The sequence below is a fragment of the Eulemur rufifrons genome, chromosome 5, assembly GCF_041146395.1.
Source record: "Eulemur rufifrons isolate Redbay chromosome 5, OSU_ERuf_1, whole genome shotgun sequence".
Classification (NCBI taxonomy): Eukaryota; Metazoa; Chordata; class Mammalia; order Primates; family Lemuridae; genus Eulemur; species Eulemur rufifrons.
Window position 1 is genome coordinate 44598268 of NC_090987.1, and position 288358 is coordinate 44886625.

At 41.5% G+C, this 288358-nt stretch overlaps 3 protein-coding genes across 7 annotated transcripts in view; 1 reads left to right on the forward strand and 2 right to left on the reverse strand.

Moving 5' to 3' along the window:
- Positions 1-328: 328 nt before the first annotated feature.
- Positions 329-46793, forward strand: EMILIN2 (elastin microfibril interfacer 2). The gene is made up of 8 exons (XM_069468216.1): positions 329-462; positions 971-1093; positions 22816-22991; positions 27080-28963; positions 40338-40808; positions 42382-42414; positions 42981-43109; positions 45067-46793. The coding sequence occupies exons 1-8, from the start codon at positions 329-331 to the stop codon at positions 45402-45404; spliced, it is 3288 nt and encodes a 1095-aa protein (XP_069324317.1). The 3' UTR covers positions 45405-46793.
- Positions 46794-47723: 930 nt separating this feature from the next.
- On the reverse strand, positions 47724-133688 carry LPIN2 (lipin 2). Of its 4 annotated transcripts, none has more exons than XM_069468540.1 (20): positions 106077-106373; positions 89529-89729; positions 80735-80830; positions 77786-78087; positions 70598-70705; positions 69989-70112; positions 68633-68978; positions 65289-65388; positions 61825-62012; positions 59990-60083; positions 59517-59586; positions 58667-58756; positions 57596-57678; positions 56491-56635; positions 55631-55779; positions 55036-55122; positions 53861-54013; positions 53379-53493; positions 52623-52726; positions 47724-48329 (listed from the first exon to the last, which is right to left on the reverse strand). In XM_069468540.1, the coding sequence occupies exons 1-20, from the start codon at positions 106179-106181 to the stop codon at positions 48311-48313; spliced, it is 2679 nt and encodes an 892-aa protein (XP_069324641.1). In that variant the 5' UTR covers positions 106182-106373; the 3' UTR covers positions 47724-48310. The 4 variants fall into 4 exon arrangements, with proteins under 4 accessions (XP_069324641.1, XP_069324643.1, XP_069324640.1 ...); XM_069468542.1 differs by lacking the exons at positions 47724-48329; positions 106077-106373 and adding exons at positions 48830-52332; positions 133545-133688; XM_069468539.1 differs by lacking the exons at positions 47724-48329; positions 106077-106373 and adding exons at positions 48830-52332; positions 132975-133015.
- A 43324-nt stretch (positions 133689-177012) lies between these two features.
- The window catches only part of MYOM1 (myomesin 1), a 125622-nt gene continuing 14276 nt past the window's right edge, over positions 177013-288358 (reverse strand). Inside the window, exons 2-37 of one of the 2 annotated variants that reach the window (XM_069468217.1) lie at positions 283159-283299; positions 279241-279526; positions 278610-278767; positions 271672-271764; positions 269581-269669; positions 269416-269478; positions 262344-262508; positions 258960-259121; positions 253198-253339; positions 250357-250556; positions 247953-248009; positions 241939-242063; positions 237029-237212; positions 236036-236210; positions 233478-233599; positions 231968-232255; positions 229897-230093; positions 225831-225957; positions 222703-222887; positions 218098-218212; positions 206101-206257; positions 204454-204560; positions 204290-204334; positions 198388-198524; positions 197143-197287; positions 195990-196049; positions 195625-195692; positions 192361-192474; positions 191619-191706; positions 190581-190619; positions 190380-190485; positions 187078-187241; positions 183869-183905; positions 183593-183615; positions 181320-181375; positions 177013-177696 (exon numbers count right to left, since the gene is read on the reverse strand). In XM_069468217.1, coding sequence (XP_069324318.1) covers positions 177403-177696; positions 181320-181375; positions 183593-183615; positions 183869-183905; positions 187078-187241; positions 190380-190485; positions 190581-190619; positions 191619-191706; positions 192361-192474; positions 195625-195692; positions 195990-196049; positions 197143-197287; positions 198388-198524; positions 204290-204334; positions 204454-204560; positions 206101-206257; positions 218098-218212; positions 222703-222887; positions 225831-225957; positions 229897-230093; positions 231968-232255; positions 233478-233599; positions 236036-236210; positions 237029-237212; positions 241939-242063; positions 247953-248009; positions 250357-250556; positions 253198-253339; positions 258960-259121; positions 262344-262508; positions 269416-269478; positions 269581-269669; positions 271672-271764; positions 278610-278767; positions 279241-279526; positions 283159-283299 — 4714 coding nt within the window. In that variant the 3' untranslated portion in view covers positions 177013-177402. The remainder of the gene's footprint in view (positions 177697-181319; positions 181376-183592; positions 183616-183868; positions 183906-187077; positions 187242-190379; positions 190486-190580; positions 190620-191618; positions 191707-192360; positions 192475-195624; positions 195693-195989; positions 196050-197142; positions 197288-198387; positions 198525-204289; positions 204335-204453; positions 204561-206100; positions 206258-218097; positions 218213-222702; positions 222888-225830; positions 225958-229896; positions 230094-231967; positions 232256-233477; positions 233600-236035; positions 236211-237028; positions 237213-241938; positions 242064-247952; positions 248010-250356; positions 250557-253197; positions 253340-258959; positions 259122-262343; positions 262509-269415; positions 269479-269580; positions 269670-271671; positions 271765-278609; positions 278768-279240; positions 279527-283158; positions 283300-288358) is intronic. The other variant, XM_069468218.1, reaches the window with a different exon arrangement.

Below are 288358 nucleotides of genomic sequence, written 5' to 3' on the forward strand. Positions count from 1 at the left end.
GCTCTCTCACTCCCAGACCCCCTGCCGAGAGGCTAGGGGACCGGAGACAGGGCGACGTGGTGGAGGGAGAGTCACGTTTCGCAGAGGGAAGTGAAATAAAGAGGGCGGCACCCGGGGGGACCTGTGCGTCATTGAGAGACCGAGAAGTGCAAGGCGCACGGGGCTGCAAAAGGAGAAGTTGGAGCGACAAGCCGGAGGGGGCGGCCGCGAAACGCCCGAGCCTCCTGCCTTCCCGGGCGGCGCCCCGGCCGCCTGCAGCCTCCTGTTCCTCGCCCGGATCCGCCGCGCTCCGGACTCCGGCAGGCGGGACGTGACCGCCGCGCGCAGAATGTGGCAGCCGAGGCGGCCCCGGCTCCGCGCGCCCTGGCGCTGGGCGCTGGCGCTGCTGGCCCTGGGCGGCGCGGGGCTGTGCCACGCCGGCCCGCAGCCCGGGTACCCCGCGCGGCCCAGCGCCAGGAACAAGTAAGTGCGCGCCCCTTTGCTCGCCCCAAACCCCAGCGCCCTGGGCCCCCGCCTTCCCCTCCCCGACCAGCCGCTGGGCCCCGGAGCCGCCCTGCCAAAGGCGACTAGCGGCAACTGGGGGTCCCGTTTGGACTCCCCCCGGCGACTCCTCCTCCGGGTGGCAGTGCGCTCCACGGCCGGAGCCTGGGGCAAAGTTGACTCCGGGGGCGTGGGGCGCAGGGAGTGTCCCGCAGAGCAGGGCGAAACAACTCCCGGGCATTCCAGGAGTCCCTGGCACCGTGGGTGCTTTTTTTTCTTCCCGTCTTTTGTCGGGTAAAGGTGCACGCTCTCCAAAGGCGCACCGCGCACGCTCCGGGGTCTGCTTTGTCAAGGTCCTGCCTCCGCAGGGGGCGACGGGCGCCCTGACCCTCGCTCGGTCCAGTGCTGCTGTATCAGCTTGTCCCCCCTGTCCCAGCCTCATTGTTCGGGTTTACACTGTGTCCTTCTCCCTCTCTCCCCTTCACCCCAGGAACTGGTGCGCCTACATCGTGAACAAGAACGTGAGCTGCTCTGTGCTGGAGGGAAGGGAGAGCTTTATTCAGGCTCAGTACAACTGTGCCTGGAACCAGATGCCCTGTCCGTCCGCGCTGGTGTAAGTCGTGGGGCCGGGAGCGGGCGGGGCGCGCCCGGGCCTGGGCGGTGGGGGTGGGGAGGGGCTGGAGCGCTGGGCTCCAGCCCTCCTGTAAATCTCTTCCAGATCTGGTGAAAACCCAGCAGCTGAAAAGTTTGAGCGCTGAGCGGGGTTGCAGCCACGCTGGGGTATTTAAGAAGCGTGTGCTGCCCAAGTGAGCAGGGAGGATGCGCACTGGGGAGTTTGGGATCGCCAGGGCATAGGGGAGGATGAACAAAGCCCCCACCCCCACTTCTCTCTCTCTTTTTTTTTCTTTCAATTTTGTTACTAACATAAGGCAGCTGAACCTAATTAGATCCATATTGTGTGTTCTGGGGCACACAGAAGATTCCAAAATGTATACTGTTAAGAACTTTAAAATGTAGGAGTAGCTGAGAGGTTTGGCTAGCTAGTGTTCTAAAACAAGAGAGTTTTGTCCCTCTGTCCCCATAAAACTGACCTCTTCCAGTGTTGTAGATCTCTAAACTAAGAGTCTCAGGAACAATTTGTTTAAAAGTGTGTGTGTTTTCCAAGTTAGCTTTGGGGATTCGCTAAGGGGTTGTCCGGAGATAATGTTCCTTAAAGACATTTAGGAAGGGGAAGACTTAATCATCTTTGGACTTATACAGATTTCACCATCTTAAAAAAAAAGCGGAAGCGATGCAATGGAGTACAAATGCCATTAAATACATCACACTCATTCAATTGTCATCAGGCAAGTCTTTGAGTTTTTGTGTAAGTCAGATACCAGAAGATGGGCGGATGTGAATAAATGGCTGTTGGGAACACATGTGATGGTTGAAATGAATTGTTTTCCACTAAGAATAAGTTGTTTGTCTTAGAGCACAGTTGTCATTACAGCAAAGAATAGTCAACGGGCGGATCTGTCTTTGGCAAAACCAAGGGACACACTGAAATTCATTCTCCAGGAAGCTTTATTCCAGAGGCCAGTAGGTGAGCCTTCAGCCCTGGGGGTAGAAGTGGTCCCGGGATCCATCCCACCTGGGCTGCTGGGGCAGCTGCAAACCCAGATGGCTCATTCCTGCCAGGCAAAACCAAAACAAAACAAACAGAAACTTAGAGAGATCCCCACTCTCTAATACACAGAAGAGAAGGCTGAAATCGAATGCATGGCTGTCACTTTGAGTTGGATAAATTGTCAGAGAGATACAATACTGTCATCCCACCTTAATCTCTGGTGGGTAAGAGCCCACAGTCTACAGAAATTTTACATGGTGGTAGAGACATGAACTATAAGTATTCAGCACAGTTTCAATGGATTTGTTGAAAATTGGAATTGAATTATTAGTCAGGAATATGTCATTTGTTTTATACAAGAGCTACATTTTGTGGTTTGCTAGAACCTTAATACTTACTGTGACAACTCAGAGATAATTGAATTTTTCATTTTGAGAGGTAATGCTTTTCATTTAAAAGATGGTTTGTTTTCATTCTCTCAAATTATGTTAGCTGCTTGGAAAACAAAATAATGATTCAATTGTTGTATTTGACCAAAATTCAGTGAAACTTGGTTGTCAGGAGCGAATCACTTGCAGATCAGCAGGTTCCTGAAAGGCAGCTGGAGTGTATTTTTGCCATCCAGTGAGGAGGACAACAGAATTGCTATAAAAAATGACAGATATTTCTGTTGTTTTATTAAAACCAAAATAAGTGACCTGGGTATTTCTCTTCAATAATAACCATGTAAACAATTCAAGTGTATTTTTTACTTTTCTTTTTCCTGGGACAGGGTCTTATTCTGTTGCTCGGGCTGAAGTGCAGTGGTATCATCATAGCCCACTGCAACCTCAAACACCGGGGCTCAAGCAGTCCTGGCTCAGCCTCCCGAGTAGCTGGACTATAGGCAGGTACCACCACACCTGGCTAAGTTTTCTATTTTTGTAGAGATGGGGTCTCACTGTTGCCCAGGCTGGTCTCTAACCCCTGAGCTCAAACGATCTTCCACCTCGGCCTTCCAGAGCCCTAAGATTACAGGCGTGAGCCACCATGCCCAGCCACATTTTTTAATTTTTACTATCTATCTATCTATTTATTTTGGGGGGCGGTGATGGAGTCTTACTCTGTTGCCCCGGGCTAGAGTGCAGCTGGCATTATCGTAGCTCTCTGCAACCTCAAACTCCTGGGTTCAAGCGATCCTCTTGCCTCAGCCTCCCAAGTAGCTGAGACTACAGGTATGTGCCACCATGTCTGGCTAATTTTTATTTTTTGTAGAGATGCAGTCCGGCTTCATGACCAGGCTGGTCTTGAACTCCTGGGCTCAAGTGATCCTCCCGCCTTGGCCTTTCCAAAGGATTACAAGCGTGCGCCCTAGCCTGTTTTTTACATGTTAAGTGCCGCATTATAAATGTGAAATTTAAAAAATACAGACTTTTGTCTGATCAATCTGAAAATTTTGAAATTAGCTTCAGCAGTGAATTCAGTCTGGACCTTTTTCAGTTTCTTTAGGGATAGGAAAGGAATGGTTTACCCTATTTTTCAACTACAAAAGGTTTCCTAAATTTTGAAGATTAGTGGATGAATGAAGACAAGGGGAGAAACCTTCTTTTTATACGCAAACCGGAGGAGTGGTTGTTTCACCTGGAATTTCTCAGTTGTTTCTGATGAATCCAGGAACCTGAGTCAATTCGCAGGTATTATCAGGTCAGCCTGTTTTGTGATTGATGGTGGGGGAGGAAACCCCATCTTAGAGACCCAGGAGAAGTTCTGGAGGCTGCAGCTCCAGAAGGGCCAGGGGTTCAGCTACAGGAAGCAATGGCTACTGTAGAAAGAGACCATTCAGGACAGTGGAGGACGGACACTGTAATTTGTGTGACATTAAGGGAGAGGGTCGTAAGGAAACCCAGTCATCCAGGAAATACCCAGGTGTTTCAAAGGCTTTGGTAGGAAAAGGGAGTTAGATGGTAGCCAAGCAAGAAAAGAGAGAGAAAACTGTCTATTTCAGGACAGAAGTGAAGAAGCCACAGGGAGAGACTCTGTGTGCCCTGGGACGGAGGGAAATCCGCGGGAAGCGGGGGTTTGATGCAGGTGCTCGTACAAACAAGAGGAGGAAGAGTTTTACACGGGCCACGTCACTGGACCCCGACAGCCCCCTGGGCTGTGGTGAGTCCTCAGGGGTGCGTGGTCAGAAGGATCAGACGATGATGCTCCGTTTGCGTGTGTGAAGAGCCTTAGATGCCAGGGTGTGAATTTGGATATTGGTATGTGAAACCAAGAGCAGAGGGAGTTTTGTGTGATATGTAGGCATTTCAAGTAATCACTTTTCCGACACTACAAAGTACCTTCTATGTGCTAGGTACTGTGCAGGGCTTTTCATTCCATATATTGGTTTCTTTAGTTCCTGCAATAACACTTCAAGTTGAATAGCATTGTCTCCATTTGACCAGTGAGGGAGCAGAGATGAGCCACTGCCTCGCTTGCCTGTGGTCATGTGACAGTAAGCGACTGAGCCGCCTCCCAGTCCAGGGCTATTGGCCTTCGTGGACCCTCTGTCCCTGAGCAGTGAAGAATGCGTTCGTTTGTTTATTTTAGTGATTGCACGGTACTCAGCTGTTAAGAACATTCACATCCTCTTTCATGGAAGGCAGTACCCACACACGAGTGTTGACACAGGTTTGTGTGTGTCTGTGTGTGCATGTGCGTGTGCCCAGCCTCTCTCCATGTGGGTCATTTTGCTGCGATGTGGTGGACTTCATCACTTCCCACCCTGTCCACCATGCTGTACAGTTTGTTTGCTTATTCTCATGAAACACTGGCCGATGTGACTGTTTGGGTTGTTAGGCCAGTTGTTTAAAGGGTGATATTAGAGAGGCGAGAGAGGCTGAATGTAACTGTCTGGGCCAATAAGCTTGACCATTTCGGGACTTCCACACACACCCCTGAGCTCAGCCACCACCGTGAAACTTGTCACAGGGGAATGCTGTTAAGGGCTTCCTGAAAAACAATCTCAAGCCCTTGCCCTAAGGGTTGTGAGTTAGTGATGCCATTCTTGCGTGTAAAGAATTGCACATTAATAATTCTTGTCTCCCATGAAGAATTGCCATCACTTAGGAATTCAGAATTAAGGATCTCTTCTCGTTCTCTCTGTCTCTGTCCCTGTCTCTGTCTCTCTCTGGTGCACAGGCACTAGATGTATGGAGGGTTCTGGATCCTGCAGGTGCATGACTGCTTCAACAGAAAATGATTTGTCTTCCCTTAGCTAATTCCTGAGGGTGGACAGGACCTAAGGAGGAGCAGGAAGGAAGGGGAATTATCCCTGTAAGTGAGTAAGGAGGGGCCCGGAAGGGGCAGCTGTACATGGCCTCTAAATTGCTTATAACTGCATGGTAGGTGTTTTCCATTTAGTCCTAATTCTCAAGGTGAACCTAAGGATTTTCCCCCCTCCTAAGATAATTGTCTTTATACTTCTATATTAAGAAAGTCAAATCTCTTAAAATTTCATTGTATTGAGGAATTTTTCTGATTAATCATAAAAGCCATTGGCAGTTGGCCAGTTTGGTAGACTCCGCCACCTATGTAGCCCTTGGGTGGGTCCCAGCAGGTAGCCTGTCAAGGCAGCGGGACCCGGCCTCTGAATCTGGGGTCTCTGGAGCAGCATGTGCATGTGGAAAGCTTCCTTCTTGGTCATGGGCTGGCTTTAGGGACAGATTTTGGAAGACATGGGAATCACAGTGATCTGGAATTCTTTCTATGGGGTATTGGACCAGTCGACAACCTTGAAATTGAGGCTGACTTGGGTGGGAATATCTCCTTGGAGTGTATCGTAATAATATGATGTGATGTGACCCAATGTGATACAATTACACATATATAATGTGATGTGATGTAATGTGAACCCCTTTCCGTTCATTATCTTCCATCTTTACAGCAACCCACTGGGGTCATTGTCCCCATTTTACAGGAGGGCAAGTAGTGAGGAAGTAGCAGAGCCTTCATCCAAATCCAGGCCTGTTATTTCCAAGCCTGAGGCTCTTTCTGCTCCCACCCCCGTAGCCCCTTGCAGTCCAAACCCACAGCCTAGGATGAGCACCCTGGTGTGCGCGTGTGTGATGGGACCTGACATTTCCTATGGTCTCCTTTACCCCGTGGGTCGTGTTTGGGGGTATGGCTGGTAGGAAACAGCGACCTTTCTTCTCTTTCTTGGACTAGGCATTGTTTTCTTTCATGCATCATCCATGCTTCCAAATAGTCACAAATCATGGCTGTTGGCATCTGAGGTATTTGGAGGCGTCCTGTCCGCAGGGCAGCTGCATGTTGGTGAGGACGTCCAGGGACCCCAGATGTGTGGCAGGATTATTCCCTCCGCATTCGCTTTGCCTCTTGACTTAGGGCTGAGGCTCTAGGGGGCCTGAAGTTTTCTACTTTCTCACACCACAAACTGTCTCGGGCTTATCAGCGTCTACCCATACCCTGCCCCACCCCCTCTTAGCCGGTGTTGTATCTTGGTGGAGTTTTTCCTATTAGCTCTTTAAGAATAAAATCTTATTAGCTGGGGGAGGGTTTGGGGCGGTGCCCACACGCAGAGCCTGCGCTGCTGAGATAAAGCACGGAGTGGCAGCAGGTGTCAGTTCTTGAGTGGAGTTCCAGGGCACGCCGGTCCTCCCAGATTCCGGGGCAGATGGTCATCCGCTGGAAGAGAAGTCTCTTAGGGTGCAATCTCAGCCAGGACAAGTGGCTTAAAAAACCCACACGGAACACTTAAAGTTGGGGGAAAAAATGAGGACCCACGTCTTCTAGAGCAGGGGTCCCCTACCTATGGTGAGTTGTATAACTATTTCATTATATATTACAATGTAACAATAATAGAAATAAAGTGTACAACAAATGTAATACGCTTGACTCATCCCAAAACCATCGTCCCCTCCCTGGCCCATGGACAAATTGTCTTCCATGAAAACAGTCTCTGGTGCCAAAAAGGTTGGGGACAACTGTTCTAGAGTCAATTTTATGTTTTCTGTGATACATCTCCAGGGACAGAATTCCATTTAATTCAGAAGTGCCTTTTGTGTATAGCTCTGGGGGAATTATTTTTACCTTCAATGTTTAAGCAAAACTTTTGCTATCAAGTGGCTGTTGGGAGCCTTGCCCCTTGGTATGGAAGGTGACTTGAGTCAGCTGGGAAGGCCGGGCTGGCGTCGGAGACCCCTGCACGGAGGCTGGAGTCGCAGGCGCCCAGTCCCTGTGCCGCGGCTGTGGCTATGGAGTTTCCTTTGGGTGTCCGTCTTCATCACCCTCTGGGGCTGTATCTTGTGCTGCCTGCCTGGAATCTTCAGACCTTCTCTTCAAGTTTCCTGTTTCTTTTGTTCCTCTCCTCCCCAGGTTCCTAGTAGATGAGATGGTAGAGCCTTTCGATGTTTCCAGAACATGTCCATACTCATTATCTTGTTCTCGTCACAAGCTCAGCCAGGAGATTAGGTAGGGCAGAGACTGGGGTCGGAGAGGAGCCACTTTGTACTTACAGGCTACATTTTCTACCTTTCTTACCTTAGAGAACAGTTAATAGGATTCAAACAGAGGTATGGCCTTAAGCAAAAGAGTTTGCTTCTTGTTAAAACCTGTTTTATTCCCACTGATTGGTCTTCCTCCGTTGATCTAGCCCACCCACACTGGCACGTGGTACTTGAGTTAAACTCCCGAGTAGCCAGAAAAGGGGACGTGGGCAGGGCAGGTTGTAGAGGCGCTAACTGATGGCAGGATAGCAGGCTCGGGCGTCCCTGGGGTGGCTCCATCCCAGCTGGGTGTGGCCCGTGTGCTCTGCAGAGAGGCGATAGAAAACTTGGTTTCCAGCCTGAGCTCTCCCTGCCTGGAGCCATGTGACCTTAGGCAAGTCGCTTAGCCCCTTCGCAGCACATTTCCCTCCTGGGTGCAGTATGGGATTGCGGGGAGGAGGCCCGAGTGAGGGAACCAGCACAGCTGACAAGTTTCAAAACCTGCGCCGTCACACTGTCACACTGACGGAAGGTAACGTAGCACGAATGTGTGGCGAACGCTCACAGCTTTCTGTTGGGGATGTCGTTGCCTCACAGGTGGTCTCGTCTTTGAAGCCCTCGGGTTGCAAGTTAATGCTTACCGACACGCTGGAGAAAGGCCGAAATGCTGAGCAAAACAGCTAAATTCAGTGAACTAAGATAATAGTTAAGATAACATGGTTAAGATTAACTTTAAAAAATTAAGTGAAACTCAGCTGGGAGTGGTAACACACACCTCTAGCCCCATCCACTACTTGGGAGGATCACTTGAGCCCAGGAGTTCAAGTCTAGCCTGGACAACATAATGACACCTTGTTTCTTAAAAAAAAAAAAAAAAACCCTTTTTTTTTAATTAAGTGAAACTCCTAGAGATTGCACTGGAAGCCGAGCCAGCAGTGCAATGTCTTTAGGGACTGCATGTGAGCGACCATGGTTGACTTAAGGTCAATGCTGCGGTTGTCCGTGGGCCTTTCTTGCTGCTTCTGCAGGTGTTTGAGAGCCCGAGCGAGGCAGGGCAGACCGGTTAGCCCGGATGGAGGATGCTGCCGTGAGGAGTGCTGAACTAGTGCTGATCCCCAGGTGATCTTTCTTTACCCAGCTGCTAACGCGTTGCTTTAATTCTTGAGTTTTAGGGAAAAAACCTCTTCCTCATGTGGATAGTATCAAGATGCTACTAATGTTTGCTGAGTGTGACTAATGCAGCGGGTACTGCATCCAGTAGTTCCACAGCGCTTCACGTCCTGGGTTTTATAACCTGACAGTGCCAGGTGCGGCTGCACACACCTGAAGCCCCAGCTACTCAGGAGGCTGAGGCAGGAGAACCTCTTGAGGCCAGGAGTTCAAGACCAGCCTGGGCGATACAGCGAGACCCTTTTTTGTTGTTGTTGGTTTTTTTTTTTTTTTTTAAAAAAAAGTAAAATAGATAAACTATGCCAGTGTTGACATTACATCCAGTCTGTCACACAAATGTTCTGATTTATTGTTGATTACATGACTTTTTTACTACTCAGAATTGACTGTTTCCATCCTTGATGAAGCAGTTTTCTTGGCTTAAAAATAACAGTGAACCCTTGAAAAGGTGACGTAGCTGAAGATGTTCGCCCCACAAAGCACAATGTTCCTGGGAGAGTCCAGGGAGGGCCCTGGTAGTTTTCAACATGGCAGCAGTTCATCGAAGGAAAAATAATGAAATGATTAAAACTGAACTCCCCAGTAAGTTTTCTTTTTTCCTTCCTGTTTTAAAGTGGTGATGGGTGCTGAAAAAAAAGTAGGGAGGGTTCAAAGGAACCAAATTCCTGGTTTGAAAATGCTGTGGAAGCAAACTTTTCTGGGTGTGTCATGTAGGACCCAGAAGGGCCAGGCTAATTTTATTATTTTTTTCCCCCACCTAAGAAAATATTAGAAGATGAGGGAATACGCCTAAAAATTCTTTGCAGTGTCAGCCTTTCAGGACAATGTATTTTATTATGCATTTGGTTAAAAGAAATTTGGTTAAGAAAAAAACAGTGTAGGCGAAGCCTTCTCAAGCAGATCATTTTGATGAAAGAGAATTTGCTGAGACATCTCAGCTCCTTCCTAACTTTTCTCATCTCTGTGCACATTTGTGATTGTACAGGTTCTGTCTGATGTGTGGGCTTAATTGGGTTATCTTTTATGGAGACTTACTCTCAGTCCATTATATCAATACAACAAGGTTCTAGATGTTTCCCTCTTGCTTGGAGTTGTCTCCCTGCATCTGCTCAACAGGGATGTTGTCAGGGGACAATAAGAGAAGAACCTAAAAATGTTTTCTGAACCATAGTGGGGAAAATGCTACTTGTTTTTCTGCTAACTGAAGCTTTTCCACATATCTTGAACACGGATGACAAAAGCTGTGGGGGTGATTGCAACAGAACTCAGGGCGTGGGGTGAGTTTTGCAATCCAGCCCTCAACAGGGAGAGCTTTTCTCCATAAAAGCATTTCTCTGGCTCACGTTAGTGCTCAAGCCAAGAGCTCTCACATGCTGTCTGAATGAAGGACTTGGGCAGGGAGGCATTGACAAAGCCTTTCCTAGCATATGGAACATTCCAGAATCTTGAATTCAGCCTGCTGTGCTGACAGTATTCAGCCTGGTTTATGTGTCAGGTGTCTCCTTCCTAACTTGGAGATCTTTCAGCTGGGGCAGCAAACTTCCAGGACAAGGTCCCGGAACCGTCCCGGCAGGCGAAGAACTCCTTTCCTGTCACAACACGTTGCGTCATCTTCTGGCCACACGCAAGATATTGGAGAGTCATTCTGTCGCATCACAGCAGAAAATAACTGGCAAGAAAAAGCACAGATCATCTCACTGGCAGTGCAGGAGGGAAAGCAGAAATACCCTTGTGGCTTGTTTCCTGAACCAGATGGCAAGGCACCTTCTAAACACTCCTTGTCACAATCATTACTGGAAAACAATCCCAATGCATAGTCACTTTTTGTTGTATTTTCAAAATGCTAATATATACCTTTGATGTTTTGTGTTATTATACACGAAATGGAAATTTGAAGGCAGTTATTTAAAAAAATCCTGTTTAGACTGTCTTCCTTAATTATCCATCCTAAACCCTTAAAAGTACAAAAGTCAGTATTAGGCCTGAGGTCCCAATAAGCAAAAACAACTGGTTGTGTGTCTAAAGAGTAATCTGATACATTAAAGCGCACACACACACACACACACACACACATAAAAAGCTCAACTCTAGTTAAATCCTCATTTTGAAACTCTGAAAAAGGCTTAATGATGCTGATTTTAGTTTTTGCTTAATTGAAATGTATTATTGGGCCGTCAAGACAAGACCCTCTGGCACTTTGCTTTCTTTAGACCTGAAGAGATTTTAAAAGACCCTAATGTAGAAATATATAGTTTAAAAACTATTGAGCTTTATTGAGGCATAGTTTGCATAAACTGTACATCTTTGAAGTTGTATAATTTAATATTTGGACATGTATATACCAGTGAAGCCAACATCACAATCTAGACCTGTCATCCCCAACCCCCAGGCCGTGGACCGGTGCTGGTCGGTGGCCTGTTGGGAACAGGGCTGCACAGCAGAAGGTGAGGTGTGAAAGTGAAACTTCATCTGTATTTACAGCTGCTGCCCATGGCTGGCATCACCGCATAAGCTCCACCTCCTGTCAGATCAGCAGCAGCGTTAGATTCTCATAGGAACACAAACGCTACTGTAAACTTCGCATGCTCGGGATCTAAGTTGTGGCTCCTTATGAGAATCTAATGCCTGATGATCCGAGACGGAGCTGAGGTGGTGATGCTAGCACTGGGGAACGGCTACAAATACAGATTATCATTAGCAGAGAGGTTTGACTGCATAATAAATGTAATGTGCTTGAATCACCCTGAAACCATCCCCCTCACCCATGGAAAAATTGTCTTTCATGAAACTGATCCCTGGTGCCAAGAAGGTTGGGGACTGTTGATCTAGAACAAGTCCATCATGCCCAAAAGTTTCCTCACGCCCCTTGGTACTCAGTCCCTCCCTCCAGGTCCTCCCCACACCCTTTGCCCTAGAAACTGCTGATCTGACTTCCATCACTATAGATGAATTTGCATTTTCTAGAGTTTTATCTAAATAGAGTCATCCAGGAGGTACTCTTTTTTGGTCTGGCTCCTTTCACCGAGCATAGTTGTTTTGAGATTCATCCATGTTGCAGTATGTGGCAGGAGTTGATGACTTTTTATCACTGAGTGTATTCCTGTGTGTGTGTATACCGTCATTTGTACATAGTTGCTGAAGGTTTATGGTGAAATCCAGAGTGAAGAGAATCATTTATACTATGATAACTTTAGTTCTCTGATTTTCTGAAGAACAACTGAGATGATAAATACCTAACACATGCAGAACACCAGATAAAGCCAGGATAGAGTAAGAAACATGTCACATTTATAGCCCTGGAAAATGTTCGATCAAGGATGCATAATCCTAGCACTTTGGGAGGCCAATATGGGGGGATTGCTTGAGCTCAGGAGTTTGGTCCAGCCTGAGCAAGAGCAAGATCCCATCTCTACAAAAAATAGAAAAATCAGCAGGGTGCTGTGGGATGTGCCTGTAGTCCCAGCTCCTTGGGAGGCTAAGGCAGGAGGATAGCTCAAGTCCAGGAGTTTGAGGCTGCAGTGATCTATGATGACACCACTGCACTCCAGCCTGGGCGACCTGTCGCTCCAAAAAAAAAAAAAAAAAAAAAAAGCACAATTAGCATAAATCATTTTGAACAGGCAGAAAGCTCAATTGGGTTGAAAGACTTATTATTTGAAGACTGTTGGTTACTCATTTTCATTAAACAAATATTTTGTGCAAGGCCTACGTCTGGCCCAGATCTAGGCCCCATGGGTATACAGCATGGAACCCTCTCTTGCCCTCCAGAAGTTCACATTCAGTAGGTGAAATGAGACATAAACAGAAATAATTACAATATGAAAGGCAGGAATGAGAATTGCAATAAGGGAAACACACAGGCCTGAGAATGTTCAGAGGTGGAAGAAATTATTTCCAGCCAGGAGGAATCTGAGAACTTGTTTGCAAGAAGTGACATCTCAGCAGGGCTTTGAGGGGAGGTTCTACCTTAATATATGCAGATGTGGAGAAGGCCAAGGTCACCATAAGCCAAGAATCTACACGAGCAAGGACCTAGAGGTGGGACATGAAGGGACGTCTGCAGGGAACAGCAAATTAAGGTGTCGGCAGGGCTGGTTCCTCCGATCTGTTCCAGACCACTCTCCTCGGCTTGTAGATGGCCATCTCCCTGTGTCTCTTCCTGTCACCTTCCCTCTATGCACACCTGTCTGTCCAAGTTGCCCCTTTTTATAAGGACATGAGTCATACTGGAGTAGAACCCACCATAATGACCTCATGTTAACTTGATTACCTTTGTAAAGACCCTATCGTCAAACAAAGTCACATTCTGAGGGGCTAGGGGTTAGTTCAGCCCATTACACCATGGTTGGGAGTTTGGGCTTTATGGTTCAGGCAGAGGGCAGTCGTGGAAGGCTTTGAGCAGAGACACCATCAGAGCTGTGCCTCCAAATGTTAACCCAGCAATGAGTGCGAGTGCATGTGAGCGGGCGAAGCTGAGGGGTGTGGGCGTGCTGTCATGGTCCTTTTTGTCACTGGTGAGTGCTCTGTGTGGTCGTGCTGTGTGGTCCTCTGTTAAGGGTATTGATAGAAAGGACCGTGTGTTGCAAAAGAAGGCAAATTAGTTCATGGCCTGTCATTCGACAGTTATGGCAGGATCACTTTTATCCACAAGACAATCAGGACCTCATCATTCATCACCTGATAGTTGGAAATTAACCGTAATCCTTCCCATGGGCAGTAGAGTCTGCTATTATTGAAGGAACTCAAATTTTTAGTCTTATTGCAAATTTTTGCCTTCTGGTAACTACACAATATCTACATTTCACTTACATAAAGCTTATTATTTCAAGATGCTTTTATAGCTCTTATCTACAATTATTCTTTTAATATCTGGGGGGCAGAAGGGCACATATTATAAATCCTAGTTTATATTCAAGGTAACCGAGAATTAGAGAAACGTTTGGGTCTTGTCTGATATAACTGATCTTTGGCTGGGCTGGGTCTAGTAGAGTGATGGTTGTGATTGATAATAGGGTTATACGTTTACTGTCTATACAGCGTACGTGTAAGTGTGGTTGTTCCGTACTGGATACTGATGGCTCAAGGAAGGCCATCGTGTGGCACCTGTGTACCACCTGGTAGGCACCCCAAGGATGCCTGCTATTGCCGAATGAATGGGTGAGAGAGCCTGTGTTTTTAGCTTGTCTTTCCTTCCTCATTGTTAAGAATCACATGAGCTGAGTTTGGTTTTCAATTTTCAGTCATGGAGACCATAAATTTGAACAACTACCCATGTCTTGTAATTTTAAAATGGAAATTATGACATACATATGCATCGTCTTTGAAAATAGTTGTAATACTCAGTGAGAATGCAACAGCTTCTAGCTAAAATGAGGGTTTGTGATATAGTGGATTCCAGTCAGCCCAAGTGGTGTCATAAATTGTCATTTAGATTACTTAGCTGGCAATCTCAGTGTAACCTTTAAAAGTTTTTCATCAAGATGGCCAGGCACAGGGGCTCAAACCTGAAATCCCAGTGCTTTGGGAGGCTGAGGTGGGAGGACCGCTCGAGCCCAGGAGTTTGAGGTTGCAGTGAGCTGTGATGATGCCACTGCTCTCTAGCCCCGGAAACAGAGCAAGACCCTGTCTCAAAAAAAATAAAAATAAAAAAATAAAAACAAAACAACAACAAAAACTTGCCAACTGTAAGTGACTCTCTCTGTAATATATACAGTACAGCTTTCATTTTGTGAGGATTCATGTTATATAACAATAAAGAATGGTTTGGCATTTTTGGAAGGCTGTGATGACCAAAGACAAAACTGCTCTTTGAGAAAGGTAAATACTAAACATACAGGGAATTATTTTAAAGATGAATAATTATGGCTCCTTTGAGAATACCATGGTTGCTTGTGTATTTTATTTGTAAAAATTACTGGAAGCAAAATAGTAAGTCGTTGTTTGTGGGCCAGATTGTGCCCATGTTTATTAGGAAGACAAGAAATACTACTTAACCCACAGATCCTAATTGTTTTATTTAAATAAAACAACAAAATAGTGCAAACCGTGTAATCTTTCTTTAAAAATGAAGTTAATTTTAAAGAAATGGAAAGCAACCCACCTATACTGAAAACTTAACAGATGTCAGTTGAGCCCCTTCTCACCTCAACAGTCTGTATTTTTCTCTCACTCCCTCTCAGTTGAACAAGAACTGTGGGAGCCCAAAATCTTCCCTATAGATCGGGACAATCCCAAGACTTACTGTGCCGCGGCCTCCTGGGTTCTGCGGTGGCGCTGACAGAACCTCACCGGGCTGGCCTAGGTGTGGGACACCATGCCCTCAAGTTCTCTCGTAAAAGCCCCGTCCACAAGCCTGCATTAGAAGTGAGGACTTTACTGAAGATTGTCACAACCCAAGTGACTTAAAGGACATCCAAGGTATCACCAACCTTAAAAGTCTATTGGCCACGCTGATTCATCGTGGAGGGAAGTGCCTCTTCCCTTCTTCCTCCTCTGTGGCTACTTTCCTTCCCACTTAAAAGCAAATAAACAAGTTCTTTTTTTTCCTCACTCGGGGGCCCCCTCCCCTCCTTGGCACTTGCCGACCTCTTTGGCCGGGGGAGGGCCGGCTGTGGTAGTTCTCTTCCAGAAAAACTGCGCCCTTCTGGGCAGAGCACAGGTGGGTGCAAACACCTCCACCTCCTTGTGAGAAGTGCGAATTAAAAAAACACTTAGTCTGGGCTGCATAAGAAATTTGACACTTGGTTACAATGTTTTGGTCCTTTTTCCCCCCGTGTGGCCATAAATTAGAAAAGAAACACAAATGTTTCCTGTGTTTTCAATTCCAAGATTATTATTATTTTTTTTTAACTGAGAATGAATTAGCCCAAAGGAAGGAAATAGTTTTGTATCTGCAGAGAAACTCCTGTCGTCTTGGGATTTTCGATGCTTCTGCATGACTGGTACCGGGTTAGAGGTGTGGCCTGGTGAGGCGCCTGTCAGCATCCCTGGTCTTCCTCCAGAGGTCTGAAATTGATTCCAGGTGGGATGTCCTGGTCACTTCTCTTGGTACAGAGTCTAAAAGCAAGACTGAGAAGAGGGGTGGGGTAGCTACAGTCCCGAGAGTGTCCAGAAGGTACGGGAAGGAGAGAAAGCCCAGGGTGACCTTGAAGAGGGAGGGGCCCGTGCTACACGCGGGACAAAGGCCATGTCAAGGGAAACACACAAAAAAGGATTTCGAAGTTATTGTGACATTTATAAGGAGAACTTAGGCAATTAGAAAGGAAAGGAAATAATCAAAATAGAATTGTTCAGCAGCTCAATAGAAAGGTCTGGATCACAAAACCGTGGAGGGAGAGTCGTGTTTGTGGTGAGCGGCGTGCTCGTGGCCCAGGCCGGCAGATGTTCCCTGGGCCACCCTGTGGGAACGCCGAGGATGAGTGCATTGGGGAGTGGTCGGGAGACCAGCGCTCTGTGATTCTCGGTCCAGGAATGAGGAAGCATGATGTCAGTTTGAGAAATGGACTCGTATAGAATGTGCTGGGGTGGAACAGCTTGCAGCAGCGGCGGCCCTCCCCATTCTTTAGGAGGATGTGGGCCTCCTCCAACTCTCGTTCAGCCGCCCCGGGTAGCCAAGGCCCATGGGCTGCCCCCTTCACTGTCCTGCCCCCCGCTTAGGGCTGTGCCTCGAGTTTTGTGATGTGTCTCTCGAAGCTGAGAATGTGGGCTCCCTGGACACACGTGTCAGCTGTATTCCATGGGGCTGGATGCAGCCTGTACTTGGAGATGATGTCATTTTTAGCCATATGAGTTTGCTCAGAAAGAAGGTACCGCTCTTCTAGTAAATCTAAGAATAACAACTTCACTATCTGCTGCAGCCAAGTTGGGACTAAGCCTCGAAGCTGAGCCGCTGTGGTTTTCTTTAACCACCTTTCTTTAGGATTGTAGAATTATTATTTCTTCTGGGATAAGGGGGGTGATAAATTGTGGGGAAGATAGCTACTCATGACACTCTGAAGAGGGCAAAATACTGAAAAGTGATTTTAGGTTTTGAAACCTAATTTGCCACTCTAAGTGCATTAAGGAAATTAATTCAAGAAGAAAGGAAAAATAAGCAGCTTATAATTGTGGTTTCTCCAGCAAACATATCCTTTGTACTAGGGAAACAGTCTCCTATAAGTATATTTTCACTTTGAACACTTTGCTTTGGTCTAGGATCTGTTATTTTTTTAAAATGTATAAAGCTATATTGGAATCTGATTTTAATCAGGGTTCATCAGTCTTTAAGATTCATTGGATACATTTTCTATTTCAGAAATGTATTTACCCTAGCATTCAGACTTTTAAAATTTAGATGAATTTTTCCTAAAAAGCCAAGTGAAATATTTCACATTTCTTTGCTTTCATGTTATTGTTATAAACTTCTTTATGTAGAGATCTAATTAAAAATGTGTAATGTTGCAGAAAAAAATCAGATGAAAATTCTGAGTTTTGGGTTTGTGCTTTAGGCTGCAAGAAGGACCGTTAGTTCCTTCCTTTTATCTTGAGCGAGAGACTTTTTCAGGCTGTGGACCGTTAGCATTGGAGGGAACCTCAGGGGTCAGAGTGCACCTCCTAATATTGCAGAGATCATCTTTGTAGATGCACCTGGTTTCAAATGGCCAATTTTTTATTATCAGCAGGACAAACTGGATTCACGTGGAAAGTGTTTCTTCCACTGGGGCAGAACTACTTTAATATACTTCTGAAGTCACTTCTAATTTCAAACTTGCTAGCAGTCTACTGCCTGACTGTTTACTTTTGGCAAAGTAACAATAAACTTAAAAAGCTCATTTTTTATTCATTGACAGAAAAAAAAAAAAAAACCTTAACAAGCAAACAAAAATGTCACAAGTAGTTCCTACAAATTCACAAGTAGTCCACTGTCTTGTAAATTTTTTAAATTAGAACACTGAGACCAGCCTTGTAAAAGTGAGTTACTGTGTAAAAAGGAAGGAAATGCTGACACATGTACAATGTGGATGAACCTTGAGGACCTTATTTGAAGTGAAATAAGTCACAACAGGACAAATACTCTGTGATTCCACCTAAATGTGGCATGGAGTCATCAAATTCACCGAAGGTACAATGGTGGTTGCCAGGCGCGGGGGGGGGGGGGGGGGGGGCGCGGGGAGGGGAAGGGGCATGGGGGATTGGTTGTTTAATGGATACAGAGTTTGGGAAGATGAAAAAGTTCTGGAGATGGAGGTGGTGACGGCTGCACAACAGTGTGAATGTGCTTAAAGTCACAGACCTGTACACCTAAAAATGATTGAGATGCTAAATTTTATATTAGATGGATTTTACCACAATTTTTTTAAAAAGGTACATTACTGGCCGGGCGTGGTGGCTCATGCCTGTAATCCTAGCACTCTGGGAGGCTGAGATGAGAGGATCCCTCGAGCTCAGGAGTTCAAGACCAGCCTAAGCAAGAGTGAGACCCGGTCTCTACTAAAAATAGAAAAATTAGCCGGGCATGGTGGCACATGCCTGTAGTCCCAGCTACTCAGGAGGCTGAGGCAGAAGGATTGTTTGAGCCCAGGAGTTGGAGGTTGCTGTGAGCTGTGACGACGCCACTGCACTCTATCTGGGGTGGCATAGACTCTGTCTCAAAAAATACCGTGGCTGAATGAACTACTGCTCCATGGAAACTTGGGGCGGTGTCTGCCCCATGTGAGAATTCTGAATCTCCTTGAAGTGACTTCTTGCCTTCACGTGCTAATTTTCCTTCTGCCCCGGTGGGTGGTCTTTCTCCATGGAGGTCTAGCTAGGATGCTTTCTGCTGTCCCTGGGGAAGTACGTCTTCTTTCTGGTTTCTTCTTTATCCTCTCAGTTCCGTTCCAGTCAGCACTGTTTCCACACACGCGGAATGAAGCAGGAAGAGTTGGCTCCGGGCTTTCTGGGGCAGGCCAGGGACTGGACAGAGAGGCATTTGCTAGAAAGTCTGCTCCTGGGGGAAATCCCTGCTGAGTGAGTGCTCCCAAGGGAGCACTGGGCTTTCGATTTGTGTAGAGTGTCAGTAGCCTTGTCAAAATAAAATACAGGTAGATGCTAAATGCAGAGCAAAGCGCCTCCCCTTGTGGAGCAGCTGTCTAGATGATCTCTTTGGCTGAAGGGGGGGTTATTTTCTGCGGTAGTTCTAGAAGGGATGTGGGAAGAGGAAGAAGACGGTTAGTGTGGGTTAGAAGTCAACAGGTGAGCAGCTGTGTGCCTGTTGCCAATTTCTCTGACAATCTCGTTGATCTCTAGCTCGGCCTGTCCGACAGGATTTCCTGCGATGATGGAGACATTCATTTGTCCATTATTGCAGCCACTGCCACCTGTGGCTAGTAGGTACTTGAAATGTGGCTCCCATGACTAAAGAACGAGATGTTCTATATTATTAGTTTAAATGTAAGTAGCCGCACGTGGCCAGCGGCTACCTTGTTGGACAGCATAGCTCACATTGTGACCTGAGGATTCTGGACCTTGGTTTCGTTCTTCGAAGACTCAGGAATCCACATCTGTTCGGGTTAGACCGAGGATGACTCTGGGGTTTATAATATGGGCAATCGGATTCCCTAAAACCTTGGCACAAGTAGACCTAGTACTACTAATTAGTTGTTTGATTAACCAGTTACTGATTTAATTAATGATTAAGAATTGAGCTCCTACAAATGGGGCAGACACCATGTTTAAAAATGAGGATGTTCCAGACAATGGAATATTATTCAGCACTAAAGAGAAATGAGTCACCAAACCATGAAAAGACATGGAAGAAACTTAAATGCATGTTAGTAAGTGAAGGAAGCCAATCTGAAAAGGCTTACATACTGCATGATTTCAACTCCATGACATTCTGGAAAAGGCAAAACTATGGAGACAGTAAGAAAGTCAGCGGGTGTGGGGAGGAGGATGAACAGGCTGGGCACAGGGGACTTCTAGGGCAGTGACCATACCTTGTAAGTTACTGTAATGGTGGACACGTCATAGCATTCATTATACATTTTTCCAAACCCACAGAGTGTGCAACACTAAGAGTGACCCTGGTGTAAACTGTGGACTCTGGGTGACTATGACGTGTCAATGTGGGTCCATCAGTTGTGACAGATGGATCTCTGCGTGTGGGAAGTCTCTGTACCTTCCTCTCAGTTTGGCTGTGAACCTAAAACTGCTCTAAAAAATATAATCTATTAATCAAAAAAATGGGATTTTGCAGTGACCAAAACCAACAGGAATGCTGCCCTAATCGGACTTAGGGTCCGGCAGGAAAGACGAGCCCTGAGCAGGAGAACACAGTGTGAACCGAAGCGTGTTAGGACAGAAGTCTCAGCTCCGGTCAGTAGGAAGGAGTCTTTGTGGGGAGCTGTCGTGGAGGGTACAGTCATTTCGTCACGTTCTGTTTTAGCAGGGACACCGCCAGTCCCATGGTCCCAGAACTCTGATGCGGCTTTTCTAGACCTTTTCTCGGCACCTTCCTTCTCGTTGGAATCTCCGGTGCCTCAACATGGTGGCCGAACTCATGAGGACGGTGAACCCTTGTTTCACCTTCAAGAAAGGTGTCTGAGGAAGAGGAGGGGAAAGGAGAGTTGGGAAGAGAGGATGAGAGCTCGCAGGGGAGAGGTGGCAGAGTGGTGGGCTCAGGGCTGTGGGGTCACAGCCCCCAGGGACCCCATGGGTACCCGAGGCAGCTGCGGACGGGCTCCCCCGAGGGACAGGATGCTGTCACGGGCCCAGCCCAGCCTGGGAGCAGGAGCCAAGGCTGCAGCCTGAGTCTGACCCTGTGGTTCCTCCCAGCGCCGCCTCGACTGTGCCTTGGCTTGGTGGCCCCCACACTGGGTGCTGTTAGCTACCTGACTCGGTAGGTATCCAGTGAGCATCTCCCATGTGCTCACAGCCCAGGGGCCACAGGGACACTTGGGCTGCCTGGCTCAGCTCCACAGCCCCTGCGGGACCCCCAGGCAGAGCGGGAGGTGCAGGGCGGGGTTGGGAGCGGGCATGAGCTCCAGCGAACTTCCCTGAGTTAGGCGCTGGCTCCAAGGCAGGTGCTGCCTTTAAAGAAAAGAACCAAGTGTGCTGGCAAAGCAAGGCCTTTCTTACACCGTGCGAAAGCGCTGGGTCTTCCCTCTGCCGGGGCACACGGGCCCAGCGTTTGCTCCCTGGTCCCCCGCTCCTCCTCGCCCGAGAGGGTTCCCGTGGGCTGTCCTCCACTGGCAGATGAACAAAACCCAGCCAAGACCAAACACATTTTTGCATTCAGTCTCAAATGCTCAAAGGAACAGTTTTTCTGAGATTACACATTTTTCTAGCATTATGCTCTACATGAGTATGCAAAACAATGAAGTGGAATTATTCTTTTTTTGACATTTTCGCGGACCACACAGAGGATTCTTCTGGGAGGTGGGGTGGGGGGACCCAGGGCTGGTGTGTGCCTGGACGAGAGAGATGCCTGGGTGTGAGTTTGCTGAGTGGGGGGTCGACTACCTCCTTGCCCAGCCTTTAGAGCTTTCTGGAACATCTCTGGGTAGGGCCACTTCCTCAAATCCAGGGCAGTTGCCAGAGAGGATCGCTGCTTCTGCGTGCTGGGAGGGCCGTGTGGGATACAGGGAGGACACATGGGTTTACATCCCAGCCCTACCACTTCCTGTCGGATTGAACTTGGACAAGTCACTCAACCCCTGTGAGCCTCTGTTTTCTCACTTGTGAAAGGGGAAAGTGTAAACAGTGGGGCCTTGATGGGGGTGGGAATGAGAGAATGAAGGGCCTGAAGGGAGGCCCTGGCCCCCCTCCACCACCCCACAGCTGCCCTTGCTTTTTCGTTTTACTTCTCGGGCTTTCTCTTCAGTTTTCCTTGCAAAAGGCTCCCCAGACCCATTAAATCTGAACCTGAGGGTGAGACCGGGCATGGGTATTTTTTCACAGTTCCTGGGTGACTCTGTCAGCTGCCCTGAAAGACCAAGGCGAACAGGGACCGCAGAAGGCGTTAGGAGGCTGCGGGTCTCTTGGGATTATGCAGGGACACCTCGCCTGCCCACGGAAGAGATCCTTACACCCTGGGTTTAACTGTCACGGATTTGACCGTGCAAAATGTCAGAGGTCCGTGGCGTTCAGTGATTTGTGACTTGCTGGGCTGGAGCTGCTTGGTCGGCTGAGCCCCTGCAGCTGGTGGTCCCGGCTCCCCCGTGCGCAGCACAGGGCAGCCCCGAGGAAGGGACACAAAGCCTGTTTCTTTCTGGGAGTTGGTCCCCAAACAAGGCCAGCTGCTAGCGCTGGTGTAGGAAACCAGGGAGAGTGAAGAAGAGGTTCAAGAGTGCGATGGTTCCAAGCCAGAAGATAGAATTTGGGGTAAATCGAAGAGGGGCCGTCCTGTGTGGCCGTAGCTTTCGTCTGTGCCGTGAGCACCTGCGGAGCTGAACACTGGGCTACTGGGGGTCGCTGTCTGTCGTAGCCCAGGCCCTGTCTCACAGGTCCCTCTGTGCTATCCCAGCACGTCAGGGAACGTGCACTTTCCACAGGGCCTTTGGATGCTTCCAGTTCTGCTTCCCGATGTCTCCCATCGGCAGTAGGGACCAGGGCATCTTTGTAAGAAGGTCTGAACACGGATAGAGTGGGGTGCCGTCTCCACAGTCTCGTCGCCTGATACCTTTGCTGGCATCAGGGAAGGAAGGCGCAGAGGAGGATGCACGGCTATCTTGGGAGGCAAGGGGGGCCAGGGGAATTTCTTTAAAACATGAAACAAAACCACCTTGAGTTACACCTGAAAAGATCCCCACAAAGCTGTGAATTGTAGAACAGAAGTTTGTTGGTGAAACAAAAACTCAGTTTGGGAGCTGAAAAGTGTCTACATCAATCTCTGAATTGTGGGTGGAGATTCTCTAAGTTGTCCGCCGCCCCTGCCTCCCTGAGGCTGGGCTGGGTGCGGCTGAACCCCAGAGCCAGAGCTGGATGGAGGACACCAGTGGACCCCTCCAGGTCACCTGGAGAGAGCGGGCTAGGCCCCGTGTGCCCTGAACCCTCTTTATTTGGGTCCAACCCCGGGAGGTGCTCGGAGCAGCAGCTAATAAACAGAGATGCCTTCCCTTCCATCCACAGGTACCGAGTGAACTTCAGACCCAGATACGTCACTCGGTACAAGACGGTGACGCAGCTGGAATGGAGGTGCTGCCCTGGCTTTAGAGGGGGAGACTGCCAGGAAGGTCCCAGAGACCCCATGAAGACCCCCCACCCTACACCCGCTCGGCCTCGGAACAGCATGAAGAAAGCCACAGGTAACTTATTTGTGCTCTGCTGGTACTCGTGGCCACCTGTAGCATTCCCAGTGCTCCTTCAAACAATAGGATTTATGATGTACAATGGTGAGCTTTCCAGGTTCTTCGAATAACACATGTAATCATGCTCTGGTTTTTACTTAGCCCCATAAATCTGAATTTTAAGGAGTTACAATTGTTTTTTTTTTTTTAAATAGATAAATAGAATCATTCTCACTACGTTCAGGATGAGATATTTGCAAAGCTAACCCCCAAGTTAGAATTTCCCCTGTAGTTCACCTTTGCTTTTAAGTGTAAGAGAATGACTTTTATGGATAAAAACTTTTTGGCATTTTGCTCTATGTCGTCAGGTCCTCTCTTTGAGTTGAGTCACAATTATGCAGCCTGGGTTTTCTTACGAAATTAAGTGTTTAAGTCACCTTTATTTATTTATTTATTTATTTATTTTTAAGTCACCTTTAAATGATCACATTTTCCCATGAGGTGTTTTCAATCTTGAAACTGATAGTGTTTCCCAACATTGTCCCCAAAATAGATTTTTAAATAATTTTTAGTTAGAAAATTAACATATCAATTAAAGAATGTTTATAAAATACAGGAAAAATATTTAAGGATACATAATTTCACCTCCAAATGAGAACTACTGTTAACATTTTGTAATAGAACTAATATTACTCTTTTCCCGCTATCTGCATACACATTTTGTTAAAGAAAAATTCATTCATTCATCCCAAAAATATTTCTTGAGTTTCTATATCTGGCAGGCTCTGCACTAGGGACCTGGGATGAGTGGAAAACAAGGGGGACATAATCCCCAACTCATGGAAGACAAGCATTAGACAGTCATTACAGTAAATCATGACGGGTACTGTGATGGTGGGGGCTGGTGGATCGTAGTAGTTTCAGTTTTAGTTTTAATTTTAATTTTATCAAAGTGTAAACATATATGTAAAGTTGAATAGCTTTATAAGGACTAACAGGAAAAACAATCCACGGCCCCCAACACACACACACTTTTCCTTCCCAGAGGTGCTTTAAACTCTTCATGTGGGTCTTTTGGAACTTACTTCACATCTACTGGCTTCTCATCATGGAAGGTGAGGTTTTAACTCCCTTTCACCCACTTTAAAGACACTTTCCTATAACCCCCATCCTTCGTATACATTCTTACTTATTTAATATTCAGTGTGTACATCATAGTAATTTTGTAGATAATATTTACAGCTGAGCCATGTAGTGTGCCATGAATAGGTTTTCTTTCCTACACAGCTATTTGATTCCTATGAGTTAATAATTGTCTTATGTGTTTCCTTTGTTAGGTTCTCTATTTTGTTATCCCTAGTTCAACCTAAACTCATCTCCTGTTATTTAAATATCCCTTCCTTATGTCCAGACATAGCAGTTTCATCTTCTTGAAGAAATCTCCCTTGAACCTTCTCACTTGCCCCACCCGGCTTGGCCATCCTCTTTCTCTTTCGTCACCTGGGACTTTAACTTCCTTCTCCTACTGGAGTCCCTGTTTCCTGTGTCCGCTGCTCACTCTGGGATTATTCTCTTGTTTTTCTTGAGCACATCTTCCAGTAGCTTCAAGTGAAGATTGCAAGGGAGGGTAAACTCTTTGATACTTTATAATCTGAAAATATTTTTACTCTAGTTTCAGAATTCTAGGTTGGAAATCATTTCCTTCAGATTTTTGAAAACATTGTTCAGTTTTCCTCTAACTTCCAATAGTGCTGCTAAGAAGTCCAAAGCCATTCTGATTTCCAATTTTTTTTGTGTGTGACTTGGGTGTGTTTTGTGGTCTCTCTCCTTTCCCCCACCCCCCATTTTAGTGGGATTGTAGGAGAGAGGGAAAGGAATGCTTATTCTCAATCCACTATCATTATAAAGAACATACTATTTTTGGAACTTTTTACTTAATCTATAATGAACAGCCTTCCATGTCATTAAATAGTCTACAGTATCACTTAATGGCTTCAGAGAATGTGATTGTTTGAACCCAATTGTTGGTCACTTAGGTGGTTTGTAATTTTTTGCTGTTATAGATAATATTTGAAAAAGCATCTTTTCTTATTAAATTTTTGCACTCATCCCTGATTGTTTCCTAGATTAAATTTTAGAAGTGTAGTTGCATCATTAAAAGGATTCTGAGTATTTTGATAACATATTTCCAAATTATCCTTCGAAAAAGTTGTAGCAATTTGCACAGTCACCAGTGGTATTTGAGAGAAGCATTTCCTTATATTCTTGATCTTCCCCCCAACTCTACTGCCTTTTGTTTTCATTTCCTTTGCCCAGAATAGCATTTTAGTTGCGTATGATTCAATAACTTGTTTTCTTCTCTTAGTGTCTTGAGAGAGAGAGTAAAATTTTCCAGTATGGAAAATAAGGTGTTCTTTATAGTTCTCTGCAAGAAAAAAGATGCTTGGGAGTTTGGACATCTGAATTTCAGTATTGGTTTTACCACTAACTTAATTTTAATTAATAATAGCTGCTGTTAGATCTTGTGCAAAAGTTTAGAGGAGGAAAAAACAATGACCATTAAATTCAAATATCTACAACATTCTAAATTTACTTCCAGTGTTTTTCAGTGTAGTACGTTAATACATTTTATTTAATTGTAATTTATACTTTGTTATTTTTACTTTGCATGATATATCTCACTATAGTCACCAGGCTTGTCCACATTAACTCCTTCCAGTATTCCTTGTCCTCCTGCATTCAGGGGCATAGTTTGTTTCTTATCCTCCTATTGCTGCAGGTTTTGATAGTCTCCTTTTGTTTATCTCTGTATCTATCCATTTATTTTCATTTTGTGACTTATCATTATCATTGTTATAATAATTTTTCTTCTTTTGGACTGTTTCCTTGGGAATATTTTCTCAAAATAGGATTATTCAAAATTCAGTAATTCAACATTTGCATTCTTCTTCATTTTTAAGAGCAGGGGTCTCACTGTGTTGAACCCCAGACTGGCCTTGAACTCCTGGGCTCAAGTGATCCTCCCAAGTAGTTGGAACTATAGGCATGCGCCACCACACCGGCCGACTTTCTATGTGCGTATTCTTGGACTTAGTGAATCTTACTATATATGGCCAGATGGCTCTATTATTAGGAAACACTAATAGAATAGTTGCTTTATTTCTCTGTTGCTTTGCAGTTCTCTAATTGCAAAACAGGGCTAAACAATGTCTAAGAGACTCTTTTAGCATAGGGATGCCAAGAAAAGTAAAAGATAAAACATTCAGGCTTGCTTTGAGGACAACTTCAGATGATGTGAGATCATCTGATATCATCATCCAACAGCTAATGGGTGGATCTTGCTAAAGTGGCTTCTTGTGGTTTTACACCATGTAGTCAACCCTTGGGGTGTGGCTGCAGTTCACTAATGTGAGAATGAAGTGTTCATATGATAAAAGTAGATCATGACTATTTATCTTTAAGGTGAAAGGGACCACTGGTTATCTGTTAGGTGCTATGTACTTTTTTTTTTTTTTTTTTTTGGAGACAGTCTTGCTCTATCTAGCTAGAGTGCAGTGGCATCATCATAGCTCACTGCAACCTCAAACTCCTGGGCTCAAGTGATCCTTCTACCTCAGCCTTCCAAGTAGCTGGAACTACAGGTGTGTCACCACACCACTAATTTTTTCTGTTTTTAGTAGAGGTGGGGTCTTGCTCTTGCTCAGGCTGGTCTCGAATTCCTGACCTCAAGCAATCCTCCTGCCTCAGCCTCCCAGAGTGCTAGGATTACAGGCCTGAGCTGTTGTACCTGGTGATGTATATATTCTTTTAACAGCTCTAGAAGAGACTGTACCTCCACTTTATAGATGAGGGGATTATTGCTCACAGACATTAATGAACTTGCTCGAGGGCTAACAGTAAATAGCAGAGCCAGCATGCCAGTAGGGGTCTAGTTAACCCTAAAGCCCATATTGTTTTCCACTACCACAATAATTACCTACAGTTAGATAGATGGCTGGAGGTGAAGGTTCAAGTGTATTCTATAGGTACCCTGTTTGTTGTCTTTGCAGAAACTGGCTAAAGGTAGAGAAAACGTTAAGTCACGTTCAACTTTTTCTTTATTACAGATAATAATGAACCAAGCCAAGTCTCAGAGCCCAGGAAGACTTTGTCCCCAACTGCCGCAGAACCAAGCCAGGTGGTAGATCCAAAACAGGGGCCCCAGGAACTTCAGGAAAAGAAAATCCAGGTGCTCGAGGAGAAGGTTCTCCGACTCACGAGGACAGTTCTTGACCTCCAGTCCTCCCTGGCTGGAGTGAATGAAAACCTCAAACATGCCACTCAGGACGATGCCAGTAAAACTCGGCCACCGTGGCTTGGCAGCCGGCACCCCCAGCCTGATGTTGCCGCCGGTGGAGACACAGAAACGGGCCAGCGTCCTGGCATGAAGGACATCAAGTCCGAACTGGCTGAAGTCAAAGACACTCTGAAGACCAAGAGCGACAAGCTGGAAGAGCTGGACGGGAAAGTGAAGGGTTACGAGGGGCAGCTCAGGCAGCTCCAGGAGGCTGCGCAGGGCCCCACGGTGACCATGACCACCAGCGAACTCTACCAGGCCTACGTGGACAGCAGGATCGACGCCCTGCGGGAGGAGCTCATGGAGGGCATGGACAGGAAGCTGGCCGACCTGAAGAACTCGTGCGAGTACAAGCTGCTCGGCGGCCAGCAGTGTGACGACTATGGCAGCAGCTACCTGGGAGTCATAGAGCTGATCGGGGAGAAGGAGACGAGTCTGCGAAAAGAGATAAACGACCTCCGAGCCCGGATACAGGAGCCTTCAGCACAGCCAAACTGCTGTGACGGCAAGAAGAATGCTGACTTCGGTCAACAGATCAAGACGCTAGACCAGAAAATTGAGAGAGTCGCTGAAGCCACCAGGATGCTGAACGGTCGGCTGGACAACGAGTTTGACCGCCTGGCGGTTCCAGAGCCGGAGGTGGACTTTGACGCCAGATGGAATGAACTAGATGCGAGGATCAACGTGACAGAGAAGAACGCCGAGGAACACTGCTTCTACATTGAGGAAACCCTCCGGGGGACCATTAATGGGGAGGTGGATGACTTGAAGCAACTTGTTGATCAGAAGATACAGTCTCTGGAAGACCGTCTGGGCCCCGTTCTCCTACAGGCGGCCAATGACACGGACGTGGGATTCATCCCCCGCGGGTCGGCCCCGCCAGGCACGTCGGGGTCAGGGAATGAACAGGTCGTGATGGAATTAAACCGCCTGAAGGACAAAGTTCAAGTCGTTGAGGACATCTGCCTGCGGAACTTCCAGGCAGAGCCTCACGGGAGAGAAGGCGCTTGGCCAAACACAGCGCATGACAGCTGGCGCCTCTGGAAATCTCTAAACGACACGATGCATAGGAAGTTTCAAGAAACCGAACGGAGCATCCAGAAACTTCAACGGGACTTTAGTTTTCTTTATTCTCAACTAAAGCACACAGAAAACAATGTGACTCATCTTCGGAATGAAATGAGCAATTGCAAGGCAGGTAAAAATGCTGGAGTGGGGGGGTTCGCGAAGGTGGGTGAGCAAGAAAGGACCGTGGAGACCCCCCCGGCCCTCCAGGACCTGGTGGCTCATTGCTGCGGCCGGCTGGAGGAGAGGTGGCACAGCTTCCAGAGCCAGGTCCTCTCTGAGCTGGACACGTGCAAGGAAAACATGCATGGGGCCCAGAGGGACATCTCCGTGGTGGAGGGCAGGGTGTCCCACATGGAGCAAACCTGCAGCAAACTGGACGCCATCTCAGGAAGTCTTCAGAGGATCAAGGAGGGACTCACCAGGCACGTCAGCAGCCTGTGGACCTGTGTCCGGCAGATGAACGGGACGCTCAGGGCGCACTCCAGAGACATTTCTGGCCTGAAGAATTCAGTCCAGCAGTTCTATAGCCACGTTTTCCAGATTTCTACTGATTTGCAAGATCTGGTCAAATTTCAACCATCAGCAAGTAAGTTGAAACTCACAATTCCATTTCTTGTATTTATTTGCAGCACGTGACAGTATTACACTAGATTTTAGACAGTTTGTGGAATTAACTAAATTCCATCCGTGCTACCCAAAGTGTGGTCCATAGATGGGTGCCGGTTTGTGACTCGTTGGGTGCTGGGTAGCAATGAGATAAATACTAACACCGAGAGTACGTATCTAGGAACTTTTTAAATAATTTGACATCACCGTGGCATTCAAGCATGTGATCTGTGTATTTTAAAAAAGTACTAGTCCACAACAAATTGGAAATAAAAAAGGAATATTAGTTCTCTTTACTGCAGGTGGCAGAATGTGATCTGTACGATCACGTTGGTGAGCTTATTAGCATTGCGGTCAGATTGTTGGCATAACACCGTGGGGCGCTGGTGGGTGTTGCTGTCCCGTCTTCTCCCTGGGGGAGTCTCCTAATCTGTTCACCTCTCTACAAGCATCGCTTTCTGTTTATGTCATTATAATCTTTGTTGTTACCATCTTTGGGCCACCTCCTGTTCCCTCAAATCCAGGGCTCAGGGGATGGTGGACAGGTGGTGTCATATTCATTGGCAGAGACCAAGATTGTGGATGAAAGTAGGAACTTCTGAAGCCCTGCAGTGCCTGGATCCCGGAGGCTCATCAGTGTGCTGAGAGCAAGGCTTTTGCTACGTCTCAGACTCTCGGCAAATGTTTGTTGAGTGAATGAATGGTCCCTTTATAGTCTTGAGTAATATATGCAATAGAGTTAATTTTTTTTGTTCCTTCAGAGCTAACCACATAGTCCCTGAAGGACAGAGCTTCTCTTGCACCTGGGTTCTTTCTTTGAGGTGGCCTCAGTAGCGAGCAGCCTTCTCTGCTGGGAGACGGGGTGAAAGGAAGAGGGAGCTCACGTGTACTGAGTACTTTCTATTCGGCCCTGGGAGAGTCCCTTCAGGGACGCAGCCGATTAGCCCCACCACAGCCTCACACAGAAGGTGTGCTGTTCTCCAGAGGGAAAGTGTGTCCGAAGTCACACAGTGTTACGTGGTGGAGGCAGGATTAGAACCCAGGCTGGGCTGCATCCAAGAACCGTTGTCTTCAGTGCAGCCCACGACTCCTTCCTGTCTCCCAGAGCTGAGCGCAGACTTACCTGGTCCACAGGCGCTTGCGGAGGGCCAGCCTTGTGCCCAGAAGGAGCCTGTTTCCTGACCTCCCCTGTCCTTGCTGTCTTTCCTCCTGTCCTCCCTGTCTGGACTTTCAGCTCCGGGCGACGCACTGAGCTGAGACTTCACAGCCTCCGTGAGCCTGTGGGATGTTATGATTGGGTCCCAGCTGAGACATGAAGCCCAAGGGGGGAAGGTTACAACATGGCAGGCAGATGAGTCCTAGCCTGGCCGAGGAGAGCCTGGGCCTGTCCCGGCACCTCAGGGGCTGTGGGGAGGGTCCCCAGAGCCTGGTGCTTATCTCGCAGATAAGGAGCCACCAGGCTGAACAGGACCAGCTCAGCCTGCTGCGCGCTATTTATAACCTGCCCCTTCCCCCCAGGCCCACTCCGCTCCTGTATCTCTGGAATGTCGAGTAAAGGTCACAAGCCTCTGTGTGTGTTCATAGAAGGATTTGTCCCTTGTGGCGACAGTGCTGTCTGGGCTGTGCTTTGTAATAACAGATTGAACCAGATATTTCCAGTTGATTTGCAACTGTGTGGCAGCGTGGGAAGCCGTGTGCGCGCTCTCCCGTTTGTTGCGGTAGGAGCTGGAGGCGAATGCCTTCAAAGAGAATGTGGCTTCCAGAACATTATCCTTTTGGACTGAACGCATGTTGTGACTGTAGACAGCATAGACTTTCGAGAATTTCACTGACTGAAAAGATCCAGAAATAAACAAGAGGTCCTGACGCATCCTTGTGTGGCACCCAGGTCTGGGAGACGGAACCTGAGTGTCAGAGGTCCCTGGGTGAACCTGGAGCTAAGATCACAATGAAAGTCACACGTCCATCAGTTGAGTCAACAGAACCCTTATTGAGCACCTACTGTGTGCCAGGCTGTGTGAGGGGAATGGAGAAGAGTATGCCTGACCCTAACTCTCAGACCATTTTCAGTCACAGTGGGAAAGAGACACACAGGTCTGCAGGGAGAATGAACGAGATTGTTTGTGAAAGCCCAGTGAGGGGCGGAGGGTTTATACTTCCAGTTCATAAGACCTTATCGAGCCTCTGTTATGTGGTAGGCGATGGCTGTGTGTGGGGTATGCGGATGAAATGACAGTCTGGTGGGGAAACAGCAGACAGAGGTGGCCACGGGAATGGGGCTCACATGAGCCGCACTGGGCACGAGGACAAGCACCCAGGCCACTGAGGAAGTCAGGGGGGGCTTCTCAGGGGGGAGAGCCCTGCCCCGAGCCCTCAAGGTTGAGCAGGTGTTTACTGAGCAGTGTTCAGAGGCTGGCAGGGTGAGGAGTGAGGGGAGATGATGGGAGAAACTTCTGGAAGGAGGTGTTACTGGATCTGAGGGATGCGTAGGATTCAGAAAGCAGGAGGAGAGGGCATTGCTGGTGAGGACTTGGTGTGAAGGGATCAGTTGTTTACTACTGTGTAACAATTTACCCCTAATCTTGGTGGCTTTAAAACAACAAAGATGTATTATTTTCCATTATTCTGTGGGTCAGGAATTCAGGTAGGGCTTGGCTTAGCGATTCTTCTGCTCTGTGTGGTGTCAGAGTCTCCCAAACTGAGTCTCCCACTCAGTTTGCAGTTGGCTGGAAGGTCCAGGAAGACTCAGTCAAATGTCTACGTCTCGGTGCTCCTCCATGTGGCCTCTCTCGCCACGTGGCTACTTGGGCTTCCTCATAGCATGGTGGTCTCCAGTAGTTGGACTTAGGGCGACTGGCTCGTGAAGGGAAGCAGAAGCTGCTGGGCCTCCTACAGGCTAGGCCCAGGGCTGGAGTGGCATCACTTCTGCCGCGTTCTACCGGTCAGAGCAGGTCGGCTCTTGAAGGGTGTTGTGGCTTGTATGTGTGGGCAAGGTGGTCTTCATATCTTCTAGGTTCATAAGTGAGGATGTGTGGCAGGTTTGACCACTAAGCACATTGCTGGGTCAGGGATACACGCTCTGGTGCTTCTGCTCGGTGCATTGCCCATTCACAGATCCTGTTCTGCTCTTTGGAAGCATCACTCAGGGGGCTGGAAGAAGGGGCTTCAGCTGACGCTCAGATAGATCCAAGTCCTTCCATCAGGACAGGTATTCTTCCCTGGGGTTTAAAGGAATGTTTGATTATTATTTTTTTGGACAAAAGGTCCATGGATTTCATCTAGGACTCGGAGGGGTGCCTAACTTCCAAAAGATGCAGAACCACTGTATCATGCTATTACTTTCTCACCTTCAGCTCGGTGAAGTGGGTGTGATGCCCCTCTCCTGACTAACACGAGCCAGCCCATGCATTCGTACATTCCTTCATTCAACAGGTATTTACTAAGACATGGCTTAGTGCTGGGGTTGCAGCCCTCGCAGATCTTACACCCCACGGGGGAAGGCAGACAGTGGCCAGCCATACAGTGAGGACCTGATTTCAGTTAGCTGTCAGTGCCATGAGCAAACATAAAACAGCAAGGCGACAGAGAATGGGGGGCAGGGGTCTATTTTAGGTGAAGGGTCAGGGAAGGCTGCTGTGGAGATGCCATTTGCACAGAGATGTGAATAAGGTGAGGCTCTGCAGAGATCCATGTAATAAAATGGTCCTGGCAGAGGGAACGGCATGTTCAAAGGTCCTGAGGCAGGAGTGAGGTTGCCCTTTTGAAAAACTCAGAATTTCAGTTTGGCCAAGTGTATGAGCAAGGCAGGAGGATATACACAATGAAGTCAAAGACAGGCTAGAACCAGATCAGGCAGGGCTTTAGAGGCTATGATAAGGGATTTGGATTTTAAGTACCATGAGAAAGTATTGAAGGATTTTGGGCCAGGAAGTGATTATTTCCCAGGTTTGAAAAGCCAGCTCGTCTGCGCTAGCTCTGTGACTTTGGGAAAGTTATCTTGGTACCTAATGCCTCCATTTTTTCATCTATAAATTGGAAGTAGTAAGAATGGGCCGGTGCAGTGGCTCAGGCCTCTAATCCTGTCACTTTGGGAGGCTGGGCAGGAGGATCACTTGAGGTCAGAAGTTCGAGACCAGCCTAAGCAAAGAGCGAGGCCCTGTCTCTACTAAAAATAGAAAAATTAGCCGGGCATGGTGGTTGCGAGCCTGTAGTCCCAGCTACTGGGAAGGCTGAGGCAGGAGTGTCATCTGAGCCCAGGAATGTGAGGTTGCTGTGAGCTATGATGATGCCACACTGTACTCTAGCCTGGGCGACAGAGCAAGACTCTGTCTAAAAAAAAAAAAAAAAAAAAAGGAATAATGATACCTACCTCAAGAAGTTGGTTATGAGCCTTAACACTCATAAGTATAGTGCCTGGCAGTTGATAATCACTCAATAAATATTACCTATTATTTTAACTCTGTCCCCTACAATGGGTGTTTAATCTGCTCCTGGCTGAGCTTTTCTCCCTCTCTCTTGCTACAAACCTGTAGCCTCAGAGGAGTGACAGCCTGTAAATCCAGCCCCAGCAGGGAGAGAGGGGTGGGGACGCTGTAGATGGCCACAGGGTGTTTTCCCTCTTTCCTTTTCTTTTTCTTCTTTTCTAAATTAGGGATCAGGTACTGAGTGTAAAAAGCCTAGGAATCTCTCCTCCTGGCATTCACAAATTCATGAACAAATACTTTTGTTGCCCAGAGCTCATCACTTATGAACAAATTAGGTTCCAAGTGAAAAGGAGGTTCCTACGCCCTTTGCTCTCCGTGCAGTGAGGCCACAGGACCCAGCCTGCCCTCGATCCGTCCTTCATCTCAGCGGCACCCTCTTCCGTTCCTTTTCCCCCAGTTGCCCGCATTTACCCACTCACACTTCAGTGTGTGGCTGTAGGTGGACGCTCACTGATATCCCCACAAGCAGGGGTGTGTCCTGGCCTCCAGGGTCCGGCCCCCCAGGCGTGGGCGACCAGTGGAGGGTGTCTTCCTGCCTGGGACCCGGGACCGCCCTGGGCTGCGACCCAAGCGGCGGCGTTGGCATGCAGAGGCTGAGCCTTGGCCGGGCCCGAGTCCTACTGTTCCTCTTCCCGCTGGGCCAGGAGGCGGGTGCTGGTGGCGAGAGGGCAGCGTGGGCAGAGGGAGGTGGCTGTGCCCAGGCGAGTCTCTCTCCCCACATCGTGCGTCCAAGAGGGGACGCCTGCGTGGATGCCGCAGCCGGGTCTCAGCACACTCCAGGGACAGCAGCATCCCCTCCCTTTCCGCTCTCCTGCCCCTTTCTGCTCATGTCTCCGGTCATTTTTCATCACGACATTTTATTTACGGTGTTACAGATCTTAGTAAGAATCCTATTGTTATCAAATTGCTTAAGTTAAGCTGTAAGAATAAAAGAGCGTGGACTATTCAAAGGAACAAACACTTAACCAGAAAGCCTGGCCAAGTGACACCAGCATTCTGACTGCTGTGGCCCTCGTCTTGCAATCAGCTGAGTTTGGGGCCAGGTTAGGCCCAAGATAGCGTGGTGTCCTAGAGTTTTAGAAATATGCAAAGGCTAAATAAACGGCAAATGTTCAGGCCATGCTGAGCTCCTGGCAACCACACCCTCTAACCCCGTGGGCATCTGGTTTCCGCCCGCTCTGTGGTGGGCCTGAGTAGCAGCCGCTGCTTGTCTCCACCATAACCTCGAACTTGGAACTGCAGCGTTCTGAGAAGTGAACTTTCCCGTAGCTACACGCATAAAACCCGCTGGGACCTTTACCAAAAACTGAGAACTCCCGGGCTCACTCGGGAGATTCCCACTCAGCAGGGATGAAGGGAGGCCCAGGAATTTGGAATTAAATTTGGAATTAAAACAAAAAAAAGCCCCAGGTCTGGTCCCAGAAGTGGAAGGAAGGCTACCCCAGAGGTAGCAGGACGCGCCACCCAGGGCAAGCTGTGCCCAGGAAGAAAGGGGACCGGGGGGAGGAGACAGAATAAACCGGTGACTTTGACACTGCACCAACAAAAGGCCGTGTAGAGTGGCCCCACGTGCAGACCCTGTTCTGTGCTGGTTTTCGGTCTCTCTCCTTATGGCTTAGTACCGTCGCTTTATACTAAGAGTAAGTCTCAAAATCGGGTAACGTGGATCCTCCTTGCCATTTCCATATACATTTTAGAATCAGCTTATGAATTTTCTACCAAAAAAAAAATTCCAAGGGATGCTGAAGTTCAGCCAGGTGAGTCCCCCTGTCTGTGGGGTTCAGCGACAGCAAATCCTTTCCAGTTGAAAGGTATTGCCACAGATTTTAACACAGGGACTACAGCTGCCTTTGTATTTCAATGTTCTGTTGTTTGTGCTTTGGAGAAATTTCGACCCATTTTCCCTGTTTAGCCCTATTCCATGGGGTGTCACCCTTGTTATGTCTGGACTGCTGTTATCCCGGCGTCAATGTGGTCCCTTCTGTGACGCGGCCAATATGGTGCTCCCTCTCACAAGCTCTTCCTTCCAACCGAAGGCAAAACCCGCGCTTAGCCGGCCATTTAGACTGTTCAGGGCATGTACATTTCCCTCCCTATGCTGTCAAGAGAACAACCCAGATTTTCTGTCGATCATCTCAGCCCTGACGCTCCTCCTGCGTGCCCACCTGTCAGCCACGCGGACCGGTGGCCTCCTGTCCTGCAGGGAAGGTCAGCGTCTGTGTCCTCACAGACACCCTCTGTCTAAGCTCACCGCGTACCCCGTCCCCAGTAGGCACCGGAGCCACGGTTTCTCCGACTCTCCTGATGAGTCGAGCCTTTCTCCTGCGTCCGTCCGTGCTGGCGCCGGGCTGCTTCCCGGGAAGTGGAGCTCTGCCGCTCAGCAGGGCAGCCCCCCGTGGAAGCACCTCCCCTTCATCCACTGAGTGTGCCACGGGTCAGTATGTTGATGCATTTTTTTTAATCCGAAATCTTGATCAGCATCTTTAAAATACTTCCCTAGTTGCAGTGTTTGGGCAGCAGGTGTACCCTTTGGATGCCAGGGAGACGAGGTTTTGCCTCGCCCAGACTGCGGATGGGCTGCATCGTGTTTTACAGTCCAGGGGACACAGCCACATCCATCGCCTCCTGCCCAGGTGACAGGCGGGCACTGCAGAGGGAGCCCGTTACGCCGACAAGGACGTTGCAGTGGCTTTCTCACGGCCAGGCCTCAAACTCAGCCCCTGACAGCTCGTGCCAGGCTTCCCCCACAGCCTCTGGTCCTGTGACCAGACCCCACCTGGCCGCCAGGTACAGGGCCAGCCCCTCGGGGCTCCCGTGGGAGGACAGCAGGCGTCCCTGGTCACGGGCAGCCCTGACTCCCGTAACTGGACCGACGGTGTTAACTCAGCTGTAAGACACAGGTTTTAGCAGATCAGCCTCATGGATTATTGGGGATTTTCTGAGAAAAGCCTTTGTTTTAGTAAAACTGAAATTGGCTCTTGAAAAGAGCTTTCGAGGAGAGAGAGTGGCCTTTAACACCTGGGCGTCAGGGTCACGCACGGTGAGGCCAGGACCCTGCCTGCCCTGCTCATGATGGCACAAGGCCCCCCGATGGCGGGCGGGCCGGGGGCCTGTGGCTGGTCTGTCCTTACCGTCCCCCGGGAGTTCAGACATACGGGGAGCAGGCCTTGGCTCGCTCGGAGAATTCATTTCAAATGGCCGTTCCCTGAATTGGAAACACATGCTCGGTTCAGAAAGCCGTCAACTGCCGGAGCCTTGTCTGTCCAGACTGAGCAGGGTGGCGTCCAGCCATTGTCAGGACTTGGGAGTAAACGTGAGCATCTGGAACCCCGCGACGCTGAGGGCTGAGCCGGGGGCTGGGGCTGGGGCTGGGGCTGGGGCTGGGGCTGGGGCTGGGGCTGGGGCTGGGGCTGGGGGCAGTGGTCCAAAGCAAACCCAGCTTCTTCTCTGTGGTCCTTGCTGTGATGTGGCGGGCTGTTCCGGAGCGTCCAGCCCTCCACGGCACATGCACGACTGCCCAGGACAGTCGCTGAGGATGTTTGGCCCAAGCAGTACCTTAGTTAGTTCATTCTTTCTTCCCTGCCTTTCACTTGGTGTGTCAAGTCTGGGTGTTGAGGGAGTGATGGATATAAAAAGGAGAACTGTCATTGTTCTGGGTGTACCAGAACTGCCCCAGTAGGATTTTTGGCACCATTAGGGTGCCCAGTTTAATGGCTGGTGGGAATCGGGGCCGTGGCCCGCGGTGCCTGTCATACATGCAGACTTCTTCCCTTCACCCAGCACATTGCTCAGAGCGTCCAGCCAGGCCCTGTGCCAAGGCCTGTGGGATTCCTGGAAGATAATTCAGATGCTGTCCTCGAGCACTCGTCATCTGGCCAGAGAGGAAAGACATGAGCTGTTGAAAGAGCCCCTGGAGGCCCACGCTGGTTCCTGACCCAGGAACCAGGGCAGATCTGAGATGGCTTCATGGGGGAGGTGGTATTTGAACCCCGGCTTCGGGGCTGGGTGCCGTTTCTCCCAGCGAGGGTGCCAGAAGAGGCCGTCTGGAGGGGTCGTGCACAGTGACAGCAAAGCACACAGCCAGGGCAGTCAGATGAGGGCTGGGCACCGGCACAGATGCTGACAGCGGCGGGAGGAGGTGGGGACGCGGAGTGTCAGAGGAGATTCCATCTGATTTTGTGAGCAGTGGAGAACAATGGAAGATTTTTGGGCAGGAAATAATATGATTAGAATGCCTTCTAAAGAGCATTCTGGAAAAGGTGTGGATGAAGGATTCAAGGGCTATTTCAAAATTAGAATCAGCTGGCCTGAGCCACAACTATGCGAGAGAGAGGGAGGGGGAGATACAGGAGAGGGAAGAGTAACTACGCCTGGATGGGGCGACTGGAGGAATGACGGCGGATTTATTTCAGAGCAAGAGGGCTGGTCTGAAGGGTTCGGTGGGGACAGGGAGGAAAATAAGGACCCGTTTGAGGGGCCTGTACTTTGCTATGTTAGAGGTACTTTGCCAATTGTAATTCATTGACGGCTGTTAAGACTGAGGAAAAGTATTTCTTTTTTCCAGGTTTTGCATGGAGACACATGCACTGGGGTAAAAGGCAGGAGCCCGCGTGGAGGAAGGACAGGGGGCTGGGAGGACGGGAGTGACGCTGGGTTGGAGCAGGTCCAAGGAGAGCCGGCGGTCAGGGCGAGGGCCCGGGCAGGAAGAAAGATGGGGACAGACTCACATGTGCTGGGATTGGAGGGGAAGAGTAGAAACGGGCCCTCAGTGAGTGTCTTCTATAATTAAATTTTATAAAAATAAGCAAAACAGCACTGAGAAGCTTATACGGAAGACCGGCTCCACCGCTCCCTCCCCGACCCTTCTCACGCCACAGAGGCAGCCTCGGGCAGCTCTTCCAGCTGCTTCTCTTCCTCGTTGCTCACCTCTGTGTTTCTAAATTGATCCATCAGCCTTAGACATTGTCTGTTAGCTCCCCTCCTCCCAGTCCCCAACACAGGTATCCTACAACACGTCAACATTCAACCCTGATGTAGTCTGAGCTAAAGAGCTTTCTGTGGTTATGTTGCTTTTCTTCTTTTCTCTGAATCAGTAGTAGTGTCACGTTATTATTTGCTTAGATTTTACGTATCTATTTTGGAGTCTTCCTGCCTTCCAACACCCTCTCAATACAATTTTTTACACCATAAAAAATACCGGATCATTTGTCTAGTCCATTTTTTAAAAAAAATGGGCAACCTCCCTCCTGGAATTCTTGTTCTTCCTGATCCAATCTGGGCTGGTTATTCCCTGGACTTGCTTTGAGATTTTCAATCTGAGCCTGCCTTCCCTGCTGTGCTGGAAATGTCTTTATCCTCTGCCCCGTGTGCGGCGCTTTTCTTTATGGCTCCTTTTCAGTTTATTGCCTTGTGTCAGTGGAGCACATTTTCCAATAGCTTCTTAGAAAAGGTGCTTGAGAGATAGTGCTTTTTATATTTTTAAAATATTGCTTGTCTTAGAAAAACTTTATCCTACTCTCATAATTGATAGATATTTTGGCTGGGTATAGAATTCAAGGTTAACAATTATATTCCCTCAAAATTTATAGACATCGTTCCTCTTGTGTTAGTTTCCGATAGTGTTGAGAAGCCTGCTGATGCCTTTTTATATTTTTTCCCTCAAAAGCTTTGTAATATCTTGTCTTTATTCTCAATGTTCCGAGTATACCTTGGTGTATATGTTTTATTCAATAACTGTGCTAGGATCTTTCATTTTTTTCTGTTCTGGGAATTGATTTTTTGATAATTCTCTCCTTACCACCGCATCACCCCTTTACCCTAGTTTTTAAAAATCCGTTTTTCTGGGAAGGCTGTTTGAGAAATAACTTCTGTTGAAGGGGTCCAGAGCCCTGGCTCTGTGGGTGTGGGGGAAGCCTGTGTTTGAGCTGCTGTATTTACCTTAGGTTTAAAACAAAACTGGACGGCTGGTCAAGGTGCAGTCGCTGATTGTGTCGGGTGGCAAGTGTTCCGCTTTGGAACCTCGGGCATTGCGAGCACCAGACTGAGGAGGTGGGTGGCGTCTTGCTTTGGCAGTGGTTTCTCAACCAGTCCTGGCTATTTTTAGATGTCCTGTGGGAAATTAGGAAGGGCTTTCTGGAAGGCTGGTTCCAGGAACTGATTCAAAGGAGGAAAGGGAGGCAGCTCCCAGCTGCATGGAGGTGGCCATCCCAAGCGGCCAGGGAAAGTGAACCAGGAGGTTCCTCCACTGGAAACGCCCTCGGCTGGTGACCCGGAGGCTGCGGCCCAAGGAAAGGGCATGGCTGCTCCTCCGGGCCTGTGTCCGCTGCAGAGGCAGCCTGAGCTCCCCAACACTGCCCGGGCCAGCCGTGGGGTCTCAGCAGCGGCCCCCAGCAGCCAGCTGGAAAGGCTGCCAGTGGTGGCCCTGAGACTAGCATGTTACAGAGACTGTAAGGTGGCATCAGGTCCCTTTCAGTAATTTATGACGCATCTGTGGTGTCCACATGCAGTGAAATCAGGACATTTTGGGTGCTGGAGCCAAGAATGATGCCCTTTTGGAGCACAGCCATCCATGTACAGAGAGAGGCTGAAAGTCCTCCTGCCTGTGAGGGGTCCCAGCTGGCCTTCTCAGCAGCTCCCCAGGGGACCCGAGGGCAGCCTGACCCACACCTGCTTCAGGAGACGCGAGGCCGCTGTCCCCGAGCTGTCGTGCTGTTATTGCATCCCCCGGTGGGCGATGCCCCAGAGACAGCCACAGTGCAGCCCTTCACAGGGACCTCCGGCCTCCTTGGGCCTCACAGAGGGGACGCGGGACTGGGCGGTGCAGTGCCAGGTTTTTAACCCTGTGTTTCTTTCTGCTTTCCCAATGCTCAGCCGAGGAGCCCTCAGAAGCGCCCCAGCCCCCAGGCCGAGGGAAGCCCCCACAGATGCCCAGATCCTCAACCCCGTCGCCACCAGAGGTCCCCACACAGCTGGCTGGGCTGGAGCCCACCCCGCCACCGCCTCTGAGGCCAAGTGGTCCTCCGCCCCCCGAGGACCCTGCACGACGGCTGCACGCAGGCCAGCGGCCTGTCCTGCCCCAGCGGCCTGTCCTGCCCCAGCGGCCTGTCCTACCCCAGCGGCCTCTGCAGCCACGGCCCCCCGAGGAGAAGCTGCCCCCGCCGGCATGGCCTGGCTGGACAGGGCTGCCGCTCTTGCCCGGCTCCACAGGAGTCATCATGGAGACTGGCGAGGCCGGGCCTCCGGGGAGGACGGGCGTGTCGGGGAGAGGCCTGCCCCAGGGAGTGGACGGCCAGACTGGACAAGGGGCCATCCCCAGCGCCGAAGGCTACGCGGGCGCACCAGGTAAGGCCAGTGCAGCTGCGTGGGGACACACAGGGACTTTGTGGACCTTCAGCCTAAGCCTCGGGGTCTGCTGGAAGGTCTTTGCAGGTCCAGCGTCTCACCCTCAGGGGGACAAGTTCCAAGGGTGCCAGGGCCTGAGGGACCAATTTATGCTCATCAGACATACAGAGGCTGGAGCAGCCCAGGGACGGTGCAATAAATCACACTTAGACATAGAATTGCCCCACGGGCAGCTCATCCATCTTCCCGGCAGGAAGGGTCCTGGAAACTGAGTGTGTGGGCAGCTTGTGTAACAGCAAAGGCAGGTCGCACAGCCAAATGGCGAGGCTGGAGGGCTGTGTCATCACAGGCTTTGGGACCTGGGGCGGCAGCTTCCTGGCCTCTCTGAGGCTCAGGTCTTTCAACTACAAAGTGAGGATGGTAATCGGACCTCAGGAGAAAAGCCCCGTTCAGTGCCTGGTTAGTGTGGGGAACGTCAGCACCACTGATGCGGCCACGGTGGGGGTGGTGTCAGAGTAAAGGCAGGAGGAGAAGACGGATCCCACCATGTGCTGGGGACTGAGCGTCTTGAGCTCCTGCAACAGCACTGGGCAGCCAGCATTAGTTCTATTTTGCAGACAAGGAAACTGAGATTTGGGGCTATAATGTGTACACAGATGACCCTGCTTGGTCACGTCATGGGCCGTAGGACAATGCAAACCAGCCCCCTCTGGGTCAGACCAGGCTGGTCATTAAGGGCACCCAGATGTTGGCAGGGCTGGGGCTGGTCCCCATCAGTGATAGCCTGGTGCATCCATGGCCCCTGAACCCTGCAGCTGCCTGGCAGGCTGGGTCACTGTGGAGAAGACACACACATTTGCTCTCACCAGTCTTTTTTCTATTCTTTCTCAGCCAACCCGAGCTGCAGTGATCACAGCTCTTGGGCAGCTAATTCGGCCTTTTCTATGAGAAGTTTGTCTTGCGTTAGTTCCATGTATCATGGACACGTATACTGTCTTGGGCTACTTGTTCATTCGTTCCTTCATTCATGCATGTATCCACCCACCCACCCACCCGTGCGTGAATCCACATATCCCTCCGCACGGCCATTCATCCACCTATCCACCATCCATTTATCCACGGATGCATCCGTCCACCCACCCGTCCACGCATTCACTTAACAAATGCTGCATTCAGTCTCGTTGATGGCAAAGCCCTTGAACAGATAATGCTACTACAGGGCAAACGTGGTGGTTGGCATGTGTGAGTGACACTCTGTGGACTTCCTGGCCTGGGCCCCAAGGCTCCAGTATCCCATCTTTCTCTTCCCATTCCCGCAGCCAGCCTGCCTCAGTGCCCTCTTCCCTGCAGGGATGAGTGGGCCAGTGAGGATGCAGGGACAGGTGGCTTCAAATATGCCTGTTTCTAGGAAGGCAGCTCCGAGTGGGTGTCCTTGTTCTATGTCTGTTCTTTAGCAATGAAGACTCAATTTGAGGTTCTGAGGTGGATGGACAAAAAAAAAAAAAAAAAGCTCAGAAAAATGAGCTACTGTGTAGGATCTTGTTTGACATTCCATTCCCATTTGGTTTTCCAGGATACCCCGGGTCACCTCCTGTAGCCTCCCCAGGTACGTCTCCCTGGTGGTCTCCGCCCCTCCCCTGCACTTCCTGCCTCCCTCCTCGGTGCTGGTTGCACAGGTCGAGCTGGGGCCCAGCCTTCCCCCCCACAGTGGTGAGACAGGCCTCTGTCCACTGCAGAGGACCAAGCCCCCAAGGTCTGCTCCCCCGAGAGGGCCAGGGTCAGGCCCAAGACAAAGACTTTTCCCTCCTACATGGTCCCAGCCCATTGAGTCTCCCAAGGGGACTGCCGGGTGGGCCTCTGCCCTGTGTGGTCCTGATGGGCTTCCGGGGCGGCAGGCTTTATTGGTCTGGCAATGAGCAAGCAGCTCCCTCCACCATTCCCCTCGCGTACCCAGGGCCTGCCCCCCGCCCCGGCCCCGGCCCCGCCGTGCACGCACAGTCCCACGCCCACAGTCCCACACCCGTCCAGGTCCCCGGGTTCCTCGGGCGGGGCCCTCTGGCACGCAGGTGTGGAGTGCGCTTCCCACGTTCAGGTGACACAAACGGGCCTGTTCTCCAGAGGACAGAACCGCCCAAGAAGCCTCAACCCGCTCACTTGCTTTCTCTGCTGCAGGGGTTCCGGTGCCTTCTCTGGTGTCTTTCTCTGCGGGGCTTACCCAGAAGCCTTTCCCCAGCGACGGGGGCGTCGTCCTCTTTAACAAAGTGCTGGTGAACGACGGGGACGTTTACGACCCTAAGACAGGTTAGTGAAAGGCACATGGTGCCGTCTCTTCCTTCCACCCACATGTGGTGGGGCCCTCCCGTCACTGTCTGGTCCCCTAGGATCTGGGAGGAGGGACACCTGCTCTGGAGATGCTCTGAGTGGGCCCGTGCCGCTGTGCCCAGCTCCACGGGTTTTCTCGCAGAATGTTCCCAGATCACAGGCTGCAGGCCACATGGGTGTGTGACATTCCCCAGTCGTGAGGTCAACACACCAGTCAGCACTCACGTTAGAATCGCTGTTCGTTTTTCAGAGCTGTTTTGTCAGGAAGGCGCTGCCGGCCCCAGCCCACCACGCCCTCTCTCGGGTCTGACTGTCAGGAGGCTCCTCCTTTCAGGACCGTGTGCGTTTATAACGAACAAAGCCAGAGAGGGACTGTCTTCTCCCCGGACAGGGCCTCATGCTCTGCAACAGAATCGTTTCAGAGTCTGTCCACGGCCCTGGCCCCCAGGCCTGGGTTGTCTATGGGGGCCTGAGAGGACAGTGAGCATGGAACTTACCCCCAGGTTCCCAGGGTCCCCTGGGTGGGCTTCCCTGCCAGGACCAGGGCCGGCTGGGCAGAAGTGGGCAGAGCCCCAAGGCAGGTGTGGTGAGGCCCTCTTGGCCTGGGCCCTTCCCAGGCTGAGCCCTCGGCAGCCTCTGTTCTCCATCACCCCCCATGAACAGGTCCTCCCCAAGGGGCCAGTGGATTTTAGGGAGGCTTTGCTGCCCATACGCCATTGGGAAGAGGGGCACTTGACTGCCCTCTCAGTAGGTGCTGGCCCCGATCCTCACCTGGCCACTGCCTGGCTAAATCTCCCCTCTTAGGGCAGTGGCTCTTAAGGGTTAGCATAAAGTCACCTGCAGCACTTGGAAAAATCTGGTCCCCCAGGCCTACTGGGCGAAGCTCGGCATCTGAGACAGGTCGGGGGGGAGGGGTGCCGCGGCATCCACCTGTGCCCCCGCAAGCCCCTGGGCCTCTGCTGAGTTGCCACGGCCTTTGGGGTCAGGCTGCCCTCCTCAGCCACTCCTTGCTGCCTTGCTGATCTTTGCGAGCAGGGTCAGTGACTGATGTTTCCTGCATTCCCAGAACTAGTTTCATGTAAAACAGATGCTCAGTAAACGCTGGGGAGCGCGTGAGGCTTCACTGCAGGTGGACTCCAGCAAAGACAGAGCCAAGCCCAGAGTGCCAGAGCCAGCCGCCTTGGGCAAGATTCCAGCAGCTCTAAATTACTCGTTGCCCACAGCTGGGCAAGGGGCCACGCAGCCCAGCCTTTGCTGTTTTTCAGGGCAGACTGAAGGCCCAGGCCCAAGGGGCCACGCAGCCCAGCCTTTGCTGTTTTTCAGGGCAGACTGTAAGGCCCAGGCCCCTGAGGTCCACCCCTTTTTAGCTCCAGGCCTGCGGTCAGTGCGCTTTGCACAGACCCTGGGAGGTAGCTGCTCCTGCCAGCCTTTGCGGAGGGCTGACTCTGCAAATAGTACATTTACAAACCTTATTTATTCCTCATCTCTAGCCTCCAGGCCCAGAACATGTGGGCTGAGTGGCAGTGCCATGCGTGTATGCCACCTGTGTACTTGTCCAGCAGGGACACTGGCCCTTCTGCATGAGGAGGGCTGGCCTGGGCTCCTGGGGTATTTGGTCTTGCCTCATGGCTGTTGTGCCCAGCAGCCCAGCCTTGAGCCTGATTGTAAGTTGGCTGGAGATGCTCTTAGTAGGGAAGAAATGCTCCAAGAGGCACCCTTGGGTCAGTGGCAAAAAGCAGCTGAGGTGGCCTCAGTCACGGGCACCTGCAGGTGGGTGCAGCATAAAAGCGACTAGCTTCCCCCATCCAGCTGTCTCGGTTTGCCCAGGACTGTCAAGTGCTAGAAAGATGGCCAGTCCCCCACGTCCAGATTAACTTACTGCCCACGGCATGGGCTGTGATGGCATCAGATGAACTCGTGTCTGCCTTCCTCCCAGGGGTCTTCACGGCACCATACGACGGGCGCTACCTTATCACGGCCACCCTCACGCCTGAGAGAGATGCCTACGTGGAGGCGGTGCTGTCCGTGTCCAACGCCAGTGTGGCCCAGCTGCACACAGCCGGGTACAGGAGGGAGTTCCTGGAATACCACCAGCCCCCAGGGGCTCTGCACACCTGCGGGGGCCCCGGGGCCTTCCACCTCATCGTCCACTTGAAGGCAGGAGATGGAGTCAACATCGTGGTGACTGGGGGCAGGCTGGCGCACACAGACTTTGACGAAATGTACTCCACGTTCAGTGGGGTGTTTTTATATCCTTTCCTTTCCCACCTCTAGGGTGCTGGGGAGAGGTACGGGGAAAGAGCTGTAAAAACTCTGAAGCTTTAATATATTTGGTTTCGGTACGTACTGGAGCACTGGTCTAGAGTTTTCTGCCCCCACCACCTCCCCCAGCATGAAGGCCATCCAGGCCACCACACCTCACGGCGTCCAGGCAGGCAGTGAGGAGTGAGGCGCAAGGTCAGTGTGGCCACTGGTTTTTCTGTCACTCTAACTGGACAACTGGAAGACTTAAAGGCCCTCTTGCTCGTGAGCCAGATCCTCCCTGGCATCTTGCCAGCCTCCAGCTCCACTCTGAGGGTTCCTGGGTTCCACCTGCTCCCCCAGGGGACAGGCTGGGGGCTGGTGTCCTGCTGATGGAGGGGGAGGAGCTGCTGGGCTAAGACTGCCCTGGCTGATCTTTACTGGAGAGCAACGCCGTGGCCAACTATCTGTCTGTATTTACACTGCCATGCAGGAGAAAAGTTTAAACACTGAAGTGCTGAGGTGGCCCATGCCACCACACAGGGACTCTGAGTTTACAGTTTGGGCTGTTCCACGCTTGGTCCACCACTGCCACCAGGACTCTCCCCTGCTCACCTGGACTGCTGATGGGGATGCATTAGAGACTGTTCACGAAGCTTGTTGGCTCCTCAAATGGCATGTACAATTCAAGTGCAAAGACAGGGAATGCCAATAAAGATGTAAAACCACTTCAAGGTTTTTTAAGCCTGGTGCCTTATGGACTGGAAGTTGTTGTAAAAAGCCAACTGTAGAAAGGTAATTGGCTTTTTCTGTTTATGGACTGTGTAGAAAATAATCTTGAATAAACTAATCTCAAATATAAAACTGTTACTCCTCAGCATCCAAGATGTACACTTGGGTTTTGCTTTTGGCTTATACAGACAGACCAGATGTACGTGGAGGTCAAGGCCCCCATGTGATCCCACAGCTGGAGAGGCTCCTCCAGGGGATACTGGAAACTCCCATCTCATCAGCAGCAGCTGCCCAGGCTGATGAGACCGAGTCCCTGTTGCTTCACTGCACAGCTCTCTAGCAGACACAGCTTGGCGAGCTCTCAGGTTCCTAAGCAACAAGAGGCCCAACATAAGACTGATCACACACTGAAAGCTGAGATCATCTGAGAAAGCAGGGGTCTTCTCACAGCGAGCGTCTTCTGTTCCAAGGGGAAGCCCAGACATGTTAATCCTTCACCAGCAGCCACAGAAAGCTCTAGGCACCCTTAGCTCAAGGTGGTCTTTGCTAATCAGATTGGCAAAGCCTGTTTGGTCAATCAGGTACCACCAGGGAAAGGCACATATCCCAGGGCAAGGTTTGGACAGTAGATACAAGAGCTCTGGTTTCCTTGGCCTGCACTGAGCCATTAGACGATGCTCTTATGCTATAAAATGCTCTGAGTTCCAAGGACTGTTAGCAGATAAGACTACAGGCGGGCCACTGGACACTAAGGCGTTCTCGAGTGAGCAAGAACTAAAGGTTTCCTGTTTTACTATTTTAAAATTTGGACCTTTGTCCAGGAGCAGGAGGGAGAATGGCGTTCTCGCCTTTTGTTTCTCCAGCTGGGGAACTGGCCAAAGGTAGCTGTCAGAGTACCCTTGGCTATCCTAGAAATGACTCATGGAAAGAAAAGAAAAAAAAAAAAAAAAAACACCAACGCAGCAGAGCATTTTCAGGAAAACCCAGTTGGCACATGCACGTGCTTTTGCCCTTTTCCCTCATACTTCCTTTTAGAAGACCTTACTCAGTGCCAAAGGGGACAAATGCTCAACAGCTGGAAAATCAGGGACCAGAGAGAAAGTAGACAATGATTTTTCTTTCCTACTCGGTAAATGGTTCTCTAGAGCATCAAGTAAAAACTCGGTCCTCCTCTCTCCATGCATCTTGGCTCATTTACTGACAAAGGTGAATTCAGCTCTGTGTATCCAAGACAGGCAAAACAGAATAAGCCCAATTAAGTTGATCTTGCCTCTACTGTAAGATAAGTAAGATGAAAGGTGGATTCGGCCCATTTAGGAGATAGTATCTTTATAAAGGGAAAGGCTGTCTTTTTGTATAGAGGGAAAATAGGCCAGCCGAGTTCAGGGTTGTGGGGTTCGCAGCAGCTCCCCGAAGTGGCGAGCCTGCGGGTCAGACGTACGACCAAACCCTGAGGCGTAATCAGGCACAAGGTCACGACTTCCAAAATCAAGGCATTATTGCTGAAAAAGGCCAGGGAACTTAATGTAAACAAAGACTGGGATAGTCCACTCCCTATAACACCCCATGTAACAATAGCAAATGGCCTTATTTAAATGATTAAAAACAAAATGATACCTGCAATACAGAACGCAAATCAATATAAAGTGCATTAGAAATTATTTTCAGGTTGGCACATTGATCTAACTTTCCCAAATGACTCACCTCTCAGACGGCCTCTCACAATTTACGTCCTTGCTGCTTGAAAGGAGAGGAGTGTTTGTGTGGAGTATTTGTGATTAGAGATATACTCCATGCTTGTAGCTCTGAAACATGGCTTTGTACATACCCACACCCACTTTCTTAACATACATGCATGTTTTCCTCATACTGTTCTATAAATGGGAAGGAAAAAGGGAGGACACGTGCAAACTCCAAGGGGTGAAGGGTGCAACAGAAGGAAGCTGGGCTCGGGTCCCTGAGCCCAGGGATGCAACGCCCACTGCTCTGAAGCATTAGGAGCCGCTCTGGGTAAAAATCATTTCCTTTGTTATCGAACTCCATTGTGAGCCCTTCCATTCTATTCCCAAAGTGCACTCCAGACGCATGGTTCTCGGCACCCAGCCATCATGCCCCTGCAAAGCAGCATCAAATGCAAGAGTTTTCCATACTTGAAGGCATATGCTCATTGAGGGACTGTGATACACGATGTTCAACATATGCTGCATTTAGTAGGGGCCCCGTGATCTGAGAGGATAAAAAAAATGCTCATTTAAATAATGTGTCAGATGTGGTTTTTGATGACTTTGACTCTGCCTATCTGATGAAAACATCAGGCTTGCTAAGTTGTATTCACTCTGAGGAAGGGTTTAATGAAAGGTGGGGTGAGTCCTGTCCATGGGCTCTGGACAGGACTCCCAGGGGAACTCTGGAGGGCCGAGGGGTAGGAGGTAAACACAGCCTTGTGGATACCAGCAAGACCACAGAAGAAATTACATATGTATGAATGAGTCATCTCCTGGCAGAACACACAAAGCAAGAGGTTAGTTCCTGTGGGTGTAGCCTCACTTCTGGAGTCAGGTTTTAAAAATAAGCACCTAAAAGTCGTCCCTCCCACTGATACACTTAAGTGCCAGCAAAGATCAAAATGCTAATTTATGGAAATTATCAATTTCTGGCAAGACTATAGAGAAAATGGTTTAAATGCCCCCTAAAGGAAACAGGCAAATGCATTCAGTTTATGTTTATTTTTGTAACATTTTGTTTTGAACATCAAACACTGCACCAAAATATGAGCCATTCGTTTTAAGACAATTGTCTTTACCATAACTAAGAGACTGTACTGATGTTTACAATTAATTTCTGACAACTTAAAACTTATTAGTGACATTGCTGTCTAATCAAATACTTGTCATCATAGGCTGAACATAATTATTAAATTAAAAGAGCAAAGGTTCCCCTCCATTCCTTACCTTCAAACCAAACCCCAAAGTAGTTTTCACCTGGAAAGAGCACTTTTTAAGGAAAATCAATTTTTAACCGGTTTTGTTAAACCCAGCAAGCTCCAAAAATTGGGAAAACAAGGCTTCCCAGAGTACATACGATGATACTAAAAATGATAAAACTCCCTGGAAGAATCTGTTTTCACCAACTTGCAAAAAGTGAAAGAGCTGACTTCTGTTTATCCTGTACGAGTTCACGCCTGAACGCCCACGAACAAACCTCGCAGGGCTGCGTGCGGCCGACAGCCGGGTAGGCCGTGCTGGGGCAGAGCCTTCTCAGTCATCCCGTCCGCTCTGTTCCTCAGCTGTTCTCCCTATGATTTTTAGCAGCTTTCATTTTAGAACATCACATACGTAAGCTTTTTCTTTTTCCAGTTGAAAACTATGCAGATGTTTTTAAACACAGCAAAACACAGTACTTAAGCGTGGAGGCTGCCTGCATGCTCCAGGCCCACATGTGCGCCTCGCACAGCCTGACAAGAGGCAGACGTCGGAAGGACAAGCTTCAACACTTGGACACCAAAGCAAATACGAGAGTTAGACTGCACTGCAAAGAAGGAAAGGGACCTTTTCGCCAATGGAGCAACCGAAAGAATGATGTAGAGCCCAATCTGCCTACAATCTCCCTGCGACATCACCCGGCACTGAAGACAGAGCGAGGGTGATGCTTCAATTCACCATGCTAAGGGTTTGTGTACAAACACACTCGAGGGCATCTCTCTTTCACAGAAAGAACAAATGTCATTTGTACCAAATGGCAATGGATTTTCAGCACAAACTTAAAACTTTCGTTAACACTACAGCAAAAGTAATCATCTACTTTCAGCAAGAAGGACTCCTTTAAACAAGGAAAAAGACTCACATTAATTAGCCTATGTACCCAATGGATCAATCTGCAGCAACGAAGTCTAGTGCTAATGGACACCTGGGCAGAGGGACCAGCCACTCTCAACACAGGGCCGGGAGATCCAGGTCCTAGACTGGACCCTCTAACGAGGCCATGTGTCCAAAGAGAAAAGCTTATCAAGAAAAAGAAACAAACTACCTACTCAAAAACTCTTTAAAGGACAACCTAAAAAGAACTAAAGATGATGTATATTAAGATTTTCAGTACCACACATATGCAAAGAAGTCCTACTAGGCTCAGGTTAAGCACATAAAGCTCTCGTTCCTCTTCTAAATAGAAGGCAGTCGAGAGGACGTGGTGACGGCATCTACGAAATAAAGTGGCTACATGGCTGCTCTACTAGAATTTTAACTCACTAACTGGGCAGAACTTCATACAAACATAACCTAGGATCCCTAACCTACTTACTATATATAAATAAACTGATTAAACAATTAGTTCCGTGAACTACTTAAGGGGGGCAAGGTTTGCACCACAGAAAGCTTGTGTTGTCCCTTCTCTGGGAACATGCACCTCCCAGGTTTTCCCACTGGGAATTGTGCTCAAGGGATTTCAACATTGTCTCCGCATCCAACAGCACTAGGAAAAAATGGCTGCAATCAGTCATGGACTTTCAACTCTCCAATCTGGAAAAATAACCACCCCTATTCCCTATCTCTAGAGCAGTATTATTTTGGGTAAAGCAAACTAAAACAGGAGGCCCTCTAAATATGACTGCAGGGACACACAGAGTTGGAAATTAAACTTTCCCAAGAGCACAGAGTCTGTATCTGCAGCTCCTCTCTGCTCAGGAACCTCCACCTCCTGTGTTCTCAACAATGGAGGACTATGACTGGGGGTCGTTTCTGGTCCCCTAAAATTCTCCTCTCTCATAATTTTCTTGGTGTCAATATTGCAGTGGCTACCAACACCCAGCAAATCGCAAGCTCTGGAGGGGCGGACCGCACACAACCCTTCCCTGGTACTGTCTAGTTTGGACATTTGACATGAGCTCATTACAAGCAGGTCAATAAATGGAGCTGCACCCTCATGGATCTAACAGGGCAGCTTCTGCACTGCTGACCACAGGAATCCCCAGTTAGAGGGGTCAGAACGTGGGCTGGGGACACTGTGGAGGGGTGGTCTCCTCAACAGGAGCTCTAAGACCCCTCTCTTGCATGGTGTCCATGGGCTTTATTACAGGGTGTTGATTCCAAATGCCAAAGCCAAACACTGCTGGCCAGTGGCCTTCAAGCAAGCTTCACTGCATTTCCCTGGCAAATCTGGACCACAGAATTCTAGAAATCCTGTCCCAACGCAAGACACCAAAAAGCCCACCTAAGCCAGGCAACTGACAGAGGGAAATGGTCCTCTCCCCAGGACCCAGTGCAAGTGTGCACCTGCATTTCTGGGGCCTCCCTGAAAACACAGTTGTTGGCATGTTTTTATTTGTTTTCAAACCCAACTTTCTCACCATTAGTATTTTTATTACAGACATCAAATACCTGCAAGATCTCTTCTTCTGGTTAGGTCTAAGAAATAAAGGTCTCTCATCGTGGATTAGTCACAGACGAGAAGATGATCTAAGGCGATTTTCTCCTCCAGAAGCCCAAGTCTGCAGGGCTGGGCTCAGTGCCTCTGGTGCATGGATCCTGGGGGCGTCCTGCCCAACTGGGCCCATTGGAGCAGCTGTCCCATTCAGTGTAGCAGGAAATGAGGTGCCCAAAGGCGAAACGTGCACAGGTAGTTTCAGCCAATATCACTAACGGGACCTGCCGCAGTTCAGAGGACCCTGACCCGCTGAAGAAAGCCCTAGTTACAGAGAGAAATCATCTCAACTGCCCAGTGGAAATTATAACACTTTACTTTGCGTAACGTTTGGTCCACTCCTTTTAAGCTTTTTTTCTTCCTTTTAAATTATGCAATGGAAGGAGCACCCAGCACACAACTTGATAGGAAGCACGTGTGCAGCCCACAGGGGAGGGAGCACAGGCCTCCGGCCCCCGGCCAAGCCCTTCCCTTCTCCCTTCGGGCGCTGAGGTGCAGACCCGCAGAGCCCGAGCAGCCAGCCTAGGAAGGCAAAGGAGGATGGCGGTGCCAGCTCCAGGAGCCCCTGGCCCTGCTCGGGAAAGCTAGTGTCCAAGGTTGGCAGAAGGGCCAGTCACCTTCCCCTGCTGTGAGAAGACTGAGCCCTGCCTGCCCGACAGAGATGCCACCTCAGGCCAAGTCGTCCAGGTCCACTTCAGGGATCGGGTCTCGCCAGTAGCAGAAGGAGCTGAACTCTGGGCAGGGAAAGGCAGAATTCTGTTCCTTACTGAGAAGTGGGAACACGTGCTCCACAAGCTCGCTCAGCCTGTGGTACCTAGGAGAAGGTTGGGGAAGAGACAGACGATGGGTTGTGAAGCTGGCTACTCAGCTTCCCAGATAGGCAGGTTCAGAGACAGCCTAAGTCCTGTCCCAGGGCTGAGACATCCACCTCCAAGTCTAGGATAACCAGGGACCCCTTAAATCATTATTCTGGAAGAGAAAACACCCACAGAGGAGGTGGAGTTCTGATCCTTTGACCTAAGCCTGACCTCAGCTAGTATCTCTCTGTCCTGAACTGTGCCCTTGGCTGCAGGGCGCTGGGCCAAGAACTGGGAATGCACTTACGATGACTTGTTTCCTTTGGTCCTTTCTTGTATTAATTCACCTTTGGGGTTCACAGTGAATATTCTACAGTCTGGAACTCCAACTTGTGTGTAGGCATAGACATCCTGCAGAAGAAAACAAGCAGGGTGAGTTCAGTGGGAAGAAATCAGGAGACGCTTCTCAGGCTCCTTGTGAGCCAGAGTACTGCATACAGAGAGTCTCCATGGGAAACACGTGGAGTTGGGCACAGCGCAGTTCTGCCACCAAAACCGAGCTCACACAAACATAAAGTAGAGAGTGGCGCCAAACCCAGAGGGCACTCAGAGTGTCAGAAAATGGGCAGCTATGAAGGAGAAGCCAGGGGCCCTGAAGCAGAAGGACCAGGAGGCAATGCCTCCCACAGCTGAGGCCTGATGGCCCCATGAAGGAAAGAGGTGGAAAGTGCTAGTGAAGGGTCAATCCTCAGGCCCTGCTCGGGGCAGATCCAGGGACATGGCTTAGAGCCACTCAGATGATGAGTTAGAGCTGCCTGAGGAAATGAAATTGAAGCCACAGAAACAAAAAGAAAGCTAAAAGTTCTGGGGCAGAACTGCACCTATGGGACCACCCCAATTACTATAGAAATTTGGAACAGATCAACTGAAAACCCCCTAAGCAAAACAGACATCTCATTTTGCTTACAAAATTGGCTTGATCATCATGACATGGCTGCACCCTAAAAAGCACATGCCTCTCAATTTCAACCACACCAGAATCCAGAGCCCGGGAGACACTTACATTTGGACGGTTTCCAAAGGCAGCATAGAAGGGCTGCTTGGACGGAGCAAACAGATTCTTGATATCATTTAGACACTCAATCTTGAACTTCTCTGGTTTCTTTTCTATCACTTCCCTAAGAAAAAAAATTAAAATACAATCACAAAACTCAGAGTGGTAGTTTTCCCTAGGGTGTGGTTCTGAAAAAATTTCAGTGCTCATAGCTACCCAACTTTAACTCTTTGTAACTGGTATCTTTCTATTTCCTTGCCAGTTTGATGACTAAGAAAACCTGAGTGACAGGGTTTAGGGAAGGAGAAAACTTGACTCTCCTAGCACTTGGCTTTTCTTCACCATGTCTGACGGAGACCAGGTGAAGGGAGTGCATTAGGACGCTCCACGGGGCCAGAGACCCGAGAGGCACGGCAGCCTGCCGCCCATTCTCACACACACTCCGTGCGCCCGGCCCTGCCCACCACAGAGCTGGCCTGCCAGAGAGGTACCTGTGGAAGGCGGAGAACAAGCTGCTGGGGGACAGCATCAGAGGGCCCCGGGGCAAGATCGTGCCCTTGTCATTGACCCAGTGCAGGTAGCCCCGGGTCATGTCAGCCATGCCAATGGCACGGGCCGAACAGTACAGAAACTTGTAGCCATTCCTGAAAGAAAACACATCCTGTTAGCCCACGTGTTTTGGCTAAAGGAAAAAATAAAACAAAACATTTTTCTTTTAAAGGATACAAATAAAGTTCCTTTCATTTGCTATGAAAATCAAATCCTTGAAGTTAGCAGGAAACCAGTTAGGATTACAAAGATTTCACTGCTCCATGAGACACCATGGAGCACACATGCAACTAGGGAGTATGCTCCGTTTGTAAGTATGGATATGACCTGCTCAGCGACTAGTCCATGAAAGCCTGGTTACAGAACAGACAAAAACCTTGGACTATCTTTAAACTCTCTACTGCAAAGGAAAGACACAAGGCAGACTGGGTCTTGCTATGTTGCCTAGGCTGGTCTCCAACTCCTGGGCTCACATAATCCTCACTGCCCCCCTGACCCCGTCTCAGCCTTCCCAGTAGCTGGGACTACAGGTTGTACCTGGCTCAAAGAAATACAATTTAAAAACGCTCAGAAAATAAACCAAAAAATGAAAATCAGCTCTCTTGTTAAATTCTAGCTAAAAAAAAAAAAATAATAATAATTATGGGGCTGGGCGTGCGTAGTGGCTCACACCTGTCATCCTAACACTTTGGGAGGATCACCTGAGCCTGGAAGTTTCAGGTTGCAGTGAGCTATGATTGCGCTACTGCACTCCAGCCTGGGTGACAGTGAGATCTTGTCTCAAAAAAAAAAAAAAAAAAAGAAAAGAAAAGAAAAAAACCACAGCTATAATTATAGACGTAGGCAGTGCTTCAAACTCTTAGCATCATGAGGATGAACTGAGATAATACAGGCAAGACACTGTCACGCGATGCCAGGCACACGTAGCTCCCGCTCTGTCAGCGGGGTGCACTCACCTCTGTGAGGCCACAGGGACAGGAGTGAGAAAGAGGAGCAGGAAAGCTGGACCACAAGGACATGACTTACGGGGACTGAGGACTTATGCTATTTTTCTATAGTTCTTAAAGCAACACTGTAGCTCACTAGAGCAAGGTGACATGGCAGAAGGGATACCTACTCGTTGATGGAATGGTAGAGCTTTGCTATACCCTGATGAGTCCAGTCTTTACCCAGCTGTGGGAGAATCTGTCCCAAAGCATCAGACCTAACAGGGCAGAAATAGGAAAAGGCATCAGGAATCAAACATGTAAGTTTTCCTATTTGGCTGCGTATCAGCTGCCAATAAGCAGCGGCACACTCTGCAAGCCAGTCTCACCACAGCACCATGCGACTGCGAGGCCCTCCCTACAAACACACCCCCTGAGGTACTTCTCACAGTGCAGTCCCACAAGAGCCAGACGTTAGTTTTCAGAGATAATTTACAACATACCTCCTCATTTTCTTTTCCCTAATGTCAACAGCTTCTGTTTTGACCTCAGAATTGAGACCAAATAACTAAATCTTATCAAGAGTTGCTTTTGACATTAAATCTGTATGGCTCCACCCACCTCCTCCATAAAATGACCCCGTGTGGACTCCGTTCAGGCCACCTCAAGGCAGACAGGTCACGCGAGGCTGGGGCTGAGTACCCCGGCTGAGGGATCCCCGCCACGCACTGACTGTGCCTCCCTGGGTGTGGAGTTGCTCCCCAACCACAGTGGGCTAGAACTTACTTGGTTATTGTTCCATCGATATCGGAAATGATGATCTTGTCATTCCAGTTCCACAGGTAAATGGTCCCTGCACAGCGACAGGTACCTTGATACTGGGTTGTAATACTAAACACAATATCATTTGGGCCATCGTGGAGCTTCAGTTTTGCCTTTTTAAAAAAGCGTAAGAAGAAAATCAGCTGATAACATACAGTTTGCAATAGAGTTAAAAAATTTACAAGACGATAACTGGTGTCCAGGGATCCTGGCAACGAGAGGCAGGACGGCCTCCTTGGCAGGAGCACAGCCTGCCTGTGCTGAACGCAGTCACAACGCCAGGGGCCAGGGGACCCACTGCTTGAACAGTGTTTTTAGGATTCCAAGGATTTCTCTGAACCTCACAAAACAAAACCTCTCTGCTCTTCTTCCGAACCTGAGAATCACTGTCTCGGCCACAACTTTCTGCTGGTCCCAGCAAGATCATTTCACACTGAAAATGGGTCAAAGTCAGGAGGTAGGAAATAAATAAGAAATGGGAAATTGTGTCTAAAATGTCCTTTCTCTATTGCTGTGATTCCCAAGATGTATGTGGCCCAGTGCTGAGTTAGCCATGTAAGGTTCATTGGGCAATCATGTTAAAAATACTGCTTCCTCGGGTCACTCCCAGAAACTAAGGAAGGAGGAGATCTGGGGTGGGTGGAGGAACCACCGTCGCAGGCTCCCCAGGTGGGGGTCGCTGTTCCACTGTGGCTGAGCATTTGCATGACATCGTGTAGTGCGTGTATGGCTGGGGACAGGGGTGGACAGAAGCATCAGTGCATCAAACTAGACAGGTACTAAAGTAAGTCCCACTGGACCCACACAGATCACACAGGACTCACAATCTGGTCTGAGGAGAGCCGGAGGGACTTCTTATACGAAGTTGTGCTGCCGTGGCTCAGGGGTTCCACAGGGACGGGGTCCACTTTGATGGATTCTTCAAGCTCCTGTGACCCCTCATCACTCGAGGAGTCATCCTCGGCCGGCCTATTCAACATCAACCCAGTTACTGAAGAGGCAACAGGGCATTCGTTGATGACAGCTTCCCATTCAGGATCAAGACAAAAAATATATCCTAAATCCTTTCTAGGGAAGGGAAGAATTATTTCCTCTGCCATTCTCCCATCTCCACAGCTCCTTATACCTGAGATATTCATACCATTAACTGACAAGGCCACCTGCTCCTCCCTCTCACAACTGGCAAGCGGTTACTTTCTGGGTATCATCTGTTATTTTCTGCTATGCCCTGTGAATGCTCTGAGGTCTACTGACTGTTGTTGCAAAGGCTGTATATCTTTCAAAATTACAAATTGAAAAAAATACAATTGCTTATACTGATTTCAAAAAACTAGTAAAGAGTTTATACAGCCCTTAAAAGAAGAGAGTAAAGAGGAAGAAAGTAAACCTGCTGGCTTAGACAGACACGAAATGAAAGAGGCAGGGGAGGGGAGAAGGAAGCACGGACTAGGGAAGTGAGCAGAGGCAGAGGCGAGAACGGCATACCACGGCCACTCCTCAGGGCCGGCCGGCCCATGCGTCCAAGGCTGCCATTTCTCTCAGGAAATGAAATTCACCCAAGCCCACCCTTCAGATTCTTTTTCACTCTGGCACCTGACAGGAAGCAAGGGAAGCCCAGGCACAAGGGACAACTCCCCTAAACATCCCTCCCCACAGTCCTGCCTTCCCTGGGCACCTCATTCCAAGGCTCCATAGTGGGGCAGGTGTTTCGGAAGGAGTCACAGGCATATTTACTTCTCTAAGCTGCTAATATTTTTTAGAAAAGCAGTTGTCATCTGCTCAGGGGCACAGACATGCCACTTACTGTCACATCTACAGGAGAAAGATGTTTCTAAGAATTAAACTAAGTGGCCAAGAGCAACTTAGAAGCAATGGCCAAGCAGGAGCAGCCTGAGTGCCGTGAGCTGGGAGGACGGACGGGGCGCCCACCTGGCACTTGCTGGCTCCTTTGCACTTGACGGCAGGTCACGGGTTGGCGGCACCTCAGATTTTCCCTCCTTGGATTCTGGCAGCTAAAACAGCAAGATGGTAATGGCAATGTGCAATGTTTTCCCTGCAGGTAAGCCGAGATTCAACGGTAGCTCTCTCTAGGAAAGAACACAACTGCTTTCTGAACCCACAACTTAAAAATGCTCAAAAAACAGACTTTTTCTACTTTGAGTCAAAGAACAGAAACCTAAGATAGAAGTCACACGCTGCTACGCAGAAAGCTGCGCCTACAGAGCTAGAAGTAAAGAATTTTAAGAGCACCATTTCAAGTCACAAAATAAGATACAACTGGCCCAAATTTGTTAAGTCCCTGGCAGAGACACCTCCTGGTGTCTGCTGAATAGAAGAAGTGACTGATGCTTCCTTCTCCTGAGAGTGGCTCAGCACATGCAGAAGAGACTGGAAGGCAACCCCCACAGTGATGTGGACACGGATTTGTTTCAGGTATGACCACCTTTCTAATATCTAAAAAACAGGTGAAACTCCCTGAACCCTCTTTTTCAGAAAGTGTTGGGAAATGAAGACCTGATCTACTGTTCATTTAGTATGGTCCCCTGGGTGAGCTCGTTCTGGAGGCACCCTGCTAGAGCAGTTTCTGGTTGTTGCACCTAGAGTTGTTCAGGAGGATAATAACCTTTTGCCATATCTGAAAGATACAGCAGAGAAGTGGAAAGAGCACTGGCTATGGAGTCAGACTCAAGGTCCAGCCTCAGTTCCATCCCTCACCGCTTACATGACCCTCATCGAACTATATGACTTCTTTGTGCCCAAGTTCCCTCACCTGTGAAAGGGCAATTCAAACATCTCTAGTACTAACCTACAGTAAAGGCTAGAGATAACACTGACCTAGCAAAGCACCTGCATGCAATACTTGCTCAAAAATGGTAACTGTTATTATTGTAAAATAGCACTGTATAACCCGCTTTCTTGTGCTTGGCAAAAAGGTTTTTTGAATAAATGAAAGATTCACTTCTTTCAGCCCACAGAAATGATTACCTGTAGGTCTGTTACCTGTTTGGTCATGCTTTCTCTCTTACGCCAAAACCACCAGCGACCAGATTTCTTTGGCATCTTATCTTTAACCCAGGATTCAACTGTGGCCTGCAAACAGTCAGCGTGGGTTAGTCTGGGCAATCTACTGGTCATACGGCACCTGCTGACTTTCCACTGTTGCCCTTCAGGACAGTGCCTTACTGCAGATGTCAGTAACTCTCTCCAAACTCCTCTGGTGTTTGTAACATCTCTGAAAGATGGACACTGTCCTGCTTTCATGGTGGCAGGGCTTCGGGGCAGTTCTGTGGCATGAGACCAGGTGGTCCAGCTATGTAGGACTTTAAGTGCTGGCAGCTCTCATTTTTCTATCTTTGAAAAATGTGGTTCTTACAGGTTACAAAGACCAACGAGGCTGATGAGGTCTTCTTGGCAGACAGATTAAAAACAAATCTTGAGGTTCTACGTAACAGGTGTCTCAGCCACAATCTGACCTAACCACACCGATATCAAGCTTCTGTTGGTTACATCAACCTCTTTCTTATGCTTCTCCCCACATTAATGAGAGGAAAAAGTTTCTTTTCATTCATGCCATACGTAAAATTAGTAAAATCTCTCAGCTTTTATACACAATCAAAAACTGGTATAAATAGCTAATATAAATGACAGGAAAAAGTGGCAGCCCAACAAATTTCCTAGAGTTTGGGCATGAGATATTTTTAGTAAGCACATATGGATCTTTGATCTTTTCTATTAAATTCAAATAAGACTTTGAATAGTACCAAGTTCAGAAATATACACATACGGATTTTTCTAAGTACTATATGCTGTTGACACTTTGGAGAAAGCAACAAAGGGTGAGTCATCTCACCTTAGGCAAACTCTTCTGGAACACCTGTAAGCTGAGGACCATGGGAGCAGCCAAAGCCCAGTTATAGTAACTGCAATAAACAGAAATTGTACAAAACCATCACACAGTGAAAGTGAGCAAGACAGAGGGAAGGGAGGAGAGACAGAGAAAGGAAGAGAGAAGTAGAAATAACATAAAATTGCTTATTCTTTTCTATAAAAAGATGATCAGCTAAATTTTTTGTCACATGAATAATCTTTGCTTCAAGTCTAACTTCTCTAAACAGACGAGTAAAATCTATCAAACAGAATATTTCAATGCCTCATTTAAAAATAAAGTTGAAGCTTCATTTTCACTTCAAAGTCACTGCTCACTAGCTCATTTACATGAAATGACAAATTTTATAGCAAGAAAAACTGTAGTAATTAAAAATAGCACTTGTAAAAAAAACCTGCAAGAACGTGTAAGAATTATAAAAGCCAAGAAGAATTTACCGATTATATATCCGTATTACAAGGTTGGGATTGTCTATGAGTCCAGGGTTTTCTGCAAATTCGTGGTAAGTAATGATATGCTCCATGAATTTTTCTGCAATATAAAATAGTAATAATCAATTTGGTTAGAGATTACACAGATCCCCATATGAGATTATTACTATACTCTCTGAACTGCAGAAACGATAGGCTAAAAGAAATCCTTTAAAAAAAAAAAACAAAACTTTTTTATAGCCATCAAAAGCAAAATGTCAGACATTTTTTTCCCACAACAAGAAAAAATACTTTTCTATTCTCCCCCTCTTTCACCACCCCACCCCTAATTAAACAAACACACAAACAGACAGGAGAAAGGGATATCCAGAGAATTTTAGAAAAATAGATTACAGATGTGGCCAGAGAGAGGAAAGGGAAGACAGAGACAGACACAGACACAGACACACACACACTCCCCTAATGAAAACTCTAAGTTCCATTCTCACATGGCAGAGGAACTTTACTGGCAGGTAACTGCATAACTGGGGAATATTCATGGGGGTCCTACAGCTTTAAGGGCATGCTTCATTAGAAAAGAAACAAAACGTCTTACGATTGCTTGGAGAATAAAAAAATAAACTCAGAATGTAGCTCAGGATCTGTCAGGAAATGAATCCCAAGTTCTTGCTGAGTGAATGAGAATTTACATAAATGTTATACCCCGTTTCTAAACCTGTACTCTAGGAGATCCAGGCCACCAGAGAAATTTCTCACTTGGATTGTTCTTCCAGGTAATGTGTCATTATGGACTTTTACTTGCCACTTCTGCCTCTTTCAATAACTAACTCTACCAGACTAAGATACCAATATTTAAAACAAAAGTATAAATTTTATATTTTCCATGCCTTCCCATATAGTTTTAATGGAGGGTTTATGAGGATTATAAAAAGAATGTGATCTATTTAATTTTGTCCTTATGAGGAACCATAACATACTCTTAATTTCTTGTAAAATATAAAGCAAATAAACAATGAAGAAATGGAGAAGACAGAGGGATAATAAGCATCCTGTGACCCTAGAACGGAAAAACTTCAGGAAAACACAGTTTTACGTGTCTAGCTACCAGGATGCCGCATCACACCTTCAAGCTCCTCTAGGAGGAAAGAAGACAAATGATAATGCTAGTCATGGAAGGAAAATCTCTCCTTAGAAGAAAATCAATCAGGGGCCACCAGCCAAACTGAGACAATACTAACGAGTTTAGTTGAAAGAGGAAACTAAAACCAAAAAGGCTGAAGAATTAAGGACAGATGCACACACAGCTGCTCAGCCCCACCCGGGCACATCCCGACTATCTCTGCTAAGCTCCTTCCTTATTCTTGAGCAAGTTTTACTCTTGTGGCCAACCCACGAGACTGATACAGAAAGTAATCCTTTTAGTTTTTGCCAGAAAGACCATTTCTGTGAACGATCAATTTTCTCTAACTTCAGGGCCCTACACTCTTATCTAAGGCCCAGTGCTTTCCAGGAGGGCAGCTGGACCCCAGTCCCACAACTATTTCAATAACTTTACAGGTGAGAAAACCGACGCAGTGTGACCGGAGCCCGGCCACTCAGCAAACAGGGCAGCCTGAGAACGCTCAACCTCTTAGCTTGAAGGCACACTCCCTCACCAAAGCCACACCAGAAGAGGTCCTTCAAATGAAGGTCTAAGGGACTGACATTATAGAAAAATACCTGTTACTTGAACAAGATCACTAAACAATTTAAACACCCCAAAGAGCTAAATGGCAGGTTTCAATCCAGTGATGACCAGGCTGCTCTCTGAAGTGAAGGAAGAGCATGACCACCCAGCGCACCTTTAGAAATTTCTCCGTTCTCACTGAGGCCCCCGCACAAGGAGAGGGTGACGTCGGGCAAGTCCATAGCAGAATCTGAGAGGCACTCGGTGCCGCTATCAGCCGCCGCACTTCCCACGGATTGTGGAGACTGGGAGCCAGAGAGTGTGTCGGACTCGGGCCACTGCCTGGAGCTGGGATCCGATTCACTGTGGACAGCAGATGGGGGAGAAAACGATTTATTACAACTTCTTATACTCCTAGCTTACTGCACAGCTCTATGGGAGCTCAAACCAAATAACATACCCCTACAAAAAGGGGCAGATAGACACAATTCAGACAAAGCTTTTCTTAGGTAGGGTTTAGAATCATATCATAAATGACTTACAAGATAACCTAACATAGTGCTACTGAGGAATTAACTGGGAATATAGTAAATATGTTACAGAATCACTACAGTCATTCACCATAATGCAAACATTTCAACTATGGCTTGTCTGATTTTAATTAAAGGAGTAAAAGAGTTGTAACTATTTATTTACATTTCCATGATGAAAATGACAGGGTAATTAAGAAAATCTGATGTTTGCAAACCTTTTGATCCTAACTTCCTAGAAAAAGCTGTGGTACTAACATACATCCTGTAGAAAATTACTATAGTCCCTGGCTATGTTCTTTAAAAAAAAAAAAAAACCAAGGCTTTTCTAAGTTCATCTATTGTCTCACAAAAAACGAAGCAGAAATTAAGGCAGGAGAAGGTTGGGAGACAAAAACAAAAGAGAAATTAAGCATGAGAAAATTCTCGGGAGGCTAGACCCATCTAGACAAAGAAAAGTATTAAGAAATAAACTGGAAGAAAACTGTTCTTTACAGGAGTTCTTACAGGTGAGGGCCAGAACCAAAGATGAGGTTATTCAACATTTTCATTTTTCTAGATGGTAAGGCACAGGAAACAGGTTTCAGGTGATCAAGGGAAACCTTTTGTAATGGAGAATAAATTTGAGAGAAAATGAACAAGGAAATGGCACCTTAAGTCTCTTAGCCACAAATGTTTACTACTATACACCTTTGAATAGGTATTTAATGTCACATTTGAGACATTGTTCTAGAATTTTCAAACTCATTTATTTTATTAAAAAAGCTAGTATTTTTAATGTTTGATTTAAAAAAACAATATGAGATCCAGTGAAGTTACTGGATCTTTTGGAAAAAAGTCTCAACTTTGAGCAGCAGGTGGCAGCAGGGTAGAGATACACTGTAAACAGAAGGAAGTTTCAAAAGTTATTAAAATATTATGTTTTGCATTTGAACCAACCAAAGATTTCGGTTTCTGGAAATTTTTTCTCTTAATAGCAATGCACACACTCACTCCACAAAATTGAGAATAATTAGACAGACGGAATGTTCTCCTCACTGGAAATGTTAAAGCAGCAAAACCTATTGTGAGGCTGGGAGGGGAGGGGCTGGGCCAACCTTTGGGTAAAACACAGTCGGAAGACTGCTATGTGTTCACAACACCTGAGTCTTTTCACAGGGTACATGGCAAAGGCCCCCCTTGCAGTTAGGTGTGACCGCATGACTGAGCTGTCGACGTGGACAGAAGGGGTGTGTGGCCCCTTCTCCGGGGGCCCTCTCCTGTGCGATGCTCCCTCCTTTCCCTGCCTGTTGCCTGCAAACCTTGGACTCTAGGCCCTTAAGGGCATGGTGGAGCCTCCAGATGGAAGGAGCCTGTGTTCCTGCATCGCTGTGTGCAAGGCCTTCACCCAAACACCAACACTGAATGTTATCACATGAACAAAAAATAGACTTCTACTGTGGTAAGCCAATGAGATCTTCATCAGTTACAGGAGCTAGTTAGTGTTACTCCAACCAAATAACAACATCTATGCACATATGATGTCATCTAACTCAACATGTCGCCAAATCCACAAGAGTGATGTAATTTATATTAAGGTTTAGCTATAATTACAAATACTGGATATTTAGTATTAAAGATGATAATGACCCTGACAAAACAAATGCTTATAAGCATAAAACAGTCTCACTACTTTTAAGTACTTATGAAATGTCTCAAGAAATAATTCATGAGGTAGGAAGCTTAGTGGGTGGACAGTGACCCTACACTTCTAAATCATAGTAGAGTGTATAAAGATCCCATTGCATTAGTTACTCTATTTTTAAAAAGGGAAACTAAGACATCTTAGTTTCCTAAGGAATACCAATGTAAATAAACAATTAAGGGCTAGGAGCAGTGGCTCACACCTGTAATCCTAGCACTCTGGGAGGCAGAGGTGGGAGGATCACTTGAGGTCAGGAGTTCAACACCAGCCTGGGTAAGAGCAAGACCCTGTTTCTGCTAAAAGTAGAAAAATTAGCCAGGTGTTGTGGCACATGCCTATAGTCCCAGCTACTTGGGAGGCTGAGGCAAGATGATCGCTTGAGCCCAGGAGTTGGAGGCTGCAGTGAGCTACGATGACACCACTGCACTCTATCCAGGGCGACAGAGCAAGACTCTGTCTCAAAAAAAAAAAAAAAAAAAAAAATTAAGGTTGGAAAATATAAAAAAAGTGACAATTCTATGACAGTTTATACTTTAACTTTCTTATTGTTAAAAACAGTTTCAGTTTTCCTACCTTAAAAAAATTCAACTTATCACTTCAAATGAAGTAGCTATTTTGAGCCTAGTTTAGGGTACAAAGCTAGGTAAGAGTTTAAGAACCTCCCCCAAATATCTATATTTTAAATATCTTTATGTCAATCCAATCTTTCTATTCCAAATAAAAAATGAAATATGTTTTCAAAAACTCATTAAGAAGTGTTTAATGATGTGTGCCTATGATTCAGTATATTCGAGTCTACTTTCCATAAAGTTCAGTTGATTTTGGTAACCAGAGTATTACAATGGAATTCCCCTAAGAGTGGAAATGAACTTGGGAAGACAGTCCAAGTGCATCATATTAAGTTAGTCAAATGGGAAAACCGCGAGGGACCGAGAGGAAGGCTATGTGAAACTGGGTGGCTGCAGGGAGCGTGGGGCACGTGGGCCTGCTGGAAGGGTGTCTCACTAGACTAGACCCAGGTCTGAGTTCAGAAAAGGCCTGGGATCTCAAACTCTCCAAAGGAGTGAAGGTATTCTTTGTAAAACATTAAAAAAATGCTAAAAAACTTTCCCAAGCACGTTGAATTTGCATTAATGACTATAAGAAGTGATTATCTGAATTCATATGCCCTTATGTAGGTTTACTAGTGTTTTTCTCCTCATTGTATTGAAAATGTATTCATCAATAGGTCATTATTAATTTCAAATCCCAACAGTCAAAACAACACATGCACTATTTCTGAATTTTCCAAAACCTGAAGCCACAAAGATGATGGCTAAGGGACACCATCACCTTGGTCATTTCCCTCAGATGTAACGTTCTGCTCTAGAAGTAACCAGAACATTTCAGAGCTGTCCACCCTTTAATATACAAGGAACACACTACCTTTTAGGGAAATAGAGAGCTGCAACTTCAGGTTCTAGAGCCTTTAGGTCGTCAAGGTAAATATCATCAGGTCCCTGGTGCTGGCTTCTCTTGTGAATACCTGTTTTTACATGTAAAAAAAAAAAAAAAAAAAAAAATCAGAGGTAAGAATTTAGTTATTCTTCATTTCTGACCACTCTGCAAAAAACACAAAGGTCTGCAAACAATGAAAGACTAACCATGATTTGAATAGGATTTTATTTTTAAGTGTCAATTAACCTTTTTAGTTGTGCTGGTTCTCAACCGTCCATGCCAGTAGAAGAGAAGTTCAGTACTCAATGAACATGTCGATTTACTCATTCTTTCATTTGCTATTACATAAATAATCTTAGCCCCTAAATAGATTTAATGAAGTTGTTTTGTTTTATAGGTAAGAACAAGCATGACCAAACTTGATGCGAACACCTGTGTAAATGAAGGCCATGAAGGGAAGGTTGTTGGGGAACAGAATATTCATATGGTGCCCAAGTACCAACCCACATATTTACAAAAGCAAAGAAATCCTTTCCTTGCCTGCCAGGTCAATAAATCTGGCACCTTAAACAATAACCAAAGTCAGCATCACTAAGGGGGTCATCATAAGATACAATATGAAGTACCTAATACAACCCATAAAGCAATCTCCTATTAAAAAAATAAAATCTAATGAAGCCTCTAGATCTGTATTACCCACTGTAGTGGCCACCAGCCACATGTAGCTACTGAGCAACTTAAACTGCTGCTAGTCAAAAGGTTATGAAAAATGTGTTAAAAAAAATGTATAAAACCACTTTTAAAATGCAAAATATCTCCTTAGTAATTTTTATATTGATTACATATTAAAGTTACAGTATCTATCATTTCTGTGGCTGTTGGTCAGTCATGGTGGCTCATGCCTGTAATCCCAGAACTTTGAGGGTCAGAGGCAGGAAGACCATTTGAGGCCAGTTTAGGCAACATAGCAAGACCCTGCTGCTACTTTAAAAATAAATAAATAAAATAAAGTGGCTGTAAGACTCAAAATTACATACTCCATTTCTATTGGACAGTACTGTTCTAGAGCTAATTTTCCGGTTAAGAAAATACAAAGATGTCACCTTGAAAAGACAACCAGACCACATCCAGAACATGAGGAAGTCTATGACGAGACAAGTGTCTGGGTTCTTTAAAAGGTCACTATCATGGGTATAGAGGGGTTACCGGGTAAGTGGGGCTGTATGAGAGGGAGAGATGGTAGGGTGCTATTTAAAAAAAAGATTAAAGAAACATAAAAATCAAATGCAACACGTGAACCTTGATGGGATTTTGGTTTGGGGAAAAAAATGACCTAAAAATATTCTTGTATATTTGAGGAAATGTAAATGTGGATTCTTTAAGATGAACATGGTACTGGGGCTATGCAGAGATGTTCTTGTTCTTAGAAGGGGTATCCTGGTGTACTTAAGGGGGCAAATGTCAAGCCTATAACTTGTTTTCAAATGTTTTACAATAGCAAAAAACTGTAGGTCAGGCACAGCGACTCACATCTGTAATGCAGCACTCTGGGAGGCCGAGGCAGGAGGATCACTTGAAGTCAGGAGCTCAAGACCAGCCTGAGCAAGAGCGAGACCCTTGTCTCTACTAAACATAGAAAAAAATTATCCAGGCATGGTGGCATGTGCCTGTAGTCACAGCTACCTGGGAGGCTGACGCAGGTGGATGGCTTGAGCCCATGAGCGTGAGGTTGCAGTGAGCTATGATGATGCCATTGCACTCTAGCTAGAGCTAGACTATCTCAAACAAACAAAATAAACAAATAGATTGAATGTGTATGAGTGGAGAGAACATATATAAACTTTTTCATAATAAAAAGTTGGGGGTAAAAAGAATGAGGCCAAAATACTCGTGGAAACAGAGTTCCTGTCTCTAGTCAGCTTCTGCACTACAAACAGGGGTCATTATTGCCTACACTAAAACAAAGCACTCATCCTAGAAGAACTAGATTTTCTGCATTAACATTTCTTTTTTTTTAATTTTTATTTTTTTATTTTTTTTATTTTTTGAGACAGAGTCTTGCTCTGTTGCCAGGGCTAGAGTGAGTGCCATGGCATCAGCCTAGCTCACAGCAACCTCAAACTCCTGGGCTTAAGTGATCTTACTGCCTCAGCCTCCCGAGTAGCTGGGACGACAGGCATGCGCCACCATGCCCTGCTAATTATTTTTTCTATATATATTTTAGTTGGCCAGCTAATTTCTTTCTATTTTTAGTAGAGATGGGGGTCTCGCTCTTGCTCAGGCTGGTCTCGAACTCCTGACCTGAAGCGATCCACCTGCCTCGGCCTCCCAGAGTGCTAGGATTACAGGCGTGAGCCACCGTGCTGCATTAACATTTCTTAGAACAGAACAAATGGTTACAGGCCTTTGGTGAAAGAGCAGGTGCTGAGTTAAGCCACCGTCAGCTAAATGGTCAGATTTGGCCACAAATCCCTTGACAGTGACACTCTTTTATTTTAGATAAATTATTTGAGTGACCTTGAAGGTCCACACCTGCAGTGGATATTTACTGTCAGTTCATAATTATCTAACCTCTGGTGTTAGAATTATAAAAAAAAAAATAAAAGTAGGTGATTGGCTAAGTATGAAGAAGTTTAACTTTAGGTAAGGTTTCACACTTCCCTATAGGTAGGATCCAAGGCCCGTGTTCAGAGAGTGTATGGGTTCTAGCTCTCACTGCACTAAGTATCAACGGCTAACTTTATATTTTTAAATAGTAAGAATATTCTGATTAAACTTGTGTTCTTAAAGTGAGACAGAGACAGCACTGCAGAGCCAAGAGTTGGATCCTGTTTTCTCTCTACCTAATTTAGAAAGAAATAATCAGTGAAAGAAGAGAGCACATACTAATAATTAACATACATTTATTTTTATCGCATATCATTGCAAAATATTTAATTTGGCCTCAACTAAACTAAGTAAGTTTCAAGTGAAAATATTTTTTCTATTCTAATTTTTTCTGTTTAGGATTCCACTTCACTTTATTGACATGCCTCAAATAAAGTGGTTACTTTTACTCATTAATTGATTAAAACTCATTTATTTTCTCAATAAATGCTTCTTAAGAACACACTGAGTAGCAACAGTTGAGAGGCAGTAGTGAGGAGGCTAGAGCCTTGCCTCAACTGGACTTCCCAATGGGGAAGCCGCAGCAACAAACGAGTGTAAGAAAGTATGGTAGGTTCTGACCAGGAATACAAACATAAAGGTAGCCATCACACATCATGTGAAACACTGACATAATTTACCATCTAAATTTAGAGTACCTGATGCCAAATTAAACAAACGATTACCTTTCTTCTTCGACGGGGAGTCTACTTTGGCTGCTGGTTTGGATTCTGAAGCAGCCTCCATGGAGGATGGGCTGGGAAGGTGGTCCGCATCTAACATAGATGAAATCTGAGGATTCTCAAGAGGAGGCTGGAGGAGTTCTGCAGCAGAAGTGGCATCGCTTGTCTGCTTACACAGGGCTCTGGGTTTGGGTTTCACAATAGTACAGACAGTGTCTTCAATGGAAGCATCCTTCTCAACTTCACTTATGAGGTTGTCCTCACTGGGAATTACCCGAAAATGGGTATTTTCTGATGGTGTAATTGTAGCTGTCCTGGGATGATGGTCAGATCTCTCTCTTTTGCTGACCTAAAAAGTTAAATTGTTTAAAAATTAAACTACTTTCAAGGTGTTTGTTATAATTTATTTCTTAAGCTGGTAAATGTTTTCATTGTATTTGTAACTTATCTCATTCATTAAATATATTATTTTGGGCCGGGCGCGGTGGCTCACGCCTGTAATCCTAGCACTCTGGGAGGCCGAGGCGGGTGGATTGCTCAAGGTCAGGAGTTCGAGACCAGCCTGAGCGAGACCCCGTCTCTACTAAAAATAGAAACACATTATATGGACACCTAAAAATCTATATAGAAAAAATTAGCCGGGCATAGTGGCGCATGCCTGTAGTCCCAGCTACTCGGGAGGCTGAGGCAGTAGGATCGCTTGAGCCCAGGAGTTTGAGGTTGCTGTGAGCTAAGCTGACGCCACGGCACTCACTCTAGCCTGGGCAACAAAGTGAGACTCTGTCTCAACAAAAAAAAAAAAAAAAAAAAAAAAAAAAAATATATATTATTTTGTATATGTGAAATATTTCATAATAAAGTGGGAAAAAACTCACTGTGTTTTGTTCAATATCATGGTATTTATAGAAGTTATAACTGTTCTACTATGAAGAGTTAAAACACTGGAGAAGACTGTGAGGAAATATGACAATTTTCAGATACTAAGAGGTAGAGAATATTCATTTTAAGGGAGAAAACTGAATGAAAATTTAGCCCTGCTTGGACTACTCAAGGCTCTGTTAACACAGTGTAGAAGTGGGTATCCTTCAGAAGCGAATTTAAAAAAAAAACTTTAAAAATTTCCTTATATTATTTATCAATATTATTCAGTACATAGAAACACAAAATACTACTTGATTCCTTCTGTTGCAAACATATAGCACAAACATGAAAAATGTTGATTTTGGATTTACTTTTATAGCCACATGAGGGCACTACCATCATTTATATTAAAAAGAGCTCAGTGAGAAATTGCTCCTTTACTTCTGGGCGGAGGGACTCTTCAGCAGACACAGTCCACAGGCAAGTGCACCCTCGTACCTTGGTGGACTCTGGGAACCCGCCCCACGTCCACTCCATGTGAGACTCGGACCTGAGCAGGCTCTCGGTGGGTTTAACCTCCAGCTCTGAATCACTCTCAGGACATGCTGCCTGGGAATAGGTGCTGCAAACACAACAACAAAGACATGCGATGACCTGAAAGTCAGGAAACCTTCAGTCTTGCTGAGCTTGACAAATTAAAAGAAATATAAGAAAAAGAAACATATCAAGGCAGGTAAATTAACATAACTAACACCTGAGGGTTTGACTGCAGAATAAACATTATTGACTACACATTTTTTTCACTGCATTATTCAGTTACAGTCAATAGTTGACACTAAAAGATTAGAATTTAAGAATTGTAGATGGCCAAACTCTATACTGATTATGCAGATCTACAACTAGCCAACACTGTTACAGTAAGTTGGATCACGTTTAGGAACAAATAATTATTGAGAGAAAAGATTCATATTTATGTTAAAAGAAACATTCAGTGACTCTGCTATGAGAAAGAAACGGGAAATAGGCATTACTGTCAAATAACATAAAAATGAGTTAATATATCCTCCCTTCCTCTTTAAGAAACCGAGAAATTTCAAAGACACTTACTTTTCTAAAGGGGACCAATCTCCATCAGATAAGGGGTAGTGATCCCCGGAATGAAAGAGTAAAGGCTCCTTACATTCTTCTTCCTTTAAGGAAGCATTTGAAGACCCTCTGTGAAAGGAAAAACCAAAGAAAGGCAGGAACAATGACATTTCTGTCAGCTTTAAAATATCTCCCAAATCTATGGACATATTGCATAAACAATAAAAATGAAGAGGGCCAAATGATTGATAACCCTTTTAAAAGGCAAATATGAAGAACGGGAGATTTGCCAGTGCCACCCGCCATATACTACTGCAATTACTATTTAAATATGGAATAGAGGAAAGACAGAAGAGAACTGTGATTAAAAATTTCTTTTTACATCCCTTAGGGGCAAATTGGTTCAAAGACTAAAAGAATAAAACTAAGGCATTTTGTATTATTTCATTCAATCTTTATAAATCTGAGATAGCAATATTCCATTTTAGGTATTAGGTAATCAAGAATCCAGAGAAGCTTAATAACTTGCCCAAAGTCAAAAAAGTAGTAAGTAATTGGAGTCAAAACAAGCAAACCCTAACTCTTCCCACTATACTCCCCTGTATATTACAGAAAATATAAGAATATTAGTTGAAGATAAGAGATAATGGCTCAAAAAAATACCCTAAACTCTTAAAAACCCAGGACTAATTTTCTGGTTTGGCTCAGGAATTATCTGAGAACTTTCTCTTTACTTAGAATCCGTAAGATGTAGAGATGTGGGGATACAAAAATATGATAAATGTGTTTACGATTCATACACAGACCTTGGAATTGTAGAAGGTTAGACTAATGCTAATAAGGTTTTAATTAATTTACCCTTTGGTTTTCTTCAATTTGCAGAGTTAATATAACTAACTTGCCATATAACCTTGCAAACATCCCTCAGAAGCACTGCGGGCCCCAGTTTTCATGTTTAGTTGGAAACTTATCACTTGTCCTGTCTACTTCACAGAGTCGATGTGAGATATATGTGGTATAGCACGTGGAAATCTCTGAAAAGTACAAAGAAACTCTGAAAAGCATAAAGCACCACATCATATAAGTTTAAGTGCTTCTTACAGAAAATTCAATGTTCTAACAGGATAGATACTAAATGTAAATGGGAATATTCATATCACTTAATTTGCTGGACTACAAACAATAGAAAACCAGTTCACTATTTTTTTAGTATTACTTTTCTTCCTTTGTATTTTAACATACTCTGCTTTACCACCAACTCTGACATGTAACAATTTTTCCACATAGCTACATCTTTTTTTTTTTTTTTTTTTTGAGACAGAGTCTCACTCTGTTGCCCAGGCTAGAGTGAGTGCCGTGGCGTCAGCTTAGCTCACAGCAACCTCAGACTCCTGAGCTCAAGCGATCCTCCTGTCTCAGCCTCCCGAGTAGCTGGGACTACAGGCATGCGCCACCATGCCCGGCTAATTTTTTCTATATATATTTTTAGCTGTCCATATAGTTTCTTTCTATTTTTAGTAGAGGTGGGGTCTCGCTCTTGCTCAGGCTGGTCTCGAACTCCTGAGCTCAAACGATCCGCCCACCTCGGCCTCCCAGAGTGCTAGGATTACAGGCGTGAGCCACCGCGCCCGGCCAGCTACATCTTTTAATTTAAGGTTTTCCTTACTCCAATCATCTCTCTTCCAGAGGATTACTCGGGCATACAACCTCATTCAAGGGAAGAAAAACATACCTGAGAAAGGCAGGTACCTAGGAAAAAATATTCCATTTCTTAATAAAGGAAAATCAAAAGGCAAACTTTCCCTTAGGAAAGGGAAAATCAGATGCTTGGGAATGGTTCTTATTTGTCCAATTTGAAAGGATACATCGTCTTGACCCATCGCTATTTATTTATGTAAAAGTGGTCTGAAAAGAACAATGTAAAAGCCACACAAATTTCTTTTAAAAGAAATTTTTATATTAAAAATATTTTACTTTTGGGCCGGGCGCGGTGGCTCACGCCTGTAATCCTAGCACTCTGGGAGGCCGAGGTGGGCGGATCGTTTGAGCTCAGGAGTTCGAGACCAGCCTGAGCAAGAGCGAGACCCCCACCTCTACTAAAAAATAGAAAGAAATTATATGGACAGCTAAAAATATATATAGAAAAAAAATTAGCCGGGCATGGTGGCGCATGCCTGTAGTCCCAGCTACTCGGGAGGCTGAGACAGGAGGATCGCTTGAGCTCAGGAGTTTGAGGTTGCTGTGAGCTAGGCTGACGCCACGGCACTCACTCTAGCCTGGGCAACAGAGTGAGACTCTGTCTCAAAAAAAAAAAAAAAAAAAAAAAATTTTACTTTTGGAACACATTCCAGTAAGCCAAGAAGAATTAGGCAAAGCAAATAGCATTTAATAAAATTGAAAGAGACATCAGGTACCATAAAGAGTTTACAACCCCAGAAATATACATGAGATAGCCTTTTCTGGGCATATCCTAACAAAAATAGAGCTTATTAGTCTAGGCCCGTTAGAGTGACAGAAAAGGTTTCTTATGTTGAGGTTCCTTTAGGTCTTCTGATTCTTTTATTAAAATAGGACTTCTAAAGACCTGTAAGCACTTTCAAAATGACACATATGCCTGAGAACACCGACCAGTGAGGCAGACCATCACAGAGTAACTTAAACCAAGCACATGACATGAGGCTATAAGGGAGCATACATAGTAGAATGTGAAGAAAATAGCATAAATGCTGATTCTATCTGTGCTAAAACACAGGAGTGCTAATATAAACATCAGCACTGAGCAGAAGAGAGAAACAGTTTAACTCTAAGCCAGGCCTGGGGCTTCCAGTTCCTGAGGTTCACAGTCAGTGTGTACAGGGCACCTCAGCTTTCAGAGACGTGCCTCAATATCCTGTCTTCAAACTTGGCATCATTTTGTAAGCCAACATTTTTCTAATTCAAAAGCTAACAGGTTATGAGGACACATACAACTGCCAAAATTCACTGAACTGCACACTTAAGATCTGTGAATAGTGTTGGATGTAAGTTGCATATCAATTTTTTTCAAGTGAGGGTAAAGTCAATAAAGCTAAAATAAATAACCTAAATTAATTATGTGGGATAAATTATAGGTACAAAATGAGTTTTAAACTATTTAATTGGTAGTAGGGGATATACGGGGTTGCTAACTACCATGACCAAAGATTACTAACTTTCTTAACAATATGTTTATCAGCAACCTTAGCACAGTATTAATTCATGAATTTCAGTATGGCTAATGACCTAAATTAGCATTTGGATATAGAAGATTTCCCAGAAAAGATATCCCTCTTAACAGGATGAATGGACCCATGGTTCTCTCTGTGTGCTGTGTCAGAAACGAAGAGGAAGAAAGGCAGGGTGCGCCTGGGAGAACCTTGCCACCCTGAATATCTGCACTCACCCCAGAACAACATGGAGGGTGGGTTTCTAGAAGCCAGTTACTGATCAGGAAACAAAATAGGTAGCCTCAGGGCAATAGATGCTGTCTGTGAGAAGTCTTAGCCTCCCTGGACTCAGCTTCCAGATACAATTTTTTAAGCAAGTCTCCTTTAGTGGATTAAAAGTTGAGATTCCTTTTTGATGGTCTGGTCTTGATCCTCCATTATTGCTATTGCAGGGTATTGCAATATTTCCATCAGTGTTATGTTTCGTATATTTGCACTGAAGATTGTGCTAAAACACGATCTCATTTGACAAGTCTCTTCCCTCCAAAAGGCTAGTTAATGCCTAGGTACAACATTTTTAGTATACACACACATCCATCCACCCTCCAGAAGGACAAACAAGGCTTCCACACTATCTCCAAGCCAAAAGTCCATCTTTAGGAACAGAGAGAGACTCAACTAGGTACAGTTTAAACCAAGCCCTGTGTAGTTTAAAGCTCTCCAATGTCCAGAAATGAGTTTCTTCTAGCTGTGCAACAGCAACCTGCTTTAAAGAATGAGTCCCTCTTTCATTTGCCTCCTCAAGGACCCTCAAAATCAACCTTAATTCTATTATCAATAAAAGTCTTGAGAAGAGTTTAAATAGAATATCATTTTATCAAAATAAAATAAAACCTATTTTATGTATGTTCTCTGGAAACAGAATTTCTTTCCTAAGTGGTAGGGGATGAGGAGAGTAAGGTATATAAAAGCTGCAAATTCCCCAATCCCACATAATTCCTAGACCTCACAACTGCAAAAGCAACAGACTTCCTGTTCTTTTTCTCTCAGATTCTTGAATGTGCTGTTTCATATGCTGTTAATGACCCTAAATAGCTTCCCTTGGATTATTTTAGAACGTAGGTGCTGCACTGAAAGGGGCCTGGCAAACCATGTAGTTCAATCCCCTTATTTCATAGACTAAGAAACCAAGGCCCTGAGTGATAAAGAGGGCTACTGTTCCACAATCTATAATGGGCCAGTCTACCTTTTAGCTAACACTTAATTCAGAATATGACCTGAACTCACAACTGTTTACATTTTGTCCTCTTTTTTTTTTTTAAAAGTCCTAATTTCTGCTGGCTTCATAATTAAGCAGATTCTATTTTAAGGAAATTTTAGAAAAGAGTTCCTCCAAGTGGGTAGCATCTATAATTCATCTAAAGAAAAAGCAAACTACCAAGCTCCTGCAATGCCCTAGTTTATGTGTGTTATGACAGGCTTGCTCACTAGGCAAGCAAGGTGCTGGCTGAGAGATGGGCTGGCCACCATTCATAACTGTCACCCAAATTGGTATACCAACAGCCTTTCTCACACAATCTCTGGCAATGCATTGACTTACAATACTCATTTACAAAATACCTTTAGAATATGATTCTTGTGCATTCAGTAGGGTACTTTGCATGTGTTTTAGACATATTTTATAATAACTTTCCAAGTTGAAGCTGCAGATTGTTCTTATTCAGGAGTTCTAAATTTTGTTCTATTATTATGTTAACAAAGGACACATGTCAATAAAACTTTGCAGGCAAAAGTATTACTTCACCTTTTTTTGGGTACATCTTGCAAGAATTTTAGTGGGAAAATATTTTTAGGAATAAAGCACTTAAGGGAACGTTACAATGCTAATCCATATAAAATTTAGTTGTGTAAATATTTCAAGTTTTTCTCAAAAGAATACACATTTCTTGTGCATCTACACATTTTAGTATACATACAAAACTTTTTTATTTTATTATTTTTTTTTGTGGCAGAGTCCCACTATGTCACCCTGGCTAGAGTGCTGTGGCATCAGCATAGCTCACAGCAACCTCAAACTCCTGGGCTCAAGCAATCCTTCTGCCTCAGCTTCCTAAGTAGCTGGGACTACAGGAATGCGCCACCATGCACGGTTAATTTTTTCTATATATTTTTAGTTGTCCAGGTAATTTCTTTCTATTTTTTAGTAGAGATGGGGTCTCACTCTTGCTCAGGCTGGTTTCGAACACCTGAGCTCAAATGATCTGCCTGTCTCGGCCCCAGAGTGCTAGGATTACAGGCGTGAGCACCAGGCCCATACAAAACTTTCAAAGGAATTGTTTATGTTTTTAACAGTCCTGAAATCAAGCAGGAGATTGAAGATGCTCATAGTTTATTCTTAGGCAAGGGAAGAATAAATAAGCTTTAAGAGACTGAAAGCAGGGGGAAAAAAAGACAGGAAAAACAGTCTCCTTTTAAGAAATTATGGTACTTTTTAATTAGCTTAAAATTCTTTGGCAATCAATGATATATATAAAAGTAGAACTTAGAACATTTATAATGAAACTCTTCCCAGCTAGTATTTTGATGCTGACAAAATAAATTACCCAAATTTGTGGATTTATTTAGGATTTTAAAATTTTACTGGTATAATTTAGAGCCTAATGTACTTTTTCAATGATTGCTTTCCATCTTCTGTTGTTTAGTTCTAACAGAGGAATTTCTGCATTCTAGCAGAACTAAAATCAAAGTCTAATATGTTCAGTGTTGGAGGAGTGAAAAAGAATACCACAGACATGTCAGTTGGTAATAAAACAAGGTGGGCAGAAAAAAATTTTATGTATTAAAAATTACTACCAAATAAGGAATTTTATTCCAGGACCCACAATCCAGATTTTGAAATTTTAGAAAATGATTTAATAGTGTTGCCAAAGAGGGATTCATTAATATACTGTCTTATTCACTAATGTAGTATAATTACAATAATATATTGATGACAATTTATTCCTTACTTGAGCATTTAAAGCAAAACTTTGGTAAATAAGACACATACTAGAGTTTACTCTTGGTATACGTTTAGTTTATGTAACTAGAGAAAGAAATTATCTCCCCTTTTTTCCATAATGAAAAACACTTTAACAGCACTACTTTTCTCAGGAAGCAGGGCATGATCTCTCTTCTCAGCAGCTGAGGTGGAAACATTCAAGTGGACCAGCATCTCCCCCATAAAGCCACCCCCACTTCCAATAAATAAAGTTTGGAAATGCAGAGCCACTCGTGGGCAGCAGCTTCCTGTCCAATGGTCACCAACAAAGAGAACCACCCACGGACACACAGTGGTCCTTCTATAGCCAAGAGGACCACTGAGTGGAACAGGTGGAGGAAAACTGAATCCTGAATGAGAAAACATATGTTCTCCTCCCAACTGTTACCTTTAAACCCCGGGCAGTGCAAACTTGATAACTGGTATGTATTTTGAGCTCTTCCACTGAGCTGGCAAATTAGTGGTGATCAAGATTTCTCACTTTAAAAAAACGAAACTTCTTCCTCTTCAACTTACTAAGATATTTTCATGATTAATTCAAATAAAACAGAACTCTGAACTTCTCAGGAAAAGATGAGCTCTCAAGCACAAGACCACGGGGTAGGGAAATCCTGACATTGTGCCCACCTGTATCTGTTCACCCAGGGTAAATCACTAACTCAAGATCTTCTTTTGACTTACCATTTATTTGGCTTTTGGAAACTTACTAGATGAAAAAAGAGATACCACCAGTCTGCTACAAATGACATTTTAGTACCATAGCAGGATGTCTGATAAGAAATTTTGTAGAATTGTAGAAAGGAACAAGGAAAATGCCTCTCCTGTCTGATTCCACAACAAACCATCAGAGGGAAAAACAAGTCCAAATCTTACACTACACATCTGTAAAGGAAAGGGTAGCCTCTGGCTTTACCTGAGCTCTACCTACAGCATGAGTGGATGGCCAGGTACTCGCATAAGACCCTTCTCAGGCTGAGAGCCTACCTTGCCGAGTGGGCGCCCTTATCATCATCAGAGCTCACGCCCACATCACAGGTGTCTTCTGCAGCAGGAGAAGCAGCCTGCTCTTCCTTCTTACTGTCCTGTTTGCATTTCTTTCTCCTTCGTTTTTTCTTTTTCACAGAACTTGGAGTGAAAACTGTCTCTGTTTCCAAAGTGTGTGAGATGTCTGAACTCTGAGATGGTCTTTCACCTCCACCCAATTTCATCAAAGGGGTGTCAATATCTTTAAAGAACTGATCTTCAGTTGGAATTGGTGAGGTGGCAAGGTAAGCAGGAAGCTTTTCCTAAAGGAGAACATGGAGAAAGAAAAGTTATCCGTGACAAACTGGACAGTGAATCAAAACAATAATTAACATTTTGAGTATATAAAGTTTCACAGTAGTAGGAAAAAATACTTATTTCCTAAAGGTAAGAAAGTTACACATCCCGCTCTACTCTCGGTAGGTCTTTACGCTACAGCTAAATGGTAGCCCATTTCGGGCCATGTAACTGAGCACACTTGGAGGAACTGATGTGCCACATCCGTGTGGAACACCCCAGAGCTGTGATTAAAGCAGAGCCAATTGAATTCTTTGCAAAGAGAAGGTCAAAGCAGCAACCGCATTCCAAGGAGGTGTCACAAAGGACTCTGTTAAGAACTTACGCAGAACAGTAAGAACAGGATAAAGCACAAGGCAGAGATTAAGGACACTGCATCAGACAAAGGGCAGCAGGACACGTAAGTGAGCAGAGGAACTGTGGTGAATGTAGAGTGGTCAATGCTTATGTTTTGCCAAATTAATTGAGGATGGAGACAATACCCTATAACAAATGATATCTGAATTTTTAAGCCGTAAAGTATTTAACATATCCTTTTAGGAATTCAAAAGAAAAAAATAAGGCTTAATATTTAAAAGTAATTAAACTCTTAATCTAATACTGAATGAATGATCAAGTCTGGTGTTCAGTAAATTAACATTTTAACCATTTCTTTCATTTCTTTTTATCACTGGGGAAAATGGAAGATACGTAACAGAGATATAAATTAACCCCAGAAAATTTAGAACACTCAAGTTTTTACATAACAGTCTTAAAAATGTGTGGGTTTCCATAATTGTTTTCTACTAAGCTTTTGAACTTGGCTTTCACAAATACATCATCCCAACACTGCATTAAGTTTTATTTACCTAGGAGAAATTTGTGTTCACCAGCAATACACATGTCCCCAAGGCACCAAGATGAGAGGCTGTGGTCTTTTAATTCAATAATCTGTTTACTTTACTTCTTGAAAGCTGTTTTTGTTTCTGGTGGTATTTCCTATTTCTATTACAGCAATGTTTATGTGTTGGAAATAACCTGAATGTCTACCAGTAAGAGAATGGTTGAATAAATTATGGTATATCCATACTATGGAATATTGTACAGTTATTAAAAGGACAGAGTTGGATCCAGAACTACTGACTTGAAAGGGATGTTGATGACATACAGTTAAATGAGAAAAGTTTGAGAAAAACAAAAAGCAAATAAATGGCAGCCAGAAACGTTTTTCATAATTTTCCTTGTCCTCTAAATTATGAACTCTTGAAGGGGTAGAGAGCGTGTTTTGTAGTATGTGGCACAGAGTAGTAATGCCAGTGTTTCTTGGATGAATTAACCAATTTTTTATTTTAAAGAGAAGCACACTATACTAGAGGAAATTTGGTCAATTTGGTCATACATGGAATAGGAAAAAAAGGCTGAAAATCTGACATTCTCCAACTTGACCTTGCTAAGCATAGTTTTTAATGGAATTGTCAGAATAAACCATGAAAACTAGGTAACAATATCAACAATCCAGTCCTCTCACTGTATCTGTTGATTTACACAAAACTCAATCAACGTTATGGACCATATGTGATTTTAAGAAACACATCAAAAATGTTTTATTCTTGTGACAAATGTCATTTATTATGTTTCATTCTGTTTTTTGCCTCTGTCTCTGATGAGGAAAAATTTTGCTTAGGCGATGTATATGCAAATAACATGAAAATAAGTAATTACGATACTAGAAAAAGCACCAGTCTGGTAAGGGTCTACTTCATACATCATACTGTTTCAATGCCGCTTTGCATACCGGTACCAACATTGTTAGCTTCTCTCTAAACTCAAAAATGATAATCTCATTTTGCTATTGTTTGATTTTTAAAATGAATTTATAACACCAAACTGGCAGTTCATCTTCAAAACCAAAAAAAATAGTCCTGTACCCTTAGTTAACTTTATGTTTATCAGTTTTGCTATTTGTGATTTTATTCTTCATGAAGAAAAATGTAATGATACCTTTGAAAGAATTTTTTAAAAGATCCACATTAAACCCATCAATAATTGTTCACTACTATTCAAATAGGTAGAAACACAGTATGTATTGAGGACAGGGAGGACATGACAAATTGTGCTCTCTTGCTGAAAGAAGCCAAACATGTAATCATTTATAAAAGCATACAGGCCAATTAATTTAAATCTCTTGAGACCATAAATTAATTTACGTGACTATTCAAGGTTAGAGATGTACTATCCCTACCAAAATGGTTAACATTATTTCCAAGTTTAAAGGTCATAATACACAGCCAGAAGAGAGAGGTCTTAATTACTCAGATGGAAAAGAATGTATTCAAGTCAAGGTGTGAACTGTAATAGACACTAAGTAAGCTCATTAAAGTTCGAGATGTACCTTCCCTTACAAAAGAAGCATGTACAAAGGCTCTCTGTACCCTGAAACTTGTATGGAGAAAAGTTCCTCATCCCTCCAGCTCCTTTTTGACAACTTAGTTCTTCAACCTGAATCTAAAGCTTGTCTAGCCAGCAACAGTGATATGTATACTGACCAGGAAAACTGCAGAACATTCCCATTTGGGACACGCACAGGAGGCCTGAGCACAACACGTAAGGAGGGTGTGACCCACAAGAACTTACATATTCCTCTTCGGTCTCCTCCACAAAGAAAGCTTCTCCGTTGTCACCTAATTTCATGTGAAGATCCACTGCATTGCCATTGATTTCTATGTCAATCTAAGCAGAGAAACAAAGTGTAATTGGGCATTCAGTCTTTCCTTCAAGCTAAAATAAGGGTAAATACCAGGTTCTTAAGCCAAACTTGGTATCGAGGTTCCCAGAGCAACACTGCTACCTGAACTCATTCTACCCCTAAAAACCAAATGTACCTGGGGCAAGGGGAGGAGGGATGGATAACCAGGCATTGAAAGAAAATGTTTCACCACCTATTTTACAACGTATGAAAAGTTTTAATTGTTTAATTTCTCAAATGTCGTAAAATGGGGGAAGTATCACTGTCAAACATTTGTACACTTTCCAAGTTACGGCACAGGCAGCCTAACTTCACACAGACACCCCCAAGTTTTAGTAACCTCAGTATGTGATCTGTGAGCAACTGTATCAAGTACAACTTCACTGCCACCTCTGCCCTCCACAGATCACTATGTAAATAACAGATGTTGTCATGATCAGTGATCAGTCACGGCACTTCTTCAAAGTTTATTGGTGATTAGTCATTGCGCATCTGTTATTCAGTTCAGACACAGACAGCAAAGACTGTAGTTGTGTGGCTTCCTCATCTCCCGGTGATAAACCCACATAAAATATTTTATAAAAATGGACAACTGGAAGAGGAAATTGGCCAAGATGTAAGTACAGCAAAGAAACAAGAAGTGAAATTTGAATCTACCATAAGTGGAGTTACGGACGACGTAGCTGACTGTGGGAAAGGTGATCCTGCCACCATTCAAGAGATTCTGGATGTCAAGAGACTCCACATGTGCAGCTGGAGGAACCCATGACAATGAGCTTATTACCTTTTTAAAGAAGAAAGTGGCTGTGACCAAAAGGATGAAGGTGGCCCCAAGGAAGTGACACAAGCAAAAAATCTGACATAAAGGAAACCTCAGAGCTATTCATGACATTGGAAGCTCAAAGAATGAAAAGTTAAAAGCTGATCCAAACTTAGAAAAGGAGTATAACAACTTGCCAAGACATAGAAAAGGCGCTCACTTTGTATCATATGTCAAGGCAAAGCCCTGTTCAAACTACACTTGGTAAGATTTTTTACAAAGGAATAAGACACTTCAGTTCTGCATGCTGCCAATATTTTAAAATTGCAGTATATTAAATAAATACTATTTTGCTATTTCTAACTTTCCTATACATTTATAACTGACAGTAGAATTTTTAAAGTTTTGACAAAAATGTGTAAAGGTTTTGAAAAAAACTATAATTTTCTCTATTGTTTATTAAGCTCATTCACTTTGCATGGTTTCCACCTGCCCAGTCCTTTTTATGGGCTGCACTACCATGCAAAGTAAGCACTGTTTATAATACTAAATGCTACCCAATCACTTAACACTTAACTGCCATGAGAGTTGTACTTAGCTCACTCTAGTTTTGACCCCAGGGCCGTGTGAAGAGTATTTAAAATCTTGTTGATGCTCTTATTGTTACAATTAACATTGACAATGTAATTCTAAAAACGTGGATTAAATGAATAAAAGTCAATAAATTTCATTTTTTCTATTTATGTTTACTTTAAATTACACTCAAAGCTTTTATTCTACTTTCGTAATAAAACACTGTGGCCCCATGGAAAAGTTTCTATTTTTTGTGTGTGTGGCAGTCAGTTGTGTTAAAAATAATGAATCCACATCCCTTAAAAATCATTTTTCTGTAGGCTGGAATACATACTTCTAAATACATTATAATAATGAATGAACACCAACTTTCAAAAGTCTTACAGATAAACTTTGAACTCCAACATTAGACTGTTCAGGGGTTATACAGACAGAAAATAGAACAGTCTGTAGTCTATATGTGCTTAATTCTGCACAGCCCTCCTGGTGGGAACAAACTGCATTGTCAGCTAGGTTTTTCCCAAAAAATATCAATTATTCCCTCTGACCAGGGATGGAGTGCTGGTTCACATTTGGTCACTGACGGTAGCTCTGCTTTCCCAGGTAACAATGGGATTAGTAGTATCACATTTTTAAAAAAATTTAGGTAGACATTTTATCAAAATGTTCATTATAAAAATCCTATTTATGAATAACATAACCACACTGAAGAAGGTGAGGAAGAAAGGAACTAACCTAAGTAACTTAGGAAAATAGTCTTCTGACTACGTATTTTAAGTCTAAAGACATTTTAATATATAGAACTACAAACAAATATTGCATAGTAGTTTGTAAATTTTTCTTAATCACAGAGATGTGAGCTAGCAATTCTGAAACAAATGTGTTTTCTTGGATTGAGCAACTAAGTAGATACGCCGTGGATAATCACAGCCATGTTTTCTACTATAACAGAAAAAAAGCTACAAACAAGAAGGGAAGGAAGCCTGTGAGGATAGACTAGAATCAGAGAAATCCATGTGAGCTCATGATTTGTATCTAATATATCGGTGTAGATGTACATGTGTATGCGTATGTGTACACACACACACATTTACTAGCTCTGCCAGCTGAGAGAGCCTAGAAGCAATAATACCTCATTAGTAACGAGCACACCTCAAGTGACCAGATCTTTGTTTCTAAATACCATTCTCCAAGAGAAGGAACCAGAGTTCCCTGGAAAAGTAAAATAAATTAATTTTATAAAGGAAAATTGAATGAGGAAATTGGCCAAGATGAAAATGCAGCAAAAGTGAAATATGAATCTAACACACATGGAGTTATGGTAGAAGTAAAATAATTAATTCCAGGGCTGAGGCAGGGAAAGTAGGTTCTTCTGGAACACCTTTTAGTTCCAGAAAGGAAGGAAGGGCTCAAAAAATGATGGGAGCATTTCAAAGGGACTCAACTTGAAGGAGCTATACTAATAGCCAAACTGAGACAATACGAGCAACTAAATAATGATAATAATGGATAACTCATACTGTAAAACTGATATCCATGAGTTCATACTGATATACACAAATAATTGAATAATTAAGTAAATAGGAGAGAAGGAATAGCTCTTTGATAAGGCAGAATTTCAATTAATAAATGAAGTAGGAATAATAGAAATAGAAAAATCACCATTTGGTAAACATCACAGCAATAATTATTGTAGGCAAAATTCATCAACGTATGCTAAAATTCATGGGTAGAAATACAATGAAAAACAGGATTGTTGTAGAGTCTCAGTATTTCTCCCCAAGGAGAAACCTAGCAGACACCATTAACCAAGTGATCAAAGTTAGTATCCTCAGTAATGAGACACAGCAACATGATGGGCCTCCTGATGTGATGCACTGACAAGGGCACAGCATCACTGTGTTATTCCTGCCCCAAATGAGAAAATGTAAACTTATATTGAGTGACAGTCTACATTATAACTGCTCTGTACTCTTTAACAGTCAAAATCACAAAGACTGAGGGGGCAGGCATAACGGTGCACCTGTAGTCCCAGCTGCTTGGGAGGCTAAGGTGGGAGGATCCCTTGGCCCAGGAATTTGAGTTCAGCCTGGGCAACACAGTGAGACCTGGACTCCACTAAGAGGAGGAAAAGGAAAAGAGAAGAGAGGAGAGGGAAGGGGAAGGGGGAGGGGGAGGGGGAGGGGAGGAGGGGGGGGAGAGAGGGAGAGGGAGAGAAGGGAAGAGAAGGGGGAAGGGGGAGGGGAGAGGGAAGGAAAGGGAAGAAGGAAAGAGGAAGAGGAAGGAGGAGGAGGGAAGAGGGAGGAAGAGGAGGAACAACTTATGAAAAAGCTTTGTGTAGTTCAGTAGCCAAAAGAAAGACGGAGGAACTCTAAGAGAATGCAGGATGAAAGCAATGTGGAGCTCTGGAAAGGATCCTGAAACAGAAGACAGAAGTGGAAAAACTGATGAAATTTAGGTAAGGTCTAAATTTCACCACCTTAACTTTTAAAGATCAAATATGATATTGCTCAATATGACTGTTGACTTTATTCTCTTGATTTGACTTTGAATGGAGTTTGGTCTTTCCCAAAATTAAACCTAACATCAAACTGTGCCAAAATTCCAGAGATGCTCAACACCACAGTTTTGCAATGGAAAGTTTCTAAGTCACCAAGCAAACTAAGAGTTAACAGTATTACACCAATGTTAATTTCCTGGTTCTGATCATTGTAGGATGGCCATGTAATATGTTAACATTAGGGGAAAAAGGTGGATGAAAAATATATGCAAAACTTTTAAAACTACATATGCAACTTGTCTGTTAGTAAAATTAACTCAAAAAATAAAAAGTTACAAAGTCAGTCAACATCATGAAAAACAAAGAGTGAGTGAGGAACTGTCACAGAGTGGCAGAGACTAAGATGACAGGACAAAAAAACACTCCTTTTAATTGTGGAAATGATTTCATGGCTACAAATGTGTTAAATTGTATCCTTTACATATGTGAAGTTTATTGTATATTATAAAACAATAAAGCTGTAAAAAAGGATGAACAAAGAAAATGGGAAAATGAGCAATTAATACAGAGTAATGAGTAAAAAAATTCTATCCAATTTAAGAAATGTTGATAAAATGATTACTCAAAAATTCATTTTACTTTTACTTTTTAAATGAAATGGCTGCATAAATCAGTTTCAATAGGACAAATACTAACCACTTTTCACTCAGCCTTCCTTAACATTTTATATTAGTCTGAATATTTACTGCAGAGAAACTCAGGCTGGCAGAAGTTACTTAAGCATCTCTAGAGTCAAAATAAAATTTCTGAAGCAGCTGCAACAATAGTAGCTTCTTCTACAATCATAGAAATCATGTTTACTAACTTAAAAAATTTATGTGAAAACTTAAATAGTAAAAAGGCTTATTTTTTCCACATTTTAAGTTTCTCAGGATAACTTCAGTAAAATATTTAAATTTATTTGACTAGAAGTTGAACATAGAAAATAATTAAAATAATCATTTGTTGATTTGTTGTATAAACTCTTTGTTTAGATTAAATAATACAAATTAGTTATTTTATATTTAATAAAAAATAGATTCAAACCAGTATTCTTCAAAATTTTCATTTTAGGAGGTTAGCCATTCATCCAGTATAGCTGGGAAAATAGAATAATGCTTCTTTAGGATGCAAACTCAGAGTCTAAGCTATTTATATACCATCTTAGAACACTTAACACTTCACCACCTTTACTTTTAAAGAGCAAAAGACATTGCTCAATGTGACTGTTGACTTTATTCTCTTGATTTGACTTTGAATGAAGTTTGGTCTTTCCCAAAATTAAACCTAACATCAAACTGTGCCGATACTGAGTATATTTAAAAGAATATGCCATGAGCTCTTTTGGCAACAAAGGAATAAGATTTTAAAAATATTTTGAAAGATAGTACCAAGTTGGAATAAATGCTTCCCAAGATGATTATATGAAAGAGGACACTCATTATGATGCATTAATTTCTAGTCAACTGGCTTTTAAAATAACCATTCATTTTCATACAGTCATGCTTCCTACATTGTGGCTCAATCTTGCTCAACATGTATGACTAAGCTGTTGAAATGGAACTGGTATCTCTGAGAAATACTACTTGATTTGGCTTGCCATTCACTAGGTAAGACATCTCTGTCTTTTGGGAACCGAGTCATCCTCTATATTTCAGACCATATACAGATTGAGCATCCCAAATCCAAAAATCCCAAATCCAAAAATCCCAAATCCAAAAATCCCAAATCCAAAAATTCTTGAGCACTAACATGACACTCAAAAGGAAATGCTCACTGGAGCACTTCAGATTTTAGATTTTCGTATTTGGGATGCCTAACCAGTAAGTATAGTGCTAATATTCCAAAAAAGAAAACTGAAATCCAAAACACTTATGGTCCCAAGCATTTTGGATAAGGGATACTCAACCTGTATTTCAGGTATGGCTTCAGGGAATGAAGGTGGGGCTGTTGTCCAAGCCAAGCTAATCAATATATTCCATCTCTAGCTACAGCAACAGATGGTGAGACTAAATACTGAGACTCCTGTAGGAAGCTCTCCTTTCACTGGGGTTGAATAATGGGAACTGAGCCTGGAGGTATTGGTCATCCAACTTTAGAAAGAACCCACACAAATGGAAGCAGAAATGAGGTGGGTAAAGAGAAAGAGAATTCTGATAGTACCTTTAGAGCCTCTTAATACAGCCCTGACTAAATCAAATGCCTCTGGACTTTACTTATGCAAGCTTTTTTGCTTAAGCTAGTAGGAGGCAGATTTCTGTCACCAGCTAAGAAAACAGTTCTAACACACTGGGGGTTATTTAACTTTGATAAAGAATCAAATCAGTAGTGTTGTGATAAGTCAAAAAATTAATATTTAAAAATATAAAGTACAGGTTTACCTTCTAAATTTAAACTCCTGAGTTATGAAATATACTAAGAATATTGGTATTCCATCAAGTAAGAACTTATCAATGGCAGTGGGAAAATTATTATACCGCATCTCTCTAAACAGCGGTTTTAAGGTGGTAATGGATTTCAAGTCCACTCTATAGGTGTTGCTATATTTGAAAATTTGTTTCAAGTAAGTTTTGACAGTTTAAAATCAATGACCAGCTTTCCCTAACCCAGGCTGATTTAAAGTAAAACAAATAGTTAATGCAAATTGCCAGCATATCTCAAGGTACATGGTTTCAGTTTTACCATCACAGGAAAGCTGTGTTTTGGTAAATTAAATGGCCATATTGCCTCCCAGACATATTTTCTGGGTTTCTGGGATACCAAGGGAGAGAGGGGGGGAAAAATATTTTTCTCTTTTTCTACATGTCATGGACACACTCCCATTAAAAACTCAAGGGTTTGACAAGATGTGGAACAAAATGAACTGTGTAGCTTTGCACAGAAATTGTATTACTTCTTAAGTTAGAAGCACACAACATGCAGAAAAAGGTGTTTTATCTGCTGTCACCATTTACAGATCCACAAGCGCTTACGTATATCTGCCTGCAGGTTCCATTCTGAAAGGCCAGTGGACTGATCCAATCTGCTGATCAAAAACCCACAGGCCAGCCAAAAAAAAAAAAAGCCTCAGAAACAGTTTTACAAATAGATCCTTACGCAACTAATGGGAAATTTCAGTGCATAAACAGTTTGCTGCTGATTCCCCCAAAACAGACCCAGTCTGAAAGTACTATTAGTATTATTGGAAAGAAAGAAAAAATTCCAGAGATGCTCAACTGTGGCTAAATACCACAGTTTTGCAATGGAAAGTTTCTAAGTCACTAAGCAAACTGCAGCCACTTTTGCTTTCTAAAGGGTGACTCTGAACAGAGGCCAGACCACACAAACCCTGCCACCCTGAAATGTGGCTCTGCAGTGGAAAATGATTTTGTAACACATAGAAATGAGACATTTTTTCCTGGAGGGGGGGAAAAAAATAATATCTAGTTTCGAGGAATCCATCTTCTTTCCCCTCAACATAAGTTTAATTAAATAGAAAGAAACTGCTATTTAAAGAACAATATCAGCTCTGAAAAAGCTGAAAATAAATGTTTTCAACTTATGCCAGTGGTCTTCTAACACAGCGGTCCCCAACCTTGTTGGCACCAGGGACTGGTTTCATGGAAGACAATTTTTCCACAGACTGGAGGTGGGGGAGAGGGATGGTTTCATTCAAGTGCATTACATTTATTGTGCACTTTATTTCTATTATTATTACATTGTAATATATAATGAAATAATTATACAACTCACCATAATGCAGAATCTAATGCCACTGCTGATCTGACAGGAGGCCGAGCTCACGCGGTGATAGCAAGAAGCTATTAATACAGATGATGCTTTGCTCTCTCACCTGCTGCTCATCTCCTGCTATGCAGCATGGTTCCTAACAGGCCATGGACCAGTACCAATCCACGTCCCAGGGGCTGGGAACTGTAGCTCTAAAACATACTTTTAGGCCTGTGCTGGAAAATGGTGAGGATCTTTTGTTGTGCTTAAAAAGCTTGACAAAACCTCTGTACATTATTTAAGTAGATATTATGGGGCAAGAGTAGAAAGAAAAATACTACTATGTATCTGCAAAATTTTATTACTAGCTCAATTTTCTAACTTGATAGACATCAGATATAACCTTCTAACTACTCTGACTACTAAACCTTCTAACTACTCCATAACCTGAAGGGAAGAGGCTATAAAAAAAGACAGACAGACAGAAAGAAACAAAAACCAACATAAATACCTTCTTCCTTAATGAATCTTCCCTAAAACAAATGAAAGTCAACCAGCCTATGGTCTGTGGGTTAGCATTTCAGGCAGATTTGGGGAGAAGTCCTGGTATCAATAACAGAAGTTAGATTACAAATAAGATTTTACAGCTTTGTCAAAACAAAATGTGCTGTTAATTTCCTTTAAACAAATTGAATGTATTATTGATTATATCAGCCTATTCCAGTTACAATTAGTCTGATGGTATTAGCCTAAATACTTTTAAATGCTGTATAAGGAAATTTTTTCTTTTTCTAAATATGCCTAACTTCCACATTTTTAACTCTAGCTTCTGTTTTGCTCTTCTGAGTTGCAACAAGTAGGATTATCATAATCATTTTCAGTTTCTTTTTCCCTTGGAGAGACTTCCTGTGGTAGGGTAGCAGGGTTTTTTGAATTCAGAAGCAACTTCAAAAGCAACATTGTTTTCAGTTTCATTCAGAAAACAAAAACAACCCCCCTCCCCCAAAAAAAACGCCCCAGGAGCTCACAATAACTAACGATTTACTCATTGGCACTGTCCAATTTTTCCCCTCCTTGAGGAAAGGCTATGCACCGCACTCACCACTTTCTCTTTGGATCTCAGGACTCCCAGCTTCCCGAACCGAACGTGGAAAGGCGAACACTGATAGGTGCCATCCTGCTGCTGCACCACAATGACATCAATGCACCCAGAGAGGGTGGCCTGGTTAATGCCCTTGTAGAGTTCCTTCACGGTGACAATCACCTGCCCAGCCAGCTGTCCCACATAATTCATGGTTTGAGACTACAAGAAAAATAATTAAATGAGATGTTAACACTGAATGTGTGGATCTACTGACAATGACAAAGAAATAACTGTAGTAACAAAAACTACATTGTTCATTTGCACACCAGATTTCACACTGTTATTAACTTTGCTAATTTTGAACCCAACAGTCTTATGCTACCACTGTTTCTACACATTTCCACACACAGACAATCCCAGACTGTGTCCTCTTATCCCAGAGGCTGTTCCAGCCAGGGCCTGAGGCATGCAGAAGTTCCTTTTCCTTTCCCACATCACAGACAGTGCCAGCAACTGCCATTAGGGATTTTCCCCTAAAGTTCAGGACCAGCAAGGAATCACCAAAGAACCTTGACCACTACCGCTACCCTCCTGCCCAAAACCGTTTGGAGCCTGGGGCTACTGCGTCCACTCAGACCATAACAGTGAAGCAGAAAAAAACAAACAAAGGTCATCCAGAAGACCACCTCTAGGAGAAACCAGAAATTCATCTTCCAACAGGAACAATGTAGTAAGAGAGGCATTCTGCACTGAACCATTATCTGAACTATTATTATTGTTCAGACACATGCTAGATTAAATAAATTCTGGTGAGCTGGCCTGAGTCTAGCCCATTTATAACATTACTTCTAAGGAAAATTCCTTCAATGCCTCTACACACCTAACTGGAATATCTATTTGTATTCCACAAGGTTCAAAGCACAGAAAAAGTTTTAATCTTGTTCCTTAACCTTAATTCACAATTAAAATCAGGATCACCAGGGGTCTGTAAGGAGTCTGCAAGGAGTCTGCCAGAGAGGAGGGACGCTGCAGCTGAAGCCAAAGTTCTCCTTGGCCCCACCCCCAACTCTTCCACTAATTTAAAAAAAAAAAGGGGAAAAAAATCCTTTAGTCCTAGGGTTGTCAGATTTCATTTCCAGCTACTGAATATACCATTTCACTTGTTAGACACTGACATCCCACAATTTGGGGAAAGCCATTCTCCTGGGACCAGAGTGATGTTGACCAAGACAGGAGACCCTCCTCTCCTGCTCTGGCTAATTCAGAGGCCGACTTTCACCCAACCACAGGCAAGACCCACAGACTGTTCTCCACACTGTTCACCATAAGCACAATTGTTTCTCTAAATCCAGCTTTGGAGCTGCCTCGAGCTTAAATTTCCATGCTTTGAAAAGTTCCAGAGAGCACATTCTGTGTTGCCAGGCAAGTCCAAAGCAGAACTGGGAGAAAGAACGCCATCCCCTTGGGAAAACTCAGGGGCCTGCCAGGACATGTGCCCACACAAAGCCTCACTCAACTCTTCACAGCCGAGTGAGTACCCACAGCAGAGCCCTGATTTGACTCAAAAATCTTTTCTATTCCTACACACAGATGTAATGCATAATCAAGGCTCCTCAGTTCTACACCATGAAGCACAGCCACAGTAATTCTGCCCTGGAAAAATTTTTAAATATTTTAATGCTAATATTACCAAGGCCCCAAAATGCACCTACCAAAGAGCTGTGAGTTTTGTAAACTAGCCACAAAACTTACTACTAAATAACAAAATAAAGTGGAATCCTTTAAAACAATTATGATCTGGTGATGATTTTGGTTTTAGAATAAGTGATTTGATCTGGATAGCGAGGCCAAATTAAGTACATATCAAGTGCACAGTAATTCTTTCTTGAACGAATAGAGGAATAATTGCATGAACCAATAATAAACTAGACTAAAAAAATAAGAAACACATGTGGGGAGGAAATAGTATTTCATCAGCACAGTCACATAACATCATTACATTTTTAAAAATTAACTTTTCTATTTTGAGACCATTGTAGATTCACATGTAGTTGTAAGAAATAATACAGCTAGATTCCATGTATGCTTGACCCAGGTTCCCTAATTGGGAAAACTAGTGCAACATCACAATTGGTATCAGCACTGATTTAGTTAAGATTCGGAACATTTCCATTATCACAAGGATCCCTCTCCTGCTGCCTTCTACAGCCACACCTACTTCCCTCCCACCTCACTCCGTCCTGAATCCCTGGTAACCGCTAATCTGTTCTCTACTTCAATACTTGTCATTTAAAAAAAGCTTAATGGCCACCCTATAATCCTAGCACTCTGGCAGGCCGAGGCGGGCAGATCATTTGAGCTCAGGAGTTCAAGACCAGCCTGAGCAAGAGCGAGACTGCGTCTCTACTAAAAAAATAGAAAGAAATTAGCTGGACAACTAAAACTATATAGAAAAAAATTAGCTGGGCATGGTGGCGCATGCCTGTGGTCCTAGTTACTCGGAAGGCTGAGGCAGGAGGATCGTTTGAATTTGAGGTTGCTGTGAGCTAGGCTGACACCACGGTGCTCTAGCCAGGGCAATGGAGTGAGACTCTGTTTAAAAAAAGAAAAAGCCTAATAAGGTATTTTATTTAACCTACTATATGTAAAATATATTTGAAATGTAATCAGTATAAAATTATTTTTTGCTTTTAACTTTTTGTCATTTTAGGAGAAAATTACATGAGTGGAAACATACTGTATGTAACCTTTTGGGATTGCCTTTTATCACTCAGCATATTTCTCCGGAGATTCATCCAGGTTTTGTATCAACGATTTGTTCCTTTTTACTGCTGAGCAGCATTCCATGGTATGGACATACTATAGTTTGTCTAATCAGTCACCTGTTGAGGGACAGCTGAGCTGTTACCAATGTTTGGCCGTTACAAATAAAGTTATTATTATAAGCATTCACATACAGGTTTTTGTGTGAAAATAAGTTTTAACTTCACTGAGATAAATGCCCATGAGTGGAACTGCTGGGTTGCATAAAAATTGCATGCTTAGATTTTTTAGAAAATTGCCAAACCATGTTCCAGAGTTGCTGTGCCATCGTTTTACATTCCCACCAGCAATGTATGAGAGATCCAGTTATTTGGCATCCACACCACAATGTGGCATTGTCACTATTTTTTATTTAGCCATGACAACAGGTGTGTAAATTTTAATTTGCATTTCCCTAATAGCTAATGATGTTGAACATCTTTCCATATCCTGATTCACTGTGTGTATCTCATTGAATTTTGTTTTATAACAGAGCACTGCAACTAATTTAGAGGAAAAGAGAATACACATCTTTTTTGTTCCTTATTTCTGACGTCACGGTGTATTGTTTTTATATGTTAAGAAACTCTCCAAAGACAGAAGTAAAATAAAATTTAGCGTTAGGTATTTCATCTTTTCACCCTCTTTTACCAGGTAGTTAATTCTTGGCAACACAGAACAGTTCTTCGGAATTTTCATATTGTGTAAGTAATATACATTCATGACGTGCTTTTTGCCTATCATGGTACACACATTAAACGGTATCCAAGTACTTCTTTACATTGCTGCTTGACTGATAGTGGCAATGTTAAAACATTTTGTTACAAGAAATAAAAAAAATACATAACTAATTATATATGCCTTTTCTTAAGTGAAACTGAAAAATAATAACTTTTAAGCATCTACATTCAGATACAAACAAGTCTTAAAAACATAACTGTGTAACAAGCTTATATCAACTAGAGCATAAAATCCATAATTAAGTGTAACTCCATCTATTCAAGGATGATTTTAATTACCATGGTTAAAGGATGTGCTGTTATACACGAAAATCTATTGTGTAAATGCCAGTTGCTAAATGTAGAAAAATACAGGCTGTCAAATGACTGGTTTTCTCTTGGCAGATATAAAACAATTCTATTTATATTATAGGGGCTGGGAAAAAAAAAGTGAAGGGAGGCCTGGTGCCTTAACATGTCCTACACCCTGGGACCAATGAGCAACAACCTGCTATAAGGGTCACCCCAATACAGCTGGAGGAAAAGCAGTTGATCATCATATGCACAAGTGGTAAGTTAAACAGCTTCCTCTTTAAGCAGAATCTAGCACCGTAAAACTTTATTCCTACATACCAGCCCAGCACCAGCCACAATAAAGCAAAAAAAGAACAAAGGCAGGCCTGTCTTGGTAAATGCTTAGGAAAGCCAAATTCTGAACCAGGAGTGGAAAATGCACATGATCATGTAAATCTAGTCATGTACTGGGGGAACACCCCACATTAACTTTTGAAGTAAAGCAAGGATTTAAAAATATAGCAAAATAATGTACATTGTAAACTATTCATCATACTTTACAGTGAATGATGAGAAAAAATGTGGGGAAGGAGGAGAAAATGAAATAAAAACTGCAGAGTGACAGAAACCACGGAAGAGGGATGCAGAAACAAATGAAAAGTCACAGAGAAAAAGCAAAGACAGAAAACATAATCAGAAAGGCAGGCTGACCTGGAGGTGCTTACAGAAAACACAAAGTGGAATGAGGGATGTTCACAGAGCAGCATCCCTATCTTGAGGCTTGCAAGCATAAATAAAAATTTAAAAATGTACTTACTGCTTATTGAAACAGGAAAAGTTCATCCAACCCAGTCTTTTAACAAATACCAAAAATGCTTCTAGCCCATCTCTGAAATATGGTAACAACAATCACACCAGCAGCAACTCTTTTTTTTGAGAGCTTACCATGTTCCAAATTCTAAAGCTTATACGTTATCATCTCAGAACCGTTAAGGTAGTATTATTTCTACTTTTTAAAGATAATGAAATTGAGGCTTGGAAAGGTTAAATTGTTATAAACTGAATGTTTGTGCCCCCCCCCCCCCCCCCCCCCCCCCCGCAACAAATTCACATGTTGAAGCCCTAACCCCCAATGTGACGGCATTTGGAGGTTGGGCCTTTGGGAAGTAATTAAGTTTAATAATTAGCTCATAAGGGTGGAGTCCCCATTTGATGGATTAGTGTCCTTATAAGGAGAGAAAGTGACCAGGGCCATGCTCAAGGCGCACGCGCTCTCTCTCTTTCTCTCTCTCTCTCTTTTCCACATGAGGATACAGCAAGAAGTCTGCAAGCCAGGAAAGGGGCCCTCACCAGATACTGAATCTGCTGGCACTTTGATCTTGGACTTCCTGGTCTCTAGAACTATGAGAAATGAATGTCTTTTATTAAGCCACATTTGTTTAAATCAGCTACCATCTGCGGTATTTTGTTATAGCAGCCCGTGCTAAGAGAGGCATCTTCTTAAACATCGTAAGTTATATTGCTTTTCAACGTTGGGATACTCCCAGTTGACAGAGACTCACTACTTCATGAGAAGTTCATAACAATATAAGACAACTCTAGTTAGTATGTCCAGTAGAAGTTACAATGAATATCACTACCCTCTTCTAAAAGACACTACTACACACCAAAGCGTTTATTACTGTACAACCACAACTGGGTCTCATCTAGTCTGGGCGAAACACTCTTACTCCTTAAAATATCTGAAACGACTGGCTTTACTTTCACTTTTATGACCAAATAGAGAATTGTCTGTGTCTTTCTTTAAATGAGATATCCAAAACTAGACACAATGGCTCAGATACACCCTGACTGATATACACTATATACAATATACACTGTGCTGTTTAGGTTTAGGTACCTGCCCTATGGGCTAGATTAAATGTTGGGAGCGTCCAAAAAAAGAGGTACTTATTGATCACTAACTAAAACATAGAAAAACAAAATCAATAGACAATAGCAACTAGCTTATTAGAGGCCAAATGGCCCTTCACACATAAAATTCAACAGGCCAAATAGTCCTTCATGCATGAAATTCAATAGTGCCTACCATCAGATTTTTCTTATCAAATATTTTAGGGTAGAAAAGGACATACACTGGAATAAATGGGTAGTTTTCAAGATTCCATTATTCACCAGAGGTTTGAAGATTTGCTTAGCATCTTTCCTGAACATCAAAGAAACTAAATTTTCATGATATGTGGTAGGGATTTATATATATAAGTATCACATGCTAACCAACTGGACAACTGGAGCACCCTATAGTAGAGATTTAAAAATGAAATGCACCAGTAAATAGGTTCAATCAAAAATAACTCTTGTTAAGGAAAAGAGTAACAGAGATACAAGGTAGTTAGTAAAATATAACTACAATAATTTATAAATTATCAATACAAAAATGGATACAGTCTGTATCACTTTTATAAGCACCATCAAAACCTGTTTCCTAATTTTTAAGTTTGCGTTCACATTCAATACTAGTATTACTAGTTAGCAGTACCACTATCAACAAGCACCACAACTACGGTTCTTACATGTCCCTCATATATGTGATAAGTGTGGTGTTAACCAATATATATATCATCTCATATAGTCTTCACAAATCCCCATCTGTGTGTGGTATTACTATTCCCATTTACGTGAGGAAATGGAGGTTCAGAAATATCCAAGGTCACCACAGATGAGCCAATATGCAAACTCAAGTCTGAGTCTAGAACCTATGCCCTTAATTGTATCTCTAAGTGACAGAAATACTCTAAGCAACCATGATAAAAGCCTTCTTCACAAAGCTCCCAGATTTCTTACTGTAAGTGGGCTGCTTTCAGTAATCTGAGTATCATTTTTACTTAATGCTACTTTGCCACATAAATATAAAATGATTACAGGGAGTCCAAAGAAGCAACAACCACCCTCCAAGTCTCCTCACACCACTATGAGAGGTAGCATCTACAATTCTAACCCTCCCACCACTGGACCATGGTTCAATGCTATAAAGAGAAGTTTCTGGGAGCATCACAAGTGGCCAGACTTGTGGACAGAGGTAAAAATAGCTTTTATCAAAGAACAGGCCGTTCTGTCTAGCCTGCTGCTCACAGATGTGAGGAATATGCTAGGAGGGAACAGAGACCCCTAGACGCTTCAGGAAATAGACATCAGGACCCTGCTACCTATTCCAGTTTGTGCCTATGCTCCTGGACCAAACACCTCCAGGATGTCCATGATTACACTGTGCATGTGATTAGCACTTAATATTTTTCAAGAACTTTCTCAAACATACCTCATTTGATCAAAAAGAATGTAGGTTATGCAAGGCAGGCACGATTCATTCCATGTTTGAGACTTGAGACAAGAGGTGTTTACTTTCCATTTCTATTCATTAGAACCCAGTTCCTCCTTGACTCAGGGTCCCAACTTTCTCCACTAACTCCCATCTGTGACTTAAATCATTGGGTCTCAAGGTCAACTGGTGTCCTTGAGGGCAAAAAATCTGAGAGCTGAACTCAAGTTATACTCAGTCCCTATAGTTTTTCCTCCAGAAATCCCAGACTAACCGAGAAGTGGCCAAATATGAATCTGGAGGATTCTGGAGGCTAAGAAGTGGGTGACAAAAGGGAGCAATGGGACTCACAGCAGCATCTGCCACAAGCTTCTCCCTGGCCAGGGAGGGCAGGGAGTAAAATTCACCCAGGGGCCTGCCCACATCTTGTGGGACCTTAACCAAGACATTTTATAAAACATTTACACTGTGCCCAGCAGATGCTACAGGGATCACAAACAATGAAAGATCACAACTCAGCCAGACTGAAGGGATGGAAAATTATACAGAAGAGTGGAGTCTATGAGTAAGTAGCAAGCAGTGCCACAGACAGCGATGCTAAGCCTTGACAAAGAGCCCAGCCTTCCTGAGAACCTGCTCTCAGACGTTTAAATTCAAGCAAATGCCTTATTTTGTATCTTAGTTTTTTTTCCCTTTCCCCCATTGTAGCATAATGCCAATGTTTCCTTAATTTTTATTACTTTATATTCTCACTTTATAAAATAAGAATAGGAAACAGAAGCAACACAAGGAAGAACCTGACCCACTACCCCAGGAACACCACAGAATAGATAGCTCATTAATGCCCATCTCATCTCCTTGAAGCTGAGGTGGTCCCATGAGGAAATGCTGATAGTTGCACATCTGAAATTCACAGCTCCTAGACCACAGGTGGGGAACCTGCAGCCTTCAGGCCACATGTGGCCTGCTAGGTAGGTCCTTAAGTGCAGTCTTTTGACTGAATCCAAATTCTACAGAACAAATCCTTTTATTTTTATTAAGACATTTTTGTTTATTTTATATTTTTAAAATGAATGTATTTAAAAGACCAAAGAATAAAATAAGTTTTAACAAAATAATCCTCCTGGATTGACTTGCACAATTAGAACACTGGTAAGCTGTAAGGGCTAAACTGATAGCTGCTACACTCATGATTTAGTTCTAACTTCCCCGTCTGACTGGCGCTACTACCGCACGAGGCTGGGTTACAAGAGAGTTTATGTGGGTCGAGCTGTTATCAGCTTTGGCAATGGTGCACTGTGTTTCTGTTTGAAGTGGAATTTTATAATAGTTGCACAGCTCAACAGTATTTTTTAATTCTGTCTGCTTAACAGCCCATGATGTCAAAGACAACCAAGAGAATGCTGAAGGAAAAAAACAGATTTTTTAATGAGGACTGAGAATTGCAATATTATCTTGTTTCTGCTAAAGATGATTTGCTTGCTTTGTGATACTACAATATCAACATTAAAGAAATTCAATGCTCATCAGCATTGTAACACTCATAAGAACCATATGTATTTTCAATTAGAGGGAGAGGCACGGAAGGTTGTATTGCAGAAATTAAAAGATGAAAAGCAAAAGCAAAAACATTTGTTTCAAGCAGCAATAAGACCTGGAAATAATGCCACTGAAGCAACTTATAAAGTACATTATATACTTGGGAAAAAAGGGAAGCCATTCAGTGATGTGGAAATTGTGAAAGAATGCATTGTTGAAGCTCTAGGATGCTCAGACCCTGATTACATTTCAAACTACAAACAACTGCCTCTTCCAAGGAGAACTATAACTGATCGCCAGCATGAATTAGCCTTCAACTTAACAGAACAACTTCATGCAATACTTCAAAAGGAAAATACATATTATTCAATTGCTTTGGATGAATCAACTGATACTACTGACTCAGCACAGGTTTTAAACTTCATTTGGATCAAAACAAGATTTTCTTTGCTGCGAAGAGTTACTCGCTTTGGGCACTCTCACGAACAGAACATGGGGAACAGGTATCTTTAACAACTTTCAATATAAATGTCATGAAGTTGGACTGAATTTGGTAAATTCAGTTAGTGTACGTATGGACAGTACACCTTCCATGACAGGAAAATATAAAGGGTTTATTGCACAGATAAAAAAGAAGTATTAACAGATCCAGATGCTCTCATTTCTTTTCATTGTATCTTACATCAGCAAAATCTGTACTAAAGCTACTATTTTAGGTAACACTTTGCAACAAGTTATAAATATCCTTAACTATATTTGTGCAAATGCAACATGGCATCCTCAGTTTTGTAAAATTCTAAACATTTTATCTCTGCAAGGACAGTTAAATTTTATGAAGAACAGAATCAGCAATGTGAATTATTGAGAGAAGATTTCTATAGGAATGCAGCATTTCTGTGTGATATGTCAAATCAAAACCTGAATATTTCTTTGCAAGGTAAAACACTCTACATATATGTGGCAAAATATCCAAGCATTTCGAAAAAGCTATCTTTTTTCCAAACATTTCTTCAAAAGGAAATTTCGGATGAACGTTTTCCCCAGTTAGCAAAGGTCATTGATGAGCAAGATGATATATGCCAATTATCTGAAGAATACCCAGCGCTGTTACAAACCTATTAATTGGAGAATACAGTGAAAGGTTCACTGACTTCTCACCTAGTTGGTACCACCCAAGGCGCCTAAAGAACAACAGATGGAATTGATTGAGCTCTCAGTAGGTGACATTTTAAAGTCATTGTCTGATGCTAAGAAAGATCAAATTGAAATACGGGAAAATGCTTCCTTGCTTTTCAACCACTTATTGTTGTGGATATGCATTCTCCTACCTAACCCAAATCAAGACACCCTTAAATTCACAAATGACTGATACCCATACCCATCTAGAGGATCAACTGAAACTGGGGCCCCTCCAGGCTGCAACCAAATATTCAAATGCTTTCCAACAAAAAGCAGACACAACAAAGTCACTAAAAGGTTAGTTAAGTTTAAAATTAACAAATAGTTTTCATTTTTTGAAATTACACAGTAGTTAGATTTTTACAAAATAATGTACATTTTTAAGTGTACCTAATTGAAGTTTCTTGAATGCAGCCTTCTAAGATGAAAAGGTATTCCCCATCCCTGTGCTGGACCCTCAGTGGAGCAAGAGCCCAAAAGGTCTCAAGGCAGGTGTCTTTCTGCCTGGGCTGGTCAAACAAGGCTCTCCCTCCATTTCTAGGACATACAGAATCTGCAAACTAAAACCCAATGCCTCCTGGCAAACTTCCTGAATACACCAACTTCTCCAGACAGCTTTTTTGACACAATGAAAGAGGAAGTCTGTAAGAAGCTACATCCCAGAAAGGCCTCTCAATGCATTAATGATATCCCTAACAGGTTTAATTTAGAAACAATCACATAAGACAACTGTGTAATTCCTTCAAAGAAAACACAACAGAGGATCTGTAATCAAGCTATCAAAAGGTCCATTACACTGGCCTGTTTCTGGTAAAATTTAGCTGTGTACAGTCAAAATTGAGCACCAGCTTCATGCCAGGTACTATAGTAAGTCCATTTAATAGAAACAAAATTCTGTCCTCCTCTCACAAAGGACTCTGGTTCTTGAAAGAAACATATAACAAATACTGTCTTAACTTACATAATGCCTTGTGATAATGCTATTTTGGTGAATTTTAGGAAGACCAGAGAAGGAAAAGAAAAAAATCTGCTCAGGAGAGTCAGGAAGGCTTCAGAGAGCAGAAAATATTGTTCTAAGGGTGGAAATATGTGTGAGGGGTTCATCAGGCTAAGAAAAGGAAGTTCCCAGCAGGCAGTCCCAGACAGACAGAAAGCATGTAGCAAAAGCTTTTGCTTTAAATGCTAAATTTGAAAGGCAAAAGTGAGATGATGCAAGGCCTTGGACCCCATGCAAATATATCTGGTTGGCAATGGTGCTCAATGGTTCTGGTCAGGGAAGTGACATGATCAGATCGTGTGGGGAGGACAAACTGGAGAAGAGGAGGCTCAAGGCAGAGAGCACTTCAGAAGTCACTATAACAAATTCAATCAGGAGTCGGCACAGCTCTAAGGCAGCAGAGGTACGCAGGAGACTGACGTCAGGAAGACCTGATGACAACAAAATAAATATTATAATCCACAGAATAAAATATTCATGAGTTCACACAGATAGACATAAATAAAATTTAAACTAATACATAAGTGGATGAGAAGGGACAGCTTTCTCTTACAGATGAATTTCAATTAATGAAGAACGAACGAAGGAACTAGAAACTCACTATTAGAATATACTACAGATCCATTAATGAATGTTGAAAATAGAAGACAAAAGTTTGAGAAACAGGATGTCTGCATATTCTCAAAATATTTTCCTCAAGATATATATTCATTACAAAAGGAAAAATAGTAACTTTACAGTGGAGAAACATGGCAGACACCATCATAATCAAGTGATCCAAGGGAAACTTAGATACACTGACAATAGAGAAAAAAGACATCAATTCTGTGGTATTTTTATCCCAAAAAACATAGCCTCAATCTAATTATGAGACAACATTAGACAAACCCAAATTGAGGGAAATTCTACAAAATATCTGACCAGTACTCATCGAAACAGCAAGGTCATGAAAGACAAAAAAAGACTAAGCAACTGTCACAGACAGTTGAGGAGACTGGAAGAGACTACGGAGACAATGACAACTGATCCTGAAACAGAAAAACGATGTTAGTGAAAAAAATATGAATAAAATCTATAGCTTAGTTTTAAACACAAAACAAGTATTCCTAGGCTCCACTACTGCCTTCACTTCTGCTTCAGCCTGTCTGGGAAGTCTGTATTTTCTACTGAAAGCTCAGCAGGGATTCATTTCAGTGATCAGAAAGACCTGGGAATCACTGTCCTCGGGAGTAGCTTCTCACCTGGATGAACATCGCAGGCAGTCTGAGGAATCCTGACGAGTAGGCCACCCCCAGATTACAGGAGCAAGTACTCTTCAAAGCCCCCAGCTGACCCCAAAATGTCAGCGTATCTCAAGCTGTCTGATGACCACAGGTGAGTGGATGATTCCCAGTCCCCTCCTGTTTTCACGAGTGAACAGAGTTGAAGGGTGTCTTCCTGTTCATTTCCTGCCTCTCTTTCCCCTGAAGGAATTACTTTTTCCACTATGATTTCAATTGTAGGACTATCAGTTCTATAATGGTTATGGTTTCATGCTTTGTTAGAATCTATAAGAAATCAAAATGGCAAATGACTTCTACAATCTCACCTATTGCCCCTTGACCTAGCTGGAGATAGCTTCTCTATTTGCAGTTCAAGTACAGTTCAGATAAACCTGAGAATGTTAAAACATTTTAGAGATTACACAGCTCTCTCTTCAGGTTTCCTGGGATTCATCTTAGGCAGATTTCTGAAGAAAGTCTCTTCCATACAGATATGCACTAAGATTAGGATGGTACAGCAAAGGCACACAAAGTTCTAAACACAATTTCATCACAGAACTAAAATGATATTCTAATAAAATAAGATCAGCATGTTGTTTTTTTTCTACCTTTTAAAAAATATCTTCCCTATAATGTCTAAAGCAAATCATTCTAGATTACGTAATAGGCTTCAAACAAGGGATAATTACTTTTCTAGAACAAGGCACAAAAACAAATATTGGTTTCTACTTTTGATTAGATAAAAAAAGCAACATAAAACACACACAAATTACCTACTCTAGAATATGTCTATAATTTTCTCTCTAGTGGATCTGGGTTAGTTTTGAATATTTAATACCTAAGATATGAATGTAACATATAAGTTGTCTAAAATCAGTGTTTTCTCTAGAGGGTGAAACTTTTATTTAGACAGTTTCAGAGAGTTGTGTCCAACTCATCTAAAGGCACAGTGATGGAATTAAGACATGTTTTCCCAATGCACAAAGCTGAATGACCCCACACCTGGATCACGTCTACACTCAACCAGGTACTCTAACCAACTGAGTGGAAGAGCTCAGCTAACCGAGAGTGTGTAATCAGGACCATCTGGGCAAACTAGAAGTGGTACTATTTATGGAGCCATTTGCTGGAAATCTGTCCGGCTGTGTATGTAATTCATAAACCCAGAGCAGCAAATAATTCAGACATACCAGTTAATGCAAACAAAAATAATTTATTTGTAACCCATCTACTGGACTCAGTTGTGGCACAATAAATATTTGCTGGATGAAGTGAATTTTGTTTCCTTTGAACTAATAGTTTTAGACATGGACTATACAGTTCTGTGTGGAGGCAGTTGTATACAACCTGCAGCCTCAAGGCCACATGTGGCCCTACAGGTCCCCAAGTGCAGTCCCTCAACCGAATCCAAACTTCATAGAACAAATCCCTTTATTAAAAGGATTTGTTCTGTAAAATGTGGATTCAGTCGAAAGGCCAGACTCAAGGATCCAGAAGGCCACATGTGGCCAAGGCCACAGGTTCCCCACCCCCTAAACATATTCATGGCCACAGTCTCAAAGCCACTCTCTCCCAAATTCCTGAGCTCATCTGTAAGTAAGAATTAAAAGAGGCAAGCATGCTGTGAAAATGAAGATTTTAAGAGAATTTACTCCTCTAAACTGCCTATTAATAGTAACATCCCAACCCTGTGCTGCCTAGCCACAATGTATCCTCTTACCAGGTCTTAATGTTTTCAGTCCATATTCTCACTTGGCTAATGAGCCTACTAAAACAGACCTGCAAATGTACTAGAATCCTGTCTCTCAAACACAGCTACCTTTGCAGGGGTTAAGGAGCTATCACCTACTCACACCCAGTGACAAGAGCACAAAGACCCAGCACTCCTAAAACTTAGAGGAGTTAGGAAGGAAAAGGAAAGGCATAATTTTAAAGCGCATCAAGGTTGTGAGTTGTAGAGAGTGGGAGCAAAAAGATGACTTTGAAAATGGAACTCAGAAAATGTTTAACTCAAAAATTTTGGTGAAACATGGCTCTTATCCAGGAAAGGAGGAGGAAATTCTTGCTTTAGCCCCTTCCTTCCTCCTTGTTCCAGGACTCAGAACTTCTGGTTAGTTGAGATCTATGGTTAATTACAAGACAGTAAAGTTTAATAACATCATTTCTTTGAGGAAATGAAATTCCACTCAATTAATCACTTTTGTAATTAATTTAGTTAATCCACTGCCCATGCTAAATAGGAGGAACCTGATTAGTTTTGGACCCATTTACCTCATGTTATTTTAGGATTTCAGGAAGCAATGAGTAATGACAATGTGCTATGGCTGGGGTTCCATACACCCAGCCTCATTCCCGCCCCACCCCCCCAGCCTGAAGCTCAGGGTTTCCAAACTTAGTATGAAGCACTCAGCCTCATATCACATCCCCCACTTACATGGTGACTTGCTACCTCCTACCACTGTTTACATTATTAAATCTCACTGAGCTTTTTGGAGTCAACCAAAGGTGCCCAGGTCCTTTAATAAAGAGCTCAGAGAGAAAAGGATTGAGAAGCACTCACTGCTGCTCTCAAGGCTTCCTGGAATCCCCTGCAGCTGGTGAAGATGTGAAGGCCCAAGGTCAAGTCTCACTTCCGGTGAGAACAGGTCTGCGCAACAGACCTGGGCAACCTCTGTGCCTGGGGTTCTCGCTAATCAAAATGGCCAGGTGACCCCCTTGAGTCCCTTCCAGCTCTAAAGTGCAGAAAGACTCCCAATTCTATAAGCACTTCTTAGGACTACAAGTTTGGCTAAGAACACCTTACCAAATAAACTATCTTCACTTGTTTAAAAAACATGGAAACATGATTTTTTTTTTAAATTCCCAATTACTAACAAAGCAATATCCTTATGGTTTTTAAAATCATAAGATGTATACATTTACATTCCAAACACATAAACCATGAGAAATCTCTTTCAAAACTCAAACTGTCCCCTTTTAATAAGAGCAGTGCCCAAAAGCGTGTGCCTTGTAAGGCCTGAAAACCAGGATTCTGCCTCTTTCCACACACACCCAGGTTATAAAGTCAAACTCCTATATAATCATTACAGCTTATTAAGCAGGTATCAAATCCCATAGACCAAACATCAGCCATTCAGAAAATTCACATTTCTCATGGGGCAGGGAGGTGACTCATGGGACTTCAAATGTTCTAACAGCAACATAAAAGGGAATTGTTAATAAAATGCAGACTAAGCAAACACCCCTTGACCTCTCTGGAAAATACCAGCAGCAAGAAGTCCCTGAACTTCTTCCTGTGACGGACACTTCATGTGAGTGTCAGTGCTACTTACTAAGTGCATTTTTAAAACATTTCATAAAGAGTCAGCTATGTTCACTATTCTCCCTTTTGACCTTTACATTAAATGTGTATGAGCCTGTATGTATATACATTCTGTAATATTAAAATGTAGATTTTGAAAGCAGATTGCCTCCCTGGGTAGCACCTGACTTCCAGTAATATTCAAACATCTTTCCTTTAGTTTCTGAGAACTCTGAACAAGTACACTTTTACCAAACAAGCAAAAGCAAAAAGCACACAGAATGTAATAAAATTTTTAAAGGTAACAATAAAAATTGTTTATAACTTTAAAACTAAAATCAGATTATGAACCACAAATTTTAGAAATCAATTTTTGTCTTGATTTTATGCCTGTTTTCATAGAAAATTCATCCTTTATTTTAAAAAAAGACATTTAAAATACACTTTTACCTCACATTATTTTTAAAGGAAAACGTTCAACAGGTAGAGTTAAATTATATTGTCCTTAAAACACCTGATTTTGTTTCCTTAATGCAGATTTCTGGAACTTACACTAAACTTATATAATTTGCTCTATTTTATATCTTGTAACAAGAGAGAAAACTCTAGATTAAAAAAATTCAGAAATTTATATTTTTCCCCACATATTTCAAGCTTATAAAGATTTTTTTGGTACATAATCACAAAGAAAGTAACTGCAATCACTCACCATAATATATCAGAATAAAATGCCAGTTTCAAAATATTACCTTAGCTTTCAAAAAATTTTGGCTGGGACCAAAATAAAAACCATAAAAATTTTAAATGACTTTTATACCTCAACTACTATACTTACATGCAAAGACAATGTGAAACCAAATGTGAACCCTAGTTTTAAAAAATTCTCATTTTAAAGCAGCAATGTCATTTTTTTTCTAGGCAGAAAGCTATTTATTAAATAACAAAAAATTGAAAAACATAGAAAGATGGTGTAGGGCAAGTAGCCAAAGATTTCTGTTCTACATAACACTTAAAAGTTAATAAAATTCACTACAACATTACATTTTCCAGGTTAAAGGCATTAGTCTCTTTCTTTTGGTGGGTGCCCTCCCCTCTTCTCTCAGCAGCATCCAGATTGAGCAGCTCAGGGGATGGGGACAATGACAGATGTAACTCACCAGGATACCAGGAGGGGCCTTGTCATGGTAAACATCTTGAGTTTTACTTAATGAGTCTTCAGGAACCTTCTCTTCATCTTCACTATCTTCTTCTAGGTAAAACATCTTAACATTGAACTACCTTATCAAGCATGTCTTTTTTCGAAGATGAAGGTATCATCAAAACAGAAAGCTGCTCTCCTGACAAACTGAATGCAAACTGTTTGCAGACACAGTGATATGGTTAAAACTGAAAGGAAATGGCTCTTTAAAAAAAAAGAGCAATGCATACACAACTTTACCAATGAGATTTGCTCAAAATGCCTCAACCCCCTCTCTCCAAAGGAGATAAGCAGGGGCATGGGACAGGCTGTGCCATGTGTTTACACTGATAGGTACCAAGACCTGCCCAATCACATGACAGCCACTGCGGCTTCCATCACACAGGACAGGGATTGAGTTAATAATTCTCTAAACCAATCACATCCTACTTTTACAAATAGGAACAGCTATACACATGGAGAAGTAACTTTATATAAACTAATCACATGAGGGAAATAATTTACATACATTTTCTGAGCATCTGTGAGCTTCCCAAAGTCAGCCAATTCATGTAAGCTTTATAGAGCCCAACTACTAAACATTTTTACTTTGCCATATTGGCATGACCCAGAATGTTTTCAGAATTCTGGAAGATACTCTGCTCAGCACTGCAAATATAAGCAAAATTTATTTGATTTCAAGAGTATGATAATGCCAACATTGTAAAACTCAAACATTCCTGGTATTTCCTTGACAGCTCTCAGTAAGTCAACATAAAGTAACTTTAGCTGAATTTTGCTAAACACGTAAAACATACTTAACACACACGGACAAAATACATTAGATTTTTGAATTAAAACGTACTATTTTATTCAAACCATCATCTAGGATTGTGCTGTTCATTACAAATAACCATTAGCAATAGGTGGCTATTGAGCATTTGCAATCAAGCTAGTACCAATCTCAATGTGTTCTAAGCATAAAACACTGGATTTTGAAGACTAAGAATGAAAAAGAATAATCACATAACTTTTTATACATACTATATGTTGAAATGATAATATTTTGGATATACTGAGTTAAATAAGATATTACAACTATTTTTACCTGGTCTTTTCTTTTTTAAAAAATTGTTAACAATTGTGATTACTACAAAATTTAGAACTACACATGTGGCTCACATTATGTTTCTACTGGGCGTACTTCTCTAGGACCCTGAGACAACCCTGAGACCAAGTGGGAGGGGAGGACAGTCAGGCAGAGTTATACCTAAGGAAGAACTGAAGACGACAGAACTGTTCATCATTCCTTAAAAGTATTCAGTTAACTCATCAACGACACACTACCTGATCCACATACATTTAATGATCTTCACATCATTAAACTTTTTCTCTACATCTAAACTTCACAAAAAGACAAAATTTCAAATGCTTGACCAAGTAATGGGAGTTTGGTAACATTTAATACAGCAATGCACCACACCAAGGTTCATATAGAATAAAATGTTAAGTGGCAGAATTAAGAAAAAGTTACACCAAAATTAGAAATGGGAATATCTATCTTGCCTTCACCATGTTTCCCTGCCTGCTGTCCAGCCTACCAAATAGTAATGTGAGCCTGGAGTACACTGAAGTACCCACAGTTGCTTGTAATCTAATTCAATACACATCACGTACACAAGTTCTCCTTTCAAAAGAGAAGTGATTATGTTTATATGGTCTAAGTATTACGCAACATATAAAAATTTAAATCTCTTCTCCATGACTTGCTGCAGTTCCAGATCCCTGGCATGAGATGGTAGGAATAAAAACCAGACATTGGGGCGTGCCAGTGGGGAAAAAAATGAAGGAGAAGCCAGAGGTCAGGGGAGAAGAGGAGGCGAGTAGGGGAGAATGAGAAAGGGAGATCAAGGAGAAACCTAAGAAGATTAAGAAGGGGAAAAAAGGAAAAGTTGGAAGGGCAGTGGAAATAAAATGTGAAAGAGATGAGAAAACATGCAGGTGGATAGCAGAAGGGGAAAACTGTAAGTAGGAGAATGGATGGAAGGAAAAGAACAAGAAAAACCTTATGCATTTTAAATGCGAGGAAACTGAGGCCCAGAAAAAGGTCAGGCAAGTAAGCCCAAAGTTACCCACTTGGTCGGCAAAGGTGCCAGAACAAGCTGCCTCCCAATTTCTGGTTCAGTGCTTTTTTCATTATTCTAAGCAGACACCAAGACAGAATGTACTAGGGCAAGAAGGGAAGAGGCTGACAAGAAACAGGTGGAAAAGCCTAACAAGTGAAGCGTGGTGGAGATTCTAGCAGGGCAAAGGACAGTGGGCAGAACTCTGTGCAGCAACATTTGCCTCAACTGTCTCTTACAAAACAAGCAGTCCCCAGGCCAGCCACTTGGTTTCCTGCAAGCCTTGGTTTCATTTCAGTGTTTTGATCGATGACTCACAGAATGTCCTGACTGCAAGGGAGCACGCACCATGGACCCATTAAGAGGTGAGCTCATCTAAACACCTATGTCGACATCAGACACACACCTACAGCTTCCCCCTATGGCAGCTTGTGAATTACCCTGACACCCAAAGCTGGCACCCAACTTTCTGATTCCAGCTCAACACCTGCAGGGTGGCACTTTTCAGTCTTGGTCAATAAATGTTAAAATCACAACAGTGCTTAATAATCCCTACGCTTTTCAAAAGAAAATGCTGCTATAATGTCATACTTTTTCTTTACAGGCTAAAATAAAAATAAATGGCAGAATACTGAGAAAAACTACTTTTGCATAGCATCTGTAACGATCTTTAAAAAAAAAAAAAAAAAGGCAGTTAGAAGTTGGAAGCCTTTTATCCAAGACCTAAATCCTTCAAGAAATAGTCTAGCTTAGGGAAACAAAGCTAAAATGCTAGTAAGGAGAACAGAATCTTGTTCAGATTCCACAACTGATGCTTGATGCTAAGTAAAATATATATTTGTATCTGTTTTTCTAATACTAATGCCTTAAATATATCAGATTAGGTATAAAGAGCTTTTAAAGAAAGTATAAGTATTTATTTAAAACTTCCTAACCTGAAATGTGCTTACTGAAGTTGTGCTAAATTGGTTCAACAGAAATACCTTTACACCACAAGCTATGTCCTCATTTTGCCACCAAACATGAAACCAATTGTACTCCCCCATAGTGGCCATACTGTGGAAATGCAACCCCTTTCTCCTGGATTACCAATGAAGATGTGAGAAAACTCAACTTTGATTAGTAAACAATCATGATCAAAATATTTTTAGTGCCTCAATTACAAAGAATTTCATAACATCCACCATTATTATTCTATAGTAAAGGACTTAAGTGCATTTTTGCATGTTAAAGGCCACTCATGGCAAAGGGACCTATATGTGAAAGGACTGAAGCCACCCCCTCCACCCCCTGCCCCAAACAAATCTGTTTTAATTTAGAGCCAAATGGTTCTCTTATCATCTACTCTAAAGCATATGAAGTGTTTCCTCCCCTACCTAGAATTACTTCAAATTCACTGTTTAAACTGTGAAAACAACCCAATAGGGACTGGTAGGTTTTATTCAAAACCAAGAGAAAACGCCTCTTGCTACCACTCTCAGGTTTTTCAAAAATCTGTAGTTTAACTGCTTATTGGATAATGGCTAAATATAGTTTGCTCACTTCCAGTGTCTCAGAATATCCTCATAAAAGCCCAAAACTGTAAATAGAATAGCTAGTGGCTATCCCACTCAACTGCGAATGAATAATTGAATGCAAACAGAAATTTCCAGGAACAGAGGAGAAAAAACAGGAAGGGTCTCTTGAGGTCAGTGGCCCAGCTTAAAGTGACTCTCCCAAAGACAAACTTCTTTGAAGACCTATTTATCTTTAAAATTCATGCATTTTGCATTATACTCTGATGTCTATTTTGTAATATGAAGAAAAAAATAACTGGCCAAAGTTTTCCTCTATCAAGGTCAAGGGCTAATATGCCACATTCAATGTAAGGCTTAGAATATCCCTCAGTGTACACAGCACAGTTTAAGGAGCTTAGAACTAAAAAAAACCTCTGAGGTCGAACCCTTCCGACACCAATGTTCTAGGCCAAACTTTTACCCAGTATTTTGAGACTAGAGAGACAATACTGAGAGTTGCCTGGCTGCAGCATTCAAGTGTAACTGACCATTAAGAGTGTAGAGCCAAACAGCCCAATTAAGGATCAGAATCATGCCCTGCCTTCTGTGTCACAACTTCTGGACAGAGCTGTGAACAAAACAAAGCGACAGGAAGTGAAAACCCTCTGGCTCCTGGGGCTGCATCACAAGGGTTGGGGCAGTAGGGAAAGGGGGAACCTGTTAATTGCATAATCGTTTCTGTTTAAATGTTTGTCTTTTTCTTCTCTCATTTTCCCCCTGAATAGCAGTATGCACAGTAATGCAAAGCAGTGACATCATAGGTATAAGGAAATTTTCTATACTAGGGCTATGTCACCCCATTTCACTCTAACTCAAATCCTCCTATTGAAATGCAAGTCTTATTAATGTCAAATTTTAAAATAGCAAATAATTTTATAAGTGTGGTGCTTTAATCTTTTCAGAAACAAATTATTTGCTATGAACTCACAATTAACAGGGGCACCCCACTGCATCACAACGTGAGTGAGGCCAAATGAAGGTACCTGAGTAAGCACAGTACTGGGTTTCTACACTCCAGGATCAAAAAGTGAGATGGCTTAAAACTTGCCAAAGAAAACTGCAACAAATAACAAATGAACGGAGCAAGAGTTCGTTATATCATTAACACAATCCAAAGAAAATATAAGTGAAAATATTACAAATTGGAGCCAGGCATGGTAACATGCCTGTAGTCCCAGGTACTTGGAAGGTGGAGGGGCAAGAGGATCCCAGGAGTTGGAGATCAGCCTGAGTGACATAACAAGACCCTCTCTTACTTAAAAAAAAAAAAAAAAAAGAAAGAAATTATCACAAATTATGAGATCAGTCAATGTCAATCATACTCACATTCCTTGACTCTTGAGAGGAATTTTCCCTTTTACAGCTCGCTCTCCACATTTCTAATTCAAGGTTTTCTGGACTTGAAAAACTGAGTGATGGTTGTTTTAATTATTTTGTTGCTGTGATTTCTTTAACTTCTTGCAAACAATTACATAAAAGTCTTTATTATAAAAATATTTGTGATTAGTTGGCACTCTCCTTCCCGCCACCTCCTTCCATCTACAGAAATGACGGCTGTTGTAATGTTGATTAAGTATTGTGCTTATAAACCAGAAACTGAGCAACAATCTCCTGGATGTGTAGTTTCTTGGGGAGAATGTAATAATTCTATCGTATATAAAGCTCACACAAATAATACACACACTAGGATCTCAAAAGATAAAAGCACAGAGGACATAAACAAACAACTGACATAACCATCATCAACAGTGAGAACTTGCTCAGTCTCACAGCTGGCAAGTGGAAAAGCCGGGATTATAAACCAAGGTTTGTCTGAGTCTGGAGCCTCTGCTTTTAACCATATTGTTGATGTTTAATTAACAGTTTGCTCTGTATCATATTAGTAGGCTTCAAGAAAATACCACCCATGCAGTTGGGGTTTTCATTTTAATAAAAAATCATCAGGACTGCTGCTGGGAGGAGATGGGCGACAGTACGAATTATCGACCTGTGGGCCTTCAGTGGGCCCCCAAAAGAACCAGGCAACACTGCTTTGTTTCTGTGGTCAACTCTCTTCCCCAACTTCTGCTTCTTTTTCAAACATCCATGCTTCTCAACCTCTGACTGCATCTTGCCACTCTATTTCCCCATCAGAATGTGCAACATTTCATATTCTTATATGTGGGTTCATTTGTGGTCTTCAGGAAATAATGAACAGCAAAAAATGGCTAATATAATTTGCTATGAGAATGATAAGGAATTTACTTCTACAATGTTCAGAAAATTCCAATGCTACATCTAAGTCTATTACAAAGCAAGGATTTTATTTAACTGGCGAAATTTAAGTTAAAATGAAAGTAAACAGAATTCTTAGATTATTGCCTTCAGAAATTGAATCTGCCTACTTCAATCTAAAGTTCGACAAAGATGTGTAAGAGAAAAATTGCAGCACTGATACCCAGTTTTATACATGACAATAGTTACATCATAGACATACAGATGAAGGAGTAACTGCATTCTCTGGTGAGGGTAAAGCCTCAAATAATGCACTCAGTAGTAAAATAAAAAGGGGAAAGTAAAGTCATCTTTGCTACTCTTGGAAGTTAAATGCCTGTGATAGCTAAAATTTAACCTTACAATGTCAGGACACAGATAGGATCCAAAAAGCCAAGAGACATACAATCTAAAACCAACACTAGAAGAAACGCTCCCCTCTCCTGAGGATAGAGCACCATTGAAATACAAGTACAGCATTTTGTTACAATTTATTTTTCTTCCAGACTCAACATACTTTATAAAAAGGCTCTCTGAGGAACAGACATTCAGTTTGTGTAAAAATCATTAGCTTTCACAACAAATTAATTTTATTCAAGTTTTTAATGTATACTTTAATCACAAAACTTCTGAATGTGAAAAGGAGTAAACAAAAAACCTAGGCTAAACGTTCATGAAAAGTTATATAATAAACCATATATACATAAGTATTTACACTGAAACCATATAAGAAAATACAATCCTGGCAGCTTAGCACTATTTATCTAGTACTTACTCTGAGACACACCCTGGAGTAAGTCCTTTGCATATATTATCTCTGATCTATACAACTTCCATGAAAGACAGATTTGCTTTATCCCTTTATTTTACAGATGAAGAAAAAGAGGCTCAGAGAGGTTATGTGATATAGATTCCAGGACAATCAGCTAGAGCTCAAGACGTCTTTCATAGTACCCTAGGACTTATTACTTAAATTGAAACTCAGATTTAACGTGCTAGGTATTTTAAAAATCTCAAATATTATGCAACGAATCTAAAAGAATACCTAGAAATAAATTTAACCAAGAAGGTAAAAACTTACACAATTAAAATTATAAAACACTACTGAAACAAAGATGATCTAAGTAAATAAAACAGAAAGACATCCGTGTTCACGGATGGGAAAACTTAATATTGTTAAGATGGCAATGTTACCTAAAATGATCTACAGATGCAACACGATTCCCTATCAAAATCCCCAAAACCTCAAATCCATATGGAGTTACAAGGAACCCTGAATAGCTAAAACAATACTGAAAAAGAACAAAGTTGGAAAACTTAAATTTATTTCAAAACTTATTATAAAGCTATAGTCATCAAAACAGTGTGGTACTGGCATACAGACAGACATACACAGCAACAGAATAAAATTTAGACACTAGAAATAAACACAAACATTTATGGCCAATTGATTTTTGACAAAGGTGCCAAATCCATTCCATGGGGAGAAAGAATAGCCTCTTCAACAGATGGTGCAGAGACAACTAGACTCTATATACAAAAGAATGAAGTTGGAGCCCTATTTCACACCATATACAAAAAAATTAACTCAAAATGGACCAATGACTTAAAACCATAAAACTCTTAGAAGAAAACATGGGGGTAAACCTTCATGATCTTGGATTTGGCAAATGATTCTTAGATATGACACCAAAAGCACAAGTAACAAAACATAAAGTAGATAAGTTGGATTTCATCAAAATTAAAAAAATTTTTTGCATCAAAGGACATCATGAAGAAATAGAAAAGATGTACAAAAATGGAAGAAAATATCTGCAAACCATGTATCTGGTAAAAGTTTACTATACAGAACATATAAAGAATTCCCACAAATCAACAACAGAAAGACAATCAACTTAATTAAAATACAAAGGATGTGAATAAGCATCTCTTCTTTGAAGAGATACAAATGGCCAGTAAGGACAAGATGCTCAATACCATTAATCATTAAGGAAATGCAAATCAAAACCACAATGAAATACCACTTCATATTCACTAGGATGGCTACAATTAAAAAAAAAAAAAAGGAAAATAAGTGAAAATAATGTAGAGAAATCGAAATCCTTGGTGAGAATATAAAATAGTATTAGCCACTGTGGAAAATAGTTTGGCAGTTCCTCAAAAAGCTAAACATAGAATTACCATATAATCCAGCAATTCCACTCCTTGGTATATAACCAAAAAGAACTGAAAATAAGGATTCAAACAAATACTTGTACACCAGTGTTCATGGCAGCATTGTTCACAATAGCCAACATGTGGAAACATAATTGTCCACCAACAGATGAATGGGTAAACAAAATTTATATATCCATATAATGGGATATTATTCAGTCACAAAAATAAATGAAGTTCTGATACATGCTATAACATGGATGAACCCTGAAGACATGCAAAATGAAATAAGTCAGACACAAAAGGACAAATATTGTATGATTCCACTTATGAAACAGGCAAAATTCATAAACAAAGTAGATCAGACGTTACCAAGGGTGGAGAGCAGGGTAATGGAAACAATGTTTTGGAAATAGTGGTAATAGATGTACAACACTGTAAATGTAATTAATACCACTAAATCTTAAAAATAGTTAAAATGGTAACTTTTATATGTCTTTTACCACAATAAGAAAATTATACAATGAAATCCTAACTGAAACCTGAAGCAATGTCAATATGACCCAGAGTTAAAATGAGAATATATTCATTCTTGGCAATGAATATCATCACTTTCCATTCCTACACTGTCACTAACTTGCTAGGTCATTTGAGCAAGTCATTGAGTATCACAAGCCCTCAATTTCCTCAACTAAAAAATGAGTTTTTGGATAATTTCTCTGTACCCTTCTAGGTGAAACAATCTGACACTGCAAAAACTAAAGTTTTCTGAGCATTCATCTCTACTAAATAGAAAGCAATTAAGTATTTCCTACAACCTAATTTTTACCATGGGCATAGTGATTCCATAGCAATGACTTCAACAAAAAATTACACACAGTTTTCAGTTTACGCATACCTATGCGTAACAGAGAGCTTCTTCGTTTGGTCAAAATAATCACATTGGACCAAAACAAATCCACTTCTGATCTCAATTCAAATTCCTAAATTAAGCTTATAAACATCTAAAAGTAACCTTAAAGAATATATAGTCCAAGGGTAGTTTGTGCCATTCTCACTTCTAAGAACCCAACTGAGCTCTGGAATGCACCTTCTTTACAGAAAGGTACAAACCAGCAGCATACATGTAGACCCACACAACCATGTACAGTTTTGTGGTTTGAGTATCTGCTGGAACCTTCTATGTGGGCCAGTACGTGGACTCCAAGTAAAAAACCTCTGATTCTAAACCAAACTGCTATTTAAAAGATGAGAACACGCAGGTACTGAAAAATTCAATTACTTCCAAGCCAAAACAGTTAAAATATGCTCAATCTAGCCTTTTACCATGTAACAACAGTCATTAAAATGTAGTACAGAATGTACCTAAATGCATGGCTATCACTGAAGGATGCGGCTATGGAAATAAAATACTCATTTAACAAACACTTTCCTAGTACCTACTTATATGCCAGGTACCAGTACTGCCTTTAACCTTGGGCCCTGCATATTACAAACCCGAAACACAGAGACAGTGTCTGTTTTTCTCTTTTTTTTTTTTTTTTCAGACCTCTAAGAAATTTTTTTGATGATAATTTAGCTAAGGGAACAGGTGATAATCACAAGCCAAACTGCTCCTAAAATCTGTGCAGCAGACCTGTGTTCAGGCTCCAGGACGCCTGGGAAAAGGAAGAGGCTTTTGCAGGACCTTTGGTGGCAATGGAGGCCAAGCCATGGGTGGTGGTGACTGGCTTTTTGCTTTTGTATTTTTTTAACTGATATATCAGAGTTGTACTTATCCTACAGGTGCATGTGATATTTTGATACATGTATACAATGTGTAATGATCAACTCAGGGTAATTAGGATATCCATCACCTCAAATATTTATCTTTTCTTTGGATTTATAGCTTTTAACAGTTTAGACCCAGGTTTCTCAGTCTCCTAATATTGACATTTGAGGTCAGATAATTAATTCTTTGGGAGGTGAGGAGGAATGTAGCATCCCTGGCCTCCAACCACCAGATGCCAGCAGGACCCTCCCTAACTGTGACAACCAAAATGTCTCCAGTCATTTCTGAATGTCCCCTGAGGGCAAAAATCACCCCCAGTCAGAACCACTGGTTTAGACAGATGGTAATTGGCCCTGTATTTATAAGCCTGCTCTGGCTGGGTCTCCACAAATACGTTAGAGGTGGGCCAGCAGGTACGTAACTTGGGCTCTGAATTTAGACAGATGAGTTTTACACGGCAACTCTCCCACTTACCACGGAACCCCCAGCGTTTAACCTTTCTCAGCTTCAGCTTGACCTGAGCTTCATAGGACCCCTTCATAGAGCAGGAGTCTACCTATCAGGTAGGATTGCTGTGAGGATTCCATGATGTGGCATCTGGAAACTACTAACTGCTTAGTGTTAGTTTTCTTCCTTTTCATTGGCGGGGGGCGGGGGGGGGGGGAATTAAATAGTTCCAAGACCTATGCCATAGTAGGTGCCTAGCAGATGACAGGATGGGATCCCTGCCATCAAGGAGCTCACTCTGTAGGTGAGGAGCACAGGAAAGTAAACAAATGGCGTTCTAAATCTAAATTTCCATTTCAGTCAAGAGCTGTTTACATCTCTTTGTGTTAGCTTCTCAAACCATTTCCCCATTCCTTAAGGCCCATCCAACAGAACACCACCCCTCAGTCTATTTGTACAAATAGTATGAGTCTAATTCACATCCTAGCCCCAAATAGTCAAAACAAGACTTAAATGAGTCAGAAGAACTACAGGGTTGGAAGGAATGACCTTAGGATAAAAACTAGTGCTCTCGGATGGGCCTCCCCAACGTCGCCTCTTCGGGCAGGTAAGGCACCCTTCCCCAGTGTTTTCCCTTCTTCCAAGTTTTGGTATAAAACTGTTTAGTCACACCTACACTCAGCATCTAACTCTGTTCAACATGAATGCTGTCTTTTAAATTAATCACCTCTGAAGGCTACAATAAATTGATTCCAGTGATCCACCACTGTCCAGCATATCAGTGCTCCTCTTTCTAGAAGAACTATCTTTAAATTCTGGTACTACACAAGATAAAAATCAGCATCATTACTATATAGTCACACAACTCTTAGAGTCCAAAAGTCAGTATGATTCATCTCTGACATGCATGATTTACCAGATGTTACTCTGAATGGCTTCTGGCTATTTCAAAAAATCTAATCTACCTTGAATGTTAAAGATTTTCCACCACTGAGGATAAAAGGACAAGGCACTGAAAGCAGCTCAAAAAGGGGGGGGATGTTTCAAAATGTTTTCCAGAGTGACACTGTGGAAATGCATGTCCTGCCCCTAAAGTGGGCAATGTACATTTGATTGTGTCCTTCACAGCTACGTGTGTTTTAATAGGATTACCAAGAGTTTCCTTATTATACATGTATTGATATAATGGAGGGCACATCTGAAGAACTTGAGGTAATTAGATCTTATGGGCAAACTTTAGACTTACTAAAAGTGTTACATCTGTTATTTATAATGTCAATCAATTATATCATCCACCACCACCATTTCAGCAGGCGTGATGAAGCTACGCAAAAGAAATGACTATTTGCTCACATCCCAGGACAGTATCTCTACTATCTATCAAATGCCTCATATATGTGTATCTTCCAGAACAACAGACCCATGCTCTACCCCTTCCCCCCAGAGCATCACTCAGTTTTACAAAGACCTTGCCAAGGGCACCAAGTTCACCACACTTGCTTCAAACTCCAAAGCCAACCGTAAACTTCTGCCTAAGAGGTGCCAGGGTCAACGCTTCATAAATATGTACGCTTCATTTTTGAAGCCTGCATTTTCCTAAACCTAACTGAAATTCTAAGGAATATTAATGAGAGCAAAAGTACAGCAGTCACCTTGGAGACATCATCAGAATGCCAGGCCACTGTGCCTGTAACTCTGCAGTGTGCCCCAATTAAATCAAGACAGTGCCACAGCTTTTGTTAAAAGGTGACTTCTGCTGCATAAACAATTCACCAACCTCACCTACTGCATCACTCATCATTTAATGACTCCTACAGGTAGAGAAAAGGATCTTCCATGATTACTAGAGGTACAATTCAAAAAAAGAAAAAAAACAAGAACAAGCACCAATTCATCAGCTTACTTAGCTGATGCCATAAAAGTGACCAGAATTGCCCACCTCGATGGCACACACTCAGTTTTTCAAACACCTCCAATTTCTCTTGCCTTCAGCTCTCGGGGATGCAGCCCCCAGCTTCCCCAGAGGGAAGCCTACTAGATTGGGAAGCACAAATTCACCGTTTCTCCACTCCTCTCTCTGGAAGCACCTGGGTCTCCTTATCTCAGTTACACAAAATACGGTGACCATGAGGTGAAGAAGCAGGGACACGTTGCAGCTCCAGGCATCCTTTGCCTTCATCTGCAAAGGGGCCTAGGGAAACAGGGAGAGGCTGTGAAGATGGGGGCGTCTTTCCCAATGACAATCAAGTTTCATGCCCTGCTTTACAGGGGGGACACAAGGAGACCTCCCTTTCCTGGCTCTGAGAGGACAGAGGGAGAGGCTATGGCCACTTCGACTGTACTGCTGCTGTCAGCGCCACCATCACTCGGGTTCGGGCTATTTTTATGCAGCTTTGCAAAACACTCACCAAGTAAGGCTGCACCAGTGTGTTGTCACAAGCTGACCTTCACACTGAGCTACTTCAACAAGAGAGAAAGATGTCCAAGAGCAACGGCAAGTCAGTGAAGCAACATTTGGAACGCTGAAAAATAAGCTCGTTTCACTCATTGATCTGTTCAACAGAAGTTTCTATTCTGAGAGCTGGGGATCAAGCAGTAAACTTCACTGAAAAGGTGCCTGCCCTCATAGTGCTTACATTCTAATGGAGGGAGAGAGATGACCAGGACGACAACATCAGTTAGACTGGGAAAACTATTAAAACGCGATGTTGCTGCCATAAAGTGAGGGAGGAAGGGCAGGATAGGCTCCTTTTAGGTAAAGAAGTTGGAGAGCCCAAAACAGGAAAATGTATGACAGTTTTTTAAAAACAACAAAGCTCCAGAACAGCTTTTTCTAATCTGAAGTAGAGTATAATTAACATAGGGGGACAGAGCAACAGAACCTGCCCAATGTGTTCCCGTAACTATGCCGAGATATAGATAGCATTTACTTTCTCACAAGATACTGCTGCTGTTCTTTCTTTAGTCATTTTGCCAACCTTCAAATTACTTTAGAAACAAAGCAAGAGTAAAAAATGAGACAACTCAGATACTAAGCCATTAGACATTCAAGAACCAGCAGAAATTTTAGCAGTCACAAGTCTGAACAAAAGTCTCCAATTGTAATCTAAAAATTATTTCCTGAGAGTTTCTTTCTGATCTTTACTGAAGACAGATGTGTCTAAAAGCATCTTTAAAAATACTATCGTAACCAGACATCCTGTTAAACCCAGAGGGTGTCACATGCTTTATCTCCACACTCTCTTGAAACTCACTATTATAGGTTGAACGGTGCCCTTCAAAAAAGATAAGTTGAAGCCTTAACCCACGGTATCTCAGGTGCGACCTTATTTGGACACAAGATCTTTACAGAGGTAATCAAGTTAAAATGAGGTCAGCAGGGTTGGTCCTAATCCAGTAGGACTGGTGTTCTTATAAAAAGGGGAAATTTGGACAGAGAGACAGACACACAGCACACAGGAAGAATGACATATGAAGATGAAGAGATGGAGTGATACATCTACAAGCCAAGGAATGCCAAAGACTGCCAGCAAACCACCAAACACTAACTAGGAGAGAGGCGTGAACCAACCCTGCTGACAACCTGGAACTGTGAGACAATAAATTTCTGCTGTTTATGCCACCAAATCTGTGGTGCTTTTGTTAACACAGCCCTAGGAAACTAATATGCTCACTAATTTAACAGTAAAGAAATACAAAAGAGGTAACTCACAAGGACAAAGAAAATGGTTAGAGATGACAGGAAATGAAAGAGGTCAAGTTTTCTGAAGATAACGAATGAATGCGAGACCAGGAAGTAAGGAAGTGGGCAAAACAAAACCCCCCATTGGTGAAGATACACCAAAGGAACACAAGAACCAACTGAAGGAGCTCCCAGTGGCCAAAGCTAGAACAATTCGGGCAGCATAATAAAATAGCACTGGATTATACCCAAAGTATAAAATAAATATCCATGAGTCTGTTCCAATATAAATAAAAGATTGAATAAATTAATAAATGGGGGAGAAGATAATCATTTCCTATGCAGAATTCCAAATAATTTATATAGATATTCCACCCTTAAAGATAGAGAGTGTAACTCCCTACTCCTTAGGTGTGGGCAGAGTGACTTCCAAGAATACAGAATGGAGGAGGGAAAAAAGACTCATTTTACAGTGGAGAAACCCAACAAACACTACTTCAACCAGGTGATCAAGGCCAACATTAACACTCAAATCATGTTGACAGTATGTACCTTTGATACAATGTAATAAGAACGACACTTTTAACTCTGTGGTCTTCCTCCTATTAATCCACATCAATGGATTAACCCATATTAATCCAGTCTTATTATGAGAAAAATATAAGAAAATCTAACAGTGGAACATCCTACAAAATTGTTCTTCAACACTGTCAAGGTCATTGAAGATAAAGAAGGTCTGAGAAACTGCCACACCAAGAAGAGCCTAAGGAGATACGAACAACTAAATGTAACGTGGTAACTTGGAAGGGAAAAAGGACACTAGGTAAAACAAAGGAAATCTAAATTAATCATAGACTTTGGTTAAAAATAATATACTAATATTGGCTCATTAATTGTAACAAATATGTATCAGACTAATGCAAGATGTTAATAATGGGAAGCTCACTGCAGGCTATATGGGAACTCTATACTATTTTCTCAATTTTTCTACAAATCTAAAACTGTTCTAAACAACAAAAGTCCATTAAAAAGTAAAGTAGGCCGGGCACGGTGGCTCACGCCTGTAATCCTAGCACTCTGGGAGGCCGAGGCGGGTGGATCGCTCGAGGTCAGGAGTTCAAGACCAGCCTGAGCAAGAGTGAGACCCCGTCTCTACTAAAAATAGAAAGAAATTATATGGACAACTAAAATATATATATACAAAAAAAAAAATTAGCCGGGCATCGTGGCGCATGCCTGTAGTCCCAGCTACTTGGGAGGCTGAGGCAGCAGGATCGCTTAAGCCCAGGAGTTTGAGGTTGCTGTGAGCTAGGCTGACGCCACGGCACTCACTCTAGCCCGGGCAACAGAGTGAGACTCTGTCTCAAAAAAAAAAAAAAAAAAAGTAAAGTAACGGGTGGAAGAGAGATAACTGACTTAGCAAATCTGCCAGAGTTGACAGAAGAAATACCACCAAGAGGAAGCAAGCTGCATCACTTTACAGAAACTTAGGGAAGGCTCAGGTCAGAGCTACCCTCCCCCTCACTCCTTAGCTCCTAGAACACTAGTTACCTCAAATAGGACACTGAGCAGATTTTTCTGCAAGGAATTTATCAACTGGTATTTGGAACTCCCTACCTGATTCCCCATCCTGAGGGTGACCAGCACTTAAGTCCAGCTCATGCACAAAGCAGTTCCAATCAGTTGTTCAGTCTCACTCTTACACATAAACAAATAACCAACAAATAGCAGACATTTGAGGAGAGTCTAACATAAAAGAAATTAAAACAAATGGGAACTTTTTTGGGAAAGAAATAGAGACAATGTAAAGATGTTCTTTAAACACCATAATAATGTCAGAGGCAAGAGAAAATACTGAATCCATGAAAGACAACAAGATGCTAATGAAAATGAACATCCCAGAAAGCCCTCTTGGAAATCTAAACATTGGCTGGGCACATTGGCTCACACCAGTAATCCTAGCACTCTGGGAGGCTGAGGTGGGAGGATTACTTGAGGCCAGAAGTTTGAGATCAACCTGAGAAACAGCAAGACCTCATCTCTACAAAAAATAGAAAAATTAGCCGGGTGTGGTGGTACGCATCTGTAGTTCTAGCTACTTGGGAGGCTGAGGCAGAAGGATTGCTTGAGTGCAGGACTTTGAAGTTGCAGTGAGCTATGATGATGCCTCTGCACTCTAACCTGGGAGACACAGCAAAACTCTGTCTCAAAAAAATTAGCTAGGCATGGCGGCACGCTTGGGAGGCTGAGATGAGAGAAATATTTAAACCTTGAACCCAGGCACTCGAGGTTGCAGTGAGCTATGAGCGCTGCCACCGCCCCACACTCCAGCATGGGCAACAGAGCAAGACCCTGTCTCAAAACAAAAACAAAAACAAAAACCCCACAACAATAAAATTCAGAAATTCTACAGATAGTAGGGTTGGAAGATAAAGTAGCAAGCAAATCTCCCAGAAAATACAAGGATAATAAAGGAATGGGCAAAAGGAGGAAAAAAATGCATGTCAGAGTATCAATCCAAAAGGGCCCCAGTACCTAATTTGTACGCTTTTTAAAGTACAGTAACAGGAAAAAAAGAGGAGAGGATGATTATCATACAAGAAAATTTCCCAGAGTCAAAGACACGATTTTCCAAACTGAAAGTTCCCACCAGATGCCTAGTTCAAACGATCAAGAGCTACCTGCCTTTCTGACGTAACTGCCGTGGGCACCACCAAAGGCAGTCACATCAGAGAGACACCAACAATGTTAAAGGCATGTGAGGAGTCAGAAATCGCCATGTGGACATGGCTACACAAAGCAGGATATACATCATGTCTTCAACCGAAGGTACAGCACCCAGTGCCAACCACTGCCCCAACTTCAGAAGCACATACAGCTGCAGATGATTCTGCATGTGGGGAGAAGCCTTAGCAGGCCTGAGAAGCACCCACTAGCTTCTCTGGATGTTTTCATGGTCTCTGACCTGCGGAAATTCTGGTGACACACCTGCCAGCTAGCCAGGTGCTAGTAATAAAACAAGGCCAAGAGTGAGGTCACTGTGAAGCCAAGTGAGGAGGGTACTTCCCAGGTATTCTGATCACTCGGTCCAAGGACTGAGATGAGATGGCAAATCACAAACCAGGGCACTTCATCACAAGATGATAAAGTAATAAGAGATACTTTAAAAAGAGATAAAGTAAAGATGCTAAAAAAAATGGGAGTGGGGAAAGGATGGGAAGAGGGAGAATGAGAGGGAAACAGAAATTAAAAAGGCTTGAGACTTCTCACTTCTTAATGGTAACAATTCCAAATTCTAAAGGAAAACTATTTCCATTCTAGCATTCCATTGCTAGCCTATCAGTTAAGTATGAGACTAAAATAAAGTTTTCAGGCATATAAGATCACAAAGAATTTACTTCCCTTTCTCAAAAAGCTGCTGGAGGATGTACTCCACCAAAATGAGGATGCACACCAAGAGAGAGTAAGACCCGAGATCTATGACGTAGGATTCAACACAGGAAATTACAGGGATTCAAAGTGAGGTACTGATTGCACTGAGGAGTTCTACAGTCCTGTCAGAAACCAGGGGCCTGAATTTGTGATTGGCACTGAAAAAAGTAAAGCAATAGAACAAGTGCTGACTCCAGAGAAAATAAAAATTTGAACTGGTGAAGAAATAAAATCATTGCACATGCTTAGTTTTGAACAATATTTAATCATGAAAACAAACACTGAATTTTGAGAAAAAATGATATAATTATATTGGGGGGTTGGCATAAGGGAGACAGAAAGTTATATAAGAGCAATGAATCCTTATTTTGCATAGCAGGAAATCAATAGAAAATGTCTTAAATTGAAAAACCAAGCTATAGCAGTGTAAGCACACAAACGTGGAGTTAAATCCCACAATTCTTTTCCAGGGAAAAGAATTGAAAGAAGCTTTTTCTAGGAAGCAATAACCAGCAGTGAGAAAGAAAACTGGTATTGTTCATTATAAACCTCATAATAATAGGTATTTGAATGTTTAAACTACATATAAAAATGATATACTTTAAAATTTCAAAGATGAATATAACTAGTATGTCATATAGCCTTATGAAAAACAATCATATTTACAGAAATGAAAACTACTAGAGGAAAGAAAATAAACACCAAGCAAATATACGCATTATAGGGTTTTTTTGTTTTGTTTTGCTTTTAATTAGGAAAAGCTCTTTTCCAACTCTCAGCATCAGCATCTGTGATGCAGCTGAGCTTTAGGTATGTCTCAACACTAACAAGAAAAAACAAATGAACGAGGAAATTTAAATATAGCAAAGTTCCTATTATCTAGTTCATTCACTTGGAGCAGGGAGATGTCCTAACACTAAAACCTGTTCCATTTGAGGGCACGGATACCACTGAAAGATTTAGCTACCATTTAAAAGAATGACATTCAGAAGACTCAAAAAAAAAAAAAAAAAATCAGCCACCATAACAATATAGGGATACTAGTAGTAGTTTTCAAATAGTAGAGAATAAAATTTCATATGGTTTTTTAAGGAAATTGGTGTCCATTTCAATGAAAATCAAATATTAGAGTTTATAGAAAAATGTTAATTACTAGAGGCTTTATGAACTAGTCAACAACAATTTTTAAGCATTCACCTGCACTATATACTGGGTATGGAAGACAACTCTGCTTTCTAGGAGTCACATTCTAGATACAAACAGAAGGCTCTATCTAAATCCCATATAAACAAAACTCATAGACGAAGTGGTGGCAAAAGTCAAAAGGTTTTTACTTTTTAAACACATGCTGTGTTCTATATAAGATTTGTACACAAAATCGTTAACTCTGACATTACGAAGGTAAAGGTTTTGGGTCAATAATTTTAAGCAAGCACATGAAACTTTTTTAATGTCTCAAAGAAAAATAATCTTTCATCTAAACATCATATTCTCATGCTAAAAATATAAGCACAGAGCTCTCTCCCAGATATTTCCTTTGACTCTCACGCAGTACTCCCTTTCCAATTCCTCCCTGTCCCTGTTTTATAAAATTCTGCTGTATACAGGAGACACTTAATTCCCCTACAACACTATAAGCTACTTCAGAGCAAGAGCAAGAAGGACGTTCAGTGTGCCTTGTGCCCTTTGCCCTGTGACTCTCTCAACACTGGCATCTCTGGCCTAGTAAGAGGTCCCAGCCCGTGGCCTGCCTCTGGACTTCTAAGTGGCTGATGGTTCTGGTTTAACACATAACCTCATTTAATCTTCAGAACCAGCCTGTCAGGTAGGTATTGTTATCTCCATATTACAAAAGAGACAACTGAGTAAATAATATAACAAAAGTGTACTCATGAATTTGGGAATTCCTACGGTTCTATGAGTGTATACCTGTTTAATGAAAGGATCTTCTATATCAGAGCTGATAAATCAATCATTTATTCAATTACCCTGAGTAAAACACCATGAAACCTCCATCAGAGGGGAGATTATCTGCAGATGTAGTTACCAAGTGAGTTAAATGATATACTGAAGAAAGCACTAGTTTAAAAGAAAAATTTGTTCAAAAAGAACTCAATACTCAGCTGTTATTAGTGGTTTTAGTTAGATACCAACAATGTGATGGCACAAGGACTTCTGAACAGAATGAAAGGCTGGAAGCTCTATTCAACTCTAAAACTTAATGATCCTTCCACACACAGTCCAGTCCCATGTAACCCAGGGTTATGATGTACACTTAGTCAAATCAGGAACAGTCGAAATAAACAGGGAAAATCCTTGAAGAAGGTACGGTGGATACTGACATACCATGTCTCAAATAGTCCAACTGACCCCATTTCCTCCTTCCCAAGACTAAAAGAGAATAACCTTCCTCTCAGGCTGAGCCTGGGGAATCATATTTAGTTTGAGTTTAGGGGGTATGCTGTATGAAAAACAAAGCTTTTAGACACTTGATCCAGTTTCAGCCCAGTGACATGCTCGTACTATGAAAGGCAGGCAGAGGAACTTCAGATTCACACTGAATAGCATGTGAACTCATTCCAGCATGCACCAAGTAGGCATGGTGGACCCAAATCATCTCCACTATCTTTTTGGCTGGTACTTCTCCGTGGCACAATTGGGCTTGCATAGCTAAATGATTGAGAGAAACCCACAGCTCCTGTACAGCAGGTGCCATACCTCTATTACCAGGTGCTAGATGCTGACACTAAGAATAGGTTCTCCAGTTCTAATAAAAGTACAGAGGAAACTCTAAAAAACTGAAGTAGGGGTATCAAATAAATGCACAAGAATTGTTATAGCCCCTGGGCATTGCCCACAGGAGCAAGGGCAATGGAAAGAGGTCACTACCACCACATGGCTGTGAGGCCTCTGGCTAATCTGTTTCAGTTTCAGTGTCCTCACATAGAAAACAGGGCTATTATCTCTACCTGGCAGGGTTGTTGTAAAAAAAATTTTTTTTTTTTTTTTTTTTTGGATAAAGTCTCATTCTGTCACCCCAGTTAGAGTTCAGTGGCTTTATCATAGCTCACTGCAACCTCAAACTCCTGGGCTCAAGCAATCCTCCTGCCTCAGCCTTCCCAATAGCTAGGACTACAGGTGTGTGCCACCACATCTGGCTAATTTTTCTATTTTTTTGTAGAGACAGGCTCTTGCTGTTGCTCCGGTTCGTCTGGAACTCCTGAACTCTTAACCTCAAGCAATCCTCCCCCCGAGGCCTCCCAGAATGCTAGTATTACAGGCATGAGCCACCAGCTTGGCCTGTTATGACTCCTTAAAGAGATAATTTATATGAAGCACTTAGCACAATGCCTAGTCCAAAGAAGGTGTTCAATAAGGAAACTGTAGTAACAATGATAATCTTTCACAAACATTAAACACTTCCTAGAAATACTGAGTGCTCTTAAGCAGTAGATATCAGCACCATTTTACAGATTAAGAATCTCAGTGGATAGAGTAGATATTAAAGACTTCAAAATTGCAAATTTCTACCTTTCAAGTAATATTACCTGGGCAAGTTATCTTGAGCCATTTGAGCTAGTTAGAAAATCCTACAACAAAAGATCAGTCCTTTCTTTTAAAGCATTTGTTTGACACACATTTTAAATCATAAAACAGAGAGCTTTCTCTGTTAATACTTTCCTAAATAATTCTTATTCCTGTATAGTTCATATGTAAATAGATATTATGGCTATAATGTCAAATAGGTACCTATTATTCATCAAAAAATATTTAGTGATTTTAAAGAAATTTATTACGTGGGCAGATGTTTTGGAATGTTTACAAAGAAAAAATAACCCAGCATCTCAAAACAAGCAAAAAGTATATTATATTCCTTGTGATGCCTCACTAAGCTCAAATATTCCTTGACTTATGTTAGCTCATAAGAAAAGCATATCACTTTACAAGGACCACAGGTTTATAAACTGTCAGGAAAAATACCATAACACAATTGAAGGAGCACCAATTCAGAGCTTTTTTTTTTTTTTTGTGGAGACAGAGTCTCACTTTGTTGCCCAGGCTAGAGTGAGTGCCGTGGCGTCAGCTTAGCTCACAGCAACCTCAGACTCCTCGGCTTAAGCGATCCTACTGCCTCAGCCTCCCGAGTAGCTGGGACTACAGGCATGTGCCACCATGCCCGGCTAATTTTTTCTATATAGATTTTTAGTTGTCCATATAATTTCTTTCTATTTTTAGTAGAGACAGGGTCTCGCTCTTGCTCAAGCTGGTCTCGAACTCCTGACCTCGAGCGATCCACCCGCCTCGGCCTCCCAGAGTGCTAGGATTACAGGCATGAGCCACTAGGCCGGCCCAGAGCTTTTAATTCACATCAACTCTCTGATGGTTTTGCTGGCACACAGTGGATAACAATTCAAAATCATATAATCAAATTATCAGATGACTTTATATTGAATAGATTATTTCCAAATACCTTTTAACAGCTATGTGCATTCTGGACACCTCTTTTTAGAATAAATTAACCACCAAGTCTCTAGTAAGGCTGGATATATCTATCTTGCCAAGAGCAACAAATGTCACATCATAATGCAGTGAAAAGATTATCCTGATCATCATATAATTCCACTGTTTATTCAGATGTATTAAAAAAAAAAGTCTTCTAAATAGATTGCAATCCCAGATTAACCAATGAACTTTTTGTTTGTAATTACAATTTTTATAAAAAGAAACTGTAACAGAAGTAAGGGCCTGAAATAGGGCAAAATGTTCTACTAGTTGTCTCTTTTAAACCCCCACCCTTTTTGAGGAAGATGGGCAAAGGAATGCTCTTTGCTCTTTGTTTTAAACCACAGGAGTTATCTCTACGGAATTGTCCAGGCAAAGGTCATGGGATCATCTTCACCAGGTATGAGATCAACCGGGAAGACAAACCACTGTTAAACAGCAACAGCTAAACCCGAAAACCCCATTTAAAAGTTCTGTATCTCTGCCTAAAGGGAGGGCAATGGTTCTTTAAGACAAAAGCCTGCCATCCTCCTCATTTACTGGCAAATTAATAAACTACTCTTACCTTTTCCTCAAACTGCTTGTCCTCATTCTTCGTTTGGCCTCGGGACAAGTACTGAACTTTCGGTAACAAAACCATCCTACTATAGATTTTAAAACCTATTTAAATAAATATCCTTGGGTCAATTATCTGTCCCATTATATTTCAGAAATAAGTAAATGCAGAAGTTCAATCAATCACTAAAGAAGTTACTTGCTACCATATGCATATCTATCTTAACTTTAGGGTTCCTGAAGGATGCTTTCTCCATCTTTAGTTTCTCCTCTTCATCTAATAAAGCTTAGTTACAACCACCAAAACCAAATAATTTCTAAACCTGGATCCTGGTACCCCTTTTCTTTGAAATATTAGCATATTTAATCATGTTTCTTGAACTTTTCAAATCCATGTCCCTTTAGGCCTCCTTTAATCTTACTTAAAATTTCAACTAATAAAGTGACCCAGAAAGTTAAAATCAAAACAACAGGAGAGCACACCAAACCTTCAAAGAATTTCCAATGAACTGCAAATAACAGTGGTCTTTTGCATCTCAGCTCACTATGTGAACTCCATATGCACATCAACCTATGAAGGTCTCATCCTCTCTCTCCTCTTTATACCCACTTTAAAAAATCAACAGATCTCCTCTCCTATGGCCATACTACAAAGGTGCCCATATTTAAATGTTCTTTCCTGTCCTCTTCAAATCTTGTAGAATTTGCAAACCTTCAAGGCTAGCTTACTACCACTCAATACTCTTTCCATCTCCCCTCTACTCCTCCTGCTTAGTTTGACATCTACAGAAAGCAAAGGAGGCAAAGTGGCATTACTCACAGGGAGTGTCAGAAAACTGAGGATACAATAGTTATTTAATATCTACCCTAAGACTGATTAAGGCCTAGAGGAAAGCCACAGATGACTGGAGAGCAAACACAAGGAAACAGTGCAAAAGAACAGTATCAGCACATGTAAAGGGGTTTGACTCCTACAGCTGAAGTTAATCAAGTAAAGTGGTATTGAAAAAAATGATCAAATGTTTGGGAGAAATAGGGATGGTAGGGAGAAAACTGACTTAAGAACTAAAATGAGAAATTTAGATTTGCTAAAATAGGTGAGAATGGATCATTGTAGATTCATGTACAGTAAAGATTAAAAAGATCCTAGAAGGTGAAAATGTCGAATTTATAAATCACCATTTAAATTTCACTTATATTCTGCCTGGTTGAAAATAAACTAGGCAGTTCACACAAATACACATATATTACTAAAAAATAAAATTAAGGGAATTGGTACAAAAAGCAAATAAGGATATGAAATAAAATAAAGGCAATAGGCTCACATTTAATGTCCAGTTACTATTCACAAAATTATGTATAGAAGGAAGACTTCCAAAACTGCTTAATTAGTGTCAAAAAGTTGGATAAAGGCAAGGTTGGGAAGGTAATCCACTGGCTACCCAAACATCACGAAGTGTGCTTTCTGTGAACCAATGTTTCTCCTTCAAAGAAAAGGTAGAAAAGCCTAATTTGGATAGTTCATGTTGAAAATATACGACATTACAGATAAATATAAACACTAAGTAGTAAAGTTCTAAATTCAAAGGTTATAAAAATAGGTTCTACATTCTAAATAGATTTTTAAAAGATGACATTCTGGCAGCTCCTCCACCCCTTTTCTAATACATTTATATAGTCTCTCAAATTATATATCTGACCTAAATAAAAAGAATTTTAAAAGATCCCATTTCTAACAATCATAAAAACCACCTTGGCTTTGTACAGAGATAAAATGAAAGCAGAAAAAGGAGCTGATGATGGAACCATTTTGTTAGGCATTGTAAGTGAGAAGCCTCACTTCTTGGTAACAATTTTAACACCAACCTAAACTGACAAATGAGAGCCTCGAAATTTAGCCCTGAAAGGCTTTAGCGGAAAGAGACTCTAAACTGCAGTCAGCAAATCAAATTAGAAGAAAAATTTACTTTACCATCATTTTAATCCTAAAAGTCACATTAAGGGCTTTGCCTTGCTCCTAACGGATTCTTTTTTCTTCCTCTTACCTCTTGATATACTAGAAGTTGGGCAGAGGCAGACCCTCTGGCCTCAGCTTCCTGCTGCAAATCAGGAGCAGGGTGGCCCTCATGATGATAACGGGGTGACTCCAGCAGGATTCTGGCACCTCCCCACCAAGCAGGTTGCCACTGACTCTCCGAGAGACCTAGCAGCTTCACATGGACCACAGGAGTGAGCAACTTTCCCTCACGTTTGTCTTGAAAAGTACAGAACCTTACACATGTAGTGTTTAATGTTAGTACCAGCATGTTATTAAAATAATCAAGCCAACAACTGGGGATCTGGAGTCCAAAATTCGCAGTTAATTAACTGCTAGAAAAGCCACCAAGACAAGTTCTTATTTAAATGTCTTATTACCAAGATATAGTCATAAAACTTACTGCTCCAGCCAAGAATAAATACCTTCAAACTCTTCAAAGTTTTAATGACACATAATTTATATAGGATTCTGCCAACTGGAGGCTCTGTCTACCAACTTGTGCGCTGTTTCATCATGAAGGCGGCAAATGAGAGGTCAGAAGACTGAGTCTCTGAGTCTCAGCCTGAAGTATAGCTACTTATTTAGCAATGAAGGGAACAAGAAGACATAAAAACAGGATTTCAAAATAAAGGTTCCAAACCACTGCCTGCCAATTGACAGGGCAAGTCAACATGCATACACTACGTACACACAATGTCACTGGGATCAGGGCAAAAAGGAAAGGACTTAAATTAAAGATGCAAAGATTTAAGTTGGGCTTTTTAAAAGGTCCTGACTTAAGTTGCTAAGCACCTAAGGGAGACAGCTGAATCTACCTCTGACCAGGAGTCCACCTCCTAACAAGATGTAGCTTGCCGCTAAGGGTTATCGTGCTTTTATTAGGAAATACGTACACAAAGCAGCATAGAAAATAGCTGTTGACACAGAGAACGAGGCCATATTTTAATTAAATATTAATATTTAAACTAAACATTGCAAAAATGTTCACTGTAATGTTCACGGGCTTAATTGAACCTTTTGCCACCTCTAATGTGTGGCACCACCAGGATTCTTCACTCAAGGCTCAACATTCAAGGAAATTGAGTAAACTCATTCAGGAAGTGCCACAGACCCCCAGGTCACTGGTGAGGACAAAGTGCCTGCTGCTTCTTACCTTCATTAGACAAATCTCTACCAAGTCCCCTCTCAAAGCCAGCTCAGAGCTTAGTATTGGGCAGCTCTGGAAGCCTTGCCTTCAGGGACTCCAGGTCCAGCAGTAAACCAAAAATTACAATGCAGAGGGTGATACATTCTTATAGCAATAAAGGAAACAAAGCCCCAGCTGACCCTATTATTTGCTTCTGAACAGTGCTTACTAAATAGCCTTCAAGGGTTTTCAAATGCTTCCACTTCCAGCTCCTGTTAAGCATAATGCAGCTCTGCTGACTTTCAACTGTGCCATCAAATTATTAAAACAGAACCTGTCGTTTCACTTCCAGCATCTTATGGCTATCTCACCAAAATTTGGGCATGGAGATAACTTGAGTCTGATCAACCACAATCAACTACACAATTAATGGAAAGAGGCCGTTTCTAGGATGGCTTTCACACCTGGCTTTGGATTGTTCTTTTTATACTCGGGCTGGGCACGGCCTGAGGTTGACTATCCTTCAAAGTCAAAGGCAAAGTGAGGATGCTGCACTAGGAAGACCAGCCTAGCAAGGACTAAGTCACCTGTCTCCTTCCCCTGCACCTTTTTGCCATCTTTGCCGCTTCTCCCTTCAGCATCTCCTGCCACGCTTTTCATTCTTAAGCCACAGAAAAAAACAATCAATACTAGACCATTAACATATAAACCATTATGGGCTACTAAATTGGTAAATATTCCAAAATATATTTCAAAACTGACTTTGTATTGTCAAAACATAAACTAGCCACACCAAGTTTTAATAAATAGTAATAACCGGCATCTCTACAGAGCAAAGAACTTCAACTAGGCCTGGCTTGACACCAACACAAGAGACTGGTTTTCAATTTAAATTAAAAATTTGGAACGTAAGTCCCAAATGTGCATTAAAAAATCAGTCAGGCTGCTTGTTAAGTAATCCTTCAGAGCATTTCCAAGTATTCAGAGTTCCAGTACTTTCTAAAAAGAAGGATGATCTTCCTGGTCCTGTTTTGCATAATTATGCCTTCAAAATGTCATCTCGAATTTTCAATGAGAATAGTCTTTTCTAATTTGTTCAGGCGAGTGGAGACAATGGTGATCCGCCGGCGTTAAAAGTTTAGAGAGAGGCTGCCCGCACAAACTGTATCCGAACGTGTTCGTTACAAATTAAGATTTGCGGAGGGGGCAACAGGGTTTGAGAACAGAGAACTACTCACACTTGAATCCCGTCTACAACCTGAAGGTGGAGGCGCCGGGCAAACAAACGCGGGGAAGAAATAACAGCAACTCGCCAGCCCCCAGCTTCGCCGCCATCACGTGCCCGGCGCCCCCTCCCCCATGGCCGGGGGCGGGATGCAGAGGCGGCCTCCCGCCGCGCCGCCCCCCGTGACCCGCTCGGCCGCAGCTCTAGCCCCACGCTAGAGGCCAGGGGTGGGGGGGTCCCAGGTGACCATCCCCACGGGCAGCGGCGGGGGCCGCGAGAGCTGTGAGTCCTTAGAGGCTCCCCCCGTCCCCGTGCATACCCCGCCGCCGCCGGCGCCCCCGCTCACCCCGTGAGTCCGTCCTGCTGCGGAGGGGGCCGCGTCTACGTGGCGCGGTAGCGGCGACGCGGGCACAGGACGGGGCACGGGCAGGGGGCGGCTCGGCCCGCGCCGTCCCCGAGGGTCCCGGCCTCCAGCAGGGCAGCCCAGCGCCGAAGGCGAGCCCTCACCGGCCCCCCCAAGCGCAGACACGCGACGCCCGCCCCGGAGGGAGGACGCGAGGACCCCGGCCCGGCGCCCGCTTACCTGCAGCGGCTCCGCTCCCGGCCCGCGCCGGCGCCCGCGGGCAGCGGAGGAGAGGCGGCGGCCGGAGGGCCGCGGCGAGGACCCTCCGGGGACGGCGGGCGGCTGAGGGGGCGGGGCCGGCCAGAGACGCGCGCTGGGCCCGGGCTGCCGCCGCCGCCGCTACCTCTGGAGCCGCCTGGGCCGCAGCCGAGCCGGGCGGCCCTCATGAATGGGACGCGGCAGCGGCGGCCGAGCCGGCGGCGGGCGGCGCGCAAGCCCCGCCCCGGCCACGTGACGCGCGCTCCACCGCCCCCTCGCGGCCGCGCGCCGCGCCCTCGCCGCCTCGTTCCGGGCCGCGCGCCGCGCCCCTGCGGTTTCCCCGCCGCCCCGCTGCTGGCGCTGCCGCCGGGCCCGGCCTCTGAGGGCGGGATCGCGATTTTCAAGGAAGAAAATTGCTTGGGGTGACAGGAGCGTTACTTTAAAAAAAAAAGTTTCTTCTGGTTCCCGTGGCAACCCTGCGGCGCGTCACGTGGGACTTAGAGCCCAATTGCCAAAAAAACATATATATATATTAAAGTGCAAAAAAGATCTACAGCAGGAATGTTTTATAATCCTTTTTTGATCCCCAGTAGCGCATCTTCTTTGCTTACTTTTCCCTCCAAAAAAAAAAAAAAAAAAATCCCATTACACACCTCGTTTTAAAAAAAATACTTTTGAAGAAATGGATTGCCGGGACTGTATACTGTTGGTGCACGCCGGGTTTTATCTTTTTGCAGCCTATTCTGTTATTGACAGTGATGAATGGGAGCGCGTGTGTTGCTTCTAAATGCCAGCTGATTTCTCAGTGAGCATCCTGTGTGTGATTATTTAGCTCTGGGGTATTGAAACGGGCATGCACACACACAGCTACCCCGCGATGGGCCTGCCCCAGCCCGGCGTCTTCCCACCCCCGCACTGGGGGGGGCCGGGCCGGTGGGACCCGGAGCCACACCGGCAGCCACTTCCCCTCCAAGTTCCTCTGGCCTTTCTCTGGAATTCCACCAAACTTTGCCCCATCTGTAACCAAGGCCCTGCGGAAACAAAGGTGTTCTGAATCTTCCTCATTTCCCTGTCTTTCACCTGGCTTCCCAAGTGAAAATAAAAATTTAAAAAGAGAAGGACTGGAATATCCCCTTCTATATTCAAAGGATTTTGCTCTGCCATGGAGAAGCAAAATTAAAGCTAAAGAAAGAATTTAATCCTCAGTGTCTATATCAACAAAATGGAAATAGTAATGCCTTTCTCACAGGATTGTTTTGAGGATTACACGTGATTACCTATGAAGTGTCTGCTTTAGTTTAGTGTCTAGAACCCGGAACAGGCTGTTACTGTTTATTTTCTTTCCTTTCTTCCGTTTTTCCCACTTAGACTTTTCCTGTCTCGCTCAGGCTATTTTCACTACCCCTGCCTTGGGAGGGAAATATTCTGCCAAGCCTCCTTCCTTTATCATTCAGGAAGCCCTAGACATCCCCTCCCTTCCTCCAAACAACCCCGGGTTTGAGGCCTCACTCAGAATGATTGGTTCACATTCCTTAATATTTTCCTCATTCTCCAGTGTCTACCTAACTCACACCACTGCTTAAGCAAAGTAGGGATTCATAAAATATTTGCTGCATGATATCACCTCACTTCCTGGCCTGGCACCTAGGCAGTGGTGGGGGGACCACCTGATTCCCTAGGCCACTGGCCTGTCAGAGAAAGAAAGCGCTTCCTTTGGCCATCTCTGCCCCACTGCCTTCCAGCTCCAAGGCCAGGAACCTCACTCGGCTAATTGTTGTCTTTCTTAACTCTGGCTTCATCCCTTAGCTTTAGCAGACAGGTTTTTCCCACCATTTAAAAAGCAGCAGCCTTTGTTGTTCCTTCTAAGGCGATTAACTTAATCACACGGTTTGCCTTCCCAGCGATGCTACCTGGAAGAGTTTCTGCTGTTTCACTCCTTCGCAGTTGTGCTCCTCTGCCACTCCTGAAACTGCTCAGGCTGAGGTCACCGATGACCTTCTAGTTGCCAAATACAGTGGACCCCTTTCAGGTCCTGTGTCTCACGATCTCTGTGGGGCAAGACGCTGTTGACCACTATTTCCTTCCTGAAACTCCCTCCGGCTCTCAACAGGTGGAGCTCCTCTGAGATCCACACACCTGTGCTGGGTGGCTTTCGACATCTCCACCAGCTAGGCCCACTTTGACAATCAAATTCAGTCCCATCCTTCGAGCTTCTTCAAACCGGCTGCTGCCGAGTCTCCCATCCTGGCTGGTGACATCATCATCCATTTAGTCATTCTTGCCAGAAACCTAGGCGGGACTTCCCATTTCCCTCTACTGCCACTCCACATCCACCAAGTCCTGTCATTCCTACTCTAAGGCTTTCTGCAGGACTACCGTGTTGTGCTGGCCACCTTCAGGGCCCTCCTCGTTTGCACAACTATGTGGCCTCACCCCTGCTTGCAATCAGGCTCTCTCCATCTCTCCCCCTGTCCAGGGTCCATTGTAGGCATATGCGAGCTGCTGTCCCTGTCCTTCATTCCTGCATGGTCCTAACCATCCTCTACCCAGAATTGGAGATCTGGCCACAGCACAGGTTCAGGGAAAAGTCCCAGTACCCGAGTGTGGCACCCAAGGTGCTCCTTTTCTCTCCAATTTTCTCTCCTGCTTTTTCTAGCCTGTATGCTTCAGCCATTCCTTTTGCAACAGGATAATTTTTCAAATGCTAACTTCTGTGTTTTTCCTTGCATTTCTTCATTTCTTTTTCCCCATATAAGAAGGCACCCAGTCATTCTGCTTGTCTCAAGGGTGTTTGCTGGCAAGGTGGAAAGCAGAAGTCTGAAAGATGTTTCCTTCCTGTCTTTTATTTCCAAAACTCTACACTTGGGTTGAGGAAACTAAGTGAGGAGGGAGAGGGTAAGGAGGAAGATGTGTCTTGGAGGGAATCCTGAAAGGGGAGGGGAGGGAATTTCCCTAGAACAAGAATGGAGTCCCCCAGCCTGGGGTTGGAAGGGGGCAATCCTATGCCCTCCTGTCTGGCAGCTCTTAGGAGAGGGGAGTAAACCTTAGAGAAATAGCTTTGTTGTTCCAAACTTCAGCATCTCTCTGTGAGGACAAAGAATGGCCAGCATTTTCTGTGCCATGGCTGTGTGTGCAGGTCTTCTAGTAATGCTAACTACTGTCGTTAGCACCAGTTTATAGACGGAGAAACTGGGGCACAGAGACACTGAGTAACTTGCCCCAGATCTCACAACTTGTAAGCAGCGAGGCTGGAACTTGTCCCTAGGCCTGCTTGACTCCCAAACTGTATTTTTAACCAATTCCCACCACATTCCCTCAGTTGCCCCCACTGCCCCAGCCCAGACAATGTCACTTTTTCTCATACCTCTACTCTGTCTTGTACGGATCACAACTGCAGCTCTTATTACACACATGGTAGGTGCTCAACAAATATGCGGTAAGAAACTATTATTTCTCATAATATGCTCAGCTAGATGTCTGGATGGATTTCCCACTGAAAACAACAGCACCAAAAATACTGGGTAGAATATTAAAAATATATTCTATAAACTAGCAAGAAATTAAGAAAGAGCATCAGGAGAGGGTAAAGGTCAGAACCCTGAGATGTAAGCAGAGCCCAAAGTCAGCATTTGTCTGGAGAGTATTTGCTGAATCTAGTGAATTTAAATATTGGTTTTTGCAGCCTTGGGAGCTTTGTGGATCAGAAGTAAAGATTAGTGTGTGCTTTAAGTGAGGAGAAGACCTAATAAAGGTGGAATAGAAGGCCCAAGAAAAGTGGAACCTCAAAAGCAAAATAATATAGAAGGAAAAAAAAAATCATTTTTCAAGCCCACCCAGAAACCTCACAAAAGGTGATCACACATGAGTGAGTCATAAAGCAATCTCAACAAATTTTGAAAATTTTGTATCATACAAACTATATTCTCTGATCACAATGCAATTAAGACAAGAATCAATTTTTTAAATTGAAACTCATTGAAACTCATGGGCCAATGAACAAATTTATAGAAATGTGACAATATTTAAATGCTACATATCAAATATTTGATACCACGTATCAAAGCTTGAGTTATAAAACTAAACAAGTAGTTAAAGGGAAATTTATAGACCTAAAAGCTTCTATTGCAAGAGAAAATAATTTGAAATGTAAAGAGCTAAAAAGTTAGAAAAAGAACGAGCGATTAAGGTCAAATAGAAGGAAATAATAAAGATAAAATGAGAAAATAATAAAATTGGCAACAAACATATAATGGAAAGAACCAACTAAGCCAAACACTGGGTTTGTGAAAGCCTAATAAATTTTACAAACCTGTGATGAAAGATAATCAGAAAAAAAGAGAAAGCACAACAAGCAGTGTGAGGAATAAAGGGAAAGCTATAATCACACACGATGCAGAAACTATAAAGATAAAAGAACTTTGTGAACATTTTTATGCCAATTAATTTGAAAACTTAGGTGAAATGAAGAAATTCCAAGAAATGTAAGTTAATAAAACAACTAAAAAACCCAAAGTAGACTCATAACCATTTAAGAACTTGAATCTGTTGTTAAATATTTTCTGTAAAGAAAAATCCAGGCCGAAACAGTTTTGCCAGTGACTTCTATCAAATGTTCAAGTAATAAGTAATTCCAATCTCACACAAGCTATTCCAAAGTACAGAAAAGGGTGGGTTATTCCTCAACTCGTTTTATGAAGCTAGTGTAACCTTATACCAAAATCTGACCAGGAGAGTGTGAGAAATGAAAATTTCAGACCAATCTCCACCTCTCTTCAGTATTGGACTAGAAGTCCTAACAGTAGAGTAAGACAAGGGAAAAAAACCATAATATATGTAAATTGGAAAGGACAAAATCATAATAACATGATTGAGTATGTAGAAAATTTAAAAGATATATATAACCTATTGAGATAAGTATGAGAGTTTAGCAATGTTGCTAGATATTAAAGTCAATATACAAAATTATTAGCATTTATATATACTAGCAATAAACAGGAATGAAATTTTTTAAAGATCCATGTAGGATGATGTCAATAAACTACTGAGGAATGAATCTAACAAAATAATGTGCAAGACCTTTATAAAGAAAATTAAATTACAAAACTTCATTAAAAGACTATGAAGAAGACCTAATTAGAAAAATACCATATTTATGGATAGAAAGAATCAATCTCATAAAATATTAATTCTCTATAAATTGATCTATAGATTCAAGGTAAATCCATTCAAAATAGAGGTCTCCTCTTCGAAAGACTCTTGAAGAATATAGAGGAAAGAATCACCCTCCTAAATATCAAAGCTGTAGTAAGAAGGCAGGGTGATGTTGGTGCAGGGGTAAACAAATAAACCAATCAAACACAATAGAAATTCTCACCACAAAAAAATAAATATATGAGGAATTGAATATGTTAATTAGTTTGATTTAGCCATTCCATAATGTATATGCATATATCAAAATGTAATTTTTTACCATAAGTATATATAATCTTTGTTTTTCAATTTAAAAATTAATTTTTAAAAATGCAATATAAAGCTCAGAAACAGGTTCAGCATATACAGACACTTGATGTATGGCAGAGGTGGCAATTCAGAATATTGGGGAAAAGATGGACTTTTCAATAAATGGTAAGGAGGCAGTTGATTATTGTCTTACTCTGTTTTCTGTTGCTCTAACAGAATACCACAGCCTGGGTAATTTGAAAAGAAAAGCAGTTTATTTAGCTCACAGTTTTGGAGGCTAGAAGTCCAAAGTTGAGGGGCAACATGTGGTGAAGGCCTTCATGCGGCGTAATGACCCGGCTCAAGCATCATGTGGTGAGAGGGCAGGAGTGTGTCAGCTCAGGTCTCTTCCTCTTCTTATAAAGCCACCAGTTCCATCATGGGGGCCCCACCCTGATGACTTTATCTAATCCTAAGTACCTCCCAAAGGCCGCACCTCCAAATACCATCCACATATGAATTTGAGGATTAAGTTTCAAACACATGAAATTTGAGGATACATTCAAACCATAGCAATTATCTGGATGGAAAAAGTGAATTTGGACTCCACTCAACACCATATCCCCAAATCAGCCTTAGTTGGATTAAAGTCCTAAATGAGAAAAACAAAATTGTGTTGCTGTCATCGTTTCAAGGATATATTTTCTTTTTCACATTTTACCATTTCTGAAATTGTGATGTTTCTTGCAATCAGTGCCAACGTAGATTCAATTATTTGTGATATAAAACTTTTAGGAGCCAATATAGGAGAATATGTTAACAAATTCTGTGTAGGGAAGTATTTCTTTTTTTTTTTTTGAGACAAGGTCATCCTCTGTCACCTGGGCTAGAGTGCAGTGGCCTCATCGTAGCTCACAGCAACCTCAAACTCCTTGGTTCAGGCGATCCTCCTGCCTCAGCCTCCGGAGGAGCTGGGACTACAGGCCTGCACCACCATGCCTGGCTAATTTTTATATTTTTTGTAGAGACAGGGTGTTGCTCTTGCCCAGGCTGGTCTTCAACTCCTGGCCTCAAGCAATCCTCATCTTTTGGCCTCCCAAAGTCCTAGGATTACAATCATGAGCCACTGTGCCTGGCCTGGGAAGTATTTCTTAATTTGGAAAAAGCACTAACTATAAAGGAAAAGATTGATGAATTGAACGACATTAAAGTTAAGACTTCTTTTAAAAGAGAGCAAAACAAACAAAACAAAAATAAGCATCATCCTAGAATATATTTGCAACATATATAATCAAAGATTAGAATCCAGAATGTATGATGAACTCATATAGATCAATAAGTAAAAGTCCAGCAATCAATAAAAAAATTAGCAAAAGAAACAAAGAGGAACTTCACAAAAGAACAAGCACAAATGGTGCATAAACTTATGAAAAGCTGTTTAATTTCATTAGTAATCAGGCAAATATAAATTTAAACTACTAGGAGATACCACTACACACCCATCAGAATGACTTAAATTTAAAAAGTCATTCAATGCCAAGTGTTGGGGTTGTTGCCAATGCCAAGGCCGTGGAGTGACCAAGCAGAACTCAGACACACTGCTGGTTCAAACTCAAATTCTAACAACTTCAGAAAACAGCTTGGTATTACCTAGAAAGTTGAACATGCACATACACAAAGACCCAGCAATTCCAACATTAGGTATGTGCTCTCAAGAAATTCTTACACAGCCAGGCCTAGTGGCTCCCCCCGCCTGTAATCCTAGCATCTCAGAGTCGGAGGTGGGAGGGTTGCTTAAACTCAGGAGTTCAAGACTAGCCTGAGCAAGAGCAAAACCCTGTCTCTATCAAAAAGAAAGGGAAAAAAACCCAGGTGGGTGTTGCAGGCTTGTACCTTGGGTAGTCCCAGCTACCCCAGAGGCTGAGGCAGAAGGATCTCTTAGAGCCCAGGAGTTGGTGGTTGCCGGGAGCTACGATGATGCCACTGTACTCTACCCAGGGCAACAGAGTGAGACTCTGTCTCTACAAAAATAAACAAGGCAACTAAGCACCCCTCCTCACAACCAAAAAAAAAAAAAAGAAAGAAAGAAAGAAAGAAATTCTTACACAAGCGTACTCAAAGACACATATGGGAATATAGCAGCATTGCTCAAAATTGCAAAGAGAGAGAAACAATCCAAATGTCCTCCAAAGGTAGAATGGATAATTAAATTATGGTGTAATCATAAAATGGAATACCACCCAATTACATCAACATGGATGAATATCAAAAATAAAATTTTGAGCAAAGAAGCATCAAAAGAGTAATGTATGATTCTACTTACTCTGTTCTATAAACGATATATTGTTTAGGGATAAAAGCATAGTTGATAAAAACTATAAAGAAAAACAAGGAAACGAGTGACAGTATTGACTTTGAGAAAGAGACCAGTGCAATGTGAGGTGGGCGTGCAGTGTCTGGGGTGGGGTAAGGTGCTGTTTCTTGGCCTGTGTGACAGGTGGTGCATAGATGTTTGTGTGTATCTTTATTTCACAATAAAAATTAAAATAAATAAAGGACAAAGGGGGACGAATTAATAAATACATACATCTCTGTATTTTCAAAAATGTTTTTGTGTGCCTATAAGTTTTTGTAAGTTTCCCTTCCTCTCTTGTAAGACAAGTTCAGTGTGTCTTAGAATTTTCCTGATATGATTTAAGGAATGGTTTCTTTTTAACAGGGCATTGCAGTTTGTTTTGTAATAAATTTAGAAGAATGATGACGTAGAATAGGTTATGTAAAATGGGTGAGATGTGCAAAAGGAAATAGCAGAAGCATGAAAGCTCTTCTAATAAATCACTCACAATATACTTATCTCCAAATCATTCCATTTAGTTTTGTTTTCTTTCTTTTAACTCAGTGGTTATCATTCTTAGGCCTGGGAACAAAGACTCTTCTAGTCATTCCATGGACTTTCTTATTTTCACTGGTCATGTGCTGCCAGGTCATAAAACGAGGGAGCTTGGAGGTCAAGGTGTCTGAACCGCCCTGGAGCAGAAATCCCCTCTGGAATCTTGTCCTGTCTGCTTGAATCCCTCGGGTCATGGGCAGTTCATCATGTGGGCTATTCATTCCACGATTAGGCAGTTAGGATGTCGTCCTACTCAGGAGGCAGACCTATCTATAGAAGTGACCTTCCCGAGGTCACTGGATGTCACCTAGGAGATGGAATCTCTCTGCATAGGTTTCAACTGGACAGTTTAGAGAAAATATGTTCTGTAAATTCTGTAGAAGAAGGATTTGATTATTCGCACTTTCAGATTTTTCTGCTCCTTTGTAACACTAAGCCTTCGTCATCATGTATTTTACATTATAACTAAACAAATAATGATAATAATTTTAGAAGCTATGGAGGGGAGGAGAGATTTGAAGAGGCGCTCACCTGAGAAGGAATGTGCTCATGAGTGTGTCTGAAAGCCCTCAGCGATTCAACTGCTGTACATTAATGATTCAGAGACCAGCCTGGAAAACTTCCTCGTGGTTCCAGATTGCCTGTCTCAGCAGCCACTAACTTTTTTTTCTTTTTTTTTTTTTTTTTTCAGAATAGCCACTAATTTGAATGGAACGTCTGGACTATGGCAAACTGTTCTTAAGAATGTGTTTCCAGGCTATGTGTGGTCTCCTTAAACCCTTCAAAAAAAAAACCTTCAAAAACCATCCTTTCTTTCTCCTTGGTTTTTAAGGTGTTCGTTCTGCATAATGATCCTTGGTGAGGGAGGCACCCTGCGTATCAGTGTCCAAAGACAAAATCACAACAAATTTAGTTTAGAGCTCAACTGGCTTTATTGTGATTCTAGAATCGGGCAACACTTCATTCCATAAAATAGACTAAGTGTTCGATGAGCTGAGCAGAGGGGATGGCTGTATAGACGGTAAATTGCTGGAGAAGCCGAGAACAAAGAATGGATTTGTTTCAAAGCCACTTTCCTTGTAAGGGGGGAACCCGGAGACAGAACAATAGAGAAAAAACTGGTAAGTTACCATCAGGTTGTATCAGGCTACTTGTTTTTTGTAAGGATTAAAGCGGAGAGTACTGCATGATCCTGCTGATTGAAGATTTAAACTGGCCTGTTTGGGAAATGGGCTGTTATCTCCCTCTGCCCTGAATTCTCAGGAAGTCAGACAACAATTCTGTGTGAGTTTGGTGAAGTGGAACTTCAGCACGGGCGACTCCGTTTTGACTTTTACCCTGGTCTGTTGGGCCCAGTGCAGGAGCTTAGTCCCAAACAGTGGCCTCCTGTCATTTTTATTTAATAGCGGGAAAGCTAAATCTTATTAGGGAAGTGATTCCATTTCAGCCAAAAATGAGTGGCTGTCTCTCACTCTTCACTCTTCCCCTTCCTTTGCCTCTCCCCATTTTCTTCCTCATGTAAGTAAGCTCTTCGAATCAGATTAATTTTCTTAGCAACACAAAGTGTTTTTCTTTCATTCTCCCTTTATTTTCCTAAACGGCTTATTAAAGTTAGAGAAATGGCTTCCCATGTTAGAAAAATCAGGGGGAATTATACAGCTTTGTAGATTATTATCTGTTCTGTTAAAGCTAGAGTTTTAGTGCTCTTGCTAGGAGATTCTTCTGTCATTAAGTAACGAGCCTCAGAATTTGTGAAGTCACCGCCCAGTAATTTCAGAGCGATGTGTAGTTATTAAAATTAGCCAATGCATGGAGCAGCCCTGGGAGCTAGTTCGTTACTGCGCACCCTCCGCAAACTTTTATGAGGTTTTTGGAACCCAGAGTTGACCCAGTTTGTGGGTGTTCACTTCTGGGAGGAGGAGCAGGCAGCATTTGTCTCAGAGAGTAGAGAAAGAAAGAAAAGGTACACAGATTCTGAAATGTTTCTGTCATTTGTCGCCAACCCTCCCTCATCCTCGGCCAACACACCTGTTCCATCCTCCCCTCCACAACACAGCACACACGATATTGAGACTTTCTGCTCCAGCCCAGAAGGGGAGAGATAAAAGCAAGGTACAAACAGTGGCAAAGAGGATGATGGCAGGGAAGAAGGCCAGGCCTCTGTTGCAGGCAGGCATCAGCCTTAATAACCCGGTGCCCTGTGAGCACGAAACAAGGGCAGTCTGGGGGTGTGTGGGGACTCTCTGTAGACAGTCTCCCCCATAGCCGATACTATCACCATCAGATAACCACCTTCCTTTCCAAATTTCATGTCTCCTCAGTTTTTCGGGAGTTTTCTGGAATTTTCCTGTGATCCTGTGCCAGAAAACACAGCCCTGTGTGTCTGCAGTCTGGAAGCAGCTGCAGCCTGGGATGGGAGCCTTTGAAATGATCGTACAAGAGAGGAAAGGAAATTCAGACGCAGAATGTGGAATTTATAACAGAAACAAACAGTCTGTGACTTGCTTTCGGATTTGAGTCTAAATTTAGCTCACCGTATAGAAGAGCATGCACAGGCCTGGGAAGCTTTCCCTGCCGGGCTGACATCTCCTCACCGCGTCCATTTTTAGCCTCCTGAGGAAATTTTATGTTGGTTTTCTGTTTTGTTTTGGAGAGAGAAGCCTCCTGAAAAGCCAGCCGCCGGCTTCAGAGAGGCTTAGCAACTCACTTCTCAGTTGTACTCGGTGGAACCTCATCATGTCTGCTAAAGCTTTTTCATTTCTCTGTGAGAAAAATAGAACTTGAAGGATGTTTGCTGGGTGTAACTGGCAGAGTCATTTGGAGCCAGCTCTTCCCAATGTATAGTCTCAATAGCCTTTGACTTTTTAGTTTTAAGAAAAACTCCAGCAACCTGGAGATATGGACCACAGCAACACGATCCCTGAGGGACCCGCTTACCTAGACCAGGGACAGCTGAGGGAATTGGTCTGGGGACGTACAACACTCGCTCTGGTCCCTGCCTTTCCTTTCATACATCCTCTGGTCCTCTCTGCTAACGAGACACACCCCCGTCCTCCCACCCAACTTTGCTCCAGTTGCTCCCTTCTTCTGGAATATTCTCCTACCCCTTGATTCTATTTATCCTTTCAGGTTCTAGGCAAGTGCTGCCTCTCCTGAAGGGTCTTGCCTAATCTCATCAACTAGGAGTCATTTTTCCTTTCATTTTATTGAATGGCAGAGCAATTTATTTGGATCTCACATAGGCCCTGCACTGTGTTTATTTATGTGTAACTTTAATCTCTCTTTCCATATTTTAGACACTTGACTGCCTGATACGTGGCTAATTTGTGTTTGTTTCTTCAGGAGGATCCAGCCCTGTGTCTAACACATTGCAGAAGCTCAGTAATCACATGATGCACAAAAGGGTGGACGTGGCCTTAAGTAAGAGCGAAGCTGGATCTCTCAGTGGGTGGACAGTGCCCTGCAGCTATGTCCAGTGGGAAGACAGTAGTGCGGGACAGCAAGCAGGGTCTTGGCCCTGTCCCCAGGCAGCAAGAGCCCAGGGCATTTGCCTCCACCAATCTCCAACCTTGCTTTCCGTTTCTTCCCTCTGCATTCCAGCCAAACCCATCTCTTTCGTCACTGCTGGAAAACATCAGGCACATTCCCTGGTCTGCAGCCTTGATTATGACATTCTTCCTACTAGAAATATCCTATTTCTCTGCTTCTAAGTCTTGCCCTCCCTTCAAGGCTCAGTTTAAAGGCCACTACCTCCGGGAAGCCTTCCTTGACCAGTCTAGTCTTTGGTAGCAGCGTGCCATGAAGAAAGAGCAATAGATTAAGATTCACCATCTCTGGATTCTAATTTCTGCTCAGCAACTGGCTGAGCCATTTGCTCTGTCTCTCTTGACCTCTGACTCTTCATGTGTAAAACAAGAACTTGGATTACCTGGTGTCTAAAGCCCTGATGGTTAATACATTCTATAATGTTTATCTCTCCAATCTTGGAGCTTCTAGCACTTATATTGGTGCAACCATTCACTTGGTACCAAATCAATGCTAACCTACATTGTTATTTATCTTTTTTAATATACGTTTCTGGTTCATCCAATTCATTTGTAACACCCTAAAGGACTAAAAATATGCCCTTTAATTTTTTGCAGCCCTGTCATTTAGTATAGAAGTTTTGGTAATAAATGTTTTTGGTAGTAATGACAATAACAGATAACTATAAATGCTTGTGCCCTTTTTCCTAATGTTCCTTAGAGGGTAGGGTTGCTGCCACAAATGTCCTTTGTACGTCTGGCTGTCAGGAATGGAAGGGTTGTCTGCTGACACAGGCAGTACTCATAGTGGTTAAAACCATGGGTCCACCCCTTGTTTGCTCATGACTTTGTGCCTTAGCTCCTTAAAACCTCAGTTTTCTTATTTGAGTTTTATGCAGGAAAAATAATCTCAGTATTGGCAGGTATCATTGAATGGTCAACCTGATCTTCATTTCTGACCCCCTTCTCTCCTGTCTGCCTCTATTATACAGGCTAGAAAGAATAGACTGTTGTAGTCTAGCTTCTCTTGCAGCTTGACTTGGCAATGGGGCACAGTTATCACCAGTAAGGCATAAATGGAGTCTGTAGGTATTGTTGCTTCTCTTCTGTGTACTCTTTTATCCTGCCTGCAAAATGTATGTAATGGCTAGAGCTACAGCAGCTATTTTGTAGCCATGAGGAGGTAAGCAGAAAATGAAAACAAACATTTCAGGGTGGTAGAGGGATCTTGGGTCCTTGACTGCATCATTGAGCAGTCTAGCCTTGGACTGTATACCTTAGAACTTCTTGTCATCTGAGAAAAACTATTCCTGTTCCCCGTCTGTTTAAGCCACTGACATTGAGGTTTTCTATTACTTGCAGCTAAGTGCATCTCTAATGAGTTCACCATTTCACAGTCTTGTTATAAAGCTAAGTGAGATTATAATGTAAATCTCTTAGAATCTTCCACATCCCTCAGCAGAAGCCCTCAAGAGAAGGTTGCTATTATTGCTATTATTTATTTTAAGTATGCCTTCACTATGAATCTCCCTTCTCCTAACCCCAATCCCACAGCATCTGAGCTTCATAAGGGAAGAAATACATGTTCTAATCATCATTTTTTAAAAATAGACCTATGAATCCTGAGGAAATATTACCATTTCAAAGATGCCATCAGAGGCAACATCTTTTGAAAAAACAAGAGAACTAGAACACTGAGCCAAGATGTTGGCCTCCCCCTATCTCCAACCTTCTCCCGTATGTGTACTGGATAAACCCAGGTCTAAGAAGAAGCCCTCCCTCGGGCCTTCCTTGGCCGCTGCACATACAGAATCTTCCCCAAGTCATACCTGAATGCCTTTCCCTGGATCTTTACATGCTGGGTCATTCTCAGTCTTCAAGTCTCAGCTCACATGGCCCCTCCTTAGACAGACCTTCTCTTTCCTAATGTTGCCTTCCCGATTCCTCTCCATCTCAACATCTTGGCTTATTTCCTCCTGTACTTGTGTCGTCTGTTTGCTTGTTCGTCTCACCTGCTAGGCTGCACACTTCATCGGAGCAGGACCTCGTCTGTTTTGTTCACCAATGCACCCGAGCATATGGCGTCAGGACTGGAACTTAGTAGGTGCTGAATAAATATTTGTTAATCCATTGCTTCAGGAAAATCCTTCTGTGCAGTATAGAAAAAATCGCCCTCCAAAGTGAGAGGGAGTCCAAAGACCAAAGAAGGACTCGGGCAAGTACAGTTTGATGAGTTAGATGAGTTTATCAGAGGGCACTTACTAGGGTGCTTGCTCCTGGGTGGCACAGGAAGTTCTTCCACAGGAGCTTCCTTACATGCAAAAATCCACATCCGCCCACCCTGTGGGGTTGCCTTCAATCCCTTCCCCCAATGAGCCAGCAGAGCTTTTACATTGTATCATTACTTGTTCACAGTGAAATAACTCATGCACGGGCTGCACCATTATCATGCACTGCCATGCAACCCATGTTTTATTAATAATATTACAATTTTCCATTAGGTGGGGATTTTAGTAGTACAAATAGCTAAAGGGCACTATAGGACAGCCAAAGCAGTTCTAAAAAAGTCAGGGCCGGTCTATGCTGGCCATTTTAAGGCAAGAAAGTGCTGAGGTACTGAAGAAAGTGCTGGGCACTTTCCCGGGCCCAGTAGTTATCTTGATACTTGCTTAATCTACTTTGTATCAACTTTGCTGAGCACTCCGGGCAAGCACAGCACAGTGTTTCTATTATGTGGTGTCGAGCTTGCATTCTTCCTGCCTTCATTAACCAAACTTCTAAAAGCTTAACACAGTTTTAGCTCTAGGCTAAAATCTACCCTGACAAAATAGGATAAACCAGTGGTTTATTGCTCACATGTCAGAAGGCCCCTTTGTTTTGTAAAAAGATTCAAGACAAATTTCAAAAAGAATTAAGCTTCATTTTCAAAAATTCCTTTTATGTTCACATTTTCAGAGCATAGTAACAATATTCCACAAAGTAAAGTACATCTGTATCTCTCCCACACATGCTGTATTTAATTTACAAAGATTGGTAGAAACCGCTTATGTCTTCCAAATTGTGTGCATTTCTAATTAAATGTTTTCCTGTCTCATTTCATTGGGAAAAGCCACCAAACGGCAGGGCAGGTCAATAAAGAGCAGTGATATTTCTTTTAAGCTTTGCATCCTATATCACCTTGGCTTTAGGGAGCCCCCCACACATGAGAGGTTTGGTCTATTGTATTTAGTGGCTATGATTTGCTCTTTGCAAAAATCTTGGGCGTTGACTACAGTGGCAGGGAAAACTTAAAGCAAAGGTGCCCACCTATATATATGTGTATTCTGAACAGAGGGTTTACTCGGGTGTTAGAAGATAAAGTTGGCTTTTTCACCCTCGAATCACATATTTTAGGAGAGCTGGTTGAAACATTTAGAGGAGATTGAAATAGTAATTATAGGACTTATGGGAAATTTTTAATCCACATTTCTCAAGGGACAAGCAATGCATCTATTTAAGAAAAAAATGGGAACTGAATTTATAGAAGCTCCTTAAAGGAGGCAGGAATAAAGAATGTGGAATAATAGAGTAGGAAATATACAACTTAATTAAAGCTAAGAAAAGACAGTAACTATTAAATAAATTCTCAATTAAATAAAAGAGAAGATTGAAGAAAAAAGATTTTCTAACTGTCCAGAAACCGGAATTTTGGAATTTGGACATATGATAAAAAAATCTTACTTTACTTTTTTAATTGTATAAAGAATAAAATCAATTAATGGCTATAATAATATATATGGTACAGAAATTTCTAGGAGTGCAACTAAACCGATCTAAAACCACTTAAGTATTTGTGAGTTAAACATATTTTATCTTTTAGTATGTAATAGAAATACAAGTTTTTGTGGATAATCTCAGTTCATTTTCATTCATTGATTACTCCTGACATCACTCCAGTTAAGTCAGCAGGTTCATTTCCTTTTGAAATAACCGATGCAGAAAGTAGCAACTAACTGAGCAAGTTGTGTGAGTTGCCGGAAGGTAGTTAATCACAGAGGAGCTAGTTGGGAACAGATTACAAAGCCCTGACTCACTGTGCAGCCTTTTCTGGTTGTGAAATGTTTCTTCTTCCTGTTTACATTCAGTTTAATCAACGTTTATTGTGCACCTAGAAGGGTGCTAAACACAGCACAAGGCAGAGAGAAATAAGGCTTGTGCTCTTCTTTGCATTCCCCCACAAGACTCACGTTATATAATAGTGTCTCTCCTGAACACAAGAAGGGAGTTTGGATGTTGGGCAGCCACCAAAGGACAAACACCCACTGCAGGGCTGAAACGCTGAGCAGAAGTCATAAAGTGAATGCAAACATTTTGATTCTTAAAAATTGCCCTTTATTAGAAGTGGGTGCTAAGTATATGTTAGTTCCAGCTATGGACTAAGCTAATTATGGTCTCTATAGCAACCATGTTGTTTAGTGTTCCATGTTTGGACTTTTTCAGAGTAACTTGCAAAAGAAACTGATATTTTTACACAGTAATAAAGAGCATTTAAATATATATTAAGTTACATTTTTAACTAAGTGTTAAAGATTTTTTCTAAGTGTTAAATGAGCATAACTTTTAACCTCTGTGGCTTCTCTGAGTACGGCTATAATTCACTGAACAGTAATAACAGCAAACGCTCATATAGGCTTAATAAGTGTTTTACATGTATATTAACTCAATCCTCACAACAACTCAAAGTGGTAGATATTTATTATCTTCATGTTACAGATGAAAGACTAATGCCCAAGAGATCAAGTAATTTGCTTAAGGCCACACAGTTAGCAAGTGGCAGAGGCCCCGAGCCTATATCATCAGCCACCACAATATATAAGCCTAATTAGCACATGTGAGAAATGGACCATTGTACTTGGTCAATTTTATATAATGCCTTTGCAAAATTTAATTTTTCCCTTATGTTGTTTTCTGTCCTGGTCCATTAAAATGTTATAAACCAGAGAAACAATATCATCTCAACCATTAGGAGTATAGAAATAGAATTTTTTTTTTTTTAATTTTAATGAGACAGGGTCTTACTCTGCTGCCCAGGCTAGAGTGTGATGTTGTGATCATGGTGCACTGCAGCCTCGAACTCCTGGGCCCAGGCGATCCTCCTGTCCCAGCCTCCTGAGTATCTGGGACTACAGGCGCACACCACCATGCCTGGCTGGCGAACTTTTAATACCTGTACTAATCAGTGTAAATAGAAGAAGTCATGAAAAAGGCACGAGCGAGGAAAATAATTATTTTCAAAACTTCTTAAGGCCCAAAAGGGACATTTCAAATTCAGCAAATGTCCTTCACCTTTCAATCATAAAGGTAATTTGTAATTTCTTGGGAGGCAGTAGTGTTGTCTGTTTTTTTGTTTCTTGTAGTTTCTTGTCCGTTTTTAATGTCTCACAATACTGCAAAGAAACAAACTGACATAAAATGAACATCAAAGGACCCACTAAATCTGGATTTAAAATAAGCTAAAAAGCATAGGGGTTTTCAAAGGTAAACAGTATATGATTCCTGAGCATTTATTCCTGCATTATGTAAATCAGAAACTCCAGACAGTCTAATCAAGTCAAATTATGCTACCACACCATAGAGCAACCATCCTGAAGCATCTAATTTTATTTTCTTCTTGCCCTTAATTCCACTTGACATTGATTGTCCGATGTTTCCTTCCTTAAACTACATATCTGCATGTTCCCATGTAGTCTCCTTTTATTACTTGTCCTTCCAGATATTTTTCTTAATCTTTCACTTAATTCCCCTTCTGTCCTTTGCTACTCGGTTCTTGCTTTATTGAATTTTAGTCATTCGTGACGTGCAGCATTCTTTCCCTGGAGCTTGCTGACGACTGGCAGACCAAGGTGACCTCTACATCAGGAGATCATTCTGGTGTCGTCCTCACCACCGTTCGCCAGCAGAGGCAGCACAGCCGGAGTCCTGCAGACCCTACTCCTCTAAAACACAGTCCCCACTCGGGAGCCCAGATTTGAGCTGGAGGAGCCTTTGTTAAAATGTGTTTTTCAAAATGGCTCAGCGTTTTACACCAGGAATGCCCTCGCTCAGCTTGGAGGATCCCGAGGGACTAGAGCACAAGACAGGGACGTGCTGAGGAGGCCGGTTCTCGGGACAGGTGGGCCGTGATGGGAGATAAACCGGAAGTGAGCACCGAAGCCCAAGGGCAATATTTGGACAACCAGGAACCAGCATCAGGCGAGTGAGCTGCAGGCAGAATGTGCAAAAGGAAGGCGTGGAACACAAATGGAAGAAGAGTGAAGATGATTCCCCTGCTCTACAAACTGCTCCGGGGCTAACGCCTATTGGTTCCATATGTTTTATGAGTTCCCAGGAGCTGTGGCCTTGGACCCTGACCTTCTCCACCAGCCTCCCTGTTGAAACAGCAAAGCAGAGTAAAACTTGCTTCATAGAAAGAAATTTTCTTACAGTGAGGCATCCCATTGCTTTGATTATCCCAATAATCAGAGTGAAAACATAATCCTACATATATTTATTTGCTTAAAACTTAACTCCAGTTGTCACAACAAACCACGATGAAGAAGGAAGGAAGATCTGAAAACATGTTTTATAGACAGCTGCCATCTGTCTCGATGACACTATGAAAGCCGCCTCAAGAACAAGACTCTTGTCTTGATTCTTGTCTTCTATTTTATCCCACCCCAGTTTTCATCTGTCTTTTCCAAGGCAAAGCCTTCACTCGGCTCAAATGACAGTGCTTGCAGAAATAGTACTAGACTCTTAGGAGAGGGTATAGGAACTTTCTTTTTCTAAGACAGCATAATAGTAGAAAACCTTAGGTGTTCGGGGGCAGTTGTCATTTCCACGAGCCATCCTAGTCAAAGGACTGTGCTCTCTTAATGCTCCAGCAGAGAGTCACGAATTCATCTAACAAAGGTGGAGTCCCACCTGTGGCTCCCTGGGCTTTGGAAGACCAGTACCTCAGTGCAGCTGGGGAGAGAAAATAACTAGGGTGGAGGTGTGGAGAGACTGGGGTTCCATTCTTCCCACACGTACTTGTCACATGAACTTGATGGCTTGGTTGACTTTACTTCCTAGAGTGTTAGTTTCCTAACCTAGAAAATGGGGACAGTAACCTGACCAGGAACTGCTTCACTGGGCTGTACATATTATTTTATGCCGTCCCAACTATAAAGCACTTAAAAACATATTTAATACAAAAATAGTTTCAGTAAAATTTTTAGGCAACTCAAGCAAGAAAATCTCACAAAAATGAATTCCTGATTCCACACACTTCAGATGATTTGTGTACTATGGAGGGGAACAGAGGCCTTTCCCAGTTCCATGATATGTTTTTGTTTGCCCTTTGGAAAGGGTTACCCTTGGGGAACCAGGCTGCAAGTACATTGCAGGGGATGGGAAGGGAAAGCCCCCCACTGTGTGCCTACTATGGCCAAGCGCTCTTCTAGGCACTGTTAAAAATAAATCACCTTATTTAATCCTTGCAAAATCTCCATGTGGGAGACGGTGTGGCGTCCTTATCCCATTTTAGAGGGGGACTTGGTGGGGGGGGGTGTCTAACTTTCACACAGTCAGGAAGTGGTGGGTTTGAAGCCAATTGGTTTAGCTTTATGATTCTGCCATGGATTGTACCAACTTGCTCAGTGACCCTGTAGGGACAGTGATAATAGAGTCAATGGGGAATAAAATTTACACACACAAAGGACTTATTTATGTTCTCAAATGATCTTTACATCAGTCATGCTTTTAGCACAAGATAGAGAACTTCTGATTGTGCATAACAAGACGTTTTGAATAGGTTCAGTTTAATGATGTGAATGAGGTTCTGCCTACATTGCCGTCCGTGTTTAACAAGATAAGGTCTAACCTGATGAAAAACATCCTATAGGTTGCCTTCTTACAGTCAGGAGTTGTGGGTCCACATTTTTGGTCTAGCCTGTGACTACTCTACACATTAAGTTCTGTGCTAACTTTCCTCATTTGTAGGAGCTGGGATTCCTCCTTAAGAAAGACAAGAAACTGTGGCAATATTCATCCTTCTTGTAAAGTTTTGAAATATAGTCAGCCATCCATATCTGTGGGTTCCAAATCCATGGATTTGACAGATCTCAGATTGAAAATATTCAGAAAAATAAAAATGGATGCTTATGTCTATACTGAACATGTGCAGACTTTTTGGGGGTCGTTATTCCCTAAACAATACAGTATCACAACTATTTACATTGCATTTATATTTTGTTAGGCATTATAAGTAATCTAGAGATGATTTACAGTGTACGGGAGGATGTATGTAGGTTACATGCAAATACTATGCCATTTTATATCAGGGACTTGGGCATCCTCGGATTTTGGTATCCCCAGGGGGCCTGGAACCGGTCTCCTGTGGACACTGAGGACGACTGTGTATCTCTACCACAGAGGCCAGTGCCTCTGTCCTGGCTTCTCTTGCATGGCTGTCATAGCACTGGTAGCATCACCTATACTTTCTCATGCTCACAAACTAACCTCCTAAAAAGGCCTCCATTGTGGAAAAGTAGTCAATAAATTCCAGAAATACAGATTTAAAAGGTTTGAGGATTATCCAGAAGTCTGGTCTGGTTTCTGCTTGCTGAAATGGGTAGACTGTGCAGATGGGCCACCCACGGATGGCCCGGATTTGGGTTCAGCAGGGGGAAGTATTTACTCAAGATCGTCTGAGCAAGGACTGTATCCTGGTGGAGCATAGCCAAGACCTGGGAAGGCTGCGCTGAGCACCCTGGGAGGGAGTCCAGAGAGGGCCGGGGGCTCCCTGTGTGAGGAGGCGGATTGGGCTGGGCACTGGAATGCTCCTAGGGTGCTTATCTCAAGCCAGCCAGGGTGGAAGGACTGGAGGCTGCAGGTAGCTGTAAAATGCACACGACAGATTGCATGGTGAGATCAGGGAGGGCCACGGAGGCCAAAGCAGCAATTCCTATACACAGCAGGCTTGATGCTCCCAATTCATAAACAATCAATTCATAAACAATCAAACAGAAAACCAAATGCCAGTCACGGTACGGTTTGCATTGAGTCTTGTGAATATTCATGGAATGTCTACTCTGTGCAAGACATGGTGCTAGATGCAAAGAGAAGTAAAATAAATCTAATAAAGTAAGCAAAGAAAGGGCAGAAAGGCAAACAGCCCCCAGCTGTGGGGACCAAGCCAAGAGGAAGTCTCTGCACATAGCATTCCCCAACCTGACTGCCTCGGCCTCTCGTGACCTCTCTTTGTGCCGTATCTGGCATCTGTCTGTATTACCCAGTAGGCACTTTCTTGGTGTTTTGTATCTTAGAATCAGTTCATTTATCTGTAATGAAATACTTAAAAACGGAGAAGCTACTATGTGCCGGGGAGTTGGGAGATACAATGAGGCATTAGATGCGGCGTCTGCTTTCAAGCACTTGGTGGCCCTCAGCCTTCCCTCCCTCGCTGGTGATTTGCATGGTCTGGAGCCTTTGGTGGTTCTTTTCAGCTGAGCTCTTACCTCATGCCAGACTCCCTGAGCCCTCAATTCCCACTTCAGGATTCCCTTTGCACTCCATTTCCAGTGCTCCTGGGCCTGGGCTGTTGCACTTTGCCGGGGAAAGTTGCCCAGCACCCAGGCTGGCCCCTGCAGTCCCTTCTGCACCCTGGAGGGGCCCCTTCAGGGGCAGCGCCACTCCTCTGCCACTGTCCCCAAACCACAAGCACACCCTTGCATTTGCATTGCACATCTCATCTCACCGCTCAGCTTCCCGGAATGCATTTCTCTGCACACTTTCTCTCACTTCCCTCGGGTCTCCTTGCCTCTCCCGCTCTCCCAGAGCAAGAACTCTCCCCCGCCACTGGGGTCTTGCTCCCACCCCACCCCCACGCCACATCTGCCCTGGAAGAGCTCATGGATGACACCCTGACTGTGCCATTAAGTCACCGCTCACCTATCCAGGATCCCAGAGCCTATCACCTTCTGTGACTTCTGTGACACAGCATAGTCCTGTCCTGTTTCTCCTCTCCTCTTCAGATGGCCCTTTCCCAGCCCCTGTGCTGGCTCCTCTTCCTTCCGTCCAGGAAATGTGGATGTTAACTAAGGTTCTGACTTGGGTTCTTATATATATATATATATATATATATACACACACACATATATATATATATTTTTTTTTTTTTTGAGACAGAGTCTCACTCTGTTGTCTGGGCTAGAGTGCTGTGGTGTCAGCCTAGCTCACAGCAACCTCAAACTCCTGGGCTCAAGCGATCCTCCTGCCTCAGCCTCCCGAGTAGCTGGGACTACAGGCATGCGCTACCATGCCTGGCTAATTTTTTCTATATATATAATTTTAGCTGTCCGTATAATTTCTTTCTATTTTTAGTAGAGACAGGGTCTCGCTCTTGCTCGGGCTGGTCTCAAACTCCTGACCTCAAGCGATCCTCCCACCTCGGCCTCCCAGAGTGCTAGGATTACAGGCGTGAGCCACCGCACCCGGCTCTGACTTGGGTTCTTGCTTTTTCTTACTCCATCTCTTCTTGGGAGATGTCACACACTGGCAGCTACTGCTGTCACGCCCATGCCCCTCTCTATCTCCTAAATGTGTGTACTGGGACTTGAGATTTTCCTCAGTGTCAGACCCAAGTTCGCAGATGCTGGATCAGCAGCAATTTCGATTCAACTCACGGAAAGTCAAATGCAGGTTCTCTTATTCCCCCAACTCTGCTTCTTCTGTTTCGTGTATCTCAGACAAGCACATTCCCATCTTCTCAGTGCTTGGGCTTAGAGCTCCAGTCGCCTTTGATTCTTCCCCTCTCTCCTCTTCCCCATCCACTCCACCTACTTAGTCACCACATTCTGTTCTCTGGGAGCATCTCTCACATCCGTGCCCTCTTTCCTCGTCCTTCTGCTGCTTCTGTAGTTCAGGACTCCGAGGCATGTGGTGCAGCTGGAAGGATGGAGGCTCTGGAGGCCAGCGGGACAGACTTGAATTCTGATTCCACTGCAATCTAGGGATAGAGCACAGGTAAGTCACTTTCTCATAAAAATCAAGATAACACCTTCCTCCTGGGGCTGTCATGAGGGTTAACAGTGCAGCACATGTAAAGGGCCTGGTACCACACAGGGCACAACACGGACATCAAAATCTGTTGATTCTTCTCTCTCTTTCCTCTTTACTCAGATTGTTTTGAAATTAACTTATTTTTGAGACAGGATCTCACACAATCACCCAGGCTGGAGTGCAATGGTATAGTCATAGCTCACTGTAACCTCAAATTCCTGGGCTCTCGGGATCCTCCTGCCTCAGCCTTCCGAGTGGCTAGGACTACAGATGCATATCACCACACCCAGCTACTTGTTTTCTTATTTTTTGTAGAGATGGGATCTCACTATATTGCCTAGGCTTGTCTCAAACTCTTGGCCTCAAGAGATCCTCCCACTTCAGCCTCTCAAAGTGATGGGATTACAGGCATGAGCCACCATGACTGGCCTTGAAATTAACTTTTAATGACTAACCATTTTTCCATTTTTCTGTTTTTTCCTACTTTCTTTCTTTCTTTTTAAGAGATGGAGTCTTGCTATGTTGCTCAGGCTGGTCTCCAACCCCTGGGTTCAAGTGATCCTCCTACATCAGCCTCCCAAATAGCTGAGATTATAGGCAAGTGTCACCGTGCCCAGCTCTTGTTTTTTTTTTGTTTGTTTGTTTGTTTTTCCTTTCAATCCATCCTTCGGACTAGCACCAATTATCTTCCTAAAATCCAGATTTAATATCATGCCATTTTCCTGGTTAACCACTTCTGGTAATTCCCTCATTGCCTGAATGAAGTTCATATCCCTTGGTACAACAGTCCAGGCCTTCCCTGATTTTGCAGCCATTTATTTCCACGAGATTGTGCATACCTCTGCAGGACTGTAGAATTCCACAGGACTGAGATGGTGCTTCTTACCCAGGGTTCTCCAGCTCACTGGCTGGAACACAGTAGGGAATTAGCAGACATGTATCCCAGGTACATCTGCTGCTGTCTTTCCACCCAACTTCATCAAACGTTCATCCAGTTCCTTCAGTGCATGTCCCTTGGACATACCCACTGTGCTGTAAATTCCTTGGGGCCATTATATTTTAATTATTTTTTAAATTCTTAGTTGAAATCCTGCTTAATAAGTATTTATTGATAATTTTCAAAATATCAATTTTTGATGATCCACTGTGCTGTAAATTCCTTGGGGCCATTATATTTTAATTATTTTTTAAATTCTTAGTTGAAATCCTGCTTAATAAGTATTTATTGATAATTTTCAAAATATCAATTTTTGATGATCCCTGAAGGTTCATATTCTTTTCTACATTTATGTATGATTGGAAAGCTCCATAATAAATTTTTAACATATTAATGAATAAGAAATGAAGGGAGAATGAATGTAAATGAACAGCACTGACCCACTCCTGTGCGTGTGTTCATTCTCTTCACTCGTCCTGTTACATTCTTTCCATATCTGCCCATTCAAGCAATACAGCTTTCAAAAGTTACCTCTCTTTCATGAAACTATCTCCAATTTTCCTAATTTTAAATTGATCTTTCTCTACTCCTAAAGCATTTCATTTGCTATTTGTGTCTGAGACGCCAGTTCTCTTACAAAATCCATTTTCTCCTTCTGCCGTAGAAACAAACCCCCAATTTTTAGCTGGGCTCATGGCCACCGAGAAAAGACTCCATTCCCTAGGCTTGTTTACGGCTTGGTGGAACCAGGTGATGACGTGCTCACCAATGAGACGCAAGTGGAATTGTCCTATGGTGACTTCTGGGAACCTTCCTCAAAAGACGACTGACCTGTGCCTCTTGTCTCTTCTTTTTGCCCTTTCTTCTATCTGGCTTTCTGGAACAAGAACTTGGTGCCGGGAGGTCTGGCTGCTATCTTGGACCATGAAGACCAAGGCCACATCCTAGAGATGATGGAGCAGTGAGCGGGAAGGACTGGGCTCCCTGGGAATTTCATGGAGTAGGGCCACTATGCCAGGCCTGGACGGGACACATACCTGTGGACTTTTACACAAAAGGGAAATCTGCCTCTATCTGGCATAAGTCACTGTTATTTTGAGATTTTCTTCTTCTTTTTTCAATTTTTATTTGTAATTATTATGGGTACATAATAGTTATCTATGTTTATAGGGTATCTGTGATGTTTCGATACAGGCATACAATGTGAATTAATCAATCCAGGGTACGTGGGGTATTCATCATCTCAGGCATTTAACATTTCTTTGTGTTATATTTTGGGTTTTTAATTCTCAGAGCCAAAACCATAACTGAAAAATAACATTGTTCAATCACATTTCTTCTTTGAATTGGACAGCCATGTGTTGCATAAGGACAAGGAAATTCTGAGAAATTCGTCTTCAGGTGATTTCATTGTTTTGTGACATCCCAGAGTGTACTTACACACACCTAGATGGTGTAGTCTCCTACACACCAGGCTATATGGTATGGCCGTTTGCTCCCAGGGTACAAACCTGTACGTGGTACTGAATACATAGGCAATTGTAACACAATGGTATTTGTGTATCTAGACATATCTAGACAGAAAAGGTATAGTCAAAATATAGTATCATAATCTTATGGGACCACTGTCATATAGGTGGTCCATTGTTGACCAAAACGTCCTTAGGGAGCACCTGACTATATTTCATTGTGAATCCACCTCAGGGCAGGATGTTTCTTCTTCTGGGTGCTCCCTTTCTGCCTTGCTCACAGATTGCAGAGATGGTCTCAGTATTAGCAGGAGAAAGGTTTTTTTGCCTTGTCCGGTCCGAAGGATGCAAGAGACCTGAGGCCTCCCAGGGGCCTGCAGGTGCCCTGGTGTGGTGGAGCCCCTGGGGCCCCTGGAAACAAAGGAAGAGAAAAGGGAGGGAGACTAGGAACCGGAGGGACTTGGAGTGAGCATCTGAACGGATTGGGCCCTGTGCGAACTGCAGGCGCTGGGATGGCCAAGATCAAGGCTCCTCTGAATGTTCTCTAGACCAGGGTGTGTTTGAGTTGGGTGACTGCTAAACTGTCTCCTCTCAGGGGATGGACGATACCTGCGCAGCCCTCCAGACACCGACAGCAAATCTTACAGCCGACATTCTTATTTTGCTCCATTGAGACAGTTAAGCTTCTCATGGGCAGAGTCTGTGTTTTATTCATAATTTTACTCTATACATATTGCCTAGTTTGTAGTTCTTAGAAATACTAAATAAAATGTTTGGTGGTGGTGTTGATATTGATGATTCTGATAATGATTAGCTCTAGTCTTCAAATATCAGGATGTCTGGAATTTCCCCAGTTCACAATCTGAAAAGAATAAGGCACCTCCTCCCGCTCGTCCCCTCCTCCAAAGCGTTTGAGACACTTCTTGGAATTTATCTAAGTGAAAAGATACCCAGCACGTATGTTTTTGTGTAGAAGGAGACATTAATAGCCTTGGGTGCCTTTAGCCAAGTATTCATTAGCTTCCTTTCTTGATCTTTTTCTGTTCCATTCAGAATTTTACTCTACCCTTTTGGTTACAAGCAAAGCAACAGAAAGCGAGGGAAAGTATCTTCCTAACGATTGAATTTTTAATACATATTTACTGAATGCACAAATGATAACAAATCAACAGATTTCTATGACTCTTTGTTATAACCAAATGTTCATCCCTGGCTTTGTGTTAATTCTTAGTGACTGATGGACAAGCTAAATGTCAACCATATGGGTGTTGATCAGTCAGTATTTACTGAGTGTCAACTTCTGTGTTAGTGTGAGAAAACCCACACGACCCACCTTACAAACTGAGTAGAAAAGACACACACATAGAAAATAATTTCAGTCTAACACGTAAATATAGTACTCGTTATAAATAAAGTAGGAGTTCAGAGAAGAAATATCCACATGGCCTGGAGGGAAAAGTTACAGATGACTCCATGGAATAGGTAAGTGGCAAAGAAAAATTAGGATTTGGCTAGGCGACATGGAGGAAAAAGTGATTGCAGGGGCAGGAAAACCGTGAGCCAGGCGACATGGAGGAAAAAGTGATTGCAGGGGCAGGAAAACCGTGAGCCAAGTCTATTGAGCAAGGTCATGAGCCAAGGTCATAGAGTTTTGAGCAGGGAAATAACAAAAAGTACCTTCTAGAAGACTGGTCTATTGTGTTCACCTGGACAGAAAGAGACTTTTCTTTCTTGTCATAATGTAGGGTCTGGGCCATTGTGGGGGCCTAAAATGTGTCTGTTGAGAGAATGAATGAATAGATGATTGTCTTATTTTGCAATAAATGTGTTACCCTCCCTCTTTTATTCCAAAGGGCATACGTAGGTGACATGACTCTGCCTTCCTCTGCCTCCCGTCTTTTCTTTTTTAAATCTCTGCTTCCCCAGTTTTGGATTCATTACCCACCTTTCTCTCCCTCCTTTCCCTTCTTGGTCTGTTTGGAGCCTACAGCAGGAGCACAGGAAATGGGATAGAAGGTGCCACATCCCAGGACAGTCTGCTGACTGCTCTGCTGGCCGTCGCTGCAATTATCCCCCATGATTTCCTGCCGCAATGCTCCCCCTCGGCTCCAGGAAGAGCCTGAACTATTTTTGCCAGGCCTTGTAATACCGCCTGTCTTCAAGCTCCGGCTACTGCATTAACTACATTTTCCAAAGCAGGATAATGTAGTTATCAGAAAAAAACATATGTACCTTCCTGTCTGGATGTAGGCATCATTATTTTTTGGCAAGAATCATTTCTTTTTATAATGAAGTAATTCAGTTTGAGCCAACTGCTTCTTTGTGATAGATGCTGTCAGAATAAATATTGTGAATTAAAAGCTTTATTTATTTATTTATTTATTTATTTTTTGAGACAGAGTCTCACTCTGTCACCCGGGCTAGAGTGCAGTGGCATCATCACAGCTCACTGCAACCTCAAACTCCTGGGCTCCTGCCTCAACCTCCTGAGTAGCTGGGACTACAGGTGTGGCAATCACACCCAGCTAAGTTTTCTATTTTTTGTAGAGACCGGGGGTTTCATTCTTGCTCAGGCTGGTCTTGAACTCCTGACCTCAAGTGATCCTCCTACCTCAGCCTCCTAGAGTGCTAGGACTACAGACGTGAACCTCCATGCCCTGTAGTGGTGAAGATTCTTATTCAAACATCTCAGGACATGGTCTCTATTTCCTTCTGATAAAATATTTAATGCAGAATTTCTGTGTCTAAAGGTACATATTTTAAAGATTTTCGATAAATATTTCTGTTTTTTATTCCCTTTAACAAAACTTGTAGTTTGCCAAATTGGGACGGCCCGAATCTTCTGTTTCAGGTGCTCAAGATCTTTGCTCTTTCCCATGTAAAAACCTGTCCTCTGGAAATAATCTGATAAATTATTTCTGAACCAAAGGTGAAGTTGGGAGGATGCCAGTTGCACAAAGTTGGAAGCGGCGTCAGACTTGCCCAGTGCTGTGCACCACCTGGTTGGCCACACGGATTAATTCGTCCTCACTAAAAGGAGTGGCGCAGGGCCCTGCTGGGTCGGCACAAGTCCTCTTTCCCACGGGGTTTTCATTTTAATAGGAAGTAACTTGACCACGGGAGGAATGGTTTTCTAATCATGTAATTTCAGCACACTGTGAGGAAGCTGGGTAAGCTGAGGACAATGCACCTTTCTTGCTATTTCTGGAATGTCATCCTATAGATAACTATTCCACCCACTCCTAAGGGGACTTGTAAGTGGGGGGACCTCTCTGAAATGCCAGATTTAAGCATTCCACTCTCTGACCATGTTACGTTATCCTCTGGTCTACTTACTAAAACGCTTAAATTCCAAATGTTTCCCATTTTGACTAGCAGTCTACCGAATTTCATGGCTCGAGTGTTCTCTCCCTTCTTACCCAGCCTGGGACTCCAAGGTCCAACACTATAATTATTTCCACTCTTCGAACGTTTCTTCATTCTTTCTCCATTTACTCACCTGACAAAGGCTTGGTCCTTGGGCAGAACTACATCTGCGCAACTGAATGTGTAGATCCCAGCCCGGCTGACAGGTCTCATCTTAAACTTATGACACACAGATTTCCAGTGGGCCCTGGCACCGCCTGGAAACCCTCCCACACCCCCTGTTCTCTAAGATATTTATATCTTGCCTTTTCCTCTCTTCGCTAACCCGATTCTCCACCTTCCCCTCAATCCTTCCCTCTCAACTGATGACTCTGCCTCAGAGTTCCTTACGAACATGGAAGAGTTAGACATGAACTTCTCATCATGTCACCACTGCCTACCTCCGTCTGTGCTCGCACTCCTCTGCCTTCTGTCCTGTGAAGCAGAGGGTAGTGAACCCATCCAAGCATGGCCAAACCTCCACCTGTCCTTGGAATGTCACCCTTTCTTGTCTACTCAGGGTGCATCTTCACTCTCTCTCTCTCCACTCGGTCTCATCGGCATCTTCTAATCTATTATGTACCATCCCAAAGAAGGTCCTACTCTGAGTGCCTTCAGCTGCCATCTCATTTCTTTCCTCCGCATTCAGAAAACTGCCTGAATGAGTTGTCTGTACTCCGTGTCCTCACTTTTTCAACCTCCGTTTTCTTTCGAGCCCACTCCAAGTCTCTCGTCACAGAAACCAAACTCAGCCCCACCTGACACAGTTCGCCGCTCTGTTCGGGGGACGCGCATTCTCCTCCTCTGCCTGCCTGGCACTCTCTGGTCCTCCTTCCGCCTCCCATGTTGCTCCCTCTGGGTCGTCCTTGCTGGCTCTTCCTCCTCTTCTGGAACTCTGCAAGCTCGCTCTCCTCACTTCTTTCTTCCCAGAGGGAGTTCTCTCTTGGTAGCATCTGTAGTCCAGTGACTCTTGCATCTCCCTCCCCTGAACCCCACACGGGTATCCACCTTCTTCCCTGCCGTCTCCATGTGCAGGTCTGACAGGTTGGATTCATATGCCCGATATTAGCCCTTGGATTTTCCGCCAATCCTCTCTTCCCCCATTTTTCCTATGTCAAGTAGTGGTGCGACCACCCTTCCAGCACACGGGCCAAAGTCTTCACGTTGTCTGTGATTCTTCCCTCTCTCCCTCATTCACTCTGTCTAATGCAGCAACAAAATTTTATCCTCAGCTTATGTCTCAGATCTGTGCACCTCTCTGCACCTGACCTCAGTCTAGGCTACTCTCAATTCTCTCCCGAATCAGTGGAAAAACAACTTCACTCTTTTCCCTTCTTTCATTTTTATCCCACCTCAATCCATTCTCCATTAAGAGCCCAGAGAGATCTTTTTGAAAAGTTAAACAGGCATAAAAAGTTTATCAACGCATGTTGTTCCTTTGTTTAACACTTTGCAGTGGATTCCTACTGAATTTAGAATAAAGTTTAAATTCCTTACCACTCTAATGGCCCATATGATCTGACCCCTGCGTCCCCTTCTGACCTTGTACTCACGTTCCAGGCATATCAACCGGACCTACTTTCTGTTATTCAAACAAGATAAGTGTAGACATACCCTAGGGCCTTTGCACTTGTTGTGCCCTCTGCCTGGACCGTCCTATCTAAACTAGTTCAAACCCATCACTCATTGTCCTGTTATGTCATGTCTTGTTATAGCTCTTAACTCTAAAATTTTCAACAAAGTAATTTACTCTTAGTACTAACAGATGCTCAATAAATATTTTTATTATATATTTAAATATATTTACATATAAATCAAATATACAAATTTTTTCATAATATATCTAATAGAGTTTGGTATATAAAAGTATATGTAATATATTTCTTAATATGTTTAAACATATACAGTTTATGGTTGTGTCTATTATACTTTTGTGATGTTCTGCTTTGGTCTGTCTGCCAGAAAGACTCCAGAGTGCCAGGCATTGCCACAGTGTCCTTCAGAGCAGCCATTCTATGCCTTGGGCGCCCTCCAAGATCTGTCTCTCTGGTCCAGTGTGTGGACCCAGGAAGTACATGGGACTTACTGTGTAAAAGCCATGTGTGTTTCTGTGTTTCCGTGAGAGGTAGCAGAGGAGCCAGAGAGAGTGCACGGGGTGTTTCTGGACTAAGGGGTCAGAAAAAGCCTAGTGAATCCCTTCACGACACGGAGTCTTTGCTCCTCTCCGATCTTAACACAGCATCTCTGAGCTCAATAAATATTTTTTCTTAATTTTTTTTCTTGCTCCCCCCCCAATAAATATTTTTTGAATAAACAAATGATGCTGTGCAATGAAACTTGTACATGGATTGATTCAGGGTTTAATTATGTTCCAGTGAAGAATACGCTTGGGCATCTATCCAAAACTGGAGCAGGATTACAGTGGAGAGAAAAGGGGATAGAATTAGAAATAATACACTGGCATCACTTCAGAGTCAGCTGTTTTAAATACCGTATTTGAGATAGCTCCCGAGACGGCAATAAAATGGTAGTCTAGCCATTCCTGCCCCTGCTCCCCGGCCCCCACATCCACCCACCTCCCGCAGTTGACAGGGCCGGGCTCTGCCTCCCCTGCCAAAGGAGTGCTCTCCCGGCCCATCCAAGCCAAATGCGTGAAGAATGCGCGAGAACGAAGGGGCAGCTGCCCGCCCCCCACCCGCTCTCTACGCCTGCTGCAGTTTTCTCATCGGCTCAGTCTTACTGGTGTGTGCAGCTCTGATGTTTCTTCTTTGTTATTCTGCATTTTATTCTGATGGATCTAGATTGGATTCATTTTTTTGCTCAATCTGCTCATGATATAGGGAGCTGTATCACATATCTTCAATTATGGAAAAAATTTCCATCATTTTTTCAATAATGATGTTTTGTGTTCTTCTCACTCTCCTCTCTGGAACTCCAGTGAGATTTATGTTGGTATTTCTCATTTTAGTCTCCAGGTCTTTTAAATGATCTTTCATGGTTTCCTTTCTTATATCTCTAGTCTTACTTATGAGGTATTTCCTTTGATCTGCTTTCCAATTCATTAATTCTCTCTCTAATCAACTGTTTAATTTGTCCATTAAAGTTTAAAATTCCAATTAATATATCTTTCAAATGCAGGATTTCTATATGTTATTTTCCAAATTCCCTTATTTTTTTCCACATAATATCTTGCTCCTGCCTTATAAATTACATTTCTTCATTTACTTCTTTTAATATTGTAAACACAATTATTTTAAAGATTCTTTTATATTGTTCTATTAACTCTAGTTATTAGATGGGAATTCCCCTTTTTGTGATTCTTCCTCGTGGTGCTTTATTTCCCCGATGGTTTCTAATTTTTACCTATAAGCACATCTCTGGTAGGTATTTTCTACCAGAGTCTTTCTCTCGAAGCACCCCCCCACCCCATTCTTTGGGTTGTGTAGACAAATTACAGGAAGTACAGGTCAGCTTGCTGTACTGTCTCAGGACTCCTTGTCCGGTTAGAGTGTTCTAGTCTCTGTTTCACAGATGGGACAACTCCTTGGCTTTATGCAGAGAGCTCTTCTCACATAGGTTAGTGGCTTCATCGTTTGACATGTGTGAACATTATGTATTTGATCTGTGGACATTTGATGTATGAGCATGAAGACCCCAGCTTCTAATTCCTGAAGCTCAGGTTGAGTTCCAACGCCTTCTTTATCCATTCAGTTGTACTCTGAAACAGTATTTTTTTAAGTTTACTGTTCATTTCCAGCCCCTTGTTGTGTGGGTTTTTTTTTTTTTTTTTTTTTATCATTCAACAAATATTTACTGAATGCCTGCTAATGTGCCAGGCATAATTCTAAGCCTTAGAGAATCAGCAATGAAGTAAAAATAATGTCTTTGCTCTAAATGATTATACATTCAAGAGATTTCTCTTTCTTCCTCCATGCTCTAAGTGTACTAAAAACATTTTTGTTCTATTTTATCCAGCATGTCTATGTTTGGAGTGTGTGTGTTTGTGGAGGCTCTTCCTTCAGCAACTCAATCTGCAGCAATGCCTAGATGTCCCCCCACATGTGTCCTGCAAAGTTGAGAGGATGGTAATGCTGGCATGCCTGGAAGACTGGAAGACTGTGAAAACATCTTCCTCCCTTCCCTTCCCCTCCCTCCCTCCCTCCCTTCCTCCCTCCCTCTCTCTCTCTCTCTTTCTTGCTTTCTTTCTCTTTCCTTCCTTCCTTCTTTCTTTCCTTTCCTCTTCACTTCTTTTCTTTTTCTTTCTTTCTTTTTTTTTTTTTTGAGACAGGATCTTGCTCCGTTTCCTGGGCTAGAGTGCAGCGGTGTCATCATAGCTCACAGCAACCTCAAACTCCTGGGCTGAAGGAATCCTCCTGCCTTAGCCCCTGAGTAGCTGGGACTACAGGTGTGTGCCACCATGCTTGGCTAATTTTTGGTAGAGATGGGGTTTCACTGTGTTGCCCAGGCAGATCTTGAAGCCCTGGCCTCAAATGAGCCCCCCCCACCCCCACCTTCGCCTCCCACAGTGCTAGGATTACAGGTGTGAGCCACTAACCCCAGCCCGTGAAAATATTTCTATCCACATTTAACCTGAGAGGCAGCAGAGTATAATTATCTGTTAAGAAAGTAAACTCTGGAGCCTAAATGCCTAGGCTCAAAACCCAGCTCAACCACGTGCTAGTTGTGTGGTTTTGGGCAAAAATCCCTCTTGGTGCTTCAGATTCCTTGTCTGGAAAAGCAGCCCAATAATAGTATCTTCCTTACATGCTTAAAGAGAGGACACACTGAGTAAAGGGCTTAGAGCAGTAGCTGGCATATGGTAAGGACTTATTAATGGATGTAACACAAACATCAGTGACCCAGTGCTAAACATAATACTCTATGGCTAGCAGGTCTTCAAGAGATGTTTATTGTTTCCTTTATTGGCATATTTTGGTTTCTTCCATCTCACACCTCATGGCTCAGGACATGCCGGTGAGATGACCATTGCAGTGGTTGGCCAGCGTGGCTGGGCAGAGTTGTAAGCTGGAGCAAGCTAGGGAGCCCAGAAACCAAACCAGGTTCAAACCAGGGGCATGTCTGAAGTCCCACGGGGACTGTATTAGTTTGCTAGGGCTGCCATGACAAAGTATCACAGACTACGTGGCTTAAGCAACAACACTTTGTTTCCTTATAGTTCTGGAGGCTGGAAGCCTGAGTTCAAGGTGTTGGCAGGTTTGGTGTCTCCTGGCATCTCTCCTTGGCTTGCAGATGACCATCTTTTCCCTGTGTCCTCACATGGTCTGTGTCTGTCTCCTAATCTTCTTATAAGGACAGCAGTCATGTTGGATTAGAGCCCACCCCCACTGACCTCATTTTAACTTATTTACCTCTTTAAAAACTTTATGTCCAAATACAGTCACATTCTAAGGCATTGGGCACTGGGGCTTCAACATACGAATTTTGAAGGCCACAATTCAGCCCATAACAAGGACAGAATAAATTCTGCTAGACACGTCCTTTCTCTGGGAGCATGTATTGAAGCTCACTCCTGTGCATACCTGCGTGGTTCAGGGATGTCTTCACGGTGCTGAGTGATTTCTAACAGAAATACCCTTCCCCTCCGTCTAAAAATGGCTAACACCCACCTGCTCATCAAAGCTCAGATAAAACGCTCCTGCGTCCTCAGAGCCTTTACTGACTTCTGTATTCCACCTTCTCCTTCGTCTCACCTCCTCGTAGACCAAGTATCGCCTCGCTCCTCAGAACCCAGGTGCCAGCATGTTGTGTATCTTCCCAGGAACGCGCTGCAGGTATTATGGTTACGCAGGTTCCAGCCCCTGCATCAGATGGCAGGAAGCACACTGAGGGCGCCTCCATCTGATTCGTCTCTGGTTCCTCACAGTGTTTGCTGGGTACGTATTTGTTGAAGGAATAAATGAAGGGTAACAACAACAGCAAAACTGGCAGATACTATACTGAGAAGTTCCAAACATCCCTGATCAATAATTGACTAATTTTAAGACATTACATGCGCAAAAGAACTTTTGTCCGCTCCTCAGGGCAAACGCTTTGACCGCCTGCTCCGTGGGCAGAGGAGGGGTGTCGTGAATGTGCACCTTCATACAGGTGCACAGATACCTTCTGCAGGAGGGGACATTATCTGATAATGGCCCAATTCTCAAGGACCCGTGCAAGAGGTCCACAGCAGAAGCGAATTGGGTTGGAATCTTTTTTTTTTTTTTTTTTTTTTGCAGTAACTTGCCTAATCTCTACAAAAACTACTTTAACAGCTATAGAAGCAAACACCTTCTGAATTTTTTTTCCATTTCATTTTAAAGGGACTTCCCAGAAACTGATTCTTGTTCTGAATGATGTCTTTGTAACAAACTTCCTGTGTTGACAAAGGACACGCTGCATGTCTGTAACTGTGGTTACCATGGAAATGAGGAGCCAAAGTCCTACTATTTTAAAGTCTTTATGCAATTTTTTTTAGAGTTCAAATTCCCTAATTTTTATTATGCTTGTGGCTCTATAATATACAGCCATAATACAATATGCTATTACTATAATACCACAGTAAACTATATATTTCTATAAGTAATATATTTCTGTATAATACACAATTAATACAATAATAATTTACAACTATATCTCTACAACATACCACTATAAAAAACATTTGAAGTAATGTGTGAATTTTTTAAAAACTTCTAGTCTCTTGACCTATGTTGCTTGAAATTATTTATCAACAAAGGTCTGACCACTTATTGAATATCTTTAGCCTTATGCTTATAAATTTTCCAACTATTTTAGTTTTGTATTGTCAAAGTAGGATGGAAATGGGACAAATTGACCCTGCCCCCCTGCTAGGCAGGAGATCAATCTGCTTCGTCATAAAAGTTGTCCAAATGTCATCGACTCAGATTCTAGTAGAACTAGGGACATCAAAATGTCTCTATTGTGTAAGCTAAAGTGATTTTAGCATGACCATATTTTAAAATGCATATAAAATTTGTCCATTACTCTAGCTAAAATGGGTTGTCATTACATTTTTACTTAGACAGCTTTTCTATTTCTTTGGGGCCTTATATTTAAAGGCAACAACTGTCTTCCACACAGCGTTAGAAGTGCTCAACGATTTTTTGAAATGTTAACAACAATAATGTAATGTAGCCTAGATAAGAAATAAAATGAATTGAGAGCCTCAAGAAATATAAAATTGAGAAATATTCTAATTAAAAATGTCTAAATGAAGTAGTCCAATTCTTCACAGACACGAAGTTTATGTGCAGAAGCCAATACATACTTCTGCCTGTTCTGCCTTTTCCTCCCTCACCTCGCACCCCCACACTCCAGAGCAGCTCTGTCCTGCCACACGTAGTGACACGGAAAAAACCAATTCCTCACCCCAGTTCACTTCCATGGCTTCCGGCAGCGCCTGTTCCGAGGTCAAAGCTGTGGGTGATTTTCCACTTGCACTGGACAGAAACCGGGCTAGAAGGCAGGAATTTTAGGGACGGAGGCTGGTTAGCGTGTCATGCTGAGGGGGCTGGGGGAACAGGGCCTGACCCAGACCAGGTGCTGAGTGTTTGTCAAATGAATGAATGAATGAATGAATGAAGAAATGATGTCTTGTGTTTTTAAAAGCATGACTTAGAGGTAATTGCTTTCTCTTTCAGTTTTGAGAAAAAAACAAGGATTGGTTTTCATTTTTATCATTTCCTCACCTTTACTTCAATGCTGCTGAAACTTTCTCCTGAGAGGAGGATTTCAGATTCCTTGACTCTGCCCCAGCAATGAGTCGCTTCTCTCCTCTCTCTGCACAGTCTTCCCTTCTGTGAAACAAGACAACGGTTCTTGGCAATGCAGTTCCTAGTTTTGAGTGCGTGAGGAAGAGACACTTGTGTGAAATTCTGGTCAATGGGGCTGGACTGCATGGGAAGCTTATGAACTGGAGGTGCCTGTGCAGACAGAAGCCTGTGGGCAAAGAGTGTTCCGAGGCCTGGTTAGCGCTTCCCAGGAGGGAATATTAAGCTGTAAAGAACAAGGGGATGGCAGGAAGGGGCATATATGGGTTGCAGTTGGCGTGGTGATCTACTTGCAAAGGCTTTCTGTGGGAAGCTACTGGGCACATTCAGTAGGGCACATTGAGATAACTAAGACCAGCTCTGGAGCAGTCAAAGTAGAGTCAATGTAATAAAACACTCTCTGATTCTGGGCCGTGTCCCCTGGTCTCTGAAAGGAAACTCTTCACTTCTATCTGTCCCAGAGATGTGGCACCTTTTCTCCTGGCTTGAAACCAGCTCTTGGCAAGCAGAGTAGGTGGCTTTTATGTGATACCACGGGCACCAGTCACCCCTCTGGCTGCAGTCCTGGCCCTATAGGTTATGCCCTTCATCCCTTTAAAAATAGAAACAAGAAGGAAGAAACCATAGAAGGAAACCACAGAAACTCAAGACCAGGGGAGGGGAACACGACTTTGATCATTTATTCAAAGCAGAGCCTATTTTGTTTCCAAAGTGTTTTAAATTAAACTTAATTGGGTATTGTTCTCTTTTTCAGAATGTGAATATTTGCCCTCAAAAGTACCCAGCATATGTGTGTGAGCTTTGTGACAAATACTGTTACCCCTCTTGACACTGGACTACAATTAAAGTGTGTAAATAAAATGTAAAAAAATATAAAAAATCATTTAGATGTTAATAACTATGAGCTAAGTTATTTTGGAAACTTTCATGTAAATTTTAGAGATTGAGATTTTAATTTCCATGTATCAGCTAATTCTTCAGAACTGTTTTAAATAACTTAAGACTGTTTTTTTTTTTAACGTAACTATCTCTAAGGCCCTGAGGTATAGGTCAAAATGCAAATGTCTGAAGCCACCATGTGTATCGAGCCCATGATCGTCCATAAAATCTGTGCTGTTGTATCTACATGTCTTGCTGTGGGTGAGCGAAGCTGGGCCGTGGAGAACATAATGAACACTTGTGAGTCTGTGCCAGGGGCACTGTTAATTCACAAATCACTTTTTCAGTTGATAGTGGTGGATACTTACAAGGAACCAGAACACACAGTTTGTGCTAACAACAATACAATGTTAGTCTGTCTCGCAAATGCGTACCTGGAAGTGTGGGGGTAACTGCCAGAACAGTGAAGAAAATTCCTTATTCTATGCCTGAGACAACGGAGTCCTAAAATCACTATTGTGAAAGATTTGCTGTTGTAATGTGGATTAATGCACCACAAAGATGGAAGGCGATTTGTTTTGGTTTTTATAATACACAGTATAAGAATTCAGAGTTCCCGGCACTTTAGCTCACATTTTCTCTTTTATTTATTCTTAGAATTCAACCCCAGTAATCGTGTAAACATCCTCTGCTGTGTTCTGGTCATACATCTCATATCGCCTCCTTCTCTTGTAGTCAGGGTTCTTGGTAGCTGGTATCTTCTGAAAGCCGTAATTTCTTACCCCGAGTTGTAGATTTTGCCACAATGCTGCATTCCCACCCGCTCTCCTCTGTCTCTGGGCGGCTCCCTTTTCAGCCACCCAAGCGTCCACCCGGCTGCTCAGGCCTGTAGGTAGGTGAGTCCTCCTCAGCAATTCCCGCTCCTTCAGCCCCCCTGCAATCCACCCCCGAGTCCTGCCCGTTACACCTCCTAAATAGCCTGATCTGTGCATCCTCTTCTGGACAACCACTTTCATGGACACTGCAAGAGCCTCCTCGGTGGTCCGGCCCAGGGTAGAGTTGGACTCCCAGGGCTGGAGGGGTGGAGGGGTGGTGCGGGCTGTCAGGGTCGAGCCAGCATCTATCTATTCCCATGCCTCGCCCTTGATGGGATTGGCCCTGAGGCCGGAGAGCCCTGGCGCTGGCCAAGGCTGCCATGGAAGGAGTGCATACTTGGGTATGAGGCTGGGCCACAGGGCTGGCAGAGGTGCATCCGGAGCAAGAAGAAGAGAATAAAAATGAGAAAAAATCTATTTCATATTTGCCCACATATTCACCAGTTCTGCCATTCTTCATTCTTTTTTTTGATCTGAATTTCCACATATCATTTACCTCTGTCTGAAAAACTTTATTTTATCTTATTTTTTTGGAGACAGGGTCTCACTCTGAGGCCCAGGCTGCAGTGCAGTGGCACCATGATAGCTCAGTACAGCCTCAAGCTCCCAGGCTCCAGTGATCCTCCCACCTCAGCCTCCAGAGTAGCTGAGACTTAGGCATGCACCACCATGCCCAGTTGATTTTTTCTTTCATTTTTTTTTTTTTTTTTTTTTTTTTTTTTAGTGATGGCGTCTTGCTATGTTGCTCAGGCTGGTTTCAAACTCCTGGCCTCAAGTGATCCTCCAGAGCCTCGGCCTCCCAAAATGCTGAGATTGCAGGTGTGAGCCACTGTGCTTGGCTTCTCTTTTGGCACTTTAAAGACCTTGCTGCTTTGTCCCCTGGCTTCTATAGTTTCTAGTGAGAAATCTTGTGTTAATCTAACTTGTGTTCTTTGTACATGATTTGCTGTTTTTTCTCTGCTTTTAAGATTTTTCTCTTTGTCTATGTTTTTCAACAAATGTATTATGATATGCCTTGGTATTCTTTTGTTTCTACTTGTATTCAATCTTTTCTCTGGCTTCTTGAACATATGGAATATAATATAGTTTAATTGATGTTTTATGGTCCTTACCTGCTAATTCTATCATCTGTGTCATTTCTGGGCTTTTATATATATAGTTTTCTCCTAGTTATTACTCACATTTCCTTGCTTCTTGGTATAATAATAATTATTATTATTATTATTTGTGACAGAGTATCACTCTGTCACCCAATCTAGAGAGCAGTGACATGATCATAGCTCACTGCAGCCTGGAACTCTTGGGCTCAAGTGATCCTCCTGCCTCAGCCTTCCAAGTAGCTAGGCTACAGGTGCATAGTGCCATGCCCGGCTGATTTTTAAACTTTTTGGTAGAGATGGGGTCTTCCTATGTTGCCCAGACTGGTCTTGAACTTCCCGCCACAATCGATCTTCTTGCCTTGGCCTTGTTAAGTGCTAGGATTATAGGCATGAGCCACCTGGCCAGGGCCTACTAACTTTTGATTAGATACTGGCTATTGTGAATTTTATACTGTTCAATAATGTACTCATTTAAAGTGTGTTGCACTTTGTTCTGACACATTATTAAGTTATTGCAGCTATTTGATCCTTCTGAGGCTTGCTTTTAAGCGTTGTTAGGGTTGGTCCAGAGCAGCTTTTAGTCTCTGGTTAATTCAATCCCACTATTAAGGTGAGAAACTTCTGAGAATTCTGCCCAATGATCCATGTATTACCACGTCTTTTAATTCCAGCTGATGGGAATGAGAACTATTTCCAGCCTGTGTAAACTCCGAGAATTGTTCAGACTACGACTATTCAGTGGCTCTGTCTCTAAGCATTCACAGAGCAGTACTCAGCCAGAGACCATGTATAGTTCTCCAGCACTGTCTCTGTGCAACTCCTTTCTCTAGTACTCTTTCTCACAAATTCTAGGTATCTCCACATACTTGCACTTCAATCTCCATCTCCTCAATTCAACAAGACTGACAGGTTCCCCTGGCAGAACTGCAGCCTTCACCCTCTGTCCAGGCAAGCAGCCTGGGCAATCACTTACTCTCCTTTTCTCAGGAATCACAGTCCTAGCCAATGCCCCAGACAGCTGGTTGATGAATACATTTTGCACAGCTAGGAAATAAAATCAAATTGGATATTTTCCTTGATAATTAAATACACTCACATTTAGGTTTGCTTTTATACAAAAATATAGTAAAGGACGAAGTAAAAACAAAATAATCTAAAAATCACCCATAATCCCACCCTACAACTAAAACAGTTGTTCACAGTTTGGTTTGTGCCCTTTTCCTCTTTTTTTCCTTGTTTTCTAGTTGTTCATGGTAGGAGGACAATTTCCATAACAGTGATCCTTTGTGGGTAGACACAGAAGTCCCTTGTAGTGTAGTTTTACATTTGACATTGACCATTTTTATGGGAATTCTTGGCTTGTGATTCCTACCACATGGTGCTATAAATGTGGACCCCACCAGCAAGCATTACTGGTTTAAGGAACCCATTAATTTTTTTCTTCTATCCAGAACCACCCCCAGGCAGATGGCAAACTTCTGTATAGCTTCTCTATGTTAGTTGGTGATATTTTTACTATTGCCATTTTTGTTTTGACTAAGCCACCCTTTATACATCCCAGATTTGTGCATGGGCATTAAAACTCCAGTCCCAGGCTCTAGGGACTATATCTAGGTAAAATATGTATTTTTGCATTATGGAAGTCTGTGCATATTTGATTTTTATGTACTTGAAATGTTTTAGATAGTTAGCCTGGTAGCAGCTCAGCTTTGTGATTCTAACTTAAAATGTTTAATTGACTATAATTTTATGTTGGTCTTACTAAGTTTATATACAATATGAGAACATTTAAGAGAACCCCAAATTTTCCATACTTATATACTTAATTTAGTAGATAATTAAAGTTATTTAATTTGTTGGGATGTTTTTGTTTAAGTGAGACAGTAGTTGTACTTAAAATGGAAAGAAAATATTAACTTATAAATAGTTTAACAAATTAAAGGGAATTTAGGTATGCTATAAAAAGCAGCCCTAAATTTATTTTTAATGGCTAAACTTTTAAATAGAAAAATAAGACTGCAAAGCTGAACTTAAAGGATTTAGGAAGATCTAGGTTTTAAAATTTGTGACTTGACTATATTACATTTTTTTTTTTTTGAGACAGAGTCTCACTCTGTTGCCCGGGCTAGAGTGAGTGCCGTGGCATCAGCCTAGCTCACAGCAACCTCAAACTCCTGGGCTCAAGCGATCCTCCTGTCTCAGCCTCCCGAGTAGCTGGGACTACAGGCATGCACCACCATGCCCGGCTAATTTTTTCGATATATATTTTTAGCTGTTCATATAATTTCTTTCTATTTTTAGTAGAGATGGGGTCTCGCTCTTGCTCAGGCTAGTCTTGAACTCCTGAGCTCAAACGATCCGCCCACCTCAGCCTCCTAGAGTGCTAGGATTACAGGCGTGAGCCACTGCGCCCGGCCTTACATATTTATTTTATAAAACTAAACTCTGAATAGTCTTTTCTATGTGGCAATATGATCCCCTGTGTACCAATAGCTCACATTTAGCAGGTTACAGATTCATAAATCCTTACGTGTTAGAAAGTACCTTCAGCATCGTTAAATTGATGGATCTAGAGTTTCAGTTATATTTTCCCCTGTAGAAATAGCAGCTTTTTACCTAAGCTACTAAATCATGTGTCGTTGGTTTAGTTTGGTCATTATAATGGCTGAGATAATTCTTATAACCATTGTATTGAGAAATCTCAGCTTATAGAGCTCTGACTACAAAAGCCATTTCCCTCACTGAATGCAACCGTGTCCCATCAAGTCCCTCAGCTGGACGGCAGGGATCTTAGTGAGAGCACATTTTGACTTCATACGCTTTCATGAATTTCAGAATTTGGAATATGCTGTTTTAAAATTTTGTTTTCATCTGATTCAAAATCCTTCTTGCTTTCTCCCCAGTCTGGGCTCCAGTGGGTGGAATTGTGGGATGGGGAGGCAGGTTCTACTTGGAAACACCCCACTTCTCCTGATTCTACGCTGGCTGTCGTGAAGGGTGCACTGGGGATTCTTTGCAGAGTCTTGGGTGCCTCTCTCCCGCACAGCCGCACGGCATGGGAGAGCGGCCACTGCTTGACCCTTTACTCCTCTCTTTGGATCTCCTGCAAGTGTCCTTCTGGGGCCACTTGTTCAGAGGTAGCCCTCTTGCTGAGGCAGGCAGGACTGCAGACTGCTCGAGGCCAGCTACCTTCCATGTGGCCTGCTGGACCTTCAGCAAACCCATGTACTTGCCATGCCTGAGAGTGAGAACACAGCATCTCGCTCCTGCCTGGGGTTCAGTGAAGCAGCAGCAGCATCGGGCGCCTGGCTGGACAAGTGAATCGGCAACCGTCAGAGGAGAGGCAATTTTCAGCCCTGAACTTTGGAAAGGAGAGGATGTGTATGTAGGAGCCCCTCCCAATTGTGTAGGGAAGACTCTTGCCCCATCCCCTACCCTTGGCAGGAGAAAGAAGAGGAAAAAACTTTTCACCATGACTATTTTCCCAGAGTGGTGTGTGTGTGTGTGTGTGTGTGTGTGTGTGTGTAGTGTGACGGGGAAGGACCAAACTTCCTAAAGCAGCTGCTGCTGGGATGCTCCGTCTCTGCAAACCCCGCAGAAAGCAGCAGGCCCCAAAGCTGGCAGTTCTCTCAGATTATAATGAGGGCTCTTCAGTGCCTTTTATTCTTAGCTGTGGGCCCCTGGTCACCAATTCTGGCAGCAGGCCCCTCAACTCCATCTTATCACATGTAATTGACACATTACAATCAATTACCCTGTATGTCCTAACAATGGAACTGGCTTGATTGTGTGGGAAGGTACCAGATGTGCAATGACTGTAATTTCACACCTCGGAACCTCACTTGGCCCCCAGTGACTTATCTGATCATGCCGCAGAGGTTCTGCTTTACCAGAAGGAATATGGATCAGAAGCTGTGCCTCAGGAAGTGTCAAGAAAGATGCAGCAGAGGCCACCCAACTGCACAGCAAAACAGCAGGCACGTGAGAAACACTGTCGGGGAGGAGGAAAGATGTGAGAACTGTTTATTCACACCGAGGAGGTTCCGAACCACGAGATGCCAACAGAAACGCACATCACTACCCTAACAATACATGAAACATACCGAAACGTACCTATGGGCTTCACAACTGCTCAGATCCAAACTGCTCCACAACACATCCTGCTGCTCTCCCATCATCATTCCATGTCCCTCCAACATTTTTCTGGTCTTTTCTGTAAAACTGTTTCTTAATATTCATACTACCCATGATATTTTCTTAACACATAATTTGTAGAGAAAGAAAACCTATTAGTTGGTGCTTTTTTATATACCAATAAAAGAGTTGACAAATTTTCCCCCAAACCAGCACAAAATAGCGAGGAGAAAGCTTGAAGACTTCCTCATCCTTAACCCAAACCATTCTCACACCAGTGGCACAGGTCAGCTCAGCTCTCCTCGGCTCCCCTGGCGCCCCTGCTGCCAGGCTCCGGTCACTTGGCCTTCTTGCCGCCCTTCTGGGCCTCCAGAGCGGCCTGCCTGGCCTCCTCCTCTGGGATGAACACGCTGACAGTGAAGTCACTGGTCTCCGAGCCGTACTTGTTCTTCACAACCAGCCCGTATTTGCCAGAGTCAGAGGTGGTCACACCGTTGATGGTGAAGTAGGCCGTCTTCCCAGCCTCGAACTTGAGGTTGCAGTGGTCATCTGAGGCCAGGAGCTTCTCGTTCTTCAACCACGAGACCTCAGGACTTGGGTCGCCCCACACGTTGCAAGTGAGATTAAGGGCCTGTTATGAGAGGGAAGGGTATAGATCAGATATATTGATCCACCTTCAAGAATCTTGCTGGCTGGCAACTTGGCATGACCAGAGGATAAATAAAAACCTCCCAGACCCGGGTTTGAAGTAGTTATGTGTATGTGCCTGTGGGAGTTACAGTTGGAAATAACATCTGAGGAGGTCTCTTTAAGGCCGGGGCTTTCTGGCTTCTGGAAGCTTATTATCCAAAACACATGAAGCAGTTTGCTTCTCTTCTCTGCCTCCACTTTCTTTTTCGTAAGCACAGAGATGCCTTTTGCTCTAATGTGGCATTTTGGGCTCTGCCTCAAGAGAGAGAAATCTCCCCACTACCATGATCACCACCTGCTCTCGTTTGCATTTCATTTTCGTCAAAGATCCCAGCAGCAGAATTGTAACAGCTGCTTCAGAGAATGTCATTAATTTTCAAATTCCGCTTTCCTCCTTCTACTTCTCTCCTCAGACCCCATTCAATCTGTTGCAGTTGCAGAGGTGCAGCACCAAAATGTATTCCTAAAGAAAATATTCCCACTTGGGCCAAAACATTCTTATTCTAAAAGATTGATATTTAGGTCTACAGTTTTACTTTACTGTTTTCATTGAAAAAAATTTAGATCATTGTAGATTCACATGCAGTTGTAAGAAAGAATCCCCTGTATCCTTTAGCCAGTTTCCCCAGTGGTATTAATAACATTTTACAGACCTGTAATACAATATCACAACCAGTACATTGACATTGATCTTGGGTAGATTTCCCCAATCTTACTTGTACTTATTTATGTTTGTGTGTGTGTTTCATTCTATTCAATTTTATCACTAGTGTAGGTTTATGTATCTACCACCACAGTCAAAACACAGAACATTGCCATCACCAACAAGGACCCCTGTGTTGTCCTTTTATAACCACATCCTCCTCCCCCTCCAACTTCCCAGCCCTGTTCCTAATCCCTGGCAACCACAAATCCGTTTTCCATTTCTACAATATTGTTACTTCAAAACTATCATATAAATAGGATCACATAGTATGTAACCCTCCAGAATTGCCTTTGTCATTCAGTCTAATTCCTTACAGATTCATCCCAGTTGTTGTATGTATCAATAGTTTGTCCCTTTTCACTGCCGAGTAGTATGTCATAGTGTAACTGGCTCCATGGACAAAAACGCTTTTTTGTAGTTCTCTTATGTTTCAAGTTCCCAGGCCAGTAAGAAGAACTTTGTAACTTTCTATTTCACAGATCTATTCCCTTTTGAGTTGTTTTTTCCCCCCAGAAACAGCAGAGTCTCGTCAAAGCCACAAGATAACTACAAGGCCTTACACAACCTGGTTGTCCAGCGAAGACAAGAAAAGCGACACCCCACCACAGATCCTGCCCAAGGACCCACTGAGCAACCTACTCCCCACATCCCACCTTCGCACAAGACGGAAAGAATGACCGATATTAACCCCTAGCTCGTTATACTACCAAAACCTCCACCCTGGAAGGGACTTATCCACCATCTTTTTATCATGCAGCACATGTACTAGCATGATTTCTCACTGCACTTGCATGCCCTGCACTCCACCCCAAACATGTAATGATGCTCACTCACTTCATGCATTATTCTTTTCACCTCTAGAAAAAACCCTGACCCCTTAGGTCAGGGAGGCATATTTGAGGCAGACCATTCCTCCCAGCTCTCGGCTGACAGTTGACACATCCTCCATAATAAATCTCCTTTCTTCCTTGACAATCCTTGATGTCTCAGTAATTGCCTTTCTATGGGGTGAGCAACAGATAGAATCCCCCTTGCGGGTTCATTAACAATGGTGTGTATATGCCCATAAGGGTTGTCTGGGTTTTTTCCAGTTTGGGGCTATTACAAATACAGTTGCTATGAACAACTGCATACAGGTTTTTATGTGAACATAAGTTTTCATTTCTCTGGGATAAAAGTCCAGGGGTGCAATTGCTGGGTTGTACGGCAAATGCATGTTTTGTTTTTCTCCAAAAATTGCCAAACTGTTTTCCTGAGTGGCTGTACAAGTTTAGTTTACATTCCCACCAGTAATACACAAGTGATTCAGTGTCTCCACGTCCTCACCACCATTTGTTGCCATGTACTATTTTAAATGTATTTATTTATTTATGTTTAAAGACAGGGTCTTGCAATGGTGCCCAGGTTGAATGTAAACTCCCGGGCTCAAGCAATCCTCCCACCTCAGCCTCCCTAGTAGCTGTGACTACAGGCGTGCACTACCATGCCCAGCTATATTTTATTATAGCAGTTCTGATAGGTGTGTCATGATATTTCATAGTGGTTTCAATTTTTATTTTCCTGATGGCTAACGATGTTGAATTTCCGTCACATTTTAAATTCCATTCTTGCATTTTTTTTCTTAATAAAATCCAGAAATTATAAGAAAGAACTAGGCTCACCATACAGAGAGAAAGGCTATCCTTCTAAATATCCTTCTAAAGGGCCTTACGTGATCACTTGTTACCTCTTTCATAAGTGTATCATTTCAAATCGGATAGATTAAGAAATCTGTTTTCCTCCCATCACTAATGAACATATCTTAGTGAATTAGTCTACAAATACATTTCAGCAAGAAAAATGTAAATCAAATTATTGCCATTAAACTTCTCTAAGCAGATCAGTTGTATGATTTTGGAAACTATGATTACTTGGAGTTAAAACTTTTAACAAAATCAAACAAAAACTCCCAAACACCTTAGGCATCATGGAAAACTCTTACCGATACTTCAGATTTGAGTTATAGATTACAAAATGCTTTCACGTACATTCTCTCAATTCTCACTACAACATAGTGAATTGTATATTTTTAACCTCATTAGATGAGAAAAATGGAGAAGGGAGTTTAAGAACAAAAGCAGCCTTGCACAATGGTTGAGCGTAAAGTCAACTGTGATCACATTTTCCACCCACGAAGAAACAGCTGCATGAAACCTGCCTCTAGCTGAGGCATTTCGACACGCCTTGCTTTGTTACCTGAGTTCCAACCACCCGCTGTAGGTCTTCACTGCCCTTTGAAGTGGAAAAAGTTTTGTTCCACTACAAATATCTCTACCCCTAGGAATGGTATAATGAAACATTTAGATGAAGAAAGTGAATCCAGGTTAGAAATTATGTTCATTGCCTCTCAGAAAGATTATCACAGAGCCAGGTTATACCAGTTTAAAACCAAATGGAAGGAAACCAGTTTTCAACAGCAATAGAGCCTATAGAAATTCTTGGAGCAGCCTGTTTCCCTTCAAAGGTGAGGCACTTAATAGCACAGTCCACTTCCCACTATGTGTTAGAGGTTGTTTCTTTCTCCAGTTATATTTGTCATAGAGTTATGACTGAACACTTTAAGTTTTTCACAATTTTCGAGGGTTACTCTGGAAAGATACTAAGTGATTCATATATGTCTATAAGAGATGAACTTGTATCCCGATGCTTGAGATGATTGGAAAACCAACAGCATTTGTAACCTTGCATTTGGCCATGTTGGTCAAGTATAAGCCGCCATGGAGTAAGACGAAGATGGTGGGATGTTAAGTGTATCTTAAAAGAAGGCACAAAGGCTGAGGCGCTGGACCCCATTTCCAGCAGGAATGCTCCATGCTTACCTTGCCCTCCTGGATGGTGACCACGTCGGGGAGACCACCCAGCACCCGGGCGCGATCTGCAAGCACAGGCACTTCTGGTTAATCACTGCAGTGATGAGGACCAACAATCACACCCACAAAACACCCCAGGGAACTAATTGTCCAATGTAGTTCCCCTCTCCTGACAGTTATTTTATATTGTTTTCAATAGGCAAAAGAAAAAAAATGATCCAGGGATTCTGGATCTTAATCCTTCTTTACCCACATATTGTGTGTATTCGGGTGCCTGTATCTGTACCTGAAACACCAGCTAAAATATGATAGCTTTGTTGTATCAAGACTTGCTCTATAATTTTCATAGCTGTTTTCAGCCCTTGCCCTTCTGCAGCTTAGTGGGGCTAAGCTCAAGGAAGCAGAACAGATCTCTGTGGACAGTTTCCAAGCTTGGCTTGGCCTCTTTTATGGGTTTCCATATGATGAAAAAAGGTTGCAAATGGGCTGTATGCTAGAGAGATTTGGAAGCCCATGCAGATGTGAGCTTTCTTTGAGGCCTACCCAAGACAGCTTCCCTTTCTTGTCTTCTGCTAGTTCTTGGTAGTGCTGTGCAGGCCATGTCTATGGCTGTGAGTACAAAGGCCCCCAGTTGAGGGGACAAGGCATGGGATGGGTGCTGAGATGCACAGCTGGCGTCCTGAGCCAAGCCATGCACCTGGGTGCGACTGCCTCAGCCCCTGGGAAGAGCACCTTTCTGTAATTTGCTCAAAGGCATCCTTTCTGGCATGAATACAGTAGCCAACCTTCTTTTCATTTTTAGGCCTACTTCAATTAATTTGTGACTCTTAACTCTCATTTCTGCAATTTCCTTCTCCACTAAGTCAGGAGGAAGCTTTGCTTTGAGTGCCATTACAGCACTTGTAAGCCTGACCCGTCATCTGGTTCCCTGCGTGACTTGCTGTGCAAGACTGGGCCAGTCACTTCCTGTGTGGGCCTCCGTCTCCAAATCTGTAGAATGGGGGAGGGGTTACTTCAGCCCCTGGACATTAAGTTTCCAAACTCTGCTCCACAAAGTCCATGGAATTCCTCTGGGGGGCATGAGAGGAGGTAAGGAAGGGGGCACTGAGTTAGGGAGCCAGGAGCCCATCCCAGCTTCAGCTTTTACCTGTCTTAGGTATTGGGTCTGTGTGGAAGACTTTGCTTGAAATAATTGTTCTGTGGCTTATAAAAGTTTAAAAAACATAAAGCTAGAAGGTCTCCAAGGTCTTTTCCAGCTCTAAAGAGCTCACAAACTGGAGGATCAGGCTCCTTGCCCACAGAAGAGTTCAAAAATTGGAAGAGGTGGGGCACTGCTTGAAGATGTGGGCTTTGCTTGGTGCCAGACAAGAAATGCTCCTTCTTGCTCCAGCACCACCCCCATCGTGCTTCCGCGCCCCTGGCACCAGCACCTGTCCCTTTACCACCAGCAGCAGCCTCACAGATGCAGGGCCTGGGCCAGGAGAGGCAAAGAGGAGAAGGGGAGGGGTTGTACTCAGCGCAAGTTAAAGGTCCGAAGTCCGCCCTGAAGGCCCTGGAGCCACTAGCAGGTGGAAGGACGACTTCATTTCTCTCTCCTTCTCCTTCCAATCGGCTCTACCATTTTAACCCATAAAAAATTTTAAATTCTGGCTCCCACACTGAGAGAGAAACTGAATTAGTTCACGGATTAGTCTGGGACTTCTGGGATCCTGTAAGACTGTGTTCTAAAAATCTTTGTGTATGAAGTAAATAGCGGACAGAAGTGCAGCAGTGAGTACGTTTCTGGGCACGCAGAACTGACAGTTTGGCGTTTGCTCCCTGGACTGTGTCTCATTAAATGAGAGGAAGGAAGGCCTTACTCAGCGACTTTTCTCTTACAGGGGCTGGTAAGAAAATGCACAGCACTTGTTGGTGATTTACCTGATGTCAAATTTACAATGTTTCCTGATGTTTCCCTTCCTTAATGGCTATGTATTTTTCTGGTACATTGTGCCTGCAAGTGACTATCAACCTTTGGTGTGATTTGCAGTGAAGTGATTTCTCAGGGTGTCTGGGTGATATCTCAAGATAAGGGCCAGGTGATATTCTCATAATGTAACCTGACACCCTCTTTCCATAGACATTCTTTCACAAAAGACTAAAATGAAAACATACGTAGAACACCTAAGATTTAAAAAACAAAAGAAAGACCACTCCACTCTCTTCCATCTGTAGCCATAATGGCAAAATAAAACTATATTTTGAATCTATACCAGGAGTAAACATGAAAGAGGTTTACTTACTTTTCTCGGCAATGGCAGCTTGCCTGTGGTTGACAGAAACGAACAAACATACAAACAAAGAAGAATTGTGTTTTAGTGTTACTTCAAAGTAGCTCATCTTGACTGTATTTCACTGCCTCAGAAACAACTTGCTGCTCAATATAACAGTGGGAAGTGCTGCTTTTATGGCACTGGCTGACATAAAAGACTCTTCTAACACTCGGATGGGCAAGCAGTACACAAGTTTCCAGAGAACTTAGTGCATGGGAGTGGCATTTACTAGGACAAGGGACTTACTTCAACCTCTGGAACTCAGCAAAAGCCTCGTCATATGCTTTAAGAGAAAAAAGAAAAGTTAGAATTTTCTCACCTAGAATGGATGACACAGGGGCTGATTAAAATTCATAACTTTAGGTCATGATCAGTCTAGACATGACTAAACCGACTTTGAATAAGACTGTGCCTAAGCGTTAACTCCACAGCTCAATATACATAACAAGACAAGCAAATACTTTCTAGGCACAAAATGTGAAATAATAGATTTTTAGAAGCTTTCAACTCAGTGAGAGACCTTCAACCCCTGGAATGGAAAGGCAAAGGTTTGCCCCACCAAAGAAAAAAATGGGAACAAAACCCTGTTACTTTTTTTTCTTTTCTTTTCTTTTTTTTTTTTTTTTTTTTGAGACAGAGTCTCACCCTGTCACCCTGGCTAGAGTGCTGTGGCTTCTGCCTAGCTCACAGCAACCTCAAATTCCTGGACTCAAGCAATCCTTCTGCCTCAGCCTCCCGAGTAGCTGGGACTATAGGCACACGCCACCATACCCAGCTAATTTCCCTGTTTTTAGTAGAGACGGGGTCTCGCTCTTGCTCAGGCTGGTCTTGAACTCCTGAGCTCAAATGATCCTGCCGCCTCGGCCTCCCAGAGGGCTAGGATTACAGGTGTGAGCCACCACGCCCTGCCCAAAAGCCTGTTTCAAATAAAAATTGGTTGTCTGATAAGCATCCTGAGCATCAGAAAAGCTTTGTCTTAAATTAAGTTATTGCAGACATCACAGCATCCTAGCTAGACAGTTAAACACCTTTATGTTATGTTGTCTGGTCTATTTGGGCAAAAGAGCACAACGAGTTTCTGTAATCACATGGTGCTTGCCTGAAACAGTGTTTCTTATGCTGTGATGGAGATGAGACGAAAGACAAGAGAGACAAGGAAATGAGAACTACGTAATTTTAAAATAATTTTTTCTCTGTGCCTGCAAAGTGAGCCACTTTGACTGAGGACTTCAGGGTAAATGGCGGCTTCATTTTGAAATCCCTCTTACCTCACCTGTAAGATCCTCTGTGGTTTAGGAATCATAATATTTTAAGTCTCTAGAGAATACTTATATAATACTTGTCCACACCCTTATTTTACAGAGGGAAAAATAGGTACAAAGCTGGGCTTAAAGTCGCTGGTCCTTATTTTTTCTCATCTGTAGAATGAGAGGGTGCTGGCCAGGCCAACCCGACCTGAGCTTTGAGCGCTGCTCTTTGTGGCCCCACCACACCGAGAGGAGATGGGCACGGCTGAGCCAATCTGTGTTTGGGGGCGGTGGCAATGCTGGCAAGACACTCCACAGCCTTTTGCTTAAGGAGGATCAGAGAGTCGGGTAGTTCAATAAGCTTTGGTGGGCCAGAGAGTATAAATAAAGTTCTAGAAAAATTTTAAATGTATCCACCCACGTATTGCTCCCCTCTTCCTACTGTGTTTCAGGTGGTCAGATGGCTGCAGAGGAAATCCCCTATCGCTGTGCACCTGTGACGCAGGCAGAGTGTGGCCCAGACAGCCCGTGTCGCTCAGGAGCAGCCATTCCGACTCTGCAGGTCCCGCAGGGGCCCTTCCAGTTACGAAGGGTGGGGGCGGGGAGAAGGGGACTCAGCACCAAATAAACTCCAGGCAGAGAGGAAAGGCTGCTCTCTAAATGATGGACCTACTCTCTGAGGACGGAAAAAACCGAGTTATTGCATATTTAGATTGTATTTTAATATACGAAGAGGTGGAGGGAAAAGTCTCCAGCTTCCTTTAGTTACTTTAATACAATGTAGACTGCTTCATTTTTACAGGAAAGAATACGATGAAGAGGCTAGTACTGGGAGACGGAGGAATGGCACATTGCTTTTAACTTTTTTCTTCTAATTGTGCATGTTTTAACTTAAAAAATTTTAATTAATAGCTGCACCTCACCTTTTGTCTTTGCTCTTAGATGGAAACCTTTGTCTCCATCTCTCATTACTCTCTCCTCTTCTCTCTTCTCTCCAGAATCCCTCATTCTCTCAGCAGACGGCCAAGAAATCTGAGGCCATAAGAACCCAACCTCTCCAGCTTCCTTCTGTTCACCTCAGTATTTGTCTCTGCTTATTCACACCCCTCTGTTTCTGAAGAACAGGTATCCCTGCTGCTTCCCACAGTCACCTCTGCCCTGGGACTCAAACCTTCCATTCTTCAGAACTGTGATTGTCAACGATTCCCCCTCACTCGCGTCTCAGTCCTTCTCACTCAGCTGGTTTCTTGGACTCTACGAACCTGCTCAAATATCAGCCACCATAAAACAATCCTTTTTCAGTGCTCGTTCTTGTTCAAGTGACTGTGTCAGCCTGCCTCTCTTTGTAAGTGTGGCCCTGGAAGGGCAGTGCTTCCTTCCTTTCCTCATGCACTGTCTCCCCTTACTTTTCACTGATTCTTCCCCCACTGAATTCTTGCTTCAGCCGCCAAGGCTGAATGAAAACTGTTTCATCACAATCACTGGTAAACATAAAGTTCACGGGGGCCACTGATTTGCACCGAGCTCCTGCACTAGGCCTCAGCAGAGCAGACCAAACAGGAATGGAGTCTGGCCTCGTACTAGGTGCCACATAATCAAACTGAACTTTAAAATGGCCAGTTTTCCAAAAAACAGGAGATTCACAGCAACCAATCAGAAGGGACTCAGTCAACCTGAGCCTGCATGATAAAGAAGTCCCCTCTGCTTTAATCCCACATGGAAATTAACCTGAAGCACCTTGATGCCAACCAGTCTGCTTTTTACACTGTGCTGTTTCCTTGATCCTGCTCAAGCTACCTTACAAAAACCAATTGTCCTGCCATGGCCAGCAGAGAGCCCTTCTATTTCGTAGACGGGCTACTGCCCAATTCATGACTTGTTAATAAAAGCCAATTAGATTTTTAAACTTAATTTGTTGATTTTTTGTTCTTTTTTAAAAATACTTTTTATTCATATACTTTTCTTTTTTTAGAGATGGGGTCTTGCTATGTTGCCCAGGCTGGTCTCTAACTCCTGAGCTCAAGTGATCCTCCTGCCTTAGCCTCCTGGGTAGCTGAGATCACAGACACGTGCCACCACACCTGGCGAAATTTTGTTCTTTGACATCACCAATGTCATATCTCTTTTGACATCATCTTTTTACCCTTCATTCTTTTTAAAAGATCCACTCCTCTATAGTAAGTTTGAACCTACAGAATTTCTGTTTACCTTGTCCAGAAAGATCCACTGTCTTCTGGTGTCCAGTTTTGCCATCAAAAAGCTCCATCACATATTTCCCTTTGTCATTCGGAGTGGGCTCATTGATTTGTAGCCAGATCTGCTCTCCGGTGACCCCACTCTTAACTCTGTCTGAGTACCTTATAGCCGTCCCACTGGTAAAATCAAAGAAAACATCTTCAGTGTTTGCTTTCTTCCAGAGCTGATCTTTACTTTGTCTCTTACTGAAGGTCTTATAAAGTTTTACAGGCTTTCAAAAACACATGGGATCTACACATGTTATTCTTCTGCTTCAGAGAAATTATGGGCCCTGATGTGCAGAGCTAGGATTCCAAGGCCCTGGTCTGGTAGTGTCTGAACATTTATTTTACTCCCCATAGCACTCTGGGGCCCAGGACAGACTGCAACACCAACACTTCTCAGTGGTATTAATTATCTTTGTGTTTGCTTGGGTTTATTTGTAGGACTAAGGGAATCTTTAAAGCTAAAAGGCCAAACTACATATTAGTTTACTGCACATTTCATACAGATAATCTGTGGCTATAAATCAAACTTTACAAGCTAGTCAAAAACATACTTTGGAGGCTCATCTGTGGCTGATATCTATTGACATATGTTGTTACAAAGCCTTTTAAAACACAGGTAAAAATGCACTTGGTAGTAGAGCCAAGAGTGAATGAAAAGCAGAGTTGCTGCCAGAGTGAATGAGGCACGTTCTCTGTCCCTGGGTGTGAGTTTTTCTGGATTCTATAGTAGGTCATGAGCAGACTCATAGATTATATTCTCTACAGGAGAATAAAAGGAGATACAGCCCTTTGTTTTGTGATCTGCTGATCTAGAAATGCTACTGTTATAGATGAAATAAGAAAAAAGGAGTTAGATGTACTCTTAATGATGTCACAAGAAACTTTATGAGGAGTTTGTAAAATGTGGGGAAATAAGAAAAAAAGCAGTATACAAAACTATTACAGCAACAATTACGCATAGAAAAAAAGACCGGTAGGAAGTGCTCCAAATTGTTCATATTTTGGCTAGTAAAACTACAGATGATATATTATAAATTTTTCTAACTTGTAATACAATATTATAAATGTGTTTTCTAAAACAGGCATGTTTATGTTTGTAGTTGTAACAAACAAAATGAACTTTAAAAAGCATAGAACAAATTTTCCACCAAAAACGTTTTAGCTTTCATATACATATTTAGCATTTTTCTTATACCACTACATTCTTTAAAGAATGCTTATTTATTATCTAAAAAGATATCAAAAACTAAACTGCCATAAAATATAGGGTAAAGAAACTCATTTGCACCCTACAAATTTAGCCTGAGCAATACATATGTCTAAGAGAATTACACAGAAAGATTGTTCTCGGCTTTGTCACAATAAATGTTTGAATTCTTTAATCGCTGACTAACATGCATAATAGTACCTTACGTTTGTAAAGTGCTTCAGATAGAATAGATATTATTGCTCCTATTTTATAAAAGAGAAAACTGATATTCAGAAAATTAAATGACTTGCCCAAGATCACAAGGGAAGATAGCAGCAAAGTCAGGACTAAAACCCATTTCAAGATTTTTTTTCCCCACAATGGCACATATAGACAGCAAAGACAATCCTAGATTACTGAATCTTAAAGGAACATGAATACACAAAAAACTCATGTAGCTGACTAGACCAAATAATGTAAGAAGCTTATGCCTTGCTAGTCTAATAACAATTTCTTCAAAACACATTTTCAATATTCTAATTTTTTAAACAAGTAATTCTTGTAGAGAAGATATAAAGCTTTTTGATTGCTGATTCAATGAATTTTACTTCTCTCATTCTTCAGTCTGATATATGAGAATGTCTTAGATGTCACAGAGAAATTCCTAGTATTTGATCTATTTTAACTTACAATTACTTTCCTAAAATGTATTCTGAAGAAAACAGAACAAAGGAATGAAACCCCAGGCATTCTACACTGAAATTTTACTATTTCTCATTTTTAGAACTAAGGAAATAATAATAATAAAAACACTGTTCTACATAACAATAAAGTCATTTTGAAGAAAACACAAATGACTGCTTTGTGGGACCCGGCTCTAGCTAACTGTGCAATCTAGAGTTCATCGAGAGCGCCGGGTGGGGAGCGCCATGATGAACTGCTCTGGAGGGAGGCTGTCTGGGCTCAGCCCTCTACGCACCTCTTAGTTGTGTGACCTTGGGCAAGTCACCTGTCCGAGTCTGAGCTTCCTCATGAAAGTGAGGTGTACCTGCCACATAGCACTGTGGCGATGAAATAAAATCACATATCTAAAGAGCTTGGAGCAGAGCCCAGCATACTGTCAGTGCCTACTAAAGGTACCATACAAATAAACACTGTTATCTGCATCCTCCTGGAGATACCACGTGGCCTTCTCAGGGGGGCTTTTAGGAAAATTTGGTGGTTTGGAATGGGTGTCTGCTCCATCCTAAAACTGGACTGAGAGTGGCTGTGCCCCACCAGATTATCTATGCCAGGCCTCTGTTCTCTTTCAGCTCAGAATCTTTGAAGGAAGCACAGAGGTTAAGGACACCAGCAAGAGTGTATATGGGAGGGTTCCATTTTGAAACCTATTTCAGCTCTTGGAATCCCAGAACTGAACTTGAATATAATCCCTCTATAACTCCACAAAGGTAGCCTGGGATTAGAACAGATCTTCAGGTTCAACCCAGTTCAAATACATATTCCCCAAAGTCATCTTGAGATCTCTAAAGCCTTCTGAGGATAGACAAGAAACATGCTAATGCCCAACTATGCTAACTGCTGTAAACACCACCACCACCAACAATAATCTTGGGCACTCCTCTGGATTAGGCTTCTTTGGTGAACGGCCATTAATTCACACAGTGGGAAAGTTCGTGCACACTGCTTCATTTTTATTCCAGCCCATAGGATGTGTTAACTGTGTATGGAAAGAGAAGGCTAAGAACGTGGCTCTGGACACCTGGCAGAGCAGAGATAGCCCAGGCCTGACTGTCTGGAGGTGGGGGTTTACATTATGGAGATATCTGTTAATTATGATACTTCTTAGATCACAAAGAAAGATGCACTGTAGCCATTACTGGCCTCAGCAAGTATAAACGAGGGAGAGAGCTAACCTCACATCAAGGGAATGCCCTGGTGTTTCTGTGCTATGCTCATCAACGTCAGACTTGAGAATTAAGACTCCCTACTTGAGAGGAACAGAAGATTTTTTTCTCATTCCCCCTTCCCCAGCAGAGAAAGAATTTTACACAGCAATTAAGTTCCTATTTACTTACTTGTGGGACCAGTTAACTTTCAAATCATCCAGGTAGTAAGTAACAAAAGAGTACAGCCGGATGCCCTCAGCTGTGCTCTGAATTTTCAGGTCTGTAGCAGACAAAGCTAAAAGAAGAACACAGCACATTTCACGCACCTGTAAGCCCATCCTGGCAGGAGAATAATAATGATAATATTGTGGTATGAAAACTTTAACTTACCTATTTTTTTGCATATTTCTGTTATCAGGTCTTTAAAGGCTGTGGGTAGAGGTTCATAGTCAAAACTTTAGCATACAAATGCTCAATGTAAAGTCAAATCTCAAATTGTTAGTTCTCAAAACTTCCTTGTCTAGTGAAGGGAATTGGACAAGTGCTCTTTGAGGAATTAACTCAATTTTTATCAGGTTTTTAAAGATCTCTGCTTATTTTGATATTTTTCCCTCTAATTCTTTATAACTGTTGCCATATTTTCATTCTAGAGAAAGGGCTACAGTGAGATTTCCAGGAAGGTTCTTGGCTTTAGGATTCTCTTTCTTACGTCCCAGGAAGTCTTGGTTTACATTAGAGGATGTTTTCTTATCTGTATCATCAATTCATAATGAATTAACCATCTAGGTCCCCGGTCTTCCTCAGCCTAACAGTGCTTTTTGCCAGTAAACACATTTAGCCCTGCTCTACCAAGAACAGGAAGGTGAAATCAGTCAGACTTCTGCTGTCTGTTAGCAATATTGTCAATAGATCTTGCTAAGGAACAAAGTTGGAAGTCTGGGGTGCCACATGTAGGTTTTCATTATCATGATATATTTGTCCTCGGTAGTTTCTGAAAAATGGAAGTTGCTTTCTTGCTTTGCTAATAACTGTGAGGCTTCAAATTTCCTATATAAATCTTTCTTGCTACCTTTAAGAGTGGACTATTTTTCGTCATGCCTCTCATAGAAGTTTTTGATCCTGGAACATTTTTTTAGAGTTGAAACAAAAATGATGATTTAAATTGAAAACAGACCCCTGGTGGACTGTGGACTATAAATTCTCTGAGGATCAAAAGTGTATTTCTGATTTCTAGGAAGACTAACGGTGAAGTATTTTTGAATACTTCACCGTTGAAGACAGTAGTTCACTCTGCTGGAATTTTAATTAAACCAAAATCTGTGGACAAAAAAATCAGCATGACTTCAATAATCAGCCCAACCTCAATCATAATTCTGGCAAACTGCATATGGAACAGACAAAACAGCCCCCGGCAGTTGGTGGACTAACCTTCATCCACAAGCTTCAGTCTGCTCTTATCTTTTCCTCTGTCATCTTTCAGGATAACTTCATAAATCCCAGCATCTTTCTTGGAAAACTAAGGGGGAATGGATATGCCACATTGCAGCTTATCATAGCCACAGGGTATGGTGTCTGCATTTTTTAAGGCTCTTGATTTATGGAACTGCCATCAAAACACACATTAAACAAGCATCCAGCCATGCGAGTGATGAATGGTTCAGAGACGCTATCCATAATAATGCGACCAGCTAGCAGTTCTGACTTTTTACCTTCTAAGGCTATAATTGATTTGAGGCTTAAAGTCCTTACCTTTTACTCTGCCATTATTTGTTAAAAACTAATGATCCCATATGTCTGAAAGCTGTGCTCTTTGAAACAAAACGTAGATAAAAATCTATACTTAAATGAATACTGTGTCTGACTGTCTCTATACTTTTAGGGAACAATTTATCATGAGGCTTAAGTACAAACAAAGAAGGATCCACTTAACTGCTCATATATGAAAAAAAAAAAAAAAGCAGCTCAGAACTATCCAGCTGATACTGGTTGGATATCTGACAAATCCATGCACATCCCAAGGTGAGAGAAGCTTTTGTGTTCCTATAGCAGTTGGAAATAAGCTATTATAAATTCCCTGGGCATGAAAAGAATGTCAACTCTGATCTCTGTTTTGGTGAAGAACGTAGGGTACAGAGCTAATATATTACATTTCACATTTATAATCACCTACCTCTGTTATAAGCAGGGTACATATACCATCCTTAAAGTCATGCTTCTCATCCACTGATATCTCCCTCTCATCTTTGTACCACACAATATGAGTCTCCTTCTTAATATTTGCCACCTACAAGAAAAACCATAATTACCCTTCTTGAAATAAGCAAATTTTGCTCTTATGAAACGAAATAGTTCTAAATGCAGCCAGGTATAGAAGAAAAAGCACAGAACGTGGAGTCAGAAGACACGGATTTCTAAAGAAATCAATTGAAAGCTATTTTAATGGAGAAAAGAGTTTAGAATAGAGTGGATACCAATGAATAAACCTAAATCAATAGCATCTCTACTTCCAGCAGTAAAAACTGACTTTAAAATCATTTGGTAGAAAAGAAAAGTGAGAATACATACATGCTAACATACACACTTAAAATAGAAATCTCAAAACCAAAGGAAGACAAATCCCATTAGATTAAAATACAGGCTATCACAAAAACAAATGGCTTTATTAAAGGAACAGAATGGGTAGTCCCAATATATACCTAAACGTTTTTAAAAAAATGAAGCATTGCAAATATATGTGGAGGGGAGGAATGGTTTAATAAATTAATTGCTTAACAATTTTGAGGAGACTCATTTAGATCCTGATCTACAAATCATATCATAAATTTCAAGTGGACTGAACAACTTCATATGGTTAAAGGGATTTTGAGCTTTATCTATAATGTTTGAATGTTTAAAAAGGAGAATATGTCCTAGCACTCTGGGAGGCTGAGGCAGGAGGATCGCTTGAGTTCAGGAGTTCGAGACCAGCCTGAGCAAGAGCGAGACCCTGTCGCTATTAAAAAAAAAAAAAAAGGAGAATATGTTTATGTATTTCTTGTATAATTCAAATTGTATGAAAAAGTAAAGACTTTACACAAATCTAGAAAATAATCTCAGATACAATATATACAATTCCCCAAAGAGGAAATACAACTCCAAAACCAACAGATGAAGAAAATGTTAAGTCTTATTGTAAACAAGAACATTTTAAGTTTTAAAATGTGAAAAAATTTCAGCTAATAAGTGAACATGGGAACCAACATTGGTAGCTGTAGTGAAACCAGTATGCACAATCATTCTTTATGACCCTGCAAACTGGTTCCCCTGAATTAATAGAAACTGTGTTACTAGGTGACATTGACATGTAATAAAAATGGCCCTGTTGGAAAGCCACATCTGGACTGGGAGGAACTAGAAATGGACTCCACAGTTTTGGGCTTTGCTTAGTACACCATCTCTTGTAATTTGGACACACCCCTTGTGGGAATCCTGGAAGCTCTGCTTAGGAAGTTGTTCCAAGAAGTACTGGATCCGTGGGCATGAGGGTTTTTTAGAAGCCATGATGCCTGCCTCCCACCCCTTCCCAATGTGGATCTTGTCTCTTTGCACCTGAGCTTCCTTTTATCTGAGGTGGCAAAGGGAACAGCTCCACATGTGGACTCCTGAAGGAGAGGAATGCCCAGCACTGCCTCTCAGGAAAGCTGGGGGTCCCTCTACATTCTTGAGTAGACTAGTGCCAGGTGGGGTCCATGACGGTCTAGTGAGTCTGAGTGTTTAGCTGCACATACTCCATGAACCATAATGCAGTATGTAAACTGCTAAAATTTCATTAACTGCTACAATAATGGAAGAAAGAGCTGTGGGAGGATAGAGGAAGGTTCGTTCTACCTGGGCTGAGAAGTCACCTTACAGAGGCGACTATGTGGGGCCTGAGGAAGGATCATCAGAGGAGCTCAAAGAAGGCGGCTATCCGGGCATTGGAACAGCATAAACACATAATATGTAAATATCCACCATTTTTTCTGGGCTCCCCTTGGTTGCTCAGAATCTGAGTGAGGAACTGATTCCCCTGAGGAAAGCCATCGGGGTAGGACACCAGAGCTCACCTCCCAGAGAGACACAACTAGCACAGAAGATGAGGGACACGTGGGCTTCTGGGGCAGGGATGGATTATGAGGAGGGGCCACCTGGATGAGAAAGTGTGTGGGGGGCAGCACAGCAGTGGGCAGCCAGGATGACAGAGCGGTGTGTGGGGGGGGAGGGGGTTAGCTGCTGCCTGTGGAAGAGTTTTTAAAGCAGCTTTGCCATTTCCTGAGAAGCTAAAACCCAGAATTGATTTTTCTTGTATATATTTCTGGTAGACTGCTGTTTCTTTGAATTTATCAGACCTAGTGGAGACTGGGGCACTTGGGTTCTGGCTTTTATAACGACAACTGCCAAATCCTTGCCAAACACCACACCCATGCTTCTGCCTTGGAGTGACCTTTGGCCAGCACCACCTTCAAGCTCCGACCTCCTCTGACGGTTCCTCACCCAAAACATTTCTGATGACTTGCTTGGCTAAACACCACACGCTAAGGTACACACTACTTTAGAATGTGATACAGAATTTTTTTTCTAAATCTTTCCAAAGACCTAACAAAGACAATTGGTTGTGAGCTGCCAACTCTTTATCAAACCTCTGCCCTCAAGGCAGCACAGTGGCTTGGAACCAGCAGCACAGCTGGGAAATGCAGAGGTGCTATCTACGCCAGTCTCACAGTTTAGATAAGAAGGTCCAGAAGAAACACTGTGAAGGGACTGATTCTGAATGCAGACTTGGCCTAAAACAAAAACAATGTCAGAGTCTTCTGAGATTACTAATTAAGAGTCTATGTCTTCCTCTTGTATTTTCCTGGATAGAGCTGGAACCCATTCTACTAAGTGAAGTATCCCAAGAATGGAAAAATAAGCACCACATGTACTCGCCATCAGATTGGTTTCACTGATCATCACCTAAGAGCACATTTGGGAATAACATTAATCGGGTGTCGGACAGATGTGGGGGGAGGGGATGGGTGGATACACCCATAATGAGTGTGATGCGCACCGTCTGGGGGATGGACTCACTTGAAGCTTTGATTGGGGGGGGGGAAGTGAGGAGGGAAATATACGTAACCTAAACTTTTGTACCCCCATAATATGCTGAAATAAAAAAAAAAAGAGTTTGTGTCTTTATTAACTAGATCATGGATAGTGAATAGGAATGATCATCTTGCCTTCTCAACTTTTTATGTTGTTTTATTTTAAATGTTTCTTACCAACAAATGCTTACAGTAACATTCAACAGTAAGGATGTGTTCCATATCATTTTGGCTCAAACAGAGGGGTTGAAAAATTGATCTTCCTCTTCTCCACATTCTATTTTATCTTTATTTTGCTTGAATCAAATATTAAAAATTTATCCACCTCTTACCTTGCATTTCAATAGTACATTACAGTCGCCAGTCACTTCCCAGCTCAAATACTCAACAAAATGTGGACCTATAAAATTTTAATGACATCAGCAATTACTCTATTAATCACAAATGCAAAATCAAAGCCCATTCCTATATCCTAAGGTGATTTATGTTTTAAGTCAAATTTTAAAAATTCTAGATTTGGTTTTTAAATATTCTTAACATCTATATATTTAACAATAAATATTTTCAATTATTTTTATTCTCCAGGAATTATTAACATAATTAATAATATTCATTTTAACTTGTTATGGAAATAATCTTGGAATATTTTGTACAAAAAAAATTGAAGTTTTTCTGTTTTCCCACTGCCTATTTTTACCTTGTTTTCTGATCCATTCTTGCCGTTGGAATTCAGCTTCTTTCTGGAGTTTTTTGTAAACTAGAAATTGAAAAACAAGGCAGTATGAAATTGAGTTGAGCAGCATAAATGCACACGCTAGCCACTGAGCTAAGTGATTTATGTTCATTATTATAACACTCACACATTGTGATAACCCTACTCGTCCTCAATCCTCATAGGTGAAGAAATAGGCTTAGGAAGGTTAAGTAATTTGTTATAAAGGTTATAAAGCTAGGAAATAGTGAAACAGTATTGGATGTTGCCAATATAAAGATCTGCCCAGCCTTTCCATTGCTTTGTTAAATGCTACATTTTAAATCTTGGTAGTTTTTGTGGCAGCTGATTTACTACAATCTAGTTATAATGTATGATTAATAGATTTGGCATGTACTACTTTTGCCTATTTTCTCCTCAATTTAAGTAATTTAAAGTAAGTGTGCATTGTAAAACAGTATAATGGTTTGTTTCTGAGACACATATATAGTCTTGGTTGTACTGCAACCTCCCGCACTGGAGAATTTTAGTGATAAATATTTGTTTATATATGAGTCTATTTAAGTACAGTCTTGCCTGTGGGCTAGGGATAAATGTGATATTCTTTTAAATTAAGTTTCATGTCTGTAAAATGAAATATATGTAAAGTGTTAACTAAAAATTGTATTTTGAACAGTACAATTCATTTAAGAAACAATTCCTATTATCTTTCTTTCTTTTTTTTTTTTTTTTCAGACAGAGTCTTGCTCTGTTGCATGGTCTAGAGTGCCGTGGTGTCAGCCTAGCTCACAGCAACCTCAAACTCCTGGGCTTAAGCGATTCTTCTGCCTCAGCCTCCCGAGCTGGGACTACAGGCATGCACCACCATGCCCGGCTAATTTTTTCTATATATTTTTAGTTGTCCAGCTAATTTCTTTCTATCTTTAGTAGAGATGGGGGTCCCGCTCTTGCTCAGGCTGGTCTTGAACTCCCGACCTCGAGCTATCCTCCGGCCTCGGCCTCTCAGAGTGCTAGGACCACAGGCATGAGCCACCGCGCCCGGCCCTACTAACTTTCACACGACTGCTTTTGTGCTGTAGGGTGTTTGGACTGAAGGGAGTATCAAAGCCCTCCAGTTAATGTTCCACAGGATTCTTACCATCTCCAATGAGAACAAGAGTAGAATGATTGGTTGCTTTTCCATCATGAAGCTCAAAAGTGTATGTTCCCTCATCATCATCCTGTAGCTTTTCCATGAACATTTCAATTATGCCAGTGTTTCGGTCAATATGCATTTTATATTTCTTCAGTGTGGAAAGAAAAAGACATAGAAATCAGTGAGGTAGATATTTTACTTTGATGACAATAAGCCTGATGAAATAAAAATAAACCCCATAATTTTAATAAAATTTCTTGACAACTGAGCAAGTTCTTTAAAATCTTATATCCAGGAAAAGGGAAATACATGGGATATATGACCTAGACCTGAATTGATTACTAAAAAGTCTGAAATTTAATTTCTTAAATCTAAATAAAGTTTTGTTACCCCAAGTCACAAAACGTTGTCAAAAAGCTGATTTTAGATTTTCATTTTACCTTCCAGATTACTTTTTTTGAGACAGGGTCTTGCTCTGTTGCCCAGGCTGGAGTGCAGTGGCCCAATTATAGTTCACTGCAACCTCAAACTCCTGAGCTCAGGTGATCCTCCTGCCTCAGCCTCCCAAATCACTAGAACTACAGGCATGTGCCATAACACCCAGCTAAGTTTTGAATTTTTTGTAGAGATGGGGTCTTGCTATGTTGGCCAGGCTGGCCTCAAACTCCTGGACTGAAGCGACCCTCCCACCTCAGGCTCCCAAAGTGCTAGGATTACAGGTAAGAGCCACTACGCCTGGCCTGTCCTTTCTGAGTCTTTAACATTTTTTATAATAAGGATGTATCACATTTTTAGCCAGAAAAACAATGAAAGATATTTGCATTTTTCTGAGCCATTGGAACAAGAGGACTTTTCTCCACATAATGTATCAGGTCTCGGCAGGGGCTCCTGATGTGAGTCTCATGTAGACTCAGGTAGGGCATTGGCTCCCTTTGCCTTTCCAGGAAGTCCACTCTGTTTTCATGAGTGACCATCCTTCTTGGTTTGCATGAGACAGTTTTGGTTTGTGACCCTTGTCTTGGAAAAGCTGTTAATAGCACCCCCCTTCATTCTCAAAAGTGTCCCAGTGTGGATAATACGGCACAGTCAATCTGTATGTTCGTTTCACATTTTTTACTTGTGAGAGTGATTTAAACTACCCGGCCCACTACCCAGTGGTTTTCATAACAACTTGTCTACATCTTAATAAGCCTTCCTCAGAGTATTCTACAATGATACTTTAAAAAATCTGAAAAGTGTAAAACCTACCGGCCCTTCAAAAATTTCCCTTTCGTTAAATATGTAGTTGACTTTGGCGTTGCCAGACAGCTTCTCAGCCTGCATCCAAAACCGGACCTGCCCTTTCTCCAGAATTTCAACTGCCAACTCTGATTTAACTGGGACAACTATAAAAATAAAAATAAACATATTAATTATATTGGTAACCAATTACATTAATATGGATTTTCTAACAAGTAAAAATATAGGCAATGGACATGGCAAAGTAGCACCTTCTTGCAAAGCCCAGAGGCAGGACAGTGCTATAGGGAAAGGCTCCGATTAAAGACAGAAGACCTGGACTCTGATCCCGGGACTGTCACTTTGGGCAAGTTGTTCCCCTTCTCGGAATCACAGTCGTCTCAACTGTAAAAATGAGGAGGACGAACTTACCTCTAGGGGCACCTCTAGTCAACATCTGTGACCCTATGCTGGGGCTTTGGTTAGGTTTCTTTTGGGGCAATAACAAGTTGGGATGAAAAGAGACTTGCGCTGGCCCCAGAGGAGCTGGAGTCTAGTCCAGAGTCTGATACTAACAAACTGTGTGACATTAGGCAGGTCACTTCATATCCTTGCACCTCACTTGACTTGTCTGTAAATGAGTAGAATTAAACTAAATGCCCTAATTAGCCAAGAGATTTTCCAGCTCTGACATTCAAGGGTTCCATATTTAATTTCTTCAAAATATTTAGAAGAGAGTTAAATTTGACTTTTCCAAACATTTTAATTCACTTTGGGGGTTCTTCTAAATGTTTTATAAAAATAAATTTAAAAAAATTAATGCTGACTATACATACAAGATGAGCTAGCTGGTCATTTAAACCTTATGTATCCTGTGACATATCAGTTCATTTTAGTTCTAAGACCAAGCAAAAATTTCCGGAGGCCGGTAAGTGAATCACTGCTGTGAACCTATATTGAAATACGCCATGGCTTTCTTCTCATGGAAAGTGAAGGAATCATAAGGGGGTCACTGACTTGCATCTATATCGTTTAAGCCGTTTAAGTCTCAGTGAAATTTTAAAAGTTGGCTGGCATTCTCTCAAAACCAGCTTTTCAGTTTCTTGTAACTTGAAAATGCTCTCTAGAAAGGCTCCCCCAACCCTAGTTTTGTATCAGATGTGACTCCAGGGTGTACTTTGTGGAAAAGCATGGCTGTTTCTCATAGTTAAGTGGTCCTTAGCTTCCTTGAGGGGAAACCATCACCCTTAACTTTCTCTAAACTGTTCTTACATTTACTCAAAATTTTTAGCATGTGCTATGTTTTAAATTACAACCTTCTCAAATTTGTGTCAAATGTACATTAATATTTCTTTCTGTTTATCCTAAAACTACCCTTTTCAAGCTTCAAGGGACGCTTTCCTTTGCATTGTTCCATATTTGCTATACAGTTCAATGATAGATTCGCTCTAATTCAGGTCTGAGAGGAGGCTAGACGTCTGCTGAGGGTACCATGGTGGAAGAAGACAGGGCTCTAGAGTCACACCTTGACCTGGACCAGTTACTCTCCTTAAGCTGTGTGTTCTCACCTGCTAACACGGATGTGCTATCAAGAAGATCAAATCTAGCAACAGAACACATTAAGTCACTGTGGATAATGACCACTGCTCAGGAAGGTTAGTCCTCTTCCTCCCCTCATTTTACTGATGAGAAAACTGAACCCCAATAAAGAGCAGTAACGTATCTGGGTAGCAGAGCTGAGACCAGGGTTATTCCCTTTATTCTAAATTGCTCTTGTCCTGAGTGTCCACTCTGAACACTGGTGGTTTGCCGGGGTGAGCGCAATATCTCAGTGAAGCAGACAGTGGACAGAACCCAGGTGGCAAGGGCAGAGGCTAAGCTTTCTCCCTATGGGACGCTCATGGTTGCTACAAGTCAGTCCCCAGTAGAGTGGAAAGTATGATCTCTTTTAGAAATGTCTGGAGACCCCATTCTGGGGAACCTTATATATGAATGAGGCGGTTTCCCAAGAGGCCTGGAGTGGTGATGGAGGGGGAGGGGTGGGCCCTTCTGGAAGCCTCCAGCTCCCATAGTGTTCCCTGTCCTCCCTGAGTCATAAGAATATTGTCTGGGGAACACTGGTCATGTGTACTGCCACAGAGCAAAAACAGTAGGCGCATGAACAAGGATAGCCTGTGTTGAAGGGAACGGGCTCTTAAGTCACACCTAGGTTTAACCAGCTGGGTCAAGTCATTACAGTACTGACCTTTTTAAGGTCACTGTGGAGTTTAAATGATAGATTCTGTGTAAATACCCTATAAAGAACCTGGCTTATTATAATTGCTCTATTGATGTTGGCTATTAATATTTTGGTATCTCTTTTCTCCTCCAGTTGCTTCAACAATACCCTACAACCCCCAATTTTAGAATATAATATATTGACAACTAAGAGAACATGCCAACACATCTATATTTACATGTGTGTCCTTGAGTATATCTGCACACATACAGTGTATGTGGACAAGAGGGATAATAACAAACGTCTATAAATGAAGAACTAGTGTGCAAGATGTTGACAATACCAAAGTATATCCTCCCCCCACAACAAAAATACCGCAAATTCTTTTTTTTTTCTTTTTTTTTGAGACAGAGTGTCGCTGTGTTGCCCTGGCTAGAGTGAGTGCCGTGGCGTCAGCCTAGCTCACAGCAACCTCAAACTCCTGGGCTTAAGCAATCCTACTGCCTCAGCCTCCCGAGTAGCTGGGACTACAGGCATGCGCCACCATGCCCGGCTAATTTTTTCTATATATATTTTAGTTGGCCAGATAATTTCTTTCTATTTTTAGTAGAGACGGGGTCTCGCTCTTGCTCAGGCTGGTCTCGAACTCCTGACCTTGAGCGATCCACCCGCCTCAGCCTCCCAGAGTGCTAGGATTACAGGCATGAGCCACCGCACCCGGCCCACAAATTCTTGATGTACCAATATATATTCAAATAAGCTGCCTTTCTGCAATGCAATTTGGTGTGAATACTGGCAAGACAGACTAAGTTATTTTCTATTTTTAGCTGTATGCATTTTTCTTTTTTCTTTTTCTCAGCTCTAAATTTCCTTAGGCTCTTTTCTCTGGCAGTTAATTTGCTCCAGCAAAATATGTTATTTGTAGGCTTAAGGAATATATTTAGTGGTTTTCAAAATATTTTTGAAAATAGCTTAACACAGGAGAATTTACTGTGTGCCAAAGGATAAAGGAATACTATACTCTTTATTACATTCTGTAAGAAATGAGACCATTTAAAACCTTACAAAAAGCTCAATAAAATGACTTTACTAACATGCCAACATTTACTAAGAGGAAGTGAGTATGAATTACGGAATTAGATATGCTGCTTTGACCCAGTCGTCAGATTGTCAGGTGTGGTTTTTCAGAGGTGTTGTCCTGGTTTTTTGGTTTCTCGTTTTAGGGTTAGGGTTTGTCCTTTATGTTAATCTCTAATAATATGTTAAGCCGGGGATGGAACACTTATGTTTTTTTGGGGAAGTGGGAGGAGATTCCCAGAATCACGCACTTTCCCATTTTCTGTCCTAGTATGGTGGTACCGGAGCTGTCATGGTGTCAGGGGTTGTGAGTTTTATTAATACCATGTGAATGAGAGAAAGGTTAGCTTTGGTCATACGCTCCTAACTTCTGCACATGCTTCTGGTTGGGAAAAGTTCTTAAGTTTTTGTTGTTGTGGTTTCTTTTTTCTGTTTTTATTGGTCCTGATCTTTGGCCCTTGACCACATTCCCCTATAGCCGGCCCTGCTACCTGTATGTCTGTCTACCCTGCCATCTGCATATCCTTATTTTTATCTAACGCCGCCTGCATACTCTCATCCCTTTCTAACAAGATCTCTGAAAATATTAATGTAATGACCTCACTGGTCTGCTAGTGGCAGGGGAAAGAGAAATACTGGAGCTGTCATGTTTAAAATGCTGCTTTAATGGGCTAACAAAAACTCCCTTGGGCCCGACATTCGATACTTGAATGTCAGAGTTGTTTTAAACACACCCTGGGGCTCTCCCTCTGTACCTACCAAAATGCTACAGTGGGTATCTAATAAAAAGATACATGAATTTGTTGCTACCTTCTCTCTTAGCACCAACAATCAGAGTCCTTAGGCTGTGCTAAATAAAATATCTCAGAATAAATGATAGTGATATCAGGCAGTGCCCACTGCCTTAATTAATTCTATCTCCAAGCCCATATGATCATTGAACTCCAGGGAGGCCTAGGTGGCTCGAGCCCAACAGTGACGCTCCACCCTTTCTTTCCATCCTTTGAGCTAAATGTAAATGTTGTTTGGACCAGTTGTTGCCTAGACACTTAATCGATGTTTATTGTCTGGCTGAGATTAGTAGATGCTGCTGTTTCTCCCCATGTCTACCAATGTTTGAGAGTACAAGTGTGACCATGCTATGTGACCTGGAGACACTTCTGCTGTGAGCAGTGGGTTCTAGAATCACTGTTCTGTTTCAACCCATGTTATATTGTTCCTGAAGAGTTCACAGATCAACCAATACCACATTTATTATCTCTTACAGCATCTCTATATGGTAGGTGCTATAAACTATTATGACAGCCACTCCTGGAAGAGAAGCCAAGGCATAGGGAATGGAAGTAAGCTGCTCAGCTTCACAGAATAAGCCAAAACTACAGAACAAGGAGAGTCCAGGCCAAACCTCTACCTTCCATACAATTTTTCAGAATTAACTTTAAAACCTCATTTATGATATTACTTTTCCAGTTTTATGGTGACTAAGCTTGTGAATGCCATGTGGCAGGCTCTCCCTTAGAATTTAGAAATCTGCATCTTACAGCCGCACCCCAGGGACACTCCACTCTGCTGCTTTGCTGAACAAAGTTGGCTTTGAGAACATTACAGCAGAGGCCAACAGTCACCAGCACTCAGCCATCAAACCAATCATTCTTTGCAGATGTTAGAGAAGGTAGGCAATTGATTCTAGAGCAGTGTTTGTTTTAATCACAGCCTCCATTGAGAATTTAGTGAAAGCTGAGAATCCTCTTCCTAGAAAAATGCACATATACAAATATACAAAATTTCACCCACAGTTTGGGATATAGTTTTCTGGATTCTTGAAACTTCTGTGATATAGTTTTCTGGATTCTTGAAACTTCTGCATTAGTAAAAGAGTTATACAATAAATATTAAAATTATTTAAAATATCTTATTTAAAAAAAATGAGTGTATGCTATCACTTTCTATTTGTTTCTCTCGAACTCTGGGGTGTAATTTTCTGGATGTTTCACAACTTTGGCCAATGAGTACTAATAGCAGGAGATTCTATCAGGCCAGTGGAACCTTCCGAGTGACATTTCAGACTTCTTTCTCTTCTCTTAGGTGTCAACTGTGGAATTTAATCTTTTATGTAGAAGGTGCTTTACTGAGGGGGTTGTAGACAGTTCAGAGGGATTCTTTTTCTGACCAAGGCATCTTTACCCTATTTTCCAGGAGTTTGAAATTGGTAGGTATTGTCTTCAGATTGTCTTTATTTATAGAATTATAATTATTCTTCTATTAAGTGCCAACCTCACTAGGAAGAGTTTAGTTTGCCTAAAGAATATATCCAGAAGATAGATATGTGATTCCAAAATATGTATGTAAAAAGTGGAGAACTTAATTACGTAGATGTTACACCTATGTAGCCTAACACTTCTTTATGTAATGGCACGTGGGATATATTTTCTTTGTTAATATCCTTGGTATCTCTGGAGAACAACAGCAAAGGGAAGAACATTACTTCTAGAAAGTACATCTGTAGCTAATGATGTGCGTTTCATTATATGTTCTCAAGAGCCTCTTCTAATCTTGTCAGAGCTGTCATCTGATCTATTCCAGAAGCTGCCTCCTAGAAAGATTGCTAAAATCTGTGAATGTATTGTGGACACTTACCTGGGAACTTGTGTTCTTGGCTGAGAGCAAGTAAACGTTTCAATTCTGTAGGGACAAAAAGAAAACAAACCTTAAACTACTAAAACAAAAGTCACTTAATAATGAAAAATAGTTGAGAAATTAAAGCGACATTAGACTTGTGAATGAACTGATTTGAAACTTACCTTCCTCATCTATTAAGTAGCTTGATGCTATTCCATCAGTGTCTGTTACATCGCAAGAGTAAATGCCCACGTCATCCATCCCAAGGTCTTTGAAGGTTATTTTCGTCCTTCAGAACAAGATATTGTTTTTAGACATGAGGCTGTGTGGGATCTGTGGACCTGTGTTCCACCCTGTCTCCAGGCATTTGCATATGCTCCTCCATTCATTTGGAACACTTCCTCTGTTCTTGCTGAGCTAAAGCCTACCCATTCTTGGTGTCTCAGGTTAAGTGTCATTTCCTCTGGGAAGACTTTCCTGACCTCCTTCCAGGGGGCGATGGTGATACAAGACTGGAGCTGGTACAAATCCCCAATCTCAGACTGTTGCATATCAGTACACATCCTGCACAAGGATATTTAGCTGATCAGCCCTTGTTGGGGAGCCTGAAATTTTTTTCCCTACGTGGCAGAACTTGCTGCTGGTAACCCTGGGTGCCTATGTCCTATGTCATCTCGGCACTTCCCTTTTCTGAACTTATACAGCATCTGTGTTCTCCCCACTGTATAATGCCTGTGATCTGCTTTGTTAACTGTTGTGTTTGCAGCACCAGCACCTTGTCTGGTATTTAACATGTAGAATAAATAAATGAATGGCTCAGTGGTTTAGTTCATGGTGTTTTCTAACTTTGGCAAGTTATATTGCTAGTCAGTGTCTAAGAGCAACCAAACCTTTAAATGTTAAGTGCACATTCTGGAAGAAAAATTTATAGTTTGATTATCTTTTCTTGGGCCCAAAATGTTTTACTTCAAGAACTTTACAGCATAGTGACATAAAAATGTCTTTTAATTATATTCAGTATTTCCTTGCCATTCTCCAATAAAATTGCTATTTCTTTTATTTCTGAGATATATTGGGCTTCATTGTAATAGGAAAAAATACTTACAAATGCTTTGTTTTATCAAATATAATCCAATATGGTTGACACTATGAAAATATAAAGCTCGATAAACTTTTGTTATAAAGCAAAGTAAAACGAAAAGTCAAAATTTTAGAGCTGAAAGGAAGTGATAGATTATAAAATCTCCCCCTCCTGAATTTTACAGAAAAAGAAATCTGAGGTCCATGGAAGTTAAATAGCTTCCCAAGGTCATATAGCCAGCTCCTGGGAGAGCCTGGCCGAGGACTTATCTATCCTGTGCTTCCCATATAGATTTCCTTTCAGTGTACTATTGTATCACTCATAAGTGATGGTGGAAAAAGCAGAAGAGATTATACTTAGTCCTTTTAATTTATCATAACTTGCATCAGCAAGTAGCAAGTTCTTCCTAGTCCCCCATAAACTTCCTCATCCCTATGTTAAGAGATTTCAAAATTTCATAGATAATGAGAATCATCTTTAAAGCTGACTTTAATGTCAGTTAAGCTTTTCTAACATCATAAATGAGATAATATGTGAGAAAGCACTTTAAATGGAATAATGGGAAAAGTACTTTATAAAGATTATTATTTTTAAGGTTTAAGTTGGTTATGATTTTTCACAATACCAGACACAAAATATTTGTGACTTCATCCTCTTATTCCAAGTAATTTAAGTGGGAATCAAAGAGTTCACTTTGCGCTCCTATCGTTAAAAGGAAACACATTATTATGATTGAAATAGTCCTTACTTGTTGCCTTTGCTTTCAACTTCTAGTCGTGGAGAGTCTTCAGTGGACACATAATCTTTGGACCAGATGAACTCGGACTTTGGAGACATCTGATCACATTCGAAATTCAATGAAACGACTCCATCATCGTCCACATGTACAACAACTTCTTTGGTTCCTAGAAGATCAAAAAGAAGGCACTTTGTGGTAAAAATCAGCCAAGTAAGAATTTGTTACCTTGAGATCCTTCATTTTAGCCTTAAAGCAGAGCCTAAACCTGGGCAAGGGAAAAACCCGAAATGCTCACTGTAGACAGACAGTCCTGCTCTACAATTCAACTTTTATACTATAATATGGAATTAAATGAATATGCCACATTTCAACACCACAGATGGTATTGCTTCTCTAGGGCTGAAGAAAAATTGGTTGATGTGACTGATGGTACAGTTATGGGAGCAGATTGATTATAACAGGGGACAAGTCAGCCTTGAAAAAAAGGAAAGTTAAATGATCCTTATCAGGCCATAATTCATAACTTTTCCTTCAATAACAGCCACAGTCAATCAGTCATCAGGAAAAGATAGAAAGAGATACAGAAACCAAAGGGTATTAAAGGGGAAAAAGTAGAGCGACTAAGAATTGCCTATATTCATATGCTCAAAGTTTGTAAGTCACTTAACAATGGAGACATATATGGAAACTTGCTCTGCTGATCACACAACCACAAATCAACTTGAAGATGTCCCTCTAGATTAGAATGATAGCAACTTAGAAATGACTATTATTGAACAAATTTAAATGGAAATGAGTTTCAAGAGATTCAGCTGTTTCAAAAAGATTGGCTTTCGGAATTTAAAACAAAACAATTGAGTTATGGTTTTGGGTTATTTTTGAGTTATAATAAATTGCACCTGCAACTAATATAGCAATTCAAAGAGAGTTTGGACAGTATATTAAACATTCATATCTATGCCTAAATCAGGTTGAAATGCTTTACTCGAATTTATACTCATTCATTTGACAGTCTAAACTTGGTTTGTTTCAGTACATTAGGAAAAATATATTATTTTTAATCTCAGAAAAGTACAGTTTTGTTTTCAAAAAAAGCACAAAAAATCTTCCAGGAGATACTTCCCAAGGCATTGAATGTTTGAGAGAACATTGAATGTTCTCTCTCAATTGTGTCATAAGAGGCCAATATTCTGACCTACTGTCCAATAAAAACTTATCAGTGGAAAAAAAATTGCAAAAGTCCTCCCAGGGGAAGGCCAAGAGGAAACCAGTGACCAAAGAGTTACTGGCAGAAGGATCTTGGTTCCTGAGCCTGACAGTTGATCTGACTTGTGTCCTTACTGATGTGTGCTTCAACTATAAACCTCCAGAAAGTTATTGCCAGTACATGTAAAGCTTAGAGAACACTGGTTCCAAGAGATTTTTAAAAATTCTTTTTTTTTGGCCAGGTGGCAGTGGCTCATGGCTGGAATCCTAGCATTCTGGGAGGCCAAGGCAGGAGAATTGCTTGAGCTCAGAAGTTTGAGACCAGCCTGAGCAAGAGTGAGACCCCATCTCCACTAAAAATATAAAAATTAACCAGGTGTGGTGGCAAGTGCCTGTAGTCCCAGCTACTTCAGCGGCTGAGGCAGGAGGATTGCCTGAACCCAAGAGTTTGAGGTTGCAGTGAGCTGTGATGATGCCACTGCACTCTACCCAGGGTGACAGAACCAAACTCTGTCTTAAAAAAAAATTAGTTTCTTAAACAAATATAGGGTATTTTTATATTTGCCTACATAGATACACTGAAATAATGATCCATTAAAGGTTTGATTGTTCCTTAAATGAAATGTCCACCATATGTTACTTTTAAAGGCTATGTCTTCTCCATTGGAAGTTGCAGAGCATGTTTTATTTCTGTTCCTGAACACATATGACTAATCTTTACATTCCATTGTAGTATAATAAATACTGAACAAATGCTTTTATTAAAACTTAAAAAAAGACTAACACTGAAAAGCGTTGAGGTTTAGGCAATGTTACAATACACAGTTTGCAGGGCCAAGTCACAGAGAGAATGGATGGAGTGATGGAATCTTACTTCTTGCATAATACCTATTTTGGAAGCATGACAGATTGCTCCATTAATCATTCATTATCTTATCTGTAATCCTTTTTTAAAAGGAAGTGAATTATCCACATGCTTGTTGTTTGTTATATTAGAGGTATGAATTAAGGCTACAACAGAAAAATATTGCTTAGGTTAAGAATCTTGCTTTTACTAAAGTGAAAGATTGTACTTTTCTGTGAACAAAAGAGCCACGAAACTGAAAGAATATGGACAATTTAATTAGTTTCATCTTTCTCTCAATTCTGTAGCTAACCTTTGTACTGTAACACCTCACCCATTTGGAACCTTGCCCCAAATCAAGAAGTAAGGAAAATAATCCCTAAGAGCCAGTACGGATATGACAAAGCGCACACACTAGTATCCTGCACACTCACTGGAGAATTCCATAGACCACACTTGGAATCTATTTATACTTTGCTTGAGACAAGCCTAATTGGTTGGTTTCCCTTAGTAGATTCAACTAAAAAAAGAGATAGAAGAAGCTACCATCAGCAGACACACTGAGAATAAGGAAAATGACAGCAAGAGAAGTGGCAGAAAAACTAAAAAGTAGGCTGAAAGACATTATTTAGTATAGGGATAAATAGCTCCTCACCCCATAATGATATTGCTATATAGCAACACTAATAAATAAGGTTTATACTTATGGCTCTGAGGCACAGAAAAAGGTAAATAAGATTCAGTATACTGCATCCAAGAAGATTGAAAAGCACTTACTTAACTGTGTAATATATTTTAAAAGAATTTTCAGCAAAGAATCTTAAAATGAAATTTTAAAGTATTGATGCTTTAGCAGTAAACTTGCAGGTCAATGGAACAATTGGGTATCTAAAGCAATACTTTGTTCAGGTTTTCAAATGGCCAAATTTGATCCCAAACCCATGTGACTTGGAGAATAGGAAAATCCTGTTTAGTTGCTGTCTCAATTGCCTCAGTTACTGAGGGAAGAATATAGAGCTGAATCCTTGAAGTACTGTGGACCCTCTGTATCTGCAGGTTCCACATCCATGGGTTCAACTAATCCCGAAAATATTTAAAAAAATTAAATATAACAATAAAAAATAATACAAATAAAAAACTAATACAGTATAACAATTATTTACATAGCATTGACAACATATTAGGTATTGTAAGTAATCTAGAGATGATTTAAAGTATACAGAAGGGGCTGGGTGTGGTGGCTCATACCGGTAACCCTAGAACTCTGGGAGGCCGAGCCGGGAGATCGCTTCAGGTCAGGAGTTCAAGACCAGTCTGCTCTGAGCAAGAGCGAGACCCTGTCTCTACAAAAAATAGAGAAATTAGCCAGGCGTGGTAGTGTGCACCTGTAGTCCCAGCTACCTGGAGACTGAGGCAGGAGGATTGCTTGAGCCCAGGAGTTTGAGGTTGCTGTGAGCTAGGCTGACGCCACTCTAGCCCGGGTGACAGAGCAAGACTCTGTCTCAAGGGAAAAAAAAAAAAAGTACAGGAGGACGTAGACTATGTAAATACTATACCGTATATAAGGGACTTGAGCATCCATGGATTTTGGTACCTGCAGGGAGTTCTGAAACCAATTCCCTGAGGATAATGAGGGGACTGTATTCTGGAAAATTAATTTATGTAGAGCACTTGGAGATCTTTAGTGAAAATGTAGAGTAAAACAAAAGATGTCGTTTTCCTTTTTTTTGTAAAAGATGTTATTTTTAGGTTCCAAGCAGTATATGTATTTCTACCTCAACCTATGAGTCATACATCATTACCTTACAGCTGACTTGTAACATAAGAAATGGGATAATTTATACTTTTAGAAAAGAATGTGGTAATTTTTCCAAGTCTTGGGTTAGAATTTACAATTTAAAACTAAATAATTGCTCAGGGAGACAAAGTAAGAGGTAAGGATTATTTGTAATGTCATCTAGTATCTAAGAGAGTGCGCCTCATCTGTGAAGCTTTCCTTGATTAATCACGTCAGATCAGCACATCTGTAACATCTGTACTGGGAAGAAAACAGGCATGAATATTTCTTCAACTTATGCACACATAATTGTGGCTATGATGAGTGCTACTGATTGATTTATTGAAATAATGAACAGTAAAACGGACAGATAAAGAACAGTTGCAACTACATTTGGCAGGCACTTAAGGTCTAAAAATCAAAACTCATTGAGTATTTGATTGGATTTTCATTTTTCAAAATGTTGCACTGGTTGTTTAGTTTATTGAGAACAGCGTTAAATTCTACAAAGACAGGGATGTGTCTTTCATATTTTCCATACATATTTACATGTGCCAGGGACTGGATTGAAAAAACAGCTTTAAAAGAAAAATGGCAGTTTAAAATTGCAACATTTATTTTATCAGAACTTGTCTTATTAAAGCTAAAGCTTAACAACAATGCTTTCACAAACAGGTGAGAGGAATTAAAAGTACGAACAAGGAAAATATTCCAGGGGCACTGGGTTTCCTACTTAATTTTATACTCAGAATTTGAAGCTTAATCTCCCTGACAAATCAGTGATGCTGTCAACTAACTGAAAGTATCATTCTAAAAGTAATAATAATCTCACACTTCTGAAATACCAAATTCACTGAAAATATTTCAAATACTAGTATTTTAAGCATATTTCTGGAGTCCCATCACAATTCTCATTAGAAAATGTTTAGTCAAATAACTTAATATTGCAAAGAAAGAATGCACTTGAAACCATATCATTGTGTAAATGTAAGACAAGGTTATTGTCTTAAAATGATGAATGCAACAAATTACAGTTCCTTTCCTGTTCGTCACGTGAATTATAATACTGATGCTATCATACCCTTTCAATATGGCGTTTCAAGTTCAAAGCCTTCTGTTACTGTTTGGTTTTAATTAATTTGTTAACATAGTTCTTTGAATAAAGGCATTTTTAAAAGAGTGACTTAGTAGACCAAGTTATCTGTAATGGGAAATTAAATTGACATTGACTTTGGAAAAACCATAGACTTTATCCTGGGTTTATGAATGGGGAAAAGGATGTTTTGGGGAAGTATTTTAAAGAAATTACTTGGGACAACAAGAAATAAGTGTGAAGAAGCAGAAGTTTAAAACAAAAAGATATCTCTTGGAAAATTTAAGAGTAGGAAAAGCAAGTAAAAATGATCTCAGAGTTGTTTTTGCATCTGAAAAGGAAGAAAATGTAGGATTGTAGATTTCTATTTATATAATAAGAGGAGGTAGACATGTTAATCTGGAGAGCCATTTTTTCACATATTAAAATCTAAAAGGAATTAACAGTGGAATTCTTTAAATAAGGGGTCCCGGATATTTGGTAGGCAAAAAATTCTATTGCAGTTTTACAAAAGATACATGATATTCAAATGGATGATTCTTTTTGGAGATGCTCTAGCAAAACCAAGACCAATGTAATTAACCTATAAATCAATGACAACATTTCTAACATTCCCCAGGCTAACCTACAGGACAGTGCCGTGGGTACAGTGTCGCAGAGAAAGCCTGAGAGGAAGGTCTAGCTACAACATCCTCAAATTTTCTTTTTAGAATGTCCTACAACTTAACTAAGTGTTAGGTTTGTTCCAGGTGGGAACATGAAAAGTACGTATGGGCCAGAATGCGGTTAATAGAAAACTGAGGTGGCCACGCACGGTGGCTCACACCTGTAATCCTAGCACTCTGGGAGGCCGAGGTGGGAGGATTGCTCGAGGTCAGGAGTTCAAGAGCAGCCTGAGCAAGAGTGAGACCCCATCTCTACTAAAAACATAGAAAGAAATTAGCTGGACATTTAAAAATATACATAGAAAAAATTAGTTGGGTGTGGTGGCACGTGTCTGTAGTGCCAGCTACTCGGGAGGCTGAGGCAGTAGGATTGCTTGAGCCCAGGAGTTTGAGGTTGCTGTGAGCTAGGCTGACGACATGGCACTCTAGCCTGGGCAACAGAGTGAGACTCTGTCTCAAAAAAAAAAAAATAAATAAAATAAAACTGAGGTTTGTGAATCAATAGCCACAGAAGTCTGTAGAGTCCCCGAAGGTTGTAACCTAACCTAACAGACAGCTGCAGCCAGAATTCCTATCCCCCCTGATAAGGATGGAACTACCCCCCTCCCTTATCTCTACAGGATGAGACTGACCCAGGGGTCCCAGAAATTGGTTGCTTAAAAATTTTTTTTTTATTGCAGTGGCTGTTCTGGCCCAGGTACTCACTCCCCACTGAGAAACCCTCTATAAAACGCAGGGCTTTTCCCTCCCTGCATCAGGGTGGGCACTTTTTCGTCTCCACCCATCTGCACCCAGATGCCCCAAATAAACAGTATTTTGCTACACACGAGGCTTCGTGTGTCTGTCTGTCTGTCTCTCTCTCTCTCTTTCTCGGCTCTGGACCTAACACTAAGCTTTTGCCAAGTGCTGAGCTTACTGTCAATTAATTCATGATTGATCTCTGATAAATGCCTAAAATATACATTCTCTAAAGTTGATTAATGCATGGTGAAAATGGCTCAGATAATTATGGGCAGGAAGCAAGTTTGTAGTTCTGTTATCAAAGTATTAATAAAAGAATTCATATGGCTATTCTCATCCAGACGAAAGGCCATCTCATTTTCCCACAAAGTTGGGCTGGAAAAGTGGACCAAAATTTGGCATGACTTAGATTTTTCTCAAAAACAACCTTTGAGTCTGTTCAAAAACATGAAGATTTCAGTTAAGATTTCAGGAGATTTGTGCACAGCAGATGAAAGAGTTGTTTTTGTTTTTGCCCGAAAAGGATTTAAGAAGAATGTCTCTAGTCAGCTCCTCAACCCTAAACGAATCTTTAATATGGACACAGAGATATCTGATTGCATAGATGACATTTTAATGGTGCCCCAGACTACGAGGAACCTACCCTATGTAAATGGGTTATGGGTAGCCCAGGGCTAAAATGAGCTATTTGGAAATTAACTCACTCCATCCTACTTTTCTCTCCCTTCCAAAAAAATGATGAAAAAAATAGATAAAATTTAAAAGCTGAAATAAAATCACAGTAAACTGTTCACTTTCCCATACATTTAATAATCTGATATGAGAATTCTTTCTCACATAGTTTAAGGTCTTTTGAATCATCATGAATATATCACTTTTATAGGCTTTAGATATTTGTCCTTCTCCATGGCGTGTGTGTGTGTGTGTGTGTGTGTGTGTGTGTGTTGATGTTTTAAAAACTGGAGAGTGGAACAGGACAGAAGCAGACAGAAGTGAATTAATGCAGTTGGTCCCATGTAATACTGAGCCTCCTCCTGCTTCAGATGAATACTGGTGGCTGACCTGGTGCCAGCCTGGTGTCCACATTGGAGACCGCACTGGACAACTCTTTCCTACCTCACCCTTTATAACCAGGCATGCATTACTAGATGCCTAGGGTTAAGTGCACACACTGAAGCTACAAAACACAGTCACACTCACTGGCCAAAACATGGTAGTCATTCATTATTTTTTCAATGAATAGATTAACTACTATATACAAGATACTTTGCTAGGCTCTCAGCATATATAAAGACAAAGTTCCTATTCTGAAGGAGCCCACAGCCTAATGCACTGTTCTCAAGCCTGCTTTCACACTGGAATTACTCAAGGAGCGAAACAAACAAACAACAATAAACCCATGCCCAGGAGCTCAGCCCAAGAGATTCCTTTTTTTTTTTTTTTTTTTTTAAAGAATGCCTTATTTACCATCATCAGCCCATCAGCCCTAGAGATTGTGGTTTAATTGGTCTGGAGTAGAGTCTGGATATCATCATTTTAGTATTAATATTTTTTAAAAGTTCCTGGCATGATTCTAATGTACAGCCAAGGTTGAGAACTATTGTCCTAGAGGAGTGAAAGAGATCAGTTAGGAAGCAAATATAAGTGCAGTTTTCTAAATCAGCCAGTTGAACTTATCTTTAAAAGTCAGCCTGGTAGGGAACCTGCAGCCTTAAGGCCACATGTGGCCCTCCAGATCCCCAAGTGCAGCCCCTCGACCCAATCCAAACTTCACAGGACAAATCCCTTTATTAAAAGATTTGTTCTGTAAAATTTGGATTCAGTCAAAAGGTGGCACTCAAGGATCCAGAAGGCCACATGTGGTCCCAAAGCCGCAGGTTCCCCACCCCCTTGGTTAGGAGGTTGCCCACTCATTCCTGACTCATTGTTCCTCCTAGTACTGCATTCTGCTAACCTGCCTTGCTACTCATGAGCAAGTCCTAACTTCCTGTTACCCACTTCCTGCTTGGGACTCTGACAGGTGTTGGGGTTCTGCAGCTCATCACCTGGGATGAATATCTGCAGCCTGTGTGGCCAGCTATTTCTTGCCCTCTAGATCACCTGCCACGCCTTGGCAGGCCTCTCTTGTCTTCCATCTGATCTTACCTGGCCTCCACCTTCCACCCCAGGCCTGATACAATCAACCATAGATACTGTTTTTAAATTACCAAACACCAAGAAGAGAACATCCTTTTATGTACCAACAAATCTATATTAAATACTTTCAGCCTATTCTTTTCATAGGCTTCTTTAGCTAACGAATTTCTTGGTAAAGCACAACACATTTAGACAATTATCTAGATCCTCATTACCGGCACACTTAGACTTTGTAGCAGTGGCTGGGCTCTATCTACTTGCATATTATTTGACTTCAAAGCGACACCAGTGATCCTAGCAACCCCAGTGGATTAGGTTAACTTTTAACTAGAATTCCAATTACACTTAAAGTATCATGTTAGATGTATTTGTGGTTTTCTGTTACATGATAAGCTTTATTTTCCATCAGAAATTTTAATAATGCATCCCCAAAGAAGTTGTTCTTCTGAAACAACAAGTTTCACAACCCAAATCTTGAACTTGATAACATCTCCCCTCTGCCCTATCTATTCTAACATAAAATAAATACGTGGGTAAAAGTAACATATTGATATTTAACAAGATGAATAAATACAATTTTAGACTACATAGAAGTTTTTACAGGGACTTATACGATCTCAAAACCTAGTTTATAGCCTGTTGAGCTATGGGGAATATTTTATGAACATCTATCCTAGCTCTTATCATCCCATGCTGCAAACTCTGGCTTTTCAACTAGATTGTAAGCCCAGCGTGCAGGGACCAAATGGCACCCGGCACCCTGAGCTCAAGAACTACATGTGGCAAGAATGAATGTGCCTGTTGCATGGAACACAAATCCAAATGTCACCGGGATCTTGGTCCTTCATAGGGAAGCATTTTGACTTCCCAGGATTCCTTCCTAGGCCCTGAGTGAGTGGTTCACGGATGGGTTAATAAGATGCTCCTCAGTGTGTCAATGTCTGCTGCTGTGTGGTTTATAGTTATATCCTGGGAATAGAATGGCCACAAAAATGACGTGTGATGCCTTATTCTAAGTCCGTGAAACAAAACTCTGACCCAGGAGATCACCAGAAGATCCTTTTCTGGTGGCAAAATTTCCCTAGTGATGGTTCTGTTATTGTCAAGCCTGGACATCTGTCATTCTGAGGCTACAGATGAGAAAATAAGAAATTGATTTAAGCTTTCTTCAGTCAATCAGATTTGGAATCCATGGCTTAGAGGGTGCTTTTGATTTGCTCATGCCTAGATTAAGAGTTTGCTTGTGTACCAATCTAAATATTGTTCTTAGGAGGATATTACAGATTCTGCACTTGGTTCCTCAGGATGCCCCTTTGAAACCCTTAATATCCATACAGTTGTCAACTGAAGAGTCTGGTTTCTATAGGAATGTGTGTCCTGGTGTCTTTGTGTGTTACTTTTTGCCTCTGTATACATTCCTAGCATTTTTTATTTTCTCATTAAATTTTGCAAAGCTTTGCTATATGAAGTGCAATACTCTCTCCAGACACCTACCACACTTTTGCTTAAGAAGATCACTTCAGTTGGACACATGTCTAGAGAGTAGTTATAAGAATAGCTGAAAACACTTTATAAAGAAATAGAATGGGCCGGGTGCGGTGGCTCACGCCAGTAATCCTAGCACTCTGGGAGGCTGAGGCGGGAGGATTGCTTGAGCTCAGGAGTTTGAGAACAGCCTGAGCAAGAGTGAGACCCCATCTTTACTAAAAATAGAAAAAATTAGTTGGGTGTGGTGGCACGTGTCTGTAGTGCCAGCTACTTGGGAGGCTGAGGCAGGAGGATTGCTTGAGCCCAGGAGTTTGAGATTGCTGTGAGCTAGGCTGACGCCATGGCACTGTAGCCCGAGTGACAGAATGAGATTCTGTTTCAAAAAATAAAATAAAATAAAAATAGAATGAAAGGAGCTGATATTTCCCCAAAGGGTACATTTTATATACTTTTCAAGTAACTAATAGGGAAAGCAGAGTTTTCTATGTTTATGTTTCTTTCCCATCAGGAAAAAAATATTATATTATGAAAAAAATATTACATTATGTATCTGCTCTTTGTTTATTTCAGTCTGAAAACAGGGACAGATGAAAGCAAAAGGGCTTGGACTAGAATGAATATAAACTTGAAATAATTGGGTGATTTTTTTATCATCTTTCATTTCCACTATTTTATGTAACTTTAGTGAACTGAAATATATGATAACTTTGAAAAATGATACAGGTTAAATAAAAGAAATTATTATGTAATTATGTGAAACTATTTGGGCAATGAACACTGTAAACTTTGTTCTCATAATAAAGGAAAAGATTGTCTTCTCTGGTCCAATTGTGGCATCTCTTGCAGTTGGGAAGTGACGGCTGCCTCAACTGTATGGACTATTCAGTTGGGAGCTGTTGGTTTAACCCAGGGGTCAGCAAACTATGGTCTGTGGGCTAAAGCTGGCCCATTGCCTCTTATTGTATGGCCCGCAGGCTAAGAATGGTTTTCACATTTTTAAACAGTTGAAAAAAATCAAAAGAAGATTAATATTTCAAGACATGGGGTAATTATACAAGATTGAGCTTTTATAATGTGTATAATGCCTCCTATTACATAATGCATATAACACACATGATAAAGCTTTATTAGAACACAATCATGCTCATTAGTTTATGTGTCCTTTATGGCTTCTTTCATGCCATAGCAGAGTTGAGAAGTTGTGACAGAGGCCATATGGCCATAGAGTAGAAAATATTTACTATCTGGCCCTTCACAGAAAAAGTTTGCTGACCTCCGTCTTGAGGTAATAGCTATAATTACATAAATCCTACTTTCGTTTAAGGTCTGTGCCTGCACACTGGACTGTTCCAGCTCTGCCTATGATTGGGAAAATATTCTCGTGACATTTAATCAATGGCTAAGGGATAATAGAAACGATGTCCCAGGAATGTGGCCGGATGTAGTGGCTCACGCCTGTAATCCTAGCACTCTGGGAGGCCGAGGCAGGAGGATTGCTTGAGCTCAGGAGTTCAAGACCAACCTGAGCAAGAGCAAGACCCCGCGTCTACAGAAAACAGAAAAATTAGCTGGATGTTGTGGTGAATTCCTTCCAGTCCCAGCTACTCAGGAGGCTGAGGTAAGAGGATTGATCACTTGAGCCCAGGAGTTTGATGTTGCAGTGGGCTATGATGATGCCACTGCACTCTACCCAGGCAACATAGCAAGACTCTGTCTCAAAAAAATAATAAAATAAAATAAAATTGTAAAAGAAAAGAAACAATATCCCAGGAATGTATGCTTGAAACAGTTGGTCCAGGAAGCATAACTTGATCAAGAACTTCCCTGTTTTTAGGTCTGAATCAGAATAGCCCCCGGACCACTTCAAACCTGGCTCATCCCTGTCCTGTGATGGGATTAATGATTGTCATGTCCTAAGGTCATTACTTACCAATTATATTCGCATAGCACATGTTGACGATTTTGAAAATTAGGAAAACTACAGAAAGTTAGGTTGAACATTACTTCGGTATCTTACACAGACGAGATTAATTTTAACGAAAAAGTAAAAGCCCACCTGGATGGGTCTCTGCCACAACAGGGCCAGCGAGGTCAGATGGCTTCCCGACTCCTGCCTGGTTTATGGCTCGAACGCGGAATACGTAGCTGGCACCCTCCTTCAGACCTCGCACCTGGAAGAAGCAGGTATAGAAACAATGGGCAATTTATGTCATTTAAACAGATGTGCTCTTCCTCTATAACAATGATTTAGTCACCTAGCACCAAGGGTGCAGGACTTGTGTTCTAGACCTGATTTTGTCAAAGACTCAGAGGTGACTTTAGTTTTAGACTTTTGTCTCTCTAGACCACTGTAAGTAGACAAGGAGTTTCCAAGATCCATTTCAACTCTGATGTTCTTTCCTTTTCATATAATTTAATGGTTATCAACGTCAGAAACAGAGACTAATGTATATATCCTTTAAACGAGTTAGCCACCTTATTCTTTGGTCAAAAAGACAAAATAGGCTTGGTGCACTGGCTCACACCTGTAATCCCAGCACTCTGGGAAGCCAAAGGGGGAGGATGGCTTGAGATCAGGAGTTTGAAACAAGCCTGACCAACATTGAGACTCATCTCTACAAAAAATAGAAAAATTAGCCCGGTGTGGTTGCATGTGCCTGTAGTCCCAGCTACTCAGGAGGCTGAGGTGGTAGGATCCCTTGAGCTCAGGAGTTTGAGGTTGATGTGAGTTATGATGATGCCAATGCACTCTAGGCCGGGGGACACAGCAAGACACTGTCTCAAAAAAAAAAAGAAAAAATACAAAGTGCTCACTATAGCATATATGTTGCCTTTCCTCCCAGCCCCTGATCATTTTGAGACATTCCATGAATAATTTCAGACAAAATTCTTGGCAAGAGAGAATTAAAAGCATGGATCAAGAACATTTTCCATTTGCTTAAAAGCATTTAAAGCACTAGAAAAAAAAAATTATCCCTGTAAATTTAATAAAGGTGTCTCTCACTAAACAGACATGAAATTAAAATAATTGTGAATTTAAGTAACTGATGAGTAATCCGAGTGTATTAAAATTCTAAATACTCAAGTTGTTAATAATCAAGATGTTTGCTGCAAACCCAATACATGTGTGCCTCTAAGCATCACAAAGAGTTGTTAAAAAAAAAATTTATAATCTATTTTTGTATAGCAGTCCCACTCATAGTTTTTGTAACTTTCTTTGGGCTCTGCATACTCTCATCTTATCAATACTGTTAATATTTTATTGCAAATTATCTTTTTATTTTTAAAACATGTGAGTTTTAAAAGCCATATTCTATTTTAAGAAGGAATTTGTTGGCTGGGCTCGGTGGCTCATGCCTGTAATCCTCACATTCTGTGAGGCCAAGGCAGGAGGATTGCTTGAGGTCAGGAGTTCGAGACCAGCCTGAACCAGAGTGAGATCCTGTCTCCACTAAAAAAAGAAATAGAAAAAATTAGTCAGGTGTGGTGGTGCACAAAGAAGATCGCTTGAGCCCAGAAGTTTGAGATTGTAGTGAGCTATGATAATGCAACTGCACTCTGGCCAGGGTGACAGAGCAAGACTCTGTCTCAAAAAAAAGGAATTTGTTACATACATAGGGCATAATTTTGTATGCCTAAAACGTATGATGGAAATCAATATCAAAAATGTGATTTTGGCCGGGCGCGGTGGCTCACGCCTGTAATCCTAGCACTCTGGGAGGCCGAGGTGGGCGGATCGTTTGAGCTCAGGAGTTCGAGACCAGCCTGAGCAAGAGCGAGACCCCATCTCTACTAAAAATAGAAAGAAATTATATGGACAGCTAAAAATATATATAGAAAAAAAAATTAGCCGGGCATGGTGGTGCATGCCTGTAGTCCCAGCTACTCGGGAGGCTGAGACAGAAGAATTGCTTGAGCTCAGGAGTTTGAGGTTGCTGTGAGCTAGGCTGACGCCACGGCACTCACTCTAGCCTGGGCAACAGAGTGAGACTCTGTCTCAAAAAAAAAAAAAAAAAAAAAAGTGATTTAAATCAAACAATGCTAGAATAAATTTATTTAATTAAGTGAAGCGTTTGTGACCATGTATTTAAATGAGCTATGCATTAAATTGTTATGTTTTTAATCTAATTATTTAATTGTATTGTGTTTATGACAATAGAATGTCACTATCTTTATAGTGATAGCTTTCCCTAGAGCTTAATGGATTTTTGAAATGGATTTTAATCTGTAAATGAACTTGAATTTAGGCACAAGCTAAATGCATAGATTTTTGATATATTTAAATTCTATGCTTAGAAATAATGCCAGGAAACGGTGGCTTTCCAGAAAGAAACAGAAATATTTCCTTATTGTGATAAAAATAGACCAATAGCCAGGTGCCTGACACATCTGCACCTGCCACTTAGGTAACGTGTGGCTGTGAGTCAGACTGCAACGCGTGCAGGAAGTGTATTCTTATTCTAGAGTCCAGTCGCCGGGATGACAGGAGCACCACTCCACTCCTCCATCACCATGGGGGCAATGACCACTGGTCGCAACAGCATCACAAATACGCAATCTAGATAACTGATCTGTTTTCCTTTTCTTGGATTTTTTTCCTTCCCTATAATTGCTGAAGGAACTGCATTCCTTTGCCTCCTCCACCCAGGTCCCCTATCCCTTCCAATTACTCCCTTCTCACCACCTTGTCTCATTGGGTTGTAATTACCAATAAAAAAGGAAAATTAGGAAGTGTGAACTATGTTTGGTTAAATTCTTTTGGTTGAAAGTAATGCATCTTTCACTCTTTCTGGGAACGCCTAGTCACCAGATGCTGGAATGAATGCGGGTGCTTCCAGCAGAAACCAGTTAGCCCATTATGTTCCAGCTGCAACTGTGGTAAAGGCCATTTGTGGAGCTCTATCTCCTGTCCTCACTGAAGTTTATCATAGTATATTTCCTAATAGGTAAATTTTTTTCTGTTATACGCTTGAACATTTTTTGGGTAAAAAACATTCAGAAGAATGCATATATGCCAAAATGGTTATGGGAATTGGAGGACATTTTTACTTTCTTCTTTATGCTTTTATTGTTTGAACTTTTCATCAGAGCATGTGTTAGTTTTATAATCAGAAAAAATCAAAAATTCTATTCTTACTTTAAAAGCTGTTGATATACAAGAAGACCATTCATTTCCTTATGGAAGTTCACTTCTAGGTTTGTTAGGTATATACAACCTCAGTCTCTCTCTCTCTCTCTCCTCCCTAAATTTGCCTTTCTTCTTTTTCTTTTCCTACATGAGTGACATTAGCCACTCTTTGATGTGTTTAAACTCTGTTATTTTTCTGGGTTGTTGGTCTCCTTTGCTTGGCTTCTCACCTTGTTTGTGTCACCTAAGTCAGGTCCAACCTCAGGCTCTTGGCATCCTGTGTGGTGGCAGATTGAGGACTTGGAAATCTTCATCCCACATACACCCAACACCACCATCCAGGATGTTTCCAATCTTTATTTTACACTGTTCTTTGGGGTTTTTTTTGAATCTAGAGGCCTCTGAACTCATCTGGACAATCAAATGGCATCCTAGGCTCCAATCCTTCCCTGACTTTTTCTCCTCCTCATAGAAAAGATGACCTTTCTTATTTCTTCAGAATTTTGTAAGGGTCTGGAGGTCTGATTGGCATATTCTAAGTTGAGCTAATGGCATGTGCTGTGTAATGATCTGTGGATCATCTCTCCTGGAGGATATATTTAAATTGTTTATAGCGACTATAAATGCCTTAACCTCAGAGAGTGGCTGACAGATGTCATGGAGCGATCTTTTAGACCAGGTATATTTTGAATATCTTCCAAGGCCCACCCTATTCTGCCATCAGACAGGGCTGTGGGAATGCAGTGTGCAAATTTCTGAATGACTGTGGTGAAATCACACTTCATTCTAAGTAATAAGTAATAGGATCATATTCCCCGTGGTTTTTGAGGCCCTAGTGTGGATTCGGGGTCTCCAGGTGCCATTGCTAACAATAGGAGAAAACATTCTTTTGAAATTTCCATTTGGTACAAGTGAGAGATTCAGTGGCTATAGCAGAACAGTCTTTGGTAGACAGAGCTGGGAACCGGGTCAGTTAGCACACCCTAGAGGAATCTGGAAGGCAATGACACAGATAACAATGAGGACAAAGGCTGAGAGTTGAGCGAACCCATTCCACTAACGTGAGCACAAGCTGGAGCAGGTGAAGTGACACAGGGCATGACTCGACAGAATCAGCAGTTACAGGATTACTGGAGTGAACGCTGTAAAAAGAGCGCCCTCAAAAATAATCAGAGATATGAATAAAAAAGTCACCTTTTGAGGATGGTAAACAGTAATGTTTTAAGACTGAGTAACAAAAATGTGAGGTGGGTAAGTTGCAGCAAGGAGGGAAGAGCTGCAGGGTGTTTTTCAAAGCCAGGCTGAGGAATTCAGGTTAAATATAAGCAAACTGTTTCAAGCCTCAGAAACTCAGAGACTTTCTCCAATCCCAACCACTATCAAATGGAATCTTACTGGAAGCCCAAATATGAAACAGACCAAAGCATAGATATTACGTTTTATCTTGCTAACTTTAAAGTTAATATGATTGATTCAGCACTTTTCCCTTTTAAAGGAAAAAAGGGTATTGCAAAACCACGAGCACCGTCTTACCTTCAGGTATATGTTTTTAATAGCTGCCTTGTTGAGTCCTCGCCACTGGTCATCTTTGGCACTGGCCTCCTTCATGTCCACGAAATAACCAGTGACTGGAGTCCGCCCAGAGTGGACTGGAGGTTTCCAGTGGAGAACCAGAGAGTCTTTCCTGACTTCACTATACTTGAGACCTTGTGGTGGTCCTGAGACAGGGAGAAGCCAGTGAATTATGAAAAAACAGAAATCATAATGTAGATTAGAAAACTCAAGTATGTATAATTTAGAACCACATTTAAAGTTTGAAGGCTGAATCTCATACTGGTGTCTTTTTTTTTTTTTAAATCTAGCATGCCCATGTAAATAGGTATTCTGTGGTCTTTTCATATCAAGTTTCCACACTGCTCTACATCAGCCTAAGTCCCTTCATGGACACAAGCGGGGAAGGCCACCTCAAGGTGTCTCTCTGAGGCTGGATCAAAGTTTGCCTTATGTTGTCCTCAGGCTTGTGTTAGTTGTAAGGACCTTTTATCAGAACAGTTTGAGCTAGTTGCAGATTCAGTTCAGACTATTTTTGAGTGATAATCTAAAAATTCCCCTCAATCTCAAACAGTATGAAGAAAGCAACTCTATTTGATGGCATATGACTATAGACAGTATTTAATAATAGTCCTTTTGAAGGAAAAAGAAATAACTCCTAATTAGAGGGAAATCTTTCCCCTAAAGTACATATCCCACAAATGGGTAAAAACAAATGACAGCTAACGGTTTACAAAAAACTTTAATCAAAATAAATATAATCAACCCCATAGAACCTGAATCAGTGCCAGATACTTCCAAGTATTTTTACATTCATTTATCTCATTTATTCTTAAGACAATTAACAGAAAGCTCAGAGAAGCCAAGTAATTTGATAACCCTCTGAAAGGAGAAAGCCAGAATGTGCCCCGTATGAATGTCTTCGCATTATCAGAAGAGTCCACACTACTAAGCGATTGCTCCTATCTTGGCATGACCACCAGCCGCTATGAAGGTAACATATTTATTTTCTTTTTCCCTCTCCCCCCCCCTTTTTTTTTTAAATAACAACTGACTTGTAAACAGCCAGTCAAAAATCACCCAAAGTGACTCACAGTGGCCTAAAAGCCAACTTGTACAAGCACAGACTCTATCATGCCATGCTTTGGTGTTTTGCAATTGATAGTTCAATATTTGTTTGGCCCTTTACCTTGGATTATCAGTTACAAATATGCGTCATTCTTGTCTTCCAACATCTGGGATGAAAACATATTTAAATATTAACACCAAATACCTCATACTAGTGTGGCATGTTCTATTTTGCAAAGGCCCTTTATGACCTAGATCTTGTGTCATCCTTAGAACCTGGCGAGGCAACCAAACAGGGACACTATCCCTACTTTACAGAGGAGGGACTATATCTGCTGTTGCCTAGCATCTGTAGTCTAGGGGGAAAAAAGGCCCAATTTCCAATCTTAATTCTGCCACTTGCTACTTCTGTAACCTTACATATATTATTTAACCTGAGTCTCGGTGTTTTCATCTGTCAAACTTAAGGATGGCAAAACATTCTTACTGCTCTCTCCTTTAAGAGCTTTCTTTCTGTAAGACTTGCCCGACACCACTCAGGGAGCCAAGGATGGGTCCGAGAAGCCAGGCTGTCGGGAGGGTGGAGGACTGCCCCCCTTCGTTTCTTCTACGAGTCAAGAGTGCTCACCCGACAACATTTTTGGTCAACTCCATCACTTTCTATTGAAACATTTTCTACAGGCCTGCTCAGAATTTCTTAGTCTCTGGTCACTCACATTTCACCTTATTCAGGAATTGCAAGAATTTGGAAACAGATCCACTTTTGTGCCAGTGGCAGAAAGAACTTAGGAAATATCCACTGGCTTCAAGGAGGTGCAAGGAAAGGCAGCGTGTTTGCCTCTTCATATTTGCTGAAGTTGAATGAGCACTTGAACTTCTCTTGAGTTTCATTTATAATCTTTTTATTCACACTGTACAGAGAAGTGATGCCGATGGGAGCTCACTTAGTGAAGGCAGCATGCTCACTCTTAAGGGCACGGGGTTTCAAACAGAGGAAATGGGGAACTGGGGCAGGGGTGCTGCCCACTAGGGGTCCCCAGTGTGGCCTGGGGCTCTAACGTGGTCAATGGTGGTGTGATACCAGTTGTTAAATACGTTGAACATCAAACCCAGATGGGAGCATTTAGTCATCCTGTGGCACTCAAAGTACTTGGATCTCTGAAGTCAGTACCACTGGAAGCAAAATAAAATAATCCACCAAATACATTAATATTGCTAGTTTAAATCTTAATGGCTTAGTAAATTTGTTTATATTCAATTTTTAAGTATGTTTGGTTTTATAGCTCTATAAAAGTTCTAAGCATAGGTTGGTTTTTCTACGTACTTCCGATTTTCTTCCCTGCCTACCCAACCACCCCCATGACAAACTCCAAAGGAAATTATTTGCCCAGTTCGTGATCTTTCTTGTGATTCAGAGTTTGGGAAATGTAGAGAGAGAGAGAGAGAGAGAGAGAGAGGATTGGAGAAGTGGAGAGAGGCGAGTAAGGGAAGCCAGCCTTAAGTTCTAGCCAGGCATGTGAAATCCATATACAAAGTACGGTAAAGAGCTGGGAGAGAGGCTGGAGGAGAGAGATGCCAAGGAGGCTGGGTTTTGAGAGAGATTTTGGGGAGCTGATAAACGAGAGGCTTCCAAGCAGTGGGAGAATGCATGAGAACTAGGGAGTGCAGGAAATTTTTGAGAAATTTTGCCGTGGGATATGAATTGGATGCCCTTTAAAAAGCAAAAGCAAAGATCAGAATTCCTTTTAAATGCTCATTTGCACTCAAACTGTGTGCTTTTGCCAATCCTACTCTGTGCAAATGCTGAGCTATGGGGGCTCTAGGATTTATTTGGAACACAAGCATAAGGAATTTATGCTTGGTTTTACATTGCTACCTATTATTTAATGTTGTCATAAAAATATTTTAGGTAAACATGAGGCACCAAAAGAATTCTTTTCCCTTAAATGTTAACTATAAAATACTTTAATTTAGTTCCAAGTTAGAGGTGCTGTTGGAAGAAACTCCAAGCTGCAGCGATGGGACATGATGTCCCCATTTACCTGGGACAGCAATGGTCCACTCTTCACACTTGAAGCACTCGCTCACTGCTGAGGGCACACCCAGCCCAGCGATGTTCATGGCTGCCACTTGGAACTGATACACCATGTTTTCCTTCAGGTCGCTAATCTGCAACATTGACAACATCACAGACAGTGAATGTTTCAGGTTTGTTTTTTTCTAGTTGTTCAACATTTTATTTACCCTCTGTGTCAGACACACCCACAGGTGACCCTCAGTGAGTCACACTCTTCTGTAATCTCCTCCTGGGTGTGGGTGAAACCATGATCTGCTTGTAGCCAATAGAATACGGCAAAGGTATTGGAATATCAGTCTTGTGATTGTTTTTTTTGGTTGTTGTTTCTTTGTTTGTTTTTTTGGTGCTGTGACTCAGATTGGAACCCAGTTGCTGCGGACACATCAGTCTTGTGATTGTATCACGTCATATGGCAAAGGAGAAGGAACATTACAGATACAACTAAGATCTCCAATCAGCTGGTTTGGGGTTAATTAAAAGGGAAACTACCCAGGATAGGCCTGACTTAATCAGGTTAAGAACTCTTAAAATGGGGTTTGGACCCTCCCTGAGAGAAACATTGCCCCGATGGCCTTGAAGAAGCAAATGCCATTGCTTCTAAACTGCCTAGCCACTCCCATTTGGAGAAGGGTGGCGTCTAGAAGTTGAGGCCTCAGCCCTACAGCTACAAGGAACCAAATTCTGTCAACAACCTGAATGAGCTTGGAAGAGGAACTCAAACTCCAGGTGAGAATGCGGCTCAGCTGACACCTAGATTGTGAGCAGAGGACCCAGCTACGTCATGCCCAGGCTCCAGACTCATGGACACTATGACATAACAAATGCGAGTCATTTTAAGCCACAAAATTTGTAGTAATTTGTTATGCAGCAATAAAAAGCTAATGCATGTACAGATGAACATCAAATGAGTTCTAAGCTAGGAATCAAAATATTCAAATTCTTGTAATGTGTCTGTTCTTTACCGAGTGGCCTGAGTGATATCTCATAACATCACTTCTAAATATATAAAGCGACATTTTAAATGAGTGAATTTTATGATATATGAATCGTATCTTAATAAAGTGAGATTATCCTGCAATTTTCTTTTCCTGTACTGTCCTTGTCAGCTATTGGTACCAAATCAATTTTAATCTCAGGATAATCTTACTCATGAACATAGAAGCAGAAATCTACATGATAGCTAGCAAAAAAAAAAAAAAAATCCAGGAATATGTAAACAGAGTGTACATAATGTCCAAGTTGAGTTTATCCCAGGAATGCAAAGTTGTCTTAACATTAGACAATTACCAGAATATACCAAATTAAAATTAAAGGGAAAAATCATATGATCATCTCAATAGACTCAGGAAAAAAAATTGATAATTTTAATAAACTCTTGACAAACTGGGAATAGAAGGAAACTTCCTTTAACTGATGATAGATGTCTATAAAACACCTATAACAAACATAATACAGTACTTAATGGTGAAATGTTGGAAGTTTTTTCTTTTAGATAAGAATCAAGTTTAGAATAACCAACATTACATCTTTTATTCAACATTATGCTAAAGACTCTGGGTAGAAAATAAGGCAAGAAAATGAAGTAAAAGATATAAAATTTGGAAATGAAGAAGTAAACTATCATTGCACATAATATGACTATATAGAGAGATAATCTAAAAAAACTTATAGGTAACATTAAAATTGTAAGAAAATTAAGCAAAAATTGACACATAATAATTATATGCCAAATCAATATATAAAAATTAGTTATATTTCTCTTTACTAGCAATAAAAAACTGATATAAAAATACAATTTACCACACTGAAGATATATAGTATCTACAAATAAATAACAAATGATATGCAAACCTATATAAAACTTTGATGATAGACTTTAAAGAAGGCCAAAATAAACGGAGAGAAATATCATGTTCTTGGGTTAGAAGATTCACTATTTTAAAATATCAATTATTCCTCAATTTATTTATAGATTCAATGTAATCCCAATCAGAATTCTAATGGTTTTTTGTTTTAATTTTTTTTATTGTTGTGTTTTCTTTTGATTTGTCTTGTTTTTTGGTAGAACTTGATAAACTAATTCTACAATGTATATCAAAATGCAAAGGACTATGAATAGCCCTGAAAAAAGAATAATAAACTGGGATAACTTGATCTACCAGTTATCAAATTTACTATAAAACTATCATATTTAAATCAGTGGTAGACAGACCAGTGGAACAGCATAGAGAGCACAGAAACAGACTCAAGCATATTCAGAAACTTGATATACGATACAGCTAGCCTGGCAGAACAGTACAAAAAGGACAAACTTTTCAATAGATGATGCTGACACAACTATGTCTCCATTGGGGAGGGAAATTAATTTTGACCCGTACCTTACAGCATATACAAAATATAAAGGTGATTTCAATAGTCAAACATAAGTGACAAAACTGTAAAGCTTTTAGAATATAATCTACTCAATAACTCCATGATCTTGAAATAGAGAAGGCATTTCTTAAAAAAGGCACAAAAATCACTAATGACAAGGCAGATGTCGGTAAATCTGACTACAATAAATTTGATGTTAAAATGAACAGGGTCACCATAAAGGAGTGGAAAAACAAGCTGCTAAGTGGGAGAAGATATTAACAATTTACAGAGCCACAAAGGATTTATATTCCTAACACAGAAAGAACTTTGCAAGTCGATCAGAAACCCATTAGAAAAATGGGCAAAAAACTTGAACAGGCATGTTATGAAAGAGGATCTCAAAATGGACTATATAAACAGGAAAAGATTCAAACTAATTTGACACCCAGATTGTCAAATTGGAAATGTGTGAATATCCTAAGGGTTGGCAAGGATGTGGAGCAATGGGAATTCTCTTACTCTTCACAAAATAGTATAGAATTTTCTAGTAAAGTGGAAGATAAACAGACCCTCTGACCCAGCAATTATATTTTTAGGTAAAAACTTAGAGAAACTTGTTTGCTTATGTACCAGCAGATGCATACAAAAATGTTCATAGCTACATTGTTTGATGTAGCTAAAAATGCAAAAATACCCAAGTAGAAATCAATAATTTGTGATATGGCTACATAATGGAATACCACACAGTAATGAGCAGGGACTCTGGGAGTGTTGGGAAGTGGGACCTTGGGCCTAGCTGGTGATGCTCTAAAGAAGGAAGTCATCAACTAAGGCTACAGTGAGACCCCTCAGGTGCCCTGACGTGGCCAAGCAGTGGAGGCCCCTGTGTAGAAGGGAACACATGAAAAGCACCTCTTTGTGACCATCAGAGTCACTATCACAGGAGGCACTTTGCACGTGGAGAGATGTTCCTGGCCATCAAGGCTACGCCCCTATATCCTCTGTAATTTGAGCATTGCCTATTAAAAATCCAGAGTCATTGGATGCTGGGACTCTTCAAACTAGTAGCATATTGGTTACAGATACTTTGAAAGACATTAGTTTTCACAGTAAGTACACATTTTATAGTAAATATTCTAAGAAATTACTATGCTTTTGTATATGAATCAGAAAACATTATTATTATTATTATTTTTTGAGATAGTCTCGCTCTATCACCCGCGCTAGAGCACTGTGGCATCAGCCTGGCTCACAGCAACCTCAGATTCCTGGGATCAAGGGGCTCAAGAGATCCTCCTGCCTCAGCCTCCCAAGTAGCTGGGACTACAGGAGCACACCACCACGCCCAGCTAATTTTTTTCTATTTTTAGTAGAGACAGGGTCTCACTGTTGCTCAGGCTGGTCTGGAACTCCTGAGCTAAAGCGATCCTCCCACCTCGGCCTCCCAGAGTGCTAGCATTATAGATAGGCGTGAGCCCCCGCGCCGGGCCAAAATACATAAATTTTGCTTTGTTAGCCAAACTACTTGTATTTAGCACAAAAGTCATGCCATTGCAAACAATGAACACTGGAGAGACAATATGAATCCTTTACAAGGTGTGGGTGTGCACATGCGTGAGCAGCAAGCGTATCCTTGTGCACAGGACATGCCATACTACAGAAAGTCACACTCTCACCTTGTATGCCTCATCGCTGACAGCCTTGATGTTGGCTTCTCTCCATTTTCCTGGCACCCCACCAATTACCTCTCGATAGTTCACATAATAGCCAGTAATTTCTGCCCCTCCGGTGTTATCTGGTTGCTTCCATCCAAGAACCATTGAATCACGACAACTTTCAAGACAAGTGATACCGTAGGGTGGAGACGGTGCCGCTGTTGCAATAGGAATAGCTCGTGAGTAGACAGAAATGCATTTATGACTCCATATGTAAATTTGTGTATTGGTGCCACATATGAGGGCACGAGCTCTTGCAGTATAAAACTAAAATGTTAGGCTGATCAGTTAGCATCCGACTTGGTGTATGAGGAAAAGAATGGACACACAATAAAAAGTGCACTTCAGTTGTAATTCCAAAGATAAAAAGAACCTGTCCCAACACAATGGTACAATATCCTGAAAAAAAGATTCCTTTTCCCATAAGAATAAGTATTTTTTGAAGTATGTATTTTTGCTTCTTTATGTGGTTTTGTTTTTATTTGTTCCCTGAAAAAAATGGAATGTGTATATCAATTCCTGCCTCAATTTGCTCATTTAGAATTTCCATATATTTCCAAATGGCTAGCATGTCACCATTCAGGCACACTTACCCTTGTGAAAATTTACAGCTATTCAGGTTCTGTCTACACACAGGAAAAATCTTATTCTGGAGCTCACCTTAATGCTACCTTCAAAAAACATTTTTAAAAAACAGGCACAATCTGCCATGTGACTTTCTCTTAGTACATAATACTTTTTGTTGCATTAGTTTTAACCTGATGTTGGAAAATTATTCATGTAGCACAAAATACTATACAGCTGTCATTGTGTTTATTAGTGCTTACCCAGAAAAATATTTGGAAAATATTTCAAAAGTTGTCCTTCATTTATGTGGCTTTGCTGATCAACTTTTCACTCAACTACTGAAATTATAGTTTTCAATGAAGAGAAGGTGGGTTGATGGAAAGAAATCCATTTAGATATGCAATAACATCAAAAATAATTTTCTGGATTATTTGGATTATAGGAGATAAAGGGAAATATCTTATTCTTATTCAAAAAGATTCTCAGAACAATGAAGACTTTTAAAATAAAATACGTTTGTTTCTCTCTTCCCCACTCACCAACCTCCTTTATTCTTTACATTTTAAAAAGCTTTCTGTCTCTCCCTCCCATCTCAATTTCAGAGCACTGTTGAATATAAAGTCTCAAATAAATATCCCCTCTCATTTAGGTTGAAGGGACAAATAAAGGTGTCAAAAAATAGTTTACAAAAGTTGGGGTAGGGTAGAGATAAGGAATGAATGAGAGGCATTTAAAAATTTATCAGCATATGCTCATCATTTCCTTTTTATTTGGTAAGAAAAACCATTGTGTCCTAGAATTTATAAGCCACAGATACCAGAAATCTTAATCAGATCATTCTTGGCTTACTGGTAAATGGCCTTAAATAAATCACTGCTGGGAATGTTGATCCTGTATCATAGGGTATCTGTGATTATAATACCAGGTTAAATAAACTCTCCGTAGTTATCACTATCACTATCAAAGAGAGTTATTTTTAACTATTTAAATTAAATGCAAATAATCACTTGAAAAACCTGAGGATGAACAACAAAAATTAAAAACTATGACCCTGGTAATATGTCACTTCTTTGTGAAATCTTTTTCCTCTCCATGTACTGAACTTGAATATTTCAAAGGACCTCACACAGGCAAGGATAACCAATTCCTTCCTGCTCTTTTGTCTAATCCTCTTGGCAAAATGAGCCCAGAGGGGTGCGTGCCTAATACACCAAGAAAGGCTTTATAACCAAATTAAGGATTCTATCAATTTTAAGCCCCCAAAATAATGTGCAAAAGCCAAACCCATATACAATTACTTTTACAACTCATTAGATGAAAGTTATTTCAAATGACTAGGTGAAAACAAATAAAATTAAGTATGACACCGATGAAAGTGAACACAGATGAAGAATGTGACGCAGACGATGAGAGGTGAGGACACTGATGGAGACGGATGGAACAGTTGCACTTTTTCAACTCTCACCTACGTCCTTCTTCTTTTTCAGGGGGTCAGACTTACTTTTCCCCTTAGGAGCTGCTTTCTGTGGTGGTGGGGTAAGCTCTTCCTGAACTGTTTCACTTACTTTACTCACTTCTGTTTGGCCCAGGTTTGGGGAGCTACTGGGTAGTGAAGGTTTGTTAGGTTTGCTACCGAGTAAAGCATCTTTCTGGAAGGTTGGTGGAGAGGCTTCATGCATGCCCCCCCTGGAGGCTGTTAGTCCACCAGGTGCATCGCTCAGCGCAGGCCACACGTCTGGAGACACTCCTCCCCCTACAATTGCCAGACAACAACAGAAACGTGTTGAGCCCTGGACATGGTACCAATTGCTCTTATGTGATAGAACAAAGAAAAACATTAGGACCACAAGCAGAACAAAACAGTCTTGGTTTAATGGAAATCACTTGGACTTGCAAGAAATATGAAAAGCATACACGTCACACAATGTCCACCAACAAACATTTCAACTTCTCCACATTCTGGAAAAAGGAGAAGTGAGAGAAAAAAAAACAAAAAAAAAAAACAAACCACAGATATAACAGCAACCATTTCAATTTGCAGAACCCAAAGCATTTTTAGTATATACAAGAAAAAGCAAATCTGAGACATTTTTTAAAAGATAAAGCCCTACTATTCAACAGAATGAAAAAAAAAAGGATCATAAAGTGCACAAGAGCATGTTATTAAAGATCCTGAAATATAACAGTTAGAATTATGTACATTACTACAATAGTAATGGTCTGTACCTCCTAACCTCAAAGAAACATGTCCATATGATAAAGATTGTTAAAAAGTAATATGAATAAGAATTAAAAAAAAGTAATATGAGTTGCTAACTGAAGACAATCAATGTTAAATAATTTTTCTTTTAAAATATGTGTTACTATACCACAAATTTTATTTTTACTGCTCTGAGCTACCTGGGTCCCTTTTCTACTTTATCCAAGATTGGGAGGTACATCACATACATACATATAATTACTTTATTACTGGTTTTATGTTGTTGGTTACTTTGTGAGCAGAGATGAAACATATGGTTAAGCCTTGCATGAACTTTACAGGAGTTTATAAAGAGCATGTTAATGAGCTGTTAGTGAAAACAAGACAGGCTCTGGCCTAGATGAAATGCTTTTAAGTACAAGATGATCTGTGTTAGGGGTGATGTACCACTTCATGGGGTCGGGATGGCCCTTCACAGTCCTAGGATGAGCACGAAGTTAGAATGGAGTTTCACACAGTGGGAAATATCTGAGGAAACTTGGGCTTGTGAAGATGAAAAGGCTACAGATGCACAGAATCTGGATAAGTGATGAAGATCTGTAAAATGACAGCTACGGAGGGTTAGATGTCACCTAGAGTCAGAAAAATGATCATCTAAGGATGGAATCATTGAGCAATATTGGAAGCTTTAAAAAATTTCTGGAAAGGATGATATCTTCCTTTATAATTTAGAAAAAGTCATTTTCCCCTACAAAGTTATGCATTAGGAACTTACCAATAGCAGCTTTGACTTCAATAGCTTCTGAATCCTGGGAATATTCACTAAGTCCAGCTGCATTGACTGCTCTGACCCGGAAAATATAACTCTGACCAGTCACCAATCCATGACAAGTAAATCTTAAAGGAAAAAAGTTTTAAAAAGCTTTCTTAGGAGGAAAATTAGGGAAGATGATTGTCAGCTTAACTAAGTGACCTGGCTTTATGAAAACAATTCATTTTTTAAAAAGAATGCTGGGTGCAGTGGCTCACACCTGTAATCCCAGCACTTTGGGAAGCTGATGTGGGAGGATCACTTGAGGCCAGGAATCTGAGACCAGCCTGGAAAACATAGCAAGAGCCCATCCTCTACAAAAAATCAAAGAAAAAAATAGCCGGACGTGGTGGCATGCACCTGTAGTCCTCACTAATTGGGAGGCTGACGCAGGAGGGTCACTTGAACCAGGGAGTTTGAGGTTGAAGTGAGCTATGATCATGCCACTGCACTCCAGCCTCAGTGACAGAGTGAGACCTTGTCCCTTTAAAAAAAAAAAAAAAAAAGGAAGAAAAAGGATTCAGGTAACATATGTGCTTTAGACAAGACGGCAACTAAGGCAATTTTCTAACCTCACTCTGCCAAAAAATAAGAAGTCCTGGTTTTTCCCTGAATACTCATCAAATACTCATAAAATAGGGATAGTAACCCCTACATAATAATTTTCATTTAAAGAGCAGCTATAAATTATATAAAGTACCTGTGACAGGGCCTGACATATATGCGGTATTTAATAAATAATAGGTAGTATTAATATTATTAATGGCTATTTCAGGTATATGCTGATGGCTGTATTGCTCCTTTTCACAAGATTCCTGTCACATTGGTTGCTCCTAGTCTCTGTCTCCCTGCATGCCAGGGAAGGTACAATTACTTGAGAAATTATACTAGAATCTGAAAATAGGGTAAAAAATGGACTCCAGAATTACCATTTAGATATAAGGCTCCGATAATGAGGTGTGAATCCATGGGCAGTTTCACCCATAAAACCACCTCTCTCTTTAATAGCTATTCTGGCTATAAATAGCTGTTTCATGAATCACTGTGACATCTGAATCCATCCTAACGACTGTAACCAGAGGTAATAACAAGTCTGCTAATGACTCTATTACTATTAGCATGTTCAAATATTTAATAAAGGCAGCCATAATCCAGGCCAGTCCTTCAGTCCTTAGGGTCTGTTCAGTTCAGGGAATATTTCTTGATCTCTCAGTGTTCCAGACACTGAGCTAGGTATTACGGGCACAAAAATGAGTAAAAAATGGTGCCTGCCCTCCAGCAGCTGTCTATTTGTAGAAAGGGAGACTCTGCCTACACTCCACCAATGTTTCTAAACAGTCCAGGAAAATGCTGGAGAAGTCAGAGTCAAAATGAAATACACCAACATGCTATATATAGCATGTTTTGCAATATATCTCTTGCAAAACATATTGCTTTCTCCCATCAATTATTTTGTCTCTACTCTCTCATGTTCTGCAAAGGAACCAATTCATCCTATGGGGGTCCTGGGACTTAGAAGTGACCCAAGCCAGAGGCTGCCTAACAAGTCTGTTTGACAATTTCTTGGGGGAAGATCCCCTTCTCAGATTGGTCCTAAATCAAAGGAGGCTCAGAGTTTGGGTGCATGCCAGAACTCGCCATCAGTTTGCAAAGCTGGTTGATAAAATAGTTGAAAGCAAGAAAAAAAATAACCCTCCTCCCGTTAGAAACAGCTACAAAGAGGTGACAAAGTATTCTGAATGTCTTTTATTTAAGATAGGGTTTCGCTCTGTTGCTGGGGCTAGGGTGCAGTGGTGTCACCACAGCTCACTGCAACCTCAAACTCCTGGGCTTAAGCGATCCTTCTGCCTCAGCCTTCCGAATAGCTGGACTATAAGCCTATGCTACCACACCCAGCTAATTTTTCTATTTTTAGTAGAGACAGGGTCTCACTGTTTCTCAGGCTGGTCTCGAACGCCTCAGCTCAAGTGATCCTCCTGCCTCGGCCTCCCAGAGTGCAAGGATTATAGGCGTGAGCCACCATGCCCAGTCCAAATTTTTGTATTTTTTTGTAGAAGCAGTGTCTCGTTCTTGCTCAGTTCTGAATGTCTTTGTTTTAGTGTTATTTATGTCTTCTTAGCACTGGGTTTAATCATGTTGATGTCCAGAATTTGTAAAATGTTGATATTTTTTTCCTATATCATTTAAAATGCCTGGGTAATTTACATTAAGTAGGACCTATTAGATCCTTGGAATCTATTATCATATTGCATATTAAAGACCAGAACAGAGGGGTTAAAAAAAAAAAAAAGAAATGGCATAAGGGAAAAGAATCAGAAAAGAGCTATAAAATGAACTCTTACAATAGCTGACATTATGTGCTTTTAAGTGTTCAATATCACAAGTAAACCTTTTTTGTCAAATGTATTGCATTAGACAGGTTTAATTTGAAATTCATTTGGAATGTAGCGTCTTTTAAAAATCCCCCTGCACTGGATATCTTTGCAGCCTTCGGGCCAGCCCGCCACAGCCCGTACAGTTACCGTGAGCCCTTCACGGGGTTGTTGTTGCAGGGCTCCCACTTGCCAGAGCCGACGACGCTCGACTCTATGTAGTACCCGACCAGCTCTTTAGCATCTTTGGACTCCTCCCACGTAACCACCACGGAGGTGTCTGTATTTCTGCTCGGGATGATTTTGCCAGGGGCCTTGGGGATATCTGAGAAAGAGGAAATTAGGGATCTAACTCAGGGTGGTTTTAAAAAATTCATTCTTATCACACATGCAGAAACACACATGCATAGAAACGTTACACACATAATCACGTCAAACGTACAGTTGCTTTATTTCACAATGTATTTGTTAAAGCAGAAAATTTTTTTTAAAGTTAATTTGGGAGCATAACGACAAACTGAATATTCATGAACTCTGGAAAAAACTCATTAGAAATACTGTTGAAACTCCCAGAAAAATTTATTTTTCAGAAGCAAAAACAATGAGTTTTTGTTTAATGTATAGGCCAAGTGCAGCCCTCAATTAACACATTAACTGCCAGGTGAGTTGTATTTAACTCACGCCAGTTTTGAGCTCAGGGACTCATGAAGCAAAACCTGGGCAAATCCCTGCAGTTGGTTCATGAAAATGTTACTTGTTGATGTTCTTATTGTTACAATTAATATTGACTAATTCTAAAAATGTGGATTAAATGAATAGAAGTCAATAAATTTTGTTTTTCATTATATTTTTCATTATATTAGAAAGGATAGCTTTGTTTTTGAAGTTTTTATTCTATTTTCGTAATAAAACACCATGGCCCCAAGGAAAAAAAATTTTTTCTACTATGGCAGTCAATGTGCTACATTTATAAAATGTAAGAAGAATGTCACCATTTTTACTTCTGATAATATGTATGCGTATGACTATACAAAGATGCATACTATATATGTCTATGTATGTCTACTAATTAGATTCTTGCTCTGAAATTTTTCTCTTGAAGTAAAATAGGTTTACAGTTGCTTAACCTAACTCTACACTTACCAAGCTTGTCCCCTACCACGGTCACCTCTGTTGCCTCTGAGGGTTCCCCAACTCCTGCGGAATTAGAACAGCGGACTCGGAAACAGTAGGATTTCCCCTCAGCCAAGTCGAACAGAGCGAAGCGGGGAGACTTCACCGGGAGCTCCGTGTTCACCCGCTGCCAATTTTCTGTTCCCGCCTCACACTGCAGCAAGAACAGGGAAACCCAGTGAAAGCACGGCAAGCACACACGGGAACTCTAGGCTGGGCATCTCCGAGTGTTACCTGCCAACACGCTGCTCCCTTTACACAAGTCGGACTAGAGAACAGATTTGGAGGAAACGGGGGACCAGGCATCCAGAGTCTATAGGATTCTCTAATCAAGCATGGCTTTGTATTGTTTGACAAATATGCTACTTTAATACCTCACTTCCTTTGTTAACTAAGATCATCGATGTGCTTAGAGAAGTCTTTTTTCTGAGGATAGTTTGGGGTTAGGTATTTTTCTAATTCTTAGGGTAGGTAATTAAATTTAGTGTGCTGTGTTTGATACATACATTTCCATCACATTGTTATAAACTGTATTATTTTAACAGAGTGTTATTGAATGACTCATAACATCATTCAGGTCTGTGCTAAATACCACCTCCTCAGAAAGGCCCTCTTGACCATCTCCTCCCCATCACCAATGTAAAAGAGTCCTTTGCTCTTTTCTTATCACTCTTTATCCCTTAGCCTACCTTATTTTTCTTCAAAATGCTTATTACTATTTGAAATTAAATTATTTATTTGTTGTCTCCTTCACCGAAGAGCAAATTCTATGACTTCAGGGAACTGTGTTGTTCACCATTTTATCCCAGAGCCTACAATTGTATCTGGCACATAGTAGATAATCAACTATTCTTTTTTTCTGAATGAATGAATGAAAGATAAAGAAGATGTTCTTCTATCATACGATCCAGTCATCACACTGTTGGATACATACCCAAAAGAAAGAAAATCAGTATGTCGAAGAGATATCTGCATTCCAATGATTATCTTAGCACTATTCATAATAGCCAAGATATAGAATCAACCTAAGTGTCCATCAATGAAGAAATGGATAGAGAAAATGGGGCACATGTACACAATGGAATATTATTCAACCATGAACAAAATCCTTGTTATTTGCAGCAACACAGATAGAACTAGAGGTCGTAATATTAAGTGAAATAAGCCAGTAGCAGAAAGACAAATATCACATGTTCTCACTCATATGTGGGGGCTAAAAAAGTTGATCTCATGGAAGTAGAGAGGAGAATCGTGGTTACCAGAAGCTAAGAAGGGGGCGGGAGGATGAAGAAAGATTGGATAATGGGTAGAAACATACACTTAGATAGAAGGAATAAGTTCTAGTGTTTGATAGCACAGTAGGGTGACTATAGTTATCAATAATTTATTGTATATTTTGAAATAGCTAGAAAAGAAGATTTGGAATGTTCTCAACACAAAGAAATGATAAATGTTTGAAGTGATGGATATCCCAGTTACCCTAATTTGATCATTACACATTGTATGCATGTGTGAAAATATTGCATGTACCTCAAAATATGTATAATTACTATGTATCAATAAAAAAACCCAGATTTTAAAAACAGGTCTTTTTTGTCACAAATTTTGGAATAATTAATGGGAAAACTAATTTTAAAAGGCTCTATTCTTAAAATTAAAATGATGTAGAGTGACTTGGAAATCCTTGAATATAAGGCTGTGGTGTATATTTGAGCTTTGGCAGAAATTTAGATACTCTTGCCTGATTTTGCTACTGAACTTTTTAACCATTTTAAAAGACTTTTACAGGAATCCAAATTTTGTGATAGACTGCCAGCTGTCAGGATAACACATTTTTGGGACTGAAGTTTACTAGTACGTCACTCAGCATACACTCCATTGACTTGAAGTGGGAGGCAACATGTCATGGAGGTAAGGACATGGTCCCAGGTGTGTTAATAACAAGCTGCGTAACTCTGGGAAGCTCAGTTTCATCATCTGCAAAATGAGCAAATTCAACAAGGTAACCTCTAAAGTTCCTCGCAGTGTCTTTTAGGATAAAGAGTCACTTGTGTGTGAGTGCGGAGAAGTAGCACAATCTGCTGCCCACTGAGGGACCTTTAATCCTTTCATTTATGGCTTTGATTCATTTTGACATATTACCCCCCCAACTCCCAGGGAATACTTAAACAATTATCGGTCATTTATACTTTCATAATAAAAATAACAGCTGCCTTTCACTGTCCTAAGAACTCTATAAGCCATTACAACTTTTTAATCTGCTCAACTATGCTATGCAGCAGGTATTGTGGAGGTGGTATTGTGTGATTATCAAAGTTCTCCAGAGAAGACTTAGGCTTGGGAAGACTGAAAGGCAGCCCAGCGTAACAGCTGGATTTATGGACCTGCACTAGACTGCCTGGGTTCAAATCCCAGCTCTGCCTCAGCTGGGTGACCTTGGATAAATTATATATCCCATTGATGCCTCAGTTTCCTTATTTACAAAATAGGCATGATGAAAATAAAAGTATTTATCTCATAAGGTTACTGTAAGAATTAAGTGGGTTAACACGAGCGGACTGCTTACAACAGTGCTATTTACATTCCCGCTGTTAGCATGTGATACGGTCATTGTCTCTGACATGACCACATTTTTGGTAGGGGAGTGAGAAAAAGAGCTTAAGACATAGACACCTCAGGAAAAATTTGGGGCTGAAAAGAACACAGTAGGATAGGGACGCTGGGCGTGCCAAAGGCTGATTTGTCTGATTCCCTTGCTAATAAACCCTCAGTTCCACCCGTTTCAGGGCTCACAGACATGCTATAAGGAGGAACAATCACAGGGGTAGCCCAAGAGGCAGCACTGCCGGGCGCATGGACATCCTGGGGACAGAAACACACCACGTGACAAGAGCAGATGAACCATTTCCATTCACAAAGATCAACGTACCAGAAGTGGTTCATCATAAATAATTTTAGACTCAGCTCAGAGTAGTAGACCAGGTCTCTGGATGTGGTCTGCATCCCCAATACCTCAACATCCTGGGTGTTCTGTGCTCTGTACAGGCCTCTCTACTCAATGCTGTGCTCGTAAATGTCCCCTCCTATTCCACACAAATAAGTGTGCAGGTAGAAGAATATTTAAGTTTTTATTCACAGACTCATACGTAGTTAGGTCTAGAGAGGTTATAGACTCTCATGGAGAAATTAGAGTTTATGCAACCAGGGGAAATGTTCAACAGAAGCCAAAGTTGACTCATCTGAAGAAAATGTCTCAGAAGTAGGTTGTTACATGTCACTATTATAGAAAAGATGGTAATTACTATCACAAAAGTTATTCAGAACCTCTTCCTGTGGAGTGTTTCAGAAATTCAGTGGGGGGTAGATATTAAACACGCTAGGAAGGGAACATTTATCTATCACTCTATTCTTGCCCTCTATTTTTTTTTTTTAAAGCTTACAATGTTATTTGTTATATTTTATTTGAGGCTAATATCTAGAAAATATGACAATAAAAATATAAATTTTTAGTATTATTTTCATACATCCAGACTCTCTTGGAAGATGTCCATATTGCATGTTGAAGAGATGATGCATTTATCATTACCAGTTTGCTAGGGATAAGAAGGAAATGAGGAATGCAGCTCAAAGAGTTTTGCGTATTGTCTTTATATTGTTACCTAATTTGCAGATGGCTGCATACACCTATATACCTATGAAATCTATTCTCTTGCAATAATTGTCAGGAAAGATAACTTAATAGGTGTTTTACAACTGAATGAATGATCAGAATAGTATTAAGGATAAAGGAGAGAGACTTTTAGGAAAATTAATTGAGCTCCATAGTTTTGTAAAAAACAATCCTTGCTATGATTTTGCTATGAAAGTAAAATGTAAAGTAAATGATACCTTTTCATGCTATCACACAATTTCATACAGATAAAATTTAAAAGTACGAACACTTGTTTCATTTATTGTTCTAAAAAAAACGGTCCATTGCTGCCAATAAAAATATAAGTATTCTTACATCTTGTATGTAGGATAAAATAAACTTGTTTCATTTTCTCAATTATATCCTAATAAAAACTTTCTTAACAAATGGATTTTGAACCTCATTTTAAGCAAATTCTCTTTGAACATGCTTTTTCCAGTAGCCAGGATCTTGTTAGCCAAGGACTTCTAGTGCCCCTTAGACCTGTGCCGTGCCTGGCAGGCTCTTCTGTTTCTGTACTTGTGGCTGGGTCAGTTCCCCCAAATAATGTCCTGTCCAGGTCTTCTCCATTTTCCGGGCATTAATGCTTATCATGACTCCCCTATGGGTATATGATTAAGGCACACATTATTCTCATCCATTCCACCCATTCTAGGCCTTCATTGTATGCTGTCCTCTCTAATGTTCTCTAATGTATCCCCAACATATTGTAAAATATTTGGGGGAAGCACGGAGGTTTAGGGCTTGCTGTCCTTGACTCCTTTCCTCTCTCCCAGCTAGCCTCATTGATGTCCATAACTTACTACAGAAGGACAAGTGGCAGAGAGATGAAAAACCATTATCACAGCAAGGGAGACAAGAAATTCTCTAGAAAATATTGCCGTAAGGGCAATCTACCATCTCAGAAACATTTCTATTCTTATAGGGGTTATGATTTTGGGTCTGTGGACTTCTTAGGAGTCTATGGGTGAGTCTTGGGGATCCATAAACCCCCTGACTTTAAGGCAGAATTCTGTGTGCTATACATTTTTCTATAGAGAGAGTTCACAGTTTATACGGACTTAAAAGAGTTCAGGACATCCTCCCTCCTCCTCCCTCACTCCACTTGTCTCTGGAAATTTAATCTCTACTTCTTTAAAGAAATCTTTATAGAAAGTGGAATGAGGTAGCATTGATTCTGGAGTCTTACCTTTTCAACAAAGTACATAATGCCCTCATGGCCACGCTGGCCAGGGGGCTTCCAGCTGAGCACGACATAGCTCCGGGTAGCCTCAGTGACAGACAGGTCTCTGGGGGGCCCAGGAACAATACCCTCTGAAAAACAACAAAGAAAATGAGGAGCACACATTTCAGGTAGCCCAGGATACTCAGAGAGCCATGAGATGCTTCTCTCCTCCTGGAGGAAGAGTTAATTATGGCTCCACAGTATAAAGAAATGTGTTATCTCTAAAATTCTCCCTAAACATCATTCATTCATCACTCATTCAATCATTCAAATGTCATTGAGCATTTAGAATACAGAGCTAAGGAATCTGGATACTGTTCTTATCTTTGACTGGTTTACAACTGAGTTGGTAAAACAAGAAGTTGAGTAGCACAGGCAGTGTGTGCTCATGTCCATGAGGAAGAGCACAATGAGGTCAAGAATGTGTCACGAGGTGATAGGGTTTGATTTCTGTGTCAGTCTACCAGATGTGGTGAAATAATGTGAGACTATCGGGCTCTATCTCATGATTTATTGCCAGTTTTAGTAGAAAAACATATGAAAAGCTTCCTAGATGAAGCAAATATTTGTCATTCCTTTATTGGTACTGGTACTTCCAGTGTATTCTCCTGACTCCCTTGGTGTGTCCTTTAGTTTTTAGTAGAGTTTATATTTCTGTTCTATCCTCTGGCCTTGAGCCACTTACTTTACCTTGACCTCTGGCATGTATGTATTCCAAGTTCCTCACTCCCTGCTTGCTAAGAGCAGTGTTACTGTAACTATAATTGTATGTCCAACTCCACTAGGACCTTGGCTCCTGCCTATATGCTCATAGGAATCTGTGTTTCACCTTGTTTTCATCTCTGAGCTAGGTTAAAAACCCTGCTTTCAGAGGGTTCATTTGGCCCTAAACTCTAGATGCCGTGGGACTTCTAGGGTCTGGGTGCTTCTGGAAGTCTGTTCTTGTTTTTGCCCTAATACTTCTGACCTGGCCTCAGAACTTTAATTTTATACCCAGTTAACGTTGTCAGATAGAATAGAGGGTGTGCCTATATTTTTATTTGATAAATGTGTGTCATAAATTTGCTTAACATAGTTGCTGCCTCAGTATTTATTTTTAGGTCTGACATAAGTTGTTTGGAACCCAGTTGTAACTGGTCACCTTTGGCCTACTTAAAACTTCCCCTTTCCATGTGGTTGTATGAGATATAGCCTGCTTCTTCCTCATCCCACTTGACCCAAAAACCAACATACCTCACGGGTGCTAAACATGCTAAAACCTGATGGTCAACACCAGAATCATGTAAATAAGTTCCTCCTTTCTGTGTGTGTTCTTTAAATTAGTCAATCCACAAATCCTGTGGGAAAGCCTAAGGAATAACACCTGTGGACCTTAATAAAAGCCCAGTCTCATAGGTCTCCCCTCTATCTCTCTCTAGCTCCCCATCCTGGTTGCACTCCCTGCTGCCTAACAAAAGCCTTGAAAGAATCAAATTGTTCTCCCAGAACAAAAGTCAAGAGTGTTTTAGAAATACAAAAATATCTAGCACCAAACAATGTCTGTCATCTAATAACAGCTACCAAGTATGTAAAGCAGCAGGAAAATACAACCCATTATGAGGAGAAAAATCAATCAATAGAAACAAAACCTGAAATGCTACAGATGGTAGTAGTATCATCTATGAATTACTGAATAAGAATTAGTAGACAAAAACATAAAAACAGTTATAAATATGTTCCATATGTTCAAGAGGATAAAGACTGAATATGTTGAAGACATGGAAAATATAAAAATGATCCAAACTGAACTTCTAGAGATGAAACTTACAAAATCTAAGATGAAAAATACATTGGCTAGGCTGGGTGTGATGGCTCACACCTGTAATTCCAACACTTTGGGAGGCTGAGGCAGGAGGATCACTTGAGCACAGGAGTTCAAGTCTGCAGTGTAGTATGATAGTGCCACTGCACTCCAGCCTAGGGCAATGGAATGAGACCCTTTCTCAAAACAAACAAACAAAAAACATTGGCTGGAATTCACAGCAGGTGAGACACTGAAGAGGAAAAGTTTAGTAAACTTAGTGACACAGCAATAGAAACAACCCAAAATGAAATGGCGAAAGAAAAAAGACTGAAAGGGAAAATGAACACAAACATGAGAGAGTTTGGGATGATTTCAAATGGTTTCAAGTGGCCTGTAGTTGAAGTTCCTAAAGTAGAGAAGAGAGGGAGGTACAGAATTATGTAAAATATAGATTTCCTGAGGAGAGAGGGGGAGTGAGGGAGGTACAGGAAAAAATATTTAAAGAAATAATGATAAAAATTTTGCAAATCTGTAGGAAAACTGCAAACCCACAGATCAGAGAAACTTGCAAACCCTAAGCTCAAGATATATGAAAAAAAACTACACAAATGCAAATCATAATCAGATTTTTAAAACCAGTAAGAGAATATCTTAAAAGCAGATACAGAAAAAAAGACACATTATACATAAATAAGAATAAAAATAAGAATAACATGAATAAAGATAAGAATGACAAGCAGTTATTCTCATAGTGCAGGTCTGAATTATGATGGACCAAGTTCTTAAAGCACTGAAAGAAAAAACTGTCAACCTAGAATTCTATACTCAGTGAAGATATATTTAAAAAATGAAGGTGAAATAGAAACTTTTTCAGATATACAAAAGATAAAATAAGTCCTAATCAGCAGAACTTCCCTACAAGAAATGTTAAAGAAAGTACTTCAGGTGGAAAGAAAGTCATATCAGATGGAAATATGGCTCTACACAAAGAAATGAAAAGCAATAGAAATGGTAAAAATGTGAGTAAATATTACAAACTTTTTCTTTTTAAATTTCGAAGATACATGACTACAGTCAAAATAATAATATTGTATTGTGTAGTTTATTTTATATATACAAATAAAATGTAAAACAATAACAGCACCAAGGCTAAGAGGGGAAAATGGAATAATACTGTTGGCAGTTCTTATATTACACATGAAGTAACATAACATTACTTGAAGGTAGCCTGTGAAAAGATGCATATTACAAATTCTAAATGACTAAAAAGCAAAACAAAGAATTATAGCCAATGGGATAACATACATAAAATGGAAAAACTAAAAATGCTCAATACAATAGAAAGAAAAAAAAAAGGAAACAAATGGATGGGATAGATAGAAAACAAATAGCAAGATTATAGATTTAAATACCATACCAAAAATCACATGAAATGTAATGTAAATGGTTAAAACACCCAGTTAAAAGGCAAAGATTATCAAATTGGATAAAAAAGCAATACTCAATGATATGCTGCTTACAAGAAACAGTTTAAATATAAAGACATACCTAGGATAAAAGTAAAATGATGGAAATAATATGCCATGCTAACACTAATCAAAAGAAAGCTGGAATAGTTATATATATATACATATATATATATATATATTATTTTTTTTTTTTTGAGACAGAGTCTCCTCACTCTGTTGCCTGGGCTAGAGTGTCGTGGCATCAGCCTAACTCACAGCAACCTCAAACTCCTAGGCTCAAGCAATCCTTCTGCCTCAGCCTCCCGAGTCGCTGGGACTACAGGCATGTGCCACCATGCCTGACTAATTTTTTCTATATATTTTTAGTTGTCCAGATAATTTCTTTCTATTTTTTAGTAGAGACGGGGTCTCACTCTTGCTCAGGCTGGTCTCGAACTCCTAACCTCAAGTGATCCTCCCACCTCTGCCTCCCAGAGTGCTAGGATTACAGGCATGAGCCACTGTGCCCGGCCTGGAATAGTTATATTAAAATCAAAGTAGATTTCCAAGCAAAACATTATCATGGATAAAAGGAGTCATTTTTTTTTTTTTTTTTTTTTTTTGAGACAGAGTCTCACTCTGTTGCCCAGGCTAGAGTGAGTGCCGTGGCGTCAGCCTAGCTCACAGCAATCTCAAACTCCTGAGCTCAAGCGATCCTCCGGTCTCAGCCTCCCGAGTAGCTAGGACTACAGGCATGTGCCACCATGCCCAGCTCATTTTTTCTATATTTTTAGCTGTCCATATCATTTCTTTCTATTTTTAGTAGAGATGGGGTCTCGCTCTTGCTCAGGCTGGTCTCGAACTCCTGAGCTCAAACGATCCGCCCACCTCGGCCTCCCAGAGTGCTAGGATTACAGGCGTGAGCCACCGCGCCTGGCCTCATTTTCCAATAATAAAGCAGTCAATTCCTAAGAGGGCATAACAATAAAAATGTTAATGCATCTAATGACAGGTCTCAAAATACATGAAGCAAAATTTGGTAGAACTGCAAGAAATAGATAAATCCACCATTAATTATATATTTCATCACTACTCTCTCAATTCATAGAACAAGTAGATAGAAAATCATTAAGGATGCAAAAGACTTGAACAATGCTGTCAACTAACTTGACCTAATTAACATTTATAGAACTTAACAATAGCAGAATACAGTGCTTTTCAAGTGCACACTGAATATTTACCAAGATAGACATTTTCTCTGGGCCATAAAACTAGTTTTAGTAACTCTAAAAGGATTTGAGTCATACAAAATGTTAATATGTTCTATTTAATTCCTATAGAATTAAATTAGGAACTAATAAGAGAAAGATATCTGGGAAATCTCCAAATATTTAATAGCTAAATAACACACTTCAAAAAACTCACGTATCAAAGAAGATATCAAAAGAAACTAGAAAGTATTTTAAACAAAATAAAAATGAAATAAAATAGATCACAATGTGTGAGATATAGCTAACAGAGTAATTAGAAGAAAATTTATAGCATTACATGCCTACATTATAAAAGAAGAAAGATCTTACAATAATGGCCTCAGGTTCTACCTTCAGAAACTAGAAAAAGATCAGCAAATTAAACTCAAATAAGCAGAAGAAATGAAATAATAAAGATAAGAACAGAAACGAATAAAATTTGAAACAGAAAAATAATACAGAAAATCAATGGAAACAAAAGCTATGTCTTTGAGAATATCAATACAATTGATAAACCTGTAGTCAGATCAGTCGGGACAAAAAGAGGTGAGACACAAATATCAGGAATGAGAGCAGAGACATCACTACAAATTCTGCAGATACTAAAAGGTTAATAAGAAAATATGAATTTTATGAATAAATGAATTCCTTGAAAGACAAAAATTATCAAAGCTTACCCAAGAAAAACTAAATAAACTGAATAGCCCTAAATTTATTAAAGAAATTGAATTTGTAGCATAAAACCTTCCCACAAAAAAACTCCAGGCATAGATGGCTGTGCTGGTAAATTCTACAAAACATTTAAGAGAAAAATAAAAGTTCACACAAGCTCTTTCAAACAACTGAAATAGAAAACCAAACATGCAGACCATACAAAGTATTAGTGACAATATGGAGTAACTGGTACTCTCATACAATGCTGATGGGAATGTAGAATGGTATAATCATTTTGGAAAACACTTGGCAATTCCTTTAAAAATTAAATATACACCTACCATGTAATCCATCCATTCAACTCTTTTGTATTTATCAAAGAGATATGAAAGCATATGTCTATAAGCAAACATTTAATGTTCATAGAAGCTTTCAACCATGCATGGATAAATAAATTGGAATTAATTGATACATGCATCAATCAACATGGATAAATTTCAAAATAATTATGCTGAGTAAGGGAAATTAGACAAAAATGAGTATGATTCCATTTATCTATAGTGACAGTAAGCAGATGAGTGATAGTTTCATAGGTTCATACACATGTAAAATTTATCAAATTGTACAATTTACATATGTGCAGTTTACTGTACAATTACATCTGAATATAGCTTTAAAAATAAAATATGATTCTCTAACAACATAAGTTACTTACGATCTAAAGATATTTTAGAATGTTCTTTCCCAAACATCTTAAATAGTATACACTGTACCCTCTACGAGAAAAGCTAAACTGCATAGCAAAATATTGGCAGTAGTATCTAGGGAAATCAGAGTTTTTACCTGAAGGTTCCTCTTCAGTGACAATGATCTGTCCAGTCCAGGGTGCTGAAGGGCGACCTGAACAAAGACAAATACAAAAATCATAAACATTCACGAACACAGTTTCAATTGCACTGATAAATTGACAAGCTGGCCAGATTACTCACAAATGGTTTGTTACTAGATGATTTATGTATTTTCCTAATCCATCTTAGCAAGCACGTATAGGGTATTGTGGGGGCACAGCCCCTCTCCTCGAGGGACTCACAATCTGCTAGAAGCTGAACTAAACCTCAAGTCAGATCAATCAGGATGAAAACAAGGAAGACTCGAGTATCAGGACTGACTGAGGTGACATTTCTGAAATTGTACTTACACAAGCAAGGTGAGTAACCTATGCTCATTTGACTGTTCTGTAAGGATATCCTGAAACATGCAGTCTCTCTCGTCCCTTCTTAAGAGATAGCATGTGTTTGGAAGAAATATTTCTAGAACAATAGTAAGCCCAGCCATTATTTATCTGTCACAGTGAGGATGAAAGAGGAGCAGAGGTGCTAATCCTGCAGCAAAGTTCAGTGAAAGCAATTTCCCCCCATTCCACTTTGAAAAGTGTTATCTACAAAGGAAATCAGTTGAGACCCTGAGCAAGGGAATTAAATGAGACTGGTATAAAGTTAAAGAGGAAATTCATTTCTGTGATTCCAGAAACATCAGAAAGAGAGATTATTCAACTCCTGCTTTAACCAGGAGACTTTTTCTGAGTTTGTGTAAAAACAGAAAGGTGATAAAGAAGACAGCTTATTTTCAATTGAAATGAATCTTATTTTGATTGGAATTTATAACAGAGGAGTAAATGAATAGATGAGATGGAATTTGCAAATTTAGGAATTTAGGAAAGAGGGGGGGAAGCTGTATGGTTGGTGAAAAGTGACTGGAGAGCAATCAGAGAGTCTGATTAGTAACAGTCACAGGGAAAAGGTGACATTATTTTACTTAAATTTTTATGATGCCATCACATGTACTTAAGGTAAGGAATAACACTGTGAATATGGCATAGACCAGTAGTCCTCAATCAGGGTAATTTTCCTTCCCCAGGGACATTTGGCAGTGTCTTCATGACACTACTGGCACCTAGTGGGTAGAGGCAACAGGAGCTGCTGAGCACGCTACAATGCAGGACACACCCCTCCAAGCTTCTCCACCCACATCCAACAAAGAATTACTGTCCTAAATTGTCAATAGGGCCAAGGTTGAAAAGTCTGGAATAGACTGAAATGTTACTATCTGACAATTTGTTTTTTATTAATTTTTTCTTTTGGAGACAGAGTCTTGCTCTGTCACCTGGGCTAGAGTTTAGTGGCGCAATCATAGCTCACTGCAGCCTCCAACTCCTGGACTCAAGTGATCCTCCTCAGCCTTCTGAGTAGCTGAGACTACAGGCACAGGCCACCGTGCCAGGCCCAGCAATTCTTATATAATTTCACTTTACGGTCCCTATTATTGGAGATGCTGTACAGGTTCCCACAAAACAAATGCAGGGCATAATTCATGTACCATTTTTTGACATTAAGACTTGGAGACAGGCCGGGCGAGGTGGCTCACGCCTGTAATCCTAGCACCCTGGGAGGCCGAGGCGGGAGGATTGTTTGAACCCAGGAGTTCGAGACCAGCCTGAGCAAGAGTGAGACCCCATCTCTACTAAAAATAGAAAGAAATTAGCTGCACAACTAAAAATATATACAGAAAAAATTAGCCGGACATGGTGGCACATGCCTGTAGTCCCAGCTACTCAGGAGGCTGAGGCAGAAGGATTGCTTGAGCCCAGGAGTTAGAAGTTGCTGTGAGCTAGGCTGACGCCATGGCACTCTAGCCTGGGCAACAGAGTGAGACTCTATCTTAAAAAAAAAAAAAAAAAAAAAAAAGACTTGGAGGCCAAATATATGAAAAAATTATTTGTGACTGTCTAATAGGAAAACTCAGATATAGATTAGTTATAATGTTGTAAATCTGTTTTTCCTTTGATATAGAGACTCTCACTGTGTTGAGACATTAATGCTGTAAGGGTGGACTTCAAGGTTAAGAAATTGACCTTGAGCCGGAAAGAAAACTGTATTTGGTATACACTAATAACCTGAATAAAAATGCTCTTCAGGCTCTTTGTTTCCATATTTCATTCCACACACAATGCCTGGAACTCAGTTAAACAAGACAAACGTTTCTGAATAAAATAAAATAAAGCCCTTTAGATAATGGATAAATCAATGTTTTCTGGAGTTCCCCTCCTTGGATTGTCTGATCAGAAAAGGATTTCTTATTCTCATCTCCCTCTAGTGGAAGGGAGAGGAATAACCTTGCAATGAAGCCTGTTCTTAACAGTTACTTTAAAAAGGTTTACGGAAGATCCTGAAAAATAAAAAGTGCTTACTTTTAAGTCTAGCTTTCTCAGCGGGGTCCAGAGCAGCCACAGGCTCAGAGACTCGAGAGGGTAGGCTTATTCCAGTTTTATTCACAGCTCGGACTCGGAATATATAGGAACGACCTTCTATCAGTCCAGTGACTGGGAAACGGGCAAACTTCACAGGTGTGTCATTGCACTGAGACCAGCTGTCTGTGCCCACCTCACATCTAAGAAAAACAGAGTGATTGACAAAGACATTAAAAGAAGTGTGGCTAAATTAATAACTCCAAAGCTGCAAACCCACCCAGCTGCTTCAGATCTTCTCTCTGTAAAATATCCAAGTCAGCGTGGCTGGTTATTAAACTGTAGGCACTCGTCCCACTCCAATGCAGTGTGTCTTCTTTAACAGGAGGAAAGAAGCCTCAGATCCTTCCTGAACCCATGAGAACCAGGCATCAAGGGGCCTCACGTGCCAAGCAGAGGAGCTTAGGGGGTTGAGGGAAAGCACCAGGTAGGTATTTGCAATCTTTACACTGGAGAGGCTTAGGTGGAGGATCCCCCAAACATCTCCCTGGCTAATGCCTTCAAAATTCTATCCTTAGTGACTTCTTTGTCTTTCTTAGGTATTTTCTTTTAAATACAGAAGAACTGTTGAGAAAATTGGCACTTTAAAAGATGCCAATTTACACTGTAGTTTGGAAAACGGCTCACCATATTTTCTCACTTGATGGTCTGCACCCTGTGTGGGTAGGAGGCGGGGCAAGGAGGTTATTGTAATACATTTGTTTCTTTACTAGAGGAGACTGATCAGAGGCAGGGAGATTCCCAGGCCTGGCAGGGGAAGCTTGAGTATGTACTTGGAAATGCTGGTTTTTAATTGAGTGCTCTTACAGCAGTTGGTACCTGGGAATGGAGTGGGTCACTCCTTGGGAGACAAAGATGAGACAGCTCATACCATGTTATTGGCCTGATCCACAGAGCTTAAGGGGCTCAATGTGTGATTGAATTATACAGCATTAGGATGAAGTAACTCATACCACTTTTGATGAGCAAAGCACTGCACTTTTAGTTCATATTACTTCCTTAACATGGCTCTGTGTCCAAAATGTATGATTTCCAAATGATTCTGACGGGGGTGTGGGTTGCCCGTGGCAGTACAAAGATGGTTGAGGTGGGGGATTTATCTTGCCTTCCTCACTATCATCTTCCATTCTTTGATTTAGACAATAGACATTTGCCTTAGAGAAATGTAAACTGCTATCAAACATAGCTTGAATCCCTGCCTTCAATCCCATGCCTTCATCCATCTCTCCTAAATCTTTCCCTTATAAAAATTCTGTAGCTGCTATGGTGGGGATGGTGGAAGCCGAGAGGGCTAGGACAATTCTTCAAACCACCCCCATCTCCAGAGATCCTCCAGGACTCGCTCTATTCCCTGAGGAGACGCTGTTGTGGTGACCCTGTGGTATTAGAGAATGCTTCCCCACAAGTGGGCAGAAAGAACGGTGGAGAGCTGCTGCTCCTGACACTTCTACAGCATATTGGGGTAGAAAGTGCACAAACCTACAGCCAGGCTGGTATCTGAATTCTAGTTCTGCTGCTTACTACCAGTGTGACTTAAGTGACGTTAGTGGTTCCTCACTGGCATGTGGTCTTGGGCCAGCTACTTGTAATGATAGGCTCTACCTCAAAGGGTGGTTATGGGTTAGTGGTTAATTAATGCAAAGTGTCCAGAACAGTGCCGTGCTGCCAGGCACGTAGTAAATGCTTAATAAATACTAGCCACAGTGTGGATATTTTTATTATGACTTAAGCAAAAGGAGAACAAAATGTTCTGATTGTCCCTAGTCTTTCACTGATCAAAGTTTGCAAATCCCTTGAAAATCTACTAAAGATAATATAGCATGAAAAAGAATCTATCTAAAGCTTCACAATTCATCATAACTAAATGAAATAATGTGGAAGCATTGTTTCATGTGTACGGTTAAATAGTACATAATTCAGTACAGACATTTTTCTGGATAGTTTTGAGCCATGGGTGTATATTTACTTATTGTTATAAAAATGAGGTTAAATACGCCTTGGTACAAACCCGTTGTACTATGGTGATACAGATTATCTGTCCTTAGTGGTTTCTACAATCACATTTCATTATTCAAAAATTAATAGAGAATTGGAGCAACTGTTTGAATAGAAACAAAAGTCATAGAACAATGCATTTAGGCCAATAATCTAAATTTGCTGCCTATGTTGTCCAAACTCACTTCATAATTAATGTGTAAAACCAAGTTACTATAACTATCAGAGCCTATAAGTTTTGTAGAATGTAAATAACAAGGACTTATAGAGTATAATTTAATACTATTGATTTTTGTTGTTATTTCTTTGCATAACTTAAAACTACATCTTATGGTATAAATAAGATTCTGTTAGTATTCCTAAAGTCAGTATTCTTAAATTATCAACATATTAAGAATATTGACATTAAATATATTGAATACCAGCTATTTCATTTCCAAAGTGGCCTCTATTACGTCTACAAATTCATAGCAAATGAATTGCTGGTATTTTCCAAATTAGTGACTTGAGCTAGTAGTCAAATTCAAAGAATTCATCTGGAATTTAGGTAAATTGGTAGGTAAATAGATATAAACATATAGATATAGATATAAAGAGTGTGTGTATATATATATATAGATAAATAGAGACAGACAGAGACAGATAAAGAGAGAGATGAAGAGAGAAACAGACAAAGAGAAAGAAGGGGAAGGCCAGGAAAGAAAATATTTCACCTAGAAATGACGGGAGAAATCAAGCATGCAGCTCTATAGCCAAATAACTCTAATTGAAGTTAGACTAAGCACTAACTTATCAATAAAGTATCCCAGAATAGGACTGCCTCCATCTACAGCTGGCTGTTTCCAAGAGATGATGATATAATCTTTGTTGGCCTCCAGACCCACAACATCCAAGGGAGCGGCTGGTGCTCCTTCAATCTCTGCATCAGCATCTGTGGAGATACAGAAAGATCCCGTTAACCTTCCCAGACATGCTCTGTCAGCTTGGCGGGCTGAGGTCTTGGTGCACACATTCCCTATCACCTCACCACAGTGGCTATATCTTTGGCCCCAGTAGAGCAAGCCTCAGATTTTGTAATTTGTATACCAATATAACCATGTGTGTTTTTTACCATCAGTAGGAAGAACATCCTGTTAGAAAATAGAAAGGGCTCTAAAAAGAACCCATGACCTTTGCCTCATGACCCTTGCTGCCCAAAATGTTCCAAAAGAAAATTAATATGGAGATGTGGGAGATTGCTATTCGACAGTCAATTCTACCAGAAAGTCTGTTCTTACGACATTGATTGTGCAACGTTACTCAGAAACTATGAAAGGCTCCAAAAAGGGACAAACAGCCCCTTCTGGGTACACCCGTAAGAAAATAAGAACCATGCCCTTTGCCCATGCCTATGCTAGACACCACCATTTTGCAAGCGAAAGAAATACATTCATTTTAATCAAATGATTGTTCCCGAACTAAAGATCCTCTGATGCAATACTCACATCTGAGCTTAGTTTATCTGAGTTTAGTAAAAGTCCAGGATAATGGAAGGAACAGAGGACAGTGACTGTTTATGAAACATGATCCTCTGACAGTGTGGTCCCCTCGGGCACAGCTAAATTAGCGAATCAGGGATGTTTTTAGGAGAGGAAGGGGAATGAGAATATGCAAGTTAGTAACCTTTTAAGTGAGAATAATTAAGACAAGAGGGAAGGTCCCAGGGGCAGGGAGTCCACAGTTGCCAATTCCTCCTGGCATTTGACCAAAGCTTTCATAGGCGAGTTAGGAGGAGAAGAGGCTGAGACATGCAGGAGCCACTGACCCAAGGGAAAGCACCCATGTTGACTGAACAAACACTTTCTTTTCCTACGCTCTATATACACTTCTGTAACTCTTTTTTTTTTTTTTTTTTCTTTTTTTTTTGAGACAGAGTCTCACTTTGTTGCCCAGGCTAGAGTGAGTGCCGTGGCGTCAGCCTAGCTCACAGCAACCTCAAACTCCTGGGCTCAAGCGATCCTCCTGCCTCAGCCTCCCGAGTAGCTGGGACTACAGGCATGCGCCACTATGCCCGGCTAATTTTTCTATATATATATTTTTAGTTGTCCATATAATTTCTTTCTATTTTTAGTAGAGACGGGGTCTCACTCTTGCTCAGGCTGGTCTCGAACTCCTGACCTTGAGCGATCCACCTGCCTCGGCCTCCCAGAGTGCTAGGATTACAGGCGTGAGCCACCGCGCCCGGCCTACACTTCTGTAACTCTTGTGAGTTACTAAGACATCTCATGACATGGCAGAAATATTTGTACACTTCTGAATTTAATAGGTATGCATTACCTGTGAAGAGCTCAAGTCACTTGCATTTTGAACATTCTGTTTCTTGCCCCATCAACCAGTGGGAAAATGTCTCTAGGGAAATATCTCCTGCAGAAGTGCTACAGGAGAATGTAACTAAATTATTGTGCCTAAAACTTAATGCAGAATCCCTGCATGCCACACAAAGGGAAATGAGCATTTTGGTGCAGACAAACTTCTCTCCTTCCAGGATTTGAGAGTACTGGGTGGGGGAGGGTGGTGCTGCTGATAAAGGCAGAGCAGATTGGGAGTGGAGGGGGCCGTGCTGAGGCTGATGTGCTTCAATAGCACAAGAGGCGGGATAGCTGGTGACCTCTAACCATGTTCTTTTGCTAAAAGCCTATAGCACAACAACCGGCAACTCCTGCATTGATAGAGCAGAGTTTAGTTAGCCGAGCATCCATTGCACAGATGTACTCTAGCAGGAAGGAATACACTGTAAAGGAGCCGGGCAGATGGTAGGCATTCAGGGAGCCATTTTTCAACCTTTTTATAGCATTGCTTGGAATATACCATTCACTGGGGTGGGCTTAACAAACTTTCAAATTACTCAGGCATTCATTCGTTCACTTGTTCATTCATTCATTCAGTATTTTTCTAGGTGCTAAATGCAAAAGTTAAAAAGTAAGAATCATTCTTTCCCTTACGGAGTGTCAATATGGGGGGGAGCAAAATATACTCGGAATGACAAAACCGTAACTGGGAAGCACCGGAACATAGTATTTGCCTTCCAGCAGCTGCTGCACAATGTCTGGCCCACAGTACCCATTCAGGCATCATTAATTTCTAACTCTCCAAACAGCCAAACTTTTTGTAGGTTTGATTAGTTGGGTCAAAGACTAGCCTGCTACTCTTTATATTTTGACCTCTGACACAGACTACTGATAACTTTTTTGAAAATATAATTCTATTTTTTGTCTTCATTGTAAAAGTAGCACGTTTATAAAAAATATGATAATCAAAAATATGTTAAAATCCCTTTTCATTCCATAATTCAGAGATAGCTACTACTAACATATGGGCCTAAATCTTTCCAGACATTTTTTCTTTATTTATAAACTCAGAAATGACTATTTTTTAAAATAAAATGGGATTGTATTATACAGTTTCAGGTAAACTTTTTTCTTGATATATTTCCATATCAATCTATGTAGGTATATAGCATTAGTTTTCATTAGTGTGTGATATTGCATTATTCACATGGAGCATCTATTCTACTTTATTTTATAGCCCCCATATTAGTGGATATCTAGATTTCTTCCAGTTTTCCCCAATACAAACATTTTTTCACCTCTGTCCACTTATATGTTAGAACTAGAATTGTTGGCAATGTGTGCTTTCGATATGCAATGGCAAACATCCCGAGAAAAGCTGAACCAATTTACACTCACCAGCTATGTATAGGAGCCTCTACCACAGTGGGTTTTTAAAGTCTTTTAATTTTTTAATATGATAGATAAATACATTATCTTATTTCAATTTTCATTGTTTTGATTACTAGTGAAAATTTTTCATATACTTATTTGCCATTTTCAATTCTTCTTTCATGACATTTCTTTTTTTTTTTTTTGAGACAGAGTCTTGCTCTGTTGCCTGGGCTAGAGTGAGTGCCGTGGCATCAGCCTAGCTCACAGCAACCTCAAACTCCTGGGCTTAAGCAATCCTACTGCCTCAGCCTCCCGAGTAGCTGGGACTACAGGCATGCGCCACCATGCCCGGCTAATTTTTTTTCTATATATATTTTTAGTTGGCCAGATCATTTCTTTCTATTTTTAGTAGAGACGGGGTCTCGCTCTTGCTCAGGCTGGTCTCGAACTCCTGACCTTGAGCGATCCACCCACCTCGGCCTCCCAGAGTGCTAGGATTACAGGCGTGAGCCACCGCGTCAGGCACATGACATTTCTATACCATCCTTCATCACTTTATTATTTCTCTGTTTCTGTATGTGTGTGTGTGAGAGAGAGAGAGAGGAGAGAGAGAGGGGACGGGGGGGGGGGGACAGAGAGAGAGAGAGAAGGAAAGAATATATAAAAGCCTAGAAGAATATGCAACAAAATGATAACAGTGAATATCTCTAGAGGGTGGTCTTATAGATGGCTTTTCTTTTTCCTTTATTTCTTTTTAAATTTACATTATCTATTATCCCCAATGAATATATATATATATTATCTAAATAATAAAATCCTGGCTAAATATGTATAGCTCTTTGCCATGTGTTTCTACAGACATATGGTGCTTTGTACACTGATTGTTGTCTTGTGGAAGCTATTTTCTAAGCAGCACAAATATTTAAAACAATGCATTGAAATAGCCTCATGCAACTCAATGGATACGAAGTATTTTAAAAACACACGAGATATTTAAAACTTTGGCAGTTTCTTAAAAATTTAAACATAAATTTATCATATAATGAATATCTGCCTGTTCCTCTCCACTCTGGCTGGAAGGGAACATGGGACAGCACCACAAGGCACTATGGAATAACAACGTAGATGGGACCTGGGATGCTGAATGACCTCATGGAGCAAAGCCATCTGGACCATCCCCTACCTCTGGATTGATGTCAGGGAGAGAAATAAACTTTTTGTTGTTGTTTCATTTTAGCAATTTAGCACATACCCTAATTAAAATCCTGGGTTAGGCATAAGAAGACCTGTAACCTATTCCACGTCTGCTTCTAATTAACTGAAGCTTTTGGTAAATCACCGTACTTTTTTTGAGTCTCAGTTTCTGCCTCTTAAAATTAGGGGGTTAGATGGAATGGGAATCCTAACAGTTTTGGTGCCATTGACCCCTTTGACAAATAGGTAAAGCCTAGAGGCCCATCTAAGAATAATGCTTCTAAATACATAAAATAAAATACATAAGATTTCAAAAAACCAATTACATTGAAATATATTAATAGTTCTAATCATAGACCCTTTGGTAGTCTGTGGATCCCAGTTAAGTACATCTGGATGACCTTTAAGGTTCCATCTTAGTCAAAATGTCTATGAATTTATGATTCTATTTAGTGCATGAGAGATAAAAATTAGTAACTCCACCTGTATTGCTTATGTCCTTAATTTTCTGCATACTAGGGTGCTTTTACATCTTGAAAACCTTTCTGGCCAAGGAGAGACAGCAGACTGCCCCTCCAGAGGACAGCCAATTCTTAGAGGTAGCAAAGGGCCCAGTGGGGAGCATGCCTTTGACATGCAAACTAAGTAATCCAATCCATACCCGCTCTGTCTGGCCCATATAACCCAGGTAACCCAGGAGGCAATGTCCCTGTGTCTTAATCATCCCCTGGCCAGGTACTGGCAACTAGGGACCACACCTATAGCTTAGAGCCCACCAAAATTATTCGAACTAGCCAATCTTAAACTGTTCATTTGCCTTGCCTTGACTTTCCCAAGAAACTCCAATAAAGGGCACGATCTAAGCTCTCCCCTTGCTCCTGCCCCTTCTGCCTCCTGACTGACACAGGTGCTCTCCCGTGTGGCCTGCTGTGCCTTCTGTTTCTAGGACCTGTGGTACAATAAACTTTGTTTTCTTGAGTCTCTTCTGTGTCTTTTCTTCTGGCTGCACCTGACTGACCATCATGTAGTAGAACACAGAACACTACCCTGGTATCCTGAAAGTGTTAAGGGTCTTCCGAAGTGGGATCCCATGGAGAAATAACATTCTACTTGTATATATCTGATCCATTTAAGACACCACTGAGAAAAAGAAAGACTCCTAAAATCAACAATTATGGTTTGTCTCAGGAATTAAGTTGTAGCCCCTTGCTTCCTATCAAAACTGAAGCTATAAAGAAGAGGCCTGGAATGGAATAATAAATTTGCTCCCTAAATACATACATATTAAAGGGTAAGCCCCCAAATAATACATCCCTCTTTTGTGGCAGCTTCTGTGAACTGAGATGGCTTTCTGTATTATTAGGATTTAGCTTCTCCACTTAAACACCTGTAGAGAACTATATTAGTGGCTTATTGAAGATGAGGAAAGTCCTGACAGTAGTGACAGTAACATGGTCTAGAAACCATGGGTTGGTGCCTTCAGGGTTCACCTTTTACACTAGGTCTAGTTTTACTAGAAACTAAAATTCTTAGCCCAGGTAACCTGGAAGAAGTTTGAAATGGCTCTTTCATCATTACAAAAATATGTTCTGATCAATTGACTTGGGCTCAATGTGGTAAATATTGTTGGGTGTTCTGTTTTTTGCTAGGACTTACCTCGAACAAAGACGTAAGCACTATATTGTTCATAATAATCTCCCATTCGTACACGAATTGTATAGAGGCCTTCATCTTCCTTGTTGAGATGGGAAAATGTCAGTGTTGCCCGTTCTCCACTCCAGTTTGTTTGCACCCATTTTGATGGAGAAACAGGTTCTCCTAAAAATTAAAAAAAAAGCAAATTAACTTATTTTGCCTCCATTATTTCCTTCTTCCCAGCCTCCATTCCTTTCCCTTAAACTTTTCTATATTGAAAGCTATTTAATTACTAGAGGAAGTCTCTAGGACTTTGAGTCATTGTGCTATGTTTATAGTAGTAAAAATACTAGACCAAAAGTTTGGGGACCAGGGACAGATACATAATTTAGAGGGACCTGGTGCAAAATTAATCTGCAAAGCCCCTTGTTCAAAAAGCAGAGACAAAGTTAAGTTAAAGGTACTAAAAATATTCCTGCAGATTATTGTGAAGAAAAACGAAAAGTAGAAATGCATTAAAAAAAAAAAATCAAAAAAAGAGTAATAAGAAAAATGAAAAAAACAAAAAAAAATTTTAAAGAAAAAAATAATTTTTACAAAGAGAAAAAAGTGCTAAAATATAAAGCTTTTTACTTTAAGAATATTTTATTACTTATAATGTATAATAGGATAATAAAAATTGCAAAATATAATATTTTGGTGCTATAACTTTATATACAATAAGTAATATTACTTTACTATTTTTTTTTACTTTACTAATGTGATGACTTGATTGATAATAACATTTGTGGCCTGCTTTTCTACAAATTCATTTGTTAGTCATTTAAATTTATACTTTTAGCAACTTCATTTTAAGGAATTTGTAAAGTCACTCTTTATAAACACAAGCTCACAAATGAGTTTCCATAACTTATTTTGAAAAGGACTTTTCTGCTGATGCAACTGTTACTGGAGCTGTTAAGAAGGTTACATAGGCTATAACAACATTAGCTTAACTTTCTGATAACCTATTTCAAAATATAAATTTTAGTACTTTAGAACTGATGATTTAACTCTTCATACAGTTTCGTGTAAGTCCAAATTTAATTTTAAATGTAAATTTATACAATTGTATTTTAATGCTTTGTCTAACTTGTGGAAATGATATTAAGACCAAAAATGACTTGTGATTTGTATATGATTTAGAACATCTGCTGTGCATTCTATTATTGTATCTTCAATTACAAGCTTTAATTTAAAAACTGTCTTCCTTGTTAATAATTGGCTTATCCAAAGTTTCACACAAAAATCACGTTTTTTCCATCAAATGCTAAAATCTTTCAATTTCATTTCTATTTCTAAGCCTCAAGACCAGAGGTTCCAAAGTCTTTGAAAATTCTAGTAACTGCCTTATGCATTTTATTACAATGCCTACATGTACACTTTTATTTCATAATATTTTGCTGACAAAGTTTACCGCTCAGGCCAGGGAGTTAATATTTGTGCAGAGCTCACAGAGATGAGTTCTGGGGATGGATAGGCAAGCTGACCTCCCACTGTGTGTCCCCGAGCTACCTCCACGTGGAGCCCCTCTTCTCCTCTGGGGCTTCGGCCACCAGCACCTCTGCTGCTACTGGTGCCACCACCATTGCTAATTCCAATCTGGGCCCAGGTCCTGGTCCCAGCCATCACCTTGGAACCTCGAGGTGCCACAGACTGCTCCAGGTGCTCTCGTGCCCACCAGGCTTTCTGCTTGGTGAGCATGCTGTCTGCCACCCAGTGCCCACCATGCTGGGGGGGGGGCTACATCTGCCTGATCGCTGGCCTATCTCCTCTGATCATGTGCATGCTCCATAGTCCCATTGGACTTCACGTACAAAACACAAGTGCAAAGATAAAATGATTATGAATTTCAAGATTGTGACAGTAGAGAACTAAACCAAGCCCAGGTCCCCTTCCTGTGGGACTGCACGGGTCACATGCCCAAAGGGTCAACCCTGGAAGGGACCTACGTTTTAGCCCTATCTCTTTCATTAACTATACAACTTTGAGCAAATCACTTAACTCTCCTGGGCCTTAGTTTTTTTTCATGAACAAAATGGAGTTTGAACCATCATAAAGTACCTTAAAGGAAATACCACAAAGGATCAGCATTAACTATTTTTTCTTTCATTTTTATATATTTCTCCAAGTTTATTTTATAAAACAGTTACACAAAAAATTATGTGATGACATTACTAATACACAGAGTAGCTAAATGTGTCTGGAATTTTAAAGTTTTTAAGGGCTTTAAAATATAATTCTTTCTAGAAATAAATCTGGTGAAGACTTTAGGATGAATTAAAAGGGACAATGAGAGTCTCTGAGTTTATTCATTGCTCTCTGCACAACACATCTTTTATTAGCTAGGAGCTATCTTCACAGATAAACATGCACCTAGGGGCAAATTCGATTTCGTAAATTTCAATGTTTTTTTTTTCACCACCTAGGCATAAAAGGATGCAGAGGTCAGAGAAAGTACAAATTTTCCCATGTGATTTTCTTTTCCTGTGTTAGACCTCATGGTTCAGTGATATAAGAGGAGGTGCAGGGTAGTAAAAAGAGCTGTAGGCTTAAAATGAAAACCATCAGCTCTGAAGGTCTCATGTGGCCAGAATTTGGCTGTGGGATTTGGGGCAATCCCTTATTCTCCTCAGACAGTTTCAGCTTTAAATAGACTTTGACCCAAATCGGATTTAAAAGGGAAAATTAAATACTTGTTTCTTTCTTACACCAAAGTATTGTGGCTCTAGGCTCTTTTGAAGCAAAGTAAGGCTGAATTGTGATTTAAAGCCAGATTCAGAGGAACTGACAATAGAAAGATTTTTTTTCTGTTCTACCAGCTTCAGTTATAATACGATGTAAAACAGAAGAGTGATTTTATCTACTTTTGTGTTCTTAAGGGACATCAATATAACCTGCATATTTTGTATGCAGAATATACTTATCAGAGGTTGCAAAATTATAAGGAGCCTTTAAACATTAGAACAAAAGTGCCAAGGTCTAAATTTCATCTTCATTTACTATGCTGGTTAATGAAGAATATCAGGATTTTATTGTTTTATAAGGTGATGATTTTTAAAGTTTCATACAATTTCAGTGGTCTCTATGAAGAAGGGCATTTTACCAAATAAAATTAACTTATGAAATGAATATATATTTCTTGTAATTCTTTCCACATATTACTTATTTATAAGAAAATATCATCTCTACAAATATATTATGAAAGTGTTGCTACTTTGCTGTATATGTAAAAACTTTTTAAACATGCAGTAGCCAATCCCCTCTAACTTCCAGATTCTGCCAGCTCTGATAAACAGATCTGCAATCCGGTCTGCAACCTTCTGTGAATAAGAACCTAAATGAGAATTCATTATAAAGACTCACCATTTCTGTACCACTGGATCTCTGGCTGGAAATGTTTAATTTCAGGAGTGATGACTACACGACAGCCTAGACTCATCGTCTCTCCCTCTCTCCCAAAAGACACATCGAACTTGTCATCAAAGTGGATCTCAAACTTGGATGCATAACCATAAGGGGTCACAGCAACTGGGTACAACAAAAACAAATATCAGTAATTTATTTTTTTCTCATCAAAGAGACACAAGCATTTTAATAAGCACAGACAGAAAGCAGTCACAACAAAGACTAATCAAATGACTTATTTGGGCAAAAAGGAAGTTCTGTGTAAGAAGTATATAGAACACATGCATATATTAGGTCATTAAATATGAAATGTCTGATTTCAAATCAAAAGTTTAGCTTACTGTATTTCAAACAAGAAGCAGCACAATTAATCAAAGTATGTGCCTAAACTACCGACACAGTTTTGCCAACTTCACGGTAGCTTGTTTATGCCAGCAGCAAGAAAGCCTGGGGAGTGAGTGGCCATGAAATCGCAAAAGGTGTTTTCCACAGCTTGCTGAGAATTGAATACTTTTCCTTGCAAGAAGTGGTCCACAGCCTGGAAGAAATGGTCACCAGTTGGTACAAAGTCTGGTGAATACAGTGGATAGCAGAGAGTTTCCAAGTCCAGCCTCTGTAGTTTAAGCAGGGTTGTTAGTGGGACATGTGGTTGAGTGTTGTCTTGCAAGAGGATTGGCCTGTCTCTATTGACCAATCTCGGTTGCTTAATTGAAAGCATCCTCATCATTTCATCTAATTGATTGTAGTAGACATCTGCTGTAATCTACTGACCAAGTTTCATGAAGCTGTAGTGGATAACATCAGTGCTGGACCACCAAACAGACACCAGCAGCCCGTCATCTTTATCCAACTATTGTGCCAAACATGATTGTCAAAAAGAATCCATTTTTCACCACACATAATAATACAGTGTAGAAATGGTTCGCCTTTATGTCATGACAGCAAAGAAAGGCAAGCTTTGTGACGATTTCTCTTCTGACATTCGTTTAATTCATGCAGTGCCCATCTATACAGCTTCTTTACCTTGCCAATTTGTTTCAAATGGTCCAATATTGTTCGAATAGTAACATCAAACCTTGCTGCTAATTCACGCATAGATTGAGATGGATTTGCTTCCATTAGACTCTAGAGCTTTCATTATTATCTACCTTTGTCTCAGGTCACCCATGTGGCTCATTTTCAAGATTAAAATTACCAAAATGGGACTTCTCAAACCATCGACGCACTGTGCATTCATTAGCCACATCCTTCCCAAACACTTCATGGATATTTCAAGCTGTCTGCGCTGCACTAGTTCCACGATTGAACTCATATTTGAAAATAACATGAATTTTCGACTGATCCATGGCTTCACAAAAATTGCTCTAAAAAAATGTGAAAGATAATCACAAGCCAAACCATGCGTTTGAAAGAATGAGGATGTACCTACACAATAAAAATAAAACAAGAAGTATCAAAGTGAAATGTTAGAGATATCAACTGTCAAACTTAGTACTTAAGGAAATCAGACATTTCATACTTAATAACCTAATAACATTTGTATGGGAATTCTTCATTGGTCATACAAGCTAAATGCTTATTTTTATTATTATTATTATTATAATGAATAGAATTTAAAGGGTCAGGTTTAATGTTTTAAATGAAAATTAATACCACATTTAGCCTAGACTTAAAATGATGGCTGCAATATATGTGCTTTTTAATTTTAGATTTTGAGTTAATTTAAACTCTACTGCTTTTACTCTTGGGACAAAGTAGCCCTATCAATTACTCATAAAAATGAAGTTTTTCATCTGATAAGGGATTAATAACCAGAATACAAAAGGAGCTCACACAACTCAATAGCAAAAAAAACAAATAACCTGATTTAAAAATGGGCAAAAGATCTGAACAGACGTTTCTCAAAAGAAGACATACAACAGATTTGAAAAAAAAAGAAAAGAAAAATACATTTTTAAAAAATAAGACATACAAATGGCCAAAAAGTATATGAAAAAATGCTCAACATCATTAATCATCAGAGAAATGTAAATCAAAACTACAAAAAAAAGCCAGTTAAAATGGCTGTTATCAAAAAGACAGGCAATAATGAATGTTGACAAGGATGTGGAGAAAGGAGAACCCTTATACACTGTTGTGGAAATGTCAATTATTGTAGCCACTATGGAGAGCAGTATGGAGGCCCCTTAAAAAACTAAAAATAGAACTATATGATTCAGAAATCCCACTGCTGGGTATGTATCTAAAAGAAAAGAAAGCAGTATATTGAAGAGGTATCTGCACTTGCATGTTTATTGCAGGACTCTTCACAGTAGCCAAGATATGAAATCAACCTAAGCGTACGTCAATGGATGAACAGATAAAGAAAATGTGATTCGTATATACAATGGAATATTATTCAGCCATAAAAAAGAATGAAATCTGGTCATTTGCAACAACGTGGGTGGAACTAGAGGACATTATGTTCAGTGAAAGAAGCCAGGCACAGAAAGACAAATATTGTATGTTCTCACTCATATGTGGGAGCTAAAAATTATTGATCTCACAGAGACAGAGGGAAGAATGATGGTTAGTTATCAGAGGCTGGAAACGGTAGTGGGGAGGGGGATAAAGTGGGGCTGGTTAATAGTTACAAAAAGACAGTTAGATAAAAGGAATACGATCTAGTGTTCAGTAGCACAATAGGATGACTTTAGTTAACTATAATTTCTTGTGTATTTTAAAACAACTAGAAGAGTGGAATTGGAATGTTCCTAACACAGAGAAATGATAAATGCTTGGGGTGATGGGTGTCCCAGTTACCCTGATTTGATCATTACACATTGTATGCTTTTACCAAAATATCACATGTATCCATAAATAGGTGCAATTATTACATATCCATAATAGTGAAAAAATTTTAATTAAAAAATTTTTAAAAAAATGGAATTTTTCAGTAAGTTGCTTCAGTTTCTTTAATGATCTGAGTAAAAAATATAAGAAATGTCAATGGGAGAAAATGGAAAAGTTTAAAATATTTGAATTTTTAAAAAGATTATTCTCAGAAATATCTTGTTTGTAGATTGAGTAAATACCTGCAGCATCAATTCTCCTAGGTTTTATTTTCTCTTTTCACAAAAGAAAGCACTTGGGAAAGAAATGACTATTTATTACTGGGTTATTACATGCCAGGCTCTTCACATTTGACATGTCACCTATGCTTTACAACAACTCCTTGGCATAGATATTATTTTTTCCTTTCTTTCAGATGGGGATATGGAAGCTCACAGAGGTAATATACAGCTAATGCTAAGAATTCACAGCTGGTAAGTGTGAAATTGAAATTCAAACCCATAACTTCCCAAATCCAAAACTTAGGCTCTTTTTCACATACTTCGTCTCTCCTTCTAAGACCTCTTAGTATTAACTTGAAAATGCAAACTAACATTCATCGAGTTCACCTTTTGCTAAGTATTATTCCAAGTATTTAAAAGTTATTAACTCAAACCCAATAATAACCCTATTAGGTAAGTACCATTATTATCTCTATTTTACAGAAGAGGAAACTGATGGATAAGGGGGCTAAATAACTGCCCACATTCACCCGCAGAACCAGATTTGCACTAGCAGGCTGTTTCCAGAACCCGTGCCCTCGACCAGTACATTGTCCTGCCTTGAATTCGTGTGTTCTCAGGCAACCACTAACCAACAGTGAAATAAGTTCTCTTTGAAGGTGTATCTCCCAGCTGCCTCACTTCTATGTGAGGATGTTCCACTGAGACCAGAGAGAGAAACTTGATCAGATCTTGCACAGCACTGGGAGGCTGGACTCTTCCAAAGCTGCCTTAGGGAGTGGAGGTGAGGATCCCAGGAGGGCCTGTAGTGACCAGGGTGTTCCAGACCCAACTGGAAATGCAAATAGGCCCCCTGGAAGCAGACTGTAAATCCTAGGTTCTCTATATATCTGAGATTGGGGTTCAGAAGGGAGGTACTTCAGCTTCGACAACCAGAAAACAAAACATCATTCATTTGTCACTTCCTCACCCTTTATCACACATACTTTCCATCCCAGGGAAAAAGGGTTTAGGGCAGGAGTTGGCAAGCCTGTGGGCCAAATCTGGACTGCTTCCTGTTTAGTATCATTAAGAATGGCTTTTAAATGTTTTAATGGTTAAAAAAAATCAAAAGAAGAATATTTTGTGATGTGGTACTTTTGTGTTACAGTGGTAGAGTTGAGTGATTGTGACAAAGACCATATGCTCTGTAAAGCCTAAAATGTTTACAATTTAGTCTTTTACAGAGAATGTCTGCTGACCATTTGTTTAAAATATGACTTAGAATTAAAAAGACCAAGTTACAAGTCCCTATTCCACTATTCTGTGGGTCTTGCCCTGCCATTTAACATCTCTAAATTGTTTCCTCATCTGCACAGAACAGATAAAAATACACCTACTTTATAAGCTTTTGGGGAACATTAAATGAATCAATGCATATAAAAAATGTCTTAGTACTGTGTCTGGCACAACTGACCAATAAATAACTATCAGAGCAGAACCAAGAGCAGGGAGCTATGTCTGTGATATTTGCCTGGATATTCCAAGCATCTAAACCAGTGTCTAGCACATAGTAGGTGCTCAATAAATATTAGTTGAATGCATGGCTATGAGCCCTCTATTTTCTGTCAGGAACAACTGCACTGAGTTCAGGCATTGGCCACAGGAGGTGCTGTAAGGTTGCACAGTAACAGAAGTGGGGCAACGCTAGGCTTTCAGAACCCACTTAACATAGAGGAGGGGAAAGGGAGAAACATGGGTGAGGATACGGCCGTGGGAATGAGCAGGAATGTGATCAACAGGCCAGTCCTGGGGACATTGGGAGGTAAGTCATGGTTCCAGAATTTTCAACTATTCTATCTCAATCAAGTGTGGAAGGAGGACATGACATGGGACGTCCTCCTCTGTTGCTGCACCCTCATCCCCTCCTGCCCATGGGATTGGTACCAATGATCACAACTTGCAATATTAAAGTTAGGAGCCATCCCATGAAGTCAGTGGAGTAGGTCATCTATAGACACCAAACTAACCAGTTAGGTGAAAAACTGACCCATGAAAAAGTATCTTCGGCCACTTTCAAAACTAACATTTATTTTTTAATGTTTGAAAAATAAGTTAGGGCTTGACTACCTTTTCCAGTCTGTCCATCGTAAACATATAGTTATTTCAACAACCATACAGATTTCACTATTGCTTCTCATGAACAGAAGTTCTGATGTAGATGAAATGATTGAAGTTCACAAAATTCACAAGTTACCAATGACCACAATATTTTATTATTTAACCACATTTAGACTTCATTTTAGACTGCACTTTATAAATTAAGGTATTTATTCATTCATTGTTGAATATCTGCTCTGTGTCAGGCCCTGAAGTTTAGCGATAAAAGGTCCAGCCTCGCCTCCAAGGGGCTTGTGGACCAGTGGGAGAGACTGACACATAACAGGCAGCAGTGTCCAGTGTCACGGAGCCTCTGATGAGGTGCTGAGGCCTCCCCTGGACACCTAACCCTGACTGGGTGGGGCATGGGAGTGGCGGTGGGGGCCAGACATGATTTTTAAAAAAATTTTGCCATATACTCTGATAATTTTTATTCTATTTTACTTTTTTAAATAAAAAGCTAATTTAACCCCTTAAATTGATTTAATTGTCCACACCAATGGGTGTTGAACACTTTAGGCACTGTTTTCTGAAACAGGTAGTAGAGGGAGACAAAACCAGTCACGTGCTTTGGAAAGATAAAATTAAGCAGAAGCAAAAATGATTTGGAAAAAGACTATGGGAGAATGCAAGAATGATAGAGGACAGAGAATGGGAACGGAGAGGTCATTTCAGAAGCTTTTCAAAAAGACAGAATACTCTGAACCGACTGACCAGATACACAGGGGAAGGGAGAGGGCAGAATCGGAGATAACACTGTGATTCCCAGCCCAGGTGGCTGGGCAGACAAAGTGCCTTTAAAGGGCATGCGGGTGGGGTTGGGTGGAGCGTGGATTTAAAAATGTAAATAAAAGGAATGGGAAAGTTGGAAGGGGGAGATAAGTACATGATAATACAAGATCATCAATTCTATTTTAGACAAAGAGTTTGGTGGGATTTGGAGGAACTTGTTAGTAGGAAAGCTGACTATGGCACCGAAGTTGGGATTGAGGAACATTCATTCCATTTTATAGCATTAGCTGTTGCCCCCCTAAAGAGAAGTTGGGATTAGAACCAAACAGACATATAGGGTTTAACCCCCAGAGAGGGCCGTTCAAATTATGACAGAAGATGAGATGCTCCAGAAAAAATAAAGAGAGAAGAAAAAGAAGGATGAGGGTAGTAGACCTTTATGGTAAGAAAAAGGACCCAAGAGGGAGAGAGTTTCCACTTGGGGGTGAATAAAGACTGGTAGCTGCTACTGAGGCAGAAAGATGAGGACTGAGAAAACAGCACTCAGTCCGTCAGTGTCTTTTTGCACTGGATTTGGTAAATAAGAGTAAGAGGTACCTTGAGTGAGTGGTGGGAGAAGCTAAACTCAAGAGGGTTAAGTAGTGAGTGATAGTAAGAAAGTGAAATAAATTCAAGTTCCAGACATGACTTCTGAAGGAGGTGATGCCGACCTGGTTAATTAAGGATGAGAAAGAGTGTTTTGACATAGTCCAGACTTGTGTGTGTGTGTGTGTGTGTGTGTGTGTATTTGGTTAAATCATTCTGCCCAGGTTTGTATAATGATCTCTCTCAATTTAACACAGAAATACTCAAAAGCATTTACCATTTTTAGCCCATCACATCTGGGCTTTCATAAAACCAGAACAAAGCAATAAGATTCAGAAAGAATAACCAAAGAATCTAAATAAGTAAATAAATAAAATAAAACTAACCACAGATACCTAGTATATCCATCCTAGCATATACTATGTTATATATAGTATGCATTTATTTCAGCACCATAGAATAGCTTATTATTATGTATTTTACACAAAGGTGACATTTAGCAAATATATTTTTAAACTTACAGCTGAGTGGCATGGTGGAAACCCCAGCACGGAAGTGAGTCTCATCAAACTCTCCCTTATATCCTAGGAAAGACAAAGTGAAGTGCTTTGTGACGGATTCATATTCTTAGCAATGGGAAGAAATTTTAAAAAACACTGTGAATAAAGTAAATCCAGCAAACCTACTCTTTACCACAACTGAAGCATATGCTGAAAGCTCTCCTTTAACATTCATGGCCGAGGCCCGGTACTGAGCTGTATCTTCAAAATCACATCTGAAAGAACATATGGAAATGAACATCCATCGTAGTGACCATCCTTGGAATTACTAGCTGTTGTATCAGGGAACTCTTTGCCAACATGGCACACTGAAAATCAGTGGCTGACACACGGCTCTTTGGGGCTCCTGATGAAGCTGCTGTCTGATGTTGCTACCTACAGGATTTTGTATATAGCGCAAGTGATCTACTGCAGTTTCTCACCAGCAGGACAGAGTAGGGGGAGAACGCCTTTAGTCCACTGTGACCCCAGCCTGGGTTCATTTAACACAATAAAAAAAGTCAACAAAGTGCTAAGCACATAAATAACAGAGTGACAACATTATGATATGCCTTCCTAAAGTTCTATTGGAAGGAGAAATGTCCAGCCATGTACCTTCCAAGCAGTAACTAGCCAGAGGCATACTTGAGAGCATGGTCTCCCTGCTGTCCTGCCCTCATGGTGGGTTCCAGCTTGGGGGCAACAGGGCCACAGGGAAGGGGAAGAAGCAGCCCCTCCTTGCAGCCTCCCTGAGCCACAAACCTGAGCCAGGTTGGTCTTGGTCTTATGTATGGTTCTGTGTTCTAGTTTCAAAACACAAGTAAGTTATTTATACCTCAATTCCACTAAGGTTCAGGCCACACTTGGAGTTTCAGCTCACAGCACAACACAAGAAGTGCCACTTGGATGTTCCTCTAAATTAGAATACACAAACTGGAATGTCTTATAAAAATGGAATTAGGGAGAGAATGATCTCACAGAGAGATGAACAGACTCAGATTTCAAAGCTTGTTGTTTTGTGTCTTATCACTACCAGTGCCCCATGTTCTTCATTGTTCCTCAGGGTTTAGTTTCATTTGTGTAAACTTATTTCATGCTGAAATTTTACGGAGATCAATAGAACTCCAGGAAGGCAAATACAGTTGCCCTTCTCGTAACTATTTAATCCTGAAAGTAACAGTGTAGCTCACAGTTGCCTTAGTAGAACCACCCAAGGGCAGAACTGATGTGACTGTAGGTTGGGGTCAGTGCTTGGCAAACATTGCAGGGGCCCTGCATCGCTTGGGCCAACTCCTCTGATCTGAGGAAAAGGCAAGAAATCTCTTGAGAGTGAACGGTGTAAATTTCACTTTGACATTTCAGCATGCTGTGGTTCTATCTGAACTGAAAATGGTGAGAGTTTGCCTAGCTTTTTCATCCCGATAACTAGGTTTGGATTTCAAAACCATCTTGGGACATATGATAAACCTTTGAGAACTCAAAAATTTTGATGTGGGTTTTTTTAATCTTTATTTTTTTTTAAATTTCCAAGTATTATGGGGGTACAAATGTTTTTGGTTACATGGATCGCTTTTGTAAAGCTCAAGTCAGGGTTAAAAGTATGCCTGTCACCCAGATAGTTAGTGCTCATTGTACCTGTTAGGTAGGTTTTCACCCATCCACTCTTCCCCTCCCCCACCCTTGATGTGGGTTTTGTTTTCAAATTTTGCTTTGGATTTTACTTCACCCTAAAACATCCCAATGTCCAGCCCTGTCTCACATACACAGTTGACAGTGTATACATAATACTTTCCCATAGTTCCTGGTGAGCTGAAGAAAAGCATAGTATTTCCAATTTCAGCCCACTTTCAATGGCACCGACCCCAACCTCCATGGCCTCTATTTACCAAAAACAAAAGAGTACGATGATGATATTGATTTGGAACTCTGAAATGATTACTGAATATAAATACCTATTTATACAACTTATTTTCTTACTGGTATGTAAGAAAAACTCTCAAGTATATGAAAGATTAAATAAAAAGATATAAATTATGCTTATCATCTTTGATGAAATTCAAACATAAAATCCCTTTGGATGGTAGTATAAGATTAATCATGCATATCACTTTTAGGTGTGCACCAAAAGAAACGTATGTGAATGTCCCTCAGTGTGGTCATGCTGCACTGGGGTGAAGCAGTGAGGCACCTCCCTGAGTGACTGTTGGGCAACACACACGGACACTGATGTTGTCTTACGCGTTAATCTCCAGAGAGTGCATTCCATATCGACTTTCAATAATATACTTTCCAGGGTTTGCATGGACATTTATTGGCACCTGGTTTTTATACCTGCAAGATAGTGGAAACAAAATGAAGTAAATTGAAGTGTAAATAACATCATGATTAAACACACACACACATAGGGAGCACCTTCTGTAAACACAGCACTGAGGGTAGCAGCAGCATCTATTCAACAAATGTAAATTGTACTAACTTAAATAAAATACACTAACCATATAATAAAACATCTCGATGAAGTGCTTTCCCCTCCTCTGTAAACTTACATGGAAACAGTTGACCATTCACAACAATGTGGATGAATCTCACGTATGTAATGTTAGCGAAAAAAGCCATTTACAAAAGAGTGCATAGTACAGTGATTGTTTTTATATAAAACACAAAAACAAAAAGACTAATTAATATTGCTAAAGGTCAAGATACTGATTTTCCAGGGTGGAGTGGGAAGACGTGAAGGAGGCTTCTTGGGTGCTGATAATGTTGGATTTCTCCATTTGTGTGCTAGTTACATGGGTGTGTGCAATCTACAAACATTCACCAAAGCTATACATTTATATATCATAATATGCACTTTTGTGTGTGTATATTATACTACAATGAAGAAGCTTAAAACAAAGTTGAGCATTGTTGACATAATAGGGAGGCTTTGTGTTGGGGGTTTTATTGTTGGCTGTCTGTGTAGGATGAAAGCAAAACATTATTCTTGCTAACATTCTTGCATGGTGTTAAAAAAAAAGTCATTGAATTGGAAGATCATTGTATTTAAGTATTTTATTTTATGTCACAAGCAAACATGGCTCATTCCTGGAAGAACTTATACTATAAGTCAAGAAAAGAAACTTCTGACAAATAAAAGCTACAAGCCTCCCTTTTTCTGACCTTCCATCTCTGGTTAGCCTTTCAGTGCTTGGAGGGTGGGCTCCTTGGAGAGGCCTCTCCCTGAGACACTGTCCTCCGGGTCTGTACACAGCACCTGACTCTTCACCATGTCCTCATGCTCTCAGTAGCCAGTGGCTAGGGTGACAGACCAGGCTTTTTTATTTAAACCGTTTTCTGCCCAAAAGAGGAACTGGGTTTCTCTTGTTTCTCTAAGCAATTTTTGTATATACTGGTAAATTCAACCCTCAGGATAACCATATGATGTAGTGCTCTTTTTAACCTCCTTTTCCAGATGGAGAAACCAATGCATGGAGAGGTTAGGGAACTTGCCCAGGTCACACAGCCAGGAATAGCAGAGTGGGATTTGATCCCAGGCAGGCTGGCTCCTAGAGAATATGTGATGCTTCCATTTTCTAGTTGTTCTCTATGTAGCTGCATTTCATTTCTTCAGACTTTGGGAAATGACTACAAGGTTTGGGAGCAGGGAAAGTGGTGGAAAGGGAGAGAAAGAAAATATAAGCTTCAGTCATCTCCTTCCTTTCTTCAACTCTCTCTCTCACACACACACATACAGCCCTCATGTCCCTAAAGTACGTTATTCATTTTCAATAGCATTTTTAAAAAATGCATCACTCTCCTCCTAGTAAAACCCCAACTCATCCTTCAGGATTCAGATCAATTGCTACCTCTTCAGTAAATTCCTCCCTAAAATACCACACAATATGAATCATTCCTACCTTTCCGAATCAGGGTTACTGGGTTCAAATTGCTAAATATAACATTTATCAAAATTATGCTTGGACATGTGTCTCTCCTACTAAGTTGCTCTCCTAAGTTGCCGGTCCCTCAAAGATGGATACTGTGTCTGATCCACATTGACTTCTATTAAATATTCCCACTCCTGAGGGAGGATAGTCATGGGTCAGTGTCAGGCCCTCAGTGTTGGTTAAATTGGATTGAACAGAATGACCCTGTAACACAATAGATTAATTGTGGCTCTATACTTTTTCAGCAGAAGGAATGGAGTTCTGACAAACATATACTTGGTGATGGCAATGATTTTGAATAAGTGCACATGAAGAAAGTTAGCTGAGGCTCTTTGGTCTCGGTTCCCTCAGATGTGAAATGAAGAGAGTTGGACTAGCTCCAGAAGAGCAGCTGCGTGGCAGGTGTGCGGCACGACCTCCTTCCGCACCCACAGGAGGCCACTGACTTGATGCTGCTTCCTGCCAGCCCAGAAGCGGCCGCAGACAGCTGTCCGAGCACAGGGCTGGAGGTAGCCAGGACAATCTGATCAGAGATGGCCTGTAAAAAGACATCGACTGGCCACCCCTAATCTCCAGCATTCCCCGCTTGGGTGAATGACAGAGTAGGACATGTTCATTGCCATGTTCTTCTGATTTGATTGGTTTAGGTAATTTCACGCTTGACTCAGAAGCTCCCTTGTGCTCAGGTTTTTCATGTGCTGGAGGGTTTCAGTAGTTCCTCTTCTCATAAGAAAAGCAATATGGTGGTAAAGGCTGTGGCCTGTGCTGTGTGACCAAACGACTGAGTGACACTCATTTTGGCTTCTGATCAAAATGTTCCTCAAATCTCCATAAAGTTTGTGTTAAAGTATTTTGTGGCTCTGGTGGTTGCTTCAGCCTCCTTGCCTTCCAGTACTTCCCAACTTAGCACCTTAATGCCTTTCCCCAGCTAATGATGTTTCTATTATGAGCACCTGGCAAAGGAAGTCGGTTTAAAAGACACACGCACACCACTTTCGGACCTTCTCATCTTTCCTCTGGAGACCAGGTGCCAGTGTGAGACATTCCTGTTTTAAAGCAGCGGACAAGGACTAAGTCAGAAAGTGATTTAATTCTATTCTCTGAGGAGTTTTACCCAGCAAGGCATTCAAGTTTGGGGTCACTTGAGATTGGTTGTCTTTAGCATTAAGTCAGGAAAGAAGGATTTTTGGCCCGCTCTGTATATACTTCACAGCTTCTTAATTCTGGAAAGTGAAATTCCAAACTGGCCAGTCATTGGCTAATTTTGGAGATTAATCTACACCCTGGGATTATGTGTCAAAAGCTTTCTTAAATCCTTGTGAATATTCAGACGTGTACCATTTCCCTTATCATTTTCATGTAGAGTCTATGAGCTATTAGTTAGCTTTCAGTATGCTTTAGTATTTCCAGAATAACACTCTGCTATTCAGTGACTGTCACTTACATGTGTAAAACATACACTTAATCCCCCCCAGACAAATTGCAGTTGAGATGTTGGGCTGACTTTGGTAATACGAGGTTACAGTAAAATCTCTTCAGCAATGTATTGTCAAGCAAAAAAGCTTCATGATAATTTTTTTCTATCAACAAATTATACATACTAAAGTGATCTTTAATATGTTGAATCTCACAAGTGGCATTGCTGCTTAGAACTCAATTTTCTGTTTTGAATAAATAGCTACATACCCACTTTAAAAACCAGTTATCTGAGAGAGATCTGTCTCGTTAGGATCAATTTTGGAATTAAATAAATAAGAAAAATCTAAAATAAAACTCCAAATCCTTATGCTGGGAAATGATTATAAATTGTAAATAATTTTTGTTAACCATTTTCAATGTAGGCTGTTTTTCTTACGATAATATGATAGTAATTGCTAAATTTAAATATGTGATGAATGACTCTAATCTTGTAAATAAACTCGATGCTTATGATTCTATTATGGAATTTACAAATTCTCATAATTTACAAAAATAGAAAAAGAGTTTTCCAAATCTCCAGACTCTTCCAAATATACATTTTTATACTCTTTTATTCCCAGGTTTTGAATTATTATAATGTTTATCAACAAATTTCTTTAAGTATCTCTTTGACAATGACTTTACGGCCAAACTGAAGAATTTTACGCACTTTTCTTCTTCTTCTTCTTCTTCTTTTTTTTTTTTTTTGAGACAGAGTCTCGCTCTGTTGCCCTGGGTAGAGTGTAGTGTCGTCATCAGAGCTCACTGTAGCCTCAAAATCCTGGGTTCAGGCGATTCTCCTGCCTCAGTCTTCTGAATAGCTGAGACTACAAGCCCACACCACCACGCCTGGCTAATTTTTCTATTTTTAGTGCAGATGGGGGTCTCGCTCTTGCTCAGGCTGGTCTCGAGCTCCTGACCTCAAGCGATCCTCCCACCTAAGCCTCCCAGAGTGCTAGGATTACAGGCGGAGCCACCTCGCCCAGCCTATGCACGTATTTTAATGTCTTAATTGAGGATCTAGGCCAATATCCAACCTACAGACCTGAAAACATGGGTTCTGAGTGAGTGAGTGAATGACTGCTCCGCACTAATACTAACACATCGCTGCAGGGAGTGTTCTCGCATTTCCCTGCAGGTTCCAATCAAGATTTCCATTGACAAATTTGATTTGGGCTTCCGGCCAGAAATCCAATTGAATCTGGCTCTTTTTAAAAGTATGAAATTATCACAATTCTCTCCTTTTAAAGAAAACCTTTTTCTTCTCCCCTATTTCATATAACTTAAAAAATCTGACTCGGCAATACACTCATATGGCCCAAGAACCAAAGGTATAAAGGGTGCTTAGTGAGTCCTGGCACCTTCCTGCTACTTGTCCCCTTCCTCAGAGTCAGTTGCTCTTCTTAGGTTCTTACATATTCTTCCAGAATCTCATTATCCAAATAAAACAAATACAAACATAAATTCTCTTTTCCTCCACTTTGAAACAAATAGACTATTATATAAGTTATTATGTTAAAAAAGCCCATTATATTTTAAAACTTTGGTTTTTTTCACTACATAGATATTTGTCCTTCTATGTTGACAAAGCCTTCCCCCAGGACGGCCAGCTTCACTGTGGTGTCGCTGCTGCCTCCCCGTTACTAACTTTTCCACTGAGCTCAAAGCAGAGACAGGCTTCCTTCTGCCCTCAGGGTGAGTTGGAAACAGGATGCTGCTCTATGGCCATCTCTAACTACCCTTGATGAGTGAGGTGTGCTCCTGTCATTCAGTGCTCTCTGGGTAACCTCTAAGTTCCACTTAAATAGATTTGGTCGGTAACTTGGAGTTGGCCAGAGAACAGCTGTTGTGTGTTTGCATAATTTCTTGGCCTCAGGGACTCCCATGACATAAACGTGCTCAATGGAAACTTGGAGCCAAACTCTCTTTGGAAAGGGCTCTGGCGGAGCCAGGGCCTGGGTACACACGGCTTTGAAAGACATGGCTGAGGACTTAACTGCTACAAGTGAAGGCAGCATGATTGTACGAAGCATCATCACAACCTTATTCTTTTAATTTACCTCCTTCTCTTCAGGAAGGGCATTCCCAATATTTCTTTCACGCGTGTGCTCAGTGTCAGGCCCAGGAAGCTGCAGTTAGGTACCGAAAAGGCATAAATGCCAGAAAAGTAACCACCCAACAACCTTGGTTCTTGCTTGGGTTGTGGGATCCCTGCTGTTTGAGGGAGAGGGTGTTTACTGAAGATTGTATACTCTGTACTACCGTTGAAAGTAAACTACAGCTCCAGTTAATGAGTTTTAAAAAGGTGGGATACTAATCCCACCCAGAAGTCAACTCCCAGGGAATGAAGCTTAAGTTTCAGGGTCCCTCACAGACATGAGTCCCTGCAAGGCCCTATGCCTAATGTGTACTACTAACTTTATATTCTTTCTTGTAAAGAGTGCCCCCCTAAATTGTATAAGCTTCATGCCCCACAAAACCTGGATCTGACTCTGTTTATTGCCATAGCTCATTGTCAGTTATCTACTAGCTGATTATACAAATTTCAGCTTTACCCAGGGTGTGGTGGCTCACGCCTATAATCCTAGCTCTCTGGGAGGCCGAGGCAGGAGGATAGCTTGAGCTCAGGAGTTCGACACCAGCCTGAGCAACAGTGAGACCCCGTTTCTACCAAAAAGAAAAAGAGAAAAAAAAAAAAAGAAAGAAAAAAACAAAATCCAGCCAGGCGTTGTGGTGTGCGCCTGTAGTCCCAGCTACTCCTGAGGCTGAGGCAGTAGGATTGCTTGAGCCCAGGAGTTTGAGGTTGCTGTGAGCTAGGCTGACGCCACAGCACTCTAGCCTGGGCAACAGAGCAAGACTCTGTCCCCCCCCCGAAAAATAAATAAATAACCATAGACAGTTAAATGGGTTTATCTTGTCAGCTCCCTCCATTAGTGCAAGTCAGGCATCAACATTAGAAATAATGGAAAAGAAAGAAGTAGGCAGACACTCTGGGTGATGGTGACAGTTGTGTAGTCTTTATATTACAACCTAAGGGGCATTTGTCACCACTTTGGAGGATAAAAAAGCAGCATGCAAAATACCTGTGTCAGAGAATAAAAAGGGAATGTCTTTTTTAAGTATCTAGATTATTTTCATATTTCTGCTCTCTATGGCAGATATTCATGGCATATGACAGAAAGTTCTCAGTTTAGGGATCACAAAGGTATTGACAATTGCAATAGGATATATACTGGAAGGAGAAAAACAGTGCTTATTCTTTGTTAAAAGAAAATGTCTTAAGGTCTTCTATTGTTTCCCACCCAGTTCTCTCTTTTGTTTGGTTTTAGAAAGCACACTGAGGCCTCAGCTCACGTGAGGGTGAGAGATGGGAGCCCTGTGGGTCTTAGTTAGTTTGTAAAAGATGACATTGCTTCTGATCACAAAATCATATTATTTTATAAAGTTCATCTACAGAAGTAAATTTTTATTTAATTTTTATAGACCATAGCAGTTATAGACATATTTTTGGTATATAAATATGTTGACTAAAATCTAATACTTTATATAAAATAAACACCCATTTGTATAATAGGATTATAAAGTACTATAATGAATCACATGTATGCAAGATTGTTTTTTCTTCTTATACACAAAAATTCATCCCAATATCCTTTCTTTACTCTTTTGAAAACCTATACAAACTTCTAGGCCTTCATTGACTCTTACATATTGATAGATCTGTGTGTTTTCACTACAGGGAAACTTAACTTTGTGTAACGAATTCTGTTAGCTTTCATAAAGAGAACATACCAAGTGACACGAGGTTCTGGCCAGCCTGCTATGGAGCAGTGTAATTTTACATTCTCTTTCTCCCAAACCGTGTGGGAACGAGGTTTAATGATAAACTCAGGAGCATGCAGAAGATGGTCTTCATTCAACTTGGCATGAAATGCCTCGGTTTCTTCTAACTGAAAAAACAAACAAACAAACATATTATCAAAATACTACTAAATCAAAGTGATCTCTGGTGCTAAAATAACAAGTGGAAACCAAAATTTGTATTTTTCCATTTGGAACCTTACTTTTTGTTTAGATAAAATGCATTCCATTCCCTCCTTTTAAAAACTGATGTAGTTATTTAACATTTAATATTTTAAGCTTGAGCAACATAGTTTACTTCCCTAAGGTGGATTTCTTAAGGCTCTCTAAAACCTTCATTTCTTTAGAACCTAAAATTCCATGAAGTTTAAAATTATTAAGTTTACCTTTCTTTGGATTTACACATTTTAATGTCTTTCACCTTGTTTTCTTTAGTTTTGTTTCTCCATAATTTCTTCATTTGAAACAAATCAATCTGTATCTACACACACACACACACACACACACCCCTTGTTACATGCATTTCCACTTTTGTAAGTTGCATTAAATTGTCTTTTCTTACTGTTTTTCTCAGTGACAGGTGTTCTGCCTTTTCTCGAATTGCAACTTTCCTTGACTTCTTTTCAAAAGTTTCCTCCTGTTGAAAAGTGGATGTGGCCTGTTTGGATTCCACAGACCGTTTGGACGCTTGAGACTGTTTGGATGCTGTGGACTGTTTGGACACTTTGGACTGTTTAGATGATATGATTCCTTCCTCACTAGCAAGAAGATTCCTCTGGGCTATGTAAGCAGCAGCTTCTTTAATTCTTTCTTCTTCCGTATCTGTAACTCCACTGACATGCACTTGACTAAAATACAATAATAGTAAAATGTGAATTTCGTAGATGGCAGTGATAAGATTGCCTATTTTATTAAGTTCAAAGTATCAGCCTTCAGACATTGTGTCCTGCACCCAAAGAAAACCTGACACACAAAAACCTGGTAAATCAGAAGCTGACTCTTCACATACGGAAGTGGTCGTCCCCTTAACAAATAGTGATAACAATGATAACAGAAATAATAATATCTATATGGCCTGGGTGCTTTTCACATACATTATCTCATTTCATCCCCACAAAAACCCAGTGAGGTAAACTATCATTTCTATTTTAGACATATGGTAACAAAGTTCAGAAAAGTTAGATAACTTGCTCAAGGTCATATCACTGGTTGTCTTAGTGTGTTTAAATATGATTTCATTTACAATAAAAGATTAAGTTATGGCTTCCTTTCCAGAAAAGACATATTGTACAATGAGATACAGTTTGTGTGCTTGTGATCCTGATACATGACTATGAATTTGATCTGGATTCTGTAGCTCAGCTGATATAATGTATGCCCACTAGGTTTCTTTCTAAGATAATAAAGGTTGTGTGTGTGTGTGTGTAAATATATACACACACACACATACACACACACACACACACACTATGTTTGTGAGTATCCAGTATGAAGACTGTCCTATTGGATACTCAGCCCTGATGAAAAGAAATTATCAAGCTTGCAATCAAAGTAGTGATATTTATAAATGTGACTTATTTGTTACTCATAATTGATAATGACGACAGGTCAGTGACAACATCCAAAAGTGCCGTGTCTAGTGTGGTAGTTTATGATAGAATTTGTGCTGTGATTTATTAATGCTGTTAAACATATTGGATTATTTTTAACCTCCTTCAATGCCTTTATTGTAAACCCCATTGGATGTTTTAGTAAAAGAATGTATTGATTACATTGAAGATTCTTTTGAAATTGAGTCTCCTTAAACCTAGTCAGAATTGTACATTTGGTTTTCTTATAAGAATGATTACTTAAAAAATTAAGCAAGTACTACCATTGTGTTTGCAAGTTCCAAGCACTTGAATCTACTCAGTTTGCTGAGGAACGGGACTCAGCATTTGCCATAATTTGGAATTTCTCATGGAATGCTATGAAAACATCTGGCAGACAAGGTAAGTCCACCTTATTTCTGACCAAACTTAGTGAGTAAATTTTAAGTTTTTTCTCTATCTCTATAAATATTAATAAGTTAGTCCTAACTGTGGAAGTGAGTGGATGGCTGTATTAATCCCCTATCATTTGGTGGGGGGAAGATGAAAGATTTCTATCTTAGTGTCATGACATAACCACCTCTAACAATTTTTGGAATAAGGTAGAAAGTGAATGAATTAATAAGTGAAAACAACACAAACCATCAGGAAAATTCGCTAGGACTCCTCTATAAATGTCAATGTATAATAGAGAGATTTGAAATGAGCTTTGTAATATGTTTCAATACATAGAATAACAGATCACATTCAATGCTAGTCTTGTCCCAAGTTCTAAGTGAGAGAACTTTAAGCTTAAGCTCTCATTACCTCTAATACCGGACATGTTGACACAGCTCTAAAGGGCAGCATGAAGTTACAACCACCTTGCCTTTTCCATTTACAAATAAACTAAACTTCAAAAATACTATAATTATTTCACATGAGAACTCAAGTACACTTAAAAAATATGCTGGACCCAGGACAGCAGGGATATTCTCCTTTAAGTAAATATAAGGGGTTGTCAGTGGTAACCCTTCTACAGTCTGGGCATAAGATCAAGAATGTGATGCTAACATGTTGACAAAATACACTACGGTACTATTAAAAATAAATTAAAAACCTCCCAATACTCTGCATATCTCTCACAGTTTCAACTCAAAACCTGCTGACACAAAGTTAACTTGCTGGAGTGTGAGAAGGCATTCTCAGGTGGCATGTAGAGGAAATGGCATTTTCCAGAAACATACTCTACTTGCAGAGGGCATGTACATTGCATTGGCTAGGCTAGCTCTTTCACTGCCAGCCACATGACCTTCAGCAAGGCACGGAGCCCTGATTTCCTCATCCAAAAAACTGATATACTGATCTCTTTCCAGGGCTGTATGGAGGATTTAGCAAGACAGTTTATATAAAGCACCTAGCATGATTCCCAGTGAACTATAGGTATGCAACAAATGTTAATTTCTTTCCCATCCTCTTCTCGGATTGTTAATACTATCAACACTACTGTGAAATGTTATTTTCAACACAGTAATAGAATATAGGAGAAGGATCCACATAAAATAAATAGAAGAACTAGAAATAGAACATAGAAGATCAGTTTTTATTATCATTTTCTTTTATCACAGTTTATTTTATAAATGATCATTTCTTGAGACTGGCCTGGAAGAGACAAAATGGTTTGGTGGGGACAGAGTAGGGAGAAGACATTAGGAGGGAGAAGCTTCATTTCACGCCCATCCAGGTGGAGAGGCATGTCGTATAGGCTAATGCTAAGTTGACGTGGTTTTTAAATGATTTTTTGAAACAGTGGCAAAAAATCTGGACACAAAATACTCCTCTAGCCTAGCCATCTCCTGCAACGAATACAAGTGGGAGTTAAAGGAGGCCAAATCTGGGCAAGCATACTTAACAATATACGGATGTTTCTCTGGAAAGTTCACTTTAAAAAATCATGGATATCAAAGATATCAGATAAAAAGCTAAAAATAGAATGTTGTTTATCCCCTTACGTTCCTAATTAGGTTTAGAGAACTTATGACATTAGCCTCTGACACAAGTCAGAAAGCAACTGTCAGAGGGCAATGGAAAGAAAGACACAGGGGAACAGACGTAGGTCACCAAAAGATCATGACTGAATTACTTCCTGACTTTCAATAAGGATCTACTTTTCCATGACATTTGCCCTGAGAGGATGGCCTCATTTAGAGTGTCACCTTAGCTATGGGAATAACTTTCCATTCAAAGGAAAATAAACAGGGGACCAGCCAGAAAGTTCCTGTTAAACTTTAATCTTGGTGTCTCGGACCAATTTCCTTTCAAGATTCCTTTGAACATTATTATCACCAAAAAAAATGTTTAAAGATAGGAAATTGGCATTACATAGACTTGTGACTTAGTGATTATTTTGTTTGCAGTTTGCCTCAAAGCAAATGCAATCTATCTTCATTGAACAAATATAAGCTAGGCATTCAAATTATGATTAGATTTTTTCCCTAATGAATAATAATTAAAACCACACTGACAACCAAGATGTTTTCCAGCTACCTAAACAAATCATGTTTTTTTTTTCAGTTCACACAATATTTTAGTTTTGAGCTTTTCTTTTTAGTGTTCAATCACTAGCATCCAAGGCTCTACTTCCCACTTAATGTCACTTAAGAAGCATTAAAATCTAATCTTTCTCTTTCATCATGTAGCCATCCTAAGTGATGGCAAGGATTTCGGAAAAAGAAATCCCTTTTTACAAAATTAACACGTTTCTTTTAGCACAGGGCTCCAAACTTCTTCAGATCTTTCTCAACCAGTAAGTATGGTAAGTGCTCAATAAATGTTAGCTGCTATTATGATTATTATCTAACAACATTTACTCCCCACTTTGTAATAAAGCCAGAAAGAAAAAGTACACTAACCGTCCCGAGAAAACAGGCACCATGTAGTCACTTGGTAGATTTTCTTTCTCTTCTCCAGACAGAAGGCTGTGCTTGGCTCTCTTTGTTTTGGTACTCAACTTGGATGAATAATCGTCTAACAGCAGACTGGAATCTGTAAGTCTGAAACAAACTCCCTAATGTTATTATAGACAATAACAAAAAATGCATTTAAAATATTCAGAATACTGACGAAAGAAAGTTTTAACCTGGGAGAATTTTTACAGAATCTTAGATCTCTAAGGTTATAATTATCTTTTATCTTTAGAAGTAAAGTGGAGTTAGAACGATCTCACATAATCCACTCTGTATAGACACAAAAGAAAAATAGTAAGAGTAATTTTACAGCTGCAGTAATTTCATGGCTTTTTCCCCTTAAAGTTTCAAGGGAAAAGAGTGATGCTTTTATAATAGTTCCACATACCTTTTGCTGTTAATGTAATGTTTAAAATTTAGGCAGTCTGCATAAATGGTTTTGATACACTGTGCATCCAAATCTTTTCTGGGGATTGTTAAAAATGCATACTTTTCTGGACAGGGAGCCTAGGCAATTCTGATGCAGGGCCCTAGGTTCACACTTTGAGATCTTTAAGTACTGTAGGTAGACTCCTGCATTTGAAGGGACACTGGGCTCATCAAACAATAATGTTAATATATTTTATGTGAACACATGGTGTCAAATGACTCAGAGATGTGTAGGGGCATGATAAAGTTCTGTCTGCCTATGCACGCTAGTGCAAATGTGCACTTGGAGGTAGTGTTCTAATAAACCAAAAAATTTACTGGGGAGGTGGAAAATACGAGAGCAGAGATTGCAGAGAAAAAGGATTGATGGAATGAAAAGTATGTCTTAATCTATATAGTTCTTGATTGAAATCTAATGCATTTTCATATGAACAGATAAAATTTGGCATAAACGTCAGGAGTTCATGGCCTGCCTGAAGTCAATTCCCGGACTCAGGGTAAAAAGCCCCTGATCCACATGGTAATGAAAGATTTAACAACAGGGGCCTGGATGGGAACTTTCTGCACTATCCTTGTAATTTTTCTGTAAATGTGAAACTATTCTAAAGGAAAAAATTAATGTAGAAAAAATCTGCTGGTCTAGAGAATATTTCAGGAGAAGATGAATGGCAATGATGTGGTGCAGGAAAAGCCCAGCTGCCCGGTGGAAGCAGAAAACCTTCAAACCATCCAAACCTTGACCACTCCTAATCTCTGAAAATCACCTGGAAAAGAAAAATGGATTGCCAAAATCAAAAGGCTTCAAGGAAGCACAGAGCCAGCAGTGGCTGCAAATCTGGGGGTGCAGGGTGGGCGACTGCCTTAACCCTCTGCGAGGTCCCATGGATGTGACAAACCTCTTCCTGCCCCATTATCCACCCCCTCCCCCCAAGGGGAGATATCTAGCTCCTTTTCTATGATCAGCATTAAAACTAAAGGTTAGAACTTGAATTCAAGCTTGTGGCTTGGTTACCAGTTGGAAGCCAGAGTGAAATTTGTTCCTGGCTGGCTGTTCAGGCAGCAGCAAAATGACAGCATTCTATACCCCCAGCAGGTCACAAAGAACAGGCTGTGCTTCTGCAGGTCCAAGATTAAAGTGGTATTTTCCTTCACCCCTTTATTCCATTACTGTAAAAAATAAAATTAACTGTGGGGCTTAGAAGTTTCATTTCTTTCCCCATTTCTAGAACAGTTGGATTTTCTAATTTCTCTCCTTTTTTTATGTTTTTGCTCTTTTTTCTTTACTTTCATTCTATTTTCTATAGTCTTAGTCTCATAAGCTCATATTTTTCAACATTGATTTACATCAAAATAGGAAATATGATTTGTCATTCTTTTCGTTGTGTTGTTCCTTTTTCTGTCATTTATCCTTTAAGACAAATTTTTTAAATGATGCATTTACTACCTAGAACATGCCAGAATGTGATTATTCCATTTTCACAGGTAAATAACAGCAGCTGATTTTTAACATATTGACTGCCACACTAGGAAAAAATGTTTTTCCTTGGGGCCATGGTGTTTTATTATGAAAATAGAATAAAAACTTCGAAAACAAAACGATCCTTTCTAATTTAATGAAAAATTTGTTATTTTTTATTATTTTCTATGTGTGAGTTATATCCAACTTGAAAAATAGTCCTTGCAGCTCCCAAGGTAAAGAGACATGTGAGTTACATATGCTTCACAAGGCCCTGGGCTCAAAACTAGTGTGAGTTAAATACAACTCACATGGCAGTTAGTGTGTTAATAGTTTAACTTTATGCTAAAGAATCATGGCACTTTCATTAGCTTCCATTTCATATTTCACCTGGAACAAAAAACTTCATAAAAAGCATTATGTTATGTGTTACACAGTATTATTTAGAAAATACAAGACCTCCACCTTTGTTATGTTCTCTAGAGTTTCTTCAAGCTTTTGATTTCTAATAAAAAAGAGTGTGTGAAGGATTAGATGTTGAAATACTATGAAAACAGATGACTTAGTAATGCTGTCATTTATTGAAGCTAGCAAACGAAACTAAATCAGAGAAACACAAAGTTTTAAGGAAGTGACTATGTAATAATCAGTGTAATTATTTGAAGAAAACCCATCAATAGTCTATTTTGTCATGATCCATGAACACTGAAGGCCAACATCTTACTCTGCTTAATTTTAAAGTTGAATAATGTTTTTAGAGAAGTTAAATAAAATATGTAGATTTTAAATTTCTTTAACCTAAATCAAATAGCTAAATATGGGCTTACTAACCTCTTGGGCTTTTAGTTGTATCTCAATTTTGAAAATAATCCCCTAACAACTCAATTTCTGAGTAGATACCAAACTTGATATATATGGATCTGTGTAGGTTTTTTATCTATTAAAAGTACACATACTATTCTTTATGTACTTAGCTTAAATCTTGAAACATTCAGAATTTTGATTTATGAAGGCAATCAAATTAAGCAATAGGTGAGGGTTGACTGGGTCCATACATGCATCCATGGACCTGTAACTGTGCCTAGGTACATCTTTTTCTACTCTGCTACTAATTTTGCTATGCCCTTGTTCATATGTCTACTGTTAACAGATTTTAAATAAATATCCTGGAGTATATGACATTATCACATCTATGGCCAGCAGAACCACAGAGAAGAGCTCTAGCCAAGGTACAGAAGGAACTATCTGGAAATATTCCAGGAACCCAGAAATAGGCTCACACCTGCATCTAATCCAAATACTGAACAGAAAATATTATAACCCTCTGCTCATGCAACTTCACAATAATGGTGAACAGGAAAAGCAAGAACAAACCATTTATAGAATTCCAGAACTAGAAGAGATCTCAGAGATATTTACACCAGGCCCCTGATTTTACTGATGTGGAGACTAAAGCTAAGGGGTCTTTGTAACTCACCCATGCTCACATGGTGAGTTGGTAGCTGAACTAGGACTAACACCCATTTTTCCTTGATTTTCTGGTTCTTGTTCTTTTCACTATACCAGTGTTTTCCAACTTTTGTGATCGAGTACTCTTGCTAAAAAAATATTGGGGTCATGCCACCTATATATATTTGTTTATTTATAAGTTCTATCCATATATTGCTGTATAAATATTCTCACTATGAAACATTCAATAGAAAAAATGTAAAGACCAAATCTATTTTTTTAAAAAACAGAAACATTAATATTTCTTCCTACACTCCTATGGCTTGCCTTTGTGGACTCCCCACTTTGGAGACCATAATATCATGTCACTCTGCCCATAAAGACTCTAATATCTATTCCTGAATTTATTCACATAAATTGAGGTTATGAAATCATCACAGTTCAGCTATAAATTAAGCATAAAAAACTCTTTAAAGTTTACATAAAGTAAAATGCTGGTCTCTCAAAGTTATGTTTATAATCACCATATAATTTTAGGAAACTGTTCCAGGTTCCCTATGATTAATAAATTTATTCATACTTAAGATGAGATCTACTTAATGGCTATATTATTTTCTGAAAATACTCAGAGCCTATTAGCATGTTTCAGAGAAATGATGCCCTGTGGGCACTGCCTTTGCTGACTGTGCTCCCAAAGTCAGTGTCACCCATTTCTCCATGTTCGAAGTTACACTGCATAATCGGTTTCTCTGTCTTTCCCACTGCTTGTGACTACTCAAGGAGAGAGATGGTCTCAGTCATCTTTGTATCCTCAGCATTGTGTCCGGTGCCTGACATTGCTTGATAAATGTTTATTGAATGAAGTGACATCAAGATTTATTTTTATATAATCATATACTAGCTCAGTGATTCTCAACCCTGGTTTCACATCAGAATCAATGGAGGAGCTAGTAAAAATGACTGCTACAGGAGCAGGATTTCTAGCATGGTGGAATGAATAGTTAGTTCATCAGTTCCTCTCCCCAGAATGCAATGGTAAAACAGGACACATTGTCAGAAACAACCAAACCAAGGCTTTGAAAATCAATCAAAGCCATACACTACACTGAAAAGTGGTATTTATTAAAAACAAAACAAAACAAAAAACCTACTGAACTTCACATATAAGCAGTGAGAGTCTGTGTGGCATTCCTGGCTAGGATTTTCCTAGCCCCCACTTCAGTCCATAAGGTAGTTCTACCAAGGTGGGAAAATGCCTGAGAAGGAGAGTTCACTGCCACAGGGGGCTGACTTGATTCAGACCAGAGCATAAAACCCCACATCCAGCACATCCCTATGTCCACTGTGAGTTACAGTAGCAATCTAGGTGACAAACAAACAAGGGAAGACCAGCAGCTCAGCTAACCTAAGGTTGCAATTGTGGTTGGGGCAAGCAGCAGATTGGCAGATCAGCCAGAAATTTACCAGGAAGATCCAGAAAATAAGATAGTCATAGGGGGCTTACATAAGCTCTCCATATCTGTGTAGGAGAAACTGGAGAAGGCCAAGTTGTCCACACATCACTGGCTTATTGTAAGCCTGTTCGCAAGTGCAGAGGAGAGGCAAGAAAGCCTAGAGTTAAGCAAAGCCAGGACTTACTTAAAACCACCTGCACTTTAACTGTGTTCCCAACTTACACATAGATCTATTGCCAGAGGGTGGAGGCTTTACTGTCTTGAGACTTTTGGGCACAATATCTGACCATTTATTGACTGGCCAGTTATCTATGCAAACACAGTGTGATCCCTAGGAATTCAGGCTTAAAAATGAAAA

What these genes read in the sequence shown, in the direction of transcription:
- EMILIN2 (XM_069468216.1), top strand. Translation starts at nt 329, where the DNA reads ATGTGGCAGCCGAGGCGGCCCCGGCTCCGCGCGCCCTGGCGCTGGGCG. An exon ending in CAGCATGAAGAAAGCCACAG is followed by an intron (nt 22,992 to 27,079) that starts GTAACTTATTTG and finishes TCTTTATTACAG; the next exon opens with ATAATAATGAACCAAGCCAA. An exon ending in AGGCTACGCGGGCGCACCAG is followed by an intron (nt 40,809 to 42,381) that starts GTAAGGCCAGTG and finishes TTGGTTTTCCAG; the next exon opens with GATACCCCGGGTCACCTCCT.
- LPIN2 (XM_069468538.1), bottom strand. Translation starts at nt 106,181, where the DNA reads ATGTTTTACCTAGAAGAAGATAGTGAAGATGAAGAGAAGGTTCCTGAA. An exon ending in AGGCCCCTCCTGGTATCCTG is followed by an intron (nt 89,730 to 106,076) that starts GTGAGTTACATC and finishes TTTTTCTTGTAG; the next exon opens with TCTCAAACCATGAATTATGT. An exon ending in GAGAAAGCATGACCAAACAG is followed by an intron (nt 57,679 to 58,666) that starts GTAACAGACCTA and finishes TTGCTGTTTTAG; the next exon opens with CTGCCAGAATCCAAGGAGGG.